Source organism: Equus przewalskii, chromosome X (genome assembly GCF_037783145.1).
Source record: "Equus przewalskii isolate Varuska chromosome X, EquPr2, whole genome shotgun sequence".
NCBI lineage: Eukaryota > Metazoa > Chordata > Mammalia > Perissodactyla > Equidae > Equus > Equus przewalskii.
In genome coordinates this window covers 31,829,898-32,118,255 of record NC_091863.1, presented here as the reverse complement: position 1 = coordinate 32,118,255, position 288,358 = coordinate 31,829,898, and the positions used below count along the sequence as shown (strand labels likewise).

Genomic DNA, 288,358 nt, shown 5'->3' with positions numbered 1-288,358 from the left:
CACATTTCTCTCTTTCTCTCTGTCTCTCTGTCTCTCTCTCTCTCAGTGTATGAGCCAGGAATCTTTTGGTTGCAAGTGACAGAGACCCATTTTAAACTCAGAAAAAAACAAACCCAGGAGGATTTGTTAGTTCAGGTAACCGAACTGACCGGAGCTTTTGTCTCTCTCTGACCGTTGTTTTTGCTTGTCCCTTCTTCTTATTCCTTGGCCTTATTCTCTCCTACTAAAAACAGCTTTGTCCCTGAGCTGGGAAAGATTGCTTCAAGCAGCTCTAGTTTTCCTGTCCTTATAATTAATAATCTCAAAAAATGACCCCAGATTTCTTCAGCAAAAATATCTCAGGGAACACTTTAATTGGTCTGTTTTGGTGTGACGCATGTTCTGCTCTGAACCCATCACTCTGGCCAGGAGGATGGAATGCTCTGACAGGTGAACCTGGTTCACATGTCTACCCCTGGGGCAGGGATTAGAGGGGAGGGTTTGGGTGATTTCAGACCCAACTAAACCTTAGTTTGCAGAGGAAAAGGGGATTCCATTTCTAGTAGAAAGAGGAAAAGAGTCTTGAGAAGTAGGACTAACCCACTATAATACACCCCTTGGCTATATCCCCACTACACTCCACCTCTTGGAAGCCCAGAATCCGTATACACCATGCCAAAAATGTCCTTACGCCATTTAATGCATCAATTTCACATACAATACACATCTACTTAGCTCCCTGGCAACGAGTGGGAAGCCAGAGTTTTTTCCAGATAATCAGTTTGACTCCAAGTCCTGGATTTCTGTTCCCTGAGACAGGTCTGGATATAGCGCTTCATAAGCCAGTCACCTCCATCTAAATCAGGGTTCCTTAAACTTTCTTGTATCATAGACTCTGCTGGCCATCTAGTGAAGCCTATGAACTCCTTCTTGGAAGCATGTATTTAACTAAAGAAAATAAAATTATGTTTGAAATATATTTAGCAAAAATTATAAAACAAATTTATGACATAGAAATATATGTACTTCTTTACTAGTGCATTAAATAGTAAGATCTAGAGGTGGGTCCAATAACTACCACAATCTCCAAAGTGGTGTCTATGAATGACATTTTGAGATATCTACCACAACTCTCATCCGATACAAAAATATCTGTGATTCATTGGTGACAAGGACTGCTAATACCATTATGGCCTCTTGCCTACAATGATATTGGAAGGAAATGCTAAATTTTAGTTAGCTGGTAGTGAAAATAAGCATGACTTTTTCCCACTCGAGTTCACAAGTCTTTAAATTTTCAGACTCCAGGTTAAGAACGCACATCTAAATGGTAAATGTAACCACCCACAATGTACCCTATAAGCAGTCGTGACGGAAAACATGAAAACTATAATAAAATATCCTTCCTTTCAGGAAGAGGAGAGGAGGAAACAATATACAAGTACTGTAGCCCATATTAGATATCCTTTTGGAGGTGGGCAGCAAGACCCCATACTCTGTGGAGTGAGAACCTGGCTCAGTCAGAGCTGTGACCTCTGGGAGAACTTCTTTTGACCGTTGTCTTCCACGGACTTCCCCAAGGAAGGCATAAGAAACAATTCTGTTCTAGGGGACACATCCATTTAGCAGCTCAGTGCCTGTCAGCACAGTTACAGAGGGCTGGGATTGCCTAACAACTGAACAATCATAGACTCCTGCTGCCGAAACTTTACTTTATACTTTAGCAATGCAGTGGCATTCAAAATCTCAGTTGGCGACCAGCCATTGGATTTCTCAACAAGACAACTGGTTAGTAATCAAAGCCAATGTGGATCTTAAACATGGGCAAACAGAGCCCCTGCTTTGATCTTGGTGCCTCAGGGAGCCCCAACTTTGGAGTGACTTCCTTGAAATTTTCTAAATATCCCTCCAATGCCTAAACAGGCCAAGAATACCGTTTGGGCGCTGCCTTCCATCCCACCAGCCTGGTCCTGCAGGGGTCTTGGTCTCTGGAAGCACCTACATCAACATTTCCTATGTCTTCTTTCAGTGATTAGGACCTACCCTCCAGGGTTGGGAGCACCATCTGCCTGGATGAGGCTCCCTGAAGCCAGACCAGGACCTGTGTGGGCCTTTGTCTCTGTTTGTCCCCTTTGGGACATTCTTCAACCATCTACATCCCTCTCATCCCCTAAGAGGGGTTGATAGATGCTCCGAGGAGCTCAGGAGCTGTGACCTGCAGGATTGTCTCAGGTCTGGTTGCAGGAGTGCAGTTTGTGAGTGGATCTTTTCTGCAGGCCAGCCCAGTATTTCTCTTGCAGGATCACAGAGACTGGGCTGCCAGAATGGTGTTGACACACTGATTTTGTGTATCTCTTATTTACATAGAACACAGGGCAAGTTCAGGGCTCTGGGTGACTAACAGTTCACTCCTGACCTTTGGGCTTGAGCAATGAATGCCAGACATGTGTCAGCTATAGCCTGTCCTTGTCCTGACTACAGTGTCAGCTCCAGTCTACAGCACCATTGCCCTGTGTTCCTCCTGTAGCTGGCACCCAGAGTGATCACCCAACTCTTTCTCAGGCTCCACCCCTAGTCCTTTTGGGGGTGGGCATGCCCATCTCCTCCAAGGGCTCCCTAGACTGTTGCTCCACAATGTCAACAGACCTTTCTGATCTATGTCCTCTCTTGCCTCCAACCGATGCAATGTTGTGCTCTCCTGGGCTGGGCTCAAGCCATGCAGGGCAAGGGATGAACATTCCTTGCACAAGTGAGACTGCTCTTCTCTATCTGCCCATGGGCCCCTCGCCTATCCTCCCCACTGGTGGTGATGTGTGAAAAGCAGGGGTGAGGTCAACATCAAAAGAGACCACATTCTGGAAATGCAATGATGCCAGCCTAAAGAGCTCAAGGGAAGATATGAGTGGGAGATGTATTGTTCTATGTTTAAACTATAAAATTCCAAACAGTAAACTTAACATGACCAGACAACAAATTATCATTTGCATTTTCTTGCATACTTAGTAAGACTTGCGTTTGTGATGATCATCAATGAAGCATAGTCATGACCTTTGAGAGAATCACTGGAGGCCAGTGTTCATGGGTGGTACCATGGATGATGCAGCATCCTGGGTAGTATAACAAGCTTTGAGTAAATGGAATAAGTGGTATGAGGAAACTGAACAGGCCAGAAGATCTCTATAGTTTCAATACAAATAGGTTCCAAAGAGCCGTGGCATTGTGAGTAATAACAGCATTGCTATCTTTTTCTTGTGGTGAGTGTTAAGAAATTATCCAGGAATGACACTCTTGGCAATAAGGAACACAAAGAATGGTTCCTGAACCTGAAACAGGAAGAGATGGTGCCAGGACACTACGAAGAATCTTCACAAGCACTGATTGGGCCATAAACAAAAACGTAAGTACCTCTTCTTTACTCATCATTCTAAATCTTTGTCAACAAATCACTACACCTCACATGAGCCCAAGAATCTTGTATCACATTAAAAAAATCAAGTTGTTTATATAGGTAGCCCCCATCCCCTTCCAAATCAAGACTTGAGTGGGTGCCCACACAAATCCTAGAGGTGGCTCTAATCAAAGCTGAAGGCCTTGTTGAGTTACAGTGCTTGAACCTGGAGCCCTGCCTTGTGGCTTCTTTTTTTTCGTAATTGGTCTCAGTGTGCAGCAGGTACCCCTCATTCTTAATCTAACAGCTTCCGTTTTGGCCTCCGCGTTTGAGCAATAGAAACATTGGGCTGGTTGTGAAGCCCAGTTAATCTGTCCCTTGCTTCCAAGTTCAAAAGCTCCCATTCAATTTGAGTGAATGACTCATTACAATAAGGATAATTATTACCTTTGTCAGGCAAAGAGTACTCTTCTGGAGATATTTGGAAGCTGCCAGAGATTTCCAATTTTCCGCAAATCTCTTCCTGGAACCAATTTTATCCCCCATTGTTCTTCCCTCCTCTCTGAGCCTTAGTGAGCTCTAATTTTGGCTTGGGGCATAAAATGGGGCTTTTTCAGTTCTACTGAGGCTCTAGATCATGTTCCTCAGTGCCCACATTGGGCACAGTCTCTCTTGGCAGAGGTATGTGCTACTCCTTTTTGGCTTCCAGATGGAATAGGCTTTCTTGTAGGACCTAGAGGAAAGCTACAAGAAGTAGCTTCCACACTACAACATCCTGTTATTTTCCTACTAAGCCTGGTAGTTTGTGTGGCTAGGCATATTGCCTATATCTGAAGATACGGGGGGTGACAATTTAACCAACTACTTTGCCACTTCCAAATGAGGACTTAATTGGTTGGCAACTAATAGACATTGCCACTTAAGAGGGAAAATGGTATTTGTCTTAGTCTGCTCAGGTTACCATAATAAAGCACCACAGACTGGGTGACTTAAACAACAGAAATTTCTCTCTCACAGTTCTGGAGGCTAGAAGTCTGAGGTCAAGGGGCCAGCATGGTCGGTTCTAGTGAGGACTCTCCTGGCTTACAGATGGCCGCCTTCTCGCTGTGTGCTCAAATGGTCTTTGTTGGTGCTTGTGCATGGAGAGATCTCTCCCTCTCTCCTGCTTATAAGGCCGCCAGTCCTATTTGATTAGGATCCCACCTTTATGACCTCATTTATTTAACCTTAATTACCTCCTAAAAACCCTATCTCCAAATACAGTCACATTGGGGCTTGGAGCTTCAACAGAGGAATTTGGGGGAGACACAATTCAGTCTATAGCAGTTCTTGTTAGAGAAATTCTGGGAAGCCCGCAGAGCTAAATAATCAAGAAAAGCAGAACTTGGGACTGATGAAAATCACGTCAGCTCTGGATATAAACAAAAGGAACGCATAAGGTATATTTTCCAGGTACTGGCCATATAAAGATTTAGCTGTGGCTCCTTTGACACTTGTTCATTCAACTCAAGGTTTAAATTTTCAGGAGAGAAATTGGATGATTGGCTGGACTTGAGTCATGTGCCCATCCTGGAACTAATCACTCCCTCCAAAGGAAGGGATGATGTTTTCTAATTGATCAACCTGGCTCGTGTGTGTGTGTGTGTGTGTGTGTGTGTGTGTGTGTGTGGAGATGAGGTCAGCTTCATCCAAATCACAGAATAGGTTTCCCATAGGAAATAGAAGTTGTATTAGGTAGAGAGGAGGGAAAAGGTAGATGGATAGGCAGAAACAATAGATGTCCAACAGAGTGCCAAGGTTTTGCACAAAAACTGTTGAAGTATAATATTTTTAAAGGAAAATATTGCTTGGCCCAAGGAGGGAAAAGTTGCTGTACATTATCAGTTTTGCCTTTTCAAGGTGACAATGACAGGAAGAATTGAGTTTAGAGCTTCCAAGTCTTCACAGGTCCTTGGAGTTTGTTTTCCAGGTAGATTAATTTCCAAAAAAGAAGAGGTAAGATGAGCTTTCAATGCAAATCACTTGTCACCCCAGAGTTTCCAAATTTGTCTTTTAGGGAATGACTAAAGGCCAGATATTAGTTGCCTTATCATAAAACACAACTGACTGTTAAAAGAAAACAAACCTATGGTTGCAAAAGTAGAACAGCAAACCTGGCAATTATTAAGCATCTACATTGTGCTGGATGTGGTCATCGCCGTTGAGTGCCTTCCCCAAATCATTTCAGGGCACTCCTCTGGCAGCAGTTGTTGAGTCAGGCAGAAGCTAGTAACCTAGGATGGTAGCAGTAACCTAGGTTTCAATGAGATTGAAAGGAGGGAATTTCTTTCCATATTTGGCAGTGGTTTGCTCTTTCTCTCCCACTGGCCATGAACAAGCCATCCCACTGCCTCAGTTGCTGCCAGCAGCTATCTTTCCTCCATGGGGGCCAACCTGAGGACAGCCAAGTCAAGAGAATGGCTGACAGATCAGGACCAGAGGCCCGACTGGATCACACCTGGAGCTCTCTTCCCTCACTGGACTATGTGAGATAGTACCTTTCCTAATCATTCACGCCATTTTGACTCAGGATCCCTGTCCCTTGTAGCCAAGAAAATTTAAAGACAAATACTGTGTTAAGTAAGTGCTTTATATGCATTATCTCGTTTTATCCACATACTACCCTGTAGTAATATTATCTCCATTTTATAGGTAAGAAAACTGAGGCACAAAAAGTTTAAGTAACTTGCCCAAAGTCACTTAGTTACTGAATCCAGTGACCTGTCTCAAAAATCCACATTCTAAGCCAATAAAAGTGAAGCCACGTGGCTTTACATATACTGACATTCCTAGAAAATTATAGTGAAATGGATAATTATAAAACAAATCCTGATTTTCCATTGATTTGGATTAAGGCTTCAGAGTTTCTTTGTCATCACTTACAATGGACCTTCAGTTTCCAGGGGATATAAACTTCTCACCCCCTACACCTCTTGGTAAGTAAATGGCTAATGTTCTGTAAGCAAATACATCACAGGGAATTTCTCCGAACTTTGAAAAGTCAGTGGCACTGTGAGCTCTAATTTTCTTAAGAACAGAACCCATCTGCAGAGGAGAATAGGGAAGAGAAGTTCAAAATCTCAAGGTCTCAAATTGTCCAGTGATGCAAAAACAGGAAGTCAGCTGGCAGACGTTTCAGTTGTGCAGGAAATGAAGAAGGTAGCTGGTCTCTCCTCGCTCTATGCCCTTAGGTTTGCATGCTATGAAGAAAACATAGTTGCTAACAGCGTGTGTTTGGAATCCCACACACCTGTGTTTGAATTACCATTCTGACATCTCTTAGCAATGTGAACCTGAGCAAATCAATGAACCTCTCTAAGAATCAGTTTCCACATCTTTAAAATGGGAATAATAGTAGTACTCGCATAGAGCGTTATTGAGTTAAATGAAAAACTTCTTGAAGAGTTCTGTAACATTCAGCTATTACTACACATCCCCAAATTCAGTGGAAAACAAAGTAACCATTTAATCTCTGCATTTATGGATCTGCAGGTATCTGTGGGTCAGTGGGCCCAGGTTAGGCTCTGCTGGTGGGTCCACTTCAAGCTACAGGTCCAGTTGGGCTTAAATCTAAGCTACAGGGGGCACTCAGGTCTGCCCACGTACTTACATTCTGAGGCCAGGATAAAGGGGCAGCAGTCACCACAGGAAAGGGCAAGACCCATAGCACACGCTCATTTCGAGCCTTTGTTGGCATTACATCTGCCAACATCTCGTCAGTCACAGCAAGTCACATGGCCAATGCCAATATCAATGGAGAGGGAAGGCCATGCAAAGTCACATGGCAGAAAGTGTGGATATGGGGAGAGGTGAAGAACTGAGAACAACAATGCCGTCCACTACAAGCTCTTAGGCCAGTGACCAACTCAGAAAATATAAATGGTTCTTCTGGATTGCTATGGAATCATACTGGAGGCCCAGAGAGGCCACCATTCTCTATGGCAGATGAGTGGAGCAGTGATGGACAAACTCTTGCCCATTCAGGTTTAAAAAATGAAGAGATGCTTCTGGACAGGATTTATTTAAATGAAAATAACTCTATTTATTCCCATGTGGGAAAATGTATATTCTCACAACTTAGTTTACCTACTAATCATTGAGTAAATCATAGAAGAATGTCAGTGAGAAAACTGACACTGATTTCCAGCAACTTTAAGGTTGAAATCTTGATATACCTAAGAAGTATCAACTGTGAAGTAGCTTTCTATCCTTTCCTCTTGATATTAGGCGATGGGCCTGTCTCAAGCTAGGTGGGCAGTGCTCAGTCTGTAGGCTGGAAGTTAACCCATTCGTTAATTCTCCACTTTATCATATTGGTCACCATACGACAATGCCCTCAGTCATTCCCTCTCCTCAGGGGAAGCTCCTTGTGTAGCCACCAAGTTTGCATAGATTTGAGACAAGCCACAGATAAGCCTAAGTGTTCTCTGAGGTGAAGTGGGTCCTCTCTTCCTTAGTCTACCCCCTCCACAATTCCCTCTTGGCCTTGCACCTCAAGCAAAGCCCACAAACTGTCCTTCCAACCCTCTCCTCCCTGAAGAGGCCACTACTATTCAGCTTCGCATCAAACTCAATTATTCTCTCACCTTTGGGAGATAAATACAAGAACACAATGCTTGGGGGAAATTCCACCTAATAAGTCACAGAGACCAGCTGTTTCCAGACAGGAAAGCCTAAGCTAAAGTAAATGGCAGAACTAGTATAACTCTATGTTATAGTCATGGTCCGGCATTGGTTTATTGGACCTGTTGAGCAAAGTCTTTATCCCACTTACCTTAAGATTTGACAGGCTTCATTTGTCAGCCCTGTGGATGGGTGTGGATGGCTTTTAGGTTCCCTTTACAGATGTAAGGTTCTTGGTAAATGTTTAATAAAAAGTACTGATAGGGTCAGGTTACGATAAATTTATTTATCCTCGCCATCATAATAAATGCACTGGCACATGCAATAAATGTCAAATATCAAGAGTTGACTCACTCAAGGCCAGTTTTGGAAACAACACAGGTCCAAAACTGATAGCTGGTAGGCAACTGCCCTTCCTTCTCTACCAGTTCTGAGAGGACACACTTGCAGATGGTGGAAGAGCTGGGCCAAGAAGCCAGCACGCTTTAACCATGTGGCACACAGATGGCCTCACAGGAGTGACTCCTCTTTAAATCTCCAACCCAAATCTGTATAGTACCCCAGACAGACTAGCCTCTTCAAAGAGACTTTACAGAACAGTCGAGGGGGCAAAAAGGGACCAAGCCCAGAATGCACCAAAACCACAGCCCACTATGGCTCACACAGGGCGGGCTTCTGATCTCTAGCCCTGACCCATTCCACTCTTGCTGAACCACATGCTTCTTCAAGGATGCCCGTCTGCCCAGCTCCCTGCTCCTACTCTCACATAGTCAGCAAGTGGCAGGACAGGGGTTGGAGTTAAGGTGACTGATCCTCCCCACCAGCCCGTATCTTTTCCAAGATACCATTCTGCTTTCTTGTAAAATTACAATAGACTCAAACTTGCTACGTCCTGGACAGGGTGCAAGCAGAGAGAAGGAAAGGATCTGGCCCCAGTTTCTAGTCTGAGAGACTCAATTCTTCCTCTAAGTGAGGGACCGGATGGTGGTAATTTGAATAGAAAATGGCTGCTATATTCGGGAATTGCTTTATTTCCATTAGAGATCTGACACTTAAATGTAACTCCACCATGAAGTGCATTTAACAATCATACAATAAGAAAGGCACCCATAGAGCAAAGTCGAGGGGATAAATTCTTTTTAAAACTTTTTTCATTCACTTCAAGGAAGATGAGCCCTGAGCTAACTACTGCCAGTCCTCCTCTTTTTGCTGAGGAAGCCTGGCCCTGAGCTAACATCCGTGCCCATCTTCCTCTACTTTTTATATGTGGGACGCCTACCACAGCATGCTGTGCCAAGCGGTGCCATGTCTGCACCCAGGATCCGAACCGGTGAACCCCGGGGCCGCCGAGAAGTGGAACGTGCGAACTTAACCACTGCACCACCGGACCGGCCCCAGGATGACTTTGTTACAAGTAGATTTGCATGTGCTACAGACCGTATAAATTTGTTATGGCCAGCATCTTACTCTCCAACTTCATGTTTGTTCCAATTGTGCTCTTAAGGCATTAAAAAACCAAAATAATCAACAAACAGCCATGGATTCTTCTACAGCATGAGCGAGTTCAGAGGTAGTTGAAAGTTGCTGCAAGAAAAAAATCTTCTGTAAGAGGATGATAAATGGGGAAAGGCATTAGTTTCCCTATGAATCAAGACATCTGACTATAAGGAAGGGATTTTGAGATACTAGCTGTGGTAATGGGTGATGAAGAAACCAGGAAGTATATAAGATGAGCAAAGAGAGATGGGATGCTGGAACCAAAAACAAAAGGAAGCAAGTTTAAAACATGATATGATGCCAACACATACATCAGAGCAGCTAAAATGAAAGAGAAAGACAGGACCAAGTGTTGGAGGGGGCGCAACCAGAACTCTCAGATACTGCTGGTAGAAGGGTAAATTGGTCAAATCCCTTTGGAATACTGTTTGCCAGTATCTCTGAGAGCTGACCACATGCCTACCTTGTGACCCAGTGATTCCACTCCCACATGTATCCCAATGGAAATGTACACGTAAGTTAACCAGATATATATACTTGAATATCCATAGCAACACTATTCATACTAGCATCGCACAGGAAGCTATCCAAATGCACATCAACAGTAGAATGGATAACTAAATGATGGTTTAGTCAGAAAATGGAAGACTGTACAGCAATGAGATTGAACAAACTACAACTACATATCACAATATGAAGGAATCTCACAAACATTGCACTGAATCAAAGAAGCTAGCCACAAAACAGTTCATACGGCATGATTTCATTCTCCATTTGGATGGTGTTATGAGTTGAATTGTGTCTCCTAAAAAGACATGTTGAAGTTCTAACACCCAATACCTCAGAATGTGGCCTTATTTGGAAATAGGGCGGTTGCAGATATAATGAGTTAAGATGAAGTCATGCTGGAGTAGGACGGGCCCTTAATCCAATATGACTGGCGTCCTTGTAAGAGAAGAGACACAGAGACTCAGACACAGAAGGGAGAACGCCATGTGACAACGGAAGCAGAAATTGGAACGATACAGCTGTAAGCCAAGGAACACCAAGAATTCCTGGTCACCACCAGAAGTTAGGAAGAGGCAAAAAAGGATCCTCTTCTACAGATTTCAGGGGGAGTACGGTCCTGTCAACACCTTGATTTTGGACTTCTAGCCACCAGAACTGTGAGACAATAAATTTCTATTATTTTAAGCTACCTGGTTTGTGGTACTTTGCCATGGCAGCTCTGGGAAACTGATACAGACGGCAAAAACAATCTATGTGTTAAAAGAAGTTACTCTTGGGGGTGGCCCAATGGGACAGAGGTTAAGTTCACATATTCTGTTTTGGCGGCCTGGGGTTCACCCCTTCATATCCCAGGTGCGGACCTACGCACCACTTGGCAAGCCATGCTGTGGCAGGCGTCCCACATATAAAGTAGAGGAAGATGGGCACAGATGTTAGCTCAGGGCCAGTCTTCCTCAGCAAAAAGAGGAGGATTGGCAGCATATGTTAGCTCAGGGCTAATCTTCCTCAAAAAAAAAAAAGAAAAGAAGTTCCTCTTGGTGGCGGGGATGATGTCTGGAAAGGGGCATGAGGGGGGATTTGTGCACTTTTCTATATGTATGTTATCCTTTAATGAAAATCTAACACACACACACACACACACACACTTAGGGACTTTCTGGTTATAAGTGGGGCCAGATATCCCTGAGAAGTGGACCTGCATGCAGCAGGCAGAGAAACCTGTCAAGTGTGCTCAGAAATAACATCGAACACCTACTATGTGACGAACATTATGCTAGGCAGCACAGTGATCAGCTAACTTCTCCCAGGAACCTCCTTTAGTCTCTAACCCGGAGTACCTCTGTTCTCCTTTAGGAGAGCCCCATGGTTTCTGGACACGTCTGCTTTCCCAGGCACCCATCTATCAGTGATCTCCTCTCTGGCCAATGGGGCAGAGTTGTGTGGTGGTTGTGCAGGCTCTGGGCTTCAAATCCTGGCTTAGCCACTTTCTAGCTGTGTGATCTTAAGTACACTACTCAGCCTTTCTGTGCCTTAGTTTCCTCATCTATAATACAGGACAATAAAAGTGCCTTTACCTCATGGGATGTTTGCAAAGATGAACTCGGTTGATACATGTAAAGGGCTTCATTCACTAAGTGTTGGCTGTTGTGGTACTGTACCTCTATTACTGTGCCTTTAACACCGTATAGCGGACATCCCCACTGTTCACAGCTCCACTCTACTTCCAGGAACATGGGCAACTTCACCTCCTTGTTTCTTAGGTCTATGTTATTTACATTACTAAAATACGCAGTTATCGTTATGGGCTGAATTGTGCCGCCGCCCCCTCAACCGCCCCACTAAATTCATCTGTTGAAGTGCTAATCCCCAGTATCTCAGAATGTGCCTTTATTTGGAGATAAGGCCTTTAAAAGGTAATTAAGTTAAAACAGAGTCATTAGGGTGGACCCTAATCCGACATGATGGTGTCCTTATAAGAAGAGGAGATTAGGACATACGTAACAACAGACAGAGGGACGACCACGTGAGGATGCAGAGAGAAGGTGGCCGTCTGCAAGCCAAGGAGAGAGGCCTCAGAAGAAATCATACCTGCCAACACCTTGATCTTGGACTTCCAGCTTCCAGAGCTGTGAGACAATAAATTTCTGCTGTTTAAACCATCCAGTCTGTGGCATTTTGTTATGGCAGTCCTGGCAAACTATACATTTATTGTGTGTTCAGGTTGATGAGTTTCGTCAAGATCTAGAACATTTCCACAACCTCAGAAAGATTTCTCATGCCCCTTTCCAGTCATTTTCCCCCATCCATATAAACAACCACTTTCTAACTTCTAGCACCATAGAGTAGTCTTGCTGGTTCTAGAACTTCATAAAAATGGAATCATATACATCCTTTTTTGTTCTGGCTTCTTTTCCACAGAAAAATGTTTTTGAGATTCATCCACAATATTGGATATATCATTAGTTTGTTATTCTTTTTTACTGTTGAATATATTCCACTGTACGAATATACCACAATTTGTTAATCCACTTGCCGGTTGATGGACATTTGAGTTGTTTCTTGTTTGTGACTATCACAAATAAATCTGCTATGAACATTTGGGTACAAGTCTCAGCGTGGATCTATACTTTCATTTTTTGTGGACCTATACTTTCATTTTTCTTGAGTAAATACCTGGGAATGGAATTTCTGGGTGGTAGGGTTAAATGTATGATTATTAGAAAGTGCCAGTTTTCCAAGATGGTTGTATCATTTCACACTCCCACCAGCAATATATGAGTTTCAATTGCTCCACATCCTCATCAACATTTGGGATTGTCAGTCTTTTTTCTATTTTAGCCCTTCCAATGGATGTGAAATCTTTGTTTTGATTTGTTTGTGCTTTCTGAACATAAGCTGGATGAAAACCCACTAAAGAGGCAAGGATGCCAGTTAACATACCAACCGGTTTATGTAAAAACAAACGAATAACAGCAAGGACTCCTGTCATCTCTGCTTTAAACATGCACAGAATAGCCCATTGGTGGATAATGCCGGGGGGCTTGTCAGTCCTCATGGGGAGCCCCTACAGGGATCAGCCACCCACCAGCAGGGCCAGGCCGGTAAGGATCTGAGGAAGGCACTGCCCAGGGGTGTGCATCTACAAGTCTGAGAATGTGGGTGATTTGAAATTGCAGAGACAAATATCAATCCATATCAATCAATGTTTATTGCTGAGTAAATACCTACAGTATGCAAGGTGTTCCCAGGGGATCCAGGAGGGGAGGAGACCGAGACGGAAAGATTTACTCTTCTTGATTTTGCATTATCTGTGCCTCCAGCCCCTTCCATTAGCATGAATAATTAACAGCTGACAGAGCTATCGGCCACAATGAGAGCATGCTTAGGATTCAGGGTTTGTCGTGCACCAAGGAAGAAAAAAGGCTCAGGGGTTTGAAAGTGATGAACAGGGTGATGGTGGGTGGTGAAGAGGAGGAAGATGAAACACATGAAATACAAATGCCACGCAGTCCCCTATTTTCTTATAAAATTACCTTTGAATGCACATATAGTACAGGAACGCTAAATTAGAAGTATATGAAGAAAAACCTTTCAAACCAGCCTTGCCACTTCCTCTCCCCCTACCCAGGGAGTAGTTGGAGTTACCAGTTGAAGTGTGTCCTTTCAGACCTTCTAGAAAAGTATTTACACACATAAATGAACACATATAGATTTCTTTTCTTATATTAGCAAGATTCTATCCTACCTCTTATTCAGAGCTTGCTTTTATTTTATGATAGTATATCTTGAACATCTTCCATCAGTACATGCAAAGGACTCCATTGTACTGGCGTGCCATAATTTATTTATTTAACCACCTCCCTCTGGATGGGCATTTAGATTAATTGCATCTTTTACTATTTACATATACATCTATATACACACACGTGCAAATATTTCTATGGGATAGAGTTTCTAGAGGCTGGTTTGGAAGAGGGCCTGCTGGGCCAAAGACTATGACCATTTTAAATGTTGCTAGAAGCTGCCAAATTGCCCTCCAAAATGTCCTTGCCAATTAAAACTCCCACTAAGAGTGTACAACAGTGCCCATTTCTCCCCACTCTCCCCAATACTAGATAATATCAATCCTTTTAATGTTTGCCAACCTGGTGGATGAGAAATAGTCTCTCATTTCTGTTTATAATTGCATAGTTCTGATTTCTAGTGAGGCTGAATATCTCCTCATATTTTCTCTACCCCCGTCAAATTAGTAGGTAGTAAAACTGATTGTACTGTAGTATTTTTTAACAGAAGGAAGCGGGTAAGTGCGAAATGCCCCTCCTGGCCCAGTCATCTGGTTCTTGGTGTGCGGTGCTGAACTCCAGCCAGAATGAAGTTGCTCAAACCTCTGGCAGAGACTTTGGAAGGTGGATTTGTTCAGCTGTGTTCAGACCCAAGTAATTAGTTGATCGTTTGGGCATTTACCTGGAACAACCCGCCAAGATGCTGTTCGCGCTAAGCTCCCAACAAGCAGAGGATGCACTTTGGTCCCGCTTATTTTCTGAGTACCTCTTTAGTCCTTGAAGGAGCTCCCTTCTGTAAGGGCCATGCTCTGGGAGCTCCCTAATGGTGATGAAGATGGTTGATGACCATCAGCTCAATTGCTGGCTCCCAAACCAGATCCCGAGGGTTGTTCAGGAAATACTCATGAAAACGAAAAGATAAAAAAGTTAGCTAGGACCGTCTAAACAACTCTAAAGGGAAACCCCACTGCCTTTGCCCCAGTCCAGGTGACACCTTTCTCACTGGCCTCTAATCCTCCCATCTTTCTTCCTTCTGCAATGAAGGGACCTTTCCAAACCTCCAGTCTATTCATGGCACTCCAATAATAGTAATAGCTTGTCAAAATTGAGCACTTATGCTACACCTGGCACTGTGTTAAGCATTTTACTAGCATTCTCGTCTAATTTAAATCCATCACTTACAAACTCCGAACGTAGCCCTCTTGCTCACACACCCAGCATGCTCCTGTCTCAGAGCCTTGCTGTTCTATCTGCCTGGAATGTTCTTCCCCAGACCCAATACATGGCTCACTCCCTCACTTCATTCAGGCCTCTCATCAAATACCACCCCTCAGACAGGCCTTTTTTTTTTTTAAGATTGGCACCTGAGCTAACATCTGTTGCCAATCTTCTTTTTTTCTTCTTCTCCCCAAAGTGCCCCAGTACCTGGTTGTATATTCTAGTTGTGAGTGCCTCTGGCTCTGGTATGTGGGACGCTGCCTCAGCGTGGCCTGATGAGCAGTGCTAGGTCCATGCCCAGGATCCGAACTGGCGAAGTCCTGGGCCGCTGAGGCGGAGCGAGTGAACTTAACCACTCGGCCACAGGGCTGGCCTTAGACAGGCTTTTTCTGATGACCCTACCTCAAATAACACTCCCTGTCACTGTCTCCTACCCTGCTTCATTTTCCTCATGGCACTTTTCACCATGTGATATTCCATTATGCACTTCTTAGTTCATTGCTGTCTCCCGCAATCCACTATAAGCTCACTGAAAGCAGGGCCTTTGTTCACGTCTAAATCCCTGTAACTAGAATAGTGCCTGCCATGTGGTTGGTGCTCAATAACAACTCTTTGCCTAGGGTGTGCATTTTGGGAACAATTTGGCAATACCCTGTAAAATCAAGTCTGTAGATGGCCCATGACCAAGCTATGCCGCCAAGAAAAATTCATGCGCAGGTCTGTAAGAGGACATCTAGGAGGATGTTCTTATGGGAGGCAGGACTTATAAGGAACCTGGGTGTCTATTATTAAAGGAGATGATGAGACAAATGAAATGTATGCACACCATAGAACATTACGCTGCAGTTAGAAGAACAAACTAAATGCTCATATACCAACATGCATAGGTCTTTAAAAAGAGTGTAGAGTGAACAATGTAAGAAAGGGAATGGCACTTCTAGCACAATACCTTTTATGGGAATTAAAAACACATGCATAAAACAACACTATGTATAATACAAATATAAAAGAATATTTGAGGACCACTAATACACCTTGAAGAGTGTGCCTCTGGGAGCAGGGAATGGAGCCGGGGGACTGAAGATCTAAAGGAGAAGAGAAAGAAAGCAAAGGAGAGAAATTTGATGCACCAATGAAGATAGGGTTTGCTAACAGAGAGATATGGCTAATGGAACCCTCTTGATCTCACGTTAAAAAGGAGGAAAAAAGAAAATAATATGCCCCTTCCTCTTTCTCCATTTGACATATTCCCACTCATCCTTCAAGCTTAGCTCAGACATAATCTCTCTTTTGAAGCTTTCTTTGACCTTTCCCCATAGGATTAATTCCTTCTTTATTGACATTCCCATAGCATTTTAATGATACTTTTATTTTAGCGTTTATAACCTCGTATAATAGCTATTTGCTTACACATCTGCCTTCTCCATCAGGAGATAAAGGATGTGACTTATTAATTTTTGTACCTCTGGCACCTAGAATTGGTGATGAAAAAAATTAATGGTGAGTTTAAGCAGACATGTTGTAAGGCCTCAAGAATTACTCTAGTTTGAATTTAATCTATAAATTTAGTGGTTTCAGAATCAGCCAGTGTCTGATTGGGTGGAATAGAGTTTCTGAATCTGGAATTGGACTCCAAAGTCAGAGGCATTTAGTTTATCATTTGTGGAGAGGAAATGAGTATGGCGCAGCCAACGTGGCCTGAGGCGCCTGCTGGACCAATCGCTCCATCACTGAATAGAGGGGACAGGTGAGGAGGAGTTGGGGATGGGCTGCAGACCCACCCACTGGACTGGGGTGGATTCTGTGGGTGCTGCCCAAGCTGCAGGTGCTGCTAGAGGAGGTTTTCCCTGGAAGCTGAGCCTGGCATCAGAAGTCACAGCCACTTCTGGTCTCCATCCAGGCACATATCCAGTAATCGGGACAAGGTAGCTGAGACTGAACACAGGACCCAGGAACCAGTGGTCGGTTGGGTGTGGAAGTTTAAGCAAACAGGATATGACACCAGGGGCCCAGCAGTGGAGAGCATTTTCCTGTCACTGGCAGGACTTTAGTTCTAGGTAGGGCTCATGTATTCATCCTTGTACTCACGCATTAGGCAAAGACTAACGCAACCAATGCCCTCTGCCTGAGTACCCACCCAGTGCCAGGCATTGTGCTGAATGCACAAAGGAAAGGGAACGAGGCCCACGGGAGAAGCCAAGGTGTGGGAATTAGGGCACAGGGGTGTGGAGCTTGGACTGAGGAACACGGGGGGAGTTGGGTTTGGGACATATAATCAGAACTGTGGCTGCAGAGAAGGTGATGCCGAAATCCAGGCTCGACAGCTGGAGCTGTTACAAGGATTGGAGTTAGCTCTGAGAATTAAAATGACAGGTGCCTCCGAATGTGTGGAGAAGGAGGGCTGCTGGGCTAGAGGTTGGGCAGGGCCTGCCAGGCACAGTTCTTTTCTGCTGTAAAGCCAACTTGGCTTGTTACCTTAGAGGCATCTCCCCATTTCCAGGGTTTTCATTTTCTCTTAAGCAGAATAAAAGAAAGTCAACATTTGTCAAGCCCTTGCTAGGTGCTCTTAGAATGTTCTAGATGTTTTCTATAATTTCATCCTTGCGTCAGTTTTCTGAGGTGGTATTATGAGAGTGAAACTGGGGCACTGAGAGGTTAAGTTACTTGCATGGGTAGCAAACCTGGCATTTGAAGCCAGGCAGTTTAACCCCAGAGTGAGCACGTACACACACACACACACACACACACACACATTCTTGATAGCTGCATTGCACTGCCTTGCTAAAGTGTGTGTGTTGCGGGTGAGAGGTCAAGAAGGACCAAAATTCCCACTGTCATTTCACAAGGATGTCATGACAGCTGAGAAACATGTGCCAAGAGCCAAGTGGCCCACTTTCTTTGGCCACTGAGTCTCCCCCAGATTAGAGACAGAGCTAGCTAGAAATCAGATCGGATGGCAGTGGTCGGATGCTCTGGATTCTGTTGTCACAAACACAGGTGACCCCAGACAGTGCATGGACGAGGATGACTAAGTCCTCAACAGGGCAGTGCAGGACTCCTCCCACCTTAGTCTTTCTGTGGGTGGATCATGAATAATGCTATCAGAAGAGCCAACAGCACAGGCGGCACCCTTGGTGGCTGCAAGTTCCACACCGTGCTGGGCCAGAAGTCAGTGGTGCCTGGGCCCATGCTCTGAGAGCCAGTGGTTGGTAGAAACTCAGTTCTAAGATTTTTCAGAGGAGAGGCAGCAGGTACCCAGAACACAGAAAGACCTCAGCCCGGTGACCAGAGGCTCTTGGTGCCCACCCATATCTTCCGCCCTTATCGTATCAGTGCACCCAGGCCAAGCTTGCAATTGCCAGCACCAGCATTTCCTTTGCCTGAGTGCTTTCTCTGCCCCCAGGCCCTACTTTGCCCATCTGGACAATAGGCCTGGAATGCTGGAGAAGGAATGCTCCTGAGAGTAGTCCTTAACTAATTGGGAGCTAGTGGGGAGCTTGCTGGCTCCTCAGTGGGCACAGTCCTGAGATGTGTGCTATGCACTGTCTCCAAGACATTCCCAGTGGGAGTAGCTCTGTTACCCCAAGTGGTCACTTCTCGATAACATTCCCTTTATTCACTTCCTACCTTCTCCACCTTGACGAGCTACTTTGCTCCCCTCCCTGGGTTCCCTGTACCTCCCAGATAAACAACTTGCAGTCAATTCATTGTCTCAGGGCCTGCTTTTGGGGAACTCAAACTAAGACACCAGAAAGGACTCTTGGTGGCAAATTATTTCCCGAGAAACATCCTTCCCCTGTACAATCTCTTGATTCTAACCTTCTCCAAAGATAGGTAGGTCATAGAAGTAAGACAAGCTTGGAGAAGCTAGGAAGGGGCTTTTAAAATCTGGCTGAAGGCGGGCTTAAGGTACTCTGAATTTCCATATACTTCCAGTACCTCCCAGGTGGCTTCCTCGGCCCTTGGATTTACTCCTGGCCTAGGTTTCTGCCTTTGAAAATGGAGGCAAAGGTGAGCCTGTTTCTTTTATATGAGGGTTCCTCTTCTTGATGCTCTGGTCTTCTTTTGCCACATCCAAATGGAAATTACTTTTCTGCTCCAGTTAGCAACAGTTTCTGCTTTCCAGGTGAATAAACATAATTCTCTGCGGGGGTAAAGGAAGCAGCCAAGTCGATTCCCACAGTTGTGCTGGCCGCCCTCACATTTACCCAGGGCACCCTCTCCTAGCCAGCCAGCCCCATGCCCTTTGGTTTAACAAAAGCCCCAAATCTGCCAATAGCAGGAGTTCTACCACCATTCTCACCTCTGCAAGGCCCAGGTTTTTACTAAGAAATATAGAAAAGGTCAACAGATATGGCATTTCTTTAGGGCAATGCTTTCTAGACTCTTGCACATCATGGTTCCCAAAGACAATTTATCTTATTTGTTTGACACACCAGGGCAAATGCAGGAGGTTGCTCTGGGCCAGAGGCAACAACAGAGGATTTTTCTGCACCCCAGGCCCCAGGTAGCCTTCCCAAGGGCTATGAGGATCAGTAATGTCCCAGCATATCTGTAGCCAATTTGTGGCATGTCAGTCATATTAACAGTGTATTAACAACTATTTCGAGTTTATTCCGCAGAAAGTCATAGTGTGGGGCAAAAGCACAGATGGTTCTTCTCAGAGCGCATGGGTTCCCTGTAGTCCCATTTCTGCTACTTACTAAGATCTCTTTAAGAATAGCTCAATTTTTAAAAAATAGCTTGATTGAAGGATAATTTATATAGCATAAATTCGCTCGTTTTATGTAAACAATTCAATGAATTTTAGTATATTTACAGAGTTGTGCAACAAACACTACAATCTAATTTTAGAATATTTCTATCACCCCCAAAAGAACTCCATTTTAACCCACTCCTGCTTATGAAGTATCTCAGCCACTAACAAATTACCATTCTCAGCTGCCTCCCAGGCCCAGGTCTTTCTGGAAGTGCGCAGAGGGTGTCTCCCAGGTGTGTCTGCTCTTCTCAAACTCAGAAATCTTTTCTGGATGTTGCCACCAATACGTAAGATCCTCAAAGTGCCACAGCTAAGATGTGGTCTGCAGCAAAGTAGGGGGGGGGGGTGGCTCTTTATTTAGCATTTGTATACCAATCTTTTAAGGCCCCCCAAAGCTGCATTATTCATTAGCTATTTGTTGAGCACCTGCTATGAACCAGTGTTACCGAACCAGGTTCATTCTTGCCCGCCGCCCAGAAAGCCAAACACTGAGATGATGAGATTGCAGCAGAGAGAGGGTTTACTCACAAGGCAGCCACATGAGGAAGCGAGGACATGAGCCTCAAATTCGCTTCCCTGAAAATAGGGACTCAGGGATATTTATGGGGTAGGGGGCGAGGTGGTCTGAAATGTGGAGAGAGGTGATTGGACGTGAGGAGTGGTGAGATCATTGACGATCTGCGCAAGCGTAGTCAGACTCCGTGCCTCTTCATAGGACCCATGCTCATAAAATGGTGGCGTTAGCATGATCTGAGGATGGAGTTTTTAGCCTCTTGACGTCAAAAGGTCACTTATCAGACATCTCAGGGGGCACAGTTGATGAGTTGGTGGTCTCAACTGGCCTGAAGTAGACACGGAGTTCTAATTCCTGAAGAATAGCTCACACACCCATTACCATGGTGACCCAGGCTCCAGGGAGATGTTATCTGTAGGAGCCTAGGGGGAGTCAGACAGCATATTGCCTAAACTGCACAGTTAACAATGGGTGGGTTAAACAGCTGGAAGCTATAATCAGCAATTGCAAAAAGGAAAAAACCTTTAGTGCCTAGATACTTAATCATCAATGGCTAACTCTCTGCCGGTTTCACCAGGTTTTGTGTTAGTGCTAGAGGCTCAAGGCCCAGGCAGAGTTCACACCCAAGAAGCTCCCTGGTTCCTATTGCAATCAAGTTTTGGGCTTCCTCCTTGCCTCTTCACCAGGCACGCTTGGGTGTGTTTGATGCTCAGTGTGGGTGCACACAAAGACCCTGGTTTCATCCATATTTCCACCACCCAGAATTGGCTACTATTTGTATTTGTATATTGTCTTCATCATTTTTGAAAAATAAAATAAATAAAACATTATAGGTAGATAAAGTCCTATTCTCCTTCCCACTTCTCAATGAAATCATGAATTTATTACATACGATTCCCGTGTATTTTTTGCACCTGTAAAGTATGCTGTCACTACTCCATCCAGATCTTACAGGGTCTTTTTTTTCACTAGTTCTATCTTCTGTGGGCTTCTGTATCTAACGGTCCGCAATGAAGACTCTTTACAGGTTACCCACAGGTTCCTGGAGCCACTTTGCCTGCACTCACAAAAAGTCAGAAGTGCCTGGGCGTTTATACCGTCCAAGAGGCCCCTTAGGCAATGACTGGACTGTGTGAGAGAATGAGAGCCCAGAGCTCCCCTTCAGGGCCAACTGAGGTTGGAGGACTTGGCCTGAAATCACGCTTGCTTGGCTTCTGTCCCTCCTTTATCTTGCTCCCTGCCTTCTTCACTGGCTTGCGGGTTGGGGGAGTTCTTTCTTCACAAATCGCTACAATACCTGAGAGCGCAACTGGTGTAACTTGACTTACAACAACCTGGATTCACACATGTGCGCTCTCTTTCTGCAGAGGAGGGACGTTTTCTTTCTAAGGTATATCCTTAGTGCAATAGTTGGCTCCTAGAGCATGCGCAGTTTCCATTTTACCAGATGCTCTCCAAAGCGCGTGCACTAATTCACAGTTCTCCCAGCAGTGACCCAGAGCCCCTGTTGCCCTACCTGCTCCAAAACCTGTGCCATTGTCACACTTAGGGTTTCGTCAATCTGGTGGCTAAGAAGTGGTACCTTATTATTTGACTTTGACACCCTGACATATGTCTATTGCCCTTTCACTTTTCCTATTCTGTCAATAACGTGTTCATCCCATTTGCCCATTCTTCCATTGGGTTGTTTTCCTTTTTCTATTTGATTTGTGGGAATTCTAGTATATTCTAGGTGCCTTTGTCTGTTACAAAATTTGAAAACTCCATGTTGTTTCCAAATAGAAATAGAACTTAAAAATAACACGTTTATTTAAAATTTAAATAATGCAAGAGAAGAGAAATTAGAAAGTAGAAGTTGTTTTTAGTAATCTCCACTACGACCTCAAGCTTCAGCTCCACCCAATGATGATAAAAATAACCACCGTTAACAGATAGGCATATATCCTCCAGAATGTAAAATGCATACATAAATATATAAAAGTAGATTTACATGAATTAATTCACTAAATATTATTAAGCATCTGTCATGAGTCGAGTATAAATGGTAGCAAAATACACAAATCGTTAAAAATATACAGGATATACAAAAAATGCTCCCTAACTAACTTGTATCAATACCCAGTTTATTGTAGATATCTTTTTATGTTAAACCACGTAAATCCCTATGATCCAGTGTAATATTCCATTGGAAATCTCCAACATATTTTGTTAAACCAATCTTCCACCAACAGACCTTTTGGTTATTTCCATTTTTTATATTTTATAAAGATTCCTCCAGTGAACATCCTTGGACATACATCATTTTGCAGTTGCCCGATTCTTTCCTCAGGATAAATTTCTACAAGTTGAATTTCTGGATCAAGAAGTGCCCATTTTAAATTTTGAAACATATTTCCAGATTGCCCTCCAGAAATCTTGTGCCAATTTACAGTCTCACCAACGGTATATAAGTATGTCAATTTCCTCACATTATCAAGATATTCTTTAAAATAAAACCGTTGATAACTATTTCTAGAATCCAAGTATAGTCCATATAATTTTCCTTTCTCTATAAATTTTGAAAAAAATAGACAAGAGCAAGTTTGATGAGTTTGAACAACTCTAGCCTAACAAGATATTTTAGTCCCTTTATTAATTCACTGAATCTTCTCTATGGAGCTATTTATCACAAAATGAAATACGTTTGAAGGAAGAGATCTGATTGAAAAACCCACCCAAAGATACTTAGTTTTCAAATATCAAAAGAACTTCTTCCTAAAGCATCTCACTTATGGTGTGTTCCCACAGCGAAGACCCCCGTCCCTCACAACAAGCCTCCTTGGCCCACCTACACCTCCTAGTGTTCTTTTAGCTACACACATTTCTGTGGTGTATAGAAATACAACACTTGCCTTGTTGGGATCTCCTCCTTAGATGCATATTCTGAGTTTCACTTGTTTATTGAAATCTGGAGCTAGACGGAAAAAATTCACAGGTGGAGGTAGAACGTGAACACCTTGCTTTTTACACCACAGTTCAGGAGTCACTTAGCATTCCAAACCAGAGCATTGGCCCATATCCACCCCACCTCTTGAGTTGAGTTCTAGAGAGACTTTGCTTAACCAGCAGTCAGAAAAACTTTGGAAAAGAAATTAACAATCTAAGAATGTGAGGGTGCTAATTTCCTAGTGTGGCAACAAATCCTAACCCTTAAAACCTTTCGTTATCAAGATCTTTGTTTTAGAGCCCTCTTTTCTGGAGGCTCAGAAGGAATTAGCCACATGGGAGATTCCTGTTTGCTTCTCTCTGCGGTCCTCCTATTATACCTCAAGGTCTGTTTAACTAAAGAGGCAACAAGGGTGGCAGGGTGAAGATGGACAAGAATATAGCTATGGTATCATAAAGAAAAGTAGGGAAATGCCTGGGTAGTGCTGGCATCCAAAGAGATCCTTGTTTATTTTGGCATAAGCTTGCATGCTTAATTGGTAGGTATTTTAGAAGAAGTGACAGTCAAAATTCACTGCAGAAAACAGAAGCCCTGTAAGTGTTATGCAAAAGAAGGAATTTAATACAGGGCATTGAAAGCTTATGATATCATTGGAAGGCCTGAAGGAGTAATTTCTAAGCTGCACCCCCATGAACGATTTATGGAACAGTACAATACTGACCTAGTAGATTAGCACTGCCTCTGAGTTCATCACTGAAATAACGAGTTCAAGAACAGAGCAGTGTAGCTGTGATCCAGGCATCAGGAAACCAGAATCAAGAAGGGACCATTGCCCTTAACCCACTGCCACCAGTGCCTCTCAACACCCAGAAGCCTGGAGAATGGACATGGGAACCTCACATTTTACATTTCTCCAAAGAAGATATAAAAATGGCCAACAAGCGTATGAAAAGGAGCTCAACATCACTAACCACTGGGGAAATGCAAATAAAACCACGAGATATCACCACACACCCATTATGATGGCTACTAGCAAAAAACCAGAAAACAATAAGTGTTGGTAAGGGTGTGGAGAAATTGGAATCCTTGTGCATTATTGGTAGGAATTTAAAATGGTGCAACTGCTATGGAAAACAGTATGGAAGTTTCTCAAAAAATTAAAAATAGCATTACCACACGATCCAGCCATCCCACTTCTGGATATATACCCAAAATAATTGAAAACAGGACCTTGAAAAAATATTTGCACACTCATGTTCATCACAGAATTTATAGCCAAGATAAGGAAATAATCTGTGCCCATTAATGAATGAATAAAGACACTGTGATTGATAGATAAAGATATCACAATTGATATTCAATCAATTGATATAAATATCAGTCACACTTTATATATAGATATAGATATACATACATACAATGAAATATTGCTCAACCTTAAAAAAGAAGAATATCTTATCGTATGCTACAACATGGATGAAACTTGAGGACATTTTGCTAAGTGGGATTAATTAACCAGTCACAAAAAGACAAATGCTGTATGGTTCCACTTATAGGAGGTATCTAAAACAGTCAAACTCTTAGAAATAGAATGGTGGTTGCCGGGGCGGCCGGGGCAGGGCTGGTGGCGGAGAGGAGGGGTTTAAGGAGAATTGTCATTCAGTGGATGGAGTTTCAGTTTTGCAAGATGAAAACATTTCAGAGATCTACGGCACAACAATGTTCATTTGTTAACACTATTGTAGTTAGTGTTTGCTCAAGGAATTACAATATAAATATGTAACTTATCACAATCTGTTAGTATTAATATGTTACCTTTTCAAGTTAAATGTAGGAACCTTACCCATTTTTCTTCTTTTATTTTCTCTTCTTTGTAATTCAGTCATCTTAAATATTTCCTCTATATACATTGAGAACAACATAAGACAATATTGTCATTTCGCTTTTAACTTTCTAACATAATTCCAGACTCAAGCTGAAAAGGATAGTCTGTTATATTTACCCATATGTTTACCCAGTCTGTTGTTCTTTCTTTATTCTCATGTTCTAAGTTTCCTTCTGTTATCATTTCTTTTCTGTTGAAAAACTTCTTTCAGCAATTTTTTAAGGCAGCTCTGCTGACAACAAATTATCTTAGTTTTCGTTTATCTGAGAATGTCTTTATTTCACCTTAACCCCCAAGTTTATTTTCTCTGGCTATAGAATTGTAGTTGACACTTGTTTTCTTCCAGTACTGGAAAATATTTTGCCACTTTCCTGTGATCTTTATGATTTCTGATGAGAAATCTGCTGTCATTCGAATTGCTTTTCCCCTGTAGGTAATGTGTCGTTTCTCTCTGGCTGATTTCAAGATTCTTTCTTTGTCTTTAGTTTCCAAAAGGTTTACATCTTCTGCCAAATTTGGGATGTTTTCAGCCGTTATTTCTTTGAATATTCTTTCCGTTCTATACTCTTTCCTCTCCTTCTGGGACTTTAAAGATATGATCATTAGATATTTTTGTTATTGTGTCACAGGCCCTTGAGGTTGTGTTTATTGATTTTTTTCATTCTATTTTCTCTATTGTTCAGACTGGGTAAATTCTGTTGAACTAGCTACAAATTCCTTGATTCTTCCCTCTATCATCTCCATTGTGCTATTGAGCCCCTCCAGTGAGCTTTTTTAAAAATAATTTTTAATTATTTTTTTCAGTTCTAGAATTTCCACTCCACTCTTCTTTGTGTCTGATATTTCTTTGCTGAGGCTTTTCATTGTTTCACTTGTTTCAAGATGTTTATGATTATCGATTGCAGCATTTTTATGATGGTTGTGTTAAAATCCCTGTCCGATAATTCCAACATCTATGTCATCTTGGTTGGCATCTCCTGATCCTCTCTTCTCATTCCTGTTGAGATTTTTTCTGGTTTTTAGTATGGGGGAATGATTTTCAATCGTATCCTGGACAATTTGCATGTTATGTTACAAGACTGTGGCTCCTATTTACATCTTGTTACTCATTACTGCCGGATCATGATGGTAGTCAGGGCTCTGTCCACAAACACGGCCTCTGTGGATTTCCACTGGTCAGAAGGAGAAGGGGTGCTGCCTCCACGGGTGCCCACCTGCTGATAGAGGGACCCAGGTCACTGCTGCTGGCCTGGGGTGGTAGTCAGGGCTTTGCACACACAGAGGCTCTGTCAGTGCCTACCTGACAGGAGACAGAGGGTTGCTGCCTTATTACTGCTGGACTGGGATGGTAGTCAGGCCTCTGCTCTCCCTGTCCTGGTGTCGGCTGTCCTGCACAGTTTTGGTTGGGAGGACACACGCTTTTTGTGATGTTCAGATGGTGTAGGGCTCATGTGTCAAAAGGGTTTTTTTCTGCAAGGGTTTCCACTCTCCCAGTCCTTTGTGTAGAGAGAGAAGGCTTACCTTGTTTTTTTGTTTTGTTTTAATTTGACTTTTCTGTGCTTGATGTTTCTGCCTTGTGAGCTTCTCTGGCACCCAAGCTGGGAGACAGAGGAGGCAAAATGGTCATTTCTCAAACCCCAAGTTTCCTAGACATAACAATTTTTCCTCTAACTTTCAATGTCTTCTGATGTTTGCTTCATGTGGTTTTTCCAGGGTTTTTCGGAATAAGGTGAATTCTGTTTACTCCAATTTTTCAGAAAGTTCCATGCCAGAAGTTCCATTTGTTTTAATGATGAAAATTATGATGTGTTCCATTTGAACCTAAGATACGGAAGGAAAATCCACAGAGAGACAATATGTATCAATTAATAAAAACAAGTTGCTATACATAATAAACAACTTGAAAGTAAATAGATACAGTTTGTATATAAAATATTATGCCATGAAGGTTTAGTGTTCTCGTCAAAGGAAAAAGAGAAGACTTGATCATAGTGGTAGGTGATGGAGGAAGGGACAAGGGGAGTCATTCTTTGGAAGCTCCATTCTTTTTTGCTCTGCTATTTCTTCACCAATTTTTCGGTTTACCTGGGCTCATGGTTGCCTTGCATTTAAAGTGCCTTAAAAATAACATTATAGCACAGAAAAACATCTCTAGGACAAAATAAAGACTAAGCAAAAGAACACTTTGGAAACTTGGAAGTAGCACACATGAAAAACAGAGAAAAGTTATGGAAGATGCTACCTCTTCATCCTTCTTGCTAGGTCTGCATATGCAAGGCAAGACATTCTGAGTTTATCCAGACATGATATGCCATGTGAATTTGTTCCATATGATATACTCTGACTAGAAACCGATGTGTCAATTAATTTGGTGAATGTATCTTTCCCTAGAACTGTAATGTCAAAATATCACTTCTTGTAGTGTATTTATTTAATGTGTTAGAGGGTGAGATAATTACTATACCAAAACAAGATAAGAGAATATAGAGGAATAAGAAAAAAAGAAATAGTTGTGCTAAAAGTGATATAACTGTCTAAAAGCTGCTATGACAAAAAAGTCATTAACTAAACAGTCATTATGAGAAGTACATTTATATATTTTAAGCCTGAATCATGCTGAAATAGCTGAAGGTCTGTTAATGAAGCAAGGAAATCTGGTACAACCTCTCTAGGATTCCCTTAGGTCATCTTGGGAAGAAAGGAAGAAGACAGGCTCCAGTTTGACCACATTCTTGGAGGAATCAGTGATTCTGAGCAAATCTAGTGGCTCTCACTTAAATTCATCCCCATCTCAACTCCAAGGGTGATACTGTTACTAAGGAGAGAAGGGCCATAAGTAAAAACCATTTTATTAGGTTTCTAAAAGACTCAGGGTTATAAGCACCCATCTCTCAGATTGTAACAAAGAGGAAGCACCTCATTCTCCTTTCCTCCCCCACATCTTGGGCCCATCCATGAGTCTGATGCCTCCACAATGGGCCTGGTCATGATGTGGAGCAGTGGTGGCACCTGGTGGGAGATTCTGGGGCCTGATGAAAGAGGGAGAGCAGCATCTCTTGGCAAACGTGGTACACAGCATTAATGACCACAAGACTTCATCATTCTTCGTATCTGCATCCTTTGCCATCAAGAGGCAGAGTGTCCTTCTGGATTCTGGGTTCAATCATGTGATTGCTTTGTCCAACACAATGAGGCAGAAGTGATGTGCCAGCTCCATCTCCTTTCTCATCCTTTTGCCATTGCCGTGAGAAAAACATGCCTGGGATAGCCACATGTGCAACACGTAGCACAGTTGAGCCATTCTAGCTGGACCCAGCTTAGATGAGCCAATCTCTAGGCGAGAAGTGTGATCCCAGCCTAGATCAACCCGTGTTTGTCACAATCCCTAGTTACATAAACAATAAATATTATAGTTGAATACCACATAGGTTTTTGAGTTAAAACATTATGCAGCAATATTGTGGAAATAGGTAGGCTGATGCAGTAAGAAAGACTCCTTCACAAGCACATAAAGAAGATCTCCTGAAGGACCACTTGTAGAGGGGCCCTCTATCAGCGATGGGACAAGAGCTGGTGGGATTTGATTCATTACCATGAAGGTGGTTCCCATTAGTGTATCCACTGTGCTATGAGTACTGGGGATATGCTGTCTGTAAGCGTTGATAAAGAGTTTCAAAAGCCTGTGGCAGGTTCTATATTTGTAAAGAATTCAGCAAATTTGAGATTTATTTATTTTATGGTATGTAAGTTATATCTCATTTTAAAAAGTAAATTAAAAAGGAAAAGGAAAAAGCCTATGCTAGTATAACTCAGGATATCCTTTTAAACCAAAATCTAGCAAGAATGAAGGAGGCCTGTGCACATCTCAAACGAGCCGGGCCCTGCTCATCTGAACCTCTCACTGGTCCTTGGCGCCCTATTCCAGAAGCAGGAGAGTCATGCACAGTTCTACAGCATGCTCATTTAAGACTGTGTGGCATTCCACAGAGGAAGAGAATGGGGCTAACTCAGAAATCCATCATCATCAGAGATGGCTCCATGTCTGGACAGCCAGTCAGTGTGCAGGCTGAGACAGCCGGACCTGCAAAATGAGGAATCCGTGATGCAAATAAATAATCATCAGGCTCCTTGGCAGAGGCACTGCTCAGCAGTCCACCTGAACAGCTGTGGCTTGCTCCTGACCAGGAAGCATTAGCAGCATGCCTGTGATTTCCTTATTACTGTAATCATTCCCTAGCAGACCACGGAAGGAATTTAGAGATTTTCTGCCTCCATCCTCTTCTATTGTCCACGCATTCTTTTTCCTAAGCCTGTTCACTTCTTCCTTCTCCTTTCCTTTCTCCTCCAAGAGGCGACACTGATTCCTACAACTGGCTTATCGATCTTAACACACTGTTTTTTAAAAGTTCAATCCTGAAGCATTATGTGCCCGTGGGTAGATCTACTGGGGGTTAGATGACTACCTATAGCCAGGGCAGCTAGTGGAGTAGAGAGCTGACTGTGAAAAAGGGTGCTTTCTGTTTTCTGCTGCACAGCACTGAGCTCTGGAACTGGCAGCCTGTTATTAGCTGCCGCGTTGCCTTCCATCAAAGTGCAGCTGGAGGAAAAAAAAATCTGTGGAGATAGCAGGGGTGGAATATAAGGGAGACTGGGCTCTGTCTCCAACGATCAGAATGTGAACCTTGGTCTTGACTTACTAGGTGTGGAACATTAGACCCTGGCTACTCAAAGTGTGGGCCATGGACCAGCAGCATTAGCATCCCATGGAGAATTTCAGGACTCATCCAACACCTACTGTATTCAAATCTGCATTGTAATAAGATCCCCAGGTGAAGTTTGAGGAACACTGACTTAGTTAAATCACTAGGTCTTATTTTCCACATGTAAGTTTAATACATAGAACTTAGAACCTTGTCCAGCATAGAGCAAATGCTATCTTAGTGGTGCTAATCCATGTCAATGATTACTATATTGTTCTTTTTTAATTATATTTTTTAGATTAACATAAAGCAAAATTGATTTTGGGGAGGAGGGCATACATTTCTACAAATTTTAACACATATTTTGATTCATGTAACCACCACCAATATCAGGATACTGAACATTACCACTACCCCAAAAACACTCTCACAAAATCCTTTTGTAGTTACTCCCTGCCCCTACCTCTAACCCCTGGCACCAACTGATCTGTTCTCTGTCACTGTAGTTTCACATTTTAGAGAATGTCATATAAACGAAATCATGCAGCATGTTACCTTTTGAGACTGGATTCTTTCACTCACCCTTTGAGCATCATACAAGTTATTGTGTTTATCAATAGTACGCTCTTTTTTATTGTTGAATAATATTCCACTATATGGATGTAAAACAGGCTGTTTATCCATTCACTTGGGGTTTATTTTTCAGCTTTATTGAGGGGCTAATTGACAAATAAAAGTGTAATATATTTAAAGTGGACAACATGATACACGTACACATTATGAAAGGATTCCTACCATCCAGATAATTAATACATTCATCACTCCACATACTTATCTTTCTTTGTGCTTTGGGGTGAGAATACTTAGTTTTACTCTCGCAGCGAGTTTCAATTAAACAGACATATCTCGTTTTATTGCACTTTGCTTTATTGTTCTTCACAGATATTATGTTTTTTACAAGACCCTCCACTAGCAAAAAAATTATGACTCACTGAAAGCTCACATGATGGTTAGCATTTTTAGCAATAAAGTATTTTTTAATTAAGGTATGTACTTTTTATGCATAATGCTATTGCACACTTAATAGACTACAGTAAAGTGTAAATGCAACTTTTATATGCACTAGGAAACCAAAAAATTCATGTGACTCGCTTTATTGTGGTATTCACTTTATTGGGGTGGTCTGGAACCGAACCTGCAATATCTCCGAGGTATGCCAGTACGATACAGTATTATCAACAGCAGTCACCATGTTATACACTAGATCGTCAGATTTTCTTCATCTCATAACTGACAGTTTGTACCCTTTTACCAACCTGTCCCTATTTCCCCCTCTCCCCAGCCCCTGGCAACCACCATCCTACTCTGTTCTATGAGTTTGATTTTCTTTTTTTAGATTCCGCGTGTAAGTGATAACACGCAGTATTTGTTTTTCTCTATCTGGCTTATTTCACTTAGCATAATGCATGCCCTCCAGCTTCATCCATGTTGTCACAATTGGCAAGATTTCCTTCTTTTTAAGGCTGAGTAATATTCCATTGTGTGTGTATATATATATATATATATATATATATATGCCACATCTTCTTTATCCATTCTTTCATCCACAGATACTTAAGCTGTTTCCATACCTTGGCTATCGCTAATGTGCTATAATGCATACATTGGTTCATTTGATGATGCCCCATAATTCCCTTAGGCTGTCTTCACTCTTTCATTCTTTTTTATTTTTGCTCCTCTGATTGAATGAATTCCACTGCCCTGTCTTTGAGTTCACTGAGACTTTCTTCTGTTGGATCTAGTTTTCTGTAGAACCTCTCTACTGAATTTTTCATTTCGGGTATTATACTCTTCAGCTTTGTGATTTCTGTTCGGTACTTTCTTATACTTTCTGTCTCTTTGTTGAAATTCTTACTTTGTTCATGCATTGCTCTCCTGACCTCGGTGACCATATTTATGACCTTTATTTTGAACTCTTTATTGGGTAAATCACTTATCTCTATTTCATTAAGATCAGTTTCTGGAGATTTATCTTATTCTTTCATTTGGAACATATTCCCTTGTTTCTTCATTTTCCTTAACTCTCTGTGTTGGTTTCTGTGCATTAGATAAAATAGTCACCTCTCCTAGACTTGACAGACTGGTTTTGTGTTGAAATGAACCTCATCAATCTGCCTGGCCCAAGCTCCTGGTTACCTCTCAAACCTTTGTGATTGTCCAAGCTGTTGTCTTTGTTCTTAGTGGCTTCCAGTAGTTGAGGGTGTGCCAAGACCCATTAGTGTCCCAAAGGGGAGTATCACAATCAGCACCTAGATGTGTGGTAATCAGAAGCTGGACCCTCAGGCAGCAGCTGGGAGATGGGCATATTTGCTTTCTCCCTCTGTGCTGAATATGGCTATATAGCCACAGGAAGTGTTCCTGTGCCCCTTTAAAAACTGTTTCTTTGTTTGCCATAGTCCTGTGGCACTTATGAATGCAAGCTCCATTGGCTGTCAGAGCTAGGTGATTTGGGAGCCTATCCCTTGGATGGCAGCCATAAAAATTGGGGCACTAGATGTGTGCACAAGCTCCTTCCAGGAAAATTCTGTCAACTTGGCTTTATTGTTAGAGCAAGCCAGGGGGAAAATGTGGGGGAAGTGCCCACCAGGTCTTCAGGCCTCTGAGGAGGATCATAGTCAGCACTACTTGAATTTAATTTTCTAATATTTTGTTGAGTATGTTTGTGTCTTTGTTTATGAAAAATATTGGTCTGTAGTTTTCTATTCTTATAATTCCTTTGTCTGATTTTGGTATCAGGTAATGCTGGCCTCACAAAATGAATTTGGAAGTGTTCTATACTCTTCTATATTCTAGAATAGATTGCATATAATTGGTGTTATGTCTTATTTATTTGGTAGAATTCTCCAGTGAAACCATCTAGGCCTGGAGATTTCCTTTTTGAAAAGTTTTTAACCAAAATTTTAATTTCTTTAATTGTTACAGGATTACACAAGTTATTTATTTCATCTTAGGTGAATTTTGGTCATTTGTGGTTTGCAAGGCATTGGTCCATTTCATCTAACTTGTCAAATCCATATGGGTAGAACTGTTCCTAGTAACCCATTTATTATCCTTTTCATGACTATGGGGTTTGGAGCAATATCCCTTCATTCATTTCTGATGTTAGTGATTTGGTTTCTTTTTTTCCTTCTTTGTCAATGTTGGTAGAGATTTATCAATTTTATAAATCTTTTCAAAGAACAGCTTTTGCTTTCGTTGATCCTCTCTATTGTTTTTCTCAATTTTGTTTCTCAATTTTGTCATTTTGTCTTATCTTTATTATTTTCTTCTGTCCATTTTCATTGCCTTTATTTTGCTCTTCTTTTTCTAGGTTCTTAAGGTTTAACCTTAGAGTATTAATTTAGACCTTTCTTCTTATTGAATATAAGCATTTAATGATATAAATTTCCCTGTAAGCACTGTTTTAGTTGTATCACACCAGTTTTGAATATTGTATTTTCATTTATGTTTAGTTTAAAATATTTTCTAATTTCCTTTGAGACTTCCTTTTTGACTGATAGATTGCTTAGAAGTATGTGTTCAATTTCCAAATGTTTGAGAATCTTCCTTTATCTTTTTTTTTTTGTAAGGAAGATTAGCCCTGAGCTCACATCCACTGCCAATCCTCCTCTTTTTGCTGAGGAAGACTGGCCCTGAGCTAACATCTGTGCCCATCTTTCTCTATTTTATATGTAGGACGCCTGCCACAGCATGGTTTGATAAGCGGTACATAGGTCCTCATCTGGGATCCAAACTGGCACACCACAGGCCACCAAAGTGGAGCATGCGAACTTAATCACTGTGCCACTGGGCTGGCCCCTTCCTTTATCTTTTTGTTATTGAGTTATAGTTTAATTCCGTTATGGTCAGAGAACACACTTTATCTGATTTCAAATCTTTTAAATTTGTTAATATGTGTTTTATGACCTAGGATATGGTCTATGTTGGTGAATGTTCCATGTTTACTTGAAAACAGCATGTATTCTGATATTTTTAGGTAAAATGTTCCAAAAGTATCAATTAGATCCAGTTGGTTGATAGTGCTGTTCACTTCTTCTATACCCTTGGTTATTTTCTATGTATTAGGTCTTCAATTTATGAGAGAGGAGTGTTGAAGTCTCCAACTATAATTGTGGATTTGTCTATTTCTCCTTTTAGTTTAGTCAGTTTTTGCTTCATGTATTCTGGTGTTCTGTTGTTAGATCCATACACATTTAATGTTGTCATATCTTCTCTGTAATTGACTCTTTTATCAATATGTAATTTCCTCCTTGATCCCTGGTAACTTTCTTTGCTCTTTAGTCTGTCTGATATTAGTATAGCCACTCCAGCTCTCTTTTGATTTGTCTGTATATTTTTCCATCCTTTTACTTTTAACTTAGCTATATCATTATATTTGGAGTTAGTTTCTTGTAAATAGCATATAGTTCAGTCATTTTTTAAAAATCCATTCTGATAATCTCTCTTTCAATTGATATGTTTAGACCATTTTTATTTAATATACTTATCAACACATTTTAATTTCCACAGTCATTATTTCCTGTTTGTTCCCTCTGTTTTTAATTATTTTGCTTCCCCTTGCCTGCCTTCTTTTTGTTATTTAAACATTTTTTACCGTATGTTTTAATTCATCTATTCTCTGTTTTACTATGTCTCTTTGTATAGATCTTTGGCTAGTTGCCCTAGGTACTAAAATATACATACTTAACTTTTCACTTTCTAGTTAGAATCAATATTTGACCACTTCAAGCAGACTGAAGAAAGTTACCCCTATATAGGTCCCTGTATCCTCTTACATTGCATTGTAATTGTCTTATATATTCCACCTAAAAACATTGAAAACCCGACCAGACGATGCTATAAATTGTATTTTTGACTGTCAAACATATTTTTAAAAACTCAAGAGGGGAGAAATAGGCAATTTTATTTACTAAGTAGATAAATATTTTTAGTAACAATAAATAAATATTTTCTATTTACATTACTATTTCTGTGACTCTTCCTTCATTCCTAATGTTCCAGACTTCCTTTTGGTACCATTTCTCTTCTGTCTGAAGAAATTCCTTTAGCTATTATTCTAGAACAGGTCTTCCAGCAATAACTTCTCTTACTTTTCATTCATCTGAGAATATCTTTAGTTTACCCTCATTCCTGAAGACTATTTTCACTGGATACAAAATTCTAGGTTAAATATTCTTTTTTTTCAGCATGTGAAAAATATTGCGTCACTTTCTTCTGGTTGCCATAGTTTCTGAGGAGAAATTCACAGTCACTGAAACAATTGTTCTCTTATAAATAAAGTATTGTCTTTCTTTAGCTGACTTTGAGATTTTGTCTCTGTTTTTAGTTTGCAGTAGTTTGACTATGCTCTGTCTAGTTGTAGATTTCTTTGAGTTTACCTTATTTGGAGTTCACTTATCTTGAATCTAGAGGTTTATGTATTTTAACAAACTGGGGAAATTTTCAATCATTATTTCTTCAAATATTTTTTCAACATAGAATGCTTTCTCCTCTTCTTCCAAGACTCTGATGACACAATTATTAGGGCTTTTGGTATTGTCACAGAGGTTCCTGAGACTCTGTTTCTTGTTTTCCAAACTTTTTTTCTATTATTCAGATTGGTTAACTTCTATTGATAATTTCCTCTATCATCTACATTCTAATATTGAGCCTATCCAGTGAGGGTTTTTTTGTTTGAGTTATTGTATTTTTTGTTCTAAAATTTCCACTAGTTTTTCTATTGCCTTTTATTTTTGTTGTTGTTGAGATTTTCTATGTTTCCATTCATTTGAAGAGTGTTTACCCTTACTTCTTAGAGTATTTTTATAATAGCTGTCTTAAAATCTCAGTTTGACAATTTCAACATCTGTGTCATCTTACCATTATATCCTGGTTCTTTGGAAACTGAGTAATTTTGGATTGCATCCTAGATGTTTTGAATATTATGTCATTAGATTCTTGGTTGTATCTAAATCTTATGGAGAATGTTGCTAATTGTTGTTTTAGCAGACAATAAACCTGGTTGCATTCAGGCAGCAAATTCTGACCAGTCTTCTGTGGGTTGCAGTTTCAATGTCATTTCTGTTTTCAAAGACTTTGCTACACAATTTGGATCTGTCTTATGTATGCACAATCCAATGGCCAGTCTTTCACTTGCACACTGGTCTATCTCTTTGTTCAGTTCTCAAAATCTGTGGCATGCTGTTTCGGATCACATCCATGCATGCACAAGTTTGGAAAGATCATAAGAATTCGTTAAAAACTTTATGCTGTCAGTTTCACAAGCTCATCCTTCTCTGGGACCTCCCCAGTTTTTTTCTGTTTTCCTGGGGCTCCTTTTTTCAGTCCTCTAGCAAGACACAATCATAATCCATTTAAAGCACACTGATGGGGGAGCTCTGACATAGAATACCTCACGACAGGGCAGTTCCTCCAGAAGAACATTTACTGAGTACCTACCATGTGCTAAGCTCTATTCTGATCACTTTACATATATTATCTCACTTAACTGTCACAACAACCTTATGAACAAGGTATTATTATCGCCATCCCTGTTTTACAGATTGGGAAACTGAGGCCCAGAAAGGTTAAGCAACTTATCCGAGGATGCAAAGCTGTATATGGTGGAGTAAATAGTGGGCCAGGATTTGAACACAAGAAGTTCTCTTAATCATTATATAGTATAGTTCTGCATCTATAATATGGCCCCATTGTGTGAGCCATTCTTCTTTGCTCCCACCCTACTTTGCACACACTTCCATTTTAGCAATTATTCTATAATAATTATTTAAAATAAATAATAAATAATAATTTTATGTCACTGTCTTCAGAGCAATGATTCTCTTTTCAAATTTGAATCTCTGGCAAGCACCAGGTCTATTAGTTCCCTAACTAATTCCCGCAAACTAGGTGGCTTAAAATAACACAAATTGATTCTCTTATAGTGCTGGAAGCCAGAGTCTGAAATCAAGGAGTCAGGAGGGCTGTACCCCTTTTGGAGACTCTAGGGGACAATCTTTTCTTGCCTTTTTCCAGCGTTTGGTGGCCATCAGCATTCTTTGTTGTGATATCACTCTAATCTCTGCCTCCATCTTCATATGGCTTTTGCCTCTGTGTACCTGTGTCTTCTCCTTTTGTGTCTGTGTGTCTTAGATCTGTGTATTTCTTATAAGGACACTCATCTTTGGATTTAGGCCCCAACCCAATAATCCAGGAGATCTCATTTTGAGCTCCTTAATGTAACTACGTCTTCAAAGACCTTTGTTCAAAATAAGTCATATTCACAACTTCCAGGATATGGACATATGAGGGGAGCAACATTCAACCCACTACACCTAGCATAGAGCACATTATGTGCTCGGTAAATACTGCATTAGTCAGACATTTTTCCATTGTTAATGATATAAATACAAGTCAGACTAACTTAAGCAGAACTGGAATTTGTTTGTTCACATAACTGGCAAGTTGGAGGGTACTTCTGGCATCAGCCATGATTGGATCCAGGGACTCAACAGCATCTTTCAGTCTCTCTATCTTTCAGCTTTTTTTCCTTCTGGGTGTTGCTTTATTTTCAAGAAGTTTCACCATCGAAAAGATGAGAGAGTTTCATTCTGCCAGCATTCATATTTCAAATCTCAGTGAAGAATCTGATTGTTCCTATTTAAGTCACACACCCATTCTTGAATGAATCACTGTTTTCAGAGGAATGGAGGTATTTGACTGGCCAATCCTTCCATGACTCCTCTGTGGCTGGAGTATGTGGTGGCGGAGCTAGTTAGGGAGCAAGGCATTGTGATTAATATCCTACCAGAACCACATAGAATGGAGGTGAGTCAGTTCTCCAGAAGAGACACTGAGAAGGTCAATTATATATGGCCACTATAACTTCCAAGACTGTGGTATTTGAAGGCACAAGTGCATTGCTGCTGGATGACTTAACAGGTCTTTCCTATATGTATCTTCTATGATCCTTTCATGTACTTAATTAGCTCAATCAGACAAACTTCATCCTATTCATCTCTGAGGCTTGTAATCTTCAGACTCTCTCTAGAAGTTTAGAATTTACAATACAGATGCACAGGGGAGGTTTCCTTTCTCTTTACAGGTTTGGGTTTGCAGTGCCTCGGAGACCCTCGACTGTTCCCAAAAGGCTTTGCTGCAGGTAGGAGTGGCAATGTCTAGAGTCTGGCTTTGTAGGGCAAACAGCTCCAAAAGTCTAATTGAGATTTCAGGCCAAGCCTTCCCTGTTTCCCAGCACCCAATTCCTTGCAATTCCAGCTTTCTAAATACCCTCACAAAGGCATGACCCTGCTGTGGCCTCGAAATCAATATGATGTGGGCCATCCTGGTCTCTACCCACAGAGGTGTATTACGGTTGGAACCAGGAAATCTCATTATAGTATGGTCTCACCTCCTTTATGACCTCATGTTGAGGACTCTGCTGGGTCAGAGCTCAAGTGCATTCTAATGCACAGGATGCTGGGTATCCAGAAGGACTTCTGCCGTTTTCTCTTGTCCACCACCCAACTCCTGGTAATCCTCCCCGACTCTTTCATGAAGCCTCCTTACTTCTGCCCATTTGAATCATCCCAGAGCAGCTTATTTTCTGAGAGGAATTTTGTTCAAGTTCCCTTCATTTTTGGCTCCCCTGTGGTAGTATATTATCTCCTTGTTCTCTTACCCCTCCACAGACTTTACTTCTCGTAGTTGATGTGTCTGGTGTCCTGTCACACATCCTATTGGTCATCTCTGATGCTGCCGGTGGCTGGGGTAGACAGTTCTATCTGAGTTTAGGCTCACGTGTCTCACCCAGAGTGAGCGCCATGCTTTTGCCCTTTGCCCCAAGGCGCTTACAAGGTGCAGGACACTGCATACACAGCTCAGAAGTTTAAGAATGTCAACACACACCGGGGTAGCCCTTAACCAATGGGAGAGGGGAGCCAGTGAATTAATGCTCCTGTCTCCCATGTTTTAGATGCGCATTTTGGGGAGTATTCTACATGCTTCTTAGGAGGGCCTGGCAAAACTGGGCCCTGATAATGCATCTTTATATTGGCTTTTTCGCCATCCCCATCTCACACTCCCCACTCCCTCTCTCCTGCTCTTTGGAATCACTTCCCAAACAAACTACCTGTTCTCAAATACTTGTTTCAGGCTCTGCTTTGGGTACCCCAAGTAAGATGCAGCCTCTCTTGCCAACCAAAGAGGATATGATCCCAGTGGCTGTCCAGTGCTCACTGTTTCTCTTTCCTGAGAGGTCCCAGGAACAGCACCCCAGGAACTGGCTTTGGCTGTGGATGGCAGGATAGTGAAGGAGGAGGGTGAAGGGGAGGCCAGTAGTCTAAGTGAAGAGGCAGTGTGGGATGGTGCAAAGGGTCTGAGCTCTGTTCTCTCACTGCTCCTACTGATAGCATCACATAACTGCATCCCCTAGTGCTAGATACCAAGTCCTAGCTCTGTGATTTCTTGATAGCATCACCTAGGTGACTCTGAATTTGCCCTCTCACCTTTCTAGGGGTCATACTCTGACCTGGAGGATATATTCACCTTGGCTGTGATTTATCAAACTCTGTTATTAAGCCACAAAGCAAAGCAGCTTGGTCTTCAAGGTTGTTTATGCTACCAGTAGTGATAGAGCCTTTTATAGGACTTGCTTTTGCTTATAGCAATCTCCTTTTAAAATCCAGCACTCCCCTCAAAACGGTCCATTTCCTGGATCTTCCAACCAAGGTCATGTCCCAGACATCTTTCCTCTTCTAAGAGTGTCCTATCGCACAGCAAGTGAGTAGAAGTCCCTGTTCCGCGATTGTCTAGCATCCTGTCCCAAGGTGAAAACTCCTTGTTGCCTGTGACTGAATCAATGACAAGAGCACCGCCTGGGCCCTTGTGCAGAGCCTTGCCTGCACTCTTGCGGTGTTTACACAAGTTGCCCAGCCTGGCAATCCCCCATCATCTATGAAACAAGCCCTAGAAACATTGGCCCAGCCCAACGTACACGGATGATTCCCGCTATCTTTCATCTCCCGGGCCCCGAGGACAAAGTCTTTTCCTTTGTGTTCTATTTTGACATTATCCTGCCTCTTTGTTCCCACTTTAGGGCAGTGCGAGGGGAGCTGGGCATTGGCTTTTGTGGGCTTTAATGAAGCAGGATTTGACAGCATTTCATATCAGGTATCATCTTTTGTGTGCATGGGGAGAAGGGCTGAGAAATGTTCCTTTAACTGGTGCCAGAAGAGAAGGCAGAGAAAGACAAGAAAAAGAAATCTGATAACTACTTTTTTCCATTAAAGTCCCAGCCCCTTTCTAAAACATGCTATTCGTCTATATTTCAAATCAGTTGGGAATCATATCTTTCCACAACAGCATTTCCTTACTTCCTGGAAACATATATCACAGGATGTATAATAAATGTTTATGCTAGCCGTAAAGAGGAAAGTAACATTTCATAAAATTTACCATAGACCCCAAGGTGAATTTAATATACGAACCTGAGTGACGAATCCCAAAGCAAGTGAATTTGGGCTTAAAGCCCATCCTGAACTGACTTCATTACGGGTAGTTGATGTTCAGGAAAAAATCCAACAACATGAATGAATTGGAATGAGGCTCTCACATTAACCCTGCACTTTCCTAGTGTCTTTCAGATGCCCCACACGAAGAATTATTACCGAGCAGTTGGTGGCTGGCTCCTCCCTGTGTCTTTGAAGGACAGAACAAGAAAAAAACAGCTGAAATAGCCACAAGATGAGGTATACTAACAGGGACAGTTTTAATTACCCAGAAAGGACTGCTTCTTCCAGGAATGAAGATGCTATCATGAATCAGCCTTGGCTCAAAAGGCCGGGGTCGGGGGTGGGGGAGCACATAGCCACTGAAATCAGGACTGTCATAGACTATAGCTTGCCTCATGACAGGCCGTTAAAAATAGAACAGAGCTTTTCTGCTCAGGACAGCTGAGGCCCAGTCCAACCGAGAGTCAGGGGCATGCATGATCCGGTTGCATGTGGAGGCCCCCAGAGGTCCATGCTCATTTGCGAATGTGTACCCAGGATTAGACTCAAGTGTTTTTCTAGAAGCTGTAGGAGGAGCCACGCTGAGGAAACTGAAATCAGGAAACTCTTTTCCTGCACTTGTTCTGCTGGTGTTGTTTTATGAGTTGCCGGGAGAAAAGAATCCCATGGATAAGATCTGATAGGATAATTTCTGTGTGGCCTGAAACTTCATATGTAGTAAAACTCTCCTGAAACAAAATGTCTCGGGCCTGAGGGAGCAGCGAGAGAACCTGAGTCCCGCCCTGTAACGGGACAGACCGCCTGTGCCTCTGTGATCTGGCCACAGGAGTAAAATCCGTGGAACCAGCCAGATCCCCATCAAAAGCTGACACACCCTGAGATTCATTCCTTCCCCCTCTCCCTCCCGGGTCCCAGGAAACACATCCTGTCCATTCGTACCTTGGGGGAAACAACAATCGGAAATAGCACGTATCTGGAGGGAATGAAATCATAGGTGATCCAGTGAGGATGTTTTCTAGGGAGACCAACACACGGAAAATATTCTCCCTTACAGCCCGGAAAGCAGAGGGACTAGGCTGAGGCCAGTGCAAAATTTAAGGAGGCACGCACCCTCAAGAGCCAACTTTGCACTCGCACAACCCTCAGAAGGAGTGTCTCTTTATGTTCTGCCCCCAGGAACTTGCCTGCTTTGCCCGGCCTTGCTGGAGAAGGATCACCAACTTGGGCCTTAGGAGGCACGGGAGCAGCTTCCCTTACTTCCAGTGGGCTGCCTGTGACCTGCCCAGTCCAGAAGGCGTTCAGAGTGACCTCAGGGAAAAGATATGAGTTGTTCCTTGCAGCAGCCACAGCCCCAGCAAGTTGTCAAAGGACAACTTTTCATCTACTGCCACACTTGCCTAGGAGGTGTCAAAACTGAATGCTGTGTGGTCAAAGACCCCAAGATGCCAGCTGGTCCCTGGACCTGACGTTCCTAACCAGCGAACAGTGGGACTTGTTTTAACCAACTGTGTACAGAGCTTTGGACTCACATCCTATCCCAAGGGCTAGTTTTTGATCCTTAATTAGCATAACCACCAAGGACTTCCTCTTCTAGCACTTAACTCAGAGAAGAACTCATTGGCCTGTGCTGCCTTACCTAGCTAGCTAATAGACTCAGCTTTGCAAATACATATTTTTAAGCTTGGGTGGTCTTTGTTTTATTCTATGACAACGTCAGGTCCCAGGAATGTGCTTTCTCCTCCCGAGGCATTGGAGTTTGGAGAGAAAAGAAAGCACTATCCACTGTCCACATGGGTCCAGGGAAGCAAAAAGTCTCTCTCGCTGTCTTGACCGGGGTGGCTGAGTGCTGTTAAGTAAGGAGCCAGCAAACCCAGCCCTGGCAATCCAATAACCATCCAATCAAGTACCAGCAATCGTGGGAGCTGCTTCATGATCCTGCAGCCAGCCCTTCCGTGTGCCTTCCTGTGCTCCGTGCCTCTGAGACCCGGTGAGCCCTGCAGGGCCGCCTAGGTCCAGTGCTGTGTCATCAAGACGGACAGGGCTGCTCTGGCCCTTCTAGCCACAGACACCAGCGTGGAGTGAAGAGGAATGCAGACTTAACAGTCCTGTTTTATCCACTAGAGCAAGGGAACGTTGAAGCTCAACCAGTGGGTCTAAATCCAGAGACGTGGGGACGTGAGGGGTCAAGAATTGGTACCGTTAATAATCTCCATGGTGTTTGTTTGTTCCTCACTCCTAAGCTTGAGCGCCACTGAGCTGAAGTAACCTCCCATCTCCAAGATGTCCCAAACAGACCAGATGGTGAAAAGTATGCCGCGTGCTTGTTACAAAGTCAGACTCCCAGGCTCTTCTGTGGATAATCTGAATCCACAGGGCAGAAATGGAAATGTCCTCTGGCTGGAGGATGCAGGCATTGAGATACTAAGAAAAATTCTTCATGCCCCACCTGGTGCTAGGCGTGTGAGCTGAGAACCAGACCCTAGGAAGAGGCTGTACATGCAGAGATTGGGTGCACAGGCTCTGGGGCCAGACTCTGTGTTTGAATCCCACCACTACCTCTTATTAGCTGTGCTACTTTGGGTAAGTTACTTAGCCTCTCTGTGCCTCCCTACCTGTAAAATGGGGATGATGAGATCACCTACCTTGTAGGGTTATTGTGAAGATTCAATGAAATAATACATGTCCAATGCTTAGAACAGTGCCTGGCACTTAGTAAGAGCTGTGAAATGGTTGGCTCTTCTCCCCAGAGGAGGCCACTAAGATCCTGCCATGGCTGATGCTGGGGCATTTATGCCAGGGGACAGCTGCTGACCACACGCCAGATGAGAAGCCAGGCAGTAGGAAGCAGCCCCAGCCTCTGGGCAAACCTCACCCATTCTGTGCCCGCAGCTCTGCCAGCCTCTGAGGACCAAGGTGGAAAACGTGCTTTCTCAGCAGGATCCAAACAGATAGATGCTATTTCCCAGCAGTGGGAAGCGCCCCTGCAGGGGGGAGAGCTGGGCATTGTCCCCCCCTCACCCTCAGGCATGAGCCTCCTTCCCCAGACCTGACGTCTCAATCCTTCCAACCCCCTCCTTGCTCCAGGAGGAGCTGCCTCCTCCACCGCCACCATCAGGCTGACGAACCTCCTGTGTTCAGCTGGGAGAACTGCCAGGAAGAATGCGCGCAGCAGTGAGCTCCGATAATGCTAAACAATGGATTAATTACACTCCTCGCCTGTTTAGCTGGAGCTCCCGGGGTCGCCCGCACGTGTGGTCACAGCAGACAACAACAGGTGCGAGACGCTGGTGACGCATCACTGCCCCCAGTGCAGCGCTCTGCTCCCCCCCCCCCCCCCCGCGCCCCCACTCCCACTCCACCTCTGGAGCTCCGTTCAAGGCCTCAAGCCTACCCACCCCCAACCCCAGCGACAGGAAAGGCTTTTGTCCTCTTGCTTCCTTCCCTCCTTTTTAAGGGGTTTCATGCTGGGAGTGCTGCTTGTTTTCAGAGCCCCTTGGAGCCATGGATGGAGGGCCCTGGGGGGCAAGGTGAGACTTCTTTCGAGGAGGGCATCTGGCATGGGGTGACCGCTGGGTTGGCGCTGCTCTGAGCCCACCTGGATAGGCAGGGGAGAGGCGACAGCTGCTTTATGCTCCTACGAGTGCCAGCTTTCCCGAAAGGAGGTCAGCCTTGGAGACCAAACTGCTAATTAGGTCGCATTCTGTTTCCTGCCGCCGCTTTAATTTCCACCCCAGAAAACCTTCAGCTGCGAGTCCAAGACCATCAGCCCCTTTCACCCGAATGCAAAAGTCCCCAAGGCCCCTCTGGCTGGCCAGCCTTCTGCTGGCGCGAGCCACAGCAACAGAACTCTGGAAAGAATAGGAGCTTCCAAGACACAGGGCTGCCTTGGACAAAACGGGCTTAGAAAATTCAGTCTGTGGGAGTTTGAGGGTGCTTCTAAGAAGACAGCCAGCTCAGGAAAGATCGCAGAAGCTGGGTGTTACGAATGAGCGCTGAACCGTGAGTCAGGGATCTTGGGCCTATTTTTTATTTTGACACTAACAAACTGGGTGACCTTGGGCAAGTCACTTCTGCTCCGCAAGCCTGTTTCCTCGTCTGTAAAATGAGTTGGTTGAATTAGCCCTTTGGGCTCTGAGCCTCTGTGATTCTGATAATAATTTATATCTTATTTCAAATTAACAAAGAGCTCATTTTTATCTGTGTGTCCCTTGCAGCAAACATAGCTGTGTATTTTGCCTTTTTTCCCCTAAAGACTGAAGCCCCCAGATTGGGTTGCCATCGCCAGTCGTCGTCTGCCAAGTGGGAGAGCTGAAACAGAGAGATTATCTGCCGCCTGAGGCCTCTCTGAGGGCAAGGTGTGGCTCCGGCTCCTTGGCAGTTCTCTGTGAGGCGCTTCGAGCAGAACCCTACGGCAAGGAAGCCCCCAGGAATCCAGATTCCCTTTTGGCCCCCTCCTCACATCCTCCTCCTTTTCCCCCCGACCGTAGTCCTCTTCATCTCAACCTCAAATCCACTTCCATGACCATCAGTCAAACCTCTTTGAAAAGGGCTCCCGGATCAGTCTTTGCTCCTTGGTATCCATTGAAAACAGTTTGTTGCTTTTCTCAGTAGATTTGCAGTTTCAGCCTCATGTGTGGTGGGTGCTGTGATGTCCAGATCCCCGCTCCGAGGCACTCCAGGTCCCAGCCACCAAGACGGTCAGCTGCTGATGGAAGCCTCTTTGCCCAAGCTCACACCCTCTTCCAGAGTAGGGTGGGGCGGCTATGAGGTGGAGGAGGGCGTACGAAAACCCACCCCTTTGCCTCAGTTTGGGACAATTCTGCAAGGACATCCCAGCCTTGGACCTCCTGAGGGATCCACTGAGGACTCTGTCACCAAAGCATCACATTACAACTTCTCCCTCTGCCTCATCCTGCTTCCCTCTCCCCTAATAGGGTGTTGCTCCCCAGGGCGCAACATTTATTATCTGGCCCTTTCTCTAACTCAAAGTGTCAGTTTCTGACTCAGCGTCTTTCTCAGGAAACCCAGCCTAAGACATCTCATTTCTTTTGGGGGCAAGAAAGGCTGCATCCTTGGGTAAAGGAATTCTGGCTTGGTGGGTGGGGCATGTTTGGGAGCAGTTTCCTTCCTGAATTCCCATAACTTATGCAGTTCCCTTCTGGCAAAGCAAAAGGGCAACCCTTTGGGTCCAGTTTCCCGTGTGCCCCAATACTGTGGAGAGGGCGGAAGGCCCAGAATTTGAGCTCCTTTCCTGACAGGACACACAGGTTTGTGAAACTCACCGAGGCAGCAACACCCAGATAGACTCCCTGAAGCACAAGCTCTTAAAGCTCTGGACCCGGTCCAGGGGCGTCCACCCTGTCTCCTCTCGCATTGCTTCCTCCCTCTAGAGAGGCCCTTGCATCACACTTTGAACTGGTAACATTGTATCACAACCTGTTGTTTCCTAACTAGTGGCGCCAGCACCACTGAAAGGAGCTTGTGGAATCTTTCCTGTGAATAACGCCGAGAGAATGCAGGGCAAGCCCCGAGAGAATGCAGGGCAAGCCTTCTAGAATCAGAATGGGGCTCTGGCGGTAATTCATCATTGCCGCTTGGGGCTTATCTCCAATAGTAAAACCATGTATACCTGGGATGTTCCTTCAAACTCTCGTGGCCCTGTAGTCTGTGCCAGCCTCCATGCCACCAACTGAGACCCGAAAGATGAGTAAAATCTGGCCCCCACCCTCTAAGGGCTCCCAAAGTCCGAGATATAAAGAAATAATTACAAACCAGTGTGACGAATGTCATACTGGGGTTGTGTGACCTGCTGGCTAAGGGACTTGACAGAGGAAGGAGGTTCCAGGCTCCATAGACAAGGGTTTGGAAACAGGTGCCATTTGCTCACTTGGTTCATGGGCTGAAGATTACTGAGCCAAATAGGACCCTTTCTCATCACTGCATGTTCATTTACGATATGCTAGGTAATGGGAGCTGATTTATAGTCTACCAGCCTGCAAGGGTCATCTGCCCAGACTAAGGGAGCTTGCAGGTGCGCCTGGAGTTCCTGCCGGGTCTTCTTTCCTCCCTGTGCTGATGCCAGACAGAGCGTGAAGTGAAAACCCACCAAGAGAAAGGACTGCTGCCAGCCCCACACCAAGGGTTTCCACGTGAGCCCACCTTGCTCCAAGCCCCACACCAGTCCCAGACCTGGTTTAAAGGTCTGCTTGGAAGTAACTTCTTTGGCTTATTAATTCCACGTCCCTATGTGCCAGACACTCTGCTGAGTGTGGGGACTATTGTGGTGAATAAGATCAACCCAACTCAGGGCTGCAGTGGGACACAGGCAGATAAGCGGGCAGTGGCGGCACAGTGAAAGCACGGAGCAGGGCATCTACTCCAGTCTTGGGCTGGCGGCAGGGAGCTCAGGGAAGGCTGCCCCATCTAAGCTGAGACTCGAAGGCTGAGGAGTTGACCAGCAGAGGGGAAAGGTGGCGAGAGAGAGAGAGAAGATCAAAGTGTTACTGAGAGAAGCAGCAGCACAGTGAATGACGTTAGACTTAGAGACAAAAGAGGACGTCAGCAGAGCTGGAACGAAGAAAATGAGAAGGGGAATGGGGAGCGGTCACGGATCTGGACACCTTTCGTAGGTGTACTCGACAGACTCAGCGAGTGATCGGATAGGGGGAGGGAGGAGGAGGCAGGTGAGGACAGTGTGCAGGTGTCAGGCTTGAGGGACTGGAGGACGGTGGAGCAATTCACTGTTATCAGGCACAAAGGTCAGGAGCAGGTCTCCAGGAGCAGGCAAGCAGCGCGTTTCAACATGCTGCATTTGAGAGGGCCGTGGACTCTAGGTGGACATAGGGTCTGAAACTCAGGTGAGAGGTCTGGGCTGCAGGTAGGGATTGAGACACATGAGAATATAGGCAGATAGTGGTTGAAATCCTGGGAAGGGAGGAGATCATCTGAAAGAAGGAAAAGAGGGCCCAGGACAGAATCCTGAGTATCACCCCGGTCAGAAGGGGAGGAGCCTGCTAGCAGCCAGCGAGGTCAGATAAGGATTGGAGGTCACAGACATGAAGGGGAGAGTAATTTTCAAAATGGAGGGTGGTCATCAGTGCCAAATGCTGCTGAGAAGTTAGGCAGGCTGAGACATGGAGAGTGATCCTAATAGGAGCAGGGCCAATGGCACGTGGCCAAGCTCAAAGGGAGGAGCAAGAAAGCCTTGAAGAGAAGTAGAGGCATATCAAGGCCGTCAAGTCAGTTGCCGAGGCCATGTCCAGAACACTGAGGGCACCCCAGCCCACAGCAATGTCCATTTGAAGCTTTAGATTGGGAGGCAGTTTTCCTTGACACTGAACGCAACTCCAGTTCAAGAGATAATGCAGACCTCATGCATCCCCGGGTGTTCCTCGGCACCTTGGGACCCACGTGTGTGCAAGCATCCTGTGATTACTCTAAGGAAGAGAACGAATGGGTCGGCCCCTTCCAACTCCCACAGCTGCCTGACAAGGAGAGCTAAGGGAGCAGTGGGTCTGCCTCCCCTGGCCAGGGAGGCTCCTCCGACAAGTGCCGGTTGGAGTGAGGGAAAGCAGGCACGCCGCAGCAGAAACCTCACCTGGCAGGCCTGAAAATGCCCACCTGTAGGACCTTCACCTTTTTTTGTTTGTGTTTTGTTTTGGAGGAGGAGAAGAAGCCTCCTTTATAAACATAAAGCCTCAACGCCTCTAAGGTTTGAGGTCAGTCCACCATCTAGAATATCTTTAGAATAGGTTGCGGGGTCGGGGAGGGATCCCCACCTTAGGCTCCACCTTCCCCTTGGTAGCCTCCAGCTCCCACAGCTGTCATTACTTCAGCGGCTAGTCTTGGCGTGGTCTCCCTTCATAACTCTGCTCCTCTTGTGGATAGAGGCCTTTGCCTTTTAACCGTGCAGACTGCTGAGAAGCTTATGAATTTTAACAAGAAAATCTCCTAAAATTCTAAAAGCCAACAGAGGAAAAGGAATACACATACATGCAAATAGAAACAAGCCATGTTTACCAAGTAAAGGGTTCTAATTCTCCCCTGGCTGATTCTTCACTCAGCTCTTGGACCCATTTCCAAAGACCCCAACACTCCAAACAATACTCTTAGGTTCTCCCCTCACCTTCTTGCTGCCTTTTCCCTTCCCAAGCAGAGGTCTCTTATCACACAAACCTTCTGGGGACACAAAAGCATGAGGATCCATTCCTGGGGAACACTAAGGCCTTCTCCAGGTGCCCATCAACAAAGAAATACCTTAGGTCACTGGTTCTCACACTTGAGCATGAATCACAAGCACCTTGAAGGCCGGTTAAAACAGAGCACTGGGCCTAGTTGCTGAGTTTCTGATTCAGGAGGTCAGGGGTGGGATCCAAGGATTTTCATTTCCAGCAAGTTCCCAGGTAATGCTGATGCTGCTGGTCCATGGCCCACACTTTGAGGACCACTGGTCTAGACCCAAGTTGGTAACTGTTTAGTACATAAGCTACCTAGCTCTGCTCCTATGCCCATGGCAGAAAGAGCTAACCAGTCAACATTCACTTTTCTATTAACCCTAATCATGGCCTTGGAACCCTTATCTTCTCAAGGCAGCATTCCAGATAGTCATTAAATAGAGTTAAAGGTCAAGATGCTCCTGCTGCTGCTGCTGATAATATCTCATATGCCCAAGATAAAAACAAGTGATACTACTATTTATCTAGTTGCTCAGGCCAAAGACCTGGCATTGTCCTTGCTTCCGCTCTTTTCCTAGTCTCAAGCCATCAGCAAATGCTGTCAGCTCTAACTAAAACATATCCTGAATCTGATCACTTTCACCATGCCTCCTCTTCCCACTCTGGGCCAGGTCACCACCGTCCCTTGCCTGAGCCCTGGGAGAGCCTCCTAATAGGTCTCCCTGCTCCATTCTTGCCCACTCTACAATCCACTCTCCACGTGGTCGCCAAGGGGATCATTTAAAACATAAGTCATCCCTCTCTGTTCTCACCCTCCAACAGTTTCTAACACCTTTAAAATAAAATGGAATCAAAAGTTCCTACTGTGGCCTACAAGACTCAAATGATCTGGCCTCTGCCGCCCCTCTGATCTCATCTCCTTTCACCCCTCCACATACACACACACACACACACACACACACACACATGCATGCACACTCAAAGTGCTCTCCTAGTGTGCTCCTGCCTGAAGGTCCTTGCACTTGCTATTCCGTGTGCCTGGAATGCTCCCACCTCCGCCGTCATGTAGCTCACGGCCTCAGGTCATTTAGGTCCCTACTCACAGTCATCACTCAGAGAGGTCTTCCCAAGCACCTATCTCAATTCACACTCCCACTCATTCCCTGGGTCCCACCCTCCTTCCTTTCCTTCACAGCACTTACTATTATCTGACGTCGTATTCTACATGTTTGTTTACTTTTCCTCTCCCTCACTAGAATGCAAGCTCCATGAGGGTAAGGATTGGATTTCTTCTTATTTTTTTCCCCTGCCGTATCCCCAGTGCCTGGAACAATGCCTGGCCCCAAATACACACTTAATACATATTCAGTGAATGAATGAATGTATTAAAATGTTTGCCGTCACATGCTAAGAACTTTTTGAGGTTTACTTCATTTGATTCTCATAATGACCCACAAGCTGGATATCATTATTATCATTGTCCCCATTTTATGGCTGAGAAAACTGGGCATGGCAGACGTAAGCACCTGCCCCAGGCCTTACATGTAGGAAGTGGCAGAGGCCAGAGGAGAACCGAAGCCTCTTTGGCTCGTACACTTAGGCCCTTTTCCTGACTCCTCACCTGAGGCAGGGCCAACGCGCATTTCCCGTGAGCACATCAGCACATCAGCTTTTAGCATGGGTTATTTTCTCATGTCCCGAAGGTTCTAGACCCTCTGCTCTTCCTATTCTATAAACTTCTTGAAGATGACTTCTTTCAACCATAGCTTCGACTACAATTATACCAAGGTTCTGCAAATATTTTTGTTCATGCTATTGTTTTAAAAATCGGACATAGACCCCTCTGTATGTATAGGTATTTATTTACAGGTGATATATATGCATTACTGTACTTATGTACTCTGTATATTACAAAACCTATATACAATAGAAATGTGAAAATTAAATAAAAATAAATCCAAATAGAAGCTTAAGCACTTTTTCTCTCTCCCAATGGCTTACCTTGCTCACATCATTCTCAGAGACTACTGATTGGCAAGCCAACTACTCCCTATGGCAGAGATGGTCAGCAGTCCACCAACAATTCATATTTCTCCTTCCACAGTTGCAGGACAGCTGGGAGAGGCTACCCAGACTGTCAAGGGAAAGGATCACCATTTGAACACACTGGAAACAAAATGGAAGATATATATAGCCATGTGTATGTGCGCACAGCTGCCTAACAGACACTAGATATCATAGAGGTATGCTAAATTCAAATGTAGCATATACAAAACTAAATTCATCTTTCCCCCCAAAACTCTGCCCTTCAGGAAAGTAACAGATGAGGCTGGAAAATAATATTATGTCATAAAACAAAAAAGTACTCAAAGGCTACTGAGGATATGCCAAAAGGACACAATAATCAGCTTAAAGGGTCCCTCACTGGCCAGACTTGGGACAATTAGAACATCAAAAAGAATGACATGGTGACAGTAATGTGCATATATATATATATATAACAGTCATGTGCTGCATAATGAGGTTTTGGTCAATGATGGACCACGGAGATGATGGTAGTCCAATAAGATCAGTACCGTACAGCCTAGGTGTGTAGTGGGCTATACCATCTAGGTTTGCGTAAGTGCACTCTGTGATGTTTGCACAATAAAGAAATCGCCTAATGATGCATTCCTCAGAACGTAGCCCTGTCATTAAGTGATTCATGACTGTATGTAAAATAAATATATATATGTTTTTAAAGAAATCCAGAAGTCCATAGTAATACTTTAAAAAAAATGGTGAGGGTGTGGGGAAGCGGAGAGGAAAAGCTCCTCTTTACAGATGAATGCCAGCTAATAAATGTATGAGGAATGATAGATTTAGGAAATCAATATTTTGTAACCAACAATGGAGTAATTGATTCAGGCAAGGCTCATTAATGGATGATCATGGGTGAAACATCATTCAGAATAAGATATTTACACCATCGCATAGTGTCACTCCCCAAATTACTGATTAATTACAAAGAGGAAAAGGTGCCTTTATTGTGTAGAGAGCAAACTTAGCATCATTAATAATGGGACAAACAGCTCTTATGTGCCTCCTGATGTGACACAGCAGGAAAGATCTAACATTACCTATGTAGCATTCTTTCCCAAAATGTACAACCTGATCATGAGGAAGCAATCAGCCGTAATCAGATTGTGATACATTCTACAAGAGAACTCACCTAGACTCTTAGAAAAGGTCATGCCATGAAAGGGAAAAGGCAGAGGGAACTGTTACAAATTAAAGGAGACTAAGCAGACATGAATACCACATGCAATTCATGATCCCTGAGTTCTAGATTTTTTTTAAAAAAGCTATTAAGCACATATTTGGGAACAGCTGGGGAAATTTAAATGTGGGCTGCATATTAGATGATATTATTGGATTGATGTTAAATTGCTTGAGTATTGCAGGTGTATAGGAGACAAGAGCAAGGACATTTCCTTGCTCTTAGGAGATACACACTGATATATCTAGATGTAAGATATCAGGATGTCTGTAACTTACGAATGGGCCAGTGAAAAAAATATTTCTATGTGGGAATGTGCATACAGTGAAAATGAGAGACACAGAGAAAGAGAGAGAGAAAGCTGACGCAGCAAAACATTAACAATTCTGGTGCATCCAGATGAAGCATATAGAGTTATTCATGTACTATTTCAGCTGTTCTTCAGGTTGAAAAATTTTCAAAGTACCATATGGGAAAACAAGCAAACAAACTTTGTCCTTGCTTCTGCTAACACAAAGGTTATCCAGGACCAGATTAGAAAAAGTTTTATTTGATTAACCTAAGAGTTTGAACTTTTTCCTGAAAGCTAAGGGAAATCATGGAAAGAGTTTAACCAGAAAAATGACATGATTAGATTAGCTGTAGGAGGTGAGAGAAGAAAGAGCACAGGGTGACTCTATCTTCTGGCGTTTTCTTTGTTCTCATCCACCTATCTAGATGAGTATACTCTTTCTTTTTTTGGGTTGGAAGATTTGTCCTCAGCTAACATCTGTTGCCAATCTTCCTCTTTTTTTTTTTTTTATCCCCCTGAAGCCCCAGTACATAGTTGTATATCCTAGTTGTAAGTCCTTCTAGTTCTTCTATGTGGGACACCACCACAGCATGGCTTGATGAGTGGTATGTATGTCCACACCCAAGATCCAAACTGGTGAACCCAGGGCCGCTGAAGCAGAGCGCACGAACTTAACCACTATGCCACCGGGCTGGCCCCTAGATGAGTATATTCTAAATAGTCTACTTTCCAAATGTCTCTCTCCTTGGTCGGAACCTTAGCATCCTAATTCCCAAGACAAGTGACTTAGTTTGGACCGCTACCTTTGTCCCCCGGATAACTGGTCTCTCTTCCTCCATCAAGGCCTCTCCTAAATCAGTCTGCAGTTGAGGCTAGAGGGACCTTTGTAACACACAAGCATGATCAAAGCATTATCTGTTTAAAATTTGTCAATGACTCCTCTGGGGGAATATTCAGTCTCTTTGGCTAATCACTAGTAGACATCCTGGTCTGGTGCCTGCCTGCCCACCTCTCTAGCTGCCTTTCCTGCCACATTCCTACATCTGCCCTATGTCCCAGCTAACCTGCCAGCACTGCCTCAGACATGGCCTGCTTCCACATCTCTTCGGGCCTTCACACCATGCTTTCCTGTTCAAAATGAGTGCGTCTTTTCCCCTTCTCTCTGCTTGCACCGCCTCTAGCCGCCCATCAGAACTTCACTCAAGCCTCCTCTCCTCCACAAGCCTTCCCCGACTCCACCAAGTCTCAGCTGCTTGCACCTCTTGTGCTCCCCTGGCACGCACTTACTAACTCCATCATGGCCTTTCTTCTTACTTGTATCTTTTCCCCATTAGACTCTAAGGTCCTTGAAGGCAGGGTCCATGCTTTATCTGTCGTGATACCTGTGCCTGGCAGATGGCAGTGCTAAATAAATGATTATTAAATGAATGAAAGCAACATGAATAGGAATATCATGTTGGCTTATTAGGATTCTTCAATTAGAAGCAACAGAAACCAACTCTGGCAGAAAGAAGACTTCCCTAGAAGGGTGGCCTGTATTACATACCGAGGAGTTGAGCAACAGACCCTGGGATGGAGAAATGTGCCCAGACTTGTGGACCGGAGCAGCAGAACGTCATGAAGAGTTTCTCGAAGTCACTGCCGTTGGATGAATTCAACTACTAGGGTTATTACACATTGAAATCATGGCTGCTGTTTAGTTTTCTATGTTTATTCTCAAAAGCACCCTGCAACGTAGAGCAGACACAAGGGAGCAGTGGAAAGATGGCCTGGATTCCAGAAGCTGAGAATTGGGGTCTCTACTCCTCACTCTCCAAGTTGGTCAGACACAGACATTGAGCTCAATGACTCCTAAGGGCCCACTGAGATCACCATTTTTCCGTTTTGTGGTTGCAGGAAAATATTTTTCGTGTCGGAGGCTTCAAAGTATCATTTGTTTCTTTGAGTCCTCTGCTCTTTGTTTTATATGAGGCCTCCTATTGAGAGCTCCAAATGTCTCAAGTCTGTGGGAAAAGGCTGTCTTCACACTTGCCAGGGCCAGCCTGGGCCTCCCTCCTGACTGAGAAGCTCTGCCTGGAGTGTTTTGCCCTTTTCTGAGGTGAGGAGGATCCTCATTCATGGTGACCTGGCCACCCCAATGCCCTGCTTTCATCCCCGTTTTACCCACCAGAAGCCAAAGCTGTCTTAAATCACAAAATGCCTGATTTCTGCTTTCCTGGGGTGCCTCTCCCAGCCTCTGCAGGGCCCCTGCTACTCCCTCAGCTGCTGACAGGTTGGTGTGGAAAGCTGACGGATGATGTATCTGGAGAAGGGCCGCCTTATCAGAGTCATGGGCAGATGAAACTCACACCTGAGAAGCCCCAGGTGGTTCCTCCTGGCGCCCAAAAGACAAAAGCGCCCGTTCTTTACCCCCTTCACCTTCAGCAGACTGTAGTCTTTTATACTCTCTTACAGTCACTCCTTTGTAAACTCTCTCTGCCAAAAGGCTTGAGACCAAGGTCCGGGGCCAAAGGCACTGCGGCCACCCCAGCCGCTGAGAACAAGCCGCCTTTTGCATAACAAACACCGATGAAGTACTGAATTTAGTTCTAGCACCTTCGGAAACAAGGGTAACCTATTTCTGTCACCCTGAGGAGTTCAACTTTTAACAGGGGAGAAAGGGCCAACAGACAGCTGCACCTATACTCCCACAGGAGAACGCTAAAGTGGCCACATTAAATAAGCCCCTTGAGTAAGGGTCTCTCTGTGGTATTTCTGCCAAAAGCAACTCGAGCAGTCACCCCAGAGCCTGCCTGTCCTGAAGCTGGTTTGGCCTGAGGCTCTGGACTCTCCATTTCCATCCACAGCCACCTAGCCTCAGCTGGGACCGTCTTAACCGGAGCCTCCTGTGGTGTTTCACACACAGATACTCAGCCTTTATGCATCTGGAATGTGCTCTCGTCTCCTGGAGCTCCAGAGGGCATGCATCTCAAGTCCATAAATATTGCAAAACTCCACCTCCATGCACTCTTGCAGCTGGGGGCTTGTCCCAGAGCAGGCCCAGATGGTTTGGGCATCAGGCTGCTTGCTTGCTCTTCAAAAATATGACCTGAAACTGACAGCTAACAAAGACACTCAAATCTCACTGCTGCTCAGGGCCCGCATTCCGTCCAGCTTCAGCCCTGCCCCCTCCTTTGCTGCCTTGCTGGCCTCTGATCCAGCTGACCCCTCAGCTACTGCCCTATTTCTTGCTTCTTGGTCTGACTTCACCACCAGAATACTCGAACATGCCTGCAATTCCTCCTACCCTATGCTGCCTTTGATTCCCTGCCATCTGGCTTCATCTTTCTGCTGGATTAGCAGCAGTCTCCCAAATTCCACATCCCATGGCTTTGTCCACAAATAGCCTCACGCTATTGAGTGCCCCTACTTGAACTGTTCTCCAATTGGGTGTTTCTGGTGATCCAATGATTACTATCATTGTTGTCATCATTATCACCATAATCAATAAATGACAGTGCATTATATTGGAACGGCACTTAACTGCCTTTAATGCAGTTTCACAAGGATTTGCTCCTCGTGACGATATTATAATGTATATAAATCAGAATTATTATTCCCGTTTTACAGATGGAACTGGGTGTCCAACAGAGCAAGTGACCTACCTAGTCAACACCACGTGAGGGTTGGAGCTGCCCTTAGATTCAGGTTTTCTCACTCCTTGTCAACAGGTGGTGCAATGTCTGAAAAAGAGCACAGGTTTGGTCACAGAAAGGTTTGGGCTCCAATCTCAACTGGGATTGGAATTTGGCTGGTTTTTTAAGCTTTCCAACTATGTGTTCCCATTTGAAAAAAACAAGTCTCAGTGTGTTCCTGGGGCACACTTCAGAGGGTGCCTGAGAGGATGAAAGACCCACTGTAGGAAGACACGAGACCCACTGGACACCCTTGGAAACCCTTGGCCACTTCTCTCTTGGTCAACTGCCCTTTACACCCGACCATTGGACTCAATGCATATTTATTGTGTAACTAGCCCGTCAGTGTCCTGTCACGACTTGGCGATGCTTTATTAGCCCAAAGGAGAAACCCTAAGCTCCAAGCTCTTCCTCAGATGCTGCTGGGCCCAGCTGAAGACCGAATTGCTCCTAGTAGGGAGCACAGGTTCTTCCTCCCCTCGAAGCAACATGCACATCCCAAGTGCTTTACACATTTGATACCAAGCAAGGCTTCCTTTCCTTTCTTCTACGTGAGTTTAACCTGATTCCAAGCTATTGAAATTCGTTTAGTAAAACGCCTCCCCAGACAGATCTTAGCAACTTCACTTCCAGCGGGTGTGGCTGACCTTCCATTAGGTGCAGTAAAGTGGAAGAACCAGCGGACTGCGAAGGGGAGAGAGACCTGTCTCTAAGTCCTGTGCTTCCGAAGCCTGCTTTACAGAGACTCCAAGTCTCGTACATGTTCGGGAACAGCTTAGGACGGGAATAGAAGGGTCGAGAAGGAGCCACATGTCTGCATACCCGTGGGTACGTCCCTGTGCCCAGAAGGAAACTCTACCACTTTGCTTGAGAGGAGGCTAAGCAGCACCCTCAGTTTGGAACTCCTGCTTTTCATTCAGTCAACTCCACAGAGCTGAAAACCCTTTGCTCTGAGAGATGAAAATCAGCCTTGGAATGGGAAAGCACTTGGAGTCACTGGGGAATGAATATAATCTCCAAAACACATTTACTGCTCACATTCAAATGAAGATTAAATGATTCCTTTAATACTCATCAACTCTATTAAACTTCATAGAAGCAAAACCTTTGGAAATAAATTAGCCAGATACTTGCCGGAAACAACAGGCTTTTGAGGCTGCATTCTCCTCCACCATTACCCATCTTCCTGTCAGCCCAGGGAAGGGCCTGATGAAGAGGAGGAGTCGGGGAAGGTGACTAACGCATGTACAGGGCATGTGCCTGGCATGGTGCAAAGCGCTGTGAATGTACCACATTTTCTAATTTCCTAAACCACTCTGGAGAGTGGCTACTATTATTGTCGACACTATATAAGGAAAAGCGCAGACGGTCAGACAATCAGAAAATGGTAGATTGGCGTCTCAAACCTGATTCCAAAAGCTCTGTACTACTCTTCTGTTTGAATTTAAGCCCAAGCTAAGCATGGGCGTTTTGGCCACGTATAATGCAATTAGAGCTCAGTAATGAGTCGTTTGAGTTCGTGAATCTGACCACTTGGTTCAAATCCTCTCTGCTGCTTTCCACTTGTGAGAGCTCAGGGAGCTTATTTATTTGCTTTTGTCGAGTCTTGGTTTCCTTGGTTTCTGTAAAATTGAGACGTCAATAGTCAAATGCAGAGAACAATATCTGACATGTCATAAGCAGTCAAAATCAATGGAACCAAAAATAGACAACTGTCTTAGGTTGTGTACCCCAGAAGTAGACCCCAAGAGAAGGATTTGGGTGCAAGGAGTTCATTAGGGTAATATTTAAGAAAAATATCCCAGGAAATACTGGTAGAGGAGTGGAGAAGTGTGACAGGGAGGGGAAGGAAAGGGACAAAGGGCGCATTAGTGACCAGGCTACCACTGTAGACAACTGAGACTCAATCCCACTGGGCACCTCTGGGAGCAGATGGAGATCTCGTGCCTCAGAATGATCCCACTCTAGGGGTGAGGAAGCTGGAGTATTCATCCTGCAGCTCCACCCATCACTGGCTGAGTGCTGCTGCTGGAGGCATCAAGCCCTTGACACTTCTGGTCTGCCCATGCTCCAGCAGAGATTCCAACAGGTATAGAGCTTGGGGTGCTCACAAAATGACATTGCTGGCAAGGACTTCAGTGGCGAGTGCTGGAGGAATATGGGCAGGGTAGCAACAACATCTCTTAACAACAACTTTGAAGCCTCAGTTGATGGTTGTCTTGGTCGCTATGGGTTGGTTCCTTAGAAGGACCTTTAAGGACCTACGGGCCCAGGACCAGAGGGCACTCACATCCATGTGGCTTCCTGACAGACAGCTTCCACATTCAACTGTGGCCCCATCTGACTACAGGTTTCTTTTTACTATAGAGATCATTTCCAAGACCAGACCATGGTGTGTGAATATGTGTGTGTGTGTATGTGTGTGAATGGGGGTATCCCTAGGGCAGCAGTCATAACAACAGGGGCCATTCCATCTTACTTGTGACCCAGGACCCTCAGTCATGGGCGGTTCCTCTCTTGGCCCCAGGTAAGAGGTGCCCCACCCCGGCCCTGTGCTTTAGAGGATCCCACTCTGGCCTTCCTCTGGCCACACCTTTCCTCATGGGGCCAGGAGTTCAGAAGGACAAGAAAATGTCCCTAGGGCCTGCACAGGCCTCTTCCCCAGGGCCTTCCCCCTAAGGGTGGAGCATACAGCTGATGTGCTCCCCCATCCCCAAGAGGTGGCCAAGGAGTGGCTGTTCCCAAAGCGGGGTGATGGAGCTTGGCCATGGAGGCTCAAGTGTCCTCATGCAGACATGTGGGGCCTCTTGCAATGTGAGCTGGAGTCAGGGGTGGAAAAAGAAGGACAGTGGGCCAAGGTCCAGAGATCCACCCTCCCCTGCCACCACGTTCCAGTGAGCAACTCTGAGGAGTCCAAGGATTCTAAAATCAAAGCTGAATTCCAGATCATTACAAAGGTATATGTGTCAAGGTAGGAGGATGAACATATTTTACTTAACAATCTATAAGCTTAATTATACCTTGTAAAGAGTTAGACGTATGGTATGCAGGGCTCCATTTGTACCTGTGCTCTGATTTTTGCAAACATTAGGCATAGGCCCGGGCCTGTAGACAGTGCTTCTGAGACTCACCAGAGAGCCCCTGAATTCAATCCCCCTCAGTCTGGAGGGAATCTGCCCCAAAGTGGTAATGAAGTAGATGAGAATGGAATCTTCTATAAAGTTCCCTCTCTCAAAAAAAAAAAGTATCCAAAGTATGAATTGATGAATGTTCATTATAGAGAAAGCAAAAATACAGATGAGCATAAAGAAGGAAATAAAGCACTCATAATTCCACTACCTTGATAGGAATATAAAGTTGTTATTTATTTGTTTGCTTGTTTTTATGAATGTGCTATAAGGTGGCTACAAAGTAACACAACTAACTATATCAGTATCTTGGTCATCCAAAAGTTTTCAGAAAGAAAATTTTCAAAATGTCTCATTCAGTGAGTACTGTGATTTCTGGAAAAATCACATAATATTATTAATACCACCATTAGTATGGTGTCTTATTAGATTAGCAATAATCTAATCACATTGTGGAAAATCCTTCAAGAATATTCGCAAGAAATAATTTCTTTCTGTGGCTTCTGAACAAAAGCAATTCGCTCATGACCCATCAAAGTTCTATTGGCTAGAACTGTAGGAGGGAGAAGAGTGTAGAAAAATGCCAGCTGTTTAACTTCCAATCCCCAGAGGCTGATGGCTTCCAATGGCCATGGGTGGGCAATGGATGAGAGTGAAGTGGAGAAAAGGAGGTAAGGCCCAGGCTGTATTCATTCTCTTCCTCATTCATGAAACCAGGCAGCACTTATTAAGTGCCTACTGTATGCTGGACACACTGCTATGCCCCAAGAGGCTCACAGTACAGGGATGGACGCTTGTTATTTTTGCAGTGCGGCATCAGCGCATCCTTCATTTGTAGTAAAAACTAACCCTCCACTGCTCTCAGCCTACGAGGTTCAAGAAATTTGCCTTCACTTCCGGACTCTAGAGTGGAACACGTGACCTCTTTAAACCAATTAGACTTCCACCCTCCAGAACACTGAGATTGGCTGGAGATGGGTACATGACACAGGCCAGGCCAACCAGGATCAAGAAGACTCGTGTCTTGCATTTCTACCCTAACTTCAGGGAAAAGGAGTGTCTTTCTCTTCTTGGCAGGAGTTCTGAGATTATTTAAGCTCAAAGCTCCTGAGAAACAGCGTATCGAGCCCGAGAGCACAGGAAACCCGAGAACGGAGCTGACCCGGGTAGATCTTGGAGAATTTGCCAGACAGCCGAATTGAGCTGCTGTGGATTTGGCAGGAAAAATCCGAAGGTGGATTTTTCAGGGACACGAACTAGTAAATGCTTATTTTGGTTTAAGCCAGTTTTGTGTTTTGTTTTGTTTTGGGATGCTTGCAATCAAAACATCCTCACTGACACAAAAATAAGAGCAAGTAGTTACGATGTGCCGTCATCTGTCCCGTAACAGAGAGGCGGGTTATGGTGAGATTTCATTGCTCTGGGAGAAGAGACCATCTTTTGGAATTCCTCTTCCTATGTGGGGACCTGGGGAATTCCAGGGAGATGTGACATTGAGCTGGGTATTGTGGATGAATAGGAGGTGATGAAGCGGAAGAATGGAGAAAGGGCTTTTAAATAGAATAAGCTTCTTTATGTAGGACCTGAAAGACCCAGGTGGTTTTGGAGCTAGTTAAGGAACTGAGATCTTTACCTGAGCAAGATTGGAAAACATTTTCCTGATGTAAAACCCTGGACTTCCTGGAGAAAGAGCTGATCCCTAGATTGTCATCAGAGAGTTTTCCTCAAGCCCTATAAACCCAGAGTTGGATCACTCAACACCAAAGTGAGCCCTTTTCACTTTTCACTTCCCCAACACCTGATGACTGTTACATGAGTTGGGGGGAGGGGCGGCGCAGGCTCTGGGGACTTGGGACCTAGGTGCAAAGTTGCCGCTCACTCAGGTCTTTTCCTTATCAACTCACTGTGTGACTCTCTTGCCCTGTTGACAGTTTCAATAAAACCTATGCCACAATGGCATTTGACTCACCCTATGAACTCTGCAGAGTTCAAAGCCACTATTTTACTCACACTGTCAGGGACTTTTGTTTCTGCAGTATGAACTCTTACCTTATTATAGATTGCCTGCATTCTCTGTGCTTCAGACATTTTTTAAAGGTAGCAGAAGCCCAGCTATTCCTTTCTGTTTTTATCTCCTAAGACTTATGAAGGAGCGTGCAACCAATGGGGCCCAGTTCCAGGATTCTGCAGGGGCCCCCATTAGAGACTTGGGGCCCAGTGTACCTTTCAGAGGAATCAATTTGACAATTTGCCAACTCCACTCCCATGTAGTTCACAGGAGACTTCGCTGGGGGGTAACTGTGCTGACACCTCCCAACTATGATCACTTTGCAGAATTCACAAGTTCGCGGAAGCATAGCACATTAGTCCTGGGAAGTCTCTGAGAGACCATCTAGTCTAACCCTCCAGGAAACATGAGGGACTAGAGCTCAGGAAGGGGGAGGGGTAAGCCAGATCATATAAGGAGAATGAGGATTGACATCCAGACCTGCTTGCTTCCAGAACTTATCTAACGTCTCAAGCCTCTTTGCTAGCATAAAAAGAAGATTAAAAAAAAAGAAAGCAAACAACAAGGACGCTCAGGTGGCATGTATTCCACATTTTTTCAGTCTTTTTTGACGGATTCAAGTGCGTGCAATGAGCTAGTTTAGCAATTCTGTGCTAGCACCAGTCTCTCTCTCCCTCTCTCCTTCTCTCTCTCTCTCAGACCCTTCATCAAGATCTTCCTGAAGCCAGTGTGACAAGTGTATATATATATATATATATATATATACACTGTTTTAATAGGAGTTAAGAAGTGTCTAAAGTAAAAACACAGCCCTGAGAGGGAATTCCTCATAAGGAAAGAAGTGAAGACAATTCAACAACAGGACCCAAGTCTCCGAGATAAATGGTGGTTTCTGGGTACAACATGACAGCAGGCAGTGGTTGGACCCTGCCACCCTGTGGATGTGAGTGCCCCCCACCCCCTGCCATGGAAGACTGAAGCAACAATAACACTCAACTCTACAGCACTTTGTGGCTCAGGCAACCTTGCTGTAGGACCCTCACCCCAACTGATTATAAGACTCCTCATCTTGTAAGACCATGACACGGCACTTCCGCTTCATCGTGTCAAGGCTCAGTGGAGTTCCAGCATCTCCAGCACCAGCATAGCCCCCTGGGCACAGGGTGTGGGGGTCATCATGGAGCGGCACTGCAGCCGAAATATGGGGGGCGGAGCTGGGGAAGTCTGGCTTGGCTTCAAAACAGAAAGTCTTTAGCACCACGTGTTTCTTCTCTAATCCTCTCAGGAATAAATAATTGAATGTGTTCCTCATGTAAATTACTAACTTACTTTCTTTGCAACATGTTATTTTACACCTACCTTAGGCCCCAGGCTTCTTTAGGAATGTAGATTTCTGTTAGTAATTTTTATGACTCTAAAGGGTACCAGAGAAAACACAAGATAAAGAGTCCAAAGATAGCGTCTGAATACCAGCACTGTTATTAATTAACCACATGACCTTGGGTTAGTCCCTAATCCCAGCAATTCTTAGCAGTGATGCCTAGAACATTCTAGGGTGTCATAATCACTGTGAGGTATGCCTCAAGTAATTAGTTAACAATAATAGCCAAGTACTGAAGTTTGAAAGCAATTTAAAATACATAAATTAGAGTGAATTCTAAGTAATGCCAATAATTACATCACTCTAATTTACCTGCATGCTGAAATGCTTTCTCAAAGAAGAGAGAAAGCGTTAGGGAAATTATAGCCAGCATCACGGGGACTAAGCACAACCCATCCGCTGCCTCTCAAAGTGATACAAGGGGATCTGCGGAGGAGGTTGAAGCCATGTGGTAGACATGGCCATTCGATGTTAACTGACAGTACCTGAAGCATTCTTTTTAATATTAAAACAAACACACCAACGCCTTCTGGAAGGGAAAGTAAAATGTGCATGAATTTTCAGTTACCCCTAGACTCAGGGCTGCTTGGGGCTATGTATCCAAGGACTCAGGGTTATATATTCTTTTTCCCTGGCTGATATGGGTCCTGAGGTGGAAAAGTTTGTGAAACTCCTAAACCGCGCCTCAGTCAAACCAGTTACTGCTCCACTAGTATGGGTTACAACAATTATAGACTTTTACAGTGCCCATGAGTTGTGATTCTACGGTTGCTTCCATTTCCCTTTAAATTTTAGCCAATAATGAATTTCGACTAACAAAACTGCAAAGAAATACAAGAGAAGAAAAAGTGGTGCGCGGGTTTCTATATTGCACGTGAATGAAGAGGATCTTAGGAACATTTCTGTTTAGGATACAATAGTTAACTTCCAAGTAAAAGACAGACAAAGTGATCACACAAGTAAAATTGTAAAATGCTCTTCATGTTTATAAAATGTTAATCCTCTATAAAGTCTATCTTTTATGATATTAAACAAAATAAGATTTACATATGTTTTTCCTTTAATTTGCATGCTTATTGTTTTATTAAATTTATCTTGGGAATGGAAGTCTGGAAAAATTCAAAACTCATTTTTTCAAAAATAAGTTCCATTAAAGAAAATTTGATTGGGCAATTTTTTTCCTTGCGTAGACCTCATGGGCACAAAATTGGATTAATCATAATCCTTAGCTCAAGATACTCTGGCAGATTTTATTTCCCAAAGATGGCTGTAACAATAACTCTGTCTCACGTGCTCATCAACAATGCCACCTAGACATATCCTCCTATAGAGAGGTGGGCTCTCTGTCCTCTCTCCTTGAAACTAGATGGGACCTGTGACTTGCTTGTGACCCATAGAATGTGTCCAGGTCAGTAAAGGTGATGCAGCTTCTGCCTTGCTCACTGGAACACTCAAGCTGGAGCCCTGAGATGCCATGCTGTAAGGAAGCCCAAGCTAGCCCGTGGGACAAGACCACATGGAGAAGTCCTGAGATTACATGAAGAGAGAGAGCCCTCAGCTGTTCCAGCTCCAGCCACTTTCTGATTGCAACTGCATGAGAAATCCCAAGCCAGAATCACCCCCCCAAAACGGTGAAAGAGAATTGCTGTTGTATCAAGCAACCAAGTTTTGGGATAATTTGTTAAATTACAATTTTAATGGAACGTACGTTATAATCCTTGGTCCATGAATGGCTCTATGGACTGCTTGATTGATTCAAAATAATAGAGTGCTCTTATGAGCCCTAATTGGCCATCTTTCTGGATTTTTTTCCTGGTAAAATTTTGTTATTTTTAAGCAGTTAATTTCATTATTCACTTATTTGTAAAATGTTTATGAATATAATACCTACCCCTTGCCTCACGTCCCCAGCAAAAGTTTATGGTAGTATTTGTTTACCCTACAAACGTGAATTTCTTCTAACACTGGATATAACCATGGAAGTGCATCATGCATGTGAACTCTACTCATCCTGTGCCCCAGTGGCTAAAAGATTAGGCAGTCCTGACCCCATCTCTCTGAGCTTCAGCTTCCCGCATGTAAGATGGTGAAATAATACTAACCCTGGCCTGTTTCACTGGTTGCTGTGAGCACCTATTTAGAAGATGCTGAAGAAAGCATTTGTAAGTAATAAGGATTTATTATCATAAAGCTGTAATATTTTCACAGTTCCGTTATGGATACTTCATTGCCCTTTCTCCTTCTTCATCTGGGAAGCAAAGGTATCATCTTCTTTCCCTCTAAGTGAACTTGACAAGTTACTCTGCAAATGATCCATTGTCTACGTGGCATAGGTTTGTACACTTCTTAATGGTAAGAACCAAATCTTCTGTTTCTTTTGTTTCCTTCACATTAGTAATGTAACACTTTGTGTTTAATAATTTTTTCCCGCCCAAATGTACCAAAATCTGACCTGGCATTCCCACACAAACTGTAAAACAAATAGGATCACGGGTAGGGACTGCCCAGCTTGGATCCCATTCTAGGAAGGGTCATTACTGAAAGACCAAGAAGGTCTCATTAGAAGGTGGTTTTGCCCTCAAGGCAGCCCCATGGCATGGCCCCTGAGGACAGCTTTATAAAGATTCTGTAGTGCCAGTCCCTGAGATTTCTAGAACTAACATTCAGATGTCCATCTGCTGCCCAGACACTGAGAGCATTGTTTTTGATGATGTGATGTTTCTAATTTCTATTCACAGGTTAAGTATGTTCCCTGTTTCCTTTGGGAATTAAAGCTGGGGTCTTGGGTGTGGAAATCTCCAAAGAGTCAGCGACATAATTCTCAGCCTTTAAATCTCACATTCGGCTCAGCCCCTAATTGCCCACAGAACTTCTGTTTACCATGCAAGGATAAGGGACCACATGAGCCTTTTTTACCTATAGGCTGAGACCTCCTTGCAGAAGGCTGACAATCTCGCCTTGGGGGATATTTCGCAGCTCATTATTTTTTCTCTTTGTATACGGTAGCCTCACTTCTGCTCATTAGGCTCCTTTCACTACATCATTGCCTTTCTTTAATGTGGCTGGTCTATTAAATAGCCCTCACCTGGCAAAGCCCCCCAGTGTCCCAAATGCAGCTCTGCTCTCCCGCTTTCATGACTCAGTTTGGACGTCGCTTTAATAAGAGGGGCCCCAGCACCAGCATCCCACATCTCCTCATGCCACAGATTCCCTCTGCAGCAGAGGGGGAATAGCACAGATCTTGGAGGACATACCACTTAGTGTTCAGAGGTTCCTGAAGGCTTTCTCAGAAATGGAATGAGGTACACCAGAGGAACGGCTCTGAGCAGAAATATTGGCATCCCATTTATTCAGCGCTACCAAATATCAAAAGGCAATTGATTAAATATTGATCTGACAACTGCTTGAAAAGGAGCAGGTGCTTCTTACAATCTGGCAAGAAAACAAGGTCAGGAACACTAAATGTGGGTACTGCAAAAGCATGTTTGCAAAATCTCCGTGTCTTCTTGCCATGATTAAAAGCCTTGTTAGTCATGGGTGAAATCCTATAGACGGTATGTGCTTGAGTGTCAGCTCATATTAAGCTGCATGAAATTCATGTTTCTTCTTTAATCAGAATCCCTCAAACTGACCCAACCGATGCAGTTTCCTTTGTGGTCAGATCAGCTTCTTTGGACTTTTTCTGAAGGTCAGCCCTTGAACTGAAACAGATCTTAAAAGGCTAGCGTTCTAGTCTTTGTTTGCAAGTACAGAAACCCACTTGAAGTAGCTCAAGTAAGAATTGGTTGATTAAAACACAAGCATGTATATATCAACGTGTATGTGTGTGCATATATGTATACACATATGTATATATCCCTGGCCTAAAGCTGAGGAATCTTCAGAAAACAACTCTCCTTCCCTTTCTCACTCTCTGCCTCCCTCCTCCCTTCCTTTCTCTCAAGGCTATCGTGGGCTCTCATTTTTGCCTCTCTCTACCCAAATGTGAGTTTTTCTTCCATTTCTTTGCAGGCCAGAATCCTCTTAGCTCACCTGTAACTGGCTTGGCTTTGGCTTTGGTTTGTCCTGGCACCGACTCCTGCCCCTCACTCAATGACATCTTACCACTGCCGTAGGCTAGATGGCAGTCGTGAAGTGGTTGTCACTGCCCTCATATATGCAACGTTGGGCGTAGCTCTTCATATTGTCATCACTTCAATTGAGATCTGTGCATTGCAAGTGCTACACAAGCTAAATCAAATTGTTGTTTAAAACGTCTTCAAAAAGATTATACTATGGTTTAGCACTGAAATGAAAAGGTATCATGTACACAAAAAGCCATGTAAACAGAGCAATGGGGCATGAATTTGATATTAGCAAAGCAAATATTCGTCATTGGAGGAATGGCAGCAAATTCATATTTTCTTGCAAAGCAACAAACAAATGTCTACAAGACCTAAGAAAGGAAGACACCTACAAGTAGATGAAGCTGTGTTACATTTTGTTTCTGAGATACAAGCAAGAGGATTACCTATCTCATGTTGAACAATGCAACTGAAAGCAGGAGAAATTGCCAAATCCTTCAGAACAGACAAAAGAAATTTCAAAGCTGTGAGAGGCTGATGTGATCAAACCACGTGTTGAGCAAGACCATTGTTACGACAGTGAATATCCTTTTGTCATAAACTGCTCAACTTCTAGCAACGTTTGCTTCCATTGAGGGAAAAATAATACTATTAATTTGATCAAATAGGAAAGCACCAGAATCAAAACTTGCCAAATGGGTGTCAGCATCATGGGAGAAAATCTTGTGCACAACAGTAGAGCACTCTGTTAAGAAATTTCACATCACTGATGTCTTTGGGAGCATAGAGAAAAATCTTTGGTGGAAAACCACAGACATTGGCAAGTCTGACTTGAAAAGTATTTCAGAAGAGTTAGACTCAATGCAAAGAAGTTTTAAGAATGCATTTTACTTATATTTTCTTTTTCATGTGTACTTAGTACATCTAAAAGGCAGTTTCAATACGTATAAAATGAAAAGTCTATGTTATTAAAAAAAAAAAGAACCTTACCACAGTTTAATTGGCAGCATTTTTTTCTTTCTTAGTGGCATGTGAATTCATGATCCATTTTGCGACTGATGTCAACTTAGATGCAAGGAAACACAGTAGGTCCAATGGAATGTGGGCAGAAGCCGTGGGTGCAACTTTGATCTCGCTAGCTTAAGAGGAGATCGGAGGCCCCAGAATTCCACATTTTCCCATCCCACTGGCTGGAGTGGCAACAAGGCTACACTGTCCAATATGGTTGCCACTAGCTAGTCCCACGTGGCTATTTAAATTCAATTTTTAATCAAGTAAAATTTAAAATTCAGTTCCTTGGTTGTACTAGCCACAATTCAAGTGTTAAATAGCCACATGTGGCTAGTGGTTACTATATTGAACAGCACAAATAAAGATAGAACATTTCCATCATCATAAAATATTCTATTGGACAGCAGTGGACTAGAGTAACTTTGGAAGCCATGTGCTGAAGATGGCAGAGCCACTCTTGGTCTGGGGTCTCGCACAAGTGCTTGAAGCTGAGCTTCTCATTGATCTGGAACACTCACTTCTGACTATTGAAAGAAAAATAAAAGTCTTTGTTCTTCATGCTACATTATTGCTAGATATTTTAGTACATTTTTAGTTATTTTATTTTAGGATATTTAGAACTAAATACACATTTAGTACATTTTCACCTCCCACACTAATACCATTGGTTGACTGGTTTATTGTCTCTGTTCCCCAATAGACTCTATTAGGGCAGGTTTATTTTTTTCAGAATTTAGTACAGTGCCTGACACATAGTAGGCCCTTAAAACACATTTATTGAATGATTTAATTAATAACTATGAGCACATAGGAGGGAAGGAGAATCCAAGATGAGACTTGAAGGATGAATCAGGGGCAACAGAGGTACAAGGCAGGAGGAAAAGGGTTCCAAATAGAGAGAAGACCCAAGGGGAGAGAGCATGGAGCTTTGTAGAGAGTGAAAATTCAATAGGTTTGGAGTTGGAGGGAAGTAGGAGGTGAGAGGTAGTGAGGGAAGAGATCATAATGGGCTGTGTAAGCCACGCTAAGATTTTGTATTTCATCCTGAGGGCAGTGGAAGAGCTGCTAAACAATTTTGATGCTTTTACTAAGCTATCTTAAAATTTTTCCAATAAAACCAATGCTTGTTCTATTCTTAGAAGCATTTGACTGAGGAGATTCTGATACTTTGGGTAAACCATTTCTGCACTTAGCCAAGATCCTTATGGAAGATTCCCTTGTGTCTAATGTAAAGCTCTTTCTTTAACCAAAGTATATCTCTTTTTTCTTGTTTAGTGGCCCTAAAACACACTGATGACCATTCTCTATCTTTTTCTCACGCAGTAGAAAGATTTTGAGGAATAGGTCAGACTCCTGTGTTATGAGTTAACTGGGTTGTTGTCAGGCATTTTGCTCCATGTGGTACTTTGAGTGAGGAGGGGTCTGATACAACCAGTAAATTGGGACTGGGTAATGATGGAATCCTACTGCACTCCAAGAGAGACAGGAAGACTGTCCCGAGTCTTCTCTTCCTTGGAGCAATGATTCCAGGTTCTATCACTTTCCCTTATCAGTGATGGTGGAAATCTAGGGCCTTTCTTTGTGAGAAAAGATAATACACGGAAAACAGACAAATTTTCTACATTTGCCTTTGTCCTCGAGGTGATTCTAACAGTTTGTATATATTTAAAGAGCCAATGTTATCAATAGCCTCCTCCTCCTGCCTCTCACAGCTCTCTTGTGAGTTCCAGATCTTTACGTCCACCTACTATGTTCATCTTCATCTGTATGACCCACAAGCTCCAAGAATCTAACATGTCCCAATCCCTATTTATTATCACTCCCATACCCTCCCCACAAATCTGCTCCTCCTCCTTATTTCCAATGACAACATCCTGTCCACCTAATTACAAAATGCACAGACTTGTGAGTTGTCCTGACTCCTGCCTTTCCTCAGGCCCCTTAGCCTCCCCATCACTAAGCTCAATCATGTCTGTGTCCAAAGCATCTCATCCTCTCTAACTCCTCTAGTTGCTGCCAGAATCCATATACCCATTGTTTCCTGTATCTAGCCCCAAGATCCTGCAATCTAAAGTGATAGTCCTAAAATCCAAATCTAATCATGCCACTCCTCTGCTTAAAATTTCTAAATTGCTCCCTACTACTTTCAGGAAAAAATTCACACTCAAGAGCAGAGTGCACAAGGCCCTTCATGATCTGATCCCTGCCTACATCTCTAATCTCTCCTCTCACCCCTCCCCTTAGATCTCCTCATGCCTCCTCTCTAGTTACTAACAGACACAGTAGTTCCTGCTCCTCTTTGTGCAGCTGTTCTCTTTGACAGGCATGTACTTCTACCTCTTTATTCACCTGGAAAAATTCTACCTGGCCTGTAAGGTTCAGCATGGGTAGCTTTTACCTAAGTTTATCCTTTCTGATTTCTAGGTAGCCACTCTCAATACTTAGAGAACATCATATTTTTGTCATGACGCTGAAGACACCATATGAAGTTGCTTCTTACCTCGCCTCTCTCCCTGACTAGACATGGGGTTCATCAAAGGTAGGGATATATCTCATCCGTCTAAGTAAAGTGCCTACCATAGTACTTGACGCATAATAAACCACCCACAGATGTTTGTTGAATAAATGATCACTTTTTGCAAGTTTCATACAGTCAAAATGGTAAGATGAAACGCCAGAATGGATGCACTTGTATCTTGGGATGAAAGGATAATTAGGGGCTCCACAGCCAGCAGCAAACCCCAGGACTACACCAAGGAGGTAGGGCAGCCCAGAAACACTTCTGATTGGTTATCTGAAGATCTGACTCTGGCAAATAAACACATAGGGCTGAAGTGAGGGAGATTTGATGCCTTAACTGCCACAACAATATGTGGATGGAATGTAATTGTATTGTTTATTTGTCTCCCTATACTTATTTATTTATACTCCTCATCAAGCCAGGGAAGATTGGAGGTAGTTTGTATAAACACATCTGATACAACAAGTTATTCTAAATAGATATAGAAATCAGGTCAAGGGAAAATAAAAGCGAGGAAATAAAATAAAGTCAAGATAATACCTCTTGTTTTTTCCAATAGATAAATATGGATGATAGATCAAATATTATATGATAAAATTAAGGAAACCCAACCAAGTTCAAAAAGAGTAAAAACATCTCTGAGGAATGGAAATAAAGCAGTAATTGCACAAAAGCTAGGGGCTTGCTTGACAATAGACCAGAATCAGGAATCAGGTTTCAGTTGGAGGAGAGCAATGAGTTTCAACAACTGTGGGTTAAACTGGGAGTAGGAGTGCCCTATGGCTAGGACCTGGTTGAAGTTACATGCCTCTGTGACTGGACTGATAATACTCCAATGGCATTATTAGATGGGAGCATTGAGCAACTAACATAAAACTTGGAGCCCTAGTGGATAAGGTGGAGGCAATGCCAAAACAGCTAGACAGAGAGAAGTGACCACATAAAGAGAGTAAGAAAAATACTCACCCAAACTCCCATTCAAGATAAGCCTAAAAACAAAAATTCCAAATACATTAAAACAATGAACATTAAGAAAGACAGTTGACAAAATCAGCAATTAGGAAATAAATTTACTCCAGATAAAATGAAACTAGCATAGTGATATGAAAATAACTTTAATATTAGTATATCTAGGATCCTCAAAGAGATAAAGGAAAGAATAATATTAGGGAGAGAGAACAACAGGAAAGGACATAATGGAAGTGGGGAAAGCAGCTAAAATGAAACAGGAAGAAATGGATGTGAAAAAAGAACCACTGGGCAATCTTGGAAATAAAAAATACATGTAATTAGGAAAACAAATCAAGAAATGAGGTTAGTTCTAGGTTTGACTTAATTGAAGAGAAAATTAGTGAATTGGAACATAGTCTTATATAATTTATAAAACACAGTGCAAAGAGATAAAAGGATACAGTGAAAAAGCAGTTGAGAGAGACTGAGAAGAGGCTCCAATATACATCCAAGTGAAGTTCAAAATGACGGAGCAGAATTTCCCCAAATTATGGTAATTAGAGAAAAATAGAAAACACTCAGATTAAAAGTTATGCCCAACTCTAAACAGCATGAATAAAAATAAATCTAAACTTAGATATAGTATATTGAAACTCCAGAACATCAAGAACAAAGAGAAAATTTTAAAAGCTACTAGAATAAAAAGACAAATTATTGTCAAAATAAAAACTATTAAACTTACAGCAGACTGCTCATCTCCAACAATGGATGACAAGACAATGGAGTCTTCAATCTGCTAAGGGAAAATAATTGTCAACCTAGATCTTCATTTCAGCTAAAATATAATTTAGTGGTAAGGACAAATAAAGACATTTTCAAATATAAAAGACCCACAAATGTTCACTAAGTGAATAATCAAATGATATACTTCAATAAGAGAAAAAGTAAACCCAGAGAGAAGAAGTGGGCTATCAGAAACAGTGGTCCACAAAGAAATATATAATAATAATATAGGATGGTTAACTTAAAGAACTATTGACTGTTAAACAATAAGAGCCATAAATTGCATGTTTAAAAAAGGATGGAGTTAAAATTATAGACAAAATAACAAGGAAAATGGGGATACAGGAGGTTTGAGGGAGGAGAATAGGCATATTAAATAGCTTTGGACTTTGAAAAAGCATTTATCATTAAATATGCACGTTTAAAATGTAAGGATAACTAGTAAAATTAGATAGAAATACAATATATAGCTTCCGAAGTGGCAGTGCATAAAAAAGGGGATTAATTTCTTATTCAATTCACCAGAAGGTTGGAAAGGAGAACAAAAGTATGGTAAGCAGAAAACACAAAATAAGATAACAAAAATAATTTCAAATATATCAGTAACGCACAATGATATATGCAGCATGGTTTCATTTATATAACATTTTAAAACTCACAAAGCAATTCCATGTGCTATTTTTAGATATATATCTATGTGTAACCATATTAGACATGCATGGAAATGATGAATATCTATTTCTCTGGGAAGGAAGGAGGGAGTGGGATGCAAGTAGGGTACACAGAAGATTTTCATTGCACAGTTTACTTCTTTTTTAAAACTATATAGTAAATATGAAAAGAGGTTAATATTTCATAATATGGGTAATGGCCTCACAACTGTAGTTTTCTGGGCATTGGAAGTACCCAAATAACTATACCAAATATAATGTAACCTCCGAATTTTCAAATGAAAACATCTTTTAGAAAGATTTTTTTGGTCACCTTGAATACATAATCTTTCAAAGATACAGATGGAATAGTGAAAGGTTTACTTACAGTATTAAATTTTCTAATAAAGTTACATATACATATTTAAAACCATGTTTTTAAATTTTTTTTTTTTGAGGAAGCTTAGCCCTGAGCTAACATGCACTGCCAATCCTCTTTTTGCTGAGGAAGATTGGTCCTCAGCTAACATCTGTGCCCATCTTCCTCCATTTTATATGTGGGATGCCTGCTACAGCATGGCTTGATAAGTGGTGCATGTGTCCATGCCTGGGATCTGAACCAGCAAACCCTGGACCACCGAAGCAGAGCATGTGAACTTAACCACTACACCACTGGGCCAGCCCTTAAAACCACGTTTTTTATAAAATAAAGTATTAATTGGAAATACTGTCCCTTTTCCTTGTGAAATAATCGTACTTAAACTAATCATGCATCTTTGACATCAGTGACTTTCTTAGTAGTCACAGGAATATGTTTGAGCCATCTAACATAGTATTTTAGGTCACATTATCTTCATTTCCCTCAAAGTTGAGATACAGCACTCTTTAGTCTATGTATAATGGTGTCACTGAAAATATCTAAAGCTTCAAGTTTCTATCCTTATATTAGGACAGTTAAAAAAATTCATCCTATAGGTTTACATTTACTATCCCCAAAGTGATTCTTAAAAGGTTTGCTTACATCATCATCTAACTCTTGTAATTGTAAAGTCATGCTCCCATGCGTAATGACTAAATTTGCATTAAATTTGACTTATTTTTAATCTATTCTGTCAGATGATCATCAAAAATTAGCATTGATTGAAATAATTTCCAGCTAACACGTCTTGACCAAATGAGTATTTTGTTAATCAAAATAAATATAATAGAAAGTAACCCACAATAGGAGAGACAGTGTAATGGCAATGGGAGATGAACTTATACCTGACATAGCCTTAATTAAGCTATTTTTGATACTTCAAACCCACAGGTTTGGAATTATACAGTATAATATAAAATGAACACTTGTATATCCACCACCAGAGAATATTCCTTTTCTAAGCAATAATTTTGATTTAGAAGAAAATTGGCTTCTAGTTCTGGGACAAGATGGTATAGATTCAATTTTCTCTGGTCTTCACCTCTAAGTACAACTAAATATCATGGAAATACTTCAACAGACTGTGATAAAAGGACTCTGAATCCTGGGTAGAAGAAGATGAACTGGCTAAGGACCTCAGGACTAGAAGAACAATACTGTGGTGAGTTTCCTAGGTTTTCGCTTTTTATCTTTCTTTCTTTCTTTTTTTTTTTTTTTACCAGGAAAGGGAAACCCAGCAAGCAGTTAGCGGAAAGACCCGTATCCAATAGCAGGCCAATCTACTCAGAGCAGTGTTACCAGCAGAGCTCATGAGTCCAACTCATCCCTGGCCCCACATCCAACAATAGCAGTGGGCTCAATCTGTCCATAGCAGGGGCAAGAGTGGCTCCTGAGTGGACCAATCTATCCCACACCCCACACCACCCAGCAACAGGTAGACATTGACACAGGTATCAGTGGGGCTAGCAGGCCTCATTTTTCCTAGCCATCCATTCAGAGGCAGAAGGTGACCCAGGGCCAATGTCATCCAACTCTCCACCTAATGGCAGAGAGTCACCCCTCTCCATGGCTCCTGATCTTCCCCTGGTAGGCTGGTAGAAGACAGCCTAAATAGATTCTTCAATCTCCTAGAGGCACCTACAGAAATTGAAATGAGAAGCCAAATGGCACCAGGTGACCAGTGAATAGTCCAAGGAAAATGCTCTCCTTCTCATAGGTCTGGTGTCCCTCACATCCTACCTAAGAACACCAAGAAGCTCAAGGCAACACCTTCCAACCCTGCAAGTCACACCAGCAGAGATCTAACAGAAGCTCAAGCAGAGCCAGGTGAGTGAAACAGACCAGAATATCATCACAAAGGCTCAGAAAACTAAATTGTCATTGGAACTATAAGCCACAAAAGTAGGACAGAGCCTATAAGCTAAACCCAAACAGGGCAAATACCTGATAAAATAAAAGATTTAAATACAGAGTCTCCCAAATAATATCCCAAATGACCAAGATACAATTAAAAATTATTCATTATACTAAAAACCAGGATAATCACAACTTTGATTGGAAAGATAATCAACTGATGTCAATAACAAGATGTATCTGGTTTTGAAATATCTGACAAAGATTTTAAAACAGGCACCATAACATTGCTTCAAAAAATAATAATGGATTCTCTTGAAACAAATAAAAATAGAAAGCCATAGCAAAGAAATATAAGTTATAAAAAAGTTCTAAATGGAAATTATAAAACTGAAAAATATAATAACTGAAATTAAAAAAAAAAACTTGTTAGATGGGCTCATAGTAGAGTGACGATCACAGAAGACAGAATCAGTGAACTTGATAAAAGATCAATAAAATTTACTCAGTCTGACCCACAGAATAAAAATGGACTGGAAAGAAAGAAAAACAGTTTTAGTGACAATTGGGACAATAAAAAAAGATCCAACATTCATATCATCAGAGTCCCAGAACTAGAAAAGAAAGCCTATGGGACTGAAAAGGTATTTGAAGAAATAATGGCTGAAAATTTCCCAAATTTGGTAAAAGACCTAAACTTACAGGATCAAGAAGTTGACTGAACCCTAAATAGATAAACACAAAGTAATTCATGCCAAGACAAATAATAATTAAACATCTGGAGACTGAAGACAAAGAAATAAATCTTAAAAGCAACCAGAAAAAACAATGCATTAACTAGAGAGAATAGCAATCCTAATGACAGCAGATTTCTCATCAAAAACAATGGAGGCCAGAAGGAAGTGGCATATTTTTCGGATGCTGAAAGAAAACAACTGTCAACCGTGAATTCTATATCTGGTGGAACTATCCTATAGGAATGAAGAGGAAATAAAGACGTTCTTTGACAAAGGAAAACTAAGAGAATGTGTTGCTAGTAAACCTATTGTTAAAGAATGGCTAAAGGAAACTCTCTGAATGGAAAGGAAATTATATAATTGCAACTTCAGAAACATAAAAGAACAACGGGATGGGTAAAAATAAGGGCAAATAGAGTATGCTTCTCCTCACAAGTTTCTTAAATCATATTCAATGGTTGAAGCAAAAATGATAACAATATCTGTTGTGGTGCTTAATGAATGTAGAGAAAATACTTGCAAAACTTATACTTTAAAAGTGAGAGTAAAGGGACATACGTGGAATTAAAGTTTCAATTCTTCACTTGAAATGGTAATAGTCAGCTTGCACCAAGTTATGTATGTATATTGTAATACCTAGAGTAACCACTAAGAAAATTGTAAAAAGTGATATACTCAAAAATAGTATAAAAAAATAGATAGAATCCTAAAAAAATGTTCAAGTAAATTACTGGAAGGCAAGAAAAGAGAAACAAAGAAACAAGAAACAGAAAACAAATAATAAAATGGCAGACTTAAGGTTAACAGATTAATAATGATTTTAAATGTAAGTGGTCTAAATACACCAATTAAAAGACAGACTGGTAGAGTGGATAAAATATCATAACTCAACTCTATGTTGTCTAAAAGAAACTCGCTTCAAACATAATTACATAGGAATATTGAAAGTAAAATAATGGAAAAAGATATATTATGCTAACATTAATTTTTAAAAATAGGACTAGCTATATTAAGATCAGGTAAAGTAGACTTCAGATCTAGAACATTACTAGGGACAGAGGGTCCTTACATAATTATGGGAGGATGAATCCATGGAGAAGACATAGCAATCCAAAATATTTATGCACCAAACAGAACTTCAAAATGCATGAAATAAAACCTGATAGAGCTGAAAGGAGAAGTAGACAAATCCACAATTATGGTGGGAACTTCACCACACTCTCAGTAATTGATAGAACTACTAGACAGAACTACTACTAGAAATTGATGGAACCACTAGCAAAGATATAGAAGAACTGAACAGCACAATCAACCAAAAAGATCTAATTGACACTTACAGAACATTCCATCCAACAAAAGCAGAATGCACATTCTTTTTGAGCACCTTTGGAATATTCATCAAGATAGGCCTTATCCTGAGTTATAGACAAAACCTCAACACATTTCAAAGAATTGAGATCATACAGAATATGTTCTCCAACCAAATGGAATCAAAGTAGAAATCAATAACAGAAAAACAAAAGAAAATCTTCAAACAATCAGAAATTAAGCACTACTAAGGAACCCATGGGCCAAGAGGAAGTCTCAAAAAATTAAATACATAAAACTAAATTAAATTAAAGTAGAAAATATAAAAATTTGTGAGATGCAGCTAAAGCATTGCTGAGAGGGAAGTTTATAGCACTAAATTCTCACATTAGAAAAGAAGAAAGGTCTCAAATCAATAATCTAAGTCCCTATGTCAAAAAGCTAGAAAAAGAAGAGCAAAATAAAGCCAAAGCAGGCAGATGGAAGGAAACAATAAAAATAAGAGCACAAATAAATGAAAATGAAAACAAGAAAACAGAGAAAATCAACGAAACAAAAGTTGGTTCTCTGAAAAAAATCAATAAACTGACATAAAAAGAGAAGAGACACACATCACTAATATCAGGAATGAAATAGGAGATAGATTCTGCAGCTGTTAAAATGATAATAAAGGCAGACAACGAACAATTTCACTCTCATAAGTTTTACAATTTACAAGAAATAGACCAATTTCTCAATAACTATGAACTAACAAACCTCAATCAAGACTAAAGAGATAACCTTAACACTACTACAACAATTAAAGAAATTGAATATTTATTTTAAATCTCCCCAAGAGTAGTCCCCTGGCCCAGGTGAATTCACTGGAGAATTTTACCATACACTTAAAGAAGAATTAATATCAGTTTTACCCAAACTTTTCCAGAAAATAGAAGAGAAGGAGCACTTCCTAACTCATTTTAGAAGGAACACTTCCTAACTCATTTTATGAGGCCAGTATTATATTACTACCCAAACCAGAAAAAGATAGTACAAAAAAGAATACTACAGACCAATACCTCTCATGAAATTAGAAATAAAAATCCTCAACAAAATCTTACTAAACATAATCCAACAACATATACAAATAATTATATACCATAGTCAAGTGAGATTGATTCCAAGAATGTGAAGCTGGTTTACCATTCAAATATCAATCAATGTAATCCATCATATCAACAAATCAAATCTTCCTCATTCTTCCTCTTTTTGTTTGAGGAAGATTGTTACTGAGCTAACATCAATGCCAATGTCCCTCTATTTTTTTGTGTGAGGAAGATTGGCCCTGAGCTAACATCTGTGCCAATCCTCCTCTATTTTGTATGTGTGACTCCTCCACATCATGGCTTGATGAGCAGTGTGTAGTCCGTGCCCAGGATCTGAACCCATGAACCCTGGGCAGCCAAAGTGGAGCCCATGAACCCAACCACTATGCCACTGGGCTGGCCCTCCAATCTTCCTCTATTTTATGTGTGGGATGCTGCCATAGTGTGGCTTGATGAGTGATGTGTAGGTCTGTGCCCGGGATCCGAAACAGTGAACCCTGGGCTTCTGAAGTGGCGCACACAAACTTAACCACTACACCACTGGGCTGGCCACCAAGGAATCTAACTTAAAAAAAAAGACATTCCTGGAACTAACAGGTGAGTTCAGCAAGGTTGGAGGAGGATATAAGATCAACATACAAAAATCAATCACATTTTTTATCCTAATAATGAACATGTAAAGACCAAAATTAAAAACACAATACCATTTACATCCACTCCAAAGAAAGTAAAATACTGAAGTATACACTTAACAAAACATGCACAGGATCTGTATGCTGAAAATTACAAAAGGCTGATAAAAGAAATCAATGAAGACCTAACAAATGGAGAGGCATTCCAATAAATGGATTAGAAGACTCAACATAGTAAAGATGTCAATTCTCTCCAAATTGATATATAGGTTTAATGCAATTCCTATCAAAATTCCAGCAAGCTTTTTTGTAGGCATTGACAAACTCATTCTAAAATGTGTATGGAAAAGCACAAGCCCTAGAATAACTAAAACAATTTTGAAAAAGAAGGATAAAGGGAGGAATCATTCTACCTGATATTAAGGCTTATAACTCAGCTACAATGATCAAGGCAGTGTAGTATTGGTGGATAAATATACATGAGGATGAGTAAGAGCATGGCGACAGAAAAATCCTTGTGGTAATGGAACCATTCTGTATCTTGACTGTGTGGTGGCTCCATGAACCTACACACGTGATAAAATTGCATAGATCTAACGCATCACATGCAAATGAGTGTAGTAAAACTGGGAAAATATAAAGACCGGTGGATTATATCATGTCAATATCCTGATTGTGATATTGTACAACAGTTTTGCAAGATGTTACCATCGAGGGAAACTGGATAAAGGGTACAGGGGAACTTTCTATATTATTTCTTACAGCCGCATGTGACTCTACAGTTAGCTGAAAATCTCCGACTCTACGAGTCAGCTTCCTCCCCCACTTCCCTTTCCCTCCCTACCCCAGCTCGTTGTTAAACATTTACCAGCACGCAGAACCACTTTTCTTTGGAGAATGGACTTTGTGTTAGTAAAGCTCCTTGTGGTTTCTTCCCTGAGTGCCTCCCAGGAGACAAAGTAGGTAGCTGGGGGCCATGAAGAGTCTGTGGCCTTGGGAGAGAAGCTTTACTTCCCCTGGCCTGTTTTCCTCACCTGTAAAGCGGAGACTTTGTACTAGAGGAAGGAACATAAACACTTATACAGAACCTATTTTTACCTATGTTTCCTTCTCTCATCTTCTCAGCAAGCCCAACCCGCCGTGTGTTATGAGTCTCCATGTTTCAGATCAAGAAATAGAGGCTGAGAGCACGCCGACCACAGAACAGAACTAGGCCTCCAGTCCGCAGCCCAGGTGCTTTTCATTACCGCCCGAGGCCTGGAAGCCTGGCCAACTCTCTGACCCTAAACCCTACGAGGCGGCCTCTCCCAGGGGAAAGTGAGTTGGGCAGGGAATGCCTGGCCTTTAAGCGGAAGTAGGGGAGGGCTGTACAAACAGCTCAATCCCAACAGGCAGAGATGGCTGCGCCAGACGTCACAGACCTCACCAGGCCAGCCTCCCTTCACTTCTGCTGTGGAACCAACAAGGACAGCTGCTCATTTTCCCCTGGCTGCGCCTCTGTTCCCTACTATTTCCTGCAGTACAAACCCAAAACAGCCCCAAAGGCCGAGCACTCCCCTTAGGCTGCAGGTAGGGGATCGGAGTCAGCAGCTCTGAGCCCTGGGAACACGAGTATCAACCCTGGATGAAAATGTCCAGGGGTGTGACATTGGTATTGGGGCCAGGCCCGGCCCACGAGGAAGGAAAGAAGCGTCCCCTTAGGTTGGAGACCACATTGCCCAACAGAGACTATCATCCAACCCTTGGCAATTTCCTTGGTGCTTTCCTCAAAAATTTTACAGGTTGGCTGCCAATGATGATCAAAGGCAAGGCAGTTCAGTGGTTAGAGCCCTGGCCCGGGAGTCAGGGGATGTGGACTTCACTCAGACTTGTGACTTCCTCTCAGACTTTGGACGAGCCATGCCCTCCCTCTGGGATTCAATGTCCTCATCCATAAAATGAAGGGTTCAGATTAGGCAGTCCCCGAGGCGTTTCCAAGCCCTGCCAGCCCTCACGTTCAAGGTTAGCTCTATGACCTGCATGCGGGACTGCCTGAGTCCACCACAGCTCACAGACATTATTGGAACAGAAGTCCTAGTCGAATTTCATTTCTCTTCCAAGGCTGTTTATTGCCTAACAAAATGTGGTAAATTCGTGACTGTGATGTTAAGTGTGGGCCACAAACCCAGAGACAAAAAAAAAAAAAATAGAGGAGAGATGGGGAGCATAGAGGTGGAAGAGGGAGGGCCATCCAGAAGGTCGGGAAACCTTAATTCACAGGAGCGGCTCATAAACATGGGCACCATTCCTTATTCAGTCGCATCCTCTGCCCTGTCTGGGTTCCGCGTGGTCTCCACTTCTTGTTAGCTTTTCAGCTGCACACCAGGCCCCAGCTGGCAGTGGCTAATTGCAATCAGCAGGTGAGAAATGTAGGTTCTCCGAAAAGGAATTATCTCCAGCGCTGGGAACCATTCTGGGAAATGTAACAGACCTGGGAAGAGAGGGGGAGATGTTTAAAACCTGAACTTCTGTGAAAAGCATTAATTGAAAAAGACAGCACCGCACACCAGGAACCCATGACTCGCTCGCCTGAAAATATAATGAAGCAACTTAGTGTGGAAGCAAGGATGGGGGAGCATTTCCATTTCTGCCAAAGCAGCTCCTGCCTCGTGCACAGAAGCCCTGCCCGCCCTCTTTTTCCAGGAGACCCAGAGAGCACAAAGGTTTGCTCTTGCAATTTCATCTTTTACCTTTACGTTTTTCTGCATGAGTAAAATCACTGCACCAAACTGAGGACTTTTCATTTATTTTGGTTTATTTCTTAAAGAAAGACATAAAGCAATCTACTGTGAAGCAGAAGGACTAGAGGAAGCAAGTTCAAGATCAGTTCACAATCTCTCGAGGTCTCTGAGCACGCCGGTGTTCACTCAGCCTAGTGACTGGGAGGGATGTGGGTGCAGCCACATACCCTAAAAGGCTGTTCAGCTACCTGGGGAAGCAAGCCCGCATCAAGGAGCAAGGTCCTGGAGGTGCCTGTGTCCGCAGCCCCAGGCTTCTCTCGATGGCTCCCATGAGGAGCCCTGGGGACAGGAAAAAGGCCCGGGTGGCTCTAAAAACAGCCGCCTCTTCACCTGCAGAATCGGCTTCTCTCTGTGCATTATCAGCAAAGGGAGTGAAAAGCGTACCAGAGGGGTGATTTGAATTTCATTTTCTCAGTATGTCCCCCTGTGGGGAACGCTGCATGGTGCTGCATGCTGATTCAAAGAAAACTCACTGCTTGCTGGGGTTTAAGGCTAGTCGTGGGCAGCTCATGTCGCACTGGGCTGCGGGGGGGCCCTCAGAATGCCTGGGGGATCACACAACTGGGGACTGGCCCAGCAACCTTTGCGGAGAAGCTGTGTGATTCCAGCAGGCCCCAGACCCCCTGCGGACCCCCGTGTCCTCATCTATAAAATGAGCGAGTCGCACACTGCGACCCTTCACCTCACTTCAGTTCTCAGATTCCATAAAAGGCAAATGATAAGATGTGGCTTAAAACACAAAAGATTCGCTCCCCAAGATAAATGCATACGGGGGTTTTGCTGAGGGTGGGTGGCTTTGTTTGCCCTTCCTTTGGGTTGTTTGTGGGACAAAGGAGAGGGAGAGGTTAGGCTCTGAAGCCAATCTCAGAAGGAACCACAGTCCCTGGTGGGAGGTCAGGCTAAGGACAGATACTGTGAGGAGGCCAGCCAGGAATCTTTGTCCACCTGCAAGAGCCCCTCCCCCACTGCCCAGCCACCCCCATAGGCCAAAGGAATGTCAGAGGAGAGATTAAAGTCTCAAGGGGAGAAGATAAAGAGGCCTCAAGACCTATCAGCCTTGGAGCCAAACCCCAGGCTTTGTGATCAAAAGACAAATAACCAGCCATTCCCACTGCGTCTCTCAAACCTGCTGAGCGGCACAAATGTTTCCTTCTTATAAACAAGCTTACCTGAAGAAGGCGAAGTAAGCCAGACCCTGAAATCCCACGCAGTTTTTGGCAGACCCCTTAGGAGAAACTGCTGCCGACAGCTTATCAAGTGTCTTTCTCACATCTCTCTGAAAGAAGATGTCAGAGTCTGAACAGAAACCACAAACAAAATCAGCTCGGTTCTTCATGCCAGCTTCCCCATCCTGACACAGGGAAGGTTTAGAATGTGAGCTGCAGAATTAGAAGGCGCTGAAAGGATTGGAGAGAGGCTAGTGGGTCGATAACATAAGCAGAGAGAGGAGGCCGCCTGTGGCTTCCTTTCACAGATATTTGGCTCTAGACTGCTGAGTCGCACAACTCTAGGGGGCACTGTTCTCACTGAAGTCTATAGACTTGTGTTTCAGGGGGTGTTAACAGTGAATACCATGCTAATAGCGCCCTGTGGAGTGAAGCAAGACAAAAGCCCCAGGAAGCCCATGATGTGCCACCACTTGGGGTACACCAGGGTATAAACAGAGCAAGTCTGTCCCGGTGAAGCTTACATTCTAGTTGGTAAGTTATACAGCATGTTAGAAGATGATACAGGCTATAGCAAAAATACATCCGGGAGAGGGACGGAGAGTGCAGAAGGGCTGCAATTTATAGTGGGGTGGTCAGGGAAGATGTCATTGAGATGGAGTGACTTTTGAGTAAAGACGAGAAGGGGTGAAGGAGCGAGCCCTGTCAGGAGGCTCTCTGGGGGCAGAGGGACCCAGGTAGAAGGGACAGTGAATACAAACATCCTGTGGTAGAAGTGTGCCTGATAGAGGCAAAGTGCACTCTGGGAGCCAAAGGAGCTGGAGTGGAAAGACAGGGTGTCTCACAGATCCTGAGGGCAGTAGAAGATCACAGAACATCGTAGCAGGTGCCCCCAGCCACCCCATTAGCCTGCTCTGCCTGGCTGGCACCTCAATAGCCACCTCTGGAGGCCTAGGGGACTCTGATTCTCCATTAACTAATAACTAGTTCCTGATATGATCCTGTTTAATTACTAACCAACTAGAGGTGAAGCCCCACCCCTCTGACTTCCTGGACTTCAGACCTCCCAATACTTCAACTTGTGAATAGAGGCATCGTGGGGACAGAAATGTGTGGTAAGGGGTGGGGTGACTTGAAGGTGTCCTTCATCAACTCTCCAAGTCTGACTAAAAAAGGTGCCACCATGCAGAGTGATTCAATAAAGGTTTGGCTGACCCTTCCTCGCCACCTTCCCCACACAAAGAGTGGAGAAATCTCTGGAGAGTATTAACTATATCCTGGGCTCATCTGATTTTGCTCAGAATCTCTTGCTCAAGCACCCAAGATGGAGTCAGTATCTATCATAATTATGTCCTCTGCACTGGCTCAAAGAGTAATGCAAGCAGGGTCTACCCTACACAGTGGGAGATGGGGCTTGGGGGGTGACCCAGCGTTTTGACGGCAAATTCCTGGCTGGGGGCCCTGAGGATTTCCTTGGCCAGAACCTCCCCATTTCCTTTTCAGCATTTATCAGCACTAGCATTGCACCATGTAGACAGAGCCTGTAAGCAGAGGTGACACCGGAATCAGGAAGTTTGTGGTCCTGGAAGCCTCGGGACCTGGGCTCTGCAGCAAGGTGTGGACTGTCTCAGTTAGGATTTGGTGAGAAGCAGAAACCACTCCAAGGCAGTCGAGGAGGGGACTTCTGATAGCACAGAACCCTCCAAAGTTGTGGGACCTGTTAAGCGGTCTTTGTAGATCTGCTGATCCATGTCCGGTGTTGAGCCTGAAGATGGCAGGGCAGGCAGTTGGGAGGGAGAGATGGACGGAAGTGGGGGAAAACAAGATCAAACTGGAACCCGAGAGGACAAACTAGGGCCCACCTGGCATATGGGAACCAGATCAGTTTCTCGTCGCCTCCAATTTCACTGATGCAGGTGACCTGCAGGCCAGGTGGGTGCCCTCTAGCACAAAGCTGCACACACACCAGCCCTGGCACTCAGAGAAGCTGAGGGAGGAGGTCTGGTGGGTGCTGGAGGGGCTGCAGGCCCGGCTGCCGCCCACACCAATAAGGTGACAGCAGATGGGTGACATGTGTGAGCTGCGACAGCACCTGACTGCCAGCCCATAGAAATGACGGCTCCTTCTCTTCCGCCTTCCAAATCCCTCACAAATTTCTCTTCTGGCCAGCCCTAACCATAGAGGGAAAGGAAAAGAAAAGAATTCTGTGAAACGTAGTTCCAGCGTAGCTACTACAGTACAAAGCCACCACAGTGGCTCTGACCTCAGGGCTCAGTTTCCTCACCTGCAACATCTTGGTGTTGGCCTGAAGGAAACTGTTGGGATCATCCATGTTACAGTAACAATTTCTTTTTCCCCTCACTGGCAAGCCAGCAAGGGCAGCACATTGTGCCCGGTCAACCTGCATTGCATGTGGAGATGCCAAGAGACCCCCAGATGCTATTGCAATTTGGGGAGTCTCCACTGGCTAGAATGAGTCCGGCATCTTAGCCTTAAACCTTAGAGGAACTCCGTGTTCTGTAGGTACACATGTTGCCTCAGTTCTCCCCTTACCCTAGGCCCATAGTAGTGAGACATTATCATCTGTCTTCCCAGGCAATAAACCTCAGACCCAGCATGCTGCTGGACTAGTACTAGTCACCTGCTGAGGTGGTGGCAGCAGGTGACAAAGCCCATGCTCTGCCTCTAGCAATCAGGCTGAGAAGTCCCAGGAGGTTGCAGAAAGGTTTTTAGGCTGCACACAGTTCAATTAACAATCTGGACCAAAATATTTTCACTAGGAGTTCACCTTCCAGGTTATTCCAGAAAACTTGAATACAACCTAATGAAAATCTTTGTTAGCAAATAAATATGAGCATTGCAATCTGTGGAGGGCTTTCTGCAAAATATAATCTTTGCAGACTCTGCTCTTAGGCACCCTAGAGGGGAGAGAGAGAGGAAAAGACTATACACAATAAAGACAAAGAAATGTAAATACAGAAAAGAAAGTGAAAAAAAATGAAATTGTATAGAAACAAAGACTTTCATTCAGGACCAGAGAAATGAACAGGGGAAAGAACATGGCCCTGAAAGAGATGGGAGGCTAGATTTGATCTCTGAAATTCTATGAGCTTAGAAGAACTTCAACAAAATCTAAAGCCAGAGGGTCCCATGTCAGCATATGCAAGATGCAAAGAAAGAAAGGAAAGGAAAATGCCAGAAGGAATGCCTTAATTCAGAGCACCTATTGGAAGAAAGAACTTTTATTTACTGTGAGACAGAGTTGTTGCAATACTGAATGAGACCATATCCTGAAATTATGCCCTCTGGACTTATGCCTTGCCAGATATATGGCTGTGTGAGGGGGGAAATATAATTTTCCCTCTACCCTCCGAGGTTCTTGGCTGAGGCCCTCCCCTATAATAGAAAAGACAGATTAACAGGAGAAAAACAAACAGAAGTTTAATAACATGTATATTTCCTATATATGGGGGAGACCCAGGAAAACTGAGTAACTCCCTGACATGGCCCAAGCCACCACCTTAAATACCATCTCCAGCTAAGACAAAAGATGTGGAATAGGAGAAGGCCAAATCTAGGATGTTATCGGGCAAAGCACGTAGACTAGGGTAAGATTGTTATACAGGTTTAAGTCCTTGCCTTCTCCATTGATAAGAGTTTCTAGAGATTTAGAGTCAGCCTTTTCTTCCTGGTACAGAGGGAGACACCCTTACAAATGGAGAGTTCCCTTATAAATGTAAATGTGTCTTAGAAAAATATAACTTCTACTTGGTTTTCAGAGATATTCCTAGGTCTGCTGTTTCTTAAAAATAATCAGCCTAAAATAATCCTTATGCCAAACAGATGTATTTAGGGGTGACAAATTCTGATTGCCTTCAGCTGGACTGGAGCAAGGTGGTTCAGATCCCAGCCAGGGAGTCTCTAAGCTGCAAAGGCAGGCCAGCAGGAGGGACCGACGCGGCGGTAAGAGTCTGGCCTATGGAGCAGGAGGCATCGAAGGCTTAAAAGTGGGAAAGGGCTTATGTCCATGCAAAAACCTGCACACTGACGTTTATAGCAGCTTTATTCACATTTGCCAAAACTTGGAAACAACCAAGGTGTCTTCAGTAGGTGAGTGGATAAATAAACTGTGGTACATCCAGACAATGGAATATTATTCAGCACTAAAGAGAAATGAACTATCAAGCCATGAAAAGACATGGAGGAAGCTTAAATGCACATTACGAAGTGAAAGAAACCAATCTGAAAAGGCTACAATCTATTTGATTCCAATTATATAATATTCTGGAAAAGGCAAAACTGTGGAAACAATAAAAAGATCAGTGTTTGCTGGGGGTTGGGGGGAAAGAAGGGAAGAATAGGCAGAACATAAAGGATTTTAGGGCAGTGAAAACACTCTGTATGGTACTAAAGTACACGTCATTATATATTTGTCCAAACCCATAGAGTGGCCGACCCTGAGAGTGAAGCCCAGGGTGAACTATGGACTCTGGGTGATGACGATGTGTCAGTGGAGGTTCATCAGTCGTAACAAATGTACCACTCTGGTGGGGGATGTGGATATCAGGGGAGGCTGTGCATGTATTAGGGCAGGGGGGATATGGGAAATCTCTGTACCTTCGTCTCAATCTTGCTGTGAACCGAAAACTGCTCTAAAAAGTTGTCTTAAAAAAAAGTGGGAGAGGAAACTGAATCTGAGGCCCCTGAATGTTCAGAATATCAAAAATTAAAGTTTAGAAACTAAATCCTAATTTAGTTAGTGAATCGTGACATTCTTGCTGAATTCTCATCCTCTCAATAGTTCAGGGAAAAATCAGCTCAGGTCTCCCATTATTCTGCGAGCATAAAAGGCCTGTGGCCTTCTGGGGCAAGAATGACCTAAATTAAAATTTAGTTTGTAATATATTTGTCTCGTGAAGGAGTTGGCAAACTTTTCCCTTAAAGGGCCAGATAGTTCATATATTAGGTTTTGTGGGCCATACTCTGCTGCAACTACTCAACTCTGAGGCTGTCGCATGAAAGCAGCCATAGACAGTACATAAGCCAATGAATGTGGCTGTGTTCCAATAAAACTTTATTTACAAAAACAGGCACAGGCTGGATTTGGCCTGTGATTTTCTGACCACTGGTCTAGTTCTTTCCTAGAAAGTTGGGCTTGCCCATGCTCAAAATGTGGGCAAACTGAGGGCTTAAATTATGCATTACATACAAGTTATATATGTTGTAACACAGAGAAGGAGAAAAAAAAAATAAGGAAAATGGCGCAAAAAAGAGAAGAAAGAAAGCAGATCTTTGTTTCATAAGCCAGAGGGAGAAGAAGGCAGAGAAGAACCAGGAGGAGGAGAAAGCAAAACACGACTTGGAGGGGCGGCACACACTCGGAGGCCCACAAGACAGAGAACACAAGACCAGAAATCAAGGGACCTGGACTTCTCTGTCCTCGCCGGCACTGTCACAACACTTCTCTAGACCTCACATTCTGTCATTCTGCCCAATTCCAGCCTCACAAAGTCCTCACAATCCAGAGCCAGGCAGGAAACAAAGACACAGCACTCTGTGGACAGGCAGCTGCGGGAGTGACGGGGTGGGGATTATGGCCACCCTGTGGGCATCTGTCAGGACACATCTCTATCTTTCTCCTACAGCACATTATGCCTAAGACATAGCTAAGCTCCTGCTTTAAATAAACAGTTTAATCAGCAGCCCAAAGTTTCCTTTTATCACCCAATCTCCCAGTTAGATAGAATAATTATTTTCCATCTTCAAACCGCTGGACTGTTACGTATCAGCTGAGGCAAACAGAATAGCAGGCGTTGCTGAATGGCCCCACAGCCCTAGTCTTGTACTAGCGTAGTTCCCACGGGGGCCGGTTTTTAAAAGACCTTGCAACTAAACATGGCTCTCCGAATGACTGTGCTATAAAGACGTACTTTGTCGTGTGGCAGAAAGGGAAGAGTTTTTCCTCTAACAGGACTGTGGCCAGGGTTCTGATCATTAACAGAGAAAACCACGTACAGGTCAGATTACAAGCAATTCTATCATCAGTTCCAATAGGGAGACTCCTTCTAGACCCCATCTGATGACCGATGCATCAAGACTCGCTCAGCCTTACTCCCCACCTGTAAAAAAGAGCTTAGTAATGTTTCCCACGTGTAGGTGTTCTGCAGAATAAATCAGAAAATGTAGAAAAGTATCTAACCCAGCTCCCAGCGTACGGTGGGCACTCGCTAAATAGGAGGTACCTTGATATCATCGATGACTGACATAACTCAATTCTTATACAAGAAAGGTCACTCCAACCAAGTGTGAGAATTGCAGTCCTTAAAAAGGATGTTTTTCTTGCTCTTTATCAATCTGCCCGTGGTATGTGCCTTCTACAAAGGAGCTCCCCTGCAATAAGCTTGAACAGAATGGAAGACTGGTGTAGCTATTTGCATTCAAGAAAAGGCACTATGGCTGACCCCACCCTTTGGCTGCCATCCCACCTCTGAGGCAACGTGAAATTACGGAAGTAGATAGGAGTCAGGATAACTCGAGATTGTAAAGTCTTTTGGGTAATCAGACATACCACCCACTGAGTCACAGGTTTCTTTTGGCAGGTCGACGATGGAAACGCCCTTCCTGTCACTGTAACCCTTCCCTAATCCACTCCCTCTCCCAGCCTGGATTCTAGCCTCTTCGCAGGCCAATGTCCGTCACACACAGTCCACCCATGTGGCTGGCAGGGAGACGAATGACCTACCCTGCAACCATGGCCTTTTCTGGTTCCAGCATCCCTGACTCTCCATCCCCACAGCCCCACTGTAGGCTCATCAGTACTCGCGGGAACTCCAGCAACTGCCTCCCAGCTGTTCTCTGTGACCTCAGCCTCGGCCCCCTCCATGCCAACCGCCACACGTGGTCAGGAGGCTTGTTCCAAAGACTCAGATCTGCTCCTGGCACCGCCCTGCTTAAGAGCCTGGTGGCATGTAGAACAAAGTTCACACCCCTCAGTAAGATCTAGAAGGCCTGTCCCAGCCCTGCTCTAGCCTACCCTTGGCAACCTCACCTTCAGGCCATTGCTCTTGTTGTTCTCTCTGCTTTGCATGCCCTCCCCCTTCATCTGCTTGTCCAACTTCTGCTCAACCTTTAACCTCCAGCTCAAATGCCACCCCGTTTCTGACACCCCCACTTCAATCAGTACCAATTTCTCCCTCTTCTCTATTCCTGTAGTAACTTGTATGTAACTCTATTCTGGTACTTTCCAAACAATATTATAAATACTTGCTGATGGTTTCTGTTCCTGCTTGGCTGTAACCTCAATAGGGACATGAGCTATCATTTATTTCTCTTGGTATTTCCAACATGCAATATACTACCTGACATGAGGCAGTAGGTGAGCTTTGATAATGGAATGAACTGAAAGAACAAATTCCATGGGTTTGGCAGGGAAGGAGTGGCCAATGCAGGCAAGATATAAGAAATCCAGAGGTACCATAAAGGAAGTCTATTAATATTTCTTTTTTTTTTTTTTTTTGAGGAAGATTAGCTCTGAGCTAACATCTGCTGCCAATCCTCCTCTTCTTTTGCTGAGGAAGACTGGCTCTGAGCTAACATCCATGCCCATCTTCCTCTACTTTATATGTGGGACACCTACCACAGCATGGCATGGCAAGCGGTACCATGTCTGCACCTGGAATCTGAACCGGCGAACCCCGGACCACTGAAGCAGAACGTGTGAACTTAACCACTGCACCACCAGGCCGACCACAACTACTATTTCTTCATTAATGGTTTTTAGGTTTTCTTAGGATCACCTTTGGAGAATTAGCCAACCTTTCCTGCTATTCGCCCCCTTTCCCACAAAATCGATAATTATCTCTATTCTCAGAGCTGTCAATCACCCCATATTTATGACTTTAAACTATAGTTGTAATCCATCCCTTGCCCATTTTTTACTCAGCATTCATGAAGTCCATGAGGCTCTGTTTTTTTAGCATGTGCTTTGCCAGCCCTCTGCACCTCCTGCCCTATGCAACAGCCTCATCAATAGTTTGCATGTGTGAAGTCAAGAGACCCTCTATTTTGGTACAAGAATTTTCTAGGGACTCACATTTACAGCCTCCTGCCTAACCTTTTACTATTCCCCCACTCCAAGGCCTGAAGATAAGTTCTGACCTCCTCCCCACCTCTCTAGCTTCTGTTCTCACCACTGTCACTCAACTCTGGTTGTGATCACCCTGAGCTTCACTATTGTTCTCTGAGCAGACCAGCTCTATTGGGCTGCTTTGATTTCCAACATGCTGTTCCTGGAATGCTTCCCCCTCCTTCTCCATCTAGTGAACTTCTACTCATCCTTCAAGGCCCATTTCAGTTGTTGTCTCTTCAGAGGCATCTTCCCTGCCAATACCTCTTCTCCTCCTCCTTGGGAAAACTCGGTATGCTTCAAATAATGGGATTCTCCCTACCTCAGTGTTCTTTTCTTTTTCCACCTTCTTAATTTAGCTTGATTTAGTTTTTGGTTATCAGGTGCAGATTATTAGATTACTCATAATTATTGGTTAATGACGTACTCTCATCATTTGTCCATGCACACTCCATAAGCACGAGCAAAGCCACTACTTAAAACAAAAGCCAGGACCTTGATAATACCCTCCACGTCATCCCCCCATTAACCTATGTCTTTGACTCCCAATTTGAGATAATTTGTCATCATCTTAAATCGTATACTCATCATTCCAATTCTTTTAGGAGCTTATTTTTCATGCTTTTTATTGCTAAGATTTATCCATATTTTTCTGTGGAACTCTTTCTCATTCATTTAGACTCGTAATTTTCCACTATATGTATATATGACAATTTTTTCTTCCACTCACCTTTTGATGCGCATCTGGTTTGGGAGAGGGTTGCCAGATTTAGCAAGTAAAAATACAGGACACCCAGTTAAATTTGAATTTCGGATAAACAATGGATTTTTTTTAGTATAAGTATGTCCCATGAAATATTCGAGACATGCTTGTACCAAAAAAGTATTTGTTGTTTGTCTGACATTCAAATTTAACTGGGCAGCCTGTATTTTATCTGGCAATCCTACTTTGGGAACAAAGCTGCTGTGAATATTCCCATACATATCTCCTGTTGGATATGCCAAGGTTTCTTTTGGGTAGATACCTAGGTGTGTGCGTACTCAATGTTAGGAGGTAACCCCCAACTGCTTTCTGAAACAGCTTCTTTCAAGGGCTCTTGAGCCTCATCTCCCATTTTGAGGATATTAAAGGGGTCAGAGTGTGGGAAGAGAGGGTTGTATGTGAGGAGATTGGTGAAGAGCCATCGTTCTGCACTGAACCCGCTCTTCTCTCCCTTTTAAGGTGGGGTTTGGAGAGTTACTCTTTAACCCCAAGCCCAGTGAGGGGCCTTCAAAGTGCTTTGCAATATGTCCCTGCAGTTGGGAGCCACAGGAGACCTCACTCATGCCCATGAAAGCTGAATCAGGATATGGGTTGGGGTTTGTCTCCAGCCTGGAGCCATCTTGGGGAGAGAGAAGGGCCATTAAGTGCTTTGGTGGCCAAGTCAGCAGAGGATGCTGCCTTAGGGTGACGATGGGCTCCAGAGTATGTTGGGATGAGAGATGCAAGAATGTGACCCATAGATGCAAAGTGGCCACAAAAGAGAGAGAGCTGACGTGGAGCCAACTTGAGTCCTGAGCAGTAGTGCAAGGCAATCTCAGCAAGAAGAGGTTGGAGGTGTTCTGCCAGATTTCTAGGTGAGGAGCAGTCCTAGGTTACCACCCTTTATTGTGAAATATCAGCCCAAGGTCAAGAGAACTATAGCAGAGATGTCTCCAGCCATGGGAACCTCTGAAGGGCCCAAGAGAAGATCTCAGGAGGGAAAGGGTTGGCTTTATTCATCTTACAGGCCTATCCAGGGATGCCAGCTTGGATCCCAGCCTTAGCTGTCTGAAAATGAGGCCCAGGAAGAACGATGCCACTCTATCAGGTCGGAACTGTCTGCTTCCTGGCCTCTCCTCTTTCTTCCAGCTCCAACAGTGGTTGCAGCAAAATGGCAGCTAACAAATGGAAGTGGTGAGCAGGGAGAGAGAAGACGTTCCACTCTCCATCCTACCTCCCCACCACAGCCTTTCTGTCTAAAAGAGGCCTGAAGCAAGCAGGGAAAAGATTTAATGCTAACCCAAGCTTGAAGGTGTGACTTATCACATCTTGGATAGGACATTCTAATTCCTCAATTGTGACTTGAAGTGACTATAACAATCTGTTACTTCTGGACCACTATCTTACACCACACACAAAAATTACCTCAAAATGTATTAATGATTTAGACGTAAGACCTGAAACCATAAAACTTCTAGAAGAAAACATAGGCGTAAGCTCCTTGACATAGGTTTTGGTGATGATTTTTTTTTTTTAAGATTTTATTTTTTTTCCTTTTTCTCCCCAAAGCCCCCCGGTACATAGTTGTATATTCTTCGTTGTGGGTCCTTCTAGTTGTGGCATGTGGGACGCTGCCTCAGCATGGTTTTGATGAGCAGTGCCATGTCCGTGCCCAGGATTCGAACCGACGAAACACTGGGCCACCTGCAGCAGAGCGTGCGAACTTAACCACTTGGCCACGGGGCCAGCCCCTGGTGATGAGTTTTTTAATCTGACACCAAAAGTAAAACCAACAACAGCAAAAATAAACAAGTGAGACTACAGCCAACTTAAAAGCTCTGCACAGCAAAGGAAACCATCAACAAAATGAAAAGACAAGCTACTGAATGGGAGACGATATTTGCAAATCATATAGCTGAGAAGGGGTTAATAGCCAAAATATATAAAGAACTCATACATAGCAAAAATATAAACAATCCAGTTAAAAAATGGGCAGAAGATCTAAACAGACATTTTTCCAAAGAAGCCATACAGAATGGCAACAGGGACATGAAAAGATGCAAATCCAAACCACAGTAAGATATCACCTCACACCTGTTAGAGTGGCTACTATCCAAAAGACAAAAAATAGCAAATGCTGGCGAGGACGTGGAAAAGGAACTCTTGTACAGTGTTGGTGGGAATGTAAATTGGTGCAGCCGCTATGGAAAACAGTATGGAGGTTCCTCAAAAAATTAAAAATAGAACTACCATTTGATCCAGCAATTCTACTTCTGGGTTTTTAGCTGAAGAAAATGAAAGCACTAACTGTAAAAGATATATACACCTCCATGTTCATTGCATTGCAGCATTATTTATAGTAGCCAAGATATGGAAACAATCTAAGTGTTCACTGATGAATGAATCGAAAAAGAAAATATGGTAGAGATATATATACATATACAATGCAATATTATGCAGCCATAAAAAAGAATGAAATCTTGCCATTTGTGACAACATGGATGGACTTTGAGGGCACTATGCTAAGTGAAATAAGTCAGACAGAGAAAGACAAATACCATATGATCTCTCTTATATGTGGAGTCTACAAAAAAACCCAAAAACCAAAAAAAAAAAACAACAGAAAAAACAAGCTCATAGATACAGAGAACAGATTGGTGGTTGCCAGAGGAGGGGGAGGGGTATGGGGTGGGACAAATGGGTGAAGAGGGTGAAAAGGTAAAAGAAAAAAATGACAAAATTAAAAAAAAGAATATCATAGCAAAATTGGCACGAATACATAATGCTCTGATCCAAAAACCACTTTAAAATAAAGTGTGTGAAGTCCATAAAAATAAATGTTAATGGCAATTGAATGGAATTAAATATTGTTAATCTCAGTCTTTAGATATGGAGGGAAGATCAAGTGGAGACAAGCCGAGTGAAAGGTGCAAACACACGCGCAGTCACACAAATTCTGATGGTGATGCCAACCACTAATTGTTTTTTTTTAAGATCTTATTTTTCCTTTTCTCCCCAAAGCCCCCCAGTACATAGTTGTATATTTTAGTTGTGAGTCCTTCTAGTTGTGCTGTGTGGGATGCCGCCTCAGCATGGCCTGATGAGCGGTGCCATTTCCACCCCAGGATTCGAACCGCCGAAACCCTGGGCCGCCAAAGTAGAGCACGTGAACTTAACCACTTGGCCACGGGTTTACCAATGAGGCTGAAAGTGAGAAGGAACCAAATAAAGATAAGGAAAAACACCAGGGGTTAGAGCAGCAAAAGACAGGACATGTTTTACAGCTAAAATGTTAGTTAAAGGAACAAAAGAAAAAATTGCCAAACATTTATTCATCTGAACTTTTTTCTAGTGAATTATTGATTATGAAGACTCAGTATACTAGATACTAGCTTATAGTAATTTCCCACTGATACATTTTTTCCTTTTTGGTCTCAAAAAAAATCAAGTTTTTCCTTGGGGACATGAGCAAATGCTCACTACTTAAAGTTAAGTAAAAAAAAGTAGGAGGAGCCGGCCAGTGGCATAGTGGTTAAGTTTGTGTGCTGCCCTTTGGCGGCCCAGGGTTTGTGGATTTGGATCCTGGGGGAGGACCTACATACTGCTCATCAAGCCATGCTGTGGCAGCGTCCTACATACAAAATAGAGGAAGACGGCACAGATGTTAGCTCTGGGACAATCTTCCTCACCTTTTTTTTAAAGGTAAGAGAAAAAAATAGTATCTATTGGTTCTTACTATTGTTTAAAAAAATAGCATACACTGTTGGTAATTGAAAGATAGGTAAATAGTCAAGATAACTAAACAGATCTATACAATAAAGACTAGAAATACACACAAAATATTGTTATTATTAAAAAAAAACTGTACAGCACCAAATATGAACCCTAATGTAAACTATGGACTTTGGGTGACAATGATGTACCTATATAAGTTCATTCATTTTAACAAATGTACCATCTGCTGGGAGATGTTGATGCTGGGGGAGGTGGGGGCGCAGGGGGTATACAGAAAATCTCTGTACCTTCCAGTCAATTTTGCTGTGAACCTGAGACTGCTCTAAAAAATAAAGTCTATATATAAAAACAAAGCAAAAACCAATCTATTACCTAACAATGAGTAGAAATGAGACCTGCTCCATTTGCATTCAGCTTTGGGGGAAGATTACCCTCCCTGAAAGAAGCCCAACAATCGAGCGCTGCTTCGTTCACATCAGAGGCTATGCTTGTCTGTATACTGGTTACACAGGTGTGTCCTGATTCACACACATTCACCTCACACGTGCATTCAACCACCTCCAGCCAGCCACACTGGACTTCCAACCAGCCAAGGGCTCAGAGGGTTTCCTTCCCTCCCAGTGTCCTCTGGGCTTTCCTTCCCCTTTCCACTTCTCTTTCTCTCTCTCCTCTTTCCTTTTCACTCCCCTCTGTAGAACCCACTGCATTTCAATACTCTCAGTCTCTGAGTCCTTCTCCTCCAAATCCCAGGGTATGGTCCTCACTTTATAGGGAAAGTAGGTGGTAGGGGAATGGGAGGGTGGCTTGGCCGGTGATAGATAGGATTAGAAAGGCCCAACAGGATGTAAGTATTCTGATGACAAATAGACTATCACAGATGAAGGTTTGGAAGCAGACTGTCTTACTGCTGGAAGCTGAGCTTTTTGAGAGCAGAAATTATGTCTTAATTGCCTTGGGGTCCCCAGCAGCTAGGATAGTACCCAGAACACAGTAACCCTTAACCAAAGTTTATTGAAAGGACAAGCAAGTGAATGAATAAGTTAATGGGCACATGGATTGAGTGAAAGGCCACAGGGATCAGCATTCAATCTCATCCATTTCAAGTTTTATCCCCAATGTTGACACTATGAAGGCTGTACCTAGCAAATTTGTGAGGGCCAAAGCCCTAATATACAAGATGATAGAATCAGGACTCAAGATCTCAACTGGATGGAAGGAATGGTTGAAAGAAACAGGACAAAATCCAATAAAGATAAAGTATAAACATTTGCACTGGATTCAAGTGGTCAGTGGCCCCACGCAGAGAAACAGCACCCTTTGAAAAGTCCCTGGGGGTTTTCTTGACTCAATTTGAGTCAACAGCAAAACATGACTGCCAATATAAACATTCAGAAGACTGGGTCAGGCAATATCAGAGAAGGCTAAGGAAAGGAGGACATTGTCAAACTAGAGCATGTCTGAGCCCAACGACCAGGAAGGTGAGAGATCTGGAAACTTCTATATATAAGAAATAGATGAAGAAATGGGACATTTGTGCCTGGAGATAAGAGACAGGGAGTCACAAGAGTAGCTTTAAATTGGTTGAAGAGCCATATTGTAGAAGAGGAGTTATTTCTAGAAGGCAACACTGCAGTAGAATTTGCAGAGAGTTAATGTGTAGCTGAATTACTTAAGAAGTCTCTCTCAATCAGAGCATCACAACCATGGGACAGGTTGCTTTATGAGGCAGGGTCACTCCAAGTCACATTAAGGAGTCCAAAGGAAGCTCAAGAATGAACTACAAGGGTCTGTGTAGGCCCTGGCCTCCAAAGCACCTTTGGTCTTGATGTGCTGATTCCCCCTTGGGGTAATTAAGGAATGCTGTCTGAATTCAGGAAGCAGGTGAATTACAGAATAAAGTTTTGGCATATACAGGTACTAGCTCTATGTGAATTCAAGTAAACAGTGTGGCCTGGTGAAAGGCTTTGGGGGGCCAAATAGAATGGAGATAAGCCAGGACCGAAATCAGTCAGGTGCCACTATGTTTGCAAGGCTGATTTAGAACCTAGCATTCAAAGAACGCTCATACTCAGCTTCATTAAGAACAAACAGCATTCATCAAGCACTAACAATAGGCGGGTCCAAAAACCTCCTGTCTCCTGGAATTAAAAGCCAAATAACTCAAGTCCTCTAGGATCAGAAGCAGGTGAACTAAGAATTAAGAAGAAGGGGCTATGAGATTAAATCAGAAGCCAAATGCCTTCAGATGCTTTTGTTCTGCCAAATTTAAAATGCATTTAGAGGCTGTGGTTTCAAACATGTACTCACATTAAAGGAGACTGGATCTATGTGTGGCATCCCCTGGGCACCTGTTGGAATGCAGAGTCTCAGGCCCTACTGACACAGAATCTACATTTTAACAAGAGCCCCAGGTGGTTCACAGGTGCATTAGAATTCGAGAAGCACTGCTCTACACTAGAGTTGACAAAAATGTGGCTTTGTGACTGTCTTATGCTACCAATGGCCAGATATCAGAATCCAAATCTAGGACACATGACCTGAGAAGTGTGAGCATATTTATGGAGACAACAGGGCAGGATCTTTGTCATTAAGAATCTTCCATCTGCACAAGAGGTTCCTGTGGCTACAGAAAGACCAATCATTGCTGCCCAAGTAATTCTGTGTTGAATCAGGAAGCTAAGGGTTTACCCTGCAGTAAAGAGAATTTGCACCTCTGAACCCGATGGTGTCTGAGGGGGGAGGGGAGCAAGTTTGATCCTTGGGACCAAACATCACAGGAGTAAACTGATGCTCTGGAACCCACCAGTCCAGGGTGAGCGGATGGAACAATTAGGGTGGTTAAGACGAGTGCATCACAGTTCCTAACCTTTAGGTGTCCCCTCATTATTATTTTAAACATGTGACTCTGTGCCCTACTTTGGTGGCATTTGGTGCTACTTTAGAAGAGGTGGCATAAGAAGCCTGTTCCAGGTGATTATAAAGGGCACCTGGCATGTGGCCTGGAATGGAGCTAGGATGAACAAAGGGAATTTTAAGTTTTATAAGGAAATGCCTTGAAAGCTTTTTTGCACTGCCCAAGTGTTACATTGTTCTTTTCAGTGTGAGAAACAACCCAAGAAACCAAGATAAATGCAAAAACATCAAGGCTTAAAATGAAGGGTAGTCAGGCCTTGAGTGAATCAGAAAATCTTTGATTTTAATTCACATCTAACCACAAGAAGCAATGAAACAACCTTTTGATTTGTTCCAGTTTTAAGACCGAATCCAAACATCTTACCTAATAAGGATGCTCAAGACCATTACTCATCCAGTAATATTCCTCCTCTGAAAATCCCAAGAAGGTCTTTCTTTAGACCAACATTTAAACAGAGTTCAGCTTCCCAGTTCTCCAGGGTTCAGCCCTGTGACCAGGGATAACTGATTCAGCAGGCGAAGCCCAAGTTTACGAAGCACACATCTTGAAATCTCTTCAACAAAGCCCAAGAAAGAATTGTAGTTATCTCTGTGGTTCTTACTTGCACAATCATTTTTTTTTTTTTGCTCCATAAATCAAATGGAAAAAAAAGTCTTGTTTCACCCTTGCAACAGGACAAATCACACATGAGCAGGAGCCCTGGGTGACCACCCCCTCTGCTCTGTGGGGCCACTTGTGTAATTGGCAGGCCTTGCCCCCAGGAAGGAAAAGTCCGGAACAAGGGCAGGATGAGTGAGGAAGGGGTGGCTGGGGGGTTGCAGGAGACACGGGAGCCACAGAGGGTGCAGGTTTTCACTCTACATCCTTGTTCTCCAAACACCCTCCTGTAGCATCATGTACCAGACAATCAGGAAGCACTAACAGGGAGCTGTTATTCACCATGCACACATTTTTCAATAAGAAAGTCATGTTTATTGGCAACTTTCCCCCTGGCTCCACCCACAGAGGGAGGCTGCTCTCAAAACCCCGGAATTCCATGAGTCAGAAAAGAATCAGTCTGCCCCAAGGCAGAGCATCCCCCATGCCTGCTTTATCCATCAGTGCAGCCAAATAAACCAGCAGCATTTATTTAGCAGCAACTATGGAGTTGCTGCTGGAGAATGCCAAAACCAAATGTGCAAGATTCCATCCCTGCCCTCAAGAAGGTCACTGTTTTGTGTGTGTGTGGCGGGGGGTGGGGGGGAAGGATAAGGTATACTAACATGAAAAACTAGCGATAACAAAGCCGTAGATAATAAACGCCAAGAGAGTGGTAAAAACAAAGATGGTTATTGTAATTGCATTGAACTGAAGTAAAGTGCATCATAGCAGGAATGGAGTTAAGCGTGGAGGGTGGTCAAGAGATCTGTGGGGCTGAGGTCATGGGGCAGGTGGGACGTGAACTATGCGTGGACAGCTTCACAGCATTCAGAGGTGGGCAGAGAAGGTGGGGGGCAGTTCAAGTGGGCTCCAAAATTGGGAGGGAGGAGGTGTGATCGAGCCCGAGGGGGACAGTGGCTGCAGTAGAGGTCTCTGCTTTGTGCAGGACTCCTGACCTGGCTTGCGGCGTGGTTCAGAATAAGCCCTTGTCAAGAAAGGGCAAAGCCATTTTGAGGAATGCCAGGACAGATAAGGTGCCCAACCTTGATTGCAGGAAGTCAGGATGTTCCTCCAGCTCCACCTTTTGCCCTACTGGTCAGCCTCCTGGTTATTCCAAGGTCTTAGGAGCACACTCCTTCCACAAGGAGACACAAGACCAATAGTACTATAAAGTCGAATCTACCACCAAAAAATGCAGAGCTGTTTGTCATAGGGAAAACTTGATGGAGAGAGAAGCATGCCAAGAAATGCCACCTCCACACCATGGTGGCTGAGACTTTCGTGTGTGAAGCAAGTACGACCTTCACTTAGCTGGTCCCTGCTCAGCACCTTACTCATTCCTCTCAGGGCCCCTTCAGATCTGTGCTGCTTTCTTCAGGCTCCCTGCCCAGCCTCCAAACGTGGACACTCTGAGGATGCTTGTGTTCCTAAGAACTGAGAAAACAAGCCATTGAGGCTGCCCCCACCGCCACCCTTTCCCATCTACTGACTTAATTCCACGGCACCCACTGCTCCTAAGTCCCACCCTTAATCTCAGAGGATGGGGTCAGCCTTCTTGTTCAAGGCCAGCCTCTCCCTCACAGCTCCATCAATCATCTCCCTTCTTTCCTCTATCTGTCATTGTGTCCTTTCTATTCACTTTCTTCTCAGCCTGTAGATATGATAAATATCCCTCCAATCTAAAAAGACCAAACTCAACAAAAACACAACATAATGCACACACAGACACATACCCCTCCCCGCAACCTCCGGCAACCACCATCTATTGCTCTCTTTCCCTTCTCAGTCATGATCCTTCAGAGGGTGGTCTATGCTGGCTGTATCCATTGCCTCAATTCCATTCAATCTTCAGCACTTGCTCTTGCCTCCCACCCTCACTCCACTGAAACATACTATCGTTGAGATCCATCCATTACCTGTTTCCAAATCCAATGAAAGCCTTTCTTCCCTGTATTTGACACTGTTGCCTTTTCACCGCTTCTTGAATCTCTTCATTCCCTTGGTTTCTATGTCCCCTAGTTCTCCACCTGCTTCACTGACTATCCCATTACTGACCCCATTGGGGAACCAAGTGTCCCCTCCTTCCAGAAGTTTCCATAACATCTTATGCTGAGTTATATGACTCTCCTCTGTGCTCCCTTAACACTCTGGCTCTTACCAAATTATACCAAAATTATCTGTTTAGTGTATGTGTTTCCCCTATTAAGCCAGAAAGCCCCAGAGAGAAGTGGCTGTGTTGATTCATCTTCGTGTCTCCAGTACCTGTTACAGAGTACAGTGTGCACTGTTATGCAATACAATTCACTCAGCTGGCTTCGAACAAATGCCAAAGACAAACTGGACTGATTTTCAGCTGTATGGTTTATTCAGGATTTCATTTCCAAGCACACATGTTCTTTCTCTTTTTCTCAAAGGCTCATATTCTAGAGGGGTGGCCAGATTCTGGAACGGGCCTATGGTGAAGAGAACTGGGCTTAGAGCTCCACATTCAGTGGGGAACCTCCAAACCCTATTTCTCAAGGTCTTTCTTAGTCCACATTTTTACCTTTTGGTTCACCATGCTGCTGAGGTCTCCTACTGACTTGGCCTTGTGTTAATTTGTGGGTGCTCAGCTCTTGCTGAACAGAATGTGGCACTCGATTATGCAACCATTTCAATTCCTAGATAGTTCTGTAGCTACTGTGAAACTTCCTGACTGGGAATTCTGTTTATACTTGGTTATCGTTTTACATATTTGAGCAATAGTGGTCATTATGGAGACCAAGTTTACACACATTTCTTCTAGACTTTTACCAAGTCATCTACAAAACAACATTGGCATTCTGGAAGCCTGTGAGCCCACACTGCAATCATTATTATAGAAGAGTTGGTATGTCATCGGCACGTGGAATATCTAGTCCAACATGCCTCACATTGTTGTCATGACCTCAGTTTGTCTGCAGCATCCGGTATTTAGAGTAGAATTCCTTCCCTCCTCTGGGTTGTCCTTATCTCTACTTAGTGACTCTGACTTTGGATTCTGATTCTGATCTGACTCATTTCTTATCCAAGCATGTAGACCTTGGCAATAGTCTTGGGATGTGTTTCCTTTCTTCCCAATATCTTGGCTGCTTGTCACGGCTCCTGCCCAATTGGCTCTGATCCAGGTTTCCCCTTCCAGTCCCTTATGAAAAAGCCATGCATTAGCCATCTTAGACACCTCCTTCCTCTCCCATATGTCCACAAAGGCTTTCTCACATCCCTCCTCCTCCTCTTAACCTCTGTAAGAAACTGAGCTTCAGAGATGGCCATGGGTTTGTGGCTTCTCTCAAACAGCCATCTTTGCCTAGCAGGTCCAGATCACAAGGGACAGGCCATTATGAACCTATAGACACTCCTTCAACCCACTGGATATCTGAGACAACGTGCTGTAGATCGATGTTAGGTCACAGTTCATAGAATGGTGGGAAACACCCTAAACAGGATTAGAAGACTTCACCACCTAACTCATGGGGAATCCCTGAGCTAGCCATTCCATTCTCTTGGGCTAGATGATCTCTGAGGTTCCCTCAAGGTCTACTAGTTTGGATCCCTGATTCAAGAGGCTTCTGCAGGGCTGTGAGAATCTGAGTTACTGCTGTCACTGCATTCTCTAGTATTCCTTGAAAACTACCTGTCAAGTCACTTAACTGTCCAAAAGAGGTCTCCAATGTCCCAGAGACATCACTTACAATAACCTGCTAACAAGGGCTCACTCTGTTCCAGCTTAATTCAAATGTTATAGAGGTTGGCAGGGAGGGCAGCCAACAGAGTGGTCAGCCAGGTGTCTGAGGCTCTCTCTATCTCAACTAACATAGATATACTATATCCAAGTGGTTTAGGGCTCCTTGATGTTTGAATTCACGAGTCAATTGCCTCCTTTCAGCTTGAGCCAGGCCCCTTGGAGCATCTCTCTGGGCATAGTTAGCCAAAGATTTCTTTCATCCTTGTTTTCCTGTGTTTCATCATCAGGGGACATGGCCAGGACTTTTGGCTGCACACACAAGTCTGAACTCACCTGCACATTCATTGTCTAGAACAGAGGTTGGCAAACGTTTTCTGTCAAGGGCTAAACAATAAATATTTTCAGCTTTGCAGGCCATACAGTCTCTGTCAACCACTCAGTCACTCAACTTTGCCATGGTAGCACAAAGCAAACAATACAGTAACAAACAAGCACGGCTGTCTTCTAATAAAACTTTATTTACAAAAACAGTTCCGATGCTAGATTTGGCCTGAGGGCTGTAGTTTGTTTACCTCCAGGCCAGCCCTACCCACCACCAACTGGAACTGGTTATCTGACTCTTCAGTTGGAACACCTGACTTATGGAACTAAGTTGGATTCCTTTGTGGGTGTCCCTTTTGTTTGTATAATCTTGCATGGCTGGATCATAAACAGTGACATCTATAGTTACCTTAGGACACAATCTGCCTGAAGACATTTAAGGTCAACTATTACCATGGTCCCATACATTGACTGACATCTTATTTTAGGTGTCAACAGATATACTGCTATTCTTTATTACCATTTGCCAAGGGCATTCTCCCTGAAGGCAAAATTTCAGGGGACTAGGGCATTGTAATGCTGTCTAACCTGAATACATTGTCTTTAGGCTGATTTCAGGAATGATCTGTGAATCCAGTTCCAGATGGTTACCATATGTCCTAGTACATGTGTGTTAATAGCCTGTGTTACAAGTAGAAAATAGTTTCATTTCTCCTCCCTGTTTCCATCTCTGGTCCACAGAGCAGAGGAGGCCCCACCTTTCTGTGGTTTCCGCAACATGTTGCTGAGATCAGTTCAGAGCAGAGAGGAGAGGGGGCAAGACAGTATCGTGGAAGGAGCACAAAGTTTGCAGCCAGAGAAACCTGGGTCCAAATTCCAGCTTAGCTCACAACTTCGAGTTCTTCATGTGTAAAGTAGGAGTTATAATGCTAATACCTACTTCCCAGGACTGTTGGGAGGATGATATGACATAAACAGTATAAAAGTAGTTTGGGAAGGACACTTTAATTATCATTGTTGTTATTTCATCAGGTGGTGACAGGCCTAGCCCCTCCCTGCTCTCAACTGTCATTGTTTAGGGATGTTTCCTAACTGTCACACAGAGCAGTTGAGACAGAGGAATATCTAGCTGAGACATGAGTGTCTGTCAAAGGGCCTCTCAACACAAATTTGATTCCCCTTCAAGTGATGGCAAAAATAGAATCTTACCTCTATTTGTAGCACTTTGATTGATATACGTTTAAGTGTCTTCTCAAACACTCTCTCATTTCTCCTCACTACAGCCCTTTAAGGAAAGCAGAATAGGTAGTAGTGCATCCATTTTCCAGATGAGAAAACTGAGGGAAAGAGCCACTGAAAGGGCACCCAGAAAGTATCCACCTGCTTGCTGATGGAACTGAAGCTAGAATCCAGATCTCTTGAACCTAAACTGGGAATTCCACAAAGTTAGGAACCTTTCCTCTCACAAAAAGAAAGAACTGCTGGGGTTTCTCCCAGTTCTATTTTTCATTAAAAATATTTGTTCAGGGGCTGGCCTGGTGGCACAGTGGTTAAGTTTGTGCGCTCTGCTTCGGCGGCCTGGGGTTCGTTGGTTGGGATCCTGGGTGCAGACCTACACACTGTTTGGCAAGCCATGCTGTGGCAGGCGTCCCACATATAAAGTAGAGGAAGATGGGCACGGATGTTAGCTCAGGGCTGGTCTTCCTCAGCAAAAAGAGGAGGATTTGCAGCAGATGTTAGCTCAGGGCTGATCTTCCTCGAAAAAAAATATATATGTATATATACATATATTTGTTTGGAACACAGCTCAGGATGTTATCCATCAGGCCCTTCCTGTGGCATTTGTCCCCCTCTTCTTGTCAATGTTTTACCTAGAAACTACATTTAACCTAGCAGAGACTGATAAAGATTCGTTGAAGGAGGGAGGAGGAAAAGAAAAGCAATTGCTCTCATCACTAAAATAAATGCCCAAAAGAAAAACCTATCTAATCTGGAGCTTATCTAGTCTTTTGAAAAGACAAAAAAAGTAAAAGCAAGATCCTGATTCACTTTGTGTGTTTGCCCAAGCATTGATTTTTGTCTAAGAGTTCTGAAAATGTCTACCAGGTCTTTATAGAAGCCTTAACAGCACGCCTTCACCTCTCATAAAGCTTTATGATGAGGCAATGTCTTTCTCGTTCCCAAACTAAAGTTGCATTAGTCACATCTAGAAAAATAATGTGTCCTGTCTACTGGCAAAACCAGGTGTGTTGCTGAGGAGACAATAGCTGTCCAGGTGGACCCAAGTCAGCATAGCATGCAGCTGTTGTCTTCTCATCAATTAGCACATTCCAAATGTGGGTCAGTTTGGATCCCATTTTAATATCTTAGAACTGGGTCTCTTACTTAGACCATCACTATAGGAGAATGTAGACCCCAGGAACTAATCTACTATATATATATATATTAAAATCTACTATATACAATCTAATTTGTATTAATATTATTTATTCAATTTTTGAGTAGGCAGTAAATTCACATGGCTCAAACAAAAAACATTAACAAGGATATAAATGAAAAGACTTCTCCTCATCCTTTTCTCCACTCTCCCCTCACCACAGGTAACCACTGTTATGACTATATTCTATCAGATCTAAGTCATGATCAATTTTAAAATGCATCAGTATTTTATATAACATTAAGAAAGAAAATAATATGGCTAACTATAACTCTAAAATGCCATATAATGGTTGATACATTCCTTTTTCACAGATATCAAAATGAGAAAAAATGTTTATATCTTAGAATCAACGAAATATAGTAGTCTCCTTGTGTATGTTTCCTAATTTCTTCATGTATATGCAAGCAAATATGAGTGTAGATGTCAGTTCTATATCCTAAAGACAGCAAAGAGTACATAACGGTCTCCCTGTTGTTTTTTTCAGCTTAAGTATATCTTGGAGGTCTGATCATATCAGTGTATAGAGGTTACCCTCATTCATTTTGACAGCTGCATAGTATTCTATTGAATGGACATGATAAAGTTTATTTAAGCAGTACTCTGTTAGACACTTGGGCTGTGTCCAATCGTGTGCTATTTCAAATAATGTTGCAATGAACAGCCTTTGATGTACATCATTCTACAAGAGGGCAAATATTTCTATAGGATAAAGTACTGAAATTGAACAGCTGGGCAAAATAGAATAGGCGTTTGTAATTTTGATGGATATTGCCAAATTGTCTGCCATAGAACGTCATGTCAAACTTACCTTCCCACAATTAAGGTCTGAGCATGTCTGTTCCCCACAGCTTTGTCAATAGACAGGAGTTTGTTGCTGTTATTTTTTATAAATCTGATAGGTAAAATGAAATGGTATCCTCGTATAGTTTTATTTTATATTTCTCATGGTATGGTGCAGTTGAGCATCTTTTCATAACTTTTAGAGCCATTTATATTTCCTTTTCGGTGAACTGTCTATATGCTTTGTCCATTTTTCTATTAGGTTGTTGTTATTGATTTTTTTTTCAGGGAGATTTGTACTTTGTGATATGAGTGGCAACTTTTTTTCTAGTTTGTCTTTATTTATTTACTTATTTATTTTACTTTGTTTATTGTACTTTTTGCCATGCAGAGTTCAGTCTGATTTTCATACAACTAAATTTATCAACCTCTGCTTTTATGGATTCTGGATCCCGAGTCATACTTAGTAAGGCCTTACTTACTCCAAGGTTGTCCAAAAGTTTCTCTATGTTTTTCTTTAATAATCTTTAAGATTTCATCTTTTTACAATTGAATCTTGGATCACATTTGAAATTTTTTCTTTTATATGATATGAAAACAGGATTCATTTTTACTTTATCTAGATAGCTAACCATTTGTCCCAATACCATTTATTACTCAGTCCATCTTTTCCCACACTCGTTTGAGATGCCACTTTTTTTTTTTTTTTTTTTTTTGGTGAGGAGGATTGGTCCTGAGCTAACATCTGTTGCCAATCTTCCTCTTTTTTGCTTGAGGAAGATTGTCCCCGAGCTAACATCTGTGCTAATCTCCCTCTAATTTGTATGTGGGATGCTGCCACAGCATAGCTTGATAAGCAGTGTGTAGGTCCACGCCCAGGATCTGAACCTGCAAACCCTGGGCTGCTGAAGCAGAGCATGTGAACTTAACCACTATGCCACCGGGCCGGCCCCAGAGATGCCACTTTTATAACTAAATTCCTATATGTATTTGTCTCCATCTCTAGACTTTCTAATCCATTACATTGTCTTGGGTCTTCCTTTTTATAAACTATCTATATTTTTAAAGTAAACTCAGTTATAATTTCAGATATGCAGTCTAAAGTCACTCTCAAGGATCGGTTACTCTTAAAGCCCCCACCTGAAAACCCAACTTTGATACAACCTGTCCTATTTTTCAAACTATACAATAAAAAACTAGAAGAATCGCTCTATTCAATGAAGGCCTCCAGGGAGCACTTGGTGACATGATGTGGCTGCCGTTTGATAGAATAAGATTATTGATCATTACAGATTTATTGCTTACAGCTCCACAGGTACTCACCCACTAGAACCCTATATAGGAAAGGCCAATGCCTCTTAGCAGCAAAGTCCAGTGATCACACGCTCCAGGCCTCCTTCTGCAGACTAAGTCTTAACTTGCTCTACCCAACCCATCTTTCACACATCACCTTCTTCCTGTTACCTCTTAGAGCCTCCAGTCTGAATTTCCATCCTCCTCTCATGCTCTCATCTGGCCCTTGATATTTGATGCTTGTTTTTACCTTCCAGGTCACAATGACTTGTCAGTTCTACATCCTAAATATATTTCCATTCCACCCTCTTCTCACTACCTCCATTACGGAAGCCTGGTCCAAGTCACCCTCTCTCTTCTGGACATAACCTCCTAACTGGTCTTCCTGCCTCTACTTTTATCCTGTCTAATCCAGGCTCCACATGGCAGACAGTGATATTTTCAAAGCACAAACTTGATCATGTCACTGCATTGCTTTAAAATCTTTCAATGGCCGCCCATTATTTAGGATAATGACCAACATACTTTATACGGCTATAATGTCCTACACAATCTGGTCCCTGATGACCTCCCCACCCTCATCTTACATTATACCCCCCACACCATGGTCCTTTCAGTTCCACAAAAACATTTTGCACATGCTGTTCCCACTACTTGGAATGCTTTTCCTCCCATTTTTTTTTAAACCTATTTATCTTTCAGCTCTCAGCTCGCACCACTTTCCAAGTGTTTTTCTATTTTTAACATCCTGATGTCACATCCTTTCCCTTACGGTGCTTATCTCAGATCTTAAGGATATGTTTGTCTGTATTGTTATTTGATTAACATATGTCTCTCACAAGCAGCGTAAGGGCAGGGCTCATGTCTTTTTTGCTTACCACCTTCCTTTCCTTACCCCAGTATCTAGCCCAGCACATAGTAGGATGCCATAAAGTATTAAGTCTCCTAAATCCATGTTCATTTCTAATAAAATATTTTAACTTACGATTGAATAACCATTTATTCATCAATGACTTTGATACTCCCATGTATCCATACCCCAGGTAGGTGCAAAGCACTGAAGTAGAAGAAAGTGGGATCCAAGTTCTTCCACCAAAAACATTGCTAGTGGCTTCCTTCTGCACGTGATCAACAAACAAACATCCATCCTTGAAACAGGAGAATCTGATGGAATAGATTCTGTTCCCGTAGGATTCATGGACCAGAATGCAGGCCTGGCCAATGGTCTAAATGATAGTAGATTTCCAGGGTGCTTTGCACCTTGGCTTAGTTACCAAGAGACTTACAGCTGTCACCAGTTCCAGCCCCTCTTCCCAGCCTCCCTATCAGCCTTGTATTCACTTCCTTCTTCCCCATCAAAGCCACTATTTTGTCCAGGACCATACAACTTCTAAGATATCAAATATACTGTCTCCTCATAAAATATTTAACCCCTTGATCCTAAAGACCTACCGCTTGGAACAGCAAACCTAAGGCAAATTGGGAAAGAGGGGACTATATAGTTTTTTGCATTCAGTCTATATGAGCTTTAAACTCAGGCTGGTGAACTACAACATAGTTCCAAGGATCTCTGCCTCCTGGAATTTGAGTCCTTTGTAGTCCCCTACCACATTGAATCAGAGCTGGTGTGTATGGCTAATAGAATACAGCAGATGTGATAGTGTATAATTTCCATGTAAGTCATAAAGGCATTACAGCTTGTACCTTTGTCTCTTGGATCCCTTGCTTGGGGAAAACCAGCCGCCATGTTGTGAGGACATTCAAGCAGCTCTGTGGAATGACCCACATTGAGAAGAATTTAGGTCACTGGCCAACAGGCAGCACCAACTTACCAGCCATGTAAGTGAGCCGCATTGGATGGCTGCAGCCCCAGCTGACATGTAAGTGCAATCTCATCAGCGACTTTGAATCAAAAACCACCCAACTGAGCCATTCCTCACTCCTTGACTTAGACAAACCATGAAAAATGATAAACAATTACTGCTATTTTAAGCCACTAAGCTTTGGAGTGATTTGTTATGCAACCTCAGATGGAGGCCATAGGGCCAGAAACAGGAGCCCAATGTCTCGTCTGTGTCTTTAATGTTCTGGACGCCTGGCTTTTCTCTTCCTCTTACTTATACCTTTTCTCTTTCTCTTCCAATGAACCACTCTACTTAGGAAGGAATTTATGTCCTTCATCTGGGCTTCTTTATAACGTATACATGCTTCTATGCTGGCCTGTATATGTGCAATACAGCATAGTGGTTAATATCATCAGCTTTGGAGACAGAGTGCCTTAGTTTAAATTCCTGTTCTGCCATTTACTCCTTGTGTGACCTTGTGGAAATGATCTCATCTCCCTATGCCTTAATTTTCTCACCTTTAGAGTGAAAATAATAATAGTACCTACCTCACCGGCTTCCTTCCAGTGCTCAGCACAAGGCCTGCCACGCAGGAAGCACTCCCAAAACAATTGTTGGTGTTATTAATATTCTTCTTCATCATTATTATTATTATGCTGAGCATGCTGTGTGGATTGTGTAGTTTCACATCTCCTTCTCTCTCCAGACTCTGAGATTCCTCAAGGCAGTTCCTTGATACCATTTATCTTTACCTCTTCAGCTACCCAGCGCCAGCCAGCACATTGTAGAGACCAACATATGTGTATCTTAGTAGCGCTGCCTTTGAGGAGGTATAGGCAAATTAAAGGCCAGATACTCGAGCCACAGGGGGATAGGACAAGGATATTGTTTGTAGTCCAAGAAAGGGGCCAAAGAAAACACAGGGCAGAGCCAAGAACAGGGGCAGAAAGTAAGGCAAGAGGTTATCCAGATGTGTGCGGGGTGGGGCAGCCCTGGCAAGGTTGTCCAGATCCTTGCATAAGAGGTTCTACTTTGCTCTTAATGAAGGAACCTCAAGTTCTCTTGCTCAGCTCTCTGCCTTTGGAGGGATCTTCTGAATGTAAAAGGCCTTCACTTTTTGCTGGCGTGGGTGGGACTTTGGACAAGTCTCCTAAACTCACTAAGCCTTGGTTTCCCCATCTGTAAATTGACGATAATAATAATCACATTTAAGACTCAGGAATGCTGAGGGTTAAATGCCATCAAGCTGATAAAACGCTTAGTGCCCCAGCAGGCACATAGGAAGAGCCCAGTAGATGTTGACCGCTCTTTGCTTGGTGAAAAAGTCTTAGTGAATACAATCTTTCATTTGCTGGTGTCTTGATGCCAAAGAATTTGAATGATTCTCAAGCTTTTCTGCTTCCTTTGCAGAAAGAACCAAGACTAACACACACATGCACATGCACGCACACACGTGCGCGCACATGCACACGCACACACGCACACACACACACACTCTTCCTTCTGAAAGAGGTTAACTATTGTGACCAGTACAATCAGCCCCTTTCCATCTGATAACAACCCCATCTAAGGGATTCACAACCGTTAATTAGAGGCACCCGGCAATCTTGTGAGGAAGGAAAATTATTACTCAGACTCTACCAGCGTCTGAACCAAGGTGCTCTGGGGTAAACCTCAGTCACAGAGCCCGGGCCTGAGCGGGGACAGAACAGGATGAAGCCTGCCAGCCTCCAGCCCCTCCACACCGCCTCTTCCCTCTTCCAGGGCTCCAGGGGGCTGACTGGACGCCCTGCAGTTGTAAGTTCATTATTAAATCATTTCTCACCGAAAGAAGAAAAGGACTCGAAGCTCCACACACGGTGGTTTTTAAAATGCTAGTCTCTCTTCGATAGAAATTGGATTCACTGATGTAGCCCAGGGAAAAGCGAGCTCCTTCCTCCCCTCCAAATGATTCTTTCAGGGTAATATAGCAGTTAAACCTTCAGGTACATAATAGCACACTGGTCTATTAGCTAAGGCGATTTTATTTTTCAGCTTCCAGCTTCTTGCCTGACAGTTGTCACCTAGACAACCATGTCTCCATGAACTCAAGAGGAGACTGGGGGGTGTCCTCTGAGGAGACAGCCAGCCTGATACATCAAATCTTCTGGTGCGAAGGAACCATTCTTGGCTTTGCGATGTGGAACACACTAAATAATGCATTCAACTGTTGTCTATTCATCTTTTCCATCACCACCACCGCAGGCCCCTCCTTGCCTGTGACCTTGAAACGCTCCCTCAGCTTCAGGCCTTCCCATTCTCCTTATCAGCAAATCTGGTCTGGTGTGAGTGTGTGCGTGTTTAACAACTTTCCGACCTTGCAGCTTCCTAGCTATGCTTTTTATTTTGAAACAAAAGGACTGCAAAGGCAGGAAGTTCCCTGTACCAATGTGTAAGGAGACTAATCAGACAAGCCTCGGCAGGCTCCCATGCCTGAATGAGGAGGAGCCATCAAGGCCGGCCCCTGCCTGGAAAGGGCTGCGCCCCAAGGAAGGAAGGGAGCGCTGCCTCTCCTGGCCTAAAACAACAACCACCACCAAGGAAGAGAAATCAAGGAGCAAGGACAAAGTGGCAATTACAGGACAAAGGGCCAAAGTCGTACTTTCCTCACACTGGGAAGCAGTGTGGCATGTGGATTGAGGGCATCAGTCACTAACTGTGGTCTCTCCTAGGATTAGGATGAGGTAGTCTGGGGGGACTGTGGTGGCAGCCATGAGATACAAAGTGAGGTCTGCACACCTGGCACATCCCAAGCGAGGGGCTGCTTACTCACAAGGTAGGTACCTTTGCGGTGTTAGGGAATGCATCTAGCTCCAGGGACTGACCGGTCATTCAAGCACTCATGGAGCAAAGATCCAGTGCCTAGGTGTGTGTTTTCCTGAGCTCTTTTCTAGACCTTGGGGCTAGAGCACGGAACTAACCAGGCCAAGATCCCTGCTCTCCGTGGAGCTTACACAGTAGTAGAATACATGTTGCTAAACATTATTTTAAAATCATCGAATTGTCGGGGAAGTGTTTCCTGGAGGTGCTTGCAAGATGAAGCGTGTGGGGAAGAAGAACACTTGTTTTAATATGTTAGTCCATCCCAAGCATCATACATGTCAGACAAAGCAAGCTCTCCTGTCAGTTCTTAATCTGGGCCTTTGTGGCTCCCCAGGCTCCACGAGATAGACCGTGGCCTTCTCTTTTACAGCAGTGGTGGCCACACTGTCTGCCCAAGGTCCCTCTTTATGGGACTTGCTCAGTGATGTGCTGGAGCCAGCTCATACTGACTCACGTGGGCTGACCGTGTGCCTCTCTTCCCAACTCCACGTTTAGTGACATCATGTTGGTAGCTTGAAATCAGCCATGGTGGGAGTATCTATACCATGGAAGTCAGCTACAAATCAAGGCCTCTGTGGGTTTTTGTTTGTTTAAAAACTGGTTTATCAACACACTTCTAGAACCACTCCTCCCACAGGTCCCAAAACTTCTGCTTGGTCCATGATGACACCATCCTCCCCAACCCAACACATGACCTAAGTCTGGTCAGTCAGAGTGCTCCATCCTCTTGGTCACATCATCTGGTACAGGGATGGGCATATGACCCACAATAGGCCAATCAATGCCTTCCTCAAGGTTTTTGTGTGTGTGTGTGTGTGTGATGAGGAAAACCCTGAACTAACATCTGTTGCTGATCTTCCTCTTTTTTTTTGCTTGAGGAAGATTGTCCCTGAGCTAACATCTGTGCCAGTCTTCCTCCATCTTTTGCATGTGGGATGCTGCCACAGCATGGCCTGACTAGCGGAGTGTAGGTCCACACCTGGGATCCAAACCCGCAAACCCTGGGCTACTGAAGCGGAGTGTGCAAATTCAACCACTACGCCACTGGGCTGGCTCCCCCTCCCTCAAGACTTTAATCAGAGCTATTAGGAAAACTGCTCTTCTACTCTGAGATCAGGAGGAATAAGGATCATGTAAGCCCAGAGTTGCCATCTTTTTCCACTCTCTTCTCTGCGAACCAGACAATAAGGCTAACACAAAGAGAGCAGAAGCAAGAGATGGACAGAAGACAGAGCCCTGACAGCACTGTTTGTGCACCTGGAACTATATTATTATTATTACTATTATTATTATTATTATTATCATCATTATTATTGCTTAAGCTAGGCTAAGTTGAGATCTTGTCACCTGCAACCAAAAGAATTCTAATTACAATATATTGTCTTCCTTCACACCCTCCTCCTTCATAAATTGGTTTAGCTCTTGAGCAGAGAGCAGCAGATGACGTCAGTGCCCCGCTCATATCCCCTTGGCGTTCACTCTCCCCAAATAGCCTGATGCCTTCTTACTGTACGCAAATGAGATACCCTCAGCCCATAAGTGGGAGAGGCCAGAGTGCTGGAGAGTTAACATACAGAGGGGCAATGATCAACAGGAGATGGTGGACAAATATCCCAGCTTCCCTGCCCCTTAGGTGGGACTTTGAGGCATGTTCCACACCATCTCCCTGGGATCCCCAGCGGGATTGTTGCCCACAGTGGTAACCTGCTTTGACGCCCTGGATTGGTTTCCTTGTCTTCCCTGTCTCACTTCTTCCCTCCCTAATGATGCTTCCTGGAATCACCTCCCAAATAAACTTCGTGCGCGCAAATCCTTGTCACAGGGTTGGCTTCCGGAGGAATCTAACCTACAGAAATAGATCGTTGCCAAAAAATCAAGTATATGTGACTAATGATTACTACAACCCAAACCATTCTGCTCTTCTCTTTCTAGTAGACTCCTTTTATGGTTTCTCAGCCGAAGTTGTGTTGTGTTACTTGTTCCATGTTACCCAGTGCCTGGCTACAGCTAGTTGGCAAATGAGGAAAGAAAATTGCTATTCAGAACTACAAGTGGGAGTCATACTCCTGCTTTTTAGCCACTATCACACAAATTCTATCTGGGTTTGGTTTACGTTCGGTTTGGGCTATGAAATATAAAAATCTGGACATATCCAGAGGTTTTCTTTGGAGCACCAATGAATGTGGATGCAGAGCAAAGCTTTTACTGGTTTTCTCTCATGAGAAAGTTGGCCTGGGCAGCTGGAGATACTCTCGTATTACAACAGCTCCCTCCCTTCCACCTGGGTTGTTCCTACTTACCACAGGCTGCTGAAGACACCTTAGCTAAGAAACCTGTAATTGTCTGAGAAGTCAAGGCCAGAATGACCTTTTCTCAAAGGACGAGGCCGTCTCTCTGAGTGTGTGAAACTTTGGAGTGCACTTGCTCTCAAAAATGCCCAGCACTGTGAGAACCACACCCATTCTTCCAGGAAACATGGCAAGAAAATACCTGTTCCATGCGTTAGGCTGCCAAGCTTTACAACTTCCAACACCCAGATACCTGTATTTTTCCAAAGCCTTGGTTTGGGAGTAATTTCCTAACGCATTACAGCTCTTTTGCACTGGGTATGTCTCTGACTTCTTGGCAAGTAGGTAGGGAGGGACTAATCAAATTTAAGTGAAAGACTTTGCGATACCAGATGAAAAGAGTCCAAGTCTAAATTGCTGTGGCAAATGGTTCCAGGAAATAAGAATCTTTAAGGAGCAAATTTCAGAGGAGTGGTGTGGGATAGGGGAAAACGTGAAGTTGGAGTGTGAGTATCTGAATGTGAAATCCAGCTCTGTCATTTGCCAAGCCAGCCGGCAGCATGTATAGTGGTTACAAATACAGACTCCAGAGCCAGGCTGCTGGGTTTAAATCTCAGCTCCACTTCTTACCAGCTGTGTGACCCTGGGAAAGTTGAGTAACCTCTCTGGATTCAGTTTCCTCATCAATGAAGCAGGGATAATAATGGTACCTGGCTTACAGGACTGATACAAACATGAAATGAATTAATATCACTCAAGGGTTTAGAGCACTGCCTGACACCTAGTGAGCTCCAACATGTTTGCTTTTATTATTGGTCATGGTCTCTCTGGGGCTCAATCTTCTCGTCTGTAAATGGGGGATTCCTACCTGGTCTACATTAGGGGGTTTTAGGAGGACAAAATGATACAACGTCATTGGAAGGGAAAATCTGGAAAGGCATAGCATAGATTTAGGTTGTGATGAAATCAGCTCAAGCTTTTGTGGCCGACCGTCCTCCCCTAAAGACCCAAGCTGGGTATTTAGAGGCTTGGTTAGTCTTGACTTCCTGGGAAGGAAACAAGAGCTTGGGGAAACACACCCTCCCCTCTACAAGGGTCGGACATATGGCTAGCAGCTGGGATTGATGCAAAGCATCCTTCAAATGAGTCCAAAAGCCCCACTGTTTGGTTATTGCCCCCAGTGTAACCGTAAAACCACAGCTCACAACTGCCAGCAGGTTGTTACATCCCAGCCCGTGCACACCCCGGCCCCTTCTCAGCTGCCTAGCCATGGCCGCTCCAAGTTCCCTGGCCCCAGAGCCACCTGCGTGTCCTCTGGTTAACTCAATCTACTGTCAAAAAGGAGGAAGTAATTAAGTGAGGGACACATCAGTCCCACCACAGGCCTTGGGAAAGTCAATAAAATTTAGTCACCAGAATGGGAGCTGATTTTTAACCACTCTGCTATAAACCATGACACGCACAAAAGATGTCAGCTTCAGGCCACATAGCAACCAAGCCCAGGAACTCAGGTGCTCAGCACAGTTTTCCTTCTGTGGGGCAAAAGGAAGGAAAATGAAGTAGTATTTACTCCAGTGAAATGTGATGTGAGAAATAAAGGGAAAACATCTTGTGTCCCCCATAACTCTATACCCCGAGGAGATTGAGGGAGAGACATTGGCAGTGGTGAAGAGCAGACAAATGGAAAAGAGGACAGGATAAAATGCTGCTGCTAGACAGGCTCCAGGAGAAGTGCATGAGCAACTTAGTCATTAAACAGCAGTTGAATTAACATGTTTGTTGCTTGCTTCCTGTTTCAAAACCCTCTGCCCTTCCGTATCACTGTTACAGTATCTGAACTGGTTTGCCCAGCAGTCACAGGGCTCCATCCCAGAGGGGCTGCAGGGAGGAGGGGTGCGGAGGGGAGAACCAGAGCATGTGAGAACCAAGATTCTGCTTGGCTGACCTGACCCACCCTGCCTGCCCCGCTGACCTTTTCTTCCCTTCGGTCCCTCTTTGCTTTGTAAATCATGAAATTTCCATGAAATCAATCTCACTGACCACTTAGGAATTCTAGCTAGAACCTGGTAGAAGCAGCACCCAGATTTGGCAAAGAGAGTTTGGGGGTGGCATGGGGTGGGGTGGGGGAGGAGAAGGTCTGTGAAAAGCAGGTTTCAGAGACATCACAACAGACCCAAAGCCATAGATGTACTGAATCACCCTTTTCCCACAGTCTCAGCTTTCTTTGCAAAAAGGCCTAGGAACCCTTTTGTTTCATTTCATTTCTGTGAGGGTTTTTTTCCAAAAAGTCAAAGGTGAGTAATTTGAATTTCAATGAAATACTGAACGCAAAATGAAGACAATAATGGAAGGCACAACTGCCTTAAAGTTAGTAGTTAAGGTTTATTGAAGACTTATTACTATTTTCAATCCTCACAACTTTCCTGGACAGCAGGTTCTAATATCATCAGACCTATTTTACAGATGAGAAGGTAGGGCCCCAGAGATATTAAGTAACATGCCCAAGGTCACGTGGCTGGAAAGTGGTAGAGCTAAGATTTCAACACTCACTCAATATTTATTTCCTGTCAGCTCTCTGTGCTAACAACAGCTTATGTTTTTCTAATGCTGAGCAAATTCCCAAACCCTTTCACGTACATTATCTCATTGGATACTCAAACACATCTCTTGGGGTGAGAATTCTTGTCGTCAATTTAGAAATGAGGAAACTACAATTTAGAAGGATTAAGTGATTCTCAGAATATTGTAGAGGCAGAAAGTGAAAAGAGCAGAAATCGAACACACCTGGTCCTCTTCTCATCCTACCCCTGCTGCCCCAGAATGATAAGTCTTTACATATGGCAAGCTCTCATCAGTCCAGGTAAAATTTTCAGGATTGCTTCACAGGAAGTGTTCCCCTCCTTCACTTCATGGAACAGGTGTGATGGCTGCTTCATTGGCCACATCCACCCTACTGGGGACGCATGCTTGTATTTCCTGCAAGATGGGCACACATGACTATGCAGGTTGTTTGGTGAATGACCTCCCACATCTGTGGGGGCACCATTCACATCATAGATGTGGTAGATTTGCCATTTTATTAAGATAATTTTCCAGTAGATGGCAGTAACACGTCTTGAGGAAGGGGTGAGTGTCTTTTCCTAATTCATGCAAAGGCAGTGTAAAGGCTAGTGGGACCCCTGATGGTGTCTATTTTAAATTCTTCTTATCTGTAGTGGTAAGATGGAATTGATCCATCTATCCTCTTCTGGTCCCTCTTAAGACCTAAAGTGGGAGAAGCACTCTGCAAGAATTCATTTATTATCATTTAAGAAAGTTCTTATCAGGTACCTACAATGGGACAGACATTGCACAAGCTGGACCTACAATGGTGAACAAAAGAAACACGGTCCCCACCCTCTTAGTTATTGAAGTTCAGTAAAGGGGTATGAAAGGCACTATAGATTGGTCCACTTGATTGGCTTACCCTTTCTCTATGGCTTGCTTCTATTCTATAGGTTGTAAAAGCTAAACAGTGACAAGAACAACTTAACATTTTAGACTCATTTGCAGCTAGAAGTTGCCATGTGATCCACTTCTGACCTTGAGACATAAACAGTAGTCAATTGATTCTCATTTTTCCTCTTCTTCCTTCTTTCCGGCTGGGATACAGATGCTACACCTGAGTAGCAGCAGCCATCTTGTAAACATGAGGACTAAACATACTTGCTTATAGACAGCAGAGAAAGAAGAGAAAAGGAGTCTGAGTCCCATGTGGCATTAATGAGCCACCAGACCTGTGCTGGATGGCCTATCATGTTATGGGAGATAAATAAACCCTCATGTATTTAAACTACAATCAGTAAAGTTTTCTATTACTTGCAGCTGAACACTACCCTAACTGGCACAAGGGGACATACATTAATCAATTAAAAAAATGTGTAATAATAAATACTCATAAATGCCACACTAGAGAACTACAGGACACCATGGGAATGTAAACTGAGGCACCTGACCAGTTCTAGAAGCCAAGTAAGTCTTTGCTGAGGAAATTAAATTGAATCTCAATAACTAGTGGCTGGAGCAAGATGGTTCTTGGCAGGGTGAAAAAATCGTACAAAGGCCTGGAGGTGGGAGGAAGCATATACATTGGGGGTAGAGAAGGAAGGATGGTGTACACCAGTGGACAGGTAAATCAGCCCCTGGGGATCAAAACTGTGACCTTAACCTCTTTGCTCAGTTCACTAACCAAGAGAATTGACCAACCACCTCTAGCTAACCCCTTAGGCATCACCAAAGGAGAAGGAATGCAAACAGAAGTTTCCACAGGCCTGGCTGAAGTGGAAAGGAAATTAGGGTCGCTCCTGATTTTTCACATCAATGGAAGGCAAGAATCCTCAAAGGGAGTAAATTTAAAAGTACCACTGGTAAATACCCAAGATGATGAGTGTCTGGCACAACCTAGGCACTCAATAAATGTTTGTTGAATGACCGAACAAATGATGTCAACGAAAGTAATTTCAAACTATAAAATGATGAGCAAATCGTTATCCCCAGTCTACAATGTATTGTACCACACTCACCTGTCAGGTTTAGTCTACTAAAGATAACGATAGAAACCTTTTGACATTCTTGCTGAGTACAAGGCTCAGGGCTCTGTCTTCCTATTAGCGAATCTTAGCTTTGCTCTTTGCTATGAAAATGGGGACACGTTCTCTATCAAAGACCGTTCCTCTGAGTGCCAGCCTTTCTTCTTCCACAGTACTTCCAGCACCCACATGCCTCTTTGAGCCAAGGCACACAGTCAGCTCGCAGAACAACTGAACACTTCCACACTCAGATTAGCAGAAGTTTGAAGCAGGCAACAGTCCGTGCCATCAATGCTCCCTCAGCCTTGGAATTTCAGTTCTTCCACCTGGCCCTCTCAGCCTGACGGGGGCCATTTTCTCTTTGGGTTCCAGGGAAGACATACACAGCACAGAAACATAGGTTTCCTGAGCGCCAACCAAGCGCCAGGAGCTACACATCTGAACCTCATTTCAATCTCCTAACAATCCTGTGAATTGGATTTTATTATTTCTTCTCATCGATGAAAATTCTGAGACACAGAGAATTTAAGCAACTTGCCCAAGGCCACACAATAAATCAGTGTCAAAGATGGAACTCTACGCCAGGTATGCTTGTGTTCTCCTTTTCCTCTATCAGATTCTCCCAATCTTTGGGATCACTTCCTTTAAAAAATATTTCTGTTTCACACCCTGCTAAAGTATTCGTTGGCCTAACCAACACAGACAAATCTTCAGCTCTGCCTCTGAGAATACTGCTTCTCTCTCTTTCCACCTCTCAGCTTCCTGCTTCTCCTCTCCTCTCTCCCTCCCCTCCTCTTCCCTCCTCTCTTCTCCTTTCTCCTCCTCCTCCTTTTTCTTCTCTCACTCTCTCTCTCCCGCTCTTCCTCCCTTCCTCCCTCCCTCTCTCCTCTCCTCTTCTCTCCCTTCCTCTCTTCACCTGGCCTCTCCCCTGTCCTCCCCTCCCGTTCTCTCCCTCCTCCTCTCCTGTCCTCTCTCTCCCTCTCAGATGTCCTGTCCCCCCAGACACTCAGGCCCTCCAACTTTTAGACTCCTGCATCATGGGGTGCCTTGAATTCTGTATTTACTTCATCTTTTCTACTCCCCTCTACATTTTGCCTGTAGAATTCCCCTTGAGCTCTTCCTAACTGCCTCACCACCCCCACCTACTTACACACTGTAGTGTGCACATGACCCACTGTGGTGCACTTGACCCTAATACAGGGATGAGGTCCCCAGGCCAGACATGTCCTGCTGGGGCTCTAGACAATGTTTAACCTTAGGCCAGCTCTCTCCCACTGCATGTCATGCTTCCAGGCATCCAGATAACACATGGAGCAAAATTGCCTTCCGTCTCCCAAACAGAGAGTGGACACGATGTGGGCTCTGGATCTGTAATGTCAAATGCCACCCTCAGGGAAGAAACAAGATGCTCTCAGCGAAGGCAGGGACCATGAACATCCACTTGGGAAGGGGCAGTCTCTCCCTGCTCTACCCCCACTTCTCAGTACCCCTCCTCCAGCCCACCCCCACCCCTCAGGGTCCCATATGCAGCTTCTTTGGGGCCACAGAGCACTTCTCACCTATCTTGAATTGCACCAGCCTCCTGTACGTCCCTTCCCTCCACCTGAATCAGCCGCCCCATCCCTTACCTGCTTAATTCCTATTTATCCTCTGTGTTTCCTCCAAGCCATGACTTCCCCCGGGAAGCCTTCCTCTACACTCCAGCCACATGTTGGAGTTTGGGGTCCCTGCTCTATGCCGCCGGAGCTCCCTGGCTTTTTGTCTCCACATTTCTACCACACTGGATTGTAATCTCCTGTTCACTGGTCACTCTCCACCACTGGCCTGAGGACTCTCTAAGGCAAGGACTCTGCCATCTTGCTCACTATTGAATCACCAGGCTTTGGGGACAATCACAACACCTAGTAGGCACAGAGTAAATATTTATTGTGGTCACAGTGTAGTGGATATTTTGTTGTACTTATTGTTATAAATAATTCATTTTCTGCTCCTCTGAATTAATTTCCTTTTAGGGGTTTCATCAAGTGATATTTTATATTTATTTATTTAGAGAATGCAATTGGGGTTGTGCGGATTCTTGTTGTGGATTCTTTTTCTCTCTATTGTAAGCTCCCTGAGGACTGGGTCTGAGTATTTTCCATCTTTGGATACGCAGGACTCAAGACAGCGCCTGACACAGGATAAGGAAAAGTGAGGGTGTGGAGGAGAGGAAACTGGGGAAAGAAGAGGGGCCCACTCACTGTCTTTAAACATCTGAAAGGTTCTCAAAAGGACTAATATAAAGCTACTCACAGTGTGATTCACAGACCGCAGCCTCCACAACACCTGGGACCTTGTTAGACATGCTCATTCTTGGGCCCCACCCCAGACCTGGCAAATCAGAAAGTCTGGGGTGGGACCCAGCATTCTGTGTTTTAACAAGCCCTCCAGGGGATTTCGAAGTGTGCCACCGTTTGAGAAGCCTTGGACTAATGGGAAGCTTATTGTGAGTTAAGAAGGAGGCAGTTTTCCATTTAATACACAGAAAATTCCTCCATGAGTCCACCCAATAATGGCAGAGGTGGCCTCGCTATGCTTTCCTCAGCTCTATAGCTTCCAGAAGAGGCAGGGTAACCTCCCGTCAGGCCTCTGTTGGGATTTTATGCCTTGATTCTTATATTGTTGATCCAGCCAGGAGATAGAGACTGGAGTAGCAGAAACCCTTCAGAAATTCCCCACTGATCTCTGGTTTGCCAGATGGGGGACTGGGGATGGTTGACAGGGACACTCCTGACAGACCTGTTCACCTCTCCACATGCCTAGGGGCTGGGGATTGGGGGAAGGCATTGGGAAAGAGTGACACAGCCAGACAACACCCATATTTGTCTTTTCAATTTGAGAAAGGCTTTATGGTTGCAAAAGGAAGGTAACCTTGCAGTTGCAATAATAGCAATACCAAAAGTTAACATTTATTAAGCATTTACTATGTGTCAGGTGGAGTGCTAACTTGCTTTGCAAGGATTTTCTCATTTGATTCTTTCAAGAACCCTATAAAAATCGCTAATATTATCTCTTATCTAGGATGAGGAAATAAAGTGAGAAAGAGGCTAAATGGCTTCTCAAATGATCACACCATTAATAAGCGGCAGAGCTGTGATTTAAACCCAGCTAGTCTGACTGCAGAGTTTGATTTCATAACTTCTGCTCTGTGCTACAACCTCCCTGGAATCGAAGACGTAAAGAGGTTAAATGTTGAGGATCCAGAAGGTCTTTGGCTGGGGCCAATGAGATGCCCAAGCCATGGAGCTGGGGGAGAAGCGTGAGCTGTGGAGGAGACTGTATTACCCAGGAGAGGTTAGGAAAACCCTGAAAGCTCAGTGCCTTAAAACGATTACTTATTTTCTGTTCCCACAAAGTTCATCACAAGTATTCTTAGGTGGGCTACTTTCCTGGGAGCACCGATCCCACCTAGGCCAGACCCAGGTGCTTCCTACTGTTAGCTCCGCTCTCTGCTGGAGCCTTGGGGGGCCATCTGCATCCCACCAGCTGACTGGAGAAGACTGAGAGCAAGTGAAGTATCTCACAATTTGTTTGAGGGGCCAAGTCTTGGAACCAAGTGAATCACTCCCCCTGCCCCCGCATTCTACTGGCCAGAACTAGTTACATGACTCCACATCAAAGCAAGAGAGCTGAAAAGGAGCCCTTCCTGGGTCCCTGGGAAGAAAGCAAAGGGAGGTGAACACCAGAATTGTCTCTACGACAGATTTTTTCTTCTCATCCATGAACGGCTGAACTTTGTAATCTCTAGTCATGATCTCTAAACTCTTTGGATTATTCACACCTAATAGTAAAACATTTTAGGCCCATATCCTAAAAGATCTAAGTTTCTAGAGAAATCACATGCATGCACTTAAACCAAAGTACATGTTAGATATTTAGTTTGCTTGATTTCTTTATTTTTTAGGTAAAGAAATATATATATGAAGACGTTTCATTATTTTCTGCTTCCACCCCAGTAGATTGTCTTGGTACCCCCCTGACATTTCTTTTTAAAGATTTTTCTTTTCTTTTTCTCCCTACAGCCCCCCGGTATATAGTTGTATATTCTTCATTGTGGGTCCTTCTTATTGTGGCATGTGGGACGCTGCTTCAGCGTGGTTTGATGAGCAGTGCCATGTCTGCGCCCAGGATTCGAACCAACGAAACACTGGGCCACCTGCAGCGGAACGTGTGAACTTAACCACTCGGCCACGGGGCCAGCCCCTAACATGACGATTATTATGCCCCACTATGGAGACCTCCGCCCCACAGATTTCAGAGCTGCCCAGAGAGAAGGCAGTTTTCTAGGTTGTAATCAAAGTTTTCAAGGGCGCAGGATTTCCCTGAGAGTCCCAGCGTGGTGAGCATAAATGGGCAAAGAGCAGAGAAGGGGGCTTGCTTTGAACCATTCTATGTCTCTACTTGTGGAGGACTTGTTCCTCTTCCTCCCTCCCTATGACCAGTTTGACTTGGGTGACAGGTATGGCATGAAACCCTTCCTATAAGGTGGGACTAATGGACCATGTAAACCCGCTCCAACTCTAAGGTTCTATGAGCCCATGAAGATGTGGGAAAGAGCTACAGTGAGTGGGAAAGGCAGGGATTGCTGGCAGCCTGGCTGGGCCGGCTGCTACAGTAAGGAGCATGTGTGGAAGTCTGAGGGCTGCCTTGATTCACTGCCTCACCGATGTTCCAGTATCAGAGGGGAAGGGTCGAGATAACACAGTTTGAAATTTGAGTTACGGTTAATGTACGGCCTGTGGGTGTAAGCTGGTAAAATTCAAAAAGACAAATGTGAGGGCATAAAAGAATAATAATAGTGATAACTAGCATTTATGGAGTGCTTACCATATGCCAAACTCTGTTTTAAGTACTTTACCTGTACTTAGACACTACAATCCTTTGAGAGAGATATTATTATTAACTCCACTTTATAGATGTGGAAAGAACACAGTCCTGGACCTTCCCAAGACTACCAAGGACCACCCGGTGACCTCACACAACTCACTCAACCTCTCTGGTCCTTGGTTTCCAAATCTTTAAAATAATGCTTCAAATATCTGGCCCAACTGCCTCACCATCCCCTTCCTATGGTAGAGAGTAGATAAAAGTAGTTCTTAAGTTCTAAGCCAAAGGCATTAGCCTCACCTGGGAGCTTGTTAGAAATGCATAATCCTGGGCCCCACACAAGAGCACTGAATCAGTCTCCACTTTAATGAGAACCCCCAGGACATCCGTGTACACATTAGAGTTTGAGAAATGCTGGACTAGCTGGTGAAACAAGGTCTTATTCAGCCCAGATCATCAATGGCCTTTTATTTCAAGAGATGGTTACCTGCCCGTGCTGAAGTTAGGCATCTGCTGAGCTAAATTCTTCCTCTATATGTTCTAGAAGTGACATTTTGCACTCCCAGAGGCAAAATGTTAGGTTAGGCTGGTCAGTGTTTGCTATCATAAAAAATCCTATTTCCCAAATGGAAGAGCTCATCAATTTGGTATATAGAAACATTTGATTGGTTTCTACTTTCTCTTTCCTGTGGCTCTAAGGCAACAGTGATTAAGAATGAGACTCCAAAATCAGTTGGCCTCATTCTACTTCATATCTCACATTGCCTAGTGAGACAAGTCGTTAACCTGTCTTAGCCTCAGTTTCTTCCTTCGTAAAATGGGGATGTGTGTAAAATGGGAACAGCCTATATGACTGTCATGAGAAGTAAATGAGACAATCCATGTGAAATACTCAGTACTGCACTGAACACATAGTTAATACTCAGTATAGTCAGTCTTAACTATTATGAGATGTGGTTATAGATGATTCTAGTTAAGGGCTTATAATCCCAACTCAAACTTTTCTAGATGCCCTGGAATTTGCTGTGTGTAACTAAATCTCAAGACAGACAGAATGGCCAATTATTTTAAAAGCTGTTTTAAAAAACAATTGAAGTTAGAGACTCCATCTTTCCCCCGGTCAGAAAACTGTGTTGCATAAATGAACAATCAAATACTGAAAAACAAATATCTTCACTTTGGAAGAGGACCTTAAGAGCAGCTGTATCCTCCAGATGATTCTGAGTTGATTTGATTGCTCTATTCTGTATTGTTTCATCCTGTACTTTCTAAAGCACAACTGATAAAGTTGGAACATTAAATTATTTTGCATGGAATTTTTAAAAAATTCTATAAAATCCCAGGCGCGTTTCATGTTTTTCCAAAATACATGTCAGTGATAAATTTAGATATAAAGAACACTTAAACAGGGTGTGTAGCAAATAAAAACAAAAAGAGAGTTATCGATGACCCTAAACACTTTTCCCTTTCTGTTTATGATTATATATATCAATGATCTGCAGTCATTTAAATTTATCTGTGCAGGTTTCAACAGCAATTAACATACACCCATTCTAAAATTATTTCACCTCATCAGTATAATTCTTAAGCAAATTATTGTTCATTTTGGCCATCAGGAAAACCCACTTACAATATATAGAAGCAACTGATGTGTATAGCCAGCTATCCTCAACTGGACCCATAATCTGGAAAGAACACAGTCCTGGACCTACCCTGGACTACCAGGGACTACCCTTTGACCTCACACAACTCACTCAACCTCTCTGGACCTTACTTTCCAAATCTTTAAAATGATGATTCAAATATCTGGCCCAACTCACTCACCATCCTCCTCTTGTGAAGAAAAGTAGATGAAAGCAGTTCGTAAGTTCTAAGCCAAAGGAATCTATAAATTTTAGTCAACCCACATTTGTTTGACTTTTTTATGTTGGTCAGATATGGAGAGGTAAACGAAAACTTTTTTTTCACTCACGTGGAAGATAAAAAGAGCAGGTTCCATTCAGTATCCTTTTCTAATTATTAAAAGCCTAAGTGTGTATGTGTGATGATTTGGGGGAAAAAAGAGGCTACAAGTATAAGAGGGAGGCACAGACACAAACAGAAAACCATTGAAATAAATATTATCAGGAATCTTGGTATCAGTACCAACTGGCTATGTGACCTTGTGTAAGTCATGTCCCTTCTTGAGGCCTCAGTTTCCTCATCCATATATAAGATGGACAAACTGGACTAGATCATCTCTGGTGTCTTCTCAACTCTGAATGATCTATGGTGGTCTCTGCACTCAGGCTCGACAAACTGGTCACCTCCCTGACACAATGATGTTGGATGAATCAACTCACAAAAGCAGTGTGGAGCCAGTCCACGCTCTGTCCACAACCTTGTAATATCAGGCTACTGCCTGCTGGGGCCGGGTGGGCTGTTATGGTTTCATAGTGTACCAAGAGTGGTGGCAGAGGAAAGATCATGAAGGAAAAAGGGGAAAACATGATGAGCTACCAGGATGTGACACATACTACTGATGATTTGTACCATGATTTGTAGCTTTCAAAATACTTTTACAAATAATATCCACTATATTGGCATCTCCATAAAGATGAGACCATAATGTTTACTATGTATCCCATGCCTGGCATAGCCTGGGCCTGGCACATAGGCTGAGCATGTGCTTATTGTAAAATTGGATAAATGAAAGATCTCATTTCATCCAGTGAGGTCGGTGTGGTTATCTTCCCCATAACCAGACGAGAAAGCTGAGATTCAGAAGAGGTAGCTGATTGTCTAAGGTCACTTAGCTATTGAGCAGATGAACTGTTATTTGATTGTTTTCCGTCTCTAAAACCTGTGCTTGTTTCCCATGTCATCATCCACAGTGTGGTAGATTATAAAGAAATGGCTACAAATTCTTTGCAGCTCCTCCCATCAAGAAATTGAATCTTTTTATTCACCTACTCATTTCCAAGCTTGGTTACTTGACTTACTTCGACCAGTGGGATATTGGAAAACATGATGTAAGCAGAGGCTTGAAAGATACTTGCACATTGAGGCTTGATCTTTCTTACTGCTGGGAATACTTCTATTACCATGTAAAGAAGCCCAAGACAGCCTACTGGAAAATGAGGGACTATGTGGATAAAGAGGCCCCAGCAAGCCCCACTGTCCCAGCCATCCCTACTGAGGCTCCAGACATAAGTGAGACCATCTTAGACCATCCAGTCCCAGTGAAGCCAGCTCAAAGCAGAAGCCACAAAATCTTAAGCAAATAAGTGCTTGTTGCTTTAAGCCACTAAATTTGGGGTTGGTTTGTCATATGCCAAAAGCTAACTGATACAAATAGCATCATTCCACCATCAGTGCTTCTGATGTCTCATGGTTACTATTATGTTATGCTGAACTGCCCTTCTTTTTCACACTTACTACCTTGAAAAGTCATTCCTCATGCAAACACATAGGCACACACTAGAACACACACAAGTGTACACAGATTCTTATGTATCCTTAGACTTAACAAACTCAGGGAAAAGAAAGGGTGCCAGCTTTTATAAAACTTTTTTTGAAGCGCATGAAGGTGGCTTGAAGTGGAGCTGAAGGAAGAATTTCAAGCATTACTCGGGTTGTAATTTGGCTTTAACTGAGAAAGGCTGGAGTAGATCAGCAAAGAAAGGAGACAGAAAAACAACAAGGAGGAGTAAAGGGTTCTCACCTGGGGAGTCTGACCGTTCTCAGGTCACACGGGGCCACAGTCTCACAGCCTATGCCAACGAACTCCTGTCAACAAGTCAACTTGAAGCATTTCACCCAGATTAACAGACATAAAGGACACTGCCCACCACCTGAGTAAGCCAGCGATATACGTGCATAAGGATGCCAGCTGACTGGCCACCTGTAGGTAGTTATTCAAAATCCAAGTTTCCAGCAAAGAGAGTTCATCTCTTTCCAGAGCCGGGCATCTCTTGGACCGGCACCATCAGGTCCCGCCTGGCTTTTCAAGGGAGAGTTAGCAGCTTCCAACTGGCAGGAGCCTGAGCCCGCAATTGTCGTTCGTCCCACCTTCCCATGGTCTGTCACTTGGGCTATTTCTAATCTCTGGTCAGAGTCACAGAATATCTGCATTTAACCAACCATGAGGAGCCTGCTAACTCCCTCAGTGAGACAATACAGGTGAAACAACTGCTGGGATAAACAGAACAAAACACAAGCAAAAGTATTGAAGCCTGGCAGAAGAGCTGAACTACAGAAATAACAGAGCCACATAACGGACCACGCCCAAGGACCTGAGAGCTCAAGAACCTTGTCTGGCACATAGTAAGTGCTCCATGAGTATTTGTTGAATGAATGAATAGAAATCAGCCCAGCCACAGAAACAGGGCTTCACGTGTATTCTCAGGTCTTACCGCAAATGCATTGGTCCCTCCTTGCTGAAACCTGGCTTTCCTTCGAAGGCCAACTCTGCCCCTCAGAAAGAGAGGCACTCCAGGCCACATCTTAACAGTCAGCACAAATGCTTTCTGATTACCTTAGAAATGGAGATGTAGGCCATCAGCTTTCTCTTCTAGTGATTTTGGTCCTCCATCTCAACTACATTGTTTGATAGAAACAACTTTACGTGTGAAGGCAGGGGTTAACTTACAATTCCCACCCCCAAAAATAAAGATTTACTTATGTGTTCATTAATTTATGCCTCATCTCCCTGCACAAAACTTTTCAGACAGCAATGGAAAATATCAAATGCATCATTCTGTTTTCAGGCTAACAAGCAGGGAGAAGAAGGAAGCTTTTTTAAAAAAATGTTTTCCTGGCAGCCTCTTTTGACCTACACTTGGCATTCTGTGTAATGTCCATGTGCAAGAGATTGCAATGGTGGGAAGGTCATGGGTCATGTGGTGTCAGTTCAGCCCACGCAGGGCGATGTGAACCTCCAGGCAAATTGTAGCTGAACCCCTGGCCAAATGAGGTCATGAGATGGGAACGTCAATTCCAGAGAATGTCTGTTTTCTGGTTTTACAATACAATTTGGGGAGGTGAAAGATCGTGTCATTACAAATTCAATAGAGTTCAGAGGAGGGGGCAAGGAAGGAGGGAAGTGGGAGTAATGTTGGCCAATTTATCAAGTTCTAAATCCCCGCATCTCTCTTCATGTCACCAAGAGTAATCATAGGCAGCTTCCAGGGAAATATTGTGCTTCCCAATGTTTTCTGTTCAAGAATTGTATATTTGTAAGTTAGCTGCAACTCCACTGGCAGAAGAATAGGCAGGACAGATGACCCCCAGGCAGACCTATTGATAAAAATTGGCATAAGGAGATTGCCTGGGCAGTTGGAAAGAATAACCTAGACTGTAATGATGACAGAAGGGGAGAGGAAGCAGGACACACTGAGTCTGGCAATGATGGCAACTCAGCCAGGGGTGGGCTCAGAATTCCAGACGCAAACTGCCCTCGAGGGAGCCTTGTTTTGAATTGGTTTACTTTTTTCTCTTTAATATGAAAATTTTTAAACGGTGAAAAGTTGAAGGAATTTTACAGTGAACAACCACATACTCAACACCTGGATTCTACTATTAGCATTTTGCTACAATTGCTTTATCACCTCTCTATCCCTTTATCCGTCTGTCTGCCCATCTTATTTTTGAATACATTTCGAAGTGAGTTGCAGACGTCAGTTCTCTTCCTCCCAGATACATCCATATGCATATCATTAATTAAAGTTCACTATTTGGGTTTTTTTTCTCTTGAGGTCAAATTTATACACAATAAAACACATATACATGTCTTAAATCACTATTTGATGAATTCTGACAAAGGCATAAAATGGTGCAACCCAAACCCCTATCAAGATAAAAAACATGACCATCATCTAGAAATTTCCCTCATATGCTTTCCTAGTAAACCCCTGCCCCTAGCAATCAGAGGTAACCACTGTTCTGATTTTTTACCACCATTGCTTAGTTGTGTATGTTCTAAAAAGTCCTGTAAATGGAATCATGCCTGATTCACTCCTGAGCAAGGTTTCTATCACTCTACATAACCTTCTTACGATACATCCATGCTGTTGTGTATGTCAGTAGCTCATTCCTTTTTATTGTTGAGTAGAATTCCATTGTATGAATTATCATAATTTGTTTATCCAAATATCCAGTTAAAGGACGTTTAAATTGTTTCTATTTTTCTGGCTATTATGAATAATTTTGGATTGATGGAAATATATGAGTTGACAGGGCTAAGTGGAACGGACCTGTCAACTCAAATATTCTACTTTCAACTGTCCTGTGGTTGACTTTGTGGCTTACCTTGTTAAGTGGCAGAGTTTAGGGTTGAAATCCAAAACAACTTACAACTTAATCTGACTTACACCCAACAATGTCTATCAATTTTATTGCCTCATAAGGTAAGAGACAAAAATGAGAAGTAATTTACATAAATAGAGATAATCAGTATTATTTAATGTCACCTGGGGCCTGGGAGGGCAGAGTAACATCTTTGTGGTCTCTGAGTCTTGTCCTCACCAGATGGAAGAGTTACCCAACTATATTTCTCTCTTCTCTCACCAGGACCAGTGTTAGGGAAGCAAGTGGCCCTACCTAAAGCTCAGCTAAACTCAACACCATGGTGTCCATGAGGTCCCAGTTCTCCAAATGCTGGTAGAAGACATCTCTTCTGTTCTCTCAGATGAAAATACGTAAAATATCTTTATCATCTTCTCACCCTCACCTCCTGTTCTCTCCTCAACCCACTTCACTGCCAATCTCAGCACAGTGTCAAACAAAAAGATCACTGAGAAGTTTCTACTGGATTTGGCATCCATTAGTGATGTTAGAGAGAACAGTTTCAGTGAAGTAGAAGGAACAGGGAGGAGTTTAATACAGCCAGAGAGAACTGAGGGAACCGAGTTAAGGATAAGGAGAGAGAGCGCTATGAGAGGAGCTGGTGCAGAAAAGGAAGTTGCTGGAAACAATCTTCACCCACTTTCAAAGTTCACCTTGAACCAACCCAGCCTGGTCACCAACTTAGGTCTCAGGGCTGTTTTTTCTTCATTTCTCTCTGGGTAAGGAGCTCGGCACCCTCTCCAGACACCTCTCAGTCTCAAAATAGCACCACCCATGTCTTCTGCAGCAGCCTAGAAGTGGAGTGTCCTCCTCTGGTCCTTGCCCCAGCCGAGGAAGGCACTGTCCTAGCTGGCTACCAATGCTTTGGCAGGTATCATCTTTGCTCCCCTGAGGTCAATGACCCTCTGGTCTTTGGAATTCTTCCTTTCCCTCTTGATCCCTCCTGTCTGTCTTGTTCTAGTTGCCTGAAGAGAGTTCACTTGCAAATTGCCAAGGCTACTTCTGGCCTCAGGTGAAGCTGGGCTTCTTGCCTATTATTTTACACAACAGGCTGCTTTCTGGCAGCCTGAGATTTTAATGGCAGCTTTGCCATGTTCCCTGGAATCCACAAGGCTGCCTTTGGCTTCTTTTTATAGCATTATCCCTATCCACTCTCAATTTAATCTCTTCTTGTTTTAAAACCAGTGTGCCTATTGGGTTTCCCACTCAATTCCAGTTTCCAGGCAATGGGAAATGTCTAGTTCTCAATTCATTTCTAGGACAGATATGATTAACACAACTCAAGTCCATTGAATGATCATCAACAGATCATCTCCCACTCATGTTATCCTGACGACTTATTCAAGTTTCTCCTCTACTGTCACACGTGAACCCCATCCCCACACCTCCAGTTGTGTGAGCTCTCACACTCCTTAGGTGGCAGATACACAATATCAAAGTGCTTTAAAAACACAGTAACAACAGCAGGTAGAGTTTCCACTAGGGAAAGCTTCCTCAACAGGGATATCATTGTGAACATCAGCTATCGTATTGTGATGTAATATGATGCTGTCTTTCAAGATAGGTGTGTCACTTGGTTTGTTCACACTATTTGGCTTCAGAACATCATGTTTTTGTCTCTGTGTTTTTAACAGCTTTTTTCTCACCTCTTTGCTATTATCAGCTATCAGCTCTATTTGTTGGTACCACTGTACCTGTCTCCAGCAGCATTGGCTGCCCCATCTTCTAATTTGTTGTTTCTAATGAAACATGTTGGAAAATGTACACAGGCTCCGAGTGATGACAATATATAAATGGGCACATTTCCTGGAATATTATAGGAACTCAAAATCTGTATATTATGAACTAAGCAAAAGAAAACTTTCCTGCTACAACATGTAGAAAGTCTGGATAAAATATAGCACTGTCCCTCCCCAAATTTTAAAAAAGTACAAAGCTTGGCTTGAAAAAAAGAGAAACCCATGAATTCCAGAGGAGAAGAGGGAAACGAAAGCCAGAGCAGTAACTGATGCCATGGAGTCCCACGGGAACTTCAGCCCAGATATAGGCTCCAAGGACTGAGACAGGGGCTCTAATACCCTTCCACACACGGAGGCTGTGGCCCATGCAAAGTGAGAGCTCAAACTGAGCCACTTGCATAGAGCTTGGAGCCTCAGCAATCCTGTCTATTAAAAGGGTACACAGTTACTCTGTCCACTGGCTCAGTGAAACGATAAGGATACTTACTGTCTGTTTGGGCCTTAAGCAGGAAATTAAAAAAGGTCTGTATGAAAAAGTCAAGAACCTAGGCCTTTATTCTTTGTAGATATCAAGTTTGAGTTAATGCTACCTGTGGGTACAGAAAACCCAAGCTGAGAAATTAACATAAAACTGGTCCAGGGCCTTGGAGACCCTAGAGCTTTGGCAAAAGTAAGTGTAAAATCACTCTGAAGATCACAGGAACCCCCACAGAGGGAAACAAAAGCCAGAGATAGACTCACAATAAAAAAAAAATGACTAGCTACACAAGGAAATGAACTACCATAAGGGATAGTTGGCAGATGGAACAAAGAGGAGGAATACCGCCTGACCACTGGAAATAATAGAAAAATGTGACGAATTCAGAATAAAGATACTGAAAATGACTAAAAGACATAAAAGAATAAATAGACATCATAATGAAGTTAAAGGATAGCATGAATAAAGAGCAACTTGATTTGAAATAATAATAACTTGTAAGAATAACAATAATAATAAACTTGTAAGAACAGTAACACAAATTTAGAGTGAATTTAATAATTTGCAGCAAAACCTAAGGGAGGCAACTTCTGTAAACATGAGCAGCAGGAAGAGAGTAGGAAAGAAAAAGGGAAAGAAACAAGGGACACTTAAAAGCAGGAGTATAGGAGCCTCACCACTAGTCTGCAAGCTCCCAGAGCTTGGGTCCAGGTACCATTTTCTGTTTGAACTTGCATGGCCATTATCTATTCAGCCAGTCCCCAGCATAGAAGACTTCAAAAAATGCTTGTTGAATAAATGCAGTAACAAAAGAACAAGCTATAGGTAAAAGATTAATGAACAATGGAGAAAGTCTTCCAGGCAGCATTCTGGACTAAAGTTTCTCTTTCCTCTCTTAAAGCCTAAGATACTCACCCAAACTCATTCCATCTTAGCAATGGCAGACATTCATGGGCCAAGGCTGTTTATAGACATCCAGAGGCAGCAGACGTTTTTGTAGAAAGCATTTTGCAGCAGGCCCCAGCTGAGTTCATTACTTTGTAGACTGTGTCTGCACTGAGAGCTACACTCCAGCCCTGCATGAATTTAAACAAGAGTGCATGGGGACAGAAAGAGCTAGGGCAATAGAAACACAGCTGGGGAAGTCCATGCAGAATAAAGCAGAAGGTCTCTGGTCTGAACATTGCACAGCTGCTAACAGAGGGCGGGAAAGCCCCCTGATCTCAATGGCTCAACTTGTCAATAGGAATATGACCAGCCCAGCTTCTATCTGGACGGAACTGGTGGCATGTGAATGTTAAATCAAGTCAAAGCACAATGAACAAACAGGTGACAAAAGATAAAGGGGACCTGTTCCAGCATCAGCCCAATGATGCATTCATAGCTTCCTCATAGCTGCAGGAAGCACCTATATGGGAGAGAAATAGCAACTGATACAAAAAACCATCCTTTCATGATGGCTTGAAATCATGTTTGGGCCAATGCTTAATTAAACTATTTTCTAAATTATATCTGTTCCACTCCAAATTTAGAATCCAGTTGTTCTCAGGTTATCCTTTAGTTTGCTAGAAAATCCACTGGATTTTTCCAGCCCTCTCCTCAGTGACGTTCCCACTGCTCTTAGATTATTCAAGATGCTAAGCCTGTGGAGGTAGTTCCCACAAGTGGAAGCAGCAATAGACTGTTGCTATAGGCAACACAAAACACACTTCATGAGAAGTTAACACTCCAGAATATCGGAATCAGATGGTCATGTTTCTGTGCCTGTTGCACCCACTCTGGGAAATGAAACATGCCAGATGACTTTCTGACCTTTAGTTTTTCTTTCTATAAAATTAGGATGAATAGAAGGGGTTCAGGGCATGGCTTTGGGTATCAGGCTGACTAGAATTAGAAGCTGGGCTTCAGTTCCTAGTTAAGTGACCTCGATGAATTAACTTCTCTGAACTCATCTGAAAAATGAGGCTAGAAGTATTATCAGTTGATAATAGTAGGTACAATGCAATTCTACTATACTGACTTCATGGGGCAGCCGGGAAGACAAAATAAGATGACGTATTTGATTATAACTCTCTGAGTTACTCAAAACACCATGAAGACCATTGAGAACTCTCATCATGGATTTTTTTAGTGCTCAGCCATAGATAAAACTCCTGAGAGAATTGCACTGTTGAGGCAGGGCTTTAGGGTTGGGAGAAGAAAAGCCCACAGCAGAATTGCAGAAGCTATAGCACATGCCCCCCTCCCACCGCTTACTGTATCCCAACAAAAGAAAAACAAAATCTAACCCAGATCCCAATGCATAGATTCCTACATGTGGAATAATGGTATCTACACTTTCAGAGAATGCACACGCTCAGAGACACACCAAAGTGTTAACAGAAGTTACCTCTAGGGCATGTGATTAAGCATTTATGAGTATGGCCATGTAGTAGATTGAAGATCCTCAAAAATTCTTCACTACTCCTCCCATCAAGAGGTGGCATCAATGCCCCATTTATTGCATCTGGGCTTGCCTTAGTGATTTGCTTGACCGATAGCACACGGGGGAAGTGATGTTCTGGGACTTCCAAGCCAAAGTCACAAGAAGCCTTGTAGCTTCTGCCAGGTCTCTTAGGATGCTTGCTGTGGGGAAGCCAGTTGCCATGTAAGGAGTCTGATTGCCCTGAGGCTACCATGCTGGAAAGCACACGTGAAGTGACCACCATGGAGAAGCCTTGAGACAACATTAAAAATGAGAGAGAAATGCCCTGCCAACCCCTAGGCCTTCCATTCATTCCCAGCTGAGGTCCCAGGCATCTTGAGGTGGAAAGTCAGGTTGTCTCTGCCTAAATTGCAGATTCAAAAGCAAAATACATGTTGTTTTTTCAAGCCACTAAGTTTTGGGGTACTTTGTTACATGGCAATACATAGCTGGTAGAAAATGCATTTCTTTATTGTCTGAGTTTTTTACAACCAACACATGTTTCTTTTTTTAGTCTGAAAATAAAAAGGAAAAATGAAAGAGAAAGTTAAAGGAGAGGAAAATCTTTTCAAAAAGAGAGAGGAAATCTCCTGTACTCTTTTCATATCACTAGCCTCTCCAACAAGCTTTCCTTATGCTATACTTAACTTGGATTGTCATAGGCTATTCAGCTCTCTCATCTGAAGAAAACCACCATTTGATGCCTCCTGTCATCTCATGGAAAACAGATCCTGTTCCAAACAGCTGTAAGCACAAGGCAAAGCCCTTCATAGATTCAGAGACAAGAGCTCAGTCTCCGCATTGATAAACCATTTTGCACGGGTCCCCATGCTCCTCAGTTTGCCGTACTATCGTCATAAACTGACTTGACTCAAACCTAGCTAAAATCAAAGACAAGCAATTGCTTTAGAGTCTATAACCTGGAATCATCATGGTGCAACTTTGGAGAGGGCCAACCTTCCCTATTAAGAATGTGGTCTTTAGGGTCTCAGATCAGAAGGGACCTCAGGGAGTCTTCTGTTCTGCAGCTGGGGGATTTTTCATGTCACCTCTTGGCTTCTGCCTTCATAAGACAAAGGGGTTTGACTCGATGGTCTTGAAGACCTCTTGTAGTTAGGAAGTTTAATGCTTGAACTTAAATCCAGGTCTTGCTCTGCAACGTGTCAGACAAATCAATGGCGGAAAGGAATTTTTCATGATGTGATCACAGTCAGAATGCCAAAGCTTCAGTGTGACCTAATGGGAAATTCTCTCCTTCCCCCATCCCATTTAGGGAAGGACCAAAATTCCTGTCTATAAGGATCCTTTAGGAATAAAAGAATGTCAACTTGGCATAGACTTTATTCTCTGAGGGGAATAAAGTGTAGTCGCCATTTTTCAAAAACAAAATAAGGTGTGTGTGACATGCTGAAATAAGCAGATCTTTGGAAATGATTTTCACTGTTTCTTGGTGGAAGAGTGGTTTGGTGTTTCCTGATATCTCCTGTACAGGCCATTTTAGACTGTCTACCAGCCATCCCCTCTCCCCAACAGCAAATCAGGAAAAAAGCAGCTTTCGGACAGAATGAACCTCTCCCCCACCCTCTTGGTGCAAGAATTCCCTCATCAGTTAAACGGAGAATCAGCTCACCCAGTGAATTCTAATGAGGCAGCCTGCTCAGCTGTCAGCAGTCCTCCCTGCTGAAGAAGACAGCAAGCAAGGAAAGAGATGGCACATGATGCTCTGAGCAGTTTACCTTCCCGTACCAAGGGACACGAACATCACAACAGCTTCCATTACAGCTGGGTCAACAGACAAACGCAGCAACAAAGAACACTGGAGTAAGTTACGCAGGGTCCAAGGACTCCCGCAAAACAGGGCAGGGAGAGAAAGGAAATTAAGATTATTAGTCTAATGAAATTCTAGTCTTAAATATACACATATATACAAGCATCCTTTGAGTACCAGCTCTGCATTGAATTGAGGGACATTTCAACCTTAGTCCCAAGGACAACCAATTAAAGGTTTGCTTTGATATTACTTGAGAAAGCAGCGAAACCATTTACAAAGGTGGTAATGAGAAATCCAGGAATCAGCTGGAAGCAGAGTTGCAGGGGTCCTAGACTGACCTTGGCCACTGGTTTTGTTGCTTGAGAAGACAGATAAGCACCAGGTCTGTGCTTCCGAAACAAGAGAAGGCAATGGAATGTTAGCAGGGCATGAACCACAGGGATAAGCTTAATACATCTTTCGAAGGCATTGATCTTGATGATGAATACTTTAAATATTGTTTACTTTTAATTTGGAAACTGTTTTAAATTTTTACAATCAACCTTGTGAGATATAAGTAACATAAAACAAAATTTTAAATGTACAGTGCATGAGCTTTAGCAAATGTATACACCTGTATAAACACCACCACAATCAAGATATAGAATATTTTCATCATCTTCTAAATTTTCCTTGTGCTCTTTCACAGTTAATACTCCCTCTAGCTCCAGGAAACCACTGATCTGTTTTCTGTCACTACAAGCTGGATTTGTCTTTTTTAGAGGTGCATATAAATGGAATCATACAGTATGTGTTTTTTTTGTGTCTGGCTTCTTTTGCTAAGCAAAATGGCTTTGAGATTCATCTATGTTGTTTTGTGCATCAGTTCATTCCTTTTTATTACCAGATAGTATTCTGTTGTATGAACATAGCAGGATTCTTTTAACCATTCTGTTGATGAACATTTAGGTTGCTTCAAGTTTTGGCTGTTATGAATAAAGCCACTATCAACATTCGTGTACAAGTCTTTGTGTGGACATATTTCCATTTCTCTTGGGTAAATATCTAGGAGTAGGATTGCTGGGTCTTATGGTAAGTCCATGCTTAATTTTACAGGAAACTGCCATACTAATTTTCAAAGTGGTTCTACCATTTTATATTGCCACTAGCAATAATTTATATTAAAACAAACGCAAATGGAGTTGAGCCACGTCATATATGGAGGTTCTAAATCCAGTGATAGTCAATTTCCCATGAAAAATCTCTTAAGGCATCCTCCAAAGTACCACACACATTTTGGGGTATGTAACTCTGTACCATAACATATGGGTATGCATGTATATAGTATATACAGTAATATGCAGTAATATGCATATATTATTTATAGTAATAGCTGCCTATACTACATACAATATAATTCTCTATAGTAAAGGTGGAGATGGCAGAGGTGGGGAAGGGATGTACCTTCACTGATATCCACTATTGGTGATGGTTTAGAGGAAAATCTGAAGCTTTTCTGTTTTTAACATTTGAGTAACATACAGACCTTTTTGAAGAAAAGTTTTTCTCTTGGATGTTTGCCCTTGAATAAAAGTATTTGATTAAAATATTGCCCATTACATGCAAACATAAGACCACCGATTCCTTATATTGTAGCTTGTCTATATCTTTGAAGCCCTTAAACATTTACAAATTAACGTAACTGGAACTATACCACCAGTGCAATCCTGATTAACAACATTGATTTAAAATAATGGATAATATTGTTTTGCTGAAATGAAACTGCAACTGGCACTAAGAGTATGAGAGGGGACATTTTGCCTACACAGCCGCAGATCAAACAATGGCTCAATTTTTCCAGTGCTTTGCAAATTATTTTCAAATTACTAGGAAACCTTGGCTCAAGCAATGTGCATTCAGTGCAAATGTTTCATTAACATATAAGGTCTGCCTTTGTGGTTTTCTTATTAGGCCAACACAACTTAAGTGGAACTACTTAGCACAAGTTTAATCATAAAAACACACACAGACACACACAATCGCAGAAACACACACACTGTGAGACTGTCGAATATAGGGAACAGGGACTGTGTTTGTTTGGTCTCACCATTATGTCCCCAGGAACTGAGGGATGCAGAGAGGGATGAAAGCCCCAAAGAGAAACTGTAAGGTTGAATAATTAGGTCAAAAAAATTCTTTTAATGAGAGTGTTATCTTTTCAAAATAATCAAATATTTGGGGCCAATTTGGCCAAATAGTGACTTTTAAAAAAAAATTGAAGGTTTCAAATTCCCATTTGGCCTTTGGCAAATGCAGACACACTCAGACACAACCTGCAGCTCTTCTGAGGAGAGAGCCTGGGAAAATAGTGAAGCCACAAGGACAAGGGGGAAATTAATCAAGAAATATCAAGAAAGCCTGGGAATATGTCATTGCTAGTGATCTGTGGTTTGTTCAACAAACTAATAGAAAGGCTCAACGGAAATGAAATTTCTCAGGACAGAAGACCAAAATGTGCCTTGTCAGCAAATGTGGAGAGGAAACAAAGAAGCAAAATCACTTCTGATGGAAGGATGGTCAGCGCAGGAGTTTAAGGGACACTAGAAGAGAACACAATAAAGACCCCTAAGAATTTGAGCAGGGTGCTATGTTTCTAAAGTATTTCCCCATGTGACTCCCTTGCATGATAAACAGGGTAATGGTGAGTTCCCACTTACGAAAGAAGAAACTAAGGCTCACAAAGATTTAATGCTTTTCCTGTGGTCACAAAGGGAGTCAGAAAAGGAGAAGGACTTGAGCTGAGGTCTCCTGCCTATGGTCCATGCTCTTGCCAACACCCTGGAGATCAAAGATCTAGAGGCAGTATAGCATAGTGGTTAGGCATGTGGGCTTGGAATCAGACAGCCTGGCTGGGAGAGGGACCTGGTATACCCCATCCTCAGCCTCATCATCACACAATGAGATAATATAGATGATGGAGCTCAGTGGCTAGCACATAGTCAGCTGTCGTTAAATGCAACCATTACAGCTTTAAAGGTATATAGATTATGCAAAGCAACATAGATGGGAGCAGATGAATTATATGTAATCATTGTCTAGGTACCAAAGCATTTTGGGGTAGATATAATGGTACACAGTTTAAAAACAAATTTGACAAAATAAAAAAATGTAACAAAAAAGGATAAACTATAGAATTTTGACTACTATGGAATGAAGAATGATAGTTCTTACTAAAGGGGAATAAAAAGAGAATTGGAGGCCAAAGTGAACAATGAAATTAGACTGGGAAAGTCAACATTCACAATTACTCTCTTATGTTTTTGTTCAAATATCTTATGTTTAAAAGAAAGATTAGTTGATACATGATTTAAAATTGCATCTTACTGCGAGTGTAAGGAGATTCAAATAAAACTTGTAGGTACTTTATGCATATTGTATTAAGGAAAAAATGCCTAATGGGTGGATAAAAAACACATTTTGTAAGGCTTTTCTCAAGTCATTTCAATTCACTTCAGTTGTATTCTGAAGACTTCATTCATGGAGCATCTGTGTGCTCACGTTGGACAGCTTTGGTCCTATGGACTGAGTTCTTCGCTAGGTCCTGGGGATTAAAAGATAAAAAAGCCCAGCCCTGGCTTCTCAGTCTAGTAGCTGATTCAGAAATGTGAACACATAATGCTAAGGGACTGTAGTGGCGCCATTTAATGGCCTATCTAAGGTGCTGGGGTGCCCAGATGAGGACATTTGGCAAATCAAATCATTGGCCCGAATTTTTGTGTGTGTGTGTGAGGAAGATTGGCCCTGAGCTAACATTTATTCCAATCTTCCTCTATTTTATATGGGATGCTGCCACAGCATGGCTTGATGAGTGGTGCTAGGGGATCCACACCCAGGATCTGAACCTGCAAACTCCAGGCCGCCAAAGTGGAGTGCTAGAACTTAACCACTATGCCACCAGGCCAGCCCCGGCCCCAATTTTTCACTATTCCATTATGACACATGTATAAATACAACCTTGCCATGGCCTCATTGTGGGTAGTGTACTTCCCTGCCCCTTGACTTCGGGCTTCACTATGTAACCAAAGTGAACCAATGAGATTAACCAATGTGACATAAGCAGAGGCTTGAAATGAGCCTTCCCTCTTGTACTTCTCGTTGCCATGAAAAGAACATGCCATGTATATTCTGCAGATCCAAGGAGGATGAGATGAGAGGAGCAGACCCATATCCAACCTGCAGCCTGGAACCAAACCCGGCTGAACCTAGCCTGGATCGGCTAACATCTAGCCAATGCACAGACACTTAAGCAAGAAATAAATGATCGTTTTAAGCCATCGAGTTTTGGGGTGATCTGTTATATAGCATTGTGGCAACAGCTATCGTAGATAGGCCAAGGTAGATACGACAGGGATGGACAGGAACAGAGCTTTATTGTGGCTCTCTTCTGCCAGCATACTACCCTTTTTTCTCCACACACTCTCTCCACCCAACACATAAGCATGTACCCCAAAGAAGGGATATAGGAATTCTTGCTATTGCTCATCCTATAAACAAGACTTTTGTCTAGATTGTGTTGTGGCAATGCAGGGCCCACGTTTTAACCATTCCTGGATATCTCCGGTGTAAAAAGAATGAGAAATAGAATCCCAAACCTTATACAATCCAAATCTCTCTTTCTTGTTGCTCTTTCTTAAAATTGGTGGCTCCTGCAGAAAAGCACATGCATGGTGCTCACTCTAATGTAGGCATAGCAGCCCCATCAACCACAAAAAGCTACAGATGGATTTCCCAGGAGGAGTGAGCTGGTTTGCGTAGCTCTGGCCAAATTTTGAAAAGTATGCTGCAACCGTGAGTGGCACAGAACTTAATTCATGGATGAAAAATGTTAACTTATATATGTTAAAAAACAAAATTCAACCAAGTAAATTTGAAGGTCTAATTAGTTTTAATAAGCGATTCACGAATCATGAATCATGCAGCATCCCATCTAGCAAGTGAAGGGCGCTCCAAGGGGTGGTACAAAATGGAAGGTTTTTACAGGCAGAAGGAGAGTGGGGCAAGAATGTATTAAGCAAAAGAAAAAGGATTGTTTCAGGCCAGGACATCTTGTTTTGGGGGGAAGGGAATGGCAAAGGATTTATCAGATTGCCTCTTCTTCCTCTACGGGATGGAGAGGGCCTACGTGACAGGTTACCTCATTGGTACTGACCAGAAAATTCCAGACTGGTTGCTTAAGATTATGTTTCTGGGGAAGGTTGAAACTGCAATCAGGTTAGGTATTAAGTCCACATTTGGTACATGGGTTTTAGCACAGGTGATGCCATTTTGTGCCTTTGGTTTTTCTCTTTAAGAATTTCCCCCTTTTGATCAGGCTCTCAGCCTGTGAGACGTGATCAAAATTTAAGGCATTAGTGTCACTCTCAGCTATTGCTCTGTAGCTCTCCCAGTTTTGTTGATCCTTGATGTGATACCCATAGGTCCTGATGTTTTACTTAATCCCAGTGACACTCACAGGTCACAGCTCCAGGCCCACAAATTTCAAGTTGTCCATTCTCTCCATTCCTTTTCTGATGTTTCAGTCTTAGTGAAATCATTTCCTTGGCAATTAGCAACCACAGACATGCCTTTAAAGCTTTTGAGAGGACACAATGCGCCAGGGGGATTTTTACGATAACTATAAGCAGGACAATTTCCAGTATTTGGAATGCACTTCAGAGCCATGGTACCCAAGACCCAAACTGGTCAAAATCAAATAAGTCAAAGAAAGACTCGTTGAAGGAGTTATCGTTTTAAGCCAAGTGGTTTGCTCAAGTGATCTTACGTTACCTGAATTTCAACTTCTCCAGAAGTGTTACTCCGGGTGTAACAGGTGCTGTCTTCTTCAGTCAGGAAATATGTCTCCAAGGCTCAAGTTTCTGAAGTTGGCTGCCATCTGGGTAGTGAGGAGGACCTGGTATAGTCCCTTCCAGGGAGCTTAGTGATTCCAAATCAGAAGGGTGGGAGAAGATTGGAAACATTAGTTTGGCGAGTCATAGCCAGATCGTTGAGGAGGCTGGAAGAATTCACAATCCAGTCCAGTCTACAGGTATATAGCAAAACATCAAAGACAATTAGCAGGACTAAAATCTAATATCCACCAAAGTGCAAATATAATTTTTTTCTCTGCAATTATCCCCATTTTTCACCAAAGATAATCACAGTAAAGTTAAATTTGTTTGCATTAGACTTGGCCTGATTATTTATATAAGTGCAGCAGGAATAGAGATTGATGATATAGCTCTTTTCAGGACTACACCAGTTCCAAGCAGTTCCTTGAAGCTGTCTGGTCATACCTGAGTCTACACACATCTATCTCAAATATGACATTCCAGTCAAAGCCTCGGTAATATAGCCAATATCTCTAATTGTGTCCTGTTACAAGGAGAACAGATTCTTATTGTACTTATGCAAATAAATATATTGTCGTAAAAATAAGAATACTCACTGAGAGATTCTGTATTCTGGAGGGATCAGGTAGGGAGAAAAAGTAATTGTTCCTTCTTTTTTCACAATGGTATACTTTACCAAATTGTTTTAAGTCATAGATAGCTTAACAGAAAAGGTCTCCTTAAATCTGGAAAAATAAAATATTCGAGCATCCCTCTCGGTTCATGCAGTCCCATGTAATTAATATTTGTTCTGTTTGAATCCAGTTTTTCCATTAGTTCTCTTGAGCTTGCCTGATGGTTAAGGATGATGGGGACGTGATAATTCCAAGAAGTTTGCAAGGTTTTTGTTAAGGCTCATATTATCTGCCCAATGAAGTGGGTGCCTTGATCACTGGAGATTGTGGAAGGTTTACCCCAAGTTAGAAACACATTTTCTAACAGTTTCTTTGCCATTGTGAGGGCATTAGCCTTGTGGCAGGGGAAGGCTTTAACCCATCTGGAGAACCTACATACAATAACAAGAACATATTGATAGCACATACTAAGTGGTAGTTGAATGAAGTCCAGCTACAGGTGTTTAAAGGGTCCAGAGGGAAAAGGTCTGTGGCCTCTAGAGACAAAAATAGTTTCTCTTAAATGCATTATGGTAGGTGAAGAAATACAAAAACTGAAAAATAGGATTTGCCAGGGAGCTGGGAAGAACGAAGTGGCTGTCTTGGGTTTCCCATAGCCCTCATTGTTCATTGAATCTACAACCGTTGATTACCTATCTTAATTTCTCTGATTCAGGAGTAGACTGTTGCCATGTTACAAGAACATCAGGATGGCAAAAGTCTGCCAATGAGGGGCCACTTTTGGCAGAAAGAGAATGGACTTCATCTTCCATAATCTTTATAGATTCTGTTGCTGCTACCTTGCATGAAAGTCAGCTAGGGTATTTCTCTGATACTCAGGTTTAGTCCTTTTAGTGTGAGCCCCTATTTTGATGACAGACAACATTTTACCAGGACGTATCAGACTCACAGGAATTTAACACAATTTCTGGAATTCTTATACCATGTACCATATACATATGCAACATAAAGAAGGCTTAGTGTTACTTCTTATTTGACATATGTAATTTAACATACCAAGTAAGCCTAATTAGTTTAATATCTTCTTCTTTTATAAGGAGAGAGAATAAACCCTTTGAAATGTTCCAGGTTACCAAAGAGATTTGGGAAAGTATTTTTAAGTACACGTACCATAATACATGATTATTGGTAAAAAGTTCATCTAAAACCTTTTATCCTACTTATACCTTTTTAATTTACTAGCTCTTTACACTTATGTTTAGGTTATCCGTGAAAACATTATGAGATATTAGACAAAGTCAATTATCATCCCAAGCTATTTTTCCTATTGACAAATTTTGTGACAGAGATAACATGAACTTATTTGACCCTTGGTAAGCCTAGGTAGAATAAAGTATTATACCTAATGCTGATAACTCTAAAGACAAGCCAGTTTTAATTCAGCCATCAAATTTAAACTAGATTTTATTTATCAAAAATTATCCTAGACCTTTGGAAAAAATTGGGGTTAGTTTTTAATTTCTGACAGTTTTTAGAATAGCTAATCCTTTCAAGCACTTGACCTTCAACCCAATTAAATAGAGCTCTTTTACAAATTAATTTCTGTAATACCATCCAGAGGTAGAAAAGTATCATACATCTACAACATATATATATACACACACACACACACACATAGACACAAATGGAAAACTTTTATTTACTAATATTTGTGGAGAAGACACTTAAGAGTTTTCATTTGCCCAATTTCCAAATATTTTCTCCCTTCTTTTTTATCCCTTCTGATGAGAAACATTTGCATTTCAAAGAATGGTTCTTAGATCCTAAAGAAGATGGAGGTAAAAAATCGACATCACAGAGGCACAGATTAAATGTAGGACAATTGTGGTTCCAATGTCCCGATATCTACAAACATTTTGAGATGAATAGGGGAGGTTTTGGGGTTGGCAAAAAGGACAGATGAACTTTGAACCACTTTCTAGAGCCATACCTCTGACCCTGCAGAGATTTACAAGATAAAGACAATTGTTTCTGGTTTCCCTAAGAACTGGATTGCAGCCTGAATGATAGACTGACCTGCCCTTCCAATTACATTACCTCCAATTTGCTTCTTTCCTTCTGAGTACATAGTTTTATTTTAGCTTGGGAGAGAACGCCTGAAAAAATTCCTATCAAGCTCTGAATGTTAGCTTCCATTTGGCCAAATTTCTGATCATAAGGTCATTAAATCCTTTCAAATATCTTGTCAGGTTTCATCTCGGGTAAACAGTAAATATTTCTGGTGGTATTGAATAACCCCATTAATTTTCATTTTAGTTTTCCCTTGGTCGTTTAAGGAATAACGTAGCAGTTTTCCAGAAAATCCCTCAGAGTCCCATCAACTTTGGGAGGGCCTTGTATATGGGCCCTCCTTTGAGGGTAGATATGAGGGCATTCAAGAAGAATTTGCATAGGACCTTTAAGGACAATCCCTTTTCTAGTGTTTCAGTTAATTATAAATGAGACATCAGTTTCTGCGTGTGTTTTGATAATGGATCCCTAGTGAAGCCGGGTACCTGAGGGTTACTAGAGATATTCAGTAAGAACACGATAGCCTTTTGACCTTGTTCCCAACACACACATAGATGAATCTTGTCAATTTGCTGATTTCTTGCTTAATTTGAGGGGTGACTCAGGGGTCTCAACAGTTTGTGAGCTTGTCTTGCAGAAGAAAGAGAATGCCATCAGGGAGATTGGATCACTGGATGGCTGGTCCCCAGCTGCTGTTGATACCTGGAATTCAGATTGCCCAGGGGCTTATTGGCAGCAACCCCTTTGTTTCTCTGAAGCTCCTCCTGCCAATCCCCTTAGCTCTATAAAAGTCCCTGTTTTCTGCACTTGGTAAGGTGGATTTGAGTGAACTCATGCTGCCATCTTCTCATTTTGGCCATTTTGAATAAACCTTTCTCCACCTCCAAGCATCCATGTCTCAGAGTTTGGCTTACTGCACATTGCACACACTAACTTGAGAGTAAAAGATTCAGTATAACTAGGAGGGTAAAATGGGAAAGGCCTAGGTGTTGTTTTAGATACCTGTTGTGTCTTTAATTTTTCATTAGGCTTTTGCAACAAATCTTTTAATGAAGTTATTTTGGGATCTTGAAGCCTTTTATAAGCTTCTGCATACCAATTAAAGTAGACATCCCATTTCTTTTTGCTCAACTTGGGATCTATTGCTCTCTAGTGTATGTCTTAAATGAACAATCTTGTCTAATTTGAACATTCCCCACAATGGCCATTGCAATTCTGGGTTGTTTTTGGTAAAATCTTGCCATCTTGTTATATCTGCAACTTCCGAGACTATAGTTGTTAAACATAAAATAAGCAGGTATGCCGGAAGGTGGCGTGCTCAACTCTCTGGATATAAAGGGTCTCATTTCTTTTAGCTAGCCATACTAATAACCTGGGGAGCTGGGAAAGGACTGAACCTGCAGGCCCTAAAGAGTGGGGATGCCAGACTAATTCCAAACAAATGGGGAACTGCAGCTGCCACCAACACTTCCCAACATGGAATCTGGAGATCTGGGTGGAAACCAAAGGGCTAGGGTTTCTTTTCAGCTTCTGAGATACCCCCTTAGCAATAGCCTTTATCTACACAAAATAAGACAAACAAACATGTGCACCTTAATATATTGGCAGTAACCAAGAAATGTTACCATGTCCTGGCCACAAAAAGGCCCTGTGCTCACCACCAACATGGAACCTTGGATTGGGGAAAGGATTGAAGCAGCAAACCCCAGGGAATAGGAACTGCAGACTGATTCCAAACAAAATGGAGGACTGCAGCTGCCACCAGCAGTTCCCAACATGGAATCTGGAGAAGGATTCCAAACAAATGGGGGACTGCAGTCTAAACCCATCAGCAGTTCCCAACGTGGAATCCAGGGACAGAGCTAAGGGTTGTGATTTTCCACTCAGGGAATTGTGGTCTAAAAGACTAGGGGCTTGGCTCTGGGCAGAACCGTCTGCCAGCTCAATTGGATCCAGGAAGAATCCTTTGCCAGCTCAGCTGAGCTCCAGACAGAATCCTCTGCCAGCCCAATTGTGCTCTGGACAGAATCCTCTGTCAGCTCAATTGGGCTCCAGGCAGAATCATCTATCAGCTCAAGTGGACCTGCCCTGTAAAGGAAAGCCAATTAGATTGGGAGCTCGGATACAAAAAGAGAGTGGAGCTCAAACCAAGAGGAACTCATCAACAACCCTTGGAAATGGCAAAGAAAAACAGTGAACTCAAAAGGCTTCAGGGGTGCCAGGTCTGTGTTTCTCATTGTTCCCAAATGCTGTCAAAAGTTCGCTTAGGTCACTCCACTGCTACCAAATCTGTTAAAAAACAAAATTCAACCAAGTAGATTTGAAGGGCTAATTAGCTTTATTAAGCAATTCATGAATCATGAATCATGCAGCACCCCATCTAACAAGTGAAGGGCACTCCAAGGGGTGGTACAAAATGGAAGGTTTTTACAGGCAGAAGGAGGGCGGGGCAAGAATGTATTAGCAAAAGAAAAGAAAGGATTGTTTCAGGCCAGGACCTCTTGTTTTGGGGGGAAGGGAATGGCAATGATTTTATTACACAGATTGCTTCTTCTTCCTCAGGGGGATGGAGAGAGCCCACATGGCAGATTACCTCATTGGTACTGACCAGAAAATTCCAGACTGGTTGATTATGATTATATTTCTAGAAATGGTCAAAACTGCAGATAGGTTAGGTATTAAATCTAGGTTTGGTATCATGGGCTTTAGCACAAGTGACACCATTTTGGGCCTGTGGTTTTTCTCTTTAATATATATCTCTCCTGGCAAGTAGATAGATGCTAAGAAAAAGCTGGGGAGAGTTCATAAAGGGCACGCAGAGTGGTGAGAAAAGCGGGAAGGAAAATCTATCTCATGCTATGAGAAATACGAGACTTCCTTCCACATGTTCCTTCCAGAGCATAGAACAATATAAGATGATATACATTTCAGAGGCAGAGGTTTTTGTTAGAAGTTTTTGTTAGTTAATTTGAAAAAGAATTTAAGAAGAGAGTTTCCAACTAAGGCAGATGAGTCCCACAGTATTAATACAGTTAAGCAAATATTGGAGGATCATAGGAAATGAGGTTGAATAAATTACATGTTTTATCAGACATCTTTGGGCTTTGGAACTGCTGACAGCCCACTGTGGAATATTAAATCTCACATTTCTCAATTTGCCTTTTTATTGATGTTGGGGAGGAGATTGTATATGAAAAATTTCTTCTCCCAACATTTATAAAATATTATATATGCATTAACATACGTGTAAATATTTATTTTTAAGTGCATCTTTGGCTGGGCTCCCCCAGAAGCTGACCCTGAGACAAAGATTTAGTGCAGGTAGTTTATTTGGGAGGTGACCCCAGGAAACACGGGTTGGGAAGTGAGCAAGTGAGACAGGTAGAGGAAAAGAGCTGATACAGGGGTCATTAATGACCACAGTTTCAGCCTTTCTTGGTTGATAGCATCCTTTAAGAGTCTGATGAAAACCATGGATTCCCTTCCCCACAAAACAAACCCACATGCACAACATAGAGCATATTATTTTTAGAGCCTCATAAGTAACCTTAAGCGACTTTGTGGGTCCTGGATTAAGCTATAAGGTGACAGGAACTATCCAAATTGTGTGTGTTGTGATTTTGGGTACTTTCAGAAAGAATTTTCCAATTTTAGAAAATTCCCCTGGAAAGGATCTCTTCTTATTAAGAATATCTGTCTCCCACAGGCAGTTCTCATGTTAGGTCTACAAGTGCAGAAAGCCCAACAGCCTCAAGTGGCAGGCAGGATTTCAGATTCTAATTCATGAGTAGATCAGGTAGGTTTCTTCCAACTGTAATTTAAACCACAAACTCTGCCTAGCCAAACTAGGTCAAAATCAATGCCACAGAGAGGTTATCTCAAATTAGAAATTAGCTGGGACCAAGGAACATATCTAATTGATTAAGTATCTTATAGGAAGGACTGAAGCATTATGAGTAATGATGGTGGCAGGGATCTAGATTCCAAAATAGAGGTCTTTTCTGTCCCTGACCCATTGTTTAGAAACTTGCTGTTCTGGAAAGCCAATAGAGCAGAGAAAAATGTAACTTGGAATCAGGCAGACCTGATGCCACATCCTGGTGGCACACATAATTTGTGTGTCTCTGAGCAAGTTAGGCTGTCTCTCCAATCCTCACTTTTCACATCTGTCCAGTGGGTGAATACTCGTTCCCTTACAAGGTTCTTGTGGGAGTTCAAATGAGAGATGAAAGTATCTGGTATATCTCTTGCCTTCATTTCAGTGTCTTGATTCTAATTCCCTTATTATCATAGCAATCATGTCCCCAAATAGCATAATGATACTCAGATTGAACAAAAAATACTGCTTCAATTACTCCTGCATTCATATGCTGTTGAAGAACTGTTCATACTGGTCGGATTCAATTACCACAAGCATCTCTGGAAGAAAATCTCTACATTGTAAAGAGCTCTAAGTCTTAGCTGATAGTCTTTTTATTTCAACCCACCATGATCAAATTAGAGAACTATGGAGAGAGGTGGGAAGGAGCAAAGAAATAATCTAACCCAACCCCTAGTTTTACAGTGAGAGAAGTGAGGCCCCGAGCGGTTAAATATCTTGCTCAAGTCACAAAACCAGTGAATGACAGAAAGAGTACTGAGGTCCAGCTCCCCAGACTCCGAATCCTGTGGTCTCTCTGCTATATCATGTATTCCATACTAATAAAACTAAAGCGCAAAAAAAGAAATTTGTAAAATCTCTTAGAATTCCATGTTATGAGATGCTAGCTTTATCTGGAATATTCTTAGAAGAGAATGAACAGAAAGTGCCTTGATAGGTAGCGAGCCATTCAGTATGTGGTTTGAGATCCTCATTAGTTTCACCTGTTTTGGCTTCTGGATCATTCTGGCCTGGTGTTAGGTACCCAGGAGGTGAGAAAGGCAGGCAGTGTGGTGGGAATTGTACCAAACAGCTGAACGGAAGACCCGGATTCTAATTTCAGTTCCAGCACCAACTCAGTGTGTGAGGTTAAGCAACATCCTTGACCCCTCTAAGCTTCTACTTCTTTATCTGAAAAACAGTGTTTTCACAAAAGGATGCTTCTAGGGTCCCTTTCGGCTCTCACGATCCAGTTTCCCCAGGAAGCCCCCAGCCCTTTCACAGTCTCAGTAAACTGTCCCAAGGAGCTGGTTGCATGAGAAGGAGGAAAAGAAAATCTAAGTAGGAAGGAAGAGGGGAGACTGGAAGGCAGTGAGGAGCCAAGGGAAGCAAGTTGGAAAGCAAGTGCTTGAGCAGAGGGTACGTGGCAGCAAGAAGCCAGGAAGGCAAGGAACCTTCACACTGGCCCACTCAGGGAGGCAGCGACTTGAGATTTGGCTCTTGGATGTGTTTACACTCAACGCAAACACAAAATGGCTCCCCCTCATTCACCCACTCATTCAAGCAATACTTCTTTCTTTTTTTTTGGTAACAGCTTTATTGACACATAATTCACATATTATACAATCTGCCCATTTTAAAGTGCACAATTCAGTGGTTTTTCACGTATTCAGATTTGTGCAATCATCACAATCAATTTCAGAACATTTTCATCACTCCAAAAGGAAACTCAACAGCCTTCAACTATACCTCCCCATCCTTCCATCTCTTCCCCTGGCTCTAAGAAACTACTCATCTACTCTCTGTCTCTGTAGATTTGCCTATTCTTGACATTTTTTATAATATACAAATGGAATCATACAATATGTGGTCTTTAGTGTCTGGCTTCTTTCACTTAGAATAATGCCCTCAAGTTTCATCCATATTGTAATGTGTCAATCCTTCATTCCTTTTTATGTGTGAGTAATATTCTATGAGATAAATATACCACATTTGTTTGTCCATTCATCAGTTGACAGACATTTGCATTGTTTTCACGTTTTGGCTATTATGAATAACGCTGCTATGAACATTTTTATACAAATATTTTTGTGGATCCATCAATAATTTCTGAGGCCTGTTTCACACCAAAACTTCTGGAACCTAGAGATAACAAAAATGAAGATAACTAGGCCCCATGGCCTAGTAATTAAGTTCAGTGCACTCCACTTCAGCAGCCTGGGTTGGCTCATTCAGATCCCAGGTGCAGACCTATACTACATGTCAGCCATGCTGTAGCAGCAACCCACATATAAAGTAGAGGAAGCCTGGCGTGGATGTTATCTCAGGGCTAATCTTCTTCAGCAAAAAATAATAAATAAGTAAATAAATAAAAATGAAGATAACCATTGCCCTCAGGAAAGTCACAATCTTATAGGGGGAGAAAGACTTGTTTCTAAAAAGCTGCAATAATCTGCTGTGCTGTGTCAGACAGTGGGAGATGCAAAGAGAGAGGCAAAGAAGTTATGACACTTGAGAGAGGTGTTGAAGGTGTTAGCCTTAGGCATAGAAGAGGGAGAGGGCATTACAGGCTACGGAAACTGCACGTACAAAGGCACAGAGGTGTCAAAGAGAATGCCACATTCAGATCAACATAAATAATAATAATGCTACCCAATCTTCCATGATATTTGCTATGTGTCAGGCACTGCTTTACATACTCTGTATCAATTCATTTACTGTCCACAGACGCCTTATGATATTATGTCCCCTATTTTATAGATGGGCAAACTGAAGCACAGAAGGGTAAGTAACTTATCTGAGACTACACAACTAGTGAGATCCTGGATTCAAAGCCAGAATCTGGATCTAAAGCCTACAATCTGAGCCACCATGGGGACTGCCTCATTTAATCCCGAATCATCCTAGCTAGTTAGATTATGGAGTGTGTAAGGGGGTATGCCAGGAGATGACATCAGAAGGGCAGGCTGTGCTGAGCCATATGAAGAAATTCTAACTCCAAAAGCAAACAGGAGCCATCAAAGGTTCATACGCAAGGCAATGACACATGAGATTTTTGTTTTAGGAAGACAAATGGCAATGGTGGGAGGGTTGATTGAAACCAGGGAGAGACCATGAGTTTGTTTCACTATCACTACCACTTGGAAGCAAACACTGCCCCTGCCACCCTTCCCCATACAACACACCCATTACGGGCGTGAAATTGCAAAAGCAGTGTTGGTTGTGCTCTCCCGGATGCAATCTTTTCAGAAAGATGCCACAGTCAAGATTTTATAAAGATAGCTCTCATTTTTCATCCCCCAACTTTGCTATCGTAGGGATGAGCCTGATTCCCAGTGAACCAGGGCTGGGAGTGGACATAGATCTAACCCTGCAGAGTCATAAATTCTGAGCACCCGTGGCTCTCACATATATTTTTACAAACACGCCAAGAGACAGGATGCTAATAAACAAAAGGCTCATGTGTCAGAGGACCATCTGATCTGGTTTCTTCCATATACACATTAATAAAGTGGCTGGCCCTCCATACAGCAATAGTTTGCAGAACTCTCGGCCCTGTTTACTTGTCCTCACCTTTGAGTTTTAACTGTACCTTCCTGTCCCCTAACAGAGCTCACATGAACTACAGAACCAGCCAGGGGAGTTCCAAGGGCACTCCTGATTGAGTGCTAATTGAAAACCAGACGCGACTATAACACCTATGCAAGGCTCATAGAAAATGTACTCTCTGTCATTATCCCTGTGCCCTAGAATCAAGGCTGTTTTATGGAACATAGAGGACGATCTTTGAGCTAGCAAGAGTTCCTATTTAACTCCCAAATCCTCACAATCCCATTATGAGGCTGCTGTGATCATTTCCATTGCACAGGTAGAGAAGCAGAGAGAGAAGAAAGGACTAGTGGATTGACCTGCTGTATTCAAAATTGTGCTGGTAAAACATACGGCTCTGGGCAAATCAGCTCACTTCACCTTCTCCCCAGATCGTTGTTTTTCTGTTAACATCACCAGCCGTCTTCTAGGGTCTGAGATGGTGCTGGCCTCAGCAACTGCAACACTTGGTAAGCACGTCTTTAGTGTCTTGCCTTTTTAGCCAGGATCGTAGTAGGGGTGCCACAAATATCAGCTGAATGAATGAATGAATAAACAAATGTTGGAAATATCTCTTGGGGTTAATTACTAAAGTATCACCCATCTCTCTCTCTCTCCCTCTCTCTCTATATATACATACATATACATATGCATATATGTATATACAGATTTGTGTATACATATATGTATTAATGAATATATAAATATCTATATCTATATAAAAGCTATGAGTGTCTTTTGTATTATCTGAACTGAGTTATCTATTTTGGAAAATAACTGAAAATACCAACATTGCTAACTTTTGTGGCATGTTTACTACACAGTAAGAACTGTTCTAAGCTCTTTAAATGTTTTAACTCATTTAATTGCCACAACAATCCTTTGTGGGAGAAGCTATTATTTTTCCATTTTACAGATGAAGAAATTGAGACACAAAGAGTCTGAATACTTTGTTCACATTTTCACAGCTGGTAAGTGGAAGAGTGAGGATCTGAACGCAGGTAGTCTGGCTCTAATCCTGAATTCTTACATTCAAAGATAAAGACAACTCCTGAAACTGCTGAATGAGAAAATGATATGTATTATATTCACCTCCATCATAATTTGGCTCCCCTGGAGAGAGGCTGGTCATTTACCCTGTAGCCCTGAGTAACCTGATTGTTTTAAGTGTAACCCAAATAAAATTGGGTTGCCTTGAGGCCAATCTCTGTCTCAGCATATCCAAAAGAAACAAAAATCTAATTACCAAAAGCCTTTTAAAGCAGCAAAAATCTCTTGAGATGCTGATGAGGGAGGAATTTTATCATGAAACATACAGGAAGACTAATTAAAATCTCCTCCACACACTGCTCTTTCCAAAATCTGTCTGTTTGACTTTTTCTCTTTTCTCTCTCCCTCCGCCTTCTAGCCCCTGTCCCCATGCTGGTTTGTCTTACTTTCTTTCTCTCTCTTCTTCTCCCTACCTCATCTGTGCTCACAAATAGTGCTCCCATTCTCCTTCCCACTCGTCCTGACCCTGAGCGGCTGCCAAAGGCCTCAGCAGCAAAGCAGGCAATAGGTCCTTTCTCCCTATGAGGCACGAGAGGAGGTAAATTGAAAATACTTGTAATTCCTTTATTCCTGACCACAACTCCACAACATGGGCACTACTATTATCCCCATTTTACAGATGTGTAGATTGAGGCTTAGAGAGGTTAAGTAACTTTCTTAAAACGACACAGCTGGTCAAGGCTGCGGCGGGACTTGAATCTTTAAGGATCTGAACCTGTAGCCCGTGCTCTGAACATCTTTGCTATGTTGCAGGTGGTTTATGGGCAAACACACAATGATCAGGAGCTGGTTGACTTTGGGGAACTTTTTCTGGCTTCACAGGCAATGTTGGAGACGGAGGCGATGACTAGCTTCTGAAGAGTTTTACATGCTTTGTTGAAGACGTTAGACTGTTCTTTAGGCATTGGGAAACTACTGAAGATTTTAGTCAGGGAAGTTTTAAAATGGGCTGTTTTGCTTTTTAGGACAATGACTCTGACAACAGTGTGGGGAGTGAATTGGTGTCCTAAAGCCTTCCAAAGCGTTTTTTTCTTCCTTTTTTGCTGCTTGGTCAATAAGTTTATTGTCCTTATCTGAAAAATCCTCACAGAAAATTATTGTGGTTTGGTTTATTAGCCCTCAGCAACCCGCTCCTGCATACACTGTGTTCTTCCCCTGGTTCAGGCCTGCTTTCTTAGAGGGCTGGGGGAGGGAGGTGGGACTGCTTGACCTAAGATACATCTGGGGGATTGAAGTGCATTCTGAGAAATAACTCTCCTTAAGGGGAAAAAACAATAGATGTATCATGTTTATTTAGAGGCAATAAGATAAATTTGTAAGAGAAGGGCAAGGATTCTAAGAAAAGATCAATTTGTCATTCAGATTGCCTTCTGTCTCAGACCTCATGGATTCACAACCAAGTCGTAAGGTAAGAGGGCTACAATAAGAAACAAATAAAATCTTAAAAACGATCCAGTTCACTAGCACAAATACCCACTTGGCAGCAAGAACTTGGCCTCCAGCAGCACCGGTGTCCACAATCCCCACAGGGATGGGTAACAATGCCCTCGGTTCTGGCATCGGCAGCAATGGCCACACCTCAGTGGCCTCAGTGGGCATTGGTGGACACTGGCAGCAGTGAGGTATCTGCTGCTTTTGACAATGATGACAATGCATATCTTTAAAGCAAGCCAAAGTAGAATAGGAAAATGTCTGCTCTTGTGTAGTAGCCAAGAAGACTGGTTCCCAGAATGCATGTGAAACATCCCCTGGAGAATATCAAAACCATTCAGAACCCATCTGAGGGGATCTGGAATTGCAACAGATGATTAGGGGCGAGGCAAGAGGAGGACAGTTTTGTGACAGATATTCTGGCCCTGATTTTTACTCTCATCCTGGGGTTATGTGGCCTGGGGAAGTCCAAGGGTCCACTGCAATGTTATAGGTCAGAGATGATAAGAGTGGAAGCAAGGAACAATGTGAGCTAAGGGGAGGTGATAGATACAAGAAATGGTTAAAAGAAAAATTGCCAGAATATGGTAAGTGGCTATAGAGAGTAAAGGAGAAGGGAGAGTCTTGGGTGACATCCTGGTCAATTGATGGTGCCATTAACCAAATTAGAGAAGTCAAGGAGAGGAGCTTGAATAGGAAGATGATGAATTCCGCCCTGAGGCCTGTTGAATTTGAGGAGTCTGGACTAAAGGGGAGGTACAATTTAACATGTGACAGGAGAGGTGCATTTAGGAGATATCTGCATAGAGATTGTAAATGCAACCTTGGGATAAAACGAGTCATGGCAAGTATGCTGAGTGAAGAGAGAAGAGAAATAAGAACGAGTCCTCGAGTAAAGTGAATAGTTAGATACTTGTTAACCAACTGAATGTAGATAATAAAAGAGTTTTATAGGTCTAAATATCAGGTGAATATGGGCTGTTGGGAGAGGTCGAACCCAGACTGAGGGGAAAAATAAAATAGTGTGATGATGAGTTTGTTTTTTAAAGGAGCATGGGTACTGTGATAAAAAGAATGCCAACAGACACCTCAACAAAATCCCTTTAGAAGGAGAACTCATGTTGGGATCTGCTCATAGATGAGTGTCAAATTAAGAAGAGACTTTGATATTCCAAAGCCTGGTGGACTGGATATTTTCAGCACCCTCAGTCTCTTCCAAGTGACTCAGCGCTTGAGAAATGTCGAGTCACTGGGGAAGAGGCTGATTCCAGTTGATCTTTTCTTAGGACTAGGCTCAGCTGTCAGAACAGGAAAAGTTCCCCTTTGCTTAGCCAGACAAGAATAATACCAGGGCCGTATTGAAAGCACAGTTAAGGTGAATCCTCATCAGCTAGAATAATTTCAACTTGCCCTACAGCATCATCATTCAAGTTAATTATAAAGTTTTTCTCCAATCAGCCATCTTTCTCCCTTTAAAGAAACTTCTAAATGGGTTTTCCTTCTGGACTGAAATTTCCACCATAAGAGTCATTGAGTAATAAAACTTTAGGGCAGCCATAGACTGTAAAGTTCAACTAGCTTAATCCTTTTATTTAGATGAGGATAGTTAAGTGCAGAAAGGTAAATCAAGGTTTCCCAATCAAATGCCAGGATCAGGGAGGGAACATCCAGAAGTACAGCAGGCTTTAAATCTGCTTTTTAAACACCTAATTTTCAAGTCCAATATGAAAACAAGTTCCATCCAGCAGAGTTAGCTTCTCCCCAGCTTCAGTCAGTAGTTGTTTTAAAGGATTGCGAACCTGTTGCTGCCAGACCTTCCAAATGTGTTTACTTCTCTTTTTCTCTCTTTCGCCTCCAGCTGCTCCATGCTCTTTCCACAAACCTTATCTCATCTTCTGAAAATAGGCTGTTGATGAGGATGAAGGCACAAATAACGTTCCTAGAGTTTCCCTGTTATTCTTTGAACATCTGTTGGTTTTCTGCATTTCAGATGGATGTAGAATGTTCCAGATTTCTACAGCCTGGGTCATTTGGAACACAACACCCATGTTTTAGTTCTGTTTACCTCTCCCTGTTTCTCTTCTTACAGACTTTTTTCTGCAACAATTTCAAACACAAAACTAAATAGATTTTAAACAATCGTGTAGTAATGTCTTCCCAGTAAATAGTAGATTAGGCAACCAGAGTGGTATGATAGGGCAATTTTTCCAGAAGTTCATGGTTAAAAATGCAAATGAGTGCCAGAAACACTTCAACATGTATTTGTCTCTAAGATTATCTACTTGAAACTAGAAGGTTATCAGTGTTAACAGATTGTGGGTAAACTCCATATTAAAACCCAGGTATGTGAGTGTATTATTAGTTGTCTATTGCACAACAAATTACCCTGAATTTTAGAAATTTAAAACAACAGACATTCAAAATCTCCCAGTTTCTGTAGGTCAGGAATCTGAGCACAGCTTAGTTGAGTCCTATATCTCAGGGTCTCTCACAAGCCTGCAATCAAGATATTGGCTGAGGGGGCCAGCTCGGTGGTGCAGTAGTTAAGTACACATGTTCTGCTTCTCCGTAGCCTGGGGTTCGCTGGTTCGGATCCTGGTTGTGGACATGGCACCACTTGGCACACCATGCTGTGGTAGGCGTCCCACGTATAAAGTAGAGGAAGATGGGCATGGATGTCAGCTCAGGGCCAGGCTTCCTCAGCAAAAAGAGGAGGACTGGCAGTAGTTAGCTCAGGGCTAATCTTCCTCAAAAAAAGAAAAGATATTGGCTGAGGCTGTAGTGTCATCTGAAGGTTCAACTGGAGAAGGATCCATTTCCAAACTCATTTATGTGGTTCTTAGGGGGCTCCAGTCCCTTGAGAGTTGTTGGACTGAGGGCCTCAGTTCCTTACTAGTTGTTGGGTGGAAGCCATCCTCAATGCCTTGCCACATGGTCATCTCCAAGATGGCAGTTTGCTTTATGAAAGCCAGCAAGAGAGTCTGCTAGCCAAAGGAAAGTCAGAATCTTTCGTAACCTAATCATGGATCTGACCTCCTATCATCTTTGGCATATTCTGTTGGTTAGAAACAAGTCATTACGTCCAGTCCACATTCAAGGGAAGAGGATTATACAAAGATCTGAATTCCAAGAGGCAGGAATCACTGGGGGCCATTTAGAAGTGTGTCTACCCCAGTGCGGGTCTAAGTACACTTTTCACTATACCAACCAGAGCTTACAACATCAGTTCTAAGGAATTTGAACTTTATTATAGCCTTGAAATGGTAGGAGAGTTGGCAGATAGAGATTAGTTAGTTCAAATAACACTGGCTGCTGTGTAAAATAAAATCTAAAATTTCACCGGCTTAACACAAACCAGCTTATTTAGTGCTCATATGACCATGCAATGCAGGTATTCCTAATCAGGTGGGTCTCCTCAAGGCGGTGATTTAGGGACCCAGGCTCCTTCCATCTTGTTGCTTAACTACCTTCAAAATGGCTTCTGAGGTCATCCTGGAGGTTGTCTCCATCCCAGGAATACAGAAGGGGGAAAGAGCATGAAGGATACCATCGGAGAGGTCTCTATGTGTCAGACCTGGAAATGGTGCTTCCACTTAATTTCCATCACCTAGGACTCACAGGCCATTCCTAACCACAAGGAAGGCTGGCAAGTGAAGTCTGTCTATGTGCCCAGAAAGAAGAGAAATCAGTTTGGTGAATAATTAGCCATTCTCTGCCACAGAAGCTTTATCAAGTTTATTCATTTAACAAACATTAACTAAGAGCCTTCTATGTGCCAGACACTATGCTAAATGTTGGGAATACACACAGGAGTGAATAAATATTTGAAGGATATCTCTATTAGGTTCTTGCATTTTCTTTCTTTAATTTTTGTGGGGTTTTTTTTTTTCAATTTCTTTCACCATTTTCCTTATATTTTCCTTTTCTTGTCGTTGGTAAACTACCACTAAAGATGGCTATCAATAATTCCTCCAAACCTTCATGGACTGTTCCTTTCATTTAGAAGTGGAATCGATTTCTCCTGCCCTTGAATCTTATGCTGGCCTTGTGGCTTGTTTTGACCAATAACATGCTGTAGAATTAATAGTTTGATTTTGCAGTACTGGGCTGACACCTTAAGAAGGTGGCACCTTCTACTACTTTCCTGCTCTTTCCTGAGACCCTCTTGCTGTAAGGAAGTCCAAGCTAATAACATGAAGGGGCCACATGGAGAAGAACCAAGGCATCCAAACTGACAGCTCCGACCCTGCCATTAGCAGGATGCAGCCACGTGAGTGACTTCACCATGAAGAGCAGAACTGCCCAGCTAAGTCCAGCCAACCCACAGAATCATAACATATAATAAATCATTGTTTTAAGCCACTAAATTTCATAGTGGTTTACTACATAGCAACAGATAATTGAAACACTTTTTTTTGCTGAGAAAGATTGGCCTGGAGGTAACATCTGTTGCCAATCTTCCTCTTTTTGATTTGAGGAAGATCAGCTCTGAGCTAACATCTGTGCCAGTCTTCCTCCATTTTGCACGTGGGATGCTGCCACAGCATGGCTTGATGAGTGCTGTGCAGGTCCACACCTGGGATCCGAACCCGTGAACCCCGGGCTGCCAAAGCAGAGTGCGAGAATTTAACCACTATATAACCGGGCTGGCCCCAATAATTGAAATGCTTTTCATTCATTTTCCTCTCCTTTCTTCCATGTTCTTCACAATTCTGGCGTGTCTTCCAGATAAGGTTCAGATGGAATTACTTCAGATAATAGGAAAATAGTTGAAACATACCATAGAGTACAAATATACATGTATACAACAGGCACCCTGAGCAATCACAAAATTTCAAATCATTGATGCAGTGCGGGCAAAGTATTCATTTGCCTTATAGAAAGCAAAACCAGTGATAAAATGCTAAGTGAACTTTGGATGTGAATTGCTCCCCTCCTAGCATATGACCTGTTACAGCCACATTCTGCCAGCATGTAAATACTGATAAACGATAAGTTCTGTAGTTCAAATAAAAGAAAGTTCCAAGTGATATGCTCATGGATTCAGAATGTCAATAGTAAGAGCGAATAGAGATTGATATGACATCCCAGACCTGACAGAATGGAAGGATAGATCCCAATAACTGCTGATATCCTGTCTCTATTGACGTATTTCTCTTACAATCAGCCTGTATTTTTTATGCAATTTTGAAAAAAAAAGTTATGCCAGAAGCAGCCTCAATTCCAAGAGAAAAATTGGCAGTAAAACGTAGAGATGTTGTTACCTCACATTACAGCCTAAAAGTAAAAGACACGCCCTTAATTTGCAGAAAGAAGAAACGGCTCTTCCCCAAGGGGTGGGTAGGAAGGACTACACCATTGGTTCCCACGCAGCCTTGGCTAAGCCTTCCTTAGTTCCCTCTGTCCTTGAGTACTCTGGGGGCATTTGCCTGGCAGCCCATCAGCTATTTGCTTTGGGAGGGTGGAGGGGAAGTAGGGTGGGTCCAGAGCAGAGCGAGCAGGCACTCGTTATTTGTCCTTCTCCCATGACATGACACTTAACCTCATAAAAGCTGCTCCTGAATCTCTGCAAAAGCCTGGCATCACTGAGCTTCACACCAGAGTCCGTCATTTGGATGACTTTTGTCTGCTTCCGAACAGACGATATCCTATATTCCGTGTCCATGTTACAATTGAGGCATCCTTGTTATGGTTAATTGCCATCAGTCAACAAGACTTGCCTCTTTGCTGCATGGGAGAAACACAGAGTGGTCTCCATGCCAAAGCTCTGCAGATCAAATGAGTCAAGGCTTATTGAAGGAGGCAGAAGACACCTGGGGAGGAGTCAGTGAGGAATCCTGCTCTAGGGACTCACATTGCCTGCGCTGGAGGGGTTCTAGGAGCTGGGGACCAAAGAGTCTTTCTGCTTCAAGATCCAAGGGTGAGAATCCCAGCATTTGTAGTTAGATGGCAGCTGAGGCAGAAGTCATCTGAAGGCTTCACTGGGCTGATTATTCAACAGAAGTTTCTTCACTCACATATCTGGCATCCCAGTGCTCCTCTGCGTGGTCTTTCTCTCCAGCAGAATAGCCTGAACTTCTTTGATGGAGGCTCAGGGTCAAGGCTGGAATTAGAAACTGCCAGGCCTCTTAAAGGTTAGACCCACAACTGGCAAAGCATAATACTTGCAATCTGCAATTGATCAAAGTAGTCATAAATCAGCCCAGATTCAAGGGAGTGTAAGCATGGTTACCTCCTCTTAATGGAGACATAGCTTGTGTTTACAGGAAGAGAGGGAATTAATGGCAGCCATTTTGGGGGACATGGACAAGGACAAGGACATGCCCCCTTTCACTCTTACAATTTTCCTGGCTTGCAAAATAAATCTGTAGGCCTAGAAGTCAGGATTAGTGGTTACGCTTAAGGAAAGGGTAATGACTAGCAGGAACACGAAGGGGCTACTGAGGTGGTGGGAATGTTCTGGTTGTTTTTTTTTTCTTTTTCATCTGTGTTGGTTATACAGGTAGCTCATTTCATCATGTGCAAATTCATCAAGCTGTACACTCGTGATTTGTCCATTTTGCTGTGTGAGTGTTACACTTCAATATAAAGTTTACATAAAGTAAAAAAAAACTACAAACCAAAAAATAAAAGATGACCTTGTCTGGATGATAAATTACAAGGTCACCCTGCCCATTACCCAACTCAAGGCCGTATAAGAGAAGCCAAGTGATTCATTAGAATTTGAAGGTGGGGAGAGAGTGGTTGGAGTTCTGGTGCCCCACACCTCTGTGAGTGAGGGAAATGGATACTTTCTCTTCATCTTAAACCAGGTGGTAAAGACTCCCCGCTGAAGAAGTATGAAGGTGTGGGCCTGAGGCTGACCAGTTGCCCCGGAAGCAGCATAAAGATAGGTGGCTACTCTGGGAACTACTAGCCCTTCCAGTGTTAGAAGGGTCTGGTATGCTTGCACATTTCCCCTGAGCCAGATGTGAACCCTAGAAGGGATCTAGACTGAGCGGTTCTGAGAGGGCTCTCTGCCCACGAGGACCACTTGTAGGGAGGGCAGTTGACTCCATCAAGAGATGGACTGTACCAAAGTCAGGGGGCTGAGGGAGAAGACAGCCAGAGGACGCTCACCCTCATCGGAAGCCTTGCCAGTGAGAGATTACCAGTAATGCAAAGTCCCTGAGGGGCCAGGAGAGCTGCCAAAATAAGAGTCAGCTTTGAACATTCTCCACACCTGGCACATTCCCTGGCCAGTAATAGCTGCACCAGTCTAGTGAGGGGTTCCCTGCCCTGCCCTCTTCCCCGTCCTATGTACCAACTATGGAAGGACTGAAAATGGCAGGTAAAGCCTGGGAGTGGCAGTGAAAGGAAAAAACGAGGGAACAGAGGACATCAACTGTGCCTCTCTCTTTCCCCTTGTACACGTCGCAGTCAGAGACAGGATGGCATTGGGGATGCAGAGGGAAGGTGCTTGAAATTGAATAAAAGATTGAAGTTTTCAGGCTAGACTGGATGGGACATTTTATTTACTGAAATTAGATTGCACTTGAGGCTGAAGGGGATTGAAAACCTATGGGACCTGCCTGAGATTTCATCCAGGAGTAAAAAAGAGCTATCTGAGAAATCATGTTTGATAAGGCAGTGGAAGGAAGAATGAATAATTTTCTTCTTCCATTCCCACGCGAGTCGAGATACAAGTAAAACACAAGTTACAATGTATGCCACAGGCCTTTGTTAGCTTGTGACTTCAAATGAGATTGCAGCCCCACCTTATACCCAGTATTAGGGCACAAGCCTGCACCAATCCAATTGCTAGAATGAGTGCCCTTGAAAGGGCTTCCTCTTCCCTGAGCTCTTTTGGCAGAGTCTCCATAGCAGTGATTCATGTGAGCTCCTGAAGAAGCCTCCCTCTTTCTTCCGTCTGTACTCCTCATTTGCATCTTGGTTCAACAGTAGTTACTGAGTTTCCCATGTGTTGCGCACCACATTGGGGCAAGAGGCACAATAACAAAAGCAATAGAGTCCTGGCCCTCTTGAAGCTTGCAGCCCACGAGGGGAGACAGAGGGTCACACAATCATACAAAGGAATGTAAAGGAGCCCTAAGAAGAATGGGTGAGGGCGTGGTTGCTGGGACAGAGGCATTAGGAAGGCCAGAGAGGTGCCGCCTAGTAGTAAGGGAGGTCGGAGAACTGTCCTCTGAGGGACTGATGGTTGAGATGGGATCTGAAAAAGAATAAGAATTTACCAGGGGAAGGGAGAGAACATTGCAGGTGAAGGGAGTAGTATGTAGGTTGAGAAATAACAATAAGGGCTAGAATAAAGACCCTGAGAGGGAATGCAGTGCCCAGTGGAGAGGTGGATAAGAGTTGGGCCCTGGGGGGGCCCTATACACTTTGTTAATGATTTTGGACTTTATCCCAAGAGTTAGGAAACCATCAAAATGTTTTGAGCATAAGAGAGACGTTATCAGAATTGAGCCTACCCTCAAAATACAGCTCAAATCTGACCACTTTCCAACTCCTGCTGCCACTAGCCTAATCCACCCTACTATCACTTCTCACTTGATTTCTAAAGTCTCTTCCCAAGCGGCCTCCCTGTTTCCTCCCTCGCCCCACCTCCAGTCTGTTCTCCACACGACAGCCATAGTGATCCTTCTAAAGTATAAGACTGATCACGCCCTCCCTCTACTCAAAACTCCAGTGCTTTCCCATCATCCTCAGAACACAACACATGTACCATGGTCTACAAGGCCCTGCAGGAAATGGCCCCTGCCGCTCTCCCCAGTCCCCTCTCCTGCCACTTCCCTCTTGCTTACTCTGCTCCAGTCTGCTCGTCTCCGCTGTTGCATGCCCAAGCTGAGCGTGTTCCCACTGCAGAGTGTTTGCCTTCCCAGATTGCTGTGTGGCTCTCAACGTCAATTCATTTGGGACTCAAATGTCACCTCTTCAGCAAAGCCTTTTCTAACATAGCACTCTGCCACTCCTACCCCTAGTCACTATCCCCTTTCCCTGCTTTATTTGTCTTTAGAGCACTCACCAGTACCTGCCACATTTATTTTGTTTATTTCTGTCTCCCACCCACCTCCACTAGAAGAAGCTCCGAGTGGAGCAGGAACTTTCTGAGTCCTGAGTATCCCATTGCCAAGAACAGTGCCTGGTACCCAGTGGTCTCTCAATAACTATCTGCATAGGGGTGAATGGACGGCAACAGGGAAGAAATTAGATGAGGGAGATGCATGAGGGTAAGAGTGAAAGCAAACGGACAACCTGAAGTCTATTGTAGGCATCTAGGCCATTGATCGTCAATGTGAGGGGCTCATATCCCAGGAAATGCACAAGATGGTCATTGATTAAGGTATGAGAGAAAATACGAAACTAGATTGTTTTAAAAAAAAATAGAAAGAAATTAAGCTTTGCTAATATCTAAAATTCAGAAAAGCATTGGGGCATGGATGTTATTCCTAAACAGAAGTACCTATATATGAGGCCTGTGCTCACAATTTGTTAATCATAGAGATGCACAGTCAAACTGTTTAGAAATTACTGAGGGACTGTGAGAACTTCGACCAGGATGGTGGAGGTGGGGATCAAGAGAAGTGGACAGATCAAAGAAAGGTGCAAAGATAAAACTATCAGGGCTTTAGAAGGCATTGGCCATAAAGTGACAAGGGACAAGGGCCTGTGAGCTGACTGGCCTCCATGATTAGATAAATGATGGTGTCATTACCAAGAGGAGAAGCATGTTTGGGGGGTTTGGCAGCGACACCCAGTGCTCACCAACATTGGCATTTACTTCTTCCCCCTGGACATCCGGCTCACTAGATCTTTTCTCCCTTGCAGTTAAATACGGCTATGACACCGAGCTCTGGCAAACGAACTGTGAATAGAAGTGACGTGCAGCCCTCCCCATTTGGCAACTTCAGACAATGGGAGCACTTCAGCCATGCTCTTCTCTCCCTCTCCATCAGCTGGAACCTGGCAAAAGAGTGAACCCCAAACAGCTGGATACTGCTTAAACCTGGGCACCAGGACTGGGTACATAATTTGTGGGGCCCAGTGACAAGTGAAAATGCAGGGCTCCTTGCTCAAGAGCAGAAAAAAAAAGTTCTTTTAAAGATCCTAAAATACAAAGCTTTTTCCTTTCTTCGGCACTCTTTCTCTTGACCTGTCCTGGCATTTTGTATTTGCTATTTAATGTCACACTCTCTTGGGAACAAGGGTAGCTGTGGGGGAATGCAGCCCCTGACAGGTGGCCGAAGGGCCCCATCTTGTGACTTGGTACATGCGTGTGTGCATGCGTGTGTCTGGCTCACTGACTGCCAAGTTCCCCCATCCCACTAATGTGGCACCAACACGCTGTGCCCCAGCCAAGGACAGGGAAGTTGAACCAGGCATCTCTTCTTCCCATGAACCCATCACCCTGACCCGTAGCCTACCCCTGCTCAGTCACTCTGCAAACCTAGGGCAGAGGTGGCCACAGCTATGCTCCACACCAAGATGGGCAGGGCACATACTCCTGTCCTCAATCCTTCCTGCACCTGTACCTAGGCTCCTGACAAGAACTGAGGGCAGAAGTGGCAGTGGTCACAGTATGGGAGCAGGGCAGCCATCAGTCAAGAATCTGTCCTGGGGAAGCAAGGAGGCAGCAGGAGGCAGAACCACAGTGAGCTGATGCTTCAAGCTCCCAGCACCATTGTGTTCCATTATGCCATTGAACTCCATTTACAAAATACAAAGTCAATGATCAAATTATTAAGAATTTCAAGATAGCAACTACAGAGCATTGAACTCCATGCATGAGGCCCTTTTGAGCGTGGGGCTCTATGCTACAACTGTGCTGGTCGCAGGACCATAAAGCCAATCCTGCTGGGCATCTTTGTGTTTGAGGAGAGATCTGTGGCTTCTAAACCAGGGTGGGGTGGCAGCCTTTGTCTTCACCACCCTAGGGTAAGAGAACTCTGGTTGAGACCCTGGTACCGCTCTTCACAGTGAGCATGTTTTCAGTACTCAGTGTGGGGTGAGAGCTCTAACACCCCAGCCTCTCCTCTCTTCCTTTTCCCCAACACTTTGGAGCTAAACCACCTGCCTCCTGCTTCCCCACTCCACCCTCATCATACACTGAAACTTATCCCACTTCTCCAACTACTTTGATGGGATGATGGTTTGCACAACACTTTAGAGAATGAGGAGGAGGAGGAGGGCTAGGCTTGGGTGACCAGATGGAGGGAAGGGGGCAGGGGCAGGAGCGAGCACACAGTGTGAGAACGTACAGTGCCGAGAATGCTGAGAGGTGCTTTTCCCCAGGATACGACGGGAGTGGTTGTTTCTATGATATACTCAGCCCAAACTTCCCGGAACTCTCAAGAAATTGCTTGGGGGAGGAGGGGGGAAGCCACAAAATGCCATTGAAGCAAGGAGAATTTCAGTACATTAAATAAAGGTTAAGAGGAATCTTGGCTATTGTTAATTGCTAATCGCCCTCTACTTAAGGACTTCCAAATAGACACTTTGTTGATCAAGGGAAAAATGTAAAGTGCGGATAAGACCCTCCCAAACACTCACCCAGATACTTGATGTGTGTGCACACATACTTGCAGAAGGGGAAAAAAAAGTAATTTCAAGTGGAATAAAACAATAATAATAGATCGTGCTTACCGAGTTTATTACCATGTGCCTGGCACTCTTCAATCACTTTGTTTGTGGTAGCCAATTTAATCCTCACACAAATGTATAAGGCATTATTATTATCCCCATTTTACAGATGAGAAAACTGTGGCACAGAGGGTGACATAACTTGACTAATGGGTTTGTGTGTTGTCATCATGTACACAGGACTAACTAAACCAGGCACCCAATCAGAATTTCTAGTATTAAAAGCAGTTATGGGGGCCGACCCAGTGGCATAGTGGTTAAGTTCATGTGCTCCATTTCGGAGGCCCAGGGTTTGCAGGTTTGGTTCCCAGGCACGGAGCTAACACCACTCGTCAAGCCACACTGTGGCAGCATCCCACATAAAAAAATAGAGGGAGATTGGCACAGATGTTAGCTCAGCGACAATCTTCCTCAAGCAAAAAGAGGAAGATTGGCAACAGATGTTTGCTCAGAGCCAATCTTCCTCACAAAAAAGGGGAAAAAAAAGCAGTTCTGGAACTGAATACTGGTTCTCCAGTATTAGAGCAGTTCTGGAAAGAGGGTGTATTCAACTTCACAGGTAAAGTTTAAAAGGAAAGTGAGTCCAGAGCATAAAACTACAAGCCTTAAAATATATCCATCAGCACTTCTGCCCTGTTTCCTCAAATTACACTTAGGGGCACAGTCTCTGACTTTGCGGAAGGCTGGGGAGGAGATGATGTGACCACGTAATCTGTCAGGGCAAAGAGTCAGGCCTTCCCATAATCCCCATCTGTCCCTTCTCCCGAGATTAAACAGAAAGTTCTCACAGACTCATTTTGTAAATATGGCAAGAGGCCTGCCAAAGGTGTCCTGACTCATAGCTCACTGGTGGCCACTCCTGAGCCATGCTCAGCTGCTTCATCAGCATGGCCCTGAAAGTCCCTTCATACCAGACTGGTGACCTGCCAAATATAGCAGGGACCTATTTTTAAAAAGGTTCAAATGGGCTCGCAGACAGCCATCAACACATGCCATCAGCACAGTTTTATAAAACCCCAGGCCAGGCCATCTGTGTGGCATTCAAATAATGCTGAGGCAACACGGCCACAACAGCAGCAGAAGCAAGAGGAGCTCCTCCTCGGTGAGGGCCTCCGTGGGTCAGACCCTGCTGCCCACTTTCTTATATACACTCTCTCACTGCGTGATGGCAACTGCCCAGGACGAGAGGTTTCATTATCCCCATTTTACAGATGAAAGTAAAGTCTCAGAAAGGTCAAACGACTGCCCTACATTCACACAGCCAGTGCTCTGCACCATTTCTGAGAACAACTCATTAAATGCCACTCTGCAGTTCTACATCTCCAAGCACATGACACTTGGGCTACTGAAGGTTGACTCCAAGTGCACTAAGGACCTAAGAGGAGACAAACCCTATTGGCAAGTTGTCACCCCTGCACCTAGCAGTGTATGGAATCAGCTCCTCAGCCACCATCATGGAAATCCCCTCCGAGTTTGGGTGGATTAAAAGGCTTCAACAATGGATCATAGACGTAGATATAAAAGCTAAAATAATAAAAGTACTAGAGAAAAATAAAAACATCTTTGTGACATTGGAGTAGGCAAAAATTTGTAGATAAACATAACAACAAGAAAGAATGAACTACAAAAAAAAAAAGGTAATGGACTTCATCAAAATGTAAAACTTTGGCTCACAAATGATACCTTTAAGAAAATGAAAAAGCAAGCCACAAACTTGGAGAAAATATTTGCAATATACATATCACAAAGACTGGTATCCAGAATATAGAACTCTTACAACTCAATAATAAGACAAGCAAGTCAAGCGAAAAATGGGCAAACTATTTTAACAGATACTTCCCCAAAGACAAATAGAAATGGCCAATAAGTATATGAAAAAGTACTCAATGTCACTAAAATGCAAATTAAAACCACAAGATATTACTACATACCCATTAGAATGACTAAAAATGAAAAGTCTGACAATACTAAGTGTTGACAAGGATGTGGAGCAGGTAGAACTTCCCTACATTGCTGCTGAGACTGTGAAATGATACAGCCACTTTAAAAACCAGTTTGTCCGTTTCCTATAAAATTAAGCAGACACCCACCATATGACTCAGCCATTCCGTTTCTAAGTATTTACCCAAAAGAAATGAAAACAGATATCTGCACAAAGACTTATATAAGAACATCCATAGCAGCTTTCTTCATAATAGACAAAGACTAGTAACAACCTAAATGTCCATCAACAGGGAGCTAGGGGAATACATTTTGGTACATCCATACAAGAAAATACTCCTAGCAATAAAAAGGAACAAACTACTAAGGCATGTAACACCATGGATGAATCTCAAAATAATTATGCTAAATGAAGGAAACTAGACAACAAAATCACACAAAAATCCCTGTATGAGTCTGTTTATATGACACAAGTACAGGTGAAACTAATCCATAGAGACAGAAAGCAAATCAATGGCTGCCTGGGGCCAGGGGTTGGGGGGGTTGGCTGTAAATGGACATAAGGGAAATTTGGAGGTCATTATAAACGTTCTGTATCTTGACTGTAGTGATAACACATACCACACGTGAGTACATAAATTTGACAAAACCCTTGGAACTGGATGTTTAGAATTGGCACATTTTGCTTCATGTTTATTATATCTCAATAAAGTTTATTTTGAAAAAAATTATTGAAGAAAGTGTTTTGAGGAAGGGCAGGAATTCAGAGGACAAGGCAGGAGGTTTGGTGAATGGGTGGCAGTAAGTGATGGGGTGGGGGAGGGGGAACGGTGGGGGCTTCCAGCCCTGGGTGAGAACCTGGCCCTGCCACTCATCCCTCTGAGAGCTTCAGCCAGTCAGTGAGGCTTTGGACAAGGACATTGCCTCCTTTCACCCTCGGTGTTAAATGCGACAATGAGGGTAGTGGATTTATTTCCAACAGTCCCTTCCTGGGCTGACAGACCATGGCTCCTGGCTGTTCTCAGACCTAAGACCTCCAGCGCTATCTGTTGCTTTCTCGTTGTGAGGCCTGATGCTCCTGCTGCCTGCTGGCACCAGGCTTCTCTAGCTGGGAAAGCGAGACATCTGTGAAGCTTGTGAGTGGCATGGGGAGTAAACACCTCTCTCCCGGGTCCCTGCCAAAGAAGCTCATCTTTTTCTAACTATGATAAGCATCTCTCTCACAAGGAGGACAAGGTATTTTCAAATGTAGGAAAATTGTACCTATCTGCCAGTGCTCTCACTGTAGAAGGTCCCTGTTTCAAAGGCTACTGTTAGAGGTGGATGCTATTCAGCCACCCATTCATCCATTCCTCCACTCATTCATTCACTCAACAAACATCTAGTGAGCACTGGCTATGTGCTAGGCTGACCACAATGAACATATAGGCCCTGACAGCAAGGAGCTCACTGCCTCGTGGAGTGAGGCAAGGGGCTACAGGCAGTTAACAGGCCATTACAGCCCAGTGTGGTAAGAGTCCCATAGCAGATACCGGCTAGTCTCTGCCCACATCCCCTTGGACCTCTTTACCAGTTCCACCCACCTGCTCTCAAAGCACTTTTACTTCTACCAAGATCACTTGTGTCCCTTTGTCAGAGGACTGCCCCCAGGCTGCTGGAGCCTGATTTTGCATCAAAGAAAGCCAGAAGTACCTGGCAACTTTCCTTCCCCCTCCCTTTAACCAAAGACAGATGGGTGTATAAATATTCCATAAGTATAAAGTATAAATAAGTGTAATTACTCCAGCTCCTCCATCCCCTGTTTGAGACAGTTCTGAGGTGTGGCTTTTGCCATCTTCAGAGCTCCCCTCTGGAGTTGAGCCAAAGTTATCTATTGTGATATTGTAATTTGTAATAAATGTATATTTGGTCTTTGTCCCCATTTCTGAAACAGAGCTCCTAAAGCCCCTAGAATTTATCTTTTGTCATGCTAATGAGGTGACTTTTGGACTGCACCTAAGGATGGGGCTGGTTGCCAGGGGAACCAACCAATGATTAGAGGGCTGGAACTTTCAGTCCCACCCTCTGACCTCCATGGAGGGAGGGGGCTGGAGAGTGAATCAATCACCAATGGCCAATGATTTAATCAATCATGCCTAGGTAATGAAACCGCCATAAACATCCAAAAGGACAGGGTTCAGAGAGCTTCCAAGTTGGTGAGCACGCTGAGATTTGGGGACAGTGGTGCACCTAGAGAGGGCGTGGAAGCTCCTTGCCCTTTCCCACACCTTGCCCTATACATCGCTTCTGTCTGGCTGTTCCTAAGTTACATCCTTTTATAATAAATCAGTGATCTGGCAAGTAAAATGTGTCTGAGTTCTGTGAGCCACTCTAGAAAATTAATCAAATCCAAGGACGGGGTCATGAGAACTTCGGATTTATAGCCGGTTGGTCAGAAGCACAGGCAACAACCTGGACTTGCAACTGGTATCTGAAGTCGGGGTGGAGGGGCAATCTTGTAGGACCTAGCATTTAACCTGTGGGATCTGATGCTATCTCTGGGTAGATAGTGTCAGAACTGAGTTGAACTATAGGACACCCAGCTGGTGTCAGAGAGTTGCTTGGTGATGTGGGGGGAAAACCCACACATAGGAATTAGTGCTAGAAGAATTTTACCCACCCTTTGGGGGACTTGGCTTAATCACGCACCCTGGCGTGGCTTCCTTCCCTCTAGCTCCTGTTTCCCCACTTCCTTACTGATTATTCTTGGAAACACAGCCTAGTACACTGCTTTCCCAGGAATTCTCACTTCAGCGCCTACTTCTGGGAAATCCAACTTAAGACATGCTCCAATTGTGGAACACCAACGTGGGGCCGTGGAAGCCCCTGGGAGGGGAGGAGGGGCTGGAGAAATCTAAGAAGGAGCAATTTTGGTATAGGCCTGTGTGTGTGCACGTATGTTGGGTGGAGGTGGAGAAGTAAAACTGTAAGTGGGGGAGGAGCCGGCACCAAGGCCCCAAGTTGTAGTGAATTTGGGAAACAGCAAGCAGTCCAGTTTGGCTGGCACACAGTGCATACAAGGCAGGATAAAGGGCGACGTGAGGCTGGAGGGACCCATAGGGGATGGAGGTCTTGAAAGTCTAAGTCATGTCAAGAACTTGATCTTCAGGACAATAGTGAGCCACTGGAGGGTTATAAGCAAGTCAGTGATGAGACCAGATTTACTCTTTAGAAAGATGGCTCTGTTTGCAATAGGAAGAATGTGTTTGAGAGGAGCAAAGCAGGAGTCTGAGAGCAGTCAGGAGGCTGTCTCAGACATCCAGGCCGTAACTGAGAAGAAAGCATCAGAATGGAGTGGGGGAACATGGGTGCATTCGAGAGATGTTCCAAAGTTACAATCGACAAGACTCAAATTTTGATTGATTGAGGGATTGATTGCATGGGATGGGTAAGGAAAGAGAAGAGGCAGAGACGATTCCTGAATTGTCACAGATCTGCGTGCCCTGGAAGCAGGCTCTTATTCGGAAGTTAGAATGCAGGAAGTTTCTTTGAAAGTGCTCTCAGGATTGACCCTTGCTGGGGGAAAGGGAAGGAAGCAAGACGGGGCAGAGGGAGAAGTTGGACCGTGATGCAGTCTCGACAGAGGCTTCAGCCAAAGTCGTGGGGAGCTCTGGAGCTGGGAGCGCCCTGCAAGAGTTGTCCTGAGTTGGGGCAAGGGAGCCAGCACTTTGTCCCTTTCATCATCCAGCCGTTGGATGCAGATTACCCCAGGCGAAAGCTTTGAACCTTGAGTGATATGGCTCCACTCAGCTGAAGGCAATTCCTGCAGACAGTTGAGAGCTGAGCCATCAGCTAACAAGCTTCCCAGCAGCTGAGAGAGTAGGTCCTTCTGTTCTAATGGCTGGTGCTGGGTGGCACAGCACAGCATCTGAAACAGACATTTAAGTGTGAGATGCTGTGAGACTTGCAGTGGGATACACACAGAAAGCACCCGGGTCTCTGTCTGGATCTCAGAAGATGAGATGACCTGGGGAAAAGAGGTTAGGTACTGGTTCTTGGCCTCTTTGGGGTCACAGACCCTTTTAAAAAGTTGATGAAGGCTCTTCACATTCACAACTCTAAACAAAAATTTGCATGAAATTTCAGGAAGTTAGTATGGGATCCTCCAGAAGCCGACCCTCGGACAAAGATTTGGGTACAAGAGGTTTGTTTGGGTGGTGATCTCAGAAAATATGGAGAAGGAGTGGAAAAATGAGCAGGGAAGGGAGAAAAGCCGAAAAAGATACATCAGTGGGCAAGTTGGGCTCAATTCTGCTGCAGCCCCTCTGAGAAACTCTGTGGAACACACCCTAGAATTGCCCACTCACTCAGCAAGGAAGCTGGAGAATTTGTCTACCATCTCCCAACCCTCAATGGTTGAGGGTCACCCCAGGGGCATTAACTCTCTGGCCCTTCTGGTCACATAGGACTCACTCTCCACCCTACTCTTACCGCCTGCAGGCCCAAGAACATCCGCGTCCAATGGCCAGAGAGCACCCTCAAGAAGTGCAGATGTTTGCAGTAAGGAACCATTAGATTGCCCCCAAGGGTGACAGCCAGCAGACACACCTAGGGACCAACAACGTCTGCCACAGAACTCATACTCCTGGTTAAGAATTTTTTCCAGAGTTGGCTGAAGAACACCAGGAGGGCAGCAGGCGTAGCCAGAGAAGTAGGAAAAACCCAGTGTGGTGCCATGTCAACAGTGGGAAGTGATCAAGAGACATAGACATCTGGGGTACCCAGCTTCCTCCAACTGGGTTCCCACTGGAGCCACTGAGGAACTTGCTGCTGTCTGTAAGCCTGGTTTTTCTATTGTCACTCTGAGCTCCCCAGTTCTGACACTGCCTGCTCCGACAACTCAAAGACCAAGTGGAAGGCTGGAGTTGCCAACTGTTGGAGAGTAGTTTGGGAAATTAGGGTGCCGCTCTCAGGGGGCCCAGATTGAAGGGGATATTTAATCATTCATGAGTTCAGTGACAGGTCTGGAAAGTATATAGAGGAAGCCAAGCTACTTGCCTGTGTGCCACAAGAATGCCTCAATTAAAATGCCATTCAGTCAGAAAAGGCAGAAAGAAAAACAAACCCGTCAGCTGTAATTTTGCACTGGGCTTTTTTCATGTGAATCAAGGGGTGCAAATGGCATTTTCCATCAGTCATAAGTGTCAAAAGCCCAGGGGTCTGCAGCTGTTATTCTGCAGTATTACCCAATGACCATTTAAACAGCTGATCAAGTTCCTTCCAGAAAACAAGGTTCTGTGTCCAAGTTCTAAGTTCAACCACTTGAACTGTTTGACTTGAGTGGAGCCATGAAGTCTCGAAAGTGGCCGTAACAAGGGGACCTTTCCTCAGAGTTGGGCTGTGTTGGTTTTTGTGGTTGTTAGTACGGTTGTTGGGTTTGAGTTTGCTTGCTCCTCCAAACACCTCCTGCTACAAACAAATTGCCCTTGGACAAGGGGCTGTGAGCCTCAGGGGATAAAATGCAGCGTACACAAATCTAAGGAAAGGTTAAGAGGAACTCGGTAACCTTGGGATGGTCTGGAAATGAGCAATGCTAACAGCAGTCTCTGCACACAGTGGACGCTCAGTAAACAGTTGTGTGGTGGTGGCAGCTGCCACTGATGTTCTACAGGCAAAAGCCACTGTGACCATTTCCTCACACTTAGGAGAAACGGGCTGATACAGCTGATATGTTTATTCATATCTTCACTAGGTTGTGAAATCCTCGAATGCAAAGATTGTAAACCCTATGGCCCCCACCACGCCCCTGTGTTGACCAAATCACATGCATGCGTACTCCAGATCCTTACACGGTGCGCACGCCACTGTGTGTTCCTTGTCTGTTGATCATTTTGCAAAGATTTGGGTAAAATGGGGAGGGGATCCCAGATGAAAATAAAAGGGTACAGCTCTGCATTGTTCTCCTGCCTTTCTACTGCTGAGTGATCTTGAATGAATTAGTAAATTCTTCTGGGTTACCGTTTTCCCAACCAGAAAATGGATAAATCACCCTCTGTTTACGAAGTACCCCGGTAAGACAACTGGAAAGACAATCAAAAGTTTATCGAGTCAGATCTTTCAACCAGAATAAAAATTAAACCATGACACTTTGGATAAAACTCAATATTTTGTTAGTCAAATTCCATCGAAATTATACTTAGGTACATTAACTTAATTTAAGAACTAGTGGCAAATTATATTACTATTTGATACATTACTGCTCTGCATAATTATTTAATCAGAGCTCCCCTGAAACAAATTAATGCTGATGCAACCTAATTTTTTCATTCTGAAATAGTTCAAGAATACAGAAAATTATCGAGAATAATATAATGAACACCCATACACCTAGCATCCAGCTTTTTTGAAGATTCACATTCTGCCATGTTTTCTTCACACATTTTCTTAAGAAACAACACATTAGAGATCCAGCTGAAGCTCCCTGTGTATCCCTGTCTCGTTCCCTTCCTTTCCCTCTTTTCCCAGGGGTAAGAACCTAAAACCGATGTGATTCGTGCCACATGTCGCATACCCTCAGCCCACCTCTGGTTTCAGCCTTCAGCCACACTGGCAGTATCCTATCTTCAGGGCCCACCTCAAGTCTCTGCTTCTTTACTCCAAGGCTTTCCTCAAAACCCTGAGGAGTGTGCCTAACCTTCCAGTTACATCACAAAAGTATGTGGGAATTAGCACCTTCAGAAGAAAACTCAACACATGGGAACAGAGCCTTGTAGAAACGCCCTTAGGATGGACAATTCCCACAGGTCCCAGTGGAGTTGAGCCCTTTTCCTTAAAGCAGTGACCTAAATAACAACCCCTTTCCTGGCCTTTCCCCTTGTCTTGTCTTGCTGTCCCTGCTCCTTCACTCCTATTCCCTGGGATCACCCCTCAATAAATGTCCTGCACACAAGTTCTGGTCTCAGGCTCCCTGGAGGAGAACCCAGTCTAAGACATGGCTCTCCTGCAATTGCATACTGCTTATAGGCAGGGGCGGTCCCATCGCTCATGTGCTTGCACGCAGCCAGAGACAATGTGTAGTATTCTTTTGCATGTTTTTAAAGGTTATATAAATGGTGTCATACTATACTTGCTTTTTGCGTTTGTGACTTATTTACTTATTTCATAGCTTTCCACACGTGGAAAAATAACCAGGCACAAAACACATTTGGCTTCCAAATGTGAATAATTGTATTCCTATCCAATTGACTATACTCTAGGTTAAGTCTTTCTCAATTCATATCACATTAACATCTAAAGGTACTTTTGAACTTGAAAAATCTCAGTACAGAGTAAATTTTCCAATTAGATGCAAATGTTTGTATACACAGAAGACCGAGAGTCATACTTTAGCAAAAGTATTAATTTCCTGGGGTAAAGAATTACCTTATTTCACTGAATTGGGTGTTCGCCATCATTATCACATCTTAATAAGTTCTTGAGTTACTGCAGCTCTTTCTCTTCATGATGCGATTTTACACGTAGTGTCTCAATTGCCTCTCAGCTCTGTGAAAGTCTGATTTATCTGTTTCCCCCACATACCTAGCTCAGTGTCTTGCACATAGTGGGCATTCAATAAATATTTATTGAATGAATGAATGACTCACCATTTCATTCATGAGAATACTGAGGCCCCGAAAGATAAAAAAAAAAACATTGAGAACACATAGCTAATGAGTGGCAGACCTGGAAGTAGAACCCAGGTCTAGGAGCCAAAATTTGATTCAGTGCATTTTGAAATCTGTATAATAACGTCACATTATCTTCCAGAATTAGTGGTTACAGTAGTACCACTCCAGTGCTTTCTTTTGTTCAAGGATCAGTTTATCAAAGCAGCAGGCTAGGATATTTTCCCTTAACATGGAGGACTGGCAGAATCCAGAATATAACCCAGTCTCCGTGGGAAAGAAACTGTTATCTCTTTTTCTTTTTCTTTTCCACTCTCTTTTAATATTGAGATATAACTTACACGCAATAAAATTGAAAGATCACAGTTACATGAAATTTTATATTTACTCGCCACCAGATTAAGATACAACATTTCCAGCTATTCCCAAATTGTCTTCATGGCCCATCTCAGTCAATTACACCCTCCATCCTGCCAAACATGATTGCTGTTCATACTTCTCTCACCATAGATTACTTTTTGCCTGTTTCGGGACTTTGTTTAAATGCAGTCATGCAGTATGTATTTTTTTTGACATCTAACTTCTTTCACTCACTATTACGTCTATGAGACACCTCAATGTTGCATGTATCAGTAGTCACTCCTTTTTCATTGCTGTGTGGTATTTCACTGTATGAATATACAACAATTTTCTTACCCATTCAACTATTGATATATATTATAGGTTGTTTCCAGTTTGGAGCTATTATGAATAAAGCTGCCATGAACATTCTTAATCATGTCTTTTGGAGGATACAAAACCCCATTTCTCTTGGGTACATGCCCAGAAGTGGTTTGCTAGTCATAGGATTGGCATATATTTTGCTTCAATAGACATACTTTGGAGAAAGTGCAAAAGGTTTCCCTCATCTGGAAAGGCTGGCAGGGAGCAGAGCTCCTGTTACTAAATGTCTCCTCATTAAAAACCATAGAGTCTTTCACTGGAAGAAACCTGAAAGAGGCAATGATCTGGCCTCTCCCATGATATCTGAGTCTTTCCCTCACTCCAGTCACAGCTGACCTGAGCTGGGCCAGAAGTCACTACCTCTGAAGGACTTGGACAGTCCTGCTTCCTTGTGGCTTCCACCTACTCATCCCTTTAAATCCCCTATGCCTCAGGTAGAACCATACATACTCATTTGGCTTGGGTCTCATTCCCCCAATCCTTCTTTTGGCACTGAACAGTAGACCAGAGTTGGCTCAGATAGGAGCGAAATCTGTTTCCAGTTGAAAATGGATTAAGGTTCACCACAATTTCCATCAGTATTGATGGCGATGATGAGCACACTAAGCAGAGGTGTTGCACGATGACAGGCTAGAAAAGTCAAAGGGTTCAGTCAACTATTGATCATCTCACTGTGGGTGTCACATGTCATGGACTCTCAGAGCCTGAAAGGCCCTTGGAGATCATCCAACTCAACATTTATTCAATGCCAAACCCCCAAAGTATTTCCAAACCTCTGTTTAAGCATGTTCAAGGCAGAGAACTTAGCTCATTCTGAAGCAACCCATCCCATACTCACACGGATACACTTCCTAGAAAGTTCTTCTACCTTTTAGCTTGAAACTGCCTTCTTTTGATTTCACCTATTGGTCCTTGTTTTGTACTTTGAGATTCTTGAAATGAGCTTTTTTTTCATTCAGCCATTCTGCAAATATTATAGCAGCCCTTTCAATACTGGCGAAAGCTGTCCTCATTTGGTAGGTGAGTTTAAGAAGGATGGAACCAGCGGCTAGGGGCTTAGGATGAGGGAAACGCTGTCTCATGTCATAGCTTTTATAATTTGTTATTCTTTACTAGTAACTTTTCTATTTTTAATTTTGCTGTGGCTTCACTGATCATCAAAGAGGAAACATGCAGACTTCTATTATGTACCAAGGCCATGGTGATATCTCCCTTATCATAACTCAGTGCCCTTGTACTCTGGCAGTTGACCAGAGCAGGATCTGGCCTATCTACTGAGCCCTCTGGGCCAATCTGGTTGGCAGTCTGGTACGTGGTAATGTAGACTCAGTATGGTCTTTGTAGTCAAATTAATACGTCAAAAATCAGTATGCTGGTTTACCCATCTCTTTGCATCTCAGTTTCCTTTACTGCAAAATCTGGCTTTTAATACCCACTTCAAAAGAACATTTTAAGAATTAGATATGCTCATTTATATAAAGTACTTGGCACCATGCAAAGCACACAAAAGATGCTCCATAACGTTCTCTTCCCTAACCTTGCTCCCATTGCTGCTTTTGAAATCATGAATATCCAGTCATGAAAAGGAACTGCAATATGGTACCATGGAAAGACCTACGAAATTGTCTTCCATTCTAAGCCCAGGCTGCTAATTTTAGTGCTGTGAGCCTTAAACTAGTGATGACCCTTGAGAAAGTCACTTAACTTCTCTGAACCTTAGATATTGAATAAATTGAATTAGGTGCTTCCTAGTCTTAGAGGTACCTTTAAAAAACTTGTACCCAGGATACCATCTTTCTGAACACCACCAACGAAGCTGTTCAAAGGACACTAGAATTTTCCCCAAGGGTTTCATCTCCAAAGTCAACTCCACAAGAGGCAATTTTTTGCCCAGATTATCTGTTTATCTAAATACCTCCATATACTCCTAGTGGGTTTTGACACATCTTATATAATACAACATTTTACATCTTAAGAATATCCATGATATGGAGCCTTCTGAAATTCTCAGAGAGGGTCCATGGGAATTCAGCAACCTTTAGTACTTATCAACCCAATTCATCTATGGGAGGAGGGGTTTTCAAATGCATACACACCTGATAACAGAGGTCAAGAGCTGAGCAGGATGGGGCTGGACTGCGAGGGCAGCTTAAGGTCATGCAACCATACGTGACATTGCTGACACAGTGGCCCTGCCAACTGTCTCTCTGTCTCCCTGACCCCTGGCATGCAGCTGGTAACTTGACAGCTGGGAATGTGTGCCCTGGGCACTGTTGGGGTGATAATCACTCAGCCCTTGGAGACCCTAGGACAGCTCATTGTACCCCTCACTGAAAAAACTCTAGCCAAATACAATAGCCTTGATGGTAAGTCTTACAGCTTGGCATGAATGCCAGCCCAGCCCATCATCCATTTATTTGAAATCAGCGAACATTTACTGAGGGTCCTCTCTGCTTCATCTGTTAGAGGGGAACTGGAAAAATAAATCAGATTGCCTATAGAGCCTCAAGTCTGCATTTCTACCCTGGGCCTCGCCAGGAAAATGTCTTTTCAAGAACGTGTGCCCCCATTTCCAACCTCTCCCAACTGGGCCCAACCTGATGTGTTGAATTGTTCAACTCTTTAGAGAGTAGAAATCCAGTTTCCTCCTCTGCATAATTCTGATCTTTTTTTCAGGTGCAATTTTTCTCCTAGAACAGGACAGAAATACAAACTAAACCTTCTGGAATGCGCTAACATGCCACAGCTTCCCTTCCCACAAGATCTTGCTAGTCCTGGGCCAGATCTACATATGAGGTCCTTGATCAGGGCAACTCATTCACGGGGAGGACATGCACACATCGCTAATCCAGGCATTTTCTAAGAAAGACAATAAGAATGAAACTAAACCAAATCATTCATCTGCCAGAGCTAAGAATGAAGGAAGAGGCTACAGGGAGGGGAGGGGAGAGAGGGGAGGAGGCAGTACAAGAGATCTAAGGTGGCATCCTGGCATCCTACCAAGAAGAGGAGCAGAATCAGAGGGTCCTGTTGCAGACTCTATAATCTCACTGATTTGAGATTGAGGTTAAGCAAGGCTGACAAAGTGGTTCATCAAATCAGAGGCGAACCCCACATCTATTGGATCTCATTAATTCCCAGACCGCTTTATTGTGAATCCCAATCAGTTCAGCCCACCACGTGGCACTTTCGTCTCTCCACACTTGCTTCTGCCATCCATCTATTGGTGGCCTGACTCTGTTCCCCGAAATAATTTCACTGTTCCTGTCACGCCGGATACTGGCTGGCTGCTAGGAATCCTAAAAGCTCTGTAGGTGGTGAGCGGGACAGCAACTGGCGACTCACATTTACCAAAGGCCTTTCTATTTTTAATTTTTTGAAAATATTCCACGCTAAAGTTTCCTTTCTCTCCCTCCCACCCTTTGTGGTATTTTTAGGCCATGCAGGCTTTTCAGAACGAGCATCTAGCTTGCTGGGAGCTGCAATAGCTTTTCCCCTTACCTGCCAGTCACGGTGTAGTACAGGCATGTGTCATGTGGAGAGCCGGTCCTTTTACTCCAGTCTTTTACACGGGCAGCGCTTCTGTGTGCTGCTAATCTGTCAAGAAATCAAAGACACATCAGCCTCAAAGGGGAGGCCCTGGCCCCACAGCTGCCTGCCAGGGTTATTATGAAGGCCCATCCATCCTGTACCAAGAGCTCGCTGGGAGCAACTGGCAGCAGACAGGGGAAAGCCAGAGATCAGGGATCTGAGCAGGGAAAGGCGATTTGGGTGAGAGGAGGGTGGGAAGGGGCACAAGGGATCAGGACTTGAAAGATGAAAGCACCCTGGGGATGCTGCAGTCAGGACTGCTTTCGGGCAAGGACAGACATGAGAATTATCTGAGATGCTTGTGGGGGAGACCAAAGGTCCACCCAGCCCAGGGTCTCCTCTGTCAGGGGTAGCTCAGGAGCTTCTATGGGAAAGAGAGAGGGGTGGAGCAAGCTTGTGAGCTGTCCTCCTTTCTATCACCCTCCCCATCGCTCCTGCAGGTCCAGAGAGAGGCCTTGCAGCTGCCTGGCCCTCCCTCAAAAACTACTGGAAAAGAGTAACCGACAGAATCTATTGGGGCGGTAGTTCTCGAAGTGTTACCCCAGACAGCGGGCAGCAGCAGCCCCTGGGAACTTGTCAGAAATGCAGATTCTTAGGCCTCACCCCAGACCCGCTGAGTCAGAAAGTCTGGGATCTGGGCCCAGTGTTCTGTGTTTTAGCCAGCCCTCCCAGGGATTCTGACGCACATTCCAGTTTGATGACCACTGTATTAGGAAAAACAAGGCAGGGATAGCCACTGAGGAGTCAACTGAAGGAGAATTTTTTAAGTGTGTAAGAGAATGGGATAGAAACGTTGGGATTCATAGTCACTTCTCATATGACGTCTGAAATGAAATGAAAATGAATGAAATGAATGCTATCAGTATCTAAAAAAGCAAAATGGCCATAGCCTAGAGAAGAAAGAAGGATAACTTTTTAAAACCAATGTTATAATGTTAACAAGACCCTATCTGATGTTTCATTTGGGGAGGGGGGTGGATTTTCAGTTGAAAAACTGTTTGTAGTCTGTTTGGACTAGTGCGTGGTGTTTTGATTATGAAGAGAACATCCCCAAAGACCCTGCCTGCTGAAAATTGCTGAGTCCCTTCAAAGCTTGTGCTTGAAAAGTCACATAAATATGTTATAGTGATTGCTAGTGTTTCTAAAAGGACAACTTTTAAATTAAAATTCTTGGCTGTTCAATATCGTAGAATAAGGCTCACAGCCTTCCTTCTTATTTACTGAGAAAATTGCAGTCCTCAGAAGTGAAATCCCACACGCGCCTCCCACCGGCTAGCCCCACCTCCTGCATCTCTACACCCTGCCACTCCACATCCCCTTGGGCAGGACCTTCCCTCACTGCCGTAAGGCCAGCTCCTCCTTGTGCCCTGGAATCCCATGGCTCTCACCTCTTCAAAGATGCTTCTCCTGCAATCATCGATTGCCCCTCCTGACTGGGAAGTCCCATCTGCATGTAAACCTTCTGAACTGTGGCCCGCCTTATCAGTCTCCCTTGACCCCATCACTACCACCAGCTGCCACTCCATTTCCCTCCTCCGTTTTATAGTTAAACTAATGTGAAATAAGTCTAAGCTTGCTGTCCCCACTTTCTTTTCTCCTGTTCTTTCCAGATCCCTTTCCAATCAGGCTTCCAGCCTCACCTACTCCACTGAAATTACCCTCCCCCAGCTACCAATGACTTCCATGTTGTCAAACCCAGGGGCCCGTGCTCCATCTCCCCGGCTCGGCCTCTCAGCAGCCTTTGACATAGTTCTCACCTCATTGGCCACTCCTTCTCTGTCTCTTCCCTGAATCCACTTCACTTCTCCCTGTCCTCAACTTTGGACTTTCCCAGACCACTCTGAGTCCCTCGCCCACTCTCGCTGTACATACTTTCCTGGTGAGCTCATCCAGTCCCACAGCTTTAAATATCATCCACCAGGAAATCCAGAACTATCCAGAATCAACCATTTCTCTCCACCTCCACTGCTACCGCCCTGGTCCAAGCCCCCATCAACTCTCACTTAGATTATTGCAGTAGCTTCCACCTTTGTCCTACTGGTCTATTCTCTTTTAAATTGGTCCTTTTAAAAGGCAAGTTAGATCATGTTGCTTTTCCACTCAAAACCTCCTCAAGTTGTCCCATCTCACAAACAATAAAATACAAATCTATACCCAGACGTGCAATGCCCTGCATGACTCTGCCTTGGTTTCCTCCAGGACCTCATCTCCTACCGATTTCCCTGTCACGATTGGGCTCCAGCTGCTCTGGCCTCATTGATGGTCCTTAAACCTGCTGAGCTGCTCCCACCTCAGGACCTTTGCACTTGCCATTTTCTCTGCCTAGAATGCTCTTCCTCTATCTCTACATTTCTTCCTTCCTGACTTCACTCACAGGTCTGCTCAAATGCCACCTTCCCAGAGAGGTTTTTCCAAACCCCTCTATCTGAAGTCATCTATACATCCCCACTCCATCCAACCCCATCATCTATCGTTTTACGCTGCATTATTGTTTTTCATAGCACTTATCACTACCTGGCATGTTAGATATTTACCTGCTTATTTATTGTCTACCTCCCTCATGTAGAATATAAGCTCCATGTTCTCCAGTATCTAGAATAGTGCCTGGCACACAGTAGGCTGCCAGTAATATTTTTTTGATTAAATTAATGAATAAATGAACAAAAATAATATTGTCTGCCCCACAGAAGAAGAAAGTGAGGGCAGAGTCTTCTCTGTCCTAGAAACTTGACACTTAACAGGGCACTTATCAGTTCCCTGGAAAATTCTACACCTTCTCCCCTGGTTCAGTGTAGAATTAATTCTTACAATTTATGATGATCCTCATCTTTTCGATCACATCAGAGTTTCTTGTTGAACTTTAAAAAAATATGAATGTCTGTCTCTACCCTAAGGAGCTCCTGATTAGGGAGGTCAGTATTAAGACTCTGAAAAGTAGACTCTTAAGAGTGGAGTGGAGTGGTTAGGAGCATGGACTCTGAAGGCGTGCCCTCCATTTTGAATCTTGACCCCACCATTGCTGTGGGACCTCGGGCAGGTGACTGCACCTCTCTCAGCCTCAGTTTTCTAATTTGCAAAGTAGTTATAATAATTGTACTCCTATTTCATGGGATTGTTGTGATAATTAATGAATTTATTTTATATATTCATTATATAAATTCATTATATATATTCATTATATAAATTTGTGTGTGTGTGTGTGTGTATATATATATATAAACTCCTTAGAACAATGCCCGGATGTAATAAGCATGAACTATTATTATCTATATTATATATGTTTCTTGGTTGATTCTGGTGTATAACCAGGTTTGGAAATTGCTGATGTGGCCTGTAGACATCACTAAATGAGAGCAAAAGGAGATCTCCATGATGGGTAGGGCATGCCTGAGGTTGAGGAGACATGAGACGGCACACACTCAGCTGGTTTCGCAAGAGTGATAGGACTGAGGAGATCATGGGACAGGCACAGTGCTCTCTGACGGGCACTCGTGAACTCTGCACTGGCCTAGAGGATTCAGCCCCTTCTGAGTTATACGCTACGGGGTTATTCTTACTCAGCTAACCAGTTCAAGGGCAGGTGAATTGTCTTCTCCAGCCAAAGCTGGTGATAGAAAGATCCACGTGCTGTCCTCGGGGCTGCTAGGGCCTAGAGAATATCAGGGGTGCTAGCCAGGCCCAGCTTGGTTGGGGGCACAGTAGGCAGCAATAGCCCATCCTCCAAGATTCCAGGAGCCCCCATGCTCCTCACAAAAACCTTCCCAACCTGCTCCCTAATGTCAGAAATCCCATTAGTAGGGGACACACTTTTCTTGCCACAGCAAAAGATGCTTAAAACACAAATGCCTCTAGAAGCAGCACAGATGTAAGTTGATGACAACACTTTTGACCAGAAAAGCTGTCATTCTGCAAAGGAGGTTTTGATAGGGACACTAGCATGCTCTCTGCCCCATTCCACCCAAACTCTCCTATTTTCCGCTCCTATTGAGATCACAGTAGCTGGGAGACTTAATTCACCTGAAGAGGTCCAATGTAAATGGCATGGTAGTGATTTACATTTTTCTAAGTCATTTCTTTTGTGGGGCATGGTTTCATTTAGCTCAAGCAAAACTGGCAGGGCTGGCCCAGCCTTTCATTCTACCAGTGAGCCAAACCAAGATTTTACCTGCTGACGGCCAGTGTAAGGTATGTATATCATTCATTGGTTCCATCAACAATTATTTACTGGGCCCCCGCCAAGAACTGGGATGTGATAAGAATAACATCCTGACAGAAGTTCAGGAACTGACCCCTCTCTATGTATATCGTTTTGGAAGGTCACCCTTTGCTTTACTCAAACTATTTTCCAAGCTCATCTTTTGAAGACTGCCTCCCAGACCCAGATTTAGGCTCATGAAGGAAAATCTGTTATATTTTCTCTAAAGTTGGTGGAAATGTTACCACTTCTCCCCACTTCTGATACCCCTCCATCCCTGCATCCTTTCTCCCCCACATCTCTCCCTCCCAGCTCCTTCTCTGAATGCCTGCAGTTCCTGGAGGGCCCTCAGGAGTCTGGCCTGTCTCTCCAGGACTAAGACAGCTCCCTGCCCATTGGCCTGGCTGTCAGCATCCAGGTTTCTTCTTTATCTCCTTTTGGGTCTCCCTGTGGTCTCTACCCTTGCAGATTCACTGTGTGAGAACTGTAGCCACTACCTGGGAAGGGCTGGTCTAAAGGGGTTGACCTCCCAGCCCTCACTAGTTACTTTCTCTTAGGAGATAGTAACAGACTTTTCCAGAACAATCCTTTTGTGAGGCAAGTCTCTCCATTAGATCCAGCCAGATAACATTCCCAAACACTGCTTTTGTATCCATCTCTCCCCAGTTTTCCCTGATTGGCTTTCCCTCAAACCTGCAGAAGGGGCGAAGAGGACAACCAAGCCACAGCCCACAGCTGATCACACTTGAGCAGCTCAAGTGTCCCTGACATTATCTGTGACCTGGAAGCAGTGCAGCCATCTTGGCTGCACTCCAAAAGGTACTGCTTGTGTTGGTGACAGTAGCCACCGTGTGTTGTGCACTTACAACAGGAAGATCATAGCGCCAGGTACTTTATACAAGTGACCTCATTTATTCTCCTCAGCCTCCCTACAAAATAGATATTCTCATCTTCATTGTACAGGTAAGGAATTGAGGCAAGGAGAAAGGAGGGAACTTACCCAAGCTCATATAGTGAGTCAATGCTTTTGACCATTACATTGTCCTGCTTTTTGAGAGATGCTGAGAGGCCTGTGGTTCAAAATTATCTTTGAATTGTCCCTTCCCTAAAGTATGCACACAGGCACGCACCCACACACACACACACAAACACACATGGCACACTCCTACTTCACTACAATTAATAACCAGAATTGTTAGCACATTAACCCAAAGGATTCATTAGATTCTATAACTTGGCTTATATAATCTGGAAGATGTAAACCAAAACAGACTCCTAAGGAGATGGTAAGAACCTCTGAGCCTATCTTTAGAAGAAGTTCTAGTATAGAAGAAGCACTGAATCAGGAGTCCGAAATCCTGGGTTGTGGTTCTCGCATCGCCACTTGTGAACCCTGTGACTTTGGGAATATTTCTTTATCTCTCAAGCCTCAGTTTCTTCATCTGTAAAGTGGGAACTATGATACCTCCTTTACTTGCATCATGAATAGAATCAAATAAGATAATAGAGGGGTGTTTTATCGAGACTCTTGTCAAGAGAGAAGACAATAAATGCCTTAGTGCATTCAAGCCATTATTGTTTGGACAGTATGAATTTTATAGACACCAACTCAAGTATACAGAATTGTAACTTTTTAAAATTTCCTATAAATCGGACTTGAATTCTATCTGGGGCTCCCATCTGTCTGATGCAGAAATCATAGTCCAATCACTGATAGGCTGTCAGACACTTCAGTGGTTTTCTAAGTCATCCAGATTGAAACTCAAACAAACTCAGAATTCCCTGTGTTACCCCTCCTCTTTCTCCTGAGCTGGAGCTCAGTTCCTGTCTTCCCCAAATGATGTCTCAGCATCAGCAGGAAGCGAGCCCTTCCTCTTGGTCTCCATCTGTCTAGGTCTTCTGAGACGCACCCGTGTCCTCGTTCTTCTCCAAGCTGGGTGGTCTACTCTCTACTAAGATGTCCCCCTATTTGGCATTATACCCTCTCTCTCTCTCTCTCGACTCCTCTCAGCCTAGCCCCTAAATATGGGCTTATTTCAAGATCCAGTACTCGGTCTCATACCATTTTTTTCTAGATTGTTTCCCTCAGACAGTTTATCCACCTTCCTGACTCCTCAAAGCTTACATCTAAGGTGAAGATCCTCAAATCACAGTTCTGGCCCCCATTTTTTCCCTAATCATCATAGAATCACGATATCAGTGTGGGAAGGAACCATCTGCCTGCAGGACTTACATCTCCAATTGATGGGTAGACATCCCCCCACTGGCTGCTTGTCAACCACCCAAAATTCACTATGGCTAAAATCAAACTTATCATTTGTTCCCCAGAGAGCCAGCTCCCCTCCGTGATGCCTTATGGTTCCAAAGGGAAGCCTCGAGACCTCCACTGCTCAGGTTCAAAGCTTAGAGCCTCTCTGAATTGTTCTTTCTCTCTCTCTCTTCACATCTGGTTGGGCCTCATGATGCTCAATTCTCACCAATTAAGGTCTCTGGAATCTGTTTTTCCTTTCTACTCATACTGGCACCACCAGAGCTCAGGCAATTATTGCTTCATGCCTCAAGTACTAAAATCGTATCCTGATTTGCTTCCAATTAAAATGCATCCTACCCGACAAGTCTCTTATCTACTTCTCTGTGACCTCCCAATCAATACTTGTTGAGACATAAGGGGTTCTTAATAGGTGATGCCAGGTTCACAGATGGGCTCCAGGAGAAACGGAGAACCCTTTAAAATTATACAAAACATTACTTAAATCAGGTGATTAGAAATTTTATTTAAAATGCAAATGTTTCTCAGAGAGGGAGCATGTCAACTTATATTCACACCTAAAAGTCAATGGCTTGTGTTGGGACCTCTCCCGAGACCAGACTGAAGGGAGAGAATGAAGGCCCTGGGGTCCAAAGATTGAGTCTTGGTTCATCCCCTTTTTCCACTTGAATGTCCACATTAGCCCTTGAATTGGTTTCTTGGACTCTGATCAGTCATTCATTCTTTCTTCATTCATTCATTCATTCATTCTCTATATATGGAACACATAGTATGTGCCAGAACTTTCCATATATCATTTCATTTCATCTTCATCACGAGCCTCTATGGAAGATTTTATTACACCCATTTTACAAATGAAGACATCAAGGCTTAGAGAGGTTAAATCCTTGGCCCAAGGTCACACAGCTGGACACAAGGGCTGGGATCCAAATCTAGTCTAACCCCAGTGCTCACATTCCTTCCAAAATACCTTTTTTCTACCCAATCTTCTGTGGGCCAGGCTCTGGCCCTGCCCTAAGAATATGAAAATGAAGAGAACTAAGTGAAATCATTTATTTGCACCTGGCTTTGGGCTTGACCCAAAGGAGAGATTCAAAACTGTTGGTTAAAAGAATAATCATTGAAAATAATCGTACTGAGTGCTCAACTTAAGGAATTGGCAGTGTGATAAGAGAGGGTCATCAGAGTGGCAAGGGGGCACCAAGCAGCAAGGTCTAATCACTGGAGGCAATCAGGGTGCTCATTGTCCAATGGCAGAGGACAGACAAGTAGCCAATTGACAATATTGTGTGATCCATTGAACAATGAGCAACTTCGAGCTGAAGGCTTGGCCCCTATTAGCTTCCCTTCCCTTCAACAAATAGCTATTAAATAAATCTAGCTGAATCTATAATTTTAAAGATGAAATTGAAACGAAGAAAAGAGAAGAAATAGAGGAGATAAGCTGTTAACCATGGGCACTTCTGAGTAGAAAAACTTAAATGCTAAATTTTCCCTTTCTTCTTTTCTTTATGTACTTAATTACTTAATGATCTACGGTGACGAAGTAGGCCTTTTGTCCACGGGAAAGGACACTATTTAAAGAAACAGAAGTAGAGGCAAGATCCCAGTGTCAAAGGTACAGAATCTCCCCCTCCATTCTTTTATCACAGAAGGTCGACACTTTTGTTGCATAACTTGACCGAGTGTAGCTGCCACGTGCTATTAAGGACAGTTTATCTTACAGATAAGCACAATGCCATTCTCAAAGGCTTGAAATTTGACTACACTGTACAGCAAAAATCAGGCATGAGATTTCAGCCAAACTAGAAAAGTAAGAAAACTAGCCTGATAGGGGCCTTAGTGCTGGTCCTAAGCATTTAGTGTAATTCCTTATCTGCCAAGGAGGCTGATGAGTTTCATTATTACCCATTTGATTGTTTCGAGGTCAACCCGGGTTTTTAATTAACCATTCTCTCATCCTTCTGCCCTCTTCTAACCAGAGGCCTGAAACTGCTACTAGCTCTTGGTGCCTTAGGAGGGAAATCCTTTCCTCAGACAGATATCAAAGCTGTCTAGCACACCATCCTTTTCCTCTTCTGCCTGCAAACAGCCTCTCTGCTCTCTCAGTGGACAATTTCCACTGTTAACGTGATACATCAAGGAGCCACCTCAGGGAGTCTTTGCTCCGGCGTCTCATTGGTGATTTCCAGCTCACCTCAAAAGCCAGCACAAAACTACACTTCTTCTTCTCTCCTTTCTTTGTTTTCAACTCCAAGCGACCTAGTTTCCCCCACACTTCATCCCCAAAAGGGGCGTGAGAGAGTTTGTGAAAAGCTCAGCAAGTGGACACAGACATGGACATAATAACGAGAGTAACTGAAAGGTCTGAGGTTCGTGTTGTTCCTTAATGATTTCTTCCAAGCTGACGTGAGAGGCCAGTTTCCAAGCAGAAAGAGCCACACCTATTATTTATCCTTATTAAGGATAAAAGCAAGAAGACATTTTATTCCAACTTTGTAGCTTCTTTTTTTCCCCATGTACAAACTGGGCTTTTATTTTCTTCCTGGATTCTTCGTTTCCCTTCCTTATTCGTTCCTGCAGCCTGAGCAGAGGCACAATCACATCTGTTCTTATTTCAGGGCTTTGCAGTTTTCCTTTCCCCCAAACCTCGGGAGGAGGTCAGGAATGAAATGGGGCTTCCCTCTGCATTTCCGTCTGCCTGTCCCGTGAGGCCTGTGGTGAGCCTTCCTTTCCCAGCCTAGCTCTCATGCTACCTGTTTCGCTCGTCTGGCCTACCCACAGGTTAAAAGGCTCCTTCCAGGCTAGGAAGACGGGAGCCGGTGAAATTAACACGAAGAAACAGATGCCTTAACTGTGGGGGTGTTTATAAAGAAAGTGCAGAGGACAAATAGCTTGCTGGAGGCAAGGGAGATCATTTTTTAACACAAGTGGCTATGGCTGCATTAGAGTTTCCTCAGAAGCAAGCCCGGCCAGCGTGATCTGTGATGGAAATTAGAAAGTATATTGGGGCCGGCCAGTGGCCGAATGATTAAGTTCGTGTGCTTCCCCTTCGGCGGTCCAGGGTTTTGCCAGGTCAGATCCTGGGCACAGACATGGCACCGCTCCTCAAGCCATGCTGAGGCGGCGTCCCACACAGCACAACCAGAAGGACCTACAACTAGAATATACAAATATGTACTGGGGGGCTTTGGGGAGAAGAAGAAGAAAAAAAGAAGATAGGTAACAGATGTTAGCTCAGGTGCCAGTCTTTAAAAAAAAAGAAAGTGTAAAGGATGCTGGGCATACAGATATCCTCGATAAGCAAGTAGAGGAAACTTATTTTGGACATTTCAAGGGTCTCTCCACGTCTAAGCACACACAAGCTCCTCTAGGTCACGCCCTGGCACATCAAATACATGACAGAGGGAGATGCAGGTGGCCATAGGCATTGCCTCCAGAATCCCCAGGTGAAGACAAGCCCGCGATAGCAGCTGGAGGGCAGAAAGTTCCACAGACATCATGTGGAGACTGTATTCACCAACTTTCGGAGAATGTGAGAAGCATAGAAAGATTTGTGTAAGTCAAGGTTATCTTGGAGTAGGGCTTTTCACCTGGGATCCATGGAGGCATAGAATTCAGAGGTCTGTGAACGTGGGAAAAGGTTGGCATTTTTATACTTAGCATCCTTTAACTAAAATTTAGCAGTTTCTTTGTTTATGAATGTAGGAAACAGACCACGGTTTTATTAGTAATCGCTGTGTCTTTGTTACCAATAAATGTCACAGATTCGTTTGCATCATTACAGTTGTTCAGAATACCCCAATATATCATTTCTGCTCATCTCTGCTTCAAAATTATAGCAATTATTAGAGCTGTCACTAGATCTTGTTGTTGAATGTATCAATAAAACACATAAATTGCTATATCACAAATGTGTTTACTAATATTTTGATAACTATATTTCAATATAATTGGCTCCCTTTTTAATCCTATGTATTTTTGATGCATTTTTAAAACATTCTTTTGAGAAGTAATCCATTGGCTTCACAAGACTACCAAAGGGGTCCATGGCAGAAAAAAACAGAAAGCAGCCCCGTCTTTGAGCAGCCATGTCAAGAGTCTCTAACGAATGGATATAGACAGCTTATTTTATAGAATCACCGCAACTCCACAAGCAAATTTGTCATCAATCCTGTTTTATGAGGGAGGAAACTGAGGCTTAAAGCAGAATCTAATTTCAAAGGCTGCGGTCTTTCCACTACATTACACACGCACATGAGCACACACACACACACACACACAAATACACATATCTTTTTATGACTCCCAAATATCCAGTCAAAAATTCAATTAGCACAGACACTACTGGCCATCAAACTAAATTAACTAGTGATCTGTCTCTACAATGCCCCGTGAACTGGTTGAAACAATGAAAAATAACCTAACAGATGTTTTGTCTAATTGCACTCATAATTTGATGGCCCTCTTCCCCCTTCCCAAAGTGGCTGAGTAGGCCAAGAGTTTCCTGTTATGGGACACAAGTTAAATGAGCCCATCCTTTGGTCGTATGAGGGTGGGGAGGCCCTCCTCACCCTGCTGGGGCTCTGGCATCCAGGTCTAGGCTTCCACACCCCTGCCCCTTTCCACCCTGGACACCTACCCTGTTCTGCCTCACCTAATGGCCTTAGGACTAAATTATTCATGACAAGAAGGGAAGGGGAGGGCGGGGCAGGGCAGGGCTATAACCACATTTTCCCTGGACGCTAGGGAGAAAGACAGAAGGGTCTCTACCCTTATGGAATTAATGTTAAATATTTGACGACCAATAAGAAACAAATAGTTTCTCAAATAATGGATTAATTCATGACAACACTAGGGAGTGCCACAAAGGAAGAATTCAGCACATTACATAATAGGGGGTCCTCACCTAGCCTGGGGCATAAGAAAAGATTTCTCTGAGGAGACGGTGTTTGCAAACTCATCTTTTATAGTATTTATGGTTTTAATATCCTGCTGGCATGTAACCATCCTTTCCTTACCCTATGGGATATAAGTCAGGCCTCCACTCTGCAGTCTCCTCTGGAGTAGAAGGGTGGTTTTCCCACCAGTTCTAGTTGAAATTCTACCACTGAGAAGCAGGAGCTGGTGGCAAAGGTGTCTGTCATACGTGGTTAGTGCACAGCTTCTAACAGTTTGAGATGCCCCTGGCCTGTGTCACCCCAGCTAAGCTGAGTGAGGTTGAGAAGTGCAGCACACCCCAAGAGGCCCCGCTCCTCGCCCACCGCGGCAGCCTCCTGCAGGGACTGGGGAGCACCAGCCGCATGCCTCCTGTGGCAATCAGACGGCCTCCTTCCAATCCAATCAATCAAATGTTACAGCCCAGTGTCCCATTTGTGCCTGCTGTACAGCATAAATCCAGTGTCTTTTCAACTAGAAGCAGAACAGCTGCAGTGACGATGAGGGATCGGCTGGTGTGAGGCAGACGGGAGCTCCGACCCACCCAGGAGGGGAACCTCCTTTTCCCAGGAGACGAAGAGATTCACTCAAGGAAGGTTTGAAATTCCTACTTGAGAGCAAAATTACAGTGCATTCAGGAAGTCTCCTTCTGATAAATTATTCTGTGGTATTTTTTTCATCGCTTTTTTCTCCCTCCTGCCATCTTTTGACATCACTGATAATGGGTGCTAAGCAACATGGGAAAGGGAAGAAGAAAGAGGAACAAAGACATTATTGTTAACCAAAATCAAAAGTAATAAATTGAGTTTGTATGGTATTTTTAACAAATAAGCACAAAAACTCTTAATGCTCAGAATGAAGTCGTTTAGATTTCTTCCTAAGGCATCTGTTCTGTTGATGGGCATACGTAATCTCAGGACTTTTGGGGAAAATAATATTCCACCCACATAAGAAATATCCTCCTTCTTGGAACTTCTGATTCTTATACCTTTATTTATTGTCTTGATAACTACACTCTAGGGGTCATCTTTATTCTCTAGAGAAAGCCTTATTTAATGGTCATTAATAAAACAGATTTTCTTTGAATATATCAAACCCAACTCATGTTAATAATAACAAGAACGCTGCACCCACAATTCCATACATGACACTTAGAAATTTACCCATTACTGTTTTCTTAGCACAAAGAAAATAAGATTCCTTGTTTACCTTAATAGATTTTGATTTACTAGCTTTTAAAGTGGAAAAATAAAATCACTATCAATCATCTAGCTTTTCTTTAGCCTTCTAAATCATACAACTTGAAAATCTTCTAAGAGCAAAATAGAATTGTGCTTCTTTTAAAGAAATCAAATTTATTCAACATATCATTGGGTTTTGCAATTGCCACTTATAAGGAATCATTTGATTGTACTTAATCTAACAATAATTATTCAAATTCTTTCATATAGTGAAATTTATCAAAGTTCACATTTTTCAGTGTTTTTCTAGTTTATTCTTTCTTCTAAGCTTGTTTTGCTTGGACTTCTAGCTGAAGTATTAAAATGAACTGTTCTAATTGCATAGCATATTATTTCTCAAACTAATTCCGCAAAACACTGGTCTTCCATGAATCATTGAAACGCCAATAAAAAGAGGCTCCAAAGTCAAATAAGATCAGACACTGTAAATTGTATGTTCCAGGAAAGTCACAAAGCCCGTTGGCATGACAAGTGCTCAGAGGATCCTATTGTAAAGAAACCTGTATAACTTTATATGATTCAGGATTTCCAAAGCTTAAATAACCATAGACTTCCCCTCTTCCCCACTGCACCCATAATATAGATCACAGAACACTTCTAGTCCTCAGAACATAGTTTGGGAAACTCTTACGGCACGTGATGGCTGTGTCTACCTGGACATATGGTTTTGCAGACTATAGCTTAATTCATCCAAACTCATATACAGTCATGAGCTGCTAACTGGTTGTTTTCAAAGGAACTGCCCATTTGACTTCGCTCAAGAATTTCTTTGCTGCTCCTTTAAAAAATCACCTTCTGTAGACAGATACATCGACTGTCCCTCAATAAAGTTGAAAATCCAGTCAAGATCCTTTCCCTGGGACTGTCTCATTCTTCATTTCAAAAAGCTTGCCTTTTGTTTCAGTTCTGGTGTCTCACAGCTAACAATTTCAAGACAGAATCTCAGGGCTGAGAAATGAGAAACCTAGAGTGCGCGAGCTTGAAGAACTAGAAAACTCCAGTCCAAACCTTTCAATCTAAAGATGGAAGAACTGAAGCTCAAGATCCCATAACCACTAGTTGCAGGTTGGCCCTAAGAAGTCACACCCTTTCTCTACACCTCTCAGACCCAACATCATATTTCTCCTTTTTGTTTACCAGTAAACCAAGTTTAACTGTGCTGATTTCAGTACTGTTGGAGGTTCATGCTCACAAGGAGCACAGATATTTAGATACACGTATTCTACAGGTTGCCACAGGTACTTCCGATGGGGTAAACTCTCTTAGGGAAATTTATCATCACAGTGTGAGGTCTTAGAATCTCACATATGGACTTATTTCTTCACTAGGGTCTTGTAATTAATTCCAATTAAGGAAAACATTAAGTAATGCTTTCCAATTAGCCCACAAACGGTTTTCAACCCATGGTAGAATGCGTGTTTGTTCTTCGCTGGGGACATTAATATTATTAAACACTGATAAAAGACAGCATTCGTTGCCTGCATCTTGTGGCAGCTGCAGAATTGCTTTCTAGAGAAAGGACAGAGATACACTGTTTTTTCTTGGATCGTGCATTTGTTTGGGGTGGCTGTGGCAGTTGGAGGAGGAGAGCTAATGGAAATTATGAGGAAGCTCTAAAGCCTTGGGTGCCTGCCTCTCTCTTTCTCCCTCTCCTCCTTCCTCTTCCTGCTGTTGACCTAAGCACACTTCCCTGGGCAAGTGATGCTCACGGAAGTCAAATGCTACACCTGTGGCTAATTCTCAGGCAATACAAGGAAGACTCTGCCACATTAGAAGCAATTGGCTGTTTGCAGGAAGCACGATGATCTGTAGTCACATCTCATTAGGGGCGCCTGGGCCCTGTGGTGCACAAGTGAAGCAAACGCTGCCAATGTAATTTGTTTTATATGCCTAATTCTCTTCCTTATAATTAACATCTGAAATGTGAAAACAAAACGAGAGCTCTTTGCAGGCATCTGAGATCCAGTAGAGCACTTTCTGGGAGCCCGGGATTTTAGAGCACTACTCATCCTTACCAGGTCCTTTCCCACAACAAACAAAAGTGACAGCGGGGGGTGGGTCATCCATAGGTCACCCTGGAGGGCTAATCTCTGGAGCACTAGATGTGTGGGGAGGGAGGAGAGGGCAGAGTAGCAAGAGTCAGCACTATCCCCTACCCCAGGCATGGGTTTAACTGCTGTCATCTTCTCTAGGAGGCAGTCACTCTGCAAAGACAACTCAGCAGTGAGACAGCCATCAGTCAGGACCTAGCTGGATAGTGCCCCACGCAGCCTTTGAAGTTGTTCTTCTGCTGCTCTCCCTCCATTACAACTGGAAACAGTAAAACATGGAGGGACAGAGGAGAAATGTGGCATGATGGGTTTTCTGCCCCCAACCACCCTGGCAGACAGACTGTGGAACCAGGAGAGAAGGTCGTCCACAAAGTCTCTGCAATGGGAATGGGGCTGTGCAGTAAGTGTCTGGTTTGGCCATCAGATCTGGAGCCTGCACATCTAAGACGCACAAGATGAGATCAAATCTATGTCATGGGTGTGCCAAGTAACTCTCTTGGTTGCAAACACCAGAAACCGACCCCAGATCATTGAAGCTAAAGAAGAATTTGTTGGTAGGATGTTGGCGAGCTTGTAGACTTGACAAAAAAGCAAGAAGGTGGGATGAGCAAAAGAAGCTGGTGACTGCCAGCACAGATAGGGTCATGCTACAAGACCAGCCTGCTTAGAGGATCCCAGGCACTGCTGCCTCTGAACGCTGCCACTGTCACTGGAGGTCACTGCTAAACAATGGGTGCCCCTCACCTCCTTGTCTCCCAGCAATCTCCGTCCAGGAACATAGGAAGGGGGCTGAGATGTGGAGTGGCCAAAATATAACAAGTGTGCCCTAGCATTGGTCAGCACACTTGGCAGTATGTTGGTTGTTTTTTCAGTTAATTGGGTTTATGCTAAATCTTGGAAGAGTCAAAGATATGGCGGGAGATGTGTAATGACAGAGAAGACTGTTTTTAATTTCCCTTGGTATTCCCAGCCTCTATTATTCCTGACTAGCTTATGGCTAAGGTCTTTTTGTCATCCTCCTCTTCTTCTTTCTCCTCCTTCTTTCTATTTTTTCCTAACAATGTCAACAATCATTTCTTGAGCAATCATGCAATTTGTTAGATGATTTACATTCGTTACATCATTCAATCTCCGTGGAAATTCATGAAGCAGATATGATAATTCCCATTTTCAAGTAAGGAAATTAAGGATTTAAAAGTTAAGCAACTTGCCCAAAGTCACCCAGCTAATACATGACGGGAAGTGGAATTTGAACCCCAGTTTGGCTGACTCCAAAGCCTGAGGTTTAGGTGGAATAAAGGATCCCCTTTCAACATCAAAAAATCCATCGACACCAACAAGATAATAGTACATATAATATGTATTGATTTAAAAATGCATAAGGACAAAAGCAATGTTAATTCAGTATAAATTAAGATACATTTTATGAATCCCAATAGTATCTACATGCAATGTTTTATCAATCACACCAAGATCTACCTGCATTTGAAAAACATAGGTAAAGGATATGTTACTCATCCAGTCTTTCACGAGGCCCCTCACACATGCCCCTTACAATAACTGTTGTCCCCTCAACCCACCACCAGAGTGGCAGGCACATGACCTGAGTTCAGCCAATTGCTTCAGAACTTTGACATGAACCATAAGTCATGAACACCTGCACTAAAACCTAAAACTCTGTGGTTCCCAAGGAATGCGCATAATAAATGTTGGGGGAGGGAAGGGTGGAAGGGAGAGAGGGAGGGAGAGAGGAAAAGAGGAAGGAAGGGAGGGGGAAAGAAAGGGCAGGTTCAGTTAGGAGAAACTAGCAGGAGAAGCTAAGCCAACTTGAAGTTAAGGCTAACAGGTTCCTCATTTTCAAAGGTCAAGTCTAAAAATGTAAGCTCCTGCTGGAGTAACAGGCCAGCTTCACAGATCCTGGCAGGTGAACTAAAGCAGGAGTCTACAACCTTGAGGAGGAAACCAGGGACCAAAGGAGTGGGGAGCAAAGGAAAGAGCTTAAATGCTTAGACACGAGCTGGGTCACCCACAGAATGAAAGACACTAAACACCAAAAGCCACCCCCCACCACCTAATGTAGGGCTTCTCTTACCATCCAGCCAGGGAGCAGAGTAGGCCTCAGAGTTCCAGCCAGCCTGAGCACCTGAGTGCCTCCTGGATGACATCATTTCCTAGACTGTTCTCTGGGACACTCTCATTCTATGAGATCTTCATAGGGCTCTCTATGAAGAAAGACTTTGTACTCAAATTCTACTTCCCTCTTGGAGTTTTGCAGTCTACATGGGCATTTTAAAGGGCCTTGCGAATTTGAGGTAAAGAAACCTGTTTACCTTTGTTGAACAAAACTGACTTCCCAAACTTAGCTGATTCTGGAACCCTGTTTGACAGACGGCCCATTATCATCTCAGAGAGCACTCAGCTTCCAAGACAACAGCTAGGGAAACACTGCCCTACAACACTGACATCCTCTGGCAGTGTGGACCCTTCTGCCATGGAGCCGTGTCCTGAAGATCTCTCTCTCCTTACCCTCAGCTTTCTGACTTGCACACTGATTAGGTTTCCATGCATATTCCTCCTGACATGGCCAATGGAAGTATTTTTAAGGTTGCTATGTCATCTCTTCTGGCAGCTCGATTTTCTAGTGTTGCAATCTGGGGCAAGCAGTGTTTGATTGGGTGGGAGTTCCGGAATGCCCAGACTTTTATGTGTCTTCTCCATTTGCCGGGAAGGGAGATGTTTTGATTCCTCAGCCTGGCTTTTCTCAACAAAATGATTGTCAGAGAGGCCCTTGCCCTTCCACTCTCCTGCTCTAGCCAGGAGGAGGGAGGTATCATTTAATGATTCTTACTTGTAAAGGATGTAAAAAGAAAACGTAGAGAAAGTAGGAGAAGTTGGAAGATTTCCAAAAGTTAGAGCCCCCGTTACTGTATTTCCAATCCTAGCCACAGACACAGCTGCAGACCCCAAAGACTTTGCTCTTAACAATTTAAGCAAGATTCTTTTAAGTTAATCATATACCACAAACCTTTAAAAGATAAAAAGTCATTTCCAGGCAGCAAACCATTTTTACAGCTCCCTGCTCATCTGTTTTGCCTGGCGGTGACAGACTTATCTCGCTCTGTCCTTGTCCTAAACTCAGATCCAACAGTGGGAATGGACAAAGATGCACAGAGAATTATCAAATATCAAAGAAGAAAATACAAAGTCTGTGTTTTCCCCAGTTGGAGTTTGCAATTCACCTGGGAAGTGTTTTGTAGTGTGTGGTGTGTTTCAAGTTTAAAACCACCACAGCCACAAAACTCTGAAAAAATAGCTGTGTGTGTGAGTGTGCGTGTTTGTGTGTATGTGTGTTCTTTTTGTTTTGTTTTTGTGAAGTGTAAGGGAGGATGTTTAACAGCCTAGTTCAGCACCTTCAGAGACTGGCTCTGTTCTCAGCCTTGAAATGGACTTGGCTGTTATCTCTAAGCAAGTCACCCTAGTAATCTACCCCGCTGTTTTCCCAACTCTAGAAATGGAACATACTTGCATTCAGTCCCCAAGATAAGGCACGTGGACTATTTTAAAAGTTAGCCAATCTGTCCCCTCTCAGGGGCTTTTCACAAGGTAGAGAGCGTTAATATTCTAAATGGTTCTAGCCCTCTAGCCTGTGCATGTTTCCAGTTGCTTCATCATCCGTACAGAGCCTTTTCTTTAATCTTCCCCATGAGCGTGTGCGCAGGTTCAAATGGTGATAATTACCATAAAACAATTGTGTTGTCCTTCTCCCAATAAAAATCGCTCTGTTAATCAGCCAACTCACAGCCCCCTTGTCTGAGGACCCTTATGCCAAACTGGCAGGGTAGAACGCTGCTGCAGATAAATTAGCCCACGTGTGATTGCATGCGAAAACACATTGATTGAGGATTTTTTTCCCTCTCCCGTTCAACCTGACAACTTGTCTAAATAGGCTTCTGCCACGACCTGACAGCTCGTGGACAAGCTGTATACAACAGACCATTAAGACAAAATGCTCTGAATATGGAGAGTACAAAACACGGACAAAGGGAGAAGATTGAAAGATAAAAGGATGAACAAAGGAAGTGGGGGGGGGGCTGTGAGGATGGGGCTTTAAGAGTTACCCTTTAATTGTGCTTTCGGAATTTGTCATGGGCTGGACTCTCCAAAGCAGACCCTGACATGGAGTTTGGGGTGAAGGCTGTTTATGAGGGATCAACAGCTGTGGAAAGCAGGAGGAGGAAGCATGATTGGGCACAGGGAGAAGTTAAGCTGAGATGCAGGCTGGACAAAGTCTCAGCCAATCCCCTTCCCCTGGGAGTCTTAGGCGTGGTCCTGTATTGGGCTGAAATGGTTGGGACTTTATCTGCCGCCCTCCCCAGGTTTTCACTCAGTCTTTGCAAAGGCGAGGGCGTGCTCTTGGACTGCGGTGCCTCCCTGCAGCCGAGGCAAACCCTGATCAAGCTGACAGCTGGGGTATACAGTCTTTCCTTGGAGGGGGATCTGAGCCATGCGTCTCTGTGTCTACCACAGAGATATATAGAACTGACTGTGTGATTCTAGCCCAGTTCTCTATAGTTCTACGTTTCCCATGTTATACATCTCCACGGATCACAGCATAATAACAACTCCTTTCATTAAGCGCTAACTAGCCCCATGCTATGAGCTGTACCTACTTTATCTCATTTAATTCTCATAACAACCCTATAATCCTTGTTTTGTAGGTGAAGAAACTGAGGGAAGAAAGATGGTAAAAGGTCATATAACCAGTAAATGGCAGAGTGGGTGTCTGAACGTGGGGCTGTGTGATTCCAAAGTCCACACACCTAATTATGGCACTGCTGACTGGAACAGATATAGATCTGTAGACCATGACTGCAACTCCTTCCCTGACCTTCAACCACAAAGATTTAACAGAAAACACTTTTATTAGGACTGTCGGAACTCACAAAAGAGCCCATTTCTTGGGCTGGGAGAAATAGCCATGTGTTCCAGTGGATCCTTGTCTCTCTTTGACTGCCAGACCCAATAAGTGTTTTATTTAGCATATAGTACCTTCTGCCGTCCCTGGTTGGCTTCCTGGGGGAGCGGGCTCTGAGAGATTAGCATGCAGGAGATTTAATAGGGCTTGCTCTTGGGATCAACACCTTAGGAAGGGAGGAGCAAGAAGCAGGAGTGAGCTGGTGAAGAAGTTGGACTGCAATACCATTTTATTGAAGGCCTCAGCTGATCCCTTAGGGATCCCTAGAGCTGAAATGGCTCATCAGAGTTGTCCTGACTTGGGGCAAGGGAACTGAGCCTTTTTATATTGTGCCAGATAGTCGCTGGGTATGGGATGTCCAGGGAATGGAGTATGACCTTGGGCTAGGTGGCTCTCTGTAGCTAAGACAAATCACAAAGTGGGACTCAGCTAAGGGCTGTCAGCTGTCAACACTCCCACCAGCTGGAGGAAGAAATACTTAATTCTTTAAAGGGGATCCATGAGGCAAATCACAGCATCCACCACTGTTATTTTCTTTCAAATACTCCAAGGGTTAAGTATTATTAGTCCCATTTTATAGGAGAGAAAACGGAGGGCAAGACAAGTCAATGACTTATCCAGAGACATGTAAGTAGATTTAATTATCAATTCATCCATTTAACAAATATTTATTGAGCACATTCTGTGTGCCAGGCACTGTGCTAGGTCCTGAGAATTTAATGGTGAACAAAAAAACACACTTGACTTCATCCAAATAATATTTTAACGTTGACAACCTTCCCAGATACAGAGAAACATTCAGAGGTTTGTCTATTTCTTTAGAATAGCTATCTAAAAATTTACTTGATCCAGGGAACAAACATTTGAAGCCCGTTTATACATATTGCTAAACTTCCTTCCAAGAGAGTTAAAAAATTGTAAACACAATTTCTCAAAATTTTGAGAATGGGAAAAGGAGAAACCGACTTGGCCATGAGATTCATGGTTAACACAATGAGGAAGTGTTCAGTATAAATCAACCTTAAACCAGCCAGCCAGTTTTCATCTGAAATCTCCAAAGGCACTGCAAATAGTAACACCTAATTCTTCATCGTTTCATTGATAGTATCAACGGCATCAACAACAAAAACCAACCAGTCAAGCACTAAACTTTTATCAAGCACCTATTCTCATTAGCACATTTCCTATTTAAGAAATTGTAGTTTAAGAGATTAAGTTGATTACTTCCAGATGCCGAGTGAATAAATAGCATAGCTGAACCAACTTTCCTGTACCTAGACTTTTATCGCTCAATAATTTCATTCCTGACTATCTGTTGAATGTTGGAATAATCAAAATGGTGCCGAGCTCACCACCCATAGATGCCAGTGCCCTTCCCGCTCTGTGCTTTGGCACCATAGCTTTGCTTTGGATAGGGAAAGGGGAAGGAGGGGAAAAGAGTTGCCTCAGCTCTGGGTTCTGATTCAGTAGGCCTAAAGTATAGGCTGGAATGTGCATTTGGGAACTTTTTTCCCTACCCTCACATCTCCTAAATGAGAACCTTGGCTTTAGCATCTAGAACTTTCCCCCTCTAACTCACCCCTATAGTGTCTAGTGTTCTACATCAGTGCAAGCAAGGAGATTGTTAGCCAATTCAAAAGGCTGGTTGGAGCTCAGATTTAAATGAGTGATCCTGAATCACATTGATATTCCTCTGAGCTAACATTTGTAGGTCAAGCGCGTTTGAGGCCTGACCGGTGACTGCATTGTGCAAACCTTAATGGCAGAGGTCACAGTGGGTTTGCTATAGATAAAAAGGCATCATGATTCTGAGACTCCTAGAATAGTGGACATGATAATGGGTGTAAAAAGGTGATATTTCAAATGCCAGGCAGAAAGCACTAGAAGCAGTTCTTATCATCCACCACTTGACAAGGAAGAGGTAAAGTGGTCTCAAAAAGAACACTCAAGTGATGGACGAATGCATCTTTGTGTTGCAAGGGTGGTACCGACCTTGCACAGGGAGAAAAAGCCAGCGAGGTCCACAACTTGTGGGTAAATGTAAAACCATCAGGACAGTAAGAGAAAGAATTGAAGCTGGTGCAAGTATTTACTCAGAAGAGACCAGCAAGTTGTGCAACTTTCTTATACCACCTGAGCTGAGCAAGACTTGCTCAGGGCAGAAGTCAGGGATAAACTCTAAGATTATGACTAACAGGGCAGAAGTTATCACAATAGCCCAGGTCTTAGAATAAAGAACATACACATGTATTTTCCATTCCTTTGAATTTTTTAAAATAAATTCCTCCTTGCCAAAAAGATGTGTACTTGGGAAAGGGTGGTCCAAAAGCCTTGCTGGTGGCCTTGGGTTTTCAAAAGTGAGCCCTCAGATAAAGTGCTTGGAATAGTGTTCTGGGACACCCAACCACCACAAGGAGGTAAGTTGTTACACTGAAAAATGATAAATTCAACAATCATAACAACCAGCAGAAGTAACTTCTGTTCACACCGCCAGGTAGACCTGGCCACATAAACAAACTGCCCCATCTGGATACTTACCACCATTTTTCATCAGTTACCTCCATCATGTTAAGATTTAATAATAGCAAGTTGTGTTCCAATCATGTTTAGGCTTACCAAATACATTTAACATATATCTAACCTTCAAACCAACCCCATGGGGTATCTCATAATATGCCGCCATTTTACTAATGAGGAAACTAAGGTTTACCCAGATGAAATGACCATCCAAAATGTTCACCTAGGCATCCAGTTCTGATGAGATTGGAGTAGTTTTTTTTCAGACTAACCTTTTCACAGAGAATGGCTAGAAGAGTGGGTCAAAAATACAAGGAACACCATTGAAGCCTCAGAAAAGCTTCCAAAGCAGCAAGCACTTGAAAGGCCAGTATCTTAGTCTTCTCAGGCTGCTAACAAAAGCAGTGGTGAGTGGATTAAACAACAAATATTTATTTCCCATAGCTCTGGAGGCTGGGAAGTCCAAGAGTCAAGGCACTGGCAAATTTGGTGTCTGGCGAGGGCCCACTTCTTGGTTATGGATGGCCATCTTCTCACTGTGTCCTCACATGGTGGAAGGGGCAAGAAAGTTCTCTGGGGCCTCTTTTATATGGGCGCTAATCCCATGCATGGGGGGTCCACCTCAGGACCTAATCACCAAAGACCTGATCTCTGAATCCCATCACATTGGGGGTTAGAATTTCAACATACGTATTTGGGAGGAGGTAGACACAAACATTCAGTCTATACTAGCCAGGATCCCAGAGAGAAGGGAAGTGCATTGAGGAGAATCCAGCAGTCTGTCCCCAGTTGCCAGCTCGAGATGTCTGCTGATTCATAAGAAACCTGGGGCCAAGAGTCTAAGAAGCCAAGTATAGAGTGACAATAAGACACTGGGAAGTCAAATGGAGCTTTTGGAAGTCTCACAGTGTGGGGAGACAAAACTTGGAGTTCAAGGCTACCCAGGAGGCCAGAACTTGAGGGGCCAAGATCTCAGAGAGAAAGGAGACACATTGAAGTGGGCCCGACACTATTCGAGGCATTTAACACAATGCCTTTTCTTTCTATATAAAGATACAGCAAGGTTAAAAATAAAAGGATAGGAAAAGTTATACCATGCAAACATTAACCAAAAGAAAGCTGGTGTAGATATAATAACAGCAAACAAAGTAGACTTTAAGGCAAGAAGCATTATAAGAGGTAAAGAAGGAAGGACATTTGATAAAAAAGCATCAGTTTGCTAGGAGAATAAACCAATCTCACATATATATAGTAACATCGCCTCAAAAAGTAAAACAAAAATTGACTGAAATAAAGAGGAAACAAACAAATCCACAGTCATGGTGGGCAATTTTAATGCAACTCCCTTATTTTTGAAAATGTGAGACCTTTGGACCAAACTTTCCCAGATACACATCTTTCTGGCATGCAGGGATTTTCCTAAAAGTGTTGGTATGTGTGCTTCACTCTGTGACTTGGATCATTGTTATAATTTCTGTCTTGTTAGTTATTTCCCTCTACAACTGAGAGAGAAAAAATGCAAAGAAAATCAGAAGTAACATGTAAGATTTGAACTAGACAAATGACAGAATTCACACACACATATTTTAAGTATGCGTGAAATATTTATCAAATTAAATATATGCTAGGCCATAAAACACATTAAAACAAATTTCAAACAACTGAAATCATAACATGTTCTCTGACCACAGTTGAATTAAGCTGGAAACCAATTAAAACACATGTATAACTAGAAAATTATCAAATATTTGGAAATTAAATGTTATCTTTCTAAATAATGCTTAGGTGAAAGAAGAAATCACAGTAAAAATTAGAAAGTACTTTGAAGTGAGTGACAATGAAATTATAGCACAGCAAAACTTGGGAAATGCAGCTAAAGCAATGCTTACAGGGAAATTTATAGCCTCAAATTCATAAATTAGAAATTAAAACTAAAAGTCAGGAATCTCAGTATTGATCTCAAGAAGTGAGAGAAAATACAGCAAATTAAACACAAAGACAGAAGAAGGGAAGGAAATAATAAAGACAAGTAGAGGAGCATTCAAATACAATAAAGAAACTCTACAAAGCCAAAAGTGAAAAGACTAAATACGGTTGGCAAGCCTGATGGGAGTTTCACCTAGCCTGAGGCAGAGCCTTGACGTAAACCCCACCTTGACCAAGCACTCATCAAAGGGCCTCTCTTACAGGAAGCTCTCTGCAGGTTTGTGGGAATATGACTGTTCCCTGGTTTGGAAAGCTGACAGGAAGGCCAGTTAGGGAGTGCCATAGGGGACCGGGCGTGGGGGCGGGAGTGTGACTCAGCGCCCAATCATAACACAGCAGATGAGAAGTCACTGGGCTAGCTTTCTGGAAGCTTCAACCATCCATCAAGGAAGAAGTCTCTCAAACTGCCAAGAGCTCTTTTATCAGAAATGAAAATTTTCCATGGTCTACGGCTTTAGCTTTTTAGCTCTCTTCTCTCCAAGTAACTACGGTATCACATGGTTACAGACTAAATCTTCAGATGGCGATATACTAGCACGTGTTTTCACATCGATTACTCCATTTAACAGAAGTAGTCCCCCGCCACCATTTCCCGTCAGGGGTCAGGGCTTCCTCAGGAGCGGCACTGGCTGAAGGCTGGGATATTTGCTGGCCTCCTTCCCGAGCTGGGAAAACTCAAGCAGTGTTAGTTTCAGACCTCCAAAAGCTTTAATTTGACCTAATGCTTCCTTGGTTTCCACGTTGCAAAGGAATCCAAGTAGCTTTCACAGAGAGAAGGGCACTCTCATTTATTGAGTGCCTACTATGTGCCAGAGACTTTGATTAATCCACATAATCCTCACAACCCTCTGAGCTGCATGCATTTTTTAGAGAAGAAAATCGAAGGACAAGTTGTTTAAACAGCCTTTCCATAGTCATAGAGCTTTAACTGGCAGTTTTATTTTTCTTTTATGCCAAAGCTCACTTGCTCGAGAGACAATCGAGCAAAATCATTAAGAGAATGGATTCTGCAGTTAGATCGAACTTGATTCCAGTTCTGGGTCTGCCACTTAAACTGTTGTGACCCTGGCAAATTAGTTGACCTTTATTGGAGAAGAATGCCAGAACCAACACCCTGGGACTGTTGAGAGAATTAAATGAGATAATCCAGACAAGTGCTAAATATAGTGCTGGACACATACTAAGTGGTTACCACTCCTACTCCTACTATTATTACTACTATTGCTATTACTATTGCTATTACTACTACTATTGCTACTGCTGCTCTTGCTGCTGCTATGCCAGTATACCCCACTGTGCATCTGCCCTATGCTGCCTCCATTTAACTCTAATGCAGAGCCGATGGCTGCACTAGCTTCCTCTGATATTCACCAGCCACAAAAAGAAATGAGGAAGTTACAGGCGATGGTGAAGCACAGGCCGCAGGAGTCAGGTCGCACGGGTTTCATTTTGACCGCTGAGTCATGTAGTGACCCTCAATCACACGGAACATGGGCCAGCTCTTCTGTTGTTCCTCAGGGGTAAAGACATAAACAAAACCTCCTGCTTAGCACATGAAGATTCACTACCTGCTTTCAAACTTCCTTGGGGAGAATGTTTAGGAACCACAATTAGCAATTTTTCTTGATGGAATCACTTCATTTTTCCATCAGGCTTTCCTTTTAACTTCTCGCCTACCCAGCTGGTCCGCTGGTATATCTGAGCAGAGCAGCCCAGAAAGAATAGAAGAGAGGAATGATGCCCCTACACAGATTATGAAAAAGCTCTCGAAGAATCGGAAATGAGTCCAGTTGGTGCGTCCTGGAGGTGTTCAGATGTTTGTCAAATGAATGTGCAAACGAACTAGTAGGCATTCTTGCAGTCGTTCATTGCATCCAAAGCATTGGAAAGCAAAATCGAATGTTTTTTCAGCTTTGGCCTTCTGTTTGGCCCATGGGCTTCATATGTGTCAGAAACAGCAGTCCTATGCTAGGAAAACTTCCCGACTCTGCTCCTGGTAGTAGTGAGCAATGTGCAAAGGCTCACCATTTTTGCTGGGTTTGACCTTTTAGCGCTTATGACAATGAGAGTTATCTGTTTTGTGGCTGATTTCCTCCATAGGTCCATCACGGAGCACCAAAACTGGCACATGGAGGATGCCTGCTGAATACCAGTTGAATGGATGAATGAATGAACGAATGGATGAATGAATAAACAAACTACTCACTGTCTAACAAACCAATGCTTGCAAACGGTATCTGTTGCAGATTTCAGCTTGGTGCTACTGTACTTCCTGTTTTCCTTTCTTAGATTTTACCTCCCATGCAGGCTGAGGTGCACCCCTCCCAGTTTGCTTGATTGAAATTAAGAAAAACATATTAGTGTGAGACTGGCTCCCTCATGTCCTTTAAATCCCCATCCCCATCAGCCTCAGGGTCTTCACAGGCTCCGTCTGCATTCCCTGGGTGCAAAGTCAGGAAAGTAACTGGCTGCCTATTTGTCCACACGGTGACTCATCATGTTTTAATGTTGCCTTGTCCTGTGTGAGTGGAAATCTGGCTACTGAGAGAGCCACAGTTGGCAGATCCATCTCCTAGAAACCAAACACACATCTGGCAGAGCTCACCTGCTTCCATCTCCCACAGAGAGGGGCAGACTATCTACATGCTGATTAAGTCATGAGCTGTTGATACAGTAACATTTCACTATGAAGCACCACAGGTCCAGTGAGCCTCAAATAGATGATTCCTTCTCTACATTTCTTTTCGTTTCTCCCACAGACATAGAGATGGGCAGAAGACAGAGAAAAACTTATATTAAAAGTGGTGGTCTGGAGGGGGCCGGCCCAGTGGCATAGTGGCTAATTCTGGCGTGCTGCACTTTGGGAGCCCAGGTTTCATGGGTTCGGATCCTGGGTGTGGACCTACACCACTCATCAGCCATGCTGTGGTGGCATCCCAAATACAAAATGGAGGAAGATAGGCACAGATGTCAGCTCAGGGCAAATCTTCCTCAGCAAAAAAAAAAAATTTAAAAAGTCATGGTCTAGAAAGATAAGGGTCCCAAGAAGCAGGGCTAAGGGTGGGGCTGACTGCGTGGAAGGGACAGGATTACAAGGTGAGCTTTATTTCTTTAAGCCTGTACTGAGGCAACTGCTAGGCTGGGAGTGTGATACACGCTCATCCCTCATGCAGGCACAGACTTCTAGAGCTCATGGGTGCACATGGACATCTTGTTCCTGACAAAGAATGTCCAGGAAGCTACCTGCCTTACCTCTAAAAGACTTTCTTTATCACTGGTTTTGTGGCTCTTATGACTTGGCTACAGATAAAAGCCTGGTTAGGAACGATAGACAGTATTGGTGCTCCTGCTCAGATCCCCCTTTTGGCAGCTGCTGTGAGCTGTTGGCTGCTCGGAGCTCACAGCTGCCCCCTTCTCTGGAGGCTTGGCCTCAGCTAACTGGAGCAGAGTGCCCACTCCACGAGCGCCCTGTCTCCAGCAGCCCACAGCCAATGGCTGAATGAAATGGGGATATAAAATGCTAACCCTCTTGCTTCAAGGTGGGACAACTCTGGTGCCATTTATACTCCAAGAACCACCATAGGATTAGCGTTAGGCTAAGGCCGGACTCCAGCTGGACCACATCGTTGCTTAGCTCCTTCCCCTGCCTTGTCCTGCTTCCCGCCCTCTCCCTCTCCTGAGGATACTCCCTCAATTGAACTTGAACCAGAATCTTCATCTCAGGCACTGCTTCTAGGGTTCAAGACTAAAGACAGACACTAATACAGCTAACACTCACGTGGCACTTATCACGTGCCAGGAGATCTAAGCGCTTCACATGTATTACTTCGTTTTGCCCTCACAAATCTACCCCTATGAGGTAGATGTTCCTAATATCTTCACTTGGCAGTTGAGGCAATGAGGCACAGAGATGTTACATAATTTGTCCAATGCCACACAGTAAGTGATGGAACCAGGATTTGAACCCACACAGTCCAACCGCAATTACAATTCATACTGTTCTCATAACTCTCTTTAACACCTGCTTATGTCCCTTTTCAGAATGCAAGTTTAGCTCTCACTCTTTCCTTCTGTAAGCATTACTATCCAGGGAATCAGGGACATTTTGAAACCATAATCCTGAAAAACAAATCTCAATAAACAGAATGGTTTCCTCTAGTTGCACCGCCTCCAATCCCAGCCAGCTTTATGTGAAGATTAATTTCATACCTGAGCAGATGCTGAGTGGTCTGCACTGCTGTAACTGCAGAAAGTATACTACTTAAGAGAGAGTAGGAAAGGCAGCTCCAGATTACAGCCGTTTTCAAGTGAAATCTTGTCAAAGCACACGTTCAGATGGTCACAGTGGTGGCAGCTGAATGATACCCACGGTAGAAGGGTAGGGAGGGCTGATGCAACAGCAAAATGATAGAGGCCAGATCTCTCCCGCACTGCTGATGGGAGTGTAAACTGGTGAGACCATTTAAGAGAACTGGTGGCATCTACTAAAGTGGGATATATGCAAATCAGCGGTTCCACTCCTACAAATATACCCGACAGAAATGGGTGTGTAGGGTCACCAAAAGACGTGTTCAAGCCTCATTGGCTGTAACAGTAAAAAACTGCAAACTGCCCAAATGCCCATCTAAAGAAGAAAGGAAAAATAAACTGTGGCGTGTGCACACAGTGGATGACAATATGACCACAAGAATAACTGAATTATAACTATATATAAAAATATGGATGACTTTCACAAATAGGATGTTGAAGAAAAGAAGCCAGACACGAAAGAGCGTATAATACAAGATTCCATTTATAGGAAGTTCAAAAACAGGCAAAACTGATCTATTGTTTCATCATATTCTGCCCAGCACTGATTTTTGGAATGGTTTTTGTGTTCCAAAGAACCGAGTCCAGGCCATTTACTCAGAAATTGGAAAACAGTCAAGAGAGGCATTCATTAACCAGAATAGACTGTCTCTGTCCACCCCATCCATGTTTACACCGGGCATGGGTCAACGATGGCAATGAGTGAGCAGGCAGGGGAATGCTGTGTTACATGGAGCCAGTCAGCCCGAAGTAGCAGGAGCCCGTGGCAGGCAAGGGCTCCTCCGGGGCCCATCCGTTTCTATGGCGTTCCCCGGACCCCTTCTCTAATGCAATGAGCGAGCAACCTCAAAGAAACCAACAATCTAGCTTCCAGTAAACCCGTCAATTTATTTCAATACACAACAGGGTCCCTGATGTGGAAAAATCAGATTTCTAGGCCTCTTCAACATCTGTTTCTGGCAATCGCAATGTGTTATCTTTTTTCATTGCAAAAAGCAGCTGGTGAGCCGTCATGCCATTTCATTTATTAAAACAAAAAAAGACAAAGTAAAATAAATAATGCCTTCTGAGAGATTATTTGTGACTTCACCAGAGAGGAGCTAAAGAAATCCTTTCCCTTAACTACACGGAAGGACTTTCTCCTCTGGTAGCATGAGTATAGGGGGTCACATTTGAGAAAACGTGAATGTGAGGTAACGATTTGTCACAAATTCCCTCTGTCCTTTGCCTGCAGGCCTGGGGAGATGTCCGTTTATTCATTTGCTTCACAAACAGTTAGTGAACACGTGCTATGGGTCAAGGATTGCGCTAGGTGCTGAGGACGTGGCAGTGAATTAGACAAAGACCCCATTTTCTGGGAGCTTAAAATCCCCTTTGAACGATCTGCTTGGAACAGAACAAGGTGCTGGGCCAGGGCCATGCTCCTCCAACAGAACTGGGATCTTCTTTAGCCCAGAAGCCTCCATTCAGAAAAACATGTTGGCTTCTCAGTCTGCCTGCCGCCCATTATTCCCTGCTTACAGCTGCTGCTGTTCAAGATGCTTCTTGATTTTTCCCCTCAAGACACACCTGTGGATGTAAGCCAAGATAGAGCATGTTTGTAATAGAAGGTCCTGGATGATCTGACCCCTGCCAACCTTCTTAACCTTGTCTCTTATGATCCTCCCTCTCCCGCCTCACTCACTGTGCTGGGGTCACACTAGCCATCTTTCTGATCCTCAGACGTGCCAAGCTCTTGACCACCTTAGGACCTTTCTGCTGGCTGTCCTCCCAGCCTAGATACTCTTATGCCTGATCTTCTCAAGAAGTAGGTCAACAATATCTTGTTACTGGAATACCAGCTTGAATGCCACCCCTCAGAGAGGCCTTTCCAGCCCATCGCCTAAGATAACTTCCACCCTATTACTGTCTATTCACATTATCCTGGTCTGTAGATAGGTGCATTGCCTGTCTCCCCGGCCCCCGGAGAATGTAAGTGCAATAACATGGCGACCTCATCTGTCTAGCTCACCGCTGTGTTCCCCAGCACCCAGAAAAATGCCTGCACAGAGTAGACACTCAATACGTATTTCTTGAACAATTTAGTGAACAAAAGACTGAATGGCAAAATAGTAGAAACAATAGAAAAGGCCGACAATTGGAGATCTGTTAAATAATTATGGTATCTCTACAAACGGGCTGCCATCTATCCCATAAAACTGATATTGTGGCTTAGTGTTTTTCAAACTACAAATTGTGGTCTATATGTAGGGCATGTAATCAACTAGTGAATCATGAAATACTATATTCTATTATGTGCTATTTCATTATAATGTGGAAGAGAAAATATCAGAGAACACCATATACACTAAGGGCAAGGATTGGGCCATTAAATGTACAAATACACATGTGTGTGTGTGTTTACTAGTAGCAATGTTAACTATATTCTTTACTATGGATCATGTCAAAAAATTTGGAAATCTGTTGTACAAGGTTAACAGCAAGGAAATATATTCATAATAAATTAAATGGAAAAAAGTGGGTTGCAAAGGAGTAAGGACAGTGTATGTATGTAAGATAAAAATATTAAATTGAAAATTATTCGCTTTTAAAAGCATTGACAGGCATAGAAAACCAACTGAAAAAAATATTAACCAAAATGTTGAGTAGGGTTTTCTGGGCAATTTTATTGTTCTCTTCTTTGTATATTCATTTTTGTTTTCTAAATTATCTACGTTTAACATGTAATTTTTAAAATGTAAGTTATTTCTAGAAGATACTGTATAATACTCTTTAGAAAAATAGGCTTTTCTTTAATAAAAGTATCTCAATGACAATGCCATAAATTATTGAAAATAAGCTTTTAAGTGCCTACAGAAAGCATAATTATGATCGGGAGTTCTCTATACAAAGTGTTTCGTCTCACATTATCTTGTCTAATCTCCATAATGATACAAGAAGGGAGGCAAGGCACAGTCCTGTTTATTGGGCAGAAGAGGAAACTGAGGCACAGAGAGACTAAGTGACTTGTCCACAGTCACACTGCAAGTTAATGGTTAGCCTGGCAGAAAACCCAGTCAGTCCACTCCCCGCACTCTGTGCCACCTCACCTATTATCCAGCAAACTTGATACTTTCTTGTGTTGTGTGGGGCATAATTAGCCCCTTTCACCTCTGTTGTGAAGAAATGAGGTTTCCCTTTCTCGTTCTAGATCCTCTAGGCTGCCAGCTCTAGAGAACGACTCAGCCCACTCCCTCAGCCATATTCCTGTCCCCAGAGCCACCAGAGTATTACCATGTCTGTCTATTCACTGGGGACACTATAATGTGGGGGTTAAGAGCTATGAGAGTTTAAACCCTAATTCTGCCACTTACCAGCTCTGCAATCTTGGACAAGTTGCTTGACTTCTCTGGGCTTTGATTTCCTCATCTGTAAAAGGGGCATGACGATGACGATGACGATGACAATGATAATTGTATTGACTTTATAGGGTTGTCATGTAGATTAATTGAGTTAACACATGCAAGGTACCTAGATAGCATCTGGCATTACACTCAACATACATTATTGCAAAGGATTGCTATTATTATTATCATTATATAGTCTTGGGGGATACTGTGGCTACACCCCTTTCACACTGTGTCCTCTGATTCTCTCCATTCTCCTCATCTCCCACCACCCAGAGTGGAATTCCCTCTATCACCCTCCTTGTATTGGCATTGATTTCAAAACTCTTTTTGGTGTTCTATTCCAAGAAAGCTCCTGACTTATCCCTCTTGTGTTTGCAGCTGCAGCTGCCAGCGCTGGCTGTTTCCCGTGTGTGTATGTACGAGTCCCACTGAGGGGGTGGAAGCATCCAAGAAGAAAAGTGATAGCTGTCCACGTTACAGACATGTTCAGTTTGCCTCCCGGTATCTCTTATCTTCCTCTTCCAGCAACACCCCAGCTTTTTGCTTGGGCATAGGTCCTTCCCTTGAGCCTAAGTCCCACTGGTCCAGGTGGGGCTCCGCCTCTCACACCAGGGTGCAGAAAAGAGAAAGAGAGAGGGGGCCACTTCCTGGTCGGTTTGTGTCGAAGTCTCAAGCTTCCCTTTGATTGGACTAGCAAGATTTGGAACTGAAAAAGTAATGAGAAGCCACTGCCAGTGCCCTAGCACCTTGTGAAGTCTGAGAATCAAGCCAACAGATGGAGGAAAATGAGGCAGAGCCTCCAGATGGAGAGAAATAGGTCTCAGCACTGGCACTGGAGCCTCTGAATCAAGCTGTACCTGAAGTCAGCCTCTATCCTGAACTTCTCTGTTATATAAATCAGCACTTTCTCTAATTTTCCCTTAAGACAGTTCAAGTTGGGAGTTTTTGATACTTGGAAAGAGTCCTAGCTAATAAATTCTTGCCAACAAAAATGTCCTCAGAACAATTAGTGAAAAATCGCTCAGATAGCCTAGAGGAGAATGGGGCAAAACAAATGCCTGAGGAAAATTAAACATAAAACATGGCAAATGGGTATTACAGTCTCTAAGTCTCTCTGGGGAAATCCAACTCAAATGCCTTTTGTTTGACTCCAGCTTCCACCTGCCTTCATTTGAAAAGGTACCTCTTTATTCGGAGTTACTTAAAGACTTTCCACCTAGGCAAGCTGGGCCCAAAGAAATCCCAGGAGAACATGACTTTCAGCCAAGACAAGAAGCAAAGCTGGTTGTAAGCAAACATGGTGTGAAGCACAATAGAGTTGTTTACATTAAACACACGAAGGCCATGGCATCAGGCTCCCTGCGAATTAACAGCTATCAGAGGCCGGAGAGTGGTGAACCTGGAGAACAAGTGGGCTCACCATTTCATCTTACAGGCCAAAGCTTTTTTGGTCCAAGCCTGTGGTCCTCAGGGGGACTGGGTTGGCTGAGCTCATGACATTAAACCTATTCCTTACAAGTGGGTATCCGGGATATCTGTTTAGTGGACTATAATGGGCAACCTCACAAGAGAATGAGATCTCCATCATTAGAAGCATTTAAGCAGGGAATGAATGGCAATCAACAAGGGGTATTGTGGAGGGAATTCTTCCACTGGGAAAGTGTGTGTGTGTGTGTGTGTGTGTGTGTGTGTATACAGATAATACAGAGCCTGGGAAAACAAGCGTGAGTATAAAGTTGAGGGAAGAAAAATTAGATTTTTTGTTGACTTTAGATTGGACCCTCTCCCACCTCCAACTCACGCCCCTCCCCCACTTAGACACCACATGGTTGAGTTACTTCTTAGTGAGGCAGCGCTTAGTCCCAGCGTCGTTTTCGTTTCCCCTCACCTCTGCCATGCAGAGAAGCTGCCTTGCCCAAAGCTATGCACTTCTATTCTTAAGGGTGGCTGGTAGACCAGAACGGCAGCTGCCTGGGAGAAAATGCAAGTCATCAGGGGCAGGAAAAAGAGGAGAGGTAGGACAGCTGGCTCACCCTGCTGCTTTCTCACCTTTTCTCTGCTTCCTAAACCACCCTTTTGGCTGCCTTATGGGTGAGTGTGAACTGGAAAAGGCTGTTTGTGGTGCAAAGTGAAGACCAGCCCCACTACCTCCCTGAGTCAGTCACAGGTTGTGTGCAGGGAGCTCACACACCAAGCCAGGCGGCCTGAGAAAGGACTTCCAGGCTGGAGAGTTTTGGTACAACGGTGATCTCCTAGGAAGGAAAGATCAGAGGAAAACCGGGCTTGGGACTGCCTTAGGGCCCCACACTTGAAATCCCAGAGAATTTGCTTGGTGCAATGAGCCACGTGCATTGCCCAGAGAGGAGCTTTGTCTGGGGGAGTTGTGGAGTGTGTTTTCCTTCATAATCCCAAAAGCAAGATGGTATCTCTTTCTGAAATCTGCTTTAGGGGCCCAGAATTTCAGCTTAGGGCCACTTCAGTCTGAGTGTTGACTAGAGGTGAGAAAAGCAGAGAGAGGGGGTGTAGAGGATGCAGAACTGGGGGGGTTGGGTTGTTCTCAGACAAGGGTAGAAGATCTTCCTCATATCTGTACATGAAAAATCTATCTTCCCCCTCCTAGTGAACACAGGCAGAACCCCTCCTCCCCAGACTTCAGCCTGGGAGGGTTTTTAATCATTAGCTGCAGCTTGATAATAAATCACAAACACAGCTTTGTTTTCGCTGAGATAGAAGTCAGGACGGGGTGTGTGTGTGTATGTGTGTGTGTGTGCGCGCGTGCGCGTGTGTGCATGTGGTAGAGGAGGGTGTGAAAAGAAAATAGATTTTCCATTAATTCCCCAAATATATCTTAAAAAGCAGTCTCATTAAAGCTTATGACTAAAAGGCATTTAATTAACAAACTCTTCCACAGAGGCTCATAGCTTCCAGAGTGAACTATGTGAGCGAAACCTTGACAACAGTGTCCAGGTGGGTTTATATGCTCTGTCCAGGGATGTCAGCCAGCGTGCTGGATCTTAGAAGCTATGCACGAAATTTCAGAAGAAGAATACTGCTTACATCTCTAATTCCACACCCAAGCTAGATCAAAGAAAGCCAAGGGCAAATGATTACCCTGAATTTGGGGCACAATGCAGATAATCAAGTTGGGTAATTCCAGGCTAGAAAGAAATGAAAAAGATTTCCTCCTTTATTCAGATAATACAGCCTAAATGGATATTTTTCCCATTATCACATAATTGTAGCCAGATAGACCTCATCTTAGTAATGGACAGCTCCTTGCAAGTCTTTTAAAAGTTCTTTCACATGAGCCCAAAAGTTCATTTTTAGCGGCTTAAATTTTTTCACTAGGCTTTGAACTGATGCATTTTGATTAAGACAGATTTATCGTCATTGCAACTGGGATTGTCAGAATGTTTTGTTTTGTAACTGTAGATGCATTCAATACACTGTGCTTAACTAATAGATATTGCATCATTCATTTATATTGTCTCGTGCCTATTTTCTCTCCAGCATAGGACTCCACCCACAAAACAAAATAGATATTCCTATGTTATATTAATGACAGTCCTGACTTTATGTAAACAGACAGAAAAAGAGTCCAAACTCCTCATGGTTGGAGCCATGTCTTATACTTTAGTGACTTCCCAGTGCCCATTACATTGCACCATGCAGAGCTGATGCCTAATAAACATTTGTTAAGTTGAATGCAGGGGATTTCATGAGCTCCAAGCCATTTGCGAGTCACCAGCGTCTGTACTGCCAATTGACAGGCGTGATCCGGGCTATAAACAGAACTAGGCCGTGTAGGGACTGTGAGCCCACCTTCTTTCCATACCAAGCTTTCTCCAAGAGTGGCCTGCCAACCATGAGCATTGGAATCACCAGGGTGTTTGCTAAAAATTCAGATCCCTGGGCCTCACCCTTAGCAAATAAGAATTTCAAGGATAAGGCCCAGGATGCTGGGTGCTAAGCTGGTGGACTTATGCTCTACACCTTGTGTTGGGTGGGTGATTATGAGAAATTGCTACTTCTATTATGCGCTTGAACCCAAAAAAAGCAAATCTCATTGAATCTAAGACACTGTCAGTTGCCTGATGCAGGATTATTTTCTGAGACATCCCGAAAAGAAAAATAAAGCTGCCGATCACACTCTTGCTACCGCACTGGCTATGCGAGGCGTCCTTACTTTGTGAAGGGGGTGTCTTAAAATTGCTGAAATGTGGAACCTGGCCCCACCCCGCACTCTTCAAAGCTTGTTAACCCTTTAACTGTCTCCCAGGGGTGTGTGTGTGTGTGTGTGTGTGTGTGCTGTCTCTGCTGTATGTAAACAGGGCCTTTGGCCTATTTTTCATTACTTTGTTCAGATTTTTTGGTTTGTTTTCTAAAGAACTGTAATGAACAAATGTCAGGATACCCAACGCCAAAAAAAGTTGTATTTATTTTTTTAAAAAGAGAGAAATTGAAGAGAGGCCAGAGGAAGCCTTGATTAAAGGATGGACAAATAGCTCCTGTAAGGAGATCCCCTAAACAGAAGGCCTCCAGTCTTAGCGCGAGTCACCAAGTACACAAGGGAGAGTAGATTTACAGAGAGAGCTACGCAGACGCACCGTTCTAGCTTCGTGTCTCCAGAAGACAAGGAGGGCAGGCTGTGCTGGAAACCCTCAGATGTCCCCTCACCCCAACACCAGCAGCTCACCCCTAACATCTGCAGGACTGAGCCAAGAGTACCAATGGAGGCCCCATACCATACGTCTGAGTGTTTGAGAGTTATATATCAAGCTAACAAATGTTTAAAATAAAAAGCTTCTTTCCTCCTATCTTGACGAATTAACTGTCCTAACAACTTGGAAGGCTAGGTGTGAATTTAGAATTTGGGGGCTCATGGAGCTCCATGCTGGAATTTGGAGGAGCAGAGAGAGCTGGCACTCAGCCACTCTTCTTTTTCCCACCCTCACATCCATCCTGTACTGAGTTGCCATGGACACACGGACGTGATATTTCAGCCAGTTCGCCAAGCTTCTTTCACAGACCTCCCTGCTTCTGTCCTCCGAACAGCCACATCTGGCTACCCCTCAGGCCTAGAGGAACATGTCCTGGCTGTGTAGTCAGCCCAGTGTAGGCCCTGGAAGCAGGCTAAGGACTTTTGGGCAGGGAATTTAGAGGTCCAAGAACCCAGAGAGTGTTCTAGAAGGAGGGCAAGTTCTGAGTGGACATATCCCCTTGGCCTTTCAGAATCATGCTTGGCGCTGAGGGGTGTGGCCAGAGGAGAGGGCCTCTAAAACAGTACTTCTCAAACTTTAGTGTGCACCCGAATCACCTGGGGAGCTTATTAAAATGCAGATTCTGGCTCTCAAGAGTCTCTATTTCCAGCAAGCTCCCGGGTGATGCTGATGCTGCTAGTCCATGGACCACACTTTCAGTAGAAAGGGTCTAAATCCCCAGGACCCAGGACAGGCATCCCTCTAGCTCTGGTCTAAGGATGGATGGTACTTCCCATACCTCTGGGACCAAGAAATGTTTAATGAACTCTTGCTCAGTTATATGGGTTGCTTGATAAAAGAGAGGGGGAGGGGAGGAGTGAGGAAGGGAGGAAAGAAGAAGAAGAGGGGTAAAGAGAGGAAAGATGGAGGAGGGAAGGAAAGGAGGGAGGAGGAGAAAGGGGAAAGAGGAAGACCTTTCGCCTAGAGCTAGACATCATTCGTGTTAGTACACCAGTTTGTATTCACTGTGACTTGCTTGATACTACCAGGCTTTTCTACACTTATTGTTTCCTCTTTCCCCTCTGTTTGCCCTCTGGTTTTCTAAGTCGTTCAAGGACAACGACCAAGTATTTTAGCTCTTTTCTTTACACTAACTCACTTTCAGCAAAGCCTAGCCTGAAACCCAGGTATCTTGGCTTACATTCCCGGATCCTCCGCCATCACCACTGTGCCTGCTAAATAGAGGCAACGTTAATTTGGAAAGGCTGTGAATCTTCTAGAAATTTCCATATCACTGAAGATTCAGAAAGTCAGTTCGCATTCCCTCTGTACGCTTTCGTTATTAAATTATAAACTTTAATTTAAGGCATTTTAAAGGGCCCAAAGGAATTTTAATTTGACGTGAATGACTTTCAAATCTGAATAAAAATCAGATCATATAAAACTGTGCAATCTCTATTACTTTTAAATAATAGAACAAGTTTAAAAATAATCAACAGCCAATGTATATTCCTGTAAAATTCAACTGAACCCTTATTTTCTGCACTAATGAAGGAGGCAGTGAGGGAAGTAATTCCAAATCATTTGTATGTGACTTTGCATAAGATGGACACTCCTACTTCTGTGTTACCTAAGCGTTTAAATTAATGACATTCTTTAAGGAAAGGACAGCTGTGGCAGGATAGTCCAGGCAATACCCGGGAGGTATTAGCCTATGGCTTTTAGCATTGAAATCCAAACCAAGAACTAAATGTTCATGAAGTTCATCAGAAGGCAACCCCCCTTGTCAAAATGAATGGCTTGCTCTATAGACACATCAGAATGTAATAGCCTAGACCTGCTCTGAGAGTAAACACGGGGTGACCACCCACTGAGGAGAGTTTAGGGTATGTGGGGGAGAGGAAGAGCTATCCCCCATGCAAACATCTTTGCCCCACGACCTATCAGAGTGGTGTCAGAGAACACATAGACACCACTGCTGCCATGTACCCTGGCACAGTGCGTCAGAGCAAAGCACCTCTCACACTCAAAACACCCCAGAGCCCCAGACATACGGAGCCCTCGGATCCAGAGAGTGAATGAGGTCCACCTACACTGAGCTCAGCCACATGGGAAGGGGCACCCCATGGCGTGGGCTCACAGGCTGAAAGAACAGTGCTTTTCAAATGTGAGCGGGCCTCAGAATCACCTGCCTGGTTCGTAAAATCACAGATGGCCCCACCCCCAGACTCTCTGATTCAGCAGGTCTGGAGTGAGTCTTGAGAATCTGCATTCTCGTGAGTTCCCAGGTGATCCTGCTGCTGCTCCTCTGCAGGCCACATGACGTTGAGAACCATTAGACCGGAAAGGCTGACTATACCTGGTAGCATCTCCTTCTCCACTTGATCTTGACTTGCAAAATTTAACAGCTGCAGGGGCTTACCCCGTGGCTGAGTGGTTAAGTTCACGCACTCCGCTGCAGGCGGCCCAGTGTTTCGTTGGTTTCGAATCCTGGGCACGGACACGGCACTGCTCATCAAACCACGCTGAGGCGGCGTCCCACATGCCACAACTGGAAGGACCCACAATGAAGAATATACAACTATGTACTGGGGGGCTTTAGGGAGAAAAAGGAAAAAAATAAAATCTTTAAAAAAAAATTTAACAGCTGCAGACTAGCCCTCTGCTTCGGAATAGGATCCTGACAGGTGCCCCAAATTCCATTAGAGATCTGCTCCTTTGGACTTGAGAGTGGTCTCTCATTAAAGAGGTCTCTGTTAAAATTAAAAACGCCAGGGAAAGGTCCAGTCTTGCCAACCACCACTTTAGGGCAGGGCTTCTCAAGCTTGAGCCAATGAAAAGCACCTGAGAAGCATTGAAAATGCTAGTTCTGAAGCCTTACTCCACTGATTTTGGTTTAATTAGTCAGGGTGAAGACCAGAAATTAATAGGTTTCGCAGTTCCCCCAGGTGATCATAATTAACTTAAGTTTGACATGCACTGCTTTAGCAGAAATTAAACAAAGCGATGCAGTGGCTGGATCCTAGGAGTGGGGAACTGGGTGCTTCAATTTGCATGTAGTGAGACGAAAAAGCATCAGAAACAATGCTGACCGCGTCCCAGTTTCACTCAAGTCTAGCCTTTGGTCCATACCTTTGTAGATTTGAAGAAACTGTCTCCTCAATTTGGACACCTGCATTGACTGAGCACTGAGTATAACTGGTAACAGGGAGTTGACCTGGTTGTACCATATTTAGAAGTGATGTTACTACCAGGGCTGAAGCACATGTGGACATACATCTGGCATCTGGCATTTTAGAAATTCTAGAAGAGGGCTGAGGAAAGAAGATCCTGCTCTTTCTGTCAATCAAGCAACCAACGCCTGCAGGCTAAGGACTAACTTAGCTACAAAAATGATAACAACAGGGGCCCTTCCTTCCATGAGCACACAGCATTCTAAGTTGGGAGCGGGATGGGGAGAGGTTGAACAAAAACAATATATAAAACAATGAACAGCACAGGTAGGGTATGAAAAACGCCTTGTTGCTGTCGCTTACACATCTAGTCTCCCACTTTTCCTCATTTCTTGAATATTTAAGCACCTGCCTCACCCCTCTCTCCACCACTGCAACTATCCTAATTCTTGGTGATGTTGACATTCAACATACATGATCCTTCCCACTCTCTAGCTTCTCAGACCTTTGACCTTTTCTCCTCCAACGATCGTGGTTCTGCCCTATTTCAGCCATTCACTCCTATGGTCATACCCTATGCCTGGTCATTGCCAATGACTGCGTCCCCAGCATGACCTCAATTTTAAGGTTTCTGCTAACCACCACCTCCTACCTTCCCACGTCACTCCCTCTACTCGCCCAACTCCAGCAATTCTTGTGTCTTGCTGGGACTTCTTATCCACTAATGCTATCAGCTTCTCATTCCCCTTCATACCCTTTGTAGCCTCGCTTCCCTCCTCACCTGGCTTTGATCCCATCATGCGTTCACTCGCTTTCCCATCATTTCAGCCACCTCAATCCCTCACTGATCTTTCCTGCCTTCACGTCTCACTGCTGTTTAAATCCATCTCTCCACTTCCTTGGCACCCGCACACAAGGAGCTGAGGCAGCTCCATGATGACTGGTCTCACTTTAAATTCATGACCATACATTTCAAGTAGGTCTGTAATACTGCCTAGTGTCCTACAACATTTCCCGAGTCAGTCTACTCATTCAGTCTCTAAAAGAACTAGTCCACTCTTTCTCATGTCTCCTCAAATATCCAGTACCCCCCTTTCTATCTTCACTCTCAGCTGATGATCTTGCTTTTTCACTGAGAAAACAGTAGTAGTCAGAAGAGAACTTCATAACTACCCACCAAATTTCCCAGCCCCTCTGCATCTGCGATCATATGCTCTATTTTCTGTCCTGATGCAGTAGACGAAGTGTCCACGTTCCTGTCTAAAGCTAAAGTAACCTGTATGTGCACTAGGTCCGCCCTGCTTCAGCCTACTCAAGACTTCCCTGCCCCTCCTACATCATTAGTTAGCCCACCTTACTAAAGCATCCCCATCAGCATGCAAACTCCCTCTGATATCAGGACTCTAAGCAAAAACTAAAACCTCGTTTAATCACGCATGCCCTTTCAGGTACCACACCATTTTACACTCCCCCCTACAGCAGAACTCAAAGTTATTTCTACTTGGTCTCTCTACTTCCTTCTCCTCTCTCTTTTTGAGCTCGCTCTAACAAGGCTTTCATCCTTACCACCCCACTGAAACTGCTCTTCTCAGGGTCACCAATGACCCCCATGAGTAGCCCAAGATCAATTCTAGAATTTTCTTCTCTGGGCCTTGCAGATGCCATACCCTCTTGGATCTCTTCCTACCTTTCTTGATGTTTCTTCTCAGTCTCTTCTGCTGCTTACTCCTCGTTTTCCTGGCATCTAAACGTTGGAGGACGAGCATTCAGTGCTTGGACCTCTTCTCTTCTCTGTCTACACTTACTCTCTAGGTGCTCTCATCTTGATTCTCAGGACCTTGAGTATCATCTATTTGCTAGTGCTCCCAAATTTCAATCTCTAACCTTGACAACTTCCCTGAACTCCAGGCTTGTATATCCAATTGCTTCCTCAACATCTCTACTTGGACATGGATTAGGCTCCTCAAACTTAACATGTCTTAAACCAGAATCTGTACTCCCCTCATCCAAACCTGCTCCTCCTGAGGTCTTCCCCAGGGCAGTGAATGACGCCATTCTTCAAATAGTTCAGGACAAAAATCTTGGTGTCAACCCTGAATCTTCTCACTTTTATTACAACCTACATTAAATCCATCTGCAAATCCCTCCAGTGATACATGCAATATATGGCCGGAATCTAACTGCTTCTCAGAAGACATTGCCACTACCACCACGGTTTCATCTACCATCATTTTTTTACCTGCACAGTTGCAATAGGCTCCTGGCTGTTCTCCCTACTTCCACCGTTGACCCCTATAGTCTCATCTCAGCACAACAGCCAGAGTCTTCCTTTTAAGTCAGATCATTTTATTCCTCTGCTCAAAACCCTCCAGTGGCCTCTTAGCTCATTCAGAATGAAATCCATGGTCCTTTCTGTGGCTTACGATATCCTACGTGATCTTCCCCTACTACCTCTAGGCCCTCATCTTTAACTCACTGAGCTCCAGCTCCAGTGAACTCCTTGCCATTTCTAGAATGTTCCATATTTAGACTTACTGTTTCCTCAATCCCAAATTTTCTTCCCCTAAATAGCCACATGTCTCATTTCTTTGGTGAGCTCAGGTTTCTACTCAGAGGTCCCCACTTGATAGAAACCTTCCCTAACCTTTCCTATAGTAGTACTCTTATCTCTTCATCCCTCTACTTGCTTTATTTTGCTTCGTATCATTTGACATTTTATTATGTCTTAGTTTGGGTCCCCTGAAAGCAGAGCCTGAGACAAGGGCTCTGGCACAGGTAGTTTATTTGGGAGGTAAGCCCATGAAAGAGGAGTGAGGAAATGGGGAGAGTGAGAGACGGAAGGAGGAAAAGTCAATGAAAGGATGCTTTCTCAAGGTTGCCACTTGCACCACCACGGACTTGGGTCACTTGGGCTCAGTTCCACTGGGACCCCCTGAAAAGTGTACAGAATTCCTCCCAGAACTTTTGGCCTGAGGCATTGAGCTTACCACTGAGAGTTAACTCACTCACACAGCCAGGTGAACTGCCCGTGGGCTGAGCAGTCCTGAGATGTTAGAGAAACTCCAGAGCAGGAGTAAAAAAACATGGAGTGCATGCTTGAGGAGAGATGCTGTGACATGTGAGGAGTATGAGTTTGCAGGGAACTATCCCCTAGAGCAGCAGGTGAAATCAGAGGTGGCCTGATGGGAAATGTTGTGGGGTACCAAATGGGTCTGCTCCATCTTAAATATTTATTCACTAATATCTGTTCCCTGTTATATAAGTTGTTGTTTGCTAAAGTCAGGTTTATTAAGGTATAATTTACATACAGTAATATTCAGCCTTTTCAATTGTAGCACTCAATGAATTTGACAAATGTATTCAATCATACAGCCACCACCAAAATCAAGATATAAAGCATTTCAGATATCCTGAAACGTTACTTTGTGCCCCTTTGAAGTCAATCCCCTACAGCCACTGGCAACCAGTGATCTGATTTCCGTCCCTATAATATTGCCTTTTCTAGGAGGATGTGCCATAAATGAAATCATACAGTATGTATTCTTTTGTGGCTGGCTTCTTTCACTTAGCTTAATACTTTTTGAGATTCATTCATGAGATTGCATGTATCAATAGTTGGTTCCTTTTCATTGCTGAGTAGTACTCCATCATACAGATGTACCACAGCTTGCTGATCCATTCTCCACCTGATGGGTAGTTTTTGTCTATTACGAATAAAACTGCAATGAACATTTGCATGCCAGTCTTTGTGTGGATGTATGCTTTCAGTTCTTTGGGATAAATGTGTAACGTTAGTTCTGTTTTGTTCACCGCTGCATCCTTAGTGCTTAGCTCATTGGTTGGCACACAGTAAGATCTCAATACATGTTTGTTGAAGGAGTGAACCTAAAACAGCATATTCAAAGTTGTGAAGACCAATCTTAATCTTAACTTGAGGAGGACTCAAATAAAGGTTGAGAATTAAACTACCTGTACACTACATCAATCTTTATAAAAATCTTACCTGAATAACTTTTGGGACAGCAACTATTTCCATTATGGAATTCACGGAACAGCACTCATCTATCTCATCAAATAATCCCCAGACCTCAGCAGGCTCATACTTACTGCATAGAGGTACAGGGCTTTTCAACGCACTGCCCTGGACACCACTCGCACTTTGGTTTGCTTGTTTGATTTAAATTCTCATTCATCTCTCCACCACTTGATTTCTTTCAGGCCCTAGGCTTGTGGACTCATGCTGACTTCTATGGCCACACTATCAACAGATGCAGGAATGACACTGTTAAAACAAACTCATCTGTTCCTCCCTCCTCCTGGCCGGTATGACTTCTCACTGGCTAATGGAATCCTATGGGTAGCCAACCTGTTCCAGGAGTCTCTGAACTTTTAAGTGACGTGCCCCATCTTCGGGTGCTTTGTTCTTGACACATTTTCTTGCAGATATTGTTATTACTTCCCCCGTCAAGCCAGCGGTACTAATGGACTTATAGCACAAATAATAGCAAAGGTTTCACTCACCCCTGCCCTTATACATAGTAGTTCCAGGAGGCCCTGGGGGTGTCTCATGTGCTCCTGAACAGGTTTGTTCAGATATCCTTGTGTCTATTCATCACGACTATGGGAGCCATACTCATTCTGTGACTTCCCACTGAGCATTGCCATTAAAGCCTAGAACCTTGAAGTGCTGGCAGAGCCTAGCTGGCTCTCAGATTTTTGAGGTCCCCTCTATTAGAGGGATCTCATAGCAATGTGGTTTGTGTGCTGCTGGGTTCCCAAAGCGAGTGTCATAACTCTGTCAGTTTTTACTTACAGCCCTTTTGTGCATCAGCCACTCAGGAAGCACTTGTTGAGCACCAGTGATGCACCTAGCACCGCTTCAGGGTCTGGGACAGAGAAATGAGACAGGGAGCATCCCAGAGTCAGGCACCTCATAACCACTCAGCCTCAGTGCTGATGCCAGCCATGGCTACAGCGAACAGTTCCACCCAGGCTTCAACCCATTTTATCTGCCTGCGTACAGGTTAGAATTTGCCAATGAGAGGAACCTAGGTGAGATCGGAAAGGAAGAAGTTGGAAGAGGCTCTTATTCTTGGGAAGTTATGGAAGCCAGATGTGACACAATTTCCCAGAGAACTTTTGAGAAGGACCACTTTTGGTGCTTTGCTCCAGGCTGACATCATCAGTGACTGTTTTCCTGATGTTCTACCTTCGGTCTTCTTGACCTTCACTCCCTACATACCCCAATATTTGTGCAAGCTCTGATTCCTGCATTGAACTCCTTTATTTCTGTACTTAGAGGAGCTCCATCTTCCAATGTAAAGTACCTGCACCAAACCTCTGTCTCAGGCTCTGCCTCTGAAAGGGAAGCCACACTAAGACAGACCCTGTCCTCAAGAGAGAAGAGACGAACAATAAATTAGCAACTAAACAAGAGCACATCAGCCTATGAGAAGGGCTGCAAATAAAACAAAAAGGGTGATGTGAGAGGGTTATGGGGTATGAGAAGGGCAGCCACTTTAGACAGAGGGCTAAGAAAAGGATGACTTCAGGAGGTGATATTTAAATTGACCCCTGGAGGATGAGAAGAGATCCTTCTAGGAAGAGTATTCAGGACAGAAGGAACAGCAAATATAAAGGCAGTAGGGTGAGAATGGGCCTGACTAAGGATGCAGAAGAAGGCCCAGTCTTTATTTGAAACAAATAGAGAAAAAGGGAGAGAAGTCCAAGATGAGGTGAGAGAAGCAGGCAGAGGCGCTCAGGTAGGATCCTGTAGGCTCTCAAAGGAGAAGTTTTATTTACTATTACATGGAGTGGAAAGCTATAGAAAATTTTTAAGCAGAGGAATGGCATGATCTGATTTATGATTTGAAAATAGTTATCTGGCTGCTGTGTGGCAAATGGAATGCGGGGGTAAGCAAGAATGATAGCTCATCTCTCACCACAACCCAGACATGAGTTTAGAGACACACAGGGGTCAGCTTAGAGGGCCAGTGACCACGGGGCATGTAGTCATAATCACACCTCTCTCTAAAGTCCAAAGCTCTCTTGGGCCTGGCTGTTTCCTCCCTGACTCATCTTTCTCTTAGGGCTTGTGCCCTCTTAGGAGGCCCCTTAGTTCCTCAAACACAAAGACTCCTGAGCAACTTGTTCCTGCAGCCCTCCAGACACTCCCATGGTATCTGAGTGCCAGCTCCAGTGCCATTGGCACCCCACCAGCATATCGGGAGGACTCAACTCAAAGGCACCCATGTGAGTTAAAATGGGTCTGGCCTAGTTAAAAGAAACAAATGAGAAAAGCAGACACCTACATTCAACAGAGCCGTAGCTTCTCAGACACCCCAACCATTTTGGCAAAAGGAGATGTGCGAAAATGGTCTTGAGATTGTTAATGGTACAGAATCACAGAAAATGTGATGGGACGGAAACATCTCCAGTGATAGACTCAAAATGGAGTTTTCTATTCTGGGTTGCGAAACAAAGTGAGGAGGGGCTGGCTTTCAGGAGACAGCCCCTATTTCCATAATTATGGGCAATTGCACAAGTTACTTAGAAAACACGCAAGTCATAAGGCTGGACTGTTTTTAGACCAAGCCATAATTTCGATGTGGGAAGTGGATTCACATCTTGCTGCCACCACCACAACATACGCCGTATTTCAATCTATCAGGAGCTCAAATTTGATCAGCTTTTTTTTTTTTTTGCTTTTTTTAAGAAATGTGCAGCAAATTGCTTTTCCTAATTAAGGTAGATGAAGACATAAGCACGCATACTACTTACCACTCTGGGATAAAATTGACTTTCAAATGATATTTAATGGACCAGCCTGATGATAATGTTCTGCAGTTCCAGGCAGGAGGCCTGGATTTGATTCTCTTACTGCAGGAAGAGAGAGAGGAATGAGTGTGTGTGTGCGTGTGAGTGTGTGTGTGCGCGCGTGCGTGCGCGTGGGCATGTTTACCGTGGCAGCAAGTGGGGGGGCAAAGGGTGAGGATACGTTTTCAAGAAATCTTTCATCCTTCTGAGAAAAAATTAACCTATGTCATTCCAAAGGAAGGTGAAGAGGAGAAAGTCAAGTGAAATGGTGGGAGTGTGTTTGGATAGGGAGTAGAGAGAAGGCATTATTGTGAATATTTAAAGCGTTCTATGTAAGGATTTTCTTAGTTTTTTACTAAAATTAAAAAAAAACTAGGACTGACTTCTCTCATGAGGGGAAACTTGATATAATAATAATGATAGTAACAATAATAGCTACAGTTTTTTTTTTCTGCTTTATCTCCCCAAACCGCCCCTGTGCACAGTTGTATATCTTAGTTGCACGTCCTTCTAGTTGTGGGATGTTGGACGCCGCCTCAACGTGGCCTGAGGAGCGGTGCCATGTCCGCGCCCAGGATCCGAACCCTGGGCCGCCACAGTGCAGCGTGCAAACTTAACCACTAGGCCACTACACTTTTAATGTACCACAAACTGCACTTAAAACTTTACACACGTTATTGGGTTTGATCCTCACATGAGCTGCATGAGTCAGGTGTAATTGTTTTCCTCACCTAACATAGGAGGGGATTGTTGCTTGCAGAGGTGAAGGGACTTGCCCAAGGTGAGTAGCAGAGCCAGAGTTCAAACTTGGATCAGATAGCAAAGTGTGAGCTCTTGCCCGCTACACCACACCACCTCACTCAGGCCCTCGAACCCAGGCCGGTGCTCCACTTGTAGTGTCCCCTTCTTTCTTGTCGCCAGACATCCCTGCAATATGGTGACAGGAGACAGTAAGCAAATGGTAGTTGGAGTGATCCAAGTTAACTGAGGCAAGCAGTGACTTCCATATAAGGTCAGAGCAGGCAAGATGCTGCTACTCAGCTAGTTAGAACCCTAGCTTGGACCCCTTGGGTCTGCGCTGAAACAGAGTGCTTCCAGACTTCAGAGGTCAGCTGAAGAGGGAGGGAGGGCTCTGGGTCCCACTGGGTCAGGCTCACACCTCCTGTAGTTTTACCTGTTCTGTAGAAACCAAGTATAACTCGATAGCATCTGGGGCCCTCTGTTCCTTGGGGGTCTAGGTAAACCCAAGCCCCCAGCTCCAGGTGCAGCAGAAGTCCGAAGCCTCCTCCAGGACTTCAGTGAGTCCCCAAGGGCCTAAGATCCTCAGGGCTCCTGCTTTTGCCTGGGTGCTCATTGGGCTTCAATTCTCAAGTGTGTAAATCAGGCCCTTTTCCAAGGGCCGCAAAAAGTCGACTCCCATAATACATTTCCAGAACGTACTGGACATTCCTGAAGAGTTCAGGGGGAGATGAAGAAGCGGTTCACATCGCGTGCTGCAGACAGCTTTCTGAGTTAGAGTGGGCATCACCCCATGGCCCCCTCACCACCATAGCTGCACGGGCCTCAACTTATTCCTTCCCTCCAGGCTGAGCCCCCCTTGGCTCTAACTGCTTCCCCCTCCCCATTAGCAGAAGCATCTGCTTCCAAACAGACAACCAGACAAGAGAGGCCTGCATTTCATGCAAGGGTTCTTAATCTGGAGTTAAGAGTTCAGAGGGTCCATAAACTTAGATAGCAAAATGTTACGTCTTTATTTGACTAACCTCCAGCTAACATTTAATATTTGCTTCTATTATGAATCTAGGCAACAACCCACAGCAGTATTAGCAGTACCTGAGACTGTTGCCACCAAGACAAATCACAGATATTTTGACCTGAGATTACAGTTGTTGCAGTGAAATCAAAATATCACCTTTGTTCATCAGCACTTGGAAATTACACCAGTTATTAGTCCTGCCTGCCACCTCTTGCTATTAATGTATTAATTAAGAAACACATATATTACTGTTTCACATATTTGATCCGTAAAAATTTGATAATAAAATTTCAAAGGAATTGCTTTCCTTTGAGATTCTATGTATTTTATTTTATGCATTTAAAAACATGGTTCTGAGAATGTGTCCATGGATTTTAATAGACTGCCACTGGGGTCCATGGCACAAAAAAGATTAAGAAGCCATGGTTAAAATGGAGACTTTTATGTGAATTTTACCACAATTAAAAAAAAGAAGAAGAAACAGCAGCCTGGTTCTGGTTTAGTGAGACCAACCCTCCTGAGAAGGCCATTGCGGTTATCAATAAACATTTTTTTCTGTAATTTGAGTTTGAATGTTTCCACATAATTCTTGACACCAAATTCTTCCAAAGGAACCTGAAGCAGTCTTGGCTCACTTGCACAGAGTGGCTTTGTGTGCTAAAGACTGTTCGTAGAGACAACTGATGGGAGAGGATCTGGCAAGACCTTTGCCTTCTTTAGCTAGTGGGCTGTCAATAAAAACCTGTCTTTGGGGGTTCTATAGACAGAATGTGCCCCCCCCAATTCAAATGTCCAAGCCCCAATCCCCAAATGTGATGGTCTTTGGAGGTGGGGCCTTTGGGAGGTGATTAGTTTTCGATGAGGTCGTGTGGGTGGAGCCCCCATGATGAGATTAGTGCCCTTATAAGAAGAGAAAGAAGACCAGAGCCCTTTCTCCACCGTGTGAAGATACAGCAATAAGACGATCATCTGTAAGCCAGGAAGTGGCCCTCACCAGGATGACAATAGGCCAGTACCTTGATCTGGAACTTCCCATTCTCCAGAACCGTAAGAAATAAATGTCTGTTGTTTAAGCCACCTAGCCTATAGCAGTCTGGACTGACCAAGACAGGGGCTGGCTGTTTTATTGACCATTATCCAGATGCCTTGGATACTGGAGACAGACTATGCAGATCTCAGCCAAACCCTATGCTCACCTCCATTTCACTGACAGGCCATCCTCAGCCCTTCCAACACCAATCTTATTCATTTGAAAGCTTGCCCAGTATTATATTTTAATTTACCTTTGTTTTGGCAACCATGGTGTCCTTGTTCAAAACCTATGAATCCTTCTGATGAAGGATCTAGGCTTAATTAGAAAAAATCTATAATAAATTAAAATTTTAAGTATAACGACTATTTCTGAATAAGCCATCAGAAAGCAATTGCTTACCATCTGTCTTCTGTCAACCAATGTTAAATGGTAAATAGCAATGATCCAGGTTGCGGGGTCTGTGCTGTGGTCACACGTCTCCTAGTGAGAGCCCAATTTACCCCTAAGCTCAGCTGACATTAGGAAAGCCACCCTCCAAGTATTAAAGAGAGTGAGTGGGAAGGGGGGCAAGGGTCAATTGGAATAATGATGTGCTAAGGTTGGGCACTAATGCCATCGCCAAATTTTACTGGATTCTGTTGTAGTTATACTCATTGAACTCATTCAAATTTCCATGTTTAAATTATTTTTATATCAGTTAAATTGCATTCCGTTAATATTGAGTCCACTTCTTCAGCTTGCCCTTTGTCATTTCTTTTTAAAATTCTTATTTGTTTGTTTCAAGTAAAGCACCATATGAAATGTTGGAGACAATGGAAGCATTAAGGCAGAATGTAGCAACCCTTGTCAATGACAGTCTTTGTGGGTCTGGGAATGGAGAAAGCAGCGGTGCCCCAGTAGGGAATAATAGAAATTTTCCATTGAGAAAAGGATACTTATGTGAACAGAAACAATCATCTCTAAAGGCCCTCTCCCAGGGGCAGCACCAGAGGAGACCTCAAGAGATTTCAATGCATAACCATAGCGAGGAAACGTGATTTGTGGATCCACACGTTATAAAAGCTACTTCTGTTGATTTTCTGTAAATGTCATGTGAAATAAATTGCTCTATAGCTTGAAGATTGTTTTGCAAGTAAAAAATGTTTAGGATGGCATTTTCCTTTAGAGGAATGAATTTATACTGAACTAAAAGCCTTGAGCAGCTTTTTTTGCTTGTTTATTTTTTTTCATGCAGCAAATGCAGTTTTGCAGACCACTGTAATACATACTGTCTATGTTTTTCTGTCCATGTTGGAACATGATGGAAGTGACAAAGTTTATGGCCTATGAGACAGGAGGTGCTTACATGTTGCGATGCAGCCGCCACTTCTTCCTACATTTTAGTATATATGATCATGTTTCTTTGGTTTCTAGCTATAGCCACTATCCCAAAAGCCTGTTTCTTATTGCTACAGTAATTTGTGGTCATTTTCTATAAATCCAAAAGTCAGCATGCATCTGTTTGGCTGCACATGATAAATCATTGTATAGCCACAAATCATGAATTTTGTGCCACCATCTTTTACAGCTCCACTTCCCACGCTGAGCAGCAAGTAGAACCAGCCGTACTTTTCTTAGTTCTGGTTACCCCAAAAAATAGACTCTGAGAACGGACTTAGGTTCAGGCAGTGTTCTGGGGGAGGCAATCCCAGGAAGCTCCATTGAGAGGGTGGAGAGAGTGAGATAAAAATGGGAGAGAAGACAAGAAAATGGTGCTTTAAAGAAAGGGCCTCCACTATGGGGAACTGGAGCTCAATCCTGCTGGGACCCTCCGAGGAATCTTGTAGAACATGCCTCAAAATTGTCCCACCCGAGGACAGGGAAGCTGAGGTACTTATGCACCGAGTCCTATTTCTTATTGGTTGAGGGTTGCTCCTGAGGCACTTATATCCCTCAGAATTTCTGGGATCCCCTGCCAAGAAGTCAATAAGCTCCAGAGGTGCCTGAGGAGGGTCTTGGGCAGAGAAGCCAAGGAAACCCAGAACTCAAGACAGAAACCTGTGGATGTGCACGGGAACTCAGAGGTGGCTACTAGCGAACTCAGAGGTCAGCCAATACCACAATAGCCACCATGACTGAGGACTTACTATGTCCCAGGCACTGTTCTTTTTACATATATTAACCAATTTAGTAAAGAGAACGCTTTAGTACTACGTCTTGAAGTGCCTTCGACTTTGGTACTTACATAACCCATTAGCTTCCTTGAAAACAATTCAGGATTGCTGGTTTCATCAGGCAACAGGGGAAGCAAGTACTCAAGTCACCTTTTGGATAGGTCAAAATAGCCCAAGCTGCTTTTCCAAAGCCTAGATGAAGTCATTTCTTTCAGGTAGGGAGGATGATACAGTAGTCAGAGGATTTCCTAAACATTAACCTTGCAGTTTCTAATGGTTTACCAAACTTTCTCTGAAACTTTTCAAATTCCATTCCCTCTCTGCTCTGGTTTCCCTTGGAAGGAAAATATGAGAATCATTTCTAAAAGCCAGCTCCTCAACAGGACGTATTCCTGTTTTTCCTGAGATAGTGAAATGTACCTTTGCACGGCATCGTCATTGTTATATAACATTTTATCGAGGACACTCAGTGCTTTCTATCAATAGTTTCCCATCTCACATTTCAGTGGTGTTGACAGGAAAGCCAATCTGTGTTTTTCTGGAATTTGTGTTTGTCTTTTATCATCATTCATGCCACTCTCTAAAGTGACAGCCCCAATGGCACAGTGGTATTTATCATTCCCTCTGCTGGGTACAGTGAAGAAGCTGAAATTGAGTAGAACTTTCTAGGCAGCAGTAAATCCCAATCTTAGATCAATAGGTATAGAGCCAGGCATCCCTTATCAACTCTTCTGGGCTTACTTATGCGTATATGAAAGCCCCAAGCCTCCAAGTCAGTTAGGAAGGAAGTTTTATTGATGATATCTGCTTACAATGATGGACTAGACAAAAAGTCAGAGAGAAATTTTTTTCCAAGGCCCCTTTCTCCAGTTCTGTTGGTGAGGGGAATCCTTGTTAGGCAAGACAGAAGATACTAATGTTCTTTATTAAAGTTTTGTTTCCATCTTAATTATGCTAGTTTTATGCTAGTCTGATGTAAGCCCAACACGTAACTCAATCGTATTTTTCCTAAAACTAATATGGAAAAGGGATGGAACCCTTGGCCTATAGTAATTGCCATCTAATACCTTACCTCCTGGCAATGAGATAACAGGCTCCCAATTCTAAAAGTCGAAAGGGAAATTGGAAAAATCAGAAACTATAGGGCACTCTCAAATAGTATTGACTAGTGACCATATGTGACTGCTACCCTGGAACATGGAGTTGACCTCGTTCTTGACATGGTTGCTTTGAGGCATAATGACCAGGTTGAGGTCCGTCAGCTTGTCTAACCATTCAGTCAGTCTTGACCAAAACAGTTGTGAGCAGAGAAGTCTATGCTCCTGGCCACCTACGGAGGGCAAACATGGACCTTGTTCATTCATGATTCTCCCAGAAGCTAAGACATCGGCATCTTCAGCCCTTGTTTAGATAGTATTCCAACTCCTCAAACGGCAGCAATAGGCTGGTGATAGTCTGCAGAGCTGAGGTGCAGTTCTGCAGTTTGGGAACTTTCTTAGCTCAAACTTCTGGAAGTTTCATGTCGTAAGGGGAGAATACAAAGACACCCTCAAAATGGAACCTATTGCTTCATCCAAATGAGGTCCTTATAAAGCCCTGGGAAAACAGCCCAGAGAGGGGGGAGCATCATCATGTTTGCCAGGAATAAGCGTTGTTCCATACACACAGGGAGGCTGCCCCGCCGCTGGGTCGGCAGAGCTCAGGACAGGCTGGTGCTCCAGTCTCTGCCTCAGATGGTTCTGGAAGTCTGCTCAGACTTCCCACCCTCTTGAGACCACTGGGCAGGTTCTAATCAGAGCCCACTCTCTGCTGGCAGATTAGAAGTCGTGCAGCACAAATTCTCCAAGAAAAGACTATTGAGACAGAGGGGAACTTTCAAAACGCCCCAGGAGGACACCCTAGGACAGTCCTGGTCATTTCTACCTGCAGGTGTCAGCTGGCGCAGATGCTGTCAGCGACCTGTGCGTATCCTGGCCACGCTCTCCTCCATACACCCAAGCTGCTAACTGCCAACAATCTGTACCTGAGGCCTTTTGGTTTTTAATAGACATCACTTTTTAGAACAATTTTAGATTTATAGAAAAAAATGGTAGCTATTGAGTTACAGATAGTACACAGAATTCCCGTATATCCCACACTCAATTTCCCCTGTTGTTAACATCTTGCATTAGTGTGGTAAATCTGTGTGGTTACAATTAATGAACCAATATTGATACACTATTATTAATGAGCATCCATACTTTATTCATATTTCCTTGGTTTTTACCTAATATCCCTCTTCTGTTCCAGGATCCCATCCAGGACACCACATTCCATTTAGTCATCATGACTCCTTAGGCTCCTCTTCACTGTGACAATGTCTCTGGCTTTCCTTGTTTTTAATGACCTTGATGGTTTTGAGGAGTATTGATCATGTATTTTGTAGAATGTCCCTCAGTTGGATCTATCTGATGTTTTTCTCCTGATTAGACCGGAGTTACGGGTTTTGAAGTGGAAGACCACAGAGATAAAGTGCCATTCTCATCACAACATAACCAGGGTACATACTGACTTATGCATTCATCGTCACTTATCCCTGTTGACGTGGACCTTGATCACCTGACTGAGATAGTGTTTGCCAGGTTTCTCCACTGTAAAGTCACCCTTTTTGCCCCTTTCCATCACTGTGCTCTTCGGAAGGAAGTTGCTACGTGCAGTCCACACTTAAGGTGTGGGCACTTATGCTCCACAGCCTCGAGAATGGAGCATCTACATAAATTACTTGGAATTCTTCTGCACTGGGGACTTGTCTCTTCTCTTCCATTTGTTTACTTACTCAATAACTTATATCAGTAATGGACCCATGGATATTTACTTTACACTTTTGGTACTAATCCAATACTACTTTATTTTGTTCCTCAAATTTTCCAGCTTTGGCCATTGGGAACTCTTTCAGTTGGCTCCCGTGTCCCTTTGACAAACTCACATCAATTTTTTTTTTCTTTTTTGAGGAAGATTCGCCCTGGGCTAATATCTGCTGTCAATCCTCCTCTTTTTGCTGAGGAAGACTGGCCCTGAGCTAACATCCGTGCCCATCTTCCTCTACTCTATATGTGGGAAGCCTACCACAGCATGGTTTGCCAAGCAGTGCCACGTCGGCACCCGGGATCCGAACCGGCGAACCCCAGGCCACCGAAGTGGAATGTGCACGCTTAAGCGCTGCCCCACCCGGCTGGCCCTCACATCAATTTTTTTTTTAGCATTTCCTTACTTTTTGGCACTACAAGATGCTCCAGGCTCATCTTGTGTATTTCTTGCCCCAGTCCTAGAATTAATCATTTGCCCCACTTTCTTTTATTGGAGTATTGTATTAGAAACTAAGATCTTGGCACTAGATGTGCTTTTGCTACTGGGATGTCATTGCTTTCAGCCCCTCTCAGCTGACAGAGCAAAGAAATACATGTGTATACCAACTTGTGTATATACCTATGACTATAAATATTTGTATATGTAACATCTGTATAGATATTAAGCTAAACTTGAGTCCATTCCTATGTTTCCAACTCTAATCCATTACCACATAGATCATTCTAGGCTCCTCCCCTTGCTTGCCAGTAGATTCCCACTCCAACAGTGAGAAACCTGGCTCCCACTGTCCACCAACCCTTTACTTAATTGTTCAGTTCCAGTGTATACATGTACCAGAATCAGAACTGTTGATCTGGACCCCCGTGGGTACAGTGTTTATGTGCAGTCCCTCTTGCCTTCCATTTTAGAGAATCTAATCCTTTCCTAAGTTGCTTACATCAGCACCTCCTCTCCCATCCCCTTCAGTGAGGTCGTTTCATGCATTTGTAATACAGTTAAATTCTTTATCACAGGCTACATTCTATCCCCGGATCGCTACCCGGAGACATTTTTTTCCAACAGTGAGAAACCCGACTCCCATTATGTCCAATATATTTACTCATTTGCTCAAACATACAATGCACAAATAATTTCAAAATGTCTAACCCTTACAATTGTACAAAGCAAACCTATTAGTAGGGTTCGATATTTGTTTGTAGTTTTTTTCTTTTGAGGTAAAATTTACACACAACAAACTGCACAGACATTAAGTGTATAATTCGACGAGTATTTACAAATGCCTATACCCGTGTAACCCATATCTGCATTATGATACAGAATGTTTTCATCACCCCAGAAAATTCTTCACGCCCCTTCACGATCAAGTCCCTCCTCCGGAGGTGACTCCATGCTGATATTTTTCACCATAAATTAGTTTGCCAGTTCTAGAACTTCACATAAACGGAATCATACAGCATGTGATCTGTGCCTGGCTTCTCTCACTCTGAATAATGTCGGTGAGATTTATCTATGCTGTTTCTGCAGCCTTTTAATTAGTTTATAGTAGTTTCCAGGAAGAGAGGCAGCCAGTGTTGTGCTGGTAAATGTTTAACAACCAGCTCTCTGAAAGAAAAAAATAAAGCCCTGATTGGCAGCATTTGCTAATTTTCTGGAGTAAATACTCTCCCCATTGCCAATATCAAGATATTTTAAAATTTCACGCATGCCTCTTGTGAGCTGGGACCAGCACGCTCTAGCACACCACTGACAGCTCGAGCTAGAAGTACCCTTCAGTGGTGGTCTACAAACAAATCGGTCCATCCTTATTGCATTACCTTCTGTAGTGCTGTAGCAACCAAGTGGTTGGCAAGATCGTAAGTCTCTCAAAAGGCTTTTGGTAATATTACATCCAGTCAGTCAAACACTGAGGATCTATAACAGCCACTATGTGGCTGCGTGTTTATGAAAGGTCTGCTGTCCCTTGCCTATTAGGCAGCTAGGCAATAGAGGGTCCTTCCTTGTTGTTAGTGGGTTATCATAAGGAATTGTGGTAGTTTGGCCCACTGAAGGTTTTGGCCTTAAGTCTGAGGAGTTCTGTTTTTTATGACAGCCATTTTAGTCCACTTACAGCAACGTGAATGCAAACAGCTGAAATTAGAATACATCTGGTAAGTGACAAAATAAGGGTCAGGTACAGCTGCATGTCACCTAAGAAAAAGAAGACACATCACAATTATGTCAAAGAGATTTTCAAAGAAATGGTCCGGAGCGAAATCCTCAGACACTTGAGCAAGCCAGAGCTCTTTGCATGTGGCCTTGGCTCACTTAGTGCCTGCAGCTTCAACAAAGAACATTGGAGGCAGGTTTTTCTCCCTGACTGCTTTTATTTCATATTTTTCTAAGTGCTTTTCTTAAAGATGTTTAGAGTTAGGGTCAGGAAAAGGGAGGGAATAGGAATAGGGAGGGAAAATCCTTAAAGATCCTGTTCAGGGCCTCCCTTCAGGTAGAAGTCCCTTTATATTGAAAGGCTGCATGAGAGAACCATTTGCGTTCATTAACACCCTCTTCAAAACAGCATGTGAAAAAGAAAACCTTCTTTTCCCCATATGGATCGCTGAATTTGGCTTTTGTGCATTACAGGTTAGTGTGTACCCAGGGCCTTCTGAAGTCTGATAAAGCAGTACAACAAGCAGCTAATGCAATCCGAAGACCTTGAGTGTCTTATGTAGATGCTGCTTGATGGATATAAAGCAATAGGTTTCTCTCTCTGCAATCCAGATTTCACTAGAAGCCCTATTTTTAATACAATCCTTCTCTGGTTAGTTCATCCCCATCGTTACTAAAACCACAGGCCCTTTCTACACTGCCTGTCTCTTTTATTCTTCTTCGGATCCAGTCTCTCATCAGACCATGTGTCCCTGTTTCTGATTTAAGGCTATGGTCATTGTACCATTGTACCAGGTCTCAGCTCAGCACCCTCTGCCTCCCCTCTCAATGGTGCATCCCTGTCCTTGAAGAACTTGCAGTCAAACCAGGCTCAATGACTGCCCAATGCTCCTGCTGCCTTTAGCCCTATGCCCCAGCTGATCCCTATGCTTGGGCCAAGAATCCTTCCTTGCCCTGCTCATCCCTGTTAACCAGGCTCAATGACTGCCCAATGCTCCTGCTGCCTTTAGCCCTATGCCCCAGCTGATCCCTATGCTTGGGCCAAGAATCCTTCCTTGCCCTGCTCATCCCTGTTAACCAGGCTCAATGACTGCCCAATGCTCCTGCTGCCTTTAGCCCTATGCCCCAGCTGATCCCTATGCTTGGGCCAAGAATCCTTCCTTGCCCTGCTCATCCCTGTTAACCAGGCTTTCCTTCCTTGCCTCCGCCAGAAAGGGGAAATCTATCCTCCAACCGAGAACATCCCACCCGCTTCAAAATCCTCTTTTCTTGATCCAAAAGTGACACCATATCTTGTCCATGCATGATATTCCCCAGTCATCTCTGCCTCCACCATATCTTGCTCCACCTTGTCCCCTAAAAGCCACCATAGATGAGCTATTCTGGACATCAAAGGCTATTGCTTGTTCCAAGACTGATGAAAACGATGACTCATGCTGGATAAGGAACCAGCAAACCAAAGATCCAATAGATGTCCTCAAGATCAAAGATACGAAACGAGTGGATGAGCCTCCCTCATCACATCTTCCTTTGCTCCACATAGATGCTCTCTGGAAGTTTGCTGGTCATACAGTGGTGTGGACGCATGTACGCAGGTACAGTCCACAGGTTACTGTTACTATTTAGAGACATCCACACCCCAAAACCCCTATCTTGTAATGCAGCACGGACTGCACCCTCTCATTTCTTACTGTAGCATTGGGCTTACTAAAGAATTCAGTGCAAAAGGCCTGGCCAAGGCTTCCCACAATAGGTTACACAGGAAATTTAAAAGTATGTATCTCCTATACCAGTGCGATATATTGTGAATTTTTGACTTCAGTCTTTCATGCGTATACGCTGAATTTCCTTTCATGTGAGTTCCTATAGCACTTTCAAATTCATCTCTCTGCTGTAGTGCCACCACATCGTTACATAGCATTTTTTCCAGGACTTCTTCAAGGGCCCAGCCTACGCCCTACCTGTCTTGAATCCTCAATAATTAGCACAGATCTTCTTCGGATCGTTTACATAAATGTTTGCCAAATTGCTGTTAAATGTTTTCACACAGCACACTGGCTGGATCAAGTGTGAGTCCTCAGGATGAGGGAACTGTCTCTGTTTTATTTTCTGCACCGAACTCAGCACAGGCAATTTAATAAGTTCCTTTGAAAACTGATGCTCTAACTTGTCTAAGCTTTCCCTACCTGTCTATATTTTCTATGCAAAAAGGTAGGGAAGCCAGGAAGGCAGAGAAATCTTGCCTGCTGCTTTTAAAAGCCAAACAGGAACAGATCACTCTCCGTGACCTCACTGTTATCTCCCTTGGAGATGAACATCAAGGACTATGATTTTAGATGAGGAATGAATGACATTAAGACCAGGAAAAGCCTTAATAGATGATTGAGCCCATTTCACTAGCTCCCTCAGGCCACCTGCCAGTGCGAGAAGAACATGCAGTAACCCTATCAGCCAGCTTCACAATTAGAATGAATTCATAAGAAACAAAAGATCTTGTTTTCATGGGAAAATATCCTTTGTGATATCCAACAAAGGGAGAATAATTTTGAAAGCATGTGACTTGGGGTCCCATCCTGCAGTACTTGCACAGACAAAACTCTCATTGACTCTATCAATAGAATTGTTGCTACATAAAAGTCTTTTGCAAAATTTCCATGATGCTTCAAAGTGCATTTTAAGTGCATCAGCCCCAGCGTTCCACACTCTTCCATACTTTAATAAAGCTGGAGAAAATTTCTCTTAGATTGCCCTATTGTGCAGTAGGAGACGAACCCAGCGCAGGATTGGAAGCCAATGGACACCCCTCACTCCCACCCCTGCATACATCACCATAGCAAAATCCACGGCGATATAGAAAAGGTCAAATTTCAGCTGATCTCTGAGCTTGAATTTTCCACTTCAAATTACTCTTGCCAGGTAGACAGAAAACGGATTTCTTGCAGGCTTCAATAAATACCATCTCCAAGTAAAATCCACATTTTTCAAATAGATAACAGTATAATGATTGGTATTGCTATTCCAGCTATGGTTGAATAGCAAGCAGTCCATTCCTTTTTATGTAGTATGCTCCTTAAGAGCCTCAAAAGACGAAATTGGGTCTTCAATACTGCTGGAATGAAGGACAATGGGCCCGATCTATTCTTTTGAATTCTCTTAGCAAATGTAGTGCATAAAATAGAATGCAATGCTAGGAAAGACTTCCTTTCTCAAAAAAAAAAATGCCAGCAATATCTGCTCTAATAGATTATCCATTTTCACCCATACCTGTGCTGTTGTTAACTCAATTGATGCAATTTTTAGTAGGTAGTATATTCCTAATCTAAGAAAAAATACTTTAATTCAAATTTTTGCCCTAAAAAAGCTAATGCTAATAGTTTCACAAATGAGCATGAAAGAAAATAGGGGTGCCTGTAGCCTCTCCCCTGGAACTTTTAAGAATCAAGAAGATTCTACCAAGCCTGAGATGGTGTAGGTCAGCAGTTATGCCCTCTCCAGGAGGCATAACCAAATTATGTGACCACTCAAGGGAGAAAATTAAGTAGTCATCAGGAAACCTAAAGCCTTAGGTCTTCAAAAATATTCCCTGATATCTCTCTCTCCCTGTCTCTCTTTCCCCACCTCTCTCTCTCGCCCTCCCTCTCTCTCTTTTACACACACACACACACACACACCCCTCGCACACATATCCTATAGGTACTTTTTCAGTTTTTGAATTCTTAGAAAGCTTACACCCTGCTCCCTAACATTTGGCTCTCAATTGCACACTTATTCTGAAGTTATCTCACATCTATGTAGCTTGTCTTCTCAACCAAAAGAGAAACAACCTAAGGCAGGAAGTCTGTCTTCAATTTCACTTATATTCCTTCACAAATAGTAATATTAATCAGGGTAACAAGTAACACGAGCACCTCATATAGATCTGTTCCAAATGCTGTTCCAAGTGCTTTACATGCACCTTCTCATTTGATACTCACCACAGCCCCGAGGAGAAGGTACAAATCCATCTTACAAATGAAAAAAATGAGAGAAATAGCAAGCTTCTGGCAAAGAATTGTTGACTAATCCAAATAAATGGAAACCAACAGAAAGTTCCTGAAATTATTAGCAAAGAAGCTGTGGCCAGTGTCATTTTTTCAGTAATTGTGTGTTGTGCTTACCCTTAGTCATTAGGTATAACAGAGAGAGGTCTCAGCTTCCCTGTATCCATTCTCTTCTTCTCTGTGAGAAACAAAGCCGTGACTTTTTTCCCCTGAATGCCTTACAGCTAGGTATGGCCTTATGGTTAAGTTCTCACCAATGGAATTTATATAGAAGTGCTGTCTAATATTTCTGGGAAGATCTTCAAAATGAAAGAGGTAAGATATATGCTCCCCCATATTCCTTGCTATACTATTTACATGCACTAGTCACAACGGCCAAGATATGGAAACAACCTAAGTGTCCACTGATGGATGACTGGGTAAAGAAGAAGTGATACACACACACACACACACACACACACACACACACACACACACACGATGGAATATTATGCAGCTATAAAAAAGAATGAAATGATGCCATTTGCAACACCATGGATGGACGTTAAGGGCATTATGCTAGGTGAAATAAGTCAGACAGAGAAAGACAAATCCCGTATGATTTCTCTTATGTATGGAATCTAAAAAACCAAAAGCAAAAATCCCACCAAGCTCAAAGAAGAGACTAGTGGTTGCCAGAGATTGGGGAGTGAGGGGTGGGAGAAATGGGTGAAGGGAATCAAAAGGTAAAAAAGAAAAGTAAGTAAAATAATTTAAAAAATTAAAAATGGATACAGGTTGAAATTCGATATAAAAACAGCTAAATTTAGTCACAAACCATCATCATCACCATCCTGCACGTGTTATAGAAAGTCAACAGATTTTTTTTTCACTACAAAGAAAAATCAGAGATCCTGTCAGAAGTCATTTTGGCGATTCTGAAATAAAGACATTTCAAAGGCATGAAAACAAGACCAGTGATGTAATTAAATGCTATCCTTTCCCAGACCTTTGTATCATAAAAATAACAGCTGATAGATAATATTACCTCGGAGAGGAAGGAAAGACCTCAGACAGTTTAATTCTGGATATCCTTGGCCTGGCGTTGAATATTAAGGTGGAACACTGACCTGCCCATAAGTTGTGCGCGTTAATTAAAAAAAAAAAAAAAGGAGACAGGTTCATATTCTTCTCCTTCCTGTTTCCTGCTGTTTGGAACACAGAGGTAATGCTGGTATTCAGCAGCCATTTTGGACCATGAGATGACCTTGGGAACTGAAGACACACACAGCTGAACAAGATGAAGGAGTGATGGACCTGACACCGTGAAGCCGCCATGCTATCTCTGGCTGTCTATATCCAAACTTCTTTGACATAAAATAGAACTAGACTTCTAGCTTGTTTAAGCCACTGTTAATTTTTAATTTTTTATCTGCAGCCAAATCTGTAACAAAAGGTTATGTTCAAATTTGAAGGAGATCAAAATGTTCTTTTTAAAAATAAACAGTGTTTGTGTTTACTTATGACACAATTTTTTCTGCTTATGAAGGTAATACATTTGTACTTTGGAAAACTTTTAAAATACAGAAAAGCAGTAAGAAGAAAATTACACTTATCTTTAATTCTACCAATCAGAACTATTGATACTTTGGATTTTATATAAACCTGTAAAATTAATATACAAATTATCAAATCTTATAGTTGAAAAGGACCCTATAAGTCATATTGCCCAATATTTTACTGCCAGAATTCTTTCAACAGCACCCCTCCCACCTTCGTCTTGAACAGTCCCAATAACGAAGAGCTCCACACTTTATGAAATAGTTTAGTCCACAGCTGGAGTCATTCTATTTTAAGGTCTATCTTATATTAATGAAACTTTGCCTCCCTGACATCTGAAGCAACCTAAAATAAAATTGTCTCTCAAATATCATATTCCTTTAACATTTGAAGATAAACATAAAAGTTATATTTTCCATAGTCAGTCACAAACTATGTGCAAAGCATGGTGGCAGGAATGAAATACAGGCCATGACTTCCAATAATCCAGGTGACAGACAGTGAAGGCAAACTAAGTGAGGGCAGGAATAAACATGTTCAAAAGACTTTTTGTTTTCTAATGACAGAATTTGGTGACCAACCAAATATGCAGGGTCAAGGAGCCAGGTAACGAGGTAGGTGGTGATATCTTCAATAAAACAGAGAATCCTCAAATAGCAGCAGAAGTGCATTTGCAAATTAGTGGTAGTGGTGGGGAATCAGGGGAAGAAGCCACAGAGAGAGAAGTTAAATTCTGAGAAAATAAAATTTGGAGGTGCCTATGGGACACTCAAATAGGGACACACAATAGAGTCAAAAACATGTCTGGAGTATAGAGGGAAATTAACCCCTATACTGTCCTCTTAATCCAGCTGTTAGAGACAGCGGAGAGCTTAGAGTGCTGTGCTCAGAATGGTGTTATGATCACAGAAACGAAGATGTATATCCTGCTCCAGACACTGTCTTCCCTCCTTGAGAGGTTCACAAGACACAAACATACACAAAAATAATAGCAAAGGAAAATTAAATACATTCTTATCACTCTCTGGGCTTAGACCCCAAACCCCCAAAAAGATACTCTGATATTTAGGCTGGGCCATGTGGAGCATGGGCCATATGGAACATGTGGCCATTTTACCCGTAACCTTATTTCCTAGGTTACTTAGCCTACATGGCTTCAGCCCAAAGCAGGTTGTGAGTGAGGCCTGCTAATGCTTCACCTGCCATCAAGTTTTGGATCTTGCCATACTCCGACCCCATGTAAAGAAAAAAGAAAAGTGAATTCATTGGTTGGATATGCTCCAAGACAGAGGCCCTCAGTCAGCTTATCACTTCTTCCATATAGATGGCAGAAAACAAGAGAGAGGAAGAGAGTCTCCCACAGGCGTTAGGCCATGACCCTTCCCACTTCAGCAATGTTTCAGGAAGAGCAGCAAGACAGCCACACCCTAGCACTGACCTTAACACACGGAGACCATGCCCACCAGCAAATATGGCATAATCATGTCCCAGAATCTGATGAATCCAAAACAATATTCCTCCTGCCCAGATGTAGATTGAAGGGAGGCGAGAAACCAGGATATTCCCCCTCCAGTCACTTAAATAGCCAAAAGAATCAGAGCTTTTGGACAGCTCTCTAGTCTTACTGGTTTGTCTTAAACTTGGGGCCAATTAAATTTCCCTGGTCATTTTCGTAAAAACTTCTGAGATCTCCTCCATCTTCTACTCCTGTAATGAAATTAGGAACCCTTAATGAGAAATTTGCATTTATCTCTGTTAGTTTTCATCTCGTTGCTTTTGTTTCCTAATTCCAGTCTGTGACAATTATCTCTGAATCTTCATTTCATCATCTACCATATTACCTAACACTCCCAGCCTAACTCCCTCTCCTAGCTTTGGTTCATAACTAACTTTGCTTCACGTGTCTTTTGGGTCTTCATTCAAATAGCTGATAAAAGCAAGAAAAAAAGGAAAAGGCCAAGTTTAGAGGTCTGGGACCCACATCCAAAAACCTCATTCTAAGTTGACACAGATCTAATTCTTTTTTAAATGTTCAAGTTACCTTGAAACTTCCCAAACAAAGAATTACTTGAACTTTACTTTTCTATGTTGCCCACAAAACATCATAACTACCAAATAGAGGTTTAAATCATGCTATTCTACTGGTCATTCCATTATTCTAGCAATCTTGGGACTCTTCTTAAAAAAGAAATGAAAATAGTTTACTTTTTAATTATATATAAACACAATACTAGAGAGATAGGTTAAAGAAATGCTCATCGCAGTCATTGTCTCCAAGAATTCAACTTTTCCTGTGTATATGTGACATATTATAGCCCTAATCTGTTTGCATCAATCTTGAAACAAATAAATTTTACAACTAGTAGCACTATTTCCTTATGTACACTTGCCACATAGGAGCTTTTTGAAAAAGGCAGAGCAATTAGCAATTTTATCAGTTTCTTCATGTGTTTGCATTTTGTGCATATTTGCATTCCATATTTAATTTGGGGCCCCATGGCTGTTAAAATTAACTAGACTCAACAGATACTTTCACTTACTAACACTCTGAGTGATGTGCCCTTAAATTAATAATGAGATCTGAGATCTAATTATTGAACAGATAAATAAATAGAATTTACAATCAACTGGAAAATTATTCTTCCATGCAGCAGACATGTGCAATTGTCTTTGGTACAATATATACATAGAGGTAAGTATATCAAAATATATATATCAAAACTTACAACATCTTATTGTAAAATTTTAAAATATTTGTTAGATCACTTGAGGGGCTAATAATTTTGATGAAATCTATGATATTTCTGAAGTATCTTTAGATGAGTTTTTAAAACAAGAAGATTGGGCTGCGCTGTGCTTACAACTGAGCTCTCTGGTTTCTTATGAGCTTTAATGGTTAGGATTTTGCTTCTAGTTGAGAAATTTGTCTACAGGCCTCCCGGGCTGAGTTGTAAAAATCACAGAAAGTAGTTCAAAATGGCTTACCATAGTTAATAACATGCTCCCCTAAGAGTCAAAATCTGCTCTCTGCATCGGATCAGCTGTTAGAAAAGGCCCTGGTGCCCGAGTCTCTGATCTGGGATTTCAGGGATTAATTCTAAGTTATTTCATGGAGAACAACATTAGAGCAGAATTCATAGAAAACCTTAGCACCAGCTAACCTGTCAAAAATCCGTTTGATTTCCAATCAAGCTAGTTCTGCTTCCCCAGTGTCACTCCGCCTCTTTATGCTTGTCCCTCCGGTCTCTGCTAACGTGTTCATTCTGGTGCTCATCCAGCATTCCTCTCCTCTAAGTCCCAGTTTCCTCTATCCCATCTCCGTCCATACCTGGGCAAGGACTTGGCCCTCCCAGTAGCAGTGGCAGCAGGGCAAAGATGCCACCAAGCCCTGCCATTGTTTGCTCACCTGTGGCCTGATTCACACGCTACTACTAGAGTAAGTGCTCATCAGTATGTCCAGGGCCAAAGTTAAGAAAACAAAGATGGCATCTCGAATTGCATCAGGGATTTTCCTTAAAAGCAAAATAGTAGTTGGTGTCCACCTGTTTGTTCATTTGTTCTTTCAACAAATGTTTCTGAGCCCCTATTGTATGTTCTTAGCACGGACGATACAATATTGAAGTGATTACACCTGTGCACACCCGAAGCTTACATTCCAGAGGACTTATAAAATGATAATCTGTATCCCATTTACCCCACCAACACCTGGATCCCTAGTAATGAACTTTTTCACAGTTCCTCAGCACCATATTTCTCTTTATAGCCATTTTGCTTTGGGGACATTTTACCTTCTTGGGATACAACCACAGAAGCAGCTGAACCACACAGCAGGTAGGGGTGAGGCGGAGTGGGGATTAGGAGGACAGAGGAGCCATGGAAGTGAAAATGAACCAAAGAAAATCCAAAGGTACATGGCACAAATCAGAGAGACAGAGAGCGAATAGGACCCACTCTCTCAACTTTTCCCTTTTTCTCTCCCTTCCTCCTTGGCTCCCACTTGAACACACTCCTCTGAAAAAACAGACCAAAAAGAGGAAAGGATTTCTGTCTCCTGCATACTATTGATACAACAGCCAGTGCTGTATTAATGGTTAATAGTCACATGAAATTTCTAGTAAGGACACAGTTCCCTATTCTTCACCCATGAATTATCTTTGAAACATAGAGTGGAGGGCTTAGACTCATTGGACAAACCCATTCTCAGCAAAGCATTTTATCATTTGTTCAAGTAAGACTGTATGGTTTAAACCTTAGAATCAATCTGAAACTTCCTTTTGCTCTAGCAACTCATCAATGCTCAGAAAGACTTGAGACAAAAGGCAAGACGACCAGCATAAGAGGGAAAGCGCTTAGTGGACAACCTGGGAAAAAGCTAAGGGCTGGTTCTCTCTCCAGAACTAATTAGATGTGTGAGCTTGGAAAGCCACTTAATCTTCCTGAGCCTCAGTTTCCTCATCTATAAAATAGATATATGACTACATTTCCTTTGAGAACCAAAACGTCTACTCCACACTCAGCCTGGACGCTGAGAACCCAAACCACATCTTAATAGCTACACTAACATGACTTTGCTATTCCACTGCCTTCATTAGTATGACTCTACTTTTCCAGGACTGTCCTGCCCAAGAAAATAGTTTAATTGTTTACTATAGGACTTTGCCAATCGAACCCTCAACTCTTCAACGGAAAGCATCAATAGACAATTTGCACCCTATATTCTTTGAATCCCTCATCTCAAAATTCTCATCTTGCTGTTTTCATCAGTCCTGAACATATGGTAATTCTTATCCAATCCTAATCAAATTCGCCTGCGTTGAAAGACTTGCCTTAAACCAAACTTCCAATTCTTAATAAACTCTGACCTTACCTACATCCCTCTAAGACAGTGCCAAAGCAAGAAGCTCAGTTTTGTCTTATCATGCGTTGGTAATACTTAGGGAGCCAGCTTTCGACGCCTCCCAGAATCATTGTGAATATATATGTGAAAATGCTTTGAATGCTGTGAGTTGCAATGAAAATGTGAGTTGGCAGAATGACCATGAGCTAGCCTTTCCCCTCTCTTGTGTGACATCTTTGCAGAGGGCAATAAATAATACCCTGCTAAATTGGAAGGAGCCAGTATGCCAGAAGAGGAAGTAAACACCCCTGTGAATGACAACTCCCTGAAAGTATTCTAAGATGGGGACTCCTATACCCACCATTGGAAGTAAGGAGAGACTTTTTCACCTGTACCTGTCATTGGACTGTTCTAATTTACCTGCACAGATAGAAAACTGCCACTGTACAGTTGTCAAACCAAAGTTGATCTTTTAATCCAGGATGTAACTGGATCATGGGTGTGCCGATGGGTGAATGGCTACACAGGATGCCTCCACTTGAGTTGCCAAATGTAGAACAGACTTTTCAACCTGAGGATTCAAAGGGCACCGCCCTAATTTGAATCAAGTGCACCAGCTTTACCTATGCTAAAATTGTTTAGTTTGGTTTATACATTCTTTAGCTTCTTCTGACCACCCAAATGTTATTAATTCATCTCTATACATCTGTATACTTTTTATAGTGAGTCCACCCACCCATCTCTGTTTCATGTATGTGTATAAAATTCAAATTCATACCACAGCAGTATACCTATCCAGAATATATAAACATAGCATCCTCAACTCTGAAGAATGTGGTCAAAATAAGGAAGTGGCAAAACAGACTTCGGATTAGCCAAAGGAGGCTAATTATTAACCATGATATATCTAGCAGTGTCTGACACAAATGTGGCCCATGATAATATGTGTTGATTGATGGGTAGACAATTCACAAAAGAAGACAAATGTATGAAAAAATATTCAATGTCACTAGGTAACCAATAAAATTCATACTTAAATGAGATACTATTATTATTTGGCTATTACATTAACACAGTTACAAAAGATGATCCATAGTGCCCTCAAGGGCGGAGCTGGATGACCAGTGTTATACAGGGTTAGTGTGGGTGCAACTGGTCTAGAAAGGCGTTTGAATCAAGCCTTTAAAATGTTTATGCTCTTTATCGCACTGCTAGGAATTTCTCCCAAGGACATAATTTTGAATATAGGCAAACATGGCAACATTATAAAGAGCAAAGATACTGGGAACAGTCTCCATTTCCAACAACTGCACAATGATACAGTACTAGCTAACATATATTTCACATTTATTATCTGCAGAAACTATGCCAGGGCTTTGCAGATATTATCTCATTGAATCCTTAAAAGATGTTCTATAGGGAACTGTTATTTTCTACTTTATAATTTAGGTGTATTTCTTACTTTTCTACTATGATTAATAAATTACTTTTATAAAGAGAAAAACAGAAATGTTGTTAAGAAAAAACAAAGTCGTGAGAGGCACTCATATCCCACAGATAAATATGGACTTACAGAAGAGTGAAGACTCTTCACTTGCCCTGGAGTCTGGTTATAGGAGCACCACCATCCTTGCTTTGCTGGGGTCCCAAAGCAATGTATATTTCTTTGTTTTCATTTCTGTATCTTCATCTATGAGTCAGCATCATGTGGATGGATCGAGGTGGATTTTCTATATGACCCTGCTTTGCTGCAAGGGTTATGAGAGGCAACCAGATGCCTCCTCTCCATGCCTACAAATTAGCAGGTGTCACACACCTTCTGGTGCTTTTGAAGATGCTCAACCCTCTCTAATCATCACATGTCAGAGATCCACTTGGTGACCTTCCAATGGGGCCAAATTAAGAAGATCATAATCCTCAGTCTGAACCACTGCAGACATGCCAAATGGGAGACACCTGAAAATATAGGGCCTTTGGCACCTGCACACTGAATAGAGCCTTAGAGCTAAAGAAATGTGGACACATGGCAGAAGCAAAGTCCACGCAAATGCACATAGTTCATTTTTATCGTTGCTGTTTCCTTGCTTGCTTGAGAGACTTGACCGGTACACGCCAGCAAAGGATAATTGTTAGGTAGAGGTTTGTAGTCCTCTTGTTATTGCATTGTTGTAGGAGCTTCTCCACTTGAGTCATAAAAATAAGGTATTCATTAAGCCATGGCAGAGAAAACATTCTCAACTAGTAGGAGACTGAGCAACATAAACTATGAGGTTTAAATTGATTTTTTTTTTTTGCCATGTCTTTTCCTGTGACTCAATCGCAGAGTCACATTGAGCTCTGGGACCCAAAGTATTTGTTCTTATTTACACGGGGTTTCTATACAGATGTAGAGCCATCAATTAAAGGTCTGTGACTGTGGCCTTATCAATTCACTACCCTTCCAGCTGCTGGTTGGCTATAAATTATCTCCCTTCCCATCCTGTTCCTAGTCCATGTATTAGTTACTTTTAACCTCTATTGCCATTCCTGTTCAGCTTTATTGGACTTATTTTGATGCCAATGTAATTAACTACTTTTTCCATAAATATTCATAAGATATTCAAGCTGGGAGTAACCCTGCTATATGAAGTAATACAAAGGGAAAGAAGATGTAGAAAAACAGAATCAACTTGTATTACCATAACAACATCCGCACAAGGCAGCAAAAATAAAGACAGCAGCTATTAAAGCTCCCAGGTCTCATACAGATGGGAAAGTAGTATGTTATCTACAGAGGAAACTATACCAGGTGGACCCTTATGGAATCTTAGAGTTGGACCAAAATATTTTCAAGGTCATATGATCCAGTGTCCTACTTATAGAAGAAGAAATGTAACATTCAGGGGAGATCATTGTTAATTGCTTCTTAAAATTCTTCTGGAATGATAGCAACACACTCCTAGCTCAGAAACCCAGTCTTGGGTTCTGGCCCCAGTTGACAAAATGTCCTTAGACTTGATGAGATTATCTCCTGCCTTATCAAAGTCTATTCTTTCTTGTCTCTCTATAAGCATGAAGCAGAACTTTTTAGGACTCCTCTCCGCCATTCCCTGATTGCTTTATACCAAGGCAGTCATCAGCTTTTGAAAGCACAGCCAGATGGACAGATGGGGAGTCCACACAAAAAGCCTCCTCCCTATGGGGTAGACAACTGCCCCTGCTCTGATGAATTAATTCTGAAGCTTTGGAGAACCACTCATCTAGAAAAGGCACTTCTAAGAAAATCCAGGTGAGAATTTCCTAGCCACTTTGGGAAGGAGCCAAGGAAAGCAGGGCCCAAGTCACAATATTAGGAGTTTCTACTGCTGGTTACTAAGAATAAGAGTCTCTAATTTACTTACTCCTCCGTCATCCCTTTTTTTTATAGGTCTGTGCGTGCATTTGCTTGGGAGAGACACACCCCGAAGATATGGCCTAATTGGACCTCAGCATGGATTTCCCCATGCAAATATTGTTTTACAAATTAGAGTTGCATAAGGCTGAAATAAGAATATTAGTAATACGGTTCAGAAAACATAGGTCCATTAGGCAACTTTGGGCTGGCTTATGAATGTCCCACCTCTAAGAGCCTGGCTTTTGTAAGGCACGTGACAAAGTGGGATATACCTACCATTAAAAGAAGTACAGAATATCAATAAAGCAAAATTCAGTTTCCTGAGACACCATAGAGCTAGAAAACAATTTTTTGTTGAAGCTCTGAGTTCCAAATACAAGCTACATCTCAGTGAACATAGCAACAAACTAGCAAAGAAACAAAAATGAGTATAGTACAGATGGGGATAGCGGCTACACTATTTATTGCTACCACATTACCCCAAAACTTTAAATTAACATTTATTATCTTACAGTTCCTGTGGGTCAGAAATCTGGAAGCAGCTTGCCTAGGTTATTCTGGGTCATGGTCTTTTATGAAGCTGCAGTCAAGATATCAGCAGCCAGGGCTGCATTCATCTGAAGGATTGAATGAGGCTGGAGGATCCAGTGCCAAGATGGCTCACTTATACAGCTGGCATGTTAATGCTGGTTGTTGTAGGAAGCCTCAGTTCCTCACCACGTGGACTTCTCTGTTGGACTGCTTGAGTGTCCTCACAACATGGCAGCTCACTCCCCTCGGAGCAAGTGATCCAAGAGAAGCAAGATGGAAGCTGCAACATCATTTATGACCTAGCATCAGAAATCACACTCCACAGGGCCGGCCCTGTGGCCGAGTGGTTAAGTTGGTGCTCTCTGCTTCGGTGGCCCAGGGTTTCACCAGTTCAGATCCTGGGCACGGACATGTCACCACTCATCAGGCCATGCTGAGGTAGTGTTCCCACATAGCACAACCAGAAGGACCTACAACTAGAATATACAACTATGTACTAGGGGGCTTTGGGGAGAAGAAGAAGAAGAAAAAAAAAGAAGAATACTGGCAAAAGACATTAGCTCAGGCGCCAATCTTAAAAAAAAAAAAGAGAGTCAGAAATCACACTCCATCATTCCCACACTATCTTATTATTTACTCAGGTCGGCTCTATTCATTTGGGAAAAGGCTACACAAGGATGTGAATACCAAGAGATGAGGATCATTGGGATACCTTGGTGGCTGGCTACCACAGTGGCCATTAGGGATATTATGGTAAACTTGTGGGCCCACCTGTTTCATAATGTCACCCCATCAAGGGATTTGTTGAGTTCATTGATGAAGGAAATTGCCCCTTTCTCTTCTCTGCTCAAAGCAGGCAGGTCATCAGTTTCATTTCCAGGAACAAAGGGGAGGGGAAGATGAAAATTAGTAAATGACCTTGCTGATTCCAAGTCTCATGGTTCCCACACAGTTTATAGTTGCTTTCTCCATAGCTGAAAACTTTCTGCATGGCTGGTGTTCCAGTTACCTATTCTCTCCACATGGCACATCGTTCTTCAATGACTTTCCATATAGCTTCAGCTTCTAATAGCATAGTGGTCTCAGGGTAGTCAGGAATTTTCTTTCTTTTTTTTTTTTTTTTTGAGGAAGATTAGCCCTGAGCTAACTACTGCCAATCCTCTTCTTTTTGCTGAGGAAGCCTGGCCCTGAGCTAACATCCATGCCCATCTTCCTCTGCTTTATATGTGGGACGCCTGCCACAGCATGGCTTGCCAAGTGGTGCCATGTCCGCACCCAGGATCTGAACCTGTGAACCCTGGGCTGCCTAAGGGGAAGGTGCGCACTTAACTGCTGCGCCATCGGCCAGCCCCTCAGGGATTTTCATGTTCTTACATTGTGGCTAACTTCTAAGACACGCAAAACGGAGGCTACCTCTTAAGGTCTGGGCCTGAAAACTGGCACAGCCTCATTTCTGCTATATTCTATAGGTCAAAGCAGTCACAGAGCCTGCCTAGATTCAAGGGGAAGGACATGGACCCCATCTTTCTATGGGAGGAGTGTCGAAAACTTATGACCTTCTTCAGTCCACCACATCTGGGGGGCCTGAATGGATTATCTGCCTGCCTGAGGCAATGAAACTACTGCGATACTAGAAATTTGCACAGATATCCTTGAGCCACAGAGTTTTCTATCCCCATCAGAGTGTCTTCCATACTCTCTGTGGCAGATAGAGCCTGGAGTGAAGCCCACAGATTCATTCATTCATTCAACAAGTATTGTATAAGCACCTTCCATATGCTAGCCAGTCTTCCAGGTACTTGGAATACATCAGTGAATGAAATAAACAAAAATTCCTGCCTTCATGGAGATTGCATTGTAGTGGAACCCAGATGAAGAAACGGGATAAAATAACTTTCATTATCAAGTGATCACTGCCCACCAGGCGCTATACTTGACATTTAACGTACATTATTTCATCTAATTCTCACAGGAATCTTCAGTGGAAGCACAGCTTCTATTCACACAGCTGGTAAATAGCCAAGCTGAGATTTAAACCCAGGGTCTGCCTGATTCCAAAGTCCGAGTTCTTAATCACCACGCTACACCATTTCTCTGGTGCTAGGTAATTTTCTAAAACTGCAGAAGAGCCCAGGATAAAAGTGTTCCTGTAGGTCCCAGGTCAAGATAGATCTGGCTGGTAAAAACTACCAACATCTGCAAAGCACCTAACTATTTATAAAGAATTTTTGTTTACCCTACCCCAACCATCCCATAAGGTTTGAAGTTTTCTGTTCTTTGCAGATAAGAAAAAGAGATGCAAGAAGCTTTAGTGACTTGACCAACATCTGGCCTGAACCTTCCACAGATCTGTCCAGATGTGGAGACTTGGGCATAAGCACAGCCATAGGCAGACTTGGAGGTCAGTCCACAATCAGGCAGAAAAGCTTGCCTGGTAGAATACAATTGTTCAAGTATCATGGCTCACAAAACTCTCCCAACTGCTCCCACAGGCCAACACTGAAAGAGTAGCGAGGATAATGGGAGCATGTTGTAGAAATATTCCTACCTCCCATTGACTTGTATTTCTCTCTTCTTCAAAATAGCCCTTTGCCACCTTAATCCAAGCTTGGGCTCTCCCTAGGCCAGAATCACTACAATCTGTTTTGTGGGAGAGAAGAAGGCTCTCCCATTACAAAATAATGTTTTCCACTTTGATGTTCCTGTAATAAATAACTCCACCATTACACCAGATGGTGCCCTCCTTCAAGACTCTGAGCTCCTGGAGAGCAGGGAACTAGATCTCATCCATCTTCACGTCCCCAATACTTAGTCCTATGTGTGGCATATAGTAAGTACTCAAAGTATTTTTACCAAATTTAATTAAATCGTATTTGGCCTCAACATGTCCTGAGCAGATTTTAAGGTCATTTATGAGATCAAAAGTCTAAGGCTAAATGGCAATGACTTAATAAAATGCCTTTGGCATGTTTGTGGGTAGCAGTATTAGAAGCAAACAAAACAACAAAATAAACAACAAAAACATAAGTCTGTAGATTTCTGAATGCTCTATAAGCTCAGTGTTAATACTATAAGGGCTTATTTTGTAATAAATGTTTTATTTTAGAAAAGTTTTAGGTTTATAGAAAAATTGCATAGGTAGTACAGAGAGTTTCCATATAGCCCACACGCAATTTCCCCTATTATTAACATCTTACATTAGTGTGGTACATTTGTCACAATTAATGAACCAATATTGATATGCTATTATGAGCTGAAGTCCATACTTTATTCAGATTTCCTTAGTTTTTACCTACTGTCCTTTTCCTGTTGCAGGCTCTCACACTACATTAGTTGTCTTGTTTCCTTAGGCTCCTCTTGGCTATGACAGTTCTCAGACTTTTCTTGTTTTTAACAGTTTTGAGGAGTACTGGTCAGCTAGATTGCCCCTCTGTTGGAATTTCTCTGATGTTTCTCTCACGATTAGACTGAGGTTCTGTGTTTCGGGAAGGAAGACCACAGAGGTCAAGGGCAATTCTCCCCACACCATATCAAGGGTACATACCAACAACATGACTCATCATTGTTGATGTTGACCTTGATCCTCTGGCTGAGGTAGTGTCTGTCAGGTTTCTCCACTGTAAAGTTGCTCTTTTTTTCCCCAAAGGGCTTATATTTATTTACTTAATTGAGATATAATTTATAGATAATAAAATGAGCACAGCCATTTTAAATGTACAGTTTGATGAGGATTGATGAACCACACCAGAGGTTCTCAACCAAGGGTGACTTGGTCACCCAGGAGACATTTGACAATGTCTGGAGATATTTATGGTTGTCACATCTGAGATAAGGGGAGGTGTTACTGGCATCTAGTGGGTGAGGGCCAGGGATGCTGCTAAACGGCCTAAAATATACAAGACAGCTCTCCTCAGAAAAGAATTATCCAGTCCAAAACGTCAGTAGCAACAAAGTTGAGAAGCCCTGATCTACACTCATGTGACCATGGCGCCCACTCAAGACATAGCAGCACCCCAAACGTCTCTTGTGCTTCTCTGCGGTCAATCCCCCACTACCTGTCCCTGGAAACCACCATTCTGATGTTTTTCTACCATAGAGTAGTTTTACTTGTTCTCGAACTACATATACATGGAATAATCTTTTACTTCTCCTTTTGTCTCTGGCTTCTTTGACTCCACATAATGTTGAGATTCATCCATCTTGTTTTATGTATCAGTAGTTTGTTCCTTTTTATTGAATAGTATTTCATTGTATGGCTATACTATACTTTATTAATGGGCATTTGGGTTGGTTCCAGTTTGGGGATTTTAGGAGTAAAAGGAAAATTGTGTAGAAGTCTTCGTGCGGACATATGTTTTTAGTTCTCTAGGATGAATACCTACGAATGGAATTGCTAGGTCATATGGTAAGTATACATTTAACTCAAAGGGCTTATATTTTTAAAACGAGAAAGACAAAATAAATGGTCCTTTATTTTATTTTGGACTATATGGACTCTCTCACTACTTCTCCTTTCTCATCTCAGCTAGGAAATAAGTTTTGAATTAAATAAGAAAGTGATGTCAGAGACCTCCTCTTCCATTTTTTCCATCCTCAGGCAGAATTCTTTGGAATAGGTGATCAGACTTCATCAATTCCCTTCTCACTTGCACTTTACCAAGCAAAAGTTGATGTCTCTTAAGATCAGAACCAGAAACAGCTGTGTCTCTGGTTCTTCGGGTAATGTGTGTTTGATTTTTTTTGAGAAGATGTTTATAGAAAATGGCCTGCGGTATTGGCAGTTGTGAGAACAGATCTAACTTCTGCTTGGAACTGCTATAAATTTTTAAAACAAACCAAACTCTAACATCACAATATGGCTATGTAAGGTTCCTCCAAGCCAAATCCATTAGATTGGGAATGAAATATTTATTATGATCTGAATGAGACAACGACAAAGAAAGGACTTTAGATTTTCCTTAAAGTTGTACTACTACCAAAACTCGGAACGTTTATTTTCCTACAGTGAGTTTGGGAATTTAATCTTTGATTTAAATGGGGGCTCAACGTGACCATCAAGGAAGAAAAAGTTTACGGAATTCATAAAATAAAAATGAAATCTTTTCGAGGTTAAAAGTAAAGACATTTTGCTAATAAGCATTCCTAACCCATGTTTGAGGTAGAGAAAGCTATTCCTTAGACTCAAAAATTATAACACACATTATGAAGGGATCCTTTCCCATAGAAGCTAGTAAGTGATATCCCCCAACTTTTAGAAATTCTTATCCAAAGATAAAATTTAAAAAGAGCATTTGGTGAAATTATTAACTTTCTCAAAAAATTAAATAATTTAAATAGGAACAATAAAGAGCTCATTGTAATGAAAGGAACAAAGATCTAGAAGTTGACAGACCTGAATTCTAGTCTTGCTTCTGTCACAGACTAGTTAGTGGAAAATATACTGGATGATATCTGAGGTTCATTTCAGCTCTAAGCTTTTATGAATTCCATTGTCTGGTTTTCAATACCCATATAAGAATAGACTACATACATTTATATAAGCAACTTTTTCATCAGTGTTTTAACTTACTTCAAAGTAATTCTGGGGGAGAAACATTAGATTAGAAGCATTTTTAAAATTCTTTTCTTACGTAGAGTTACTACTCACCTTACAGGAATTATAACACTAAAACGTCTTCATTAATTTTTTTAGTTACAATCTTATGAAAATTGAGCATTTCCTTTTACATCTTTATCTTCAGGTAGATTTACGTCCCCCTGTTGTAAGATTAAGCATTCATATGACACGTTAATGTTTACTAAGTGGTTGAGTATCATATGCAAGTTAATTCTCAAGGGAGACTTTTTAAAGGCAGCCTGGGTTATTTAAATGGAAAGAAATTGCTTTGGGAAGGAAGTCTGTGCAAATGGAGCTAACCATGAAGGGAATATATGCCACCTTAATCTGGAACCATCATGAGAAGCTGAGAGGGGTACAACTGTTGTCAGAGCCAGCTTCTAGCAGAGCACATCACTTCTGTTCCTCAGGGATAAATACGGTCGTCTCTTGGGTGTTTCCTTTTCATATAGTCAGGATTACCATTTCGGCAACTTTTCCATACATCATATTACTCTCTTTCTATCTGGCTTTTCAGTATTTGACACAGCAGAATGGGAGACTACCGGACCACATCGCACCTCCTCCAAAGGAACTTTTGTTTGTATGAAGTTCGAACAGAGCTCCTTGGTAACTCAGGAGTTGGCGTAAGTAGGGCCCCCCAATCGCCCAACACGTGTCACCACTGCAGTGCCACAGGCTGCATCACTCGTGTCACATGCGAGCACTTGCATGTTAGCCACCTCCTAGTTGAATAATATGCATCGCTCCTTGGTTGTTTGTCCTCCCCTTAGGTTTGAGGATGGGGTTTTGTGTACACTAAAAAAATTACACAAACCAATCATTTTAAAAAGAGATAATAAAAAATAAAATTCCTCCCGTCACTCATGCGGAGATAACCAGTAGTTGGAGAATATTGAATATCCCTAAAGACTTTTTTCTATGGCATATATTATAATATGTATATTTTGCCTACCTTATTTTTAAAAGATATTCGTGAACATGTCAAATTCTAGGACATGATCTTGTGCTGTATAAATTTATTTAACTCTTGCAATCCCTTGATTCTGCTAGTTTATTAAAAGACATAAATTTATATACACATTCCTTTCACTAAGAAGTTTATACCTCAGAAAACACATTAAGGTAATTTTAAGTCCTTTCTATCTCTTTGTCACACTTGGGTCTTTTCATACAAGTTGTACTGGATAATATCACATGTGGCTAAAAAGCATTACCAATGTGCTATGCTAAGATGAGAATGAAAAAGCGTTAAGAAATATGAGAAACTCTGAACAGAGACACATTTCACACGCAGGCCCAGCAGAACACCTACATCTCATGCCAACTCACATACAGACCACCTTGAGTGTGAATGATTACAGAGGAAAGAGAAACAAGGATAAACATCAATAGTAAGACTCAAACCTCAGTTTAGTCTTAGATTCACTGAAGACCAGAGCTCCGATTCTTGCATGTATTTTTCCTCCCCTTTCCTACATGTCTAGGGCTTCCATACCTTCTCTCCTAGCCTGTCCTTCCTTCCTTCTACCTTACCAGTGTGGCTCAAAACCCAGGCTCCTCACCACCCACCTGGCACAATGAAGATGGGCAACATGGCACCAGGCCCTGTGGCTGTGCTGGCAGAGGATAAGGTAATGGTGAAGTCATCAACATTAGAAACAAGATATCTGTGGCAAAGCCTGCTAGCTACCTACGCCAATATCCATTCTCCCCTTTCTCCTTAGTAACAACTCTAATTTTCAGCTGGGCATGTTGCCACCTGAAATAAATAACTGCATTTTCCAGCCCTCCTAGCAACTAAATATGGTCTTTCAATGTAAAAGCCAAAGTCCTTCCAAAGGCTTTCAAATTGTAAGTTGTGAGTAAGACGTAATTCTCCTTCTTTGTGTTGTCCTTGTCAGGTTTGGGGATCAGAGTGATGTTGGCTTCATAGAATGTGTTAGGGAGTACTCCATCTTTCTCAATTTTCTGGAACAGTTTGAGAAGGATAGGTATTAAGTCTTCTTTGAATGTTTGGTAGAATTCTCCAGAGAAGCCGTCTGGTCCTGGACTCTTATTTTTGGGGAGGTTTTTTATTACCGTTTCTATTTCCTTACTTGTGATTGGCCTATTCAGATTCTCCATTTCTTCCTGATTCAGTTTGGGGAGATTGTAGGAGTCTAGGAATTTGTCCATTTCTTCCAGATTGTTCAATTTGTTGGCATATAGTTTTTCATAGTATTCTCTTATGATCCCTTGTATTTCATTGGTATCTGTTGTGATTTCTCCTCTCTCATTCCTAATTTTATTTATTTGCGATTTCTCTCTTCTTTTCTTGGTGAGTCTGGCTAATGGTTTGTCGATTTTGTTAATTTTTTCGAAGAACCAACTCTTTGTTTCATTGATCCTTTCTATTGTCTTTTTTGTTTCAATATCGTTTATTTCTGCTCTTATTTTTATTATTTCCCTCCTTCTACTGACTCTGGGCTTTGTTTGTTCTTCTTTTTCTAGTTCTGTTACGTGTCGTTTGAGGTTGCTTATGTGAGCTTTTTCTTGTTTAGTGAGGTGAGCCTGTATTGTGATGAATTTCCCTCTTAGGACTGCTTTTGCTGCATCCCAAATGATTTGGTATATCGTGTTCTCATTTTCATTTGTCTCCAGATAATATTTGATTTCTTCTTTAATTTCTTCAATGATCCATTGTTTGTTCAGAAGCGTGTTGTTTAGTCTCCACATTTTTGCACCTTTCTCTGCTTTTTTCTTGTAGTTGATTTCTAGTTTCATAGCATTATGATCAGAAAAGATGCTTGATATTATTTCAACTCTCTTGTATTTATTGATGTTTGCCTTGTTTCCCAAAATATGATCAATCCTTGAGAATGTTCCATGTGCACTTGAGAAGAATGTGTAACCTGCTGTTTTTGGATGAAGTGTTATATATATATCTATTAAGTCCATCTGGTCTAATTTTTCATTTAATTCTATTATTTCCTTGTTGATTTTCTGTCTGGATGTTCTGTCCATTGGTGTTAATGGTGTGTTGAGGTCCCCTACTATTATTGTATTGTTGTTGATGTCTTCTTTTAGTTCTATTAAGAGTTGCTTTACAAATTTTGGTGCTCCTGTGTTGGGTGCGTATATATTTATAAGTGTTATGTCTTCTTGGTGGAGAGTCCCTTTTATCATTATATACTGTCCCTCTTTGTCTTTCTTTATCTTTTTTGCTTTGAAGTCTACCTTGTCTGATATTAGTATAGTGACACCTGCTTTCTTTTGTTCATTATTAGCTTGGAGTATTGTTCTCCATCCCTTCACTCTGAGTCTGTGTTTGTCTTTGGGGCTGAGGTGTGTTTCCTGGAGGCAGCATATTGTTGGGTCTTGTTCTTTGATCCATCCTGCCACTCTGTGTCTTTTGATTGGGGAGTTCAATCCATTTACCTTTAGAGTGATTATTGAGATGTGGGGGCCTACCACTACCATTTTATGTCTTGTTTTCCGGTTTTCTTCAATTTCCTTTGTTTCTCGTCCCATGGTTTAATCTGTTCTGATGAAGAGAGTAAGACATAACCAAAGAACTATACACAGAATTATTTCTGGAAGGGCTGGGATTGTTGCTTATAACGGAACTGATTCAGCTGAAAGTTCCTTTTTCCTACCCTCCTGGTGGCAGCGTGAGATACAAACACGATATCCAGGGTTCCAGCATCCACCTTGTGCAACGAAGTATCCTTAAGGAGGGATGCTGAGGCTATGGAAGCAAAAATGTCTGAACTTGGGGCCTGATGGCACAACCTGGGGTCACAATAGCATTCCTGGACATCTTACCTTCACATTTCCTCTATGCAAGAGAGAGAAATGATTCTATCTTGTTTAAATCCTTGTCATTTCAGAGTTTTCTGTTATATTGATATTTAGGGAAAGAGCATTCCAGAAGAGAGGACAGCAAGAACAAGGGCGCTAAGGCTGGAGTGGGTCTTACACGTTTAAGTAGAATTGAAGTGGCTGATGTGGCTGCAACAGAGTGAACACGGGGAAGAGTGTGAGATGAGATCAAAGCAGTACTAGAAGCCATTCCATGCAGAATTTTAAAGGCCTTTGGAAGGACACTGGCTTTTACACTGAGAGATATTAAGAGTCATTGCAGGGGGCCGGCCCTGTCGCCAAGTGGTTAAGTTCACGCACTTCACTTCCATGGCCCAGGGTTTCACCATTTCAGAACCTGGGTGTGGACCTAGCACTGCTCATCAAGCCATGGTGAGGTGGCATCCTGCATAGCACAACTAGAAGGACCTACAACCAGAATATACAACTATGTATTGGGGGACTTGGGGGAGAAGAAGGGAAAAAAAAGATTGGCAACAGATTGGCAACAGATGTTAGCTCAGGGCCAATCTTTAAAAAAAAATAGTCATTGCAAAGTTTGGATCAGAGGAGTGATATGGTATGACCTCTGTTTCAACAACAGCCATCTGGCTACTGTGGAGAGAAAGTGTAGATGCAGGAGACCTGTTAAGAAGCTATGAAATAATCCAGATGGGATATCACGGCGGCTTGAACCAGCACAATATCAGTGGAGGTGGTGAGAAGTGCTCAGATATTTGGTATTTCATGAAGACAGAGCCGATAAGATTTCCTGACAAATCGGATGTGGGATATGAGAGAAAGAGAAAAGCCAAGAGTATCCCCAAAGATTTGGGCCTGAGCAACTGGAAGGATGGAGTTGCCATCAACTTAGACGAGGAATGCTGTAGCTAGAGCTGGCTTGGTGGTAAGGTCTAAGACTAAAATCATCCTTCCCCCTAAAACCTGCTCTGCCCCTGGGGCTTGTCTCACATTCAACACAGATCTATTCAATCACTCCAGAAAGAATCCCAAAGGTCACCTCTGCCTCCTCCATCTCCATAACCTCCATAACATCCCATCACGTCCTCTGATTCCTACTTCCTAGATATCTCATTTATCTGTCCATTTCTCTCCTCCACTGCCAGCCGTTTATTCGAGGCCACCATCATCACTCACCTGCATCACTACAAGAGCCTCTGAACTGGCGATGGGTCCACTCAAGATGGAATCATTCACTGCACTGCAGCTTGAGGCATCATTCAAAAGCACAGAGTCCTCCAATGGCCACCATTTCTTCTTGTCCTTGGACAAAGCCCAAAGTACTAAGGGTGTTTTTTTTTAAACTTTTTGTTTTGAAATAATTTCTGACTTGCAGAAAAGTTGCAAGAATGCTACAAAGACTTTCCATATACCCCTCACACAGATACCCATTTTACTACTCTCTCTCTCTCCTATTTTTTACTCACTCATTTGAGAATACGTTGAAAACACACTCCCCCTTTACCCTTAAATACTTCAGTGTATATTTTCCTAGGAATGAGAACAATAACTTATATAACTGTAACACAATTTATCATAATCAGAAAATTAACATCGCTACAATACAATTATCTAATACACAGACTTTATTTAGATTTTTCCAGTTGAACAAATTATGCCATATATAGCAAGAGATATAGATGTAGATATAGATGTTCTTGATATTAGTGGTCCAGGAGCTAATCCAGGATCACATGTGGCATTCAGTTTTCCTGTCTCTTTAGTGTTTTTAATTCTGAAACAGTTCCTCAGTCTTTGCCTTTTATGACCCCGACACTTGGGAAGAGTATAGACCAGCCATTTTGTAGAATTCCCCCCAATTTGAATTTGCCTGATGTTTCTTCATGGTTAGATTTCGGTTGTACATGTTGGGCAGGACAATCACAGAAGCGATGTGTCCTTCTCAGTGCATGATATCATGAGGCAGATCCTTAGCATGTTTTAAAAAGTCTCTTCATAGTGTTGCATCTGCTTATATCTCCTCCTCATCTCTCACTCTCTACCCATTCCTGCTCCAAGGCTGTCAGACACAGCCCCAGAGAATTCATCCGGAACCCATTTTCCTGGCTAATCCATGCCATCCCATCAGACCTCAGCATAGAGGTCACTTCGTCCAAAGGACTGTTCCTCAATCCCCAGGCCTGGCTTAGAGCCTCTCCTCTGAGCACCCTGCACCCACCTATCATGGCACTTACTAGGCTGCATTGTAATTGCCTGTTCACTTGTCTGTATCCTCCTCTGGACTGCAACTGTTTGAGGGCAAGCATTTGTGAACATTGCACTATCAGCAGCAGCACATAGCCCAATGTCTGACACATAGTAGTTGCCCAATAAATATTTCTGAATGAAGCATCACTTCTGTGCAAGCTTCCTCTTGCCTGTCCCCAGATGCCTGCACCATCTCATTATCTCTCTCACGGTGTTGCCGGATTGTTTGTCTCCATTCGGTCTTCCCTGCTAGATGGGAAATTCCTGGAACCACATCTGAGCTTTTGCATTAGATTCCACTGCACTTAACACAGAAGGAAGGAAAAAGAGAAGGAAGGGAGAGAGGAAGGGAGAGATCGGGCCTTTTGCTTTAGAACTTTGTTCCTTCTGAGTTTGGGTTGAGCAGGTGCAGACCGTATTGGAGTGTCTCTCCCAGCTACCCCTCCCCTCACACCCCACTTCCTGTTTATTCTGCCTTCCAACATCACACTGGGGAGCGGTGGGGTGGGAACCATTCCAGTTCTTTTAGCTGCCTTCTCACTCCCTGTCAGCCCCAATTCAGGAATGATCGCTTTGAGGTTGAGCTTATGCTCCTTAAAAGTATTTATGAGAGTTATTAACAAGAATATAGAGCTTCTAGTGTGAATTCTCATCAGTGTATATCCTAATAAGCTATGAAGTAAATGAAGAAAGAAAAAACAAGAAGAAAGAAAAAGAGGCCTGGAAAATTCACAAATTAAATAGTCAGAATAATCTAGAACTTGGTTGCATTGTTTTATAAAGCCTAAAAGACAAAATCTGGTGAAAGAAAAGAAGCTCTCTCTTCAAGAGTTTCCTTTTTCTCCTTTCCCTGGCCCTCATAGTTAATTAACAACTAGCAAACTCTTGCTTCAAGATTTTACAAGTTATAATTTAGTCTTTGTAATATCTCAAAGACTCAGTTGTCCTCATACCAACTTTTTAAAGCCCTTATTTCAGTATTAGTTAGAATTATATTTAGCCATGAGCAACAGAAATGGCAGGGGCCTAAACAAGATAGCAATTTATTTCTGGCTTTTGAAACCAAATTCCAGAGGTAGGCCATCCATGGCAATCAGAAACCCAGGTTCCTTCTCTCCTATTGTTCTGCTGTTCTAAACACATTTCTGCCACTTTATTATCCAAGATGGCTGCTGGAGCTCCAGCCATCCCATGTCATTCCATTCAACAAGAAGGAGAAAGAAACAAAGGCAGTCTCCCATCCTTTAAAGACACCTCCTGAAAGTCATATGTGAAACTTCTGACTTCAGCTCGTTGGTTAAAACTTTGTCACATGGTTGCTCCTAGCTGCAAGGGAAGTTGAGAATATAGCCTTTATTTGGGGTAACCAAGTTCCCAGCTAAAATTGGGGGAATAAGGAGAGAACAGATATTGGGAAACAACAAGCAGTCTTTGACACAATTTACTCATCTGTAAAATGAGAATAATATCAATAGCAACTTCATAGGACCTTTGTGAGGAAACCTATGAGATAACACATGACGTCTGCACCAGTCATAGCAATAATGACTTCCAAGGAAGTACACACAATAAGTGTGCACTGAGTGGTAGCTCATTGCTATTACTATGAAGCCTGTGAGGTACTATCTCCATTTTGCAAAGGAGGAAACTAAGACTCCAAGAAGTTAATTAATTCCCCCAGGAAACACAGAACGAACTGACAGAACTGGAGCTAAATCCAGATTCTTTGACTCTAAAGCCTGGCTTTCTTTCACTACTGGGTACCACCTTTTCTTTTACCTCATCTCGCCACAACCACCTCTCTTATTATGACCCTCATGGTCACCAAGACAATAGCTCATATGCTTCTTTCCATTGAAAAGCTTTTATACTCCATCCCAGCACTAACTCATCACCATTCAATGAGAACTAAGAGTACTAGGTACCAGTGGTGAAGACATCCCTAATAAAAAGGGGATGCACAACTGGATCTCTCTGACCTTGTAGGTCAGAGGGTAAATGGTATAACCACTGTGGAAAACTCTTGGGAGTTTCTTATAAAGTTAAATATAAACTTATCTTATGAACTAGCAATTCCATTCACATGTGTTTATTGGAAAAAAAGGCTTGGACTAGAATGTTATTTATTTTTATTCATAAAAGCTAAAAGAAAAAAATTAAAAAATGAAAACAAACAATGTCTATCAACAGGAAAAAATAAATTGTGGAATTTTATAAAATGAGGTACTGCTCAGCAATAAAAAGGAATGAACTACTGATTTATGTGAGAGCCTGGATGAATCTCAGACATATTATTTTGACTGAAAGAAGCCAGACCCCCAAAGAGTACATATTCTATGATTCTATTTACACGAAGTTCAAGAACAGGCAAAACTAATAGATAGCGATCAAAATCAGAAAAGTGGCTTCCTGGGCTGTGGAGGAGAGGAGGATTATTAGAAAGGAACATGAGGAAACTCCTTAGATGACGGAAATGCTCTGTACCTTTATCGAGGTGTCAGTTACATGGGTGTATGCACTTGTCAAAACTTAACAAACTGTGGGGCCCGCTCCATGGCCAAGTGGCTAAGTTCGCGCACTCCACTGTGGCGGCCCAGGGTTCGGATCCTGGGCTTGGACATGGCACTGCTCGTCAGGCCACGTTGAGGTGGCATCCCACATTCCACAACTAGAAGGACCTGCAACTAAGATATACAACTGTGTACGGGGGGGGGGGGGGGGGGGGGGTGGGGTTGGGGAGATAAATCAGGAAAAAAAAAAAGATTGGCAATGGTTGTTAGCCCAGGTGCCAATCCTTAAAAAAAAAAGGAAGATTGGCAACAGTTGTTAGCCCAGGTGCCAATCTTTAGGGAAAAAAAAACTTAACAAACTGTATACTTAAGATCTGTACATTTTATTGAGTGTAACTATATCTCAATAAAAAACAAAAATAATAACGAGATGGGGACTGCAGAAATAAATGCTACACGTAAAGATCAAAAAATATTTTCAGAAGGGAAGGAAGTGAGAATAAAAGATAAAAATAAAGAGAGAGTGGGTCTAACATCTTAACCATAAAATACATAATAAATAATGCTGCTATATTTGAAGCAAGCCCTTTTAGTCATATAATGACAGCACCATAAGTAGTGTCTATTTATGCAGGGCGACTGTCACCAAGATTAGAGCTTAAAAGAAAAATAAAGTCTCTTTCACAAAAGAAGACAAAAAGAATCTTTCAATACTGTTTTCAACAAGTTGTTGTGCTCAAAATTCTATATTTTAGCCAGCCCAAAGGCAATGAATGGATTAAGTGCCAAGAGTATATAACCTTTTCGTTTTCTGGCCACATGCTAGAGGCCAAGTGTTTTAGTTTCCTATGGCTTCTGTAACAAATTCCTACAAACTTGCTGGCTCAAAACAATGCAAAGTTATCATCTTACGGTTTGGGAAGTCAGAAGTCTAAAATAGGTCTCACTGGGCTAAAATCAAGGTGTTGGCAGGGCTGGGTGCCTTCTGGAAGATCTGGGGAGAATCTGTTTCCTTGCCTTTTCCAGCTTCTCGAGGCTGCCTACATCTCTTGGCTCATGGCCTTTTCCTCCTTCTTCAAAGCCAGCAAGGGCAAATGGAGTCTTTCCCATGCTGCATCACTCTGACACTTCGGCCTCCTACTTCTATCTTTACAGACCCTTGGGATTACATTGGGCCTCCGCCCCCGATAATCCAGGATAATTTCTCTATCTGAAGGTCAGGTGATTAGCAACCTTAATTCCAGCTGCAATCTTAATGACTCCTTGCCATGCAAGGTGATATGGTCACAGGTTCCAAGGATTAGGACACAGAAATCTTTGGGGACCATTATTCTGCCTACAATGCCCAGCTTTAACAGAACTGCAAAATGTTAACTATAGCATCTCTCTAATCATCACTTTTGATCCTTCTATTCTCTACACTAGCCATCAGATGAATGTTACAAAAGTTCCAGGTTTATTATAAGCTGTTACTCAGGTAAATGTGATAAAATAGACCCTGTTCCATAGATTCTATTCTACTTTCAATTGTTTTCACTTAGTTCTACAATCTTCTGAAAGGTGGGAAAAGGTCTCTGTTCCAATTACCTATTCCTGTGTAAGAAACCACTTAGTGGCTTAAAAGAATGAAAATATTTTGCACACAAGTCTGAAATTTGGGCAGGGCTCGATGGGGACAGCTTGTCTCTGCTCCACGCGGCATCAGCTGGAGTGGCTCAAAGGCTGGGGTCTAGAATCAACTGAAGGCTCACCCATGTCTTTGGCAGTTTGATGCTGGCTGTTGGCTGGGACCTCAGTGGAGCTGTCAACTGGAACACCAACATGTGACCTCCCCATGTGGCCTGGGCTTCCTCACAGCATTTCAGCTAGGTTGCGGGCCTGAGCATCTCAAGAGACAGCCACGTATCTCATACAAGAGGAGATGTATCACCCTTTATGGCCTGGCCTTGGAAGTGATGGCCACATTTGTTTTGTCAAAAGCCCCACCTAAATTCAAGGTGAGGAGACAAAGATTCTATCTCTTGATGGAAGGTGGCAAGGTTGCGGAAGAGCATTTAAGGCCAGAAATAACTTTGCAAACTTTTTTAGAAAATACAATTGGCTACAGCTTCTCTGCTGCTTCTCCATCTTTTCTCTTCATTTTACGACTCCTCTTTCTTCCATTCTGTTTGTCTCCCTTTCATAATTGCCCCCCCCCCTTGGTCTTTTTTGTCTCTCACGCCTTCTACTTCAAATCTGGCCAACTCTGAGATGGCAAACAATAGTTTCATAAGGTGCCAGAAAAGGATGACAGCATATCCACAGAGGGACATCTACTTGCTAGAATCAGGGATTATTCAACTATTTCGGACTGAAAAAAATGGCAATTTCATCTGCTTCAAGCTAATATTTGCTTCCTTTCTAGTCAGAGGAAAAGGTATCACCATCTGCTGTCAGAAGTAAATGATTACCTCTCCACTCCTCAGGTTTCCAACAGGTGGGAGAGTCCCAAAACACGCTTTGCCTTTCTCCATTACTCCATTATCATGCTGACCCAGAGACAGTGGGTTGACAGCTGGTAAATTTGGAAAGACTAAATTAGGCAGGCTTGGCATCTCCCTTTTTCCACTTGGGGCCAAACTGGCTGCAGGAAGCAGGCCTTTTCCTCTGCTCCAAAACACACTAAAGGAAAATTTCTGAGATTCCTCCCAGCCCCCAACACTTGGGTTAAACATCTAAATTTCTGGCACTTTCCTCCTAAACATTTAAGCTATGAAGGATCTATCAACAAGTGCTTATCATAACAGAAACTAAGCTCTACCCCCAAAACAGCCACGACTTACAAGCTGCAATGTCAAGTAGATGCCACAACACTGCACCTCATTTCGAATGACCAAAATATAGTTACTACACTCTCTGCATTCTATACATAGTTTGGCTGCTTCGGGACATAGATGTGTTCTTTCACAATGTATATGTCTCATTAAACAAAAAAGAGCAGGGCTTAAAATTAATATCACCTTGTGAGCAACCAGAAAATTTTAAATGCCTTGGTCAGAACCAACGATGTGCTACTTTCATTTTCATCTTTCCTTGAATACCAAACAGGAAATCTCCTCAATTAGATGTCTGCTAAGAAGGAAAAAAACGTCATTATCCAAGGACACAGCAAGTTCGGTCAGGTATTTCAACATGGTGGAAGACTAGTCAGGTTTTAATTGGCCCTATTGAGCTCACCCACAAGCTACAACATTCTTTACCTCAGCAGTGTGGTATTCAGGAGGAAAGAAAAAACTACAAAGTTAGTTTCTACCTTTGAAAATATCAAATGAATCATGTTCAGTTTCACCCTGTTAACTGAATGCTCGTTGATAAAAGTGCACATATCAACACTAGTAAGATTGGTATTGAAAAGTAAAATAGATTCTAGAAAACGCCCCACCCCCAACATTGTTTATTTAGCTATCTAAAATAAAGAACTGGGCTCTGTGTTTTGCTAGTATTTTCCCAGTCTTATCTGTTGTGTTAGAAAGCACTTTCTCTAGACAGTTCAAGGTCAGAAGGTTACCCTCTATAACTCCATTCTTAACTAAATGATAAGAACTTTCTCCAATCAAAATTCTTACCAGTATGGGATTCTTGAAGTTGGGCACACCAGCAGATATGTTTTTAAAACTGCTAGGCAAAGCATTCAGAAACAATAGACAAAGAAGTAATAAAATATAAGAAAAAGAAGGGGGAGGTACTAAAAAATGTTCCTCTTAAAAATAGAGAATGCCAAAACAGGAAGGGCTGAGGAGATAGCTGTGGTTTTAGCAAGCCTTGTTTAGACAGATGCAGAACTACTAGTTTTCTGCTTTAACTTACCAAGACTTTTGACACTAAAAAGAAAACAATTAATAACAACAACAGCAAAAAGAATGAAAGAAAATTTGAGGTGGAATCTTCATGGTTTTATGGACGACGCATCCATTCCGGTCTTTGCTATAATCACCACTATTCAAGCTCTGAATAGCAAGCAGCTGGAAAGGCTCTGTGTACAGACGTGGCTTTCCTTTTCCTTAACCAGCATTTTATTTATTAAATAATGTCCTTTCAATGGAGCAGGGAGACTCCTGAGGAATGTGGGAAATAGGGAGAAAAACCATGGAATTTTCATTTGCCAATCCTGAGAGAGACCTTAAAGCCTGAGCTGCTTTCACCTCTTATTTCCTTTCTGCAGGCTTTCAAATCCTTTGTTCATCCTGAAACCCAGGGGGGACCTCCAGCCTATGCTCCACCCCCTTATCTTCCTACCCAAGCTCCATCCTTGGACAACCCAGTCTACATGTCCAAGCCCTGTCCACCATCCAAGCACATCCACTCTCAGGACGACAAACTCAGTCCCTGTAATGGGCTCAGGGGTATTTGGGCAGGAAACTCTGGGGACCCAGGTACCCAAGTGTGGTTTATAAGTAGGAGCACAAGCTCTGGGCATTTCCTTGGCTCTGAGGCCTCCCTGTCCCGTGGGGAGTCGCAAGGTCTTACAAGAGTCAGCATAGGGGCCCTCTAAAGTGAGGGACCCAAGGAAGGAGCCCTGGTTGTCTGAGGCAAAGCATGGTACTGGCTTCCCAATACAGAAGTGGTTATCGGTAGTGACTATCATTATCTGTACCATTTATCAGAAAGTTCTACACAGTTCCAAATGAACTAACCAGAGACCCAATAAAGTGTTCAGAGTAACTCAAGAACGACCTTTAAATTTCCCTGAATTCTCAAAAAAAATTGGACATGACCTTAAAAGAAAAAATAAATAATTTTAAGTTTAAATTACCTTGCTAATTAAAGCAATTTGGGCTTGATCAGAAACTACATGAAGTTTGGAATTTTGAAAAGACTAGTAACTAGTTTTAAGAGACCAAGCCAATAGTCTACATGTTTAAAGTTTTCATAAGCTTCTGATCCAGACTTTTTTATTTGTTGGGGGTAGCAATTGCCTCTAAAATTTTGAAGAGAACATTCCTTCAGTCATTATTTCATGCAAAATTCTTCAAAATAAATCAAACAAGGATGTAATGATTGATAAAAATGTACTAGATGTCTCATAAAAAGATAATTACCTTTAAAAAAGGTATATGATATAAGATTTGAGGCCTCAATCCACCGGAACTGTGTCGAATTTGCAAACATCTGGGAACCACAAATTAAGAGATGTCAGGAGAAGGAGGAGCGGAGACACAATTTCCCAAACGATTTTTGTTCAGTAACTAAAACTAAGGGGACACGATGAGGCATATGCAAATGACAATAAGGTTCATTTAAAAAAAAATTGTTAATAGTAGACTCGTTTTGAAGTTAGTCCCAAGAATAACACTCCCAGCTGCTGTGACGTGCTAACAATTGGGTTCAGGTTCAGAGAAAGAGTAAATTAGGCCAGACCACTAAGGAACACTGTAAATGTACAACATGAAAAACTCAATGTGAGCAAAGCAGAAAGCTGTTTTTAGAGGCCTTCGCTGTGAGGTTTTGATGTAGAAAATTCTTATCAAATGTAAATATCTGCAGGGTAATCAATTCCAATCCAAGCTATTCCTTTTGGCCCGGTTCATCTGTCTGTCCCTTCAGTCACAAACTGCCATGGAGACAGGCCCCGTCAGACAACCAGGAGCCCCGAGAGCTCTTGGAGGGAGGGGCCACACAATGCTGGCAACTTTTAAAATCTATAAAGCAATTTGAGCTTCCTCAGGAAAGACCCTCTGAAAATAGGAAGTCCCTTATCATTTTATCTCAAAAGTTAAGCAAAATTTTAACTAGCTTGAAAAGTTTTAACAGGTGAACCTGTTGGGGAGTGGACCTCGTTTTGTTTCATAAACTAGTCTTGAATAAAAGAGTAGTTACTGTCAGTGGAATAGGACTTCCTGGGCCCTGGAAAACCTTATCGGTTCATAGAAAAATCCAGTCGTCTTTGATGGTAATCATCATTACTCCTAGGTCAGAATCACCATTTATATATAAAAATACTCTTACATGAAGTAATATTTTCAAAAATAAAGTGAAAATGGATAATTCTTTATTTACAGTTTAGTTTCACTATCAACATCTGCTTTTCTGTATTCCATCTACCACAAGAATATTCTGAAAACAAATTGCAGTTACCATCTCATAAAATTCTCGCGTCACCTACAAATTGTGACGCTTGGGTTTTAATTTAGGTTCTCCCTTGAGACTTTGAGAAAGGAAATAGTTTACCTGTTGTTTCATGGATGTGACTGAAATTACGCTTTTCCTTAAAGTGGACATATTGTCCTAAGCTTCATATATTCCTGGAGAAAGGCAAGCAGGGCATGGCGATCCGAACCCACATTTAGATAGAGCCCCAGACAGAGAGAAACTTGCAAGGCCTTTCAGTAGTGCCTAAAGAAACTTCTAAGCCTCAGACATTCTGTGTATCATCTCATTTAATTCTCACTGCAACTCCATTGAAGCAAGCCTTGTAGTCGTTATGCCTAATTTCAAATGTGGCAACAAGCTTGGGGGGTTAAATGCTCGCAATTAATAAGGAGTCACAGCAGGATTTGAACACACAACTTTCTGGCTCAAGGTCTTGGTGTTTCTTTCTACCACGTGCTTTCTGCAGTTTCCTTTCTTTGTGTTTTTTGCTTGTACTTTGATATTTTAAAGGGGATCCAAAGCAAGAGGCTGTATACCTTACTTTTAGTGCTGCCCAGCTTATCGTCACATATTAACGATTAACTTCTCTGGCAACGGTAGGCACCCCAATCTTGACACTTCCCCATTTTTTCACTGCTGTTAAAAGCTGATAATACACTCGAGCTGCCCACACCACAAAAAACTCTTTGCCTTTTTTTTTTAACTGCAAAGTTATATGTATTTTAAATTCAAGTTCTCTGGCCTTAGAGATGTCTCTTGACTTCAAGATTAAAAACTGAAGTTGATCTAAGACTTACTCTCCCTAAACAAATAATGAAATAAAGAAAACACAAAGCAACGTGCTTGGCCAGTGCCACCAGCCCAAGAAAGCACATGTTCTAACACATTTAAGGAGTATCCCCTAAGATCAACACAAAATACTGGTAAATAAAACCTGCAAGGTAGTTGCACTAGTGTTAGCTGGTGTTTCTTTTTCTAATTCTTCACTACTCTGAAGCCAAGAGAAATTCCCACCGATAAAATAAATTTTTATGCCTCCAAACACTTCATTTTGCGCTTGAGGTTCTTAAAAAATTCAAAATGTTAATTAAGTACTCCAATAAGCTGGTCAACTTGGTTGGAAAATATAATATACGTACCCTCCCAAATACTTCGAATATTTATGTACTTTTGTGGAGATGCATGGGCCCACCCTGGTACTGAATTAGAAATAAAATGCTTGGAAGTGAATCTTGTCAGTAGTTACTTCCCAAACAAAACTGAATAGTTACAGAGTTGATTATCCACTATGGTGGGATACCAGAGGGAAAAGAAAATTTACTTTTGCTAAAGAAATCATTTAAATTTATTTTTATTTAACGACTAAGCCATCCACTGGCGGATTAAAGAGGAACAAACTTTTATGGAGTTTCGTGAACACATTTGCTTTTTTTATTTTTTAGAATATAGTCTACATCTGGATTAAAAAAGTTTTAAATAAATTTAAGACATATAACAACAGTGGAACCCTTCATCATTCTATGTCCCACACGGATAGAATGTCAGTTAGTTCCATTTCAGATAAGTCCACTTTCTCATAATAATGTTATTATTTTCACTGGCGGAGTGGCAAGCTTCGTGCAAGCTGGCACAGTGCCAACTTACACACACTGGGGTGGGGTGGGAGAAAGGGTGGCGAGAAAGGGATGGGGTAGGGGTGCCACAGGACAACTATACAGTGTAACAGAAAATCATTAATAAAGTAGTACCGGTTACCGACAGTCGGTGCTGTTTGTGCGCTTATCACAATGGAATCGCTCAAGTTTCAGAGCAAGGAGGAGATTCGAAATACTTAAGAAAGGGCCACTGTTACAAAAAGAAGTAGTGCAAACAGGAAAACTGATGCAATCCTAGCAACGCTGCGGCCTCCGCCAGCCCAACGGCAGGGCGGCAGGAGCCTGCGCGCCCCGCCTTCCCAGCGCCCAGCTCCGGCGGCGCTCCCAAGTGTGGCAACCCAGCGCCGCGCCCAGGCATGGCCCCTTCTCCTCCGAAAGAACAGAAAAGAAAGTCCGGGAAAGGCACAGGCTGAAGGCAGGGCGTCAGCTCAGTCCCATTCCCACCAGGTTAGAACACAGCCGCCACGCCCCGCCCCCACCCCGCCGGAGGGAGATCCTTGAGCCCCCTCTCTTCCGCCACCACTTTGCTCTGCTCTTCCAAAAGAGGTCCCCGCTTCCATGCAGCCCCGCCGCGCCCCCTGCACGTACGCAGCCCCCCAACTTTGCAGTCAGCCCATAGTGCTCTACAGCCAGAAAGAAACAGCTCTGAGGAAAGAGAGGGTGAGAGGTGGGGCCGGGAAGGGTGCGGGGCAACCCGCGGGCGTCCCGCCTCAGTGGCCCCAATTGCTGAAGCCGATCTCCTGCTTGTATCTGTTAGTGAGGATGTTGGCTTTGCGTGTGAGTTTGGAGAGCACAGTGTGCAGCCCGCGCAGGTGGTAGTGGAACTGCTGTTCCAGGTCCTCCTCGCCGGTGTCCGCGCCCTCCAGGTGGCTCAGGTCCACCAGGATGTCCTTGGACTTCCAGGTGCTGCCCTCCTCGCTCCCCGCCGGCGGCGGCTGGTGAAGGACCCCCCACTCGATGTCGTTGCGGATGGACTTGAGCAGCATGTAGTGGCTGTACATGTCCCGGGAGGGCGCGAAAAAGCTGCCATTGGCGCTGCCGGGACTGGGGGCCGGGGGCGTGCGCTCCTCCAGGCAGCCGCCACTGCCGCCTACCTCCACGCTGACGTCGTTATCCAGCCCGGGCTCGGCCAGGGGCACGTCGCGTAGCAGGCTGGGCACCATCACCGTCTGGTCCATGTTGTTCACGGCACCGATGAAGCGGTTCATGGCGTTAAAGAGCGAGTGCTTCTGGTTGTAGGTGTCGCAGATTTGCATCATGGTGGCCGCGCGGGCGCCGAAGCACAGGGACGCAGAGGCACGGGCTGGCCGGCTGGGGCGAGGGAGTGTCCGCCTTCACGCGCTGGGGGCCTGGCTATAGCCGGTGCGGCGGGATTCCCCGCTCCTCTTCCGCCCTCACCAACTCTAGTCTCGCTCGCAGCCCGGCCCTACGGGATGCGCGGCTTCCCCTGGCTTGGGCGTCCGGAAGCTCGCGATGGCGGCGCGTGGTCCGTGGGTCGAGCCCTGGCCTGGTTGGGAGACGGGGACGAAAGAGATCATTCACCCGGCTAGGGTGCCCAGCGCCCCCGCCCGCGCGCGCCTCCCTCCCCGGTTCCCGCTCGCCTCGGATGGCGCTCGGGTGGCTCCCCGGGTGGTCCCACCTCCTCGTCCGCCGAGGGCCGCGGAGAGAAGGAAGGGGTGCTCCCTACCCCGGTCGCCCTCCGAAAAGCCTGAGTTCAACCACCCACACTGACCGGGGCAGAGATGGGGAGGAGGCACCCACCTCCTCTGGCGCCTCGAGATCCCCTGCTGCTGGGTAGCTCAGCGTTCCCGCTGCTGGCGGCCGCTGCCTGCTGGCGATGCTGAGGTCAGTGGCCGGACTGTGACTGCGGGAGGCGGTGGTGGCTTTGGCCCCTTACCCATCCCAGGTGCTCAATTTATAGAGCCCCGGAAAGGTGTCGCCGACGCTCAGGGCCACCCCCGGTGTCTCCTCCTCCCGCCTCCCCAGCAGCGCCAAGATAAAAGGCCCAAGCCCGGATGACCGCGAGTAACACTCTCCTGGCCCTTTCTACAGCGGGGGAGGGGCGCGCCGGGCCAGCTCCGCCTCTCGCCTGATACCCGGGCGGAGGGAGGGCGCAGAGACAGGGCAGGGCCGAGGAGGGAAGGAGCAGCCGCACCCCGCCAGCGCCGGGCGCAGAGCGGGCTAAGTGGGGCAGGGCACGGCACCGCGCGGGTTAAGAAGGCGCCGGCGTCGGACCGGCGAGAGGGCGGGCTGGCGAGCGGGGGCTGGGTGAGCCTTGCACACGCTCCCCGGTCGGATGACCGAGATGCACGCGCCCCGGTTGCCAAGTGAGCCCCCCGCCCAACCCCACATCTATATGGGCCGCGTCCCGGAAACTACCGACCCGCTTTATTATTAGCCGTCGGGAAAGAGGGACCCGCAGCAGCCGCAACTCTATCCCGGGACTCTTACATAAGAAGGGCGGCTGGGCACGCGGGGTGCACGTGGACGCATGGTGCTCCCACCGTGGCCCTGGCCTTGGCTGGCTGCTGGGGGAAGAGGATCTCAGAGGCTTTGCCTCCCTCTTGGCGAGGTCCTTCCTAATCTTTCCTGTAATGGCTGCTGCCAGGGTGAAGAGCGATCTATCATTGGATCTGCACATTTTTCCAAGAGATCGCATGTGGCAATGGGGAGAACTAGCCAAATTCCTGACTTCTGTCCCGCTACTCAGAGATGCTGGAGAGCCGGCCGTGTCGCTTTTTGGTTGCCAAAGGGCCAGGAGAGGGTGACAGAAGTTAGGTCTGCTGTTGGGTGTCTTTCATTGTTTAACAGAAAACTGGGGAGGTGTCTAATAACTTGGGGGGAGGGGTTGAAATGTTGCTTTCCAAAGATAGTTCTTTAAACACAAGGTCATTTAATAGAGCCTAAGCTGTGTACCAAATCACTGGATTTAACTTTTAAGAGCCTTGCACCTTAAATTTCACTTTGGGACTCCAAACGACAGCCCGTTTTCATTTTGGATTTTCTTTTACCATCTCACTTTCCTTGCCATCTCCTTCATCAGCCAGTCTTCTCCAGCAGGCTGGAGGGATTGTTCGATAAGGCTCAAGTTTCTAATTTTAAATCCCTTTTCTCTAAAACCTTTCAGGGGTGCTTTTAGTCCAGTGTTTTCTCTCAGGACAAAAAGTGCCAAAGGGGTTTCTTTCTTTCCCTCTTTCTTTCACCTTGCTGATCTATATTTAATTTTTTTTTCCCCATGGCAAACCATCTCGCCAATTGTCTTTTGAATGAAAGGTCTGACTTGTGTGCATCAAGGACTGACCTGTTGCCAACAGGACACAAGTCAGTGACCCCTGGAGACAGAGCCCAGTCTGGGGATCCCCACCCACCCAGGGCTTATCCCTTGTTTTCTTATCCATAGAACTGGGATAATGTTACCTGCTCAATCAGGGTCTTTGGGAGGATCAACAGGAAGAAAAATGTAGAGCAAAAAAGCATTATATAAATTTGAAGCATTAATAATCTCACCCTCCCTCTTTGCACACATGGAGACTTAAAAAAACCTTTCCAGCTTCAGTTTCCTTATCAATAAAATAGAGCTTCTCCCGTGGGCTGTACCAAATTTTGGTTAAGGTTAAATAAGATAATGGATGTCAAAATAATGTAAAGTACTTTACAAAGATTAATTGTACTTAGTATAGGACCTCATCGTAGCCTAGAGATGTTTACGTGAAGTCAGAAACCTTAAAAATGTGGAAATGGGCTACGATGAACCACAGACCCTTCCCCCCAGTGCTTAGGCAGCAGGAGAGTACAAAATAGTCCAGGTTGCTTTTAAACCCTTACGTCCAGTGAGATTCAAATAGCACTGCATGAGGAAAACTCGAGAAAAACACACATCCAGTTTCCAATAGCTCATCCTCTCATTAATGAAAACATATTTTGTCCCCCATTTCAGACCCCCGATATTTTAAGTACATATGCTTCTGGATGAAAACTTGGTATTCAGATTTGAGTTATTAAATGCCAGAACCCTGCCTCTTTTTCTCTTCTTTCCAATTCCAGCGGTGTGAAACTAAGTCGCAGAAAACGGAAATCCAAGTGATCTAGCAAAGGGATCCTAGCAGAAAAGCCCAGTTTGGGAGAAAGCCCCTAACGCCTCTTTTTGGCCTCCACCCCTCCCCTGATCTGTTTCCTTCCTTCCTCTGATCTCGAGGAGGTCACTCTCCATCCCCCAGTTTCTTTTTTTTTCTTCTTCTTTTTTTTTTTTTGCTCACCTCCATCCCCCAGTTTCTTGCCTCTGGCCCCCGTTCTTTAACATTTCTTAAACATTGCAAGAGAAAGATGCTTCATGCACCTGCTTGCAAAACTTCCCAAACCTGGCCTCCTCGGCTCCCCCTGGCCGGCGCAACACCACAGCCCACCCGGGTAACTCCAGAACGAAAAGGTCCCCGGGCCAGAGCTCCGGGCCCTTGGAATCACCCCACCGCCACCCCTCCGGCTTCAGCCAATCAGATGCCGTCAGAGAGTATTATGCAAATAAGCCTTCTCGCCGCAGCCAGTCAGGAGCCACGGTCCCCTCCCCCCGCGTCCTCTTTCACCCCAGCCGCGCCGAACTGGCGGCCGCGTCCCTGGCAACCGGCGCGCAGCCAATTTTCCCCGCTAGCGGCTGGAAAAAAACAAAAATGGTTTCCCGGGGTCACTTGGGAGCGGAGCGGGCGGGCCCTCGCCCAGCCAGAGGCAGACAGCGTCTCCGGTTGCCCCAGGCACTTTCCCAATTGCGATGTGGAGCAGGCCGGAGATCGCGACCTGCACAGGCCTCATTTTGCCTCCGGAAAACAGAGGAAATCGTTCGTTGAGAAAACAACTTTTGAGTACTTGTCGAAGGCTAACAGACTCCAGACTAGGGTCCTCTGGTCTCTGCTTCCTTCCCAATATGCCAAATTATCAGTAAAAGCCTTGTCTGGTATCTGGCATCCACCCCACTTTTTGGTCCGCAGCGCCAACTCTGGAGCTCTTAAGTTCCCCTTCTTATTTCCCACTTTACCTTCTTACTTCAGCAACCAGGAAATCGTGCTTTGCTGACCCATCTCCCAAAAAGCGTCCACAAATTACCCCTTCTACTGTGTCCTTTGGATAGTCCGGGGAAAGATGGCATTTTAAATGACCAGAAATTCGTAAACAAAGTAGAGAGCAAGAGTAAACTTGTCCAAGGCGGCAGATTGTTGCAGTAAGAGATTCAGCCTAGAGCCGAGGGCAGGTGGTCTAATTGTCAGGCTAGAAACCAGCCCAACCCCAAGATAATGGAGATTCTGGATTACTTGGAGGCAGAACTTGGAAGCAACCACTTCATGCAGTGTCCTAGAAAAAAGACAATCAAACTGTCCTGTTAAAGGCCATGGAGTCCAATCATCCACTTGTGCTGAAATCACTCACAACATCCCCACCAAGTGGTCACCCTGGCCCACATTCTCATAATTCAGTCCTCCCTCCTTGGTGCCCTCCAGGAGGCCATGCAGCACACCATCGGCTGTTTGAAGGTAGATGCCATCTGCCTTGAATCCGCTCTTCCTCAAGCCGGTTATCCTCAGTTCCTACAGCTGTTCTTCAGGTTCTCTTTTCAGTTGCTCATCCTCCGGATCCCCTCTTTGGTTCTAAGTGCGGCATGTGGAAGTCATTCCAAGCGCATTCTTTCTAGGATGAAATAGAGCAGCGTGGCCACCTCTTTTATTGTAAATGGTTAATTTTTCTAGGTCATATTTATTGCGCGCAAGTGCTTGGAACTTAGACATGTTAATACATTTTAACTTGACAACAACCCTGGGAAGAAAGTAAGGATCAGAGAGTTTAGGTGGCCAACGTAGCAGAACAGGGTTTTGACCTAGTTTTCTGCTGCCAGAACCAATGTTCCTTCTACTACCCAACAAATCTCTACTTCTTACAATGCTGCCTAATATTTAAATGGACTTCATTTAACAGCTGCATCTATATGCTGCCCGTTAACAAAATTTTGTGTATCCCATTCTTGAGCAGGGCAGATCTTTTTGGACCAAAGTATAGAACTTCTACTTAGCCTACTTAAACATTATCTCATTAGATTTGGCCCATTACTCCAGTCTGTTTCAATATTTTAGGCCCTAATTCTGTACTCTAATGTATTTGGATCTTACCCATACATTTGATAACTATTCTATATATTCATCCAAGTTATTGATAATAGGTAAAAGTCAGCACTGGGCAAAGGGCAAAGTGCTGTACAACATTTGGAAAGCTCCTTCAGCTTGATAGCTGTTCATTAATTAGTACCTTGTGGCGTACGTTGTTTCAGCCAGCTATGAATCATGTTAATTGTACAATCATCTAGCCTATATTTTTCTTCTTGACCACAGAATATTATGAGAGACCTTGCTAAATGCCTTGCTAAAGTCCCAAGTTAATGGCCGGTTTTCCTGTTATGGAGTCAGGAAGCAGGATATTTTTGTCATCTGCCATGGAGGAACCAGTGTCATATGATACAAAAATGGAGGAATAGCATCATAATATTCTGAGTTAAAATTGTGGGGGCCAGTAATCTCATTGTAATAGGAAATACCCTCCTGAAGATTTAGCTGGGAGAAGATAGATAGGAAAGTGCTAGAACCTAGGAACATGGCAGTAGCGAGTCTGCTGGCTTCAAACCTTAAGCTTTCCGGTTCTGGCATATCTGAATCTGTTGGAGTTAGCATTTTGTCACAGTCTCGTTCTAAAAAAAGCCTCTATAGCCTTGAATCCAGGAGGAGTAGAGCACAGGAAAAGTTGATAATACTAAAGACTACCTTTTGTTAAGTTCTCAGCATTTCTAGATCTTTGGGAACTCTAAACTGTATAGAAAATGATGCATTTAATTTGAGTGTGGTAGATCAGGAAAGGGCAAGACTCGTTATAGGTTTGCCTGCTTACCTTCAAGGAGCTTCTCAATTTGATTATTCCTGGTTCTCAAGAATTCCAGGACCTTCTTGCACCATCAGCATAGAAGGAATGATAAGAGCGTTCTTCCTTTACTCTCTCCTGTTTAAGTGTGTCAATTTGGTGAGTTTAAATTCTGAAAATAGATTCAAAGTTTACAAATTATAATACTAAACTAACATAGGGAGAAAAGATATAATTATCAATATTCTGTATGTTCAAGTCCTAACCTGAGTTTTATACTTATATACATACTATATACATCCCATTTTATTGTTACATATATATAAAATTTATATATACATATTTTTATATATTTATATGTATACAACCCATTATTTATTGAAGCTACAATGTCAAAAATACAATATTATCTGATAGAAAGATACAATAGTTCCACGCCATAATTTACTCTTTTAACTCTAATACTAAAGGAAATTGGACCTAAACAAGGTACCCTGGAGTTGAGGAGAATTTACCTACATTCTTTTAGGTCTGGACAGAGCACTTAGGCTAATCTTATAATCATGAGCAGGAAGAAAAGAATAGTACGGCAAACTAAAGCCCCCAAATAAGATAGTGTGCAAAAGATATCAGTCTGGAAGCAAATACAATCCACAAGTCCTTCCAGCTATAGAAGACCTCAGTAAGAATAGTAAAAATAATAAACCATTGGGAAGATTTAAAACAGGAAATTGCAGAGCAAAGGAAACAAAATTTGAACCACCCTCCCCCAAAAAACCAACCAAACCAACAAACCACTAGAGAGTTAATAAACGAGCTAGAAACAGAACAAGCATGACAGAAAGTTAAATTCCTGGCATAGAATGAAAGATTCAGATAATCACAAAGAAAAGACACAGAGAGATAAAGAAAATAGAGAGGAAATAGATATAGAAGACAAAGACAGTACAATAGAAACATAATTGATCTCACCGCAGTAGCGATCTCAAGAAGTGAAATAGAAAAAATTTGGATGTAATATAGAAAACTTTCCTTAATAAAATATATTCATCTGCAGACTTAATAGGCACACTGTAGACCAGGTAAAATCATTCAGAGAAATTGACATTGAAAAAAAGCTAGTTATATTTTTCAACTTCAAGGAAGAAGTAAAAATTCTTCAAGTGTCCAAGCAGGAAAAGAAGTCACCAGAACAATGATGGTGGCAGGGGAGGGTAGAATCAAGCCAGCTTTACAGAAACATTCAGTGACAGGAGACAAGGGAAGTATAAGAAAGAACATGTGACTCAAGAATATTATCTTACTCAAGTAAAAAACGATAGTCACACATTCTCAAACGTGAACTCAGAGCTTTTCTTGAAAAATTTTCTTGATGAAATTTTGCCACCAAAAAAGTGAATCAAAATAAAGAACTCTGGAATGAAGAAACCCTGATGAAGAGATTCACCATGAACTTGAATCCAATTAAATATAGAAATAAGATTAAACAGTGTGAGTACTATGGTTGCTGAAGAATATAAATATTTTAAACACTGACGATGTAAAAACAGTGCAAGCGTTATTGGAAAATGGAGAAAAGTGGAAGATGGGGAAATAGAGAGCAGCAGAGCTAACCAACTTTCATTGCAACAGGTCAATCAATGAATTCTAAAACCAAATTATGCCATTTGAAAAGTGAAGACACCAACATCTTTTTTTTTTTTTAAGATTTTATCTTTTTTCCTTTTTCTCCCCAAAGTCCCCTAGTACACAGTTGTATATTCTTCATTGTGGGTCCTTCTAGTTGTGGCATGTGAGACGCTGCCTCAGCATGGTCTGATGAGCAGTGCCATGTCCGCGCCCAGGATTCGAACCAAGGAAACACTGGGCCACCTGCTGCGGAGTGCGCAAACTTAACCACTCGGCCACGGGGCCAGCCCCCCTGAAGACACCAACATCTTAATAATTTTCAAAATAATTTTTCTCTACTTAGAAGAATCTTGTAGGAACTAATATGTTCTGTAGCAAAGAATCTCTTTTCTAAAGTTCAGTATGTCACTGTCACTTCAGTTACTACTCAAAATTCAAGTAAAATTAATTTTAACATTTCATTTATAATAATGTTCTATTTCTTCATCAGAGTGCTAGGTGCTAGTTATACAGGCGTGTTCAATTTGTGAAAATTTGTTAAGCTAACACTTATATTTGAACATTTTTCTTCATATAGGTTTTACATGAATAAATTTTTTGGAATTAATTAATATTAATATAAAATTCTCTGAGAGACAGAGTGTGTCAACAGCCTGATCTGGCGATCTAGTTTGGAATTTGGACCCTTGAGGCAGAATCTACTGTTCTTGCTCTCTACTCCTGTTAACTGCAGTTTAAGCCCAGTGTTGGGAACTTCCAAGCCTTGGTCTTGGAGAGATGATATTCGTAGAGGAAATTTAATTAGTCCAGTTTATTTTTAAAAAACCCTAAATACTCTTTCTCAAAAGTACATTTGCACAGCACATTCATGAATGGACATCGGCCTCTGGTATTCTAGTCTGTGTTATTCATCTATTGCAGCTGATTCAAAATATCTGGAAACCCGATATCTACTATTTTTTCTGTGAAGGCTGCACTTCTTTAACCCTCAAGACAGAAAAGTTCGTGTTAGTGGACTTCTACGAGTCTCATTTGCACTCGTCTACACTCTGAACCCGGCCAGAGGGCTATATTATTTATTTATAGAGTATATACTGTTTAGCATGCTACTGTTGCAAAGATTATCCGTGCCAGTTCGGCCTGCAAAGATTGGACTTTAGATCAGCATTGCTCCTGGGCAATAGAAAATCCAACTGGGGCGCATGGTCAATTTCCTTTTCTCATAAATGGTTTCACAATTAGTAGAAATTTGGAAATAAATTCCTGTATACACCATTAATAAGCACCTTGAACTTTGTTATAATTATTTTGTTCCTGGAAAAATATTAAACAAGGAAACATATGTTTTCCATCTTGAAGACACAGAGTGTCTTGTGTAATTTCATTTTGTGCAAAGTGGGCGATTACCTTGGCCGGAAGTATAAAGTGTGTGTTTGTGGCATAGAGTTCAGTCAGCAATATTTGTTATAAATGTTTATTTTAGGCTACACGGTGTCTCTAGAAATGACTTCCTTGGTTTCTATTGTAGGAACTCAAATATCATTCTAATTCTGATTTAAACTATTAGCAAATATAAGTGTGGATGCCGAGGTGCTTCACATAGTAATTAGATTTTGGGTTTTAGAAAGAACAACCCTGATTTACTTAGCAAAAAGTCTGTAAGAGACAAAATGAACAACATGGCTAGGTATTAATACATAATCTCTCTCGTTTACTCTCCTTCCCTACAAGGAGATTATCTAAATCATTGGGCTTTGGATTCAGAATCCAAAATTGAAGATTCTTCGGAGTCTATGAAATATTAAATTGAGAAATTCTAAGTGCGGGTTTAGTGTTTGTTCAATCCATTCTATTTTTTTCAGTTAGTTTCAGACAGCGCAGTCAGCTTTGGTAGATCCAGGTGGAAGCAAATTCTACGCCGTTAAGAATGTCTGGTTCAGCTGCTTTTATAAATGCTGTTCTTAACCCACTGTGGGGACCATGACTTTTGTACTTCCGACCAATGTTTTCAAGTCCTTCGCATTTCTTTGTACCATTTGTGTAATTTCGCATTGGATGGAAACTACAGTGTTTGGGTTATTACTACCTAATGTCATGTTTATTCAAAATTCTATTTTTGATTGATTCAAGAATAAGGTATTAATTTACCTTCCTTCTGGAAGGCAACCCTTTACCTATCTTTCAGATAGAAACAGTCTCCTCCTCTCCTCTCCTTTCCTCTCCTCTGTCTCTCCCCATCAAAAGGGCGAGAAATTGAAATGAGAGGAATGCCTGATGGAAATAAGATGCACTCCCAAATCCCTAACTATTTTGGAATTCTTCTGTAATCCACTCAAACAAGGTGCGCAAGGAGGTCCAGTTCACCTACAAGATACTGTATAAGGTGATATAATAAATTAACGCAACAGAAAAATTAAATCCACTACACATTGCAAGGTAAGTGGTTAATTCTAGAATTATGACTATGTTCTTATAAAGGCCATAGGAACCTCTGAGTAAATTTGTGTTAAATACCAAAATTAGGTAGAAATGAGTTTTCCCTGACAAACATTCTATTTACTTGAGAAGGTGGGAGTGGCAGACCGCATAGTGTGATGAAAAGAGCATCAAAGAGTCTGGAGTCAGACCTGTCCCCTCCCCCCCCCCCCCCCCCCGCCCCCGGGGAAATCACCTCTTTGCCACTTCCTGGCTTGTGAGTTCAGAGAAGACACACCGTCTCTGTAAGCCTCAGTTTCCTCACCTTGCAGAGTTATTGGAAGGATTAAAGATGAGGTATGCACCTTATAGATTATCAGGCATATGGTAGGCAGGAACTGTCACTGGCTGTGATATGTTTTCACTGTATATTGTGTTAGTCTACATCATGATGCTGTATATGAGAATCGTGAAGGACAGCAAATACCTATGTTTTGTATCTTTTGTAATGTGAAGCATTATTTGGGGCCTTGGACCTTTCCCACTTGGAAGTTTTTGGGGATACATGATGTGGTTTTTCTTTGTTTCTCTTTCTTTTTTTCTTTTTCTTTCTCTTTCTTTCTTTCTTGTTCTTTCTCTTTTTCTTTCTTTTTATCTTTCTTTCTTCCTTCCTTCCTTCTTTCCTTCCTTTTTTCCTTCATTCCTTCTTTCCTGTCAAGCCTGTCACTCTGCTTTCTGTCAGCATACATTCTTAAAACAATCCACAAACTCCTAATCACATATAATGTAAACATTTACAATACTCGTGGCTTAAATCTCTCAAACTATACAACTGACAAAGGTGGTATTTGAAGAAGGAGTAATTTAGAAAGAAATCATAAATTATAGGAGGAGGGGAAGTTAGCCATGCAGGTATCTGGGGGAAGAACAGGCCAGGCAGAGGAAACAGCTAGTGCAAAGGCCCTGAGGCAGAAGCATGCTTGGAGTATTCAAGGAATGGCAAAGAGACCAGTGTGGCAGGAGCAGATAGAGTAAGGGGGAGGGTGTTAGGTGATGAGATCAGAGAGGCAATGGGGTCAGATTACACAGGGACTTGTAAGCTATTTTAAAGACTTTAGCTTTTACTGGAGGAAGAGGTGTCATTGAAGTGTTTGGAGCCAAAGCATGACGTGATTTGATTTTCTTATAAAAGGAGCCCTGTATTATTCTCTGGGTTGAGACTAGTCTCTAGAGAACCAAGGGTGGAAGCTAGATGAGCAGTTAGGAGGCCATTGAAATAATCCAGGAGAGAGATGAAAGTGGCTTAGGCAGAGGTGGCAGTGTGAGAAGTGGTTGGGTTCTCGGTATACTTTAAAGGTTGAGCCAGGAAAATTTGCTGATGAATTGCATCTGAGAAAAAGAAGATAATTAAGGAATACAAGCTTTTGATGCAAGCAACCCAAAAGATAGAGCTACCACTGAAATGGGAAAGACAGATGGCATAGCATGTTTGAGTGAGAAGATCAAGAAGTCGATTTTAAACACATTAATTTCAAGATATTTATTAAAAATCAAGTAGGGACACTGTGTAGGTTGTCAGATGTGAGTTGAGATCATAGTATTTTGTAAATGCTGCCCCAAATTCTAGTTTTCACAAGCGTGCAGTGGACCAAAAAGGTTTTGATTATAAAAATCCACCACTGACAATGAATATCCTTGGCCCCCTCACCAGCCACACCATCTCTCTCTTCCCTTTCACAGCCTACCTTCTCCAGAGTTGTCTACCATCTCTGTCACCTCCTACTCATTCCTCAACCCACTCCACTCAGGCTTCCAGTGTCATCGCTCCACAGAAATTGCTTTTGCTGATGCTGCTGGTCACTGTCCATGGTGCAAATCCCCTTTTCAGTTCTCAAAATACTTGATGTCAACATTTGACACTGTTGACCATATTTTCATTGAAGTGTGCCCTTTCCTCAGCTTCCGTATTTTCCTCCTTTCTCTCTTTCTCAGTCTCCATTGCTAGTTTGTCCTTTTCTACCCAATCTTTAAATGTTGGAGTTTCTAAGGACTCTCTCTTACACCCTGTTCCCTTCTCACGTTATCCTTTTTTATTTTCACTTTCCTTTTTTTTCACCAAAAGTCTAGTTGCCGTCAGTCACCGTACACATGTGCCCCTATACCCCTTTCACCCTTCTCCCTTCCCCTTTCCCCTCTGGTAACCACCAATCTATTCTCTGTATCTATGTGTTTGTTTGTTTGTTTGTAAGAGATTAATTTCCAGAATATATAGAGAACTCATACAACTCAACAACAGAAAATAAACAATCACACTATTCTTTCACCCTGGGCAGTATCATCCATTCATAGTGTCAAATATGATCCATAGGTGGTTGACTCAGAAATATGCGTCTCTAGCTGAGACCTCTCTTCTTAGCTGCTGATCCAGGTTTGCACCCCATTTCTCTACGTTGATGCCTCCTAGGCATCTCAAACTCAACATGTGCAAAGCCATACTTTCACCCCTGCTAAACCTGCTTCTCTTAATTATCACCTTTCTCATAAAATGGCACCACTATCCAGCCAGTTAGTTACTTTTACCAGAAATTTGGAAGTCATCCTTGACATCTCTCTCTCCTTCATCCTTCATATCCAATTAGTCACAAACTGCTAAACATATCTCATATCTGCCACCTTCAACTCCCTTGCCTTTGTCTGGTATCCTCTTTTTGCTCTGCGTATGGCCGGCTCAGTCTTGTCTTTCAGATCTCAGCTCAGAGCGGTCTTCCCTAATCACCTTATCTAAGACAAATCTCCATCAGTTACTCCATATCCCAGCCCGGTGGAGCTGCTCTTCTGAGCCTTGGGACACCAGCGGCAGCTGGGCAGGACTCCTCTTCAGAGGTCTGAGCAGCAACCTCATAGGGCCACTTCTCTGACCTCTTAGATGTTAGTAATGCCAACCCCTTCCTTCTCGTTGCCCGAACCCTCCGAGTGCTAGCTGCTTCTTACAGCTGTTGTCTGTGCTTTGCCTCAATTTTGCCTTTTCGTTCTTTCAGCCCTCCACTACCTGTGTAATTAATTCCCCATATTAAAACTTCTCTATTAAAATATCTAGGGCAGTTTCTAGTTTTTTGTCCCCCTTCTGAAGAAACAACTGCTCTTGAATTTATTTATGAATTCTGCCTTTTTTTCGAATTTACAATATTTTTTTACTTATGAATTTCTTTATTCTACTTTCCTTGGTTGTTTTTGCTAGTGGTTTTTTTTTTTTTTACTTATTAGGTTATTTAATTCATTTGTTTTCATCTTCTCGATTTAGTAATGAAAGTGTTTAGCTTATGGGATTTTTCTCTCATTACCGCTTTAGTTCTTTTGATTATTATTCCTTAGATAGACTCTTTTTATTTATTTATTTTTTTGATCAGGAAGATTGGCCCTGAGCTAACATCGGTTGCCAAACTTCCTCTTTTTGCTTGAGGAAGATTGTCGCTGAGCTAACATCTGTGCCAGTCTTCCTCTGTTTTATGTGGGACACTGCCACAGCGTGGCTTGACGAGTGGTTCCATGTCTGTGCCTGGGATCAGAACTTGTGAACCCCAGGCTGCCAAAGCAGAGCGTGCCAACTTAACCCCTATGCCACCTGGTCAGCCTCTAGATAGACTCTATTTTTGGCTTTGAGATCTTCTTTGGCCCAAGAGTTGTTTGAGAGTTTTAAAAGTTCTATATAGTCAAGGTATTTTAGTTTCTATGCTTGTTATTAACTTAGGTCTCGTTATTTGTGGTCAACAAATATAATCTGCGTGATGTCTACTTTTGGGGATTTATTAAAGTTTTCTTTGTTTATGCCTTTTTCCTTCAATTCTAATATATACTTTCATTTTACTGTCCTTTTTATTAATTCTAAGACACATTTTTAATGTCTCTCAAACTGGGCATCTTATCAACAGTTAATGATATCTTACAATTATCATTGGCAGCATTTTTACTCTCTTAGTGGAACGTAAAATACTATTAGATCTTACAATGTGATAGCATCTTAAATTTGATGAATGTGTTTTGTTTAAATCATTCGAAAATTGTAGCATTCCTCACAATCTCTATTAGAAGAAATTTGACAACTGTTAGGTCTTTTTCCTACAGCTACTGTGAATCATTGGTGTATCTTATTGTTGATGAAATCTTCTCATAGTCTTTCTTATAGCTTTATGGATACATGAAAAGAAGAAATATTTCCTGTTTTCAGAGTATAAAGTTCAATATATATGTCTTCCATCATGTTAATTATTAAATCCTCTATAAAACCTTGCTTCAATTTCGATGATGGTGGTAGACTTGGTCTGTCTTACTGCAGAGTGGGTCAGAGTCTCCAACTTTTGAGCATGTTATTGATTTCTTATTCTAGTTCCTTCAGGTTTTTAATTTATGCATCTTGAATATATATTATTTGATGAATAAAAATGTGTTAGCTCTTTATTTGAATTGTATCTTTT

At 43.0% G+C, this 288,358-nt stretch overlaps 1 protein-coding gene and 2 long non-coding RNA genes across 6 annotated transcripts; all 3 read right to left on the bottom strand.

Moving 5' to 3' along the window:
- Window positions 1-150,125: 150,125 nt before the first annotated feature.
- LOC103557302 (uncharacterized) lies at window positions 150,126-197,377 on the bottom strand. Its single transcript, XR_011535789.1, has 4 exons — window positions 196,946-197,377; window positions 180,070-180,165; window positions 179,166-179,258; window positions 150,126-152,675 (listed from the first exon to the last, which is right to left on the bottom strand). It is a non-coding gene; the product is annotated as an uncharacterized lncRNA (long non-coding RNA).
- Window positions 197,378-209,108: 11,731 nt separating this feature from the next.
- On the bottom strand, window positions 209,109-268,851 carry LOC139080926 (uncharacterized). Of its 2 annotated transcripts, XR_011535790.1 has the most exons (4): window positions 268,776-268,851; window positions 219,088-219,324; window positions 211,993-212,047; window positions 209,109-210,208 (listed from the first exon to the last, which is right to left on the bottom strand). It is a non-coding gene; the product is annotated as an uncharacterized lncRNA (long non-coding RNA). The 2 variants fall into 2 exon arrangements; XR_011535791.1 differs by lacking the exon at window positions 219,088-219,324 and having other exon boundaries at window positions 209,505-210,208; window positions 268,776-268,848.
- Window positions 268,852-272,697: 3,846 nt separating this feature from the next.
- MID1IP1 (MID1 interacting protein 1) lies at window positions 272,698-277,374 on the bottom strand. 3 transcript variants are annotated; one of them, XM_070606534.1, is made up of 2 exons: window positions 274,716-277,374; window positions 272,698-274,461 (listed from the first exon to the last, which is right to left on the bottom strand). In XM_070606534.1, the coding sequence occupies exon 2, from the start codon at window positions 274,211-274,213 to the stop codon at window positions 273,665-273,667; it is 549 nt and encodes a 182-aa protein (XP_070462635.1). In that variant the 5' UTR covers window positions 274,214-274,461; window positions 274,716-277,374; the 3' UTR covers window positions 272,698-273,664. The 3 variants fall into 3 exon arrangements, with proteins under 3 accessions (XP_070462635.1, XP_070462636.1, XP_070462637.1); XM_070606535.1 differs by having other exon boundaries at window positions 274,687-275,381; XM_070606536.1 differs by having other exon boundaries at window positions 274,594-274,971.
- Window positions 277,375-288,358: the final 10,984 nt, after the last annotated feature.

What these genes read in the sequence shown, in the direction of transcription:
- MID1IP1 (XM_070606534.1), bottom strand. Translation starts at nt 274,213, where the DNA reads ATGATGCAAATCTGCGACACCTACAACCAGAAGCACTCGCTCTTTAAC.